At 36.7% G+C, this 288,358-nt stretch overlaps 1 protein-coding gene across 2 annotated transcripts; it reads left to right on the forward strand.

Moving 5' to 3' along the window:
* Positions 1–2,493: 2,493 nt before the first annotated feature.
* LOC131067462 (WD repeat-containing protein DWA2) lies at positions 2,494–204,216 on the forward strand. Of its 2 annotated transcripts, XM_058002484.2 has the most exons (13): positions 2,495–2,694; positions 2,777–2,860; positions 22,157–22,289; positions 48,412–48,523; positions 70,544–70,643; positions 106,942–107,069; positions 161,036–161,105; positions 167,299–167,387; positions 167,515–167,560; positions 202,984–203,057; positions 203,227–203,300; positions 203,390–203,448; positions 203,565–204,216. In XM_058002484.2, the coding sequence occupies exons 1-13, from the start codon at positions 2,650–2,652 to the stop codon at positions 203,625–203,627; spliced, it is 1,077 nt and encodes a 358-aa protein (XP_057858467.2). In that variant the 5' UTR covers positions 2,495–2,649; the 3' UTR covers positions 203,628–204,216. The 2 variants fall into 2 exon arrangements, with proteins under 2 accessions (XP_057858468.2, XP_057858467.2); XM_058002485.2 differs by lacking the exon at positions 203,227–203,300 and having other exon boundaries at positions 2,494–2,694.
* The last annotated feature ends 84,142 nt before the right edge of the window (positions 204,217–288,358 follow it).

The raw sequence follows: 288,358 nt of genomic DNA on the forward strand, positions 1-288,358 counted from the left end.
ACCTCATAGGTCTCTATTGAAATCACATCCAACCATGGTGTAGGCTCAACATACTTCCTATTGAGATCTTAACAAGATTAACCATCTCAACATGCCTCTAATAACAAGAGAACTCCAACCTAACGTAATTCTCCACGTCTCGATGAGAACCAACAATCGATCAACCCATGCGAAGCTCTAAATGCAATATTGCACTCTCATGGAACTCTCAAACACATGACCAATGCGCTCAATACAAAGATAACTAACCAAATCACTATCAAAGTTCCAACTATAGAAATAGGAACCCATCATGACATCATGATCTAACTGTCTCCCCCTAGGAAATCACATGGTCCAAGTGAACATATCTTGGTCTCGAGAGAAATGTATCGTGCGAAAACTCTAATGTATAATCAAGAGTGTACAATAATATAACACCAAACATACTCTAAACCAACATCAGTTGTCAAGCATTATAAACATGCCTTAACCAAAGACTCCATGAGTCCACCATGACTCCAAGATATCAAACATCTTTAATCACATGAAGATAACCATCTCCAAATAGTGGGTATGCAAATGCCGAAGAACCCTTATACAACACTAGGATTTAAGAGCTCCTCCAAAATATTAGCAACACTAAAGAAGATCATCAATCACCAAGTGATGATCCATAGTCACTGCTGAATATCCCACTAAACCATGATATTGAGCCCTCAAAGCATCATGATAAAACATCTCCTAAGCTGAAAATCATTCAAGTCTACACACACACAACTATAATGTTAATACCAAGTGAAATTGAGATCTCCATTCAAGGAAATAAACCACCACTATTGAAAGCTCACACAAAACCGTGTGAACAAGTTATCCATGACACCATGATATACATAATATAGTTTCCCATAACTAACTATCCAGGTACTCACACACACCATCTTCTCATCTCAAGGAAAACATACCAATGCTCAAGTGACCACAAACAAATCCTACTAAAAGGTTTGCATCAACACTAAATCAAACCAAGTGGATATAGATAATCCACATCCAAGTTATCCCACTACAATCAAATGGATGGCCTACCCGCACAATTGTATAACTCGTAGATCCAATCATTGAAACATGCAAACTTACCATCAAACTAGTAAACTACAAATATGAGATATCAAAGAAAACTATCATATAGACAAATGACTCAAACAGTAGATCAAGCACATAGATGATTTGACAAACATATCCATGTATGAGCACCATTATCTAGGAACCCATCAAGTAAACACTATAATAATGTTGAGTGATTGGTTACATACAAACATATCCATACAAAGAAGACCACACATATCCTCAAAACATGCACAAATCATACATGTAGAGGTGGACCTATCTCATTTGGAATCACACCATAAGAACCATGATTTAACAAATAGCTCATCTATAGATCTACAAAACCACAAGTTTTGGTTAGCCATGTAAAACCTACAAAACCATCACGTTCTTGAACTCACATGCAAATCCATATCCACTCAACATTTGGAAGACAGCCAAGTCTGAAAAACACCAAACTAATTAAACTAGAATATTGAAATAATAACATAAATGAGCATCACCAAATATTTAGACCCCAAAAATTATAAAACCTTGATATTCAACTAACATGAAGCTGAGTCATACAAGTAACACCATCCATAAGGAAGAAGCGATTTAGGAACTTCAGGTCCATTTGTAGGCCAACTCCACAACCACCATCAAGTATATGCATACAAGAGAGATAGGCTATTCCAGAAGCTACAAAATTATCCAATGATCAACTCCATAGCTAATCTACCTAAAGAAGATTGAAAACATGGATGATCGTTGGCCTAGAATAGTTGTGGACGAGGAATTTAACTAAAGGAAGAAAATGTGGATAAGTAGAACAACTAATTGCTAATCGAGTGGGACATCAATTTGCATGAGTGTCCTAACACCAACAAGGAAATAAAAAGTACATGGCAAAAAAATTCAATGTGAACAAAACAAATTAGATGAAAGCAAGCTTACTGCATCAAAAAATTTAACCCAACTTGGCAACATGATAAAAAACATATTTAAGAGCAACTATAAAGGGTAAAGGAAGTTGTTGATTGCATGATTGATATTGGATCATATTATTCTAGGTGTGAGACTGAGAAAAGGACTATTACTAAGAAAGTTGAGGAAGAGAGAACTTGAATATCTTATAGTAAGGGGGTGGTGGAAACAAAATGACATTTTATTAGAGAGTGCGTAGCTTATGAGGATATCTATACTTAGATCGAAAACAACTTGAAAATTAGTAGCTTCATGAACTGTTTGAGAAAGCAAAAAAATATCCTTACTCTATATGAAAACAACTTGAAAATTGATAGTCTTGGTGAACTATTTGAAAAAGCAAAGATAAGAGAGTAACTTTTTTATTAGAACCCATAATAAAAAGTCCGATATAAAATAAAATTGAAGACGTTAATCCCTTAGATTGCTTGATAAAATCTCTCATTCATTTATTCAAAGCTTTTCAAAGGGCTAATTGAGATCTTAATTTTTATTCGAATCTTAAAACTTTGAAGGGCCGAGCGAGAATTTGCCGGCAAACTAAAAACAGCTTATAAATAGAAGTAAGTGAGATCTGGATCGCAGACTTAACCCAACATGGAGTCTGTTTCTGGTGGCGTGGCGTACGGTCTCAAGTATCAGGTATGGACATCGCCTGGTATTAATGGGCAACTATTGTTAACTGTTACTTAACAATAAATATTGTGGTTACGCTGGGGTGCAGGCAAGGTGCATTGCCAATGTCACTGTGGATTCGCACAACACAACTTTCTTATTAGGGACTCTCTCTCCTCGCGATGACAACGAGGTTTGTTTCCTTTACCTTCTCTATAATATTGTACTGGGAGAAGACAAGACTCTGTTTTCTCTCATCTTTTGGTTTTAAGTGACCGATCAATAGCTTTGCATATCATTTTATTTCTGCCCGCAGACTCATATATGGGGTTAAATCCATTGATATAGTACTTTTTTCTTTCGCCCAAGCTGAATTGTCCACATAGTTTGCTCGAGTTTGATATGAGGTTGATGAGAAAGGAGTGCAACAACAAACGAAGTAACCAGACCCTATGCTCTGTTTTTGGCACCAACAATGTCAACTTTTGGACAAAATCACCATTGATGTATCCTTTAATATTGTTAATCTGTAGGCAATACCTATAAGTTAGAAGATTGAGTTAGACTGAATGGCCATGGAAGGGTCATAATTTAATCCTTCCAAGAATCTATCAAGCTGTCACAGTCATGTCAGCTGACTGGCTATGCATTATTACACATGATTTTGTTCGCTGGTTTGAGTGCTCAATTGATGATTGTTTGGGAAATCCAATTGCCGCAAACCAGAACGATTGCAAAAGAATAAGAAATACCAAAACTCAAATAAATAAAAAGGAAATGTTACTTGTGGATGTACGATTGATTGTAGGCTCAGGATGCTCTTGCATTAGACACCTTGAGTAAGTGATTTGTATGCTCAGTGCTCACAAATGCTTTGCTGAGTGATATGACCTCTCTTTAGGTTGGTAAACCAACCACCATGTACCCTTAAAGCATTGCTCGACTTTTGAAATCAACTTTTTATTGCTCCTTTCACTTCTACTAGTTCCAAAATTAAGAATCAGGACACACACCATCCCCTTTCACAAAACATCTTTTCTTTTGCACTTAAATGCTACCTGTAAATGCATCTCCTTTTACAAGTTCATCATCTCTAACATGATCTACATTCATTTATTCATGCTATTCTAATATTGACTCCGATTGTGATTTTCAACTATCACCATCAGTTCTCCTATCTCTACCATATTCACTACTGAAATCCGATATTGATATTTATAATTATGATACATTTTCTCCAAAGTTCCTAACATCGCATCTTCCGTCTCACCTTCGAATAGCATAACTTCCTGAACCAATTTGAACTTATTTTTGAGCAACTTTCAAGCTTTACTTTTCCCAGCGTACCCTATCTTGTTCTACTCTTAATAATCTTCTTTGTTTTGCAACCCCTTTCTTTAAATCTCACTAATGCATTTTCTGTGCCTTCTGCATTCAACTTCTCAAACAACTTTAACCATATGTATTTCATAAATCTAAAGTAGTTCAATCTCCTTTGGATTCTTTTCATTTGTCATAATTTGCCACATAAATTATAACTTCCTCCAACACTCCTCCTTCTAACTCCTCTCTCTCTTTAGCACTTTTCCATTTTTTGTCACTTGCACCTTTTCCAGCATCTGTATGATTTCCAATTTTTTATCCCATATATTACCTAACAAATCAATTTCAGTTTCTGCCTCTGCTTTTTTAACAAAATATCTTAACGCATTCCACCCTTCGTCATCATTCATCAAATCTTCGTAGTCATCATTCATCAAATCTTCATAATCAGCTTTCTTCAAACTGTAACTTCAACATTACTTTATATCCTTTATTACTACATTGCTAAGAATTCACAAGCATTCTATATTTTATTGCTCAACATCTATCACAAAGATTCATGTCTTCTTTTCTTTCTTCCTTGTCATCTTGATCTGTGGTATAAAGTAATATCTAATATTACTTTGCAACCATTTCCGTTCCATATTTAAAATAAATATTATTTCAATTTATGTCTTTGCTACCTTCGTATCTCCTACCTTTGTTACTGTGGTATGTACTATCACCTGCCTTTACTTCCAATTCCACTCAATCTTCTTTTGTACCCATTCTTACTTGACTTCTGTTCCTCAACTAGAGATTTATACATTCAGTTCTTTGATCATCCAACTTTTGTTGAACTTTGCCAATCGACTTATTTGCTTCCTCAATATGGTTTGCTTCTACCGTGGGCAATCAGACTATATTTAGTTCTCTTCGTATTTTCCTCTGCATACTCTCTATACAATCATCTTCAATAACCAATCTCAAGTTGCAACTTTCCTTCAGCATTTCCTTATAGCAACCTTCAACTATGCTATATTCCTCCTGTGCCATTCACTTCCGTTCAAATCCTTTTCCATAGCATTCTGCAACTCTGTACTGTGCTTTTTGATCACTTCCTAACTCACCATTATGCGACTGTCTTACTGCAAATTTCTTCCTCAATGCTTTATCTTTAGTTTTTATTTTACTTATATCTTCCCTTTCTGCAAACTATATATTCATCTATCCACATGGATCTTTTGGTTCTGCATCATGTTTTATGACTTTAATCTCCTAGTTTCTTGTTTAGCAATGGCTATACTTTCTTTCACGCTCAACATTTCGATATGAATTACTCCTGGTTAATTCCTTTTGACAACAACCTAAAATATATTTTCCCTATATTTCTTATCCAACATATATCGGTCATACTTTTGTTGTTAACATAAATTTCCTTCTCTTCAACGATATCAAACTTGCGGTTGTTTGAAAACAAACTTTTTGCTTCTCACAAGCTTTTGCAAACTTTTGCAACCCTTTTCAATGCTCAGTCTCCTATCTGTCAACAGCTCAAATTTTACTCTCTTCACTATATGGCTACACTCACCTTTCCAATCCTTCTTCATATCCTTCGTAGGGTAAATATATTCTGTATCTTTAGACCTAAAACTTCCACACAATCTTCCCATCTCTTATCTGTAATTGCTTTCTTCTCAATTCTCTTCATTTTCTTAACAGCTACTGTGTTATTTGCAACTCATCTTTGTGTTCTTTTACTTGAATATTTCCTTCTTCTACTTCATCCTTCACTTGTTTCACAGCAGCTTCATATTCCTCTCTTGCATTATAGAAATCACGTCTCTAATTTTCTTGGCTTCAATGTCTCCACTAACATCTCCTGCATTATTGCTATCTTTTCCAATCTTTCTTGTCATTACTTCTGTGCCTTCTGCAAGTCATCTTCTTCCATCTTCTTCTTTAGTCTTACTCTTACTCTTATTAATCCCCAAGTCTTCAGATCTACCTTCTATTAGACTAATTTTATTAGAAACATCAGATAATTGTTCGCAAATCATACCTTTCATATCTTCTTCTTTTGTCATCATCGTTCTTTCCAAAGAAGCATCTTGAATATCTGTATCATACATTTCATATCTTCTTTTGTCATCATCGTTCTTTCCAAAGAAACATCTTGAATATCCCAATCCTCTAATCCTTTGCCTTTCTCTAGCATGTTTACAATAACATTTATTTTTTTCCCTTCTTTACCTTATTCATATTCATCTGAACTAATAATATGACTTTCAGTTTCATCTGCTTCTTCAATACTCAATCTTCTTTTAAATTTCCCTATCATGTCAAACAATCCTTCCTTTTAATTTATTTTCAACATCAATAACTTCCTATTACCTAGACTTTTCTTACTTTTCTGCAATTTTTTGATCAATTTTCTGCTGTCTGCAAGTCAACTTGTCTTCAATTCTGCTTGATGTTGGTTCTTCTATCGCACAACCTCTATAACTCTTTGCACTACCGCACTTTGCATTACTTTGTCTGCAACATTAGTTTTCTTCCTCAAAGCTCTTGCCTTCTTCCATTCTTTTTTCGACTCACAATTACCTTTCCTTTGTCACCTTTTACTGGTAACTGCAACTTTTCTAATCTACCTAGTACATTTTGTTGAAGTTATAGCTATGGTCAGATCCTTCCCTTGGCCGACATAGCAAACATGATTGTCTTATTGGCCTATCGGCCTTAGACAATCATGAACCCGTGTATACTCTAGAAAAAGTGGGTAATATTCATTATGAAGCGGTTTTGTTTTAAGTCCTTAACTAAGCATCGGTTAAGACACACACCCGTCACCCACGGTTAGACACGTCTCCTCATTGATATTGTCCACCACCTCTTGATGAAGGATCACGTTGCCCTTGAAGAAGCCAACTCTTCATGAAGAGTCACCGTGGCATGTATAAGAGGGATGCTACCTCTTTCATTAAAAAAAAAAAGATACTCCAATCGTGTGGAAGATTTCCTACATGCAGTCCGTGTTTATCATCAGCAGATCGACTTTCATATATCTCAGATCGAATTAAATTATCATCAGCGAAATCATTCCTTAGGAGAGCGAATACACTACTTGGCAGATCGTATTATTCCTTGGCTGATCGAACACATTTTTCATAGGTTGGATACATTAATGCAGTGCGGACTGCATACACAGCTGTGCATTGTAAATTGATCTAAGCATATAGCTTCAAGCTGTGAAGCGATTCACATTGGCCTTTGTACTTGATCATTGTAAAAGCATCTTGCTGTTCATATTTGATATATATATAGAGAGAGATAATTTCGTGCTTGGGGGAGACGATAACCTTAGATCGTCTATGGTTGGGAGGGCAACAATGATCTGAATCATTGCCCGTGGTTAATCGAGCACACCCTATGATTACTGTGCATGGTCATCTTCTTGTGATACTAGTATTGTAATGAAATTCAACAAGAGGGATGCTACTCTCCATACATTGTCTCATAAAATGTGAAATTCATCACATTTTCTCCCTTTATCCATTTCTTTTCTTGAATTCTTTCCAAATTTATATTTTAACTCCAGACTTCTGTTGACGTGGCTAAAGTCGTATCGCTACAACTCTATCTGGCCAACGCAGAATAGAATTTACTTGCTGAGTATCCTAGTCTCTCTTGAAATAAGGAAATCCCTAATGCTGTTTTAGTTGATCAAAGGGGACGACCTCAAGGTTCCAAATGTCAGGTCATGACTGCGGGATAGCTCAACAGTCGATGTGTTTTACTGGGAGCACAAGGGGCCTTACGTCTTGCAACAAGCTGGTCATCATCTGATTCTTGAACTGGGAAATAAAAGCAAAGAAGAAGAGGTTAAGAGACCTAAAATTAACAAGACTGGTATGTGGGTAGACGGATTCAACTTAACCAATCCCTGCTTGGCCAGAATAACTCACAACCTCACAAGAATGGTGCAATCTTCAAGGGGACTTACTGCAGGTGCATGGCTAAGCACCCAATTCTGGCGCAACTCAAACGAACACCTGCAATTGAACTAAACACAATTTTAAAGGTGCAGACTAACCATACACAGGGATACACAATCAGTATAACCCCAATGGTATGAACTCGAATCCATCAAATACCTGCATACCAAAAAGGATCTATCTAAACTTGCTGAAAGAAACCATGCAAACAAAATAAAACCAAGATGATAAACACCAAATCAGTGTCCATATATTGATTTCAGCTGCTATTACAACAATTTATGCAGTAGTTCTACTCTATTCCTAACTACTAAAATCTAACTTTCTACAAAAACTCTAACCATCTAATTAGAATCTAACAATCTAACTGTCTAACTCTAAAAAAATCTAACCCTAAAAAAAAATCTAACCCTTTACAAGAGAAAGGCCCCTGCCTTTTATAGAATTTACAATTTAAATCAGAGGCCAGGATTGACTGCATCCAACAGTCTTGATCTGCCTTCTAGAACCTGGCAGCCTTAGCCCATGCCCATTCAATCCTCAGTTATCCCTTCAACCACATTTCCAACTATGTACAACTATTTGGCATTAATTCGGTCAATCCAGTAATTGAACATAATTGGTCCGTGTCCCTTTGTTTTGAATACATTAGGTAGGGCCCACAGGCAGCTTTTACATTTAAACAACTCAGTTTTTCAAACTAATTTTTTGGAATTTCTTCCAGTTGTGCGTTTCTGAGAATGCATATTTGTAGCATTCTGTGTGCTCTTTGTCTTTGGTCTGGCTGGGACTTCAACTTGCGGTTCAGGTTTTCGCTTTAGCTCTTCTCGACGTTGTCCTGCAAACAATCAATTTTAACTTGGATTAATCATTTTTGAAAAAATAAATAAATTATTTTAACAATTATATTTAACTTTCAAACGTCCCTTGCAAAATTAGGGTTTGAAGATCTGAATGGCGACTTTAATTTTCTCTTTAAAAAGATGTAAAGTGTTGAATGTTAAGTGATCCTAGATTTTGTTTCAGTGTAAGCCTTTTGAGCGTTAACTTGTTTTGAAAGTCCTTGTCAGTGATATTTAAGTGCCTTAGTGTTTTAAGGACCTTTAGGGGTTGTTTTCTCGCTCCTAGGAGGTTATTCAAGTTGAATTTGCACTTTATCCTGATAGGTTTCCTTTTATTTCGTTCAAATTTTGGTGAATTTGCCTAAGTCTAAATGTGTTTTATTGAAAATTCCGTGTGTCTAGATGATTTTGAGTGGTTAAATTATTAAATTCCTGATGAAATCCATGTTTTAAGGGTCAAAACGTCAAAATTCTTGATGTTAGGTGCTTTTGCCTCACATTACCGATGACCCATGATTTTCCCCCACTCAAAATCCTGATGGGAGAAGAATTTCCAGTGGATTTCCGATGGACCTCTTTTTTTCCCATTTAGATTCTTGATGCAAGGTGATTTTCCACCAGGAGGGCAAAATTTTGGCTAAGTATTGGGAAATCCTCCTGATGACCCACATTTTTCCCCTGGAAGTGCAGATGACCTTAATGTGGATGAAGTTCATGTTCCTGATGCCGATCGATTTTCCACCAAAGCAGTTAATCATTGAATTTTGAGGATTTTTGGTTGGATGATGATTCCTGATGATGGGCGAATTTCCCCAAGTGCATTATGATGAAATTTTGTCTAGATAATTATCCAGATAGGGGTCGATTTTCCCTCAAGGTGATTTTTTGAGCTAAGTGACAAAATTAAGTTGGAATTTTCATTCCAGATGGATGGCGATTTTCCCCTAGAGACTTTTGTGCAAGTTTGATGGAATTTTGATTGGGAATTTTATCCCAATAAGGGGTGATTTTTCCCCATGTGCATAATTTTTTATGTGGTCGATAATAATATTATTGATTTTATTATATAAGAAAAAGATACATAGAGATAAAAACATAGCATCAATTGCAGCTCCAAACAACTATAAACTACCCATGAGTCCAGAAGCTCACCAAAACAACCACCTAAAACTACCTAAGCCCCCCTTACAAGACAAATACTTGTCTTTCCATTTAGATATAACTACCCTAAACCAAAAAGGACTATATATTCAGTCCATCAATTACAGCCAAAACAAAACAAAATCCCCTACTTACATTTGTAAAAGAGATTGACAGAGTCGCTTAAGTTTAACATTGTTTCTGAGAACCATCTTACACAATAAACATTGATGTTCATAAAGGATAACTGCTAAAGTCAAAATGTAGAAAGAGACAAAAAACCTCCGCCATCTTGCCTTTATTTGAATTTTTCATGTGTTCCGTCCCTCTTTGTGAACCTAAGATCTCAAGCTCCACCATGATGCCTAACGTCTTGCCGCACCTTGCCCCTGTTCCTCGATTGACCCCGTCTCGCACCCGCACTTGGCCATGCACACATCAGTTCATTCTCCTCCTGCTCATGCCATCGAATGATTGTTTTGAGATCTTCCTAGGCCCTTGCAATTTCCAATTTGTAAGCCTCTTTATCCACCTTGCCCTCCCACCTTACAAAGTGAACTATTCCAAACTCCGCCGCCTCCACACTATCTTCAATCCCTTCAGAGATATCCGACCCTACTCTTGGAATCGCCCATTCTAATATGGAATTTAGACCTTCAAAAATCTCCTCCTCAAAGAGTGAAATTGCAACCCATTTGACCACTTTGGTGTCTTCACTCAACTCTAGACCCCAAGCTATTATCATGGAGATGATATCCAGATTTACCCGCCATCGCTGTTTGTTCTCCATGAATAAATAGCACAAGACCCCTAAAGCAGCATTCGCCGCCTCCTCTTCCTTGAGTTTGAGAAGCCCCTGCATTCTCTCCTTGCTCACCGGCCCTTTAAAACCCTTTTGCTGCTTCTTGGTGTTAATTATGAAATTAGCTTCCATAGCTTCCCTTTCTCGCCAAATTTTTCACTGCTCTGCTTTGTAAAACGAAAAAACTTCTATATGTGTTAAAAAACACAACACCCTGCCTTTAAACACGACTTAGGCACAATGCTCATCGAAGGAATGATCGTATATCTGCAGGTTACACATATAAAATCTGCAACCTTTCAAATCGTCGTCCTCCTTGGCAAATAAAGAATCTTCAATAGCTATTCGCACGCTCGAAATCCATCCCCTTATTCATTTATGAATAATGTAATCTACAACTAGCCTTCAAACTATCACGACATCCATCATTTATGAGCCTTCCAAACTATCCCGCCGTCTTTTTATGATGCCATCATTTATTACAATCTGTCCAATCAACAGTTCACTATGAGAGCTCCAAACATCCTAAAAACACTCCAGAATATCAAATTTTTATCGCAGTTAGCCTCATTGTGAAGTAAAGTTCCCATAATGGAAAAACCAAGTTTAAACTAAAACTTCCCCAAGCTAAAACCATCTTTCCTTATAAAAATCATCGCTTTTTGGCCTTGAAAAGAAACCACAAATACATTCTAAAACTAAAAGATCCCGACATCTGCAAAGTCTTCCTCTAACTTAAGAAAGCATTCAAAATCTTCTAGTCTCAAATCCCCTCGTGTTCAAAACTGAGAGCCCATTTTGAAAGAATATCTGCCCCCTTATTTCCCTCTCTTTTGATGTGACTCACCTGAAAATGTTTAAAATTTTTCAATTCATCTAAGATCAAAGAAATATATCCCTACAAGTGCCATGCATTTATTGCCCCTTTTTTAATAGCTTGAATTATTACCAATGAGTCCCCTTCTAAATGTATATTTTTAACACCTGCTTATCGAGTTGTCCTGATCGCTATAAGCGCCGCATTGGCTTCAGCCTTGTTATTGGTTCCAGACTTAATTCTCATGGCTCCACATTTAACAATCTCACTCTTCTCATTTCTTATAACAAATCCCACCCTAGAGGGTCTGGGGTTAATTTTAGCTGCCCCATCAAAGTTAACCTTATGCCAACCTACAGCAGGGGGTTTCCAATCTGCACTTAACTGATCCTGTTTACTATTATTCTTCACAGTCCAAGCCCCATGTCTTATCTTGATGCTTGGCCACATCTTTTGGATCCTTTCATCCTCCAAAGTGAAAGGCAAAGCAACCGAATGAGGTTGCGAAGCTGCAGCCCCAACTACTTCCTCAATTGCTAAATTTATTCTATCCTTTAGCCTTCTATCCTCCTGCCATTTGTCCATGAAAATTCTGCGGTTTCTCTCTTTCCATATTTCCTGGATTAATAATGAGGGGCTCGAAAACCATATACTTGAAAATGAGGATTTTCTTGTTGGAGTTGGCCAACTTTCAAAACCCCTTTAAGAGTATTTTGCATTGGACCATACCAATACAATTTTTCTGTCAGATTGGCCCAATGCCTTGAGGCAACTTCACATTGTAAAAGAAGGTGATCAACAGATTCTTTAGCGCCCCCACACATCACACACTTGGATGGGCCAGCAAAACCAAGACGTTTCCTCCTTTCCCCAGTCAAAATCCTACCTTTTACAACTAACTAGGCGAAAACACCCGCTTTAGGCAAACAATTCTTATTCCAAAACAGTTCCTTAGCCTTCGAGGCCTTAATATCCCTCCCTTCCAAAAACTGATAACCCAATTTAACTGAATAATTCCCATCTCGAGCCCCACACCAAATAACTTTGTCCTCATTACTAGTCAAAAGTAATTTCCACTTATCCAGCACCTCCTTTAAAAGATTTTGCTGCTGTTCTGAAAGCCCTGTAGTTGCAAAATCCTTCCAGACCCATTCAACCCCAAGAGTCCCTTCCTTGGTCATCATATAATCCCTAACTCTTTCCCCCCATAAGGGCACTAGATGCTCTTTGATCCCCTGCAATTCATCAATCTCTTTCAAAGTTGTCAAACCCGATCAAGAATCCTCCCAAAATTTAGCTTTTGCTCCATTGCCAATCTGCTTGAGATATGATCAGTAATAACCCTCCTGCAACTTATAATGAAGTTCCATATAGCTGACCCTTTTGGCGGCTTTTAGATTGTGAAAATTCGATGGTCTTCCATGGAGTCTAGATACTTTGCTCTCATAACTCTGACCCAAAGCTGATTTGGATTGGAATAGAGGTTCCAAACCAATTTGGCTCCAAGGGCCTCATTCATTAAATGCCAGTCTCTTAAGCCAGCCCCACCCTTGTTCCTGGACTTACAAATTTTATCCCAAGTTATTAATGGGATTTTGTCCTGCTCATTAGCTCCATTCCAAATTTTTTTTCTCATCTTATGGTTAATAATCTTAATGACCTTACTAGGAATCTTCAAACACATCATAGAGTAAATTGGAATGACAAAAATAACAGACCTTAACATTAAAATCCTTCCAGTTGAAGAAAGCCACCTACTTTTCCATCCATCCATTTTGTTTAAACAACTATCTATAAGGCCCTTCCATAAATCTGATTTGCTGGCGCCACCAAAAAATGGAATGTCAAGATATTTGCCCGACATATTACCAATTCTCATGCCAAGAATCCTATATATCTCCCTTTGTTTTGCTGGATCAGTATTGAAAAAGAAAATTTCTGATTTATGCCAATTAACTCTCTGCCCCGAGGCCTGTTCATAATCATCTAAGGTTCGCTTTATCACCTTAGCTTCTTGACCGGAAGCCTCTCCAACAAGGAATGTGTCGTCAGCAAATTGTAAATGGGTAAGGGGCTCAACGCTATCGGTACATTTTACACCCTTCCAAACACCTTCACCACCTTTCTTTGAGATCAGCCTTCCAAGCACTTCTGCCGTTATAATGAATAGGAAAGGAGATAATGGATCCCCTTGTCAAATCCCCTTCGTAGATTTAAAGAATCCTTGTGGACTGCCATTAACAAGAACCGAAAAACGTGGGGAGTTGATACAACTTCTCACCCATGATATCCTATCATTAGAGAAACCAAATCTAGACAACACCTGTAAAAGAAAGCCTTTGTTAACCTCATCATATGCTTTCCTAATATCAACTTTAACCATCATTTTTTCAGTGTTTGCCAATCTAATAGAGTGGATGGCCTCATGTGCAAGGATTATGCCTTCATAAATGGATCTCCCTAGGGCAAAGCCGCTCTGTTCATTATAGATCACCGAATCCAATACCACTTTGAGCCTATTAGATATGACCTTAGAAATTATCTTGTAAATTGTGTTACACAAGGATATTGGTTTGAAATCATCAAAGGAGTTAATTGCCGTCTTCTTGGGGATCAAGGCAATAAAAGTATTGTTAAAATCTTTTAGAATAAACCCCCTTCTTCTAGACTCCTCCACCACATCCACTATATCCACAGCCAAGAGGTTCCAAAACTTTTGATAAGAATAGAGCTGAAAAACCATTCGGACCTGCAGATTTATCCGCCCCAAGACTGAAAACTACCTACCTCACTTCCTCCTGTGAGATAGCCTCCATTAGCATTTTATTATGCTCTTCCTTGATACATGAGGGGACGACATCCAAAATGGGATGTGGAGCTTCAATATGTCCCTCCCCTCCATTATAAATATTTGAGAAGAAGCTCACCGCCTCCAAGTAAATTTGATCAGCCTCTAAGAGTAAATCTCCATTTTCATTCTTAATTGTGAAAATCTTATTATGCGTCCTCCTAACTTTGACTGAAGTGTGAAAAAATTTCGTATTTCTATCACCATCTTTAAGCCAAGTCTCCCTTGATTTTTGTCGCCAAAGCAGTTCTTCCTTGGCTAGAGTTTCATAATATAGCTTATTTAAAACCTTCTCTTTTTCATAGGCTTCTTCGTCCATACCCTGAGAAATGATTTGCTCATGCAACACTTTTAGCTCACCTTCTAACCTTAGCTTCTCACTAAAAATATTTCTAAAGGACTCTCTATTCCATCTTTTGATCTGTTCTTTTATAAATTGAAGCTTTTTGAAGAAAATTAACGCTTTGTTTCCCGTTACCTCAGGAGCTTGACGCCACCAAGAATACACACAATCTCTAAAGTTGTTATCTCTCAGCCACACTTGAAAGGACATCCATTCGGAGCTGAATCATCTTGTATTCTGAGACAAATTGGGTAGTGATCTGAACCTGTGATAGCTAGAATCTCAACAATGCAAGTCCAATGTGTGTTAGACCAATCCCCAACAATGAAAAAACGGTCAAGCCGCTCAGCTATGTTTAAAAAACCATTCCTATTGGTCCAGGTGAAGTCTCTCGATCTGAAAGGGAGCTCAATCAGACCATTGTCCAGCACAAAGGCATTGAAATCCTTGTGACTTTGACCATTCCAACCTATCCCCCTCATTTTGTCTGACGGGCGAAGAAGAGCATTAGAATCTCCACCAATGATAAACAAATTTTCCTCATCTTGTCTCAAAATGATCGAAAGGTCGCTCCATAACTGTTTCTTTTGATCAGAATTGCTAGGGCCATAAACATTTAAAACATAGAAACTTGTATGAATTGGTTTTGAGAAAATTTTAACCAGCTGCCACCATCTGTCATGCCTAACCACTTCAACCTCTACAACTGAGGCTCTCCATAAGACAACCAATCCCCTCGAGGCTCCTTGAGCTTCAACTAGATGACAGTTCCAACTCGGAAATCTCCTAGCAACTGAGTCAGTGTCCTCCACTTTGATTTTGGTCTCGTGTATCAAAACTAAATCCAGCCTCGCTTGATCAAGACATCTCTTGATCAGGTGAATCTTGTCAGGGGCATTGCAGCCCCTGACATTCCACGATATGGCTCTCATTGCTTCCTGGAAGAGGCATAACCTCTTCCCGATCTCAATTTGCTTTGACCAGTAGCCTTGCCCGCCATTTGTAACTTAACTCTATTGCATTTAGCTCCCCGCTTCCCCTTCTCTCCAATCTTGACTTTGGCTTGGAGGGAGGGTGTCTGTTCCAAAGTTCTCTTCTCCGAATTCCCTGCACATGCTAGCAATCCCAGATCATCCTCCTCTTCTCGTACAAACATAGAAACACCCTCCATGTCTGAATTTGAAGAATTACCGACGCTATCCTGCAAACCCTCAAAAGAGATATTCAGATTTCTAATAGGAGAGATCTGTATATCCTTAAAAATCGGATCTTCTTCTGCCATATCGGAAACATCTAACTGTAGATTCTGGTCTGAATCTTTAAAAATCTGATCTTGTGAAGAATTTTGGGTCATATTTTTAGAAACCATCCTTAAAGCTGGAATTTGAAGTGCTTCTACAACATCAAAAGCTTCCTTGTTATCCTTATCTGAATCCTTCCGCTCTGGCCCCTCATTGGTAACGTTTCGATCTTTTCTACAGGGATTTCACTATCTATAGACCCTCTCTCCACTTTCCTACCATCTCCCATTATTTCTGAATCAGAGATCTTTTCCCATCCTTGACGTTGTGCCTCATACTCTAAGAATCTCTTGTCCATATCAGAATCCACAGTTCCAGAAATGTCTTTCTCAGGTTCAAAACTTGAAGAGTAAGTGTCACATTCAAAGATTTCGTCTATAACACTCTTTTGGACACCACCTCCCAGACTAATTAGGTCAGAACTGTCCCTATAAGCCTTCCCTTTAAAAGAATGTAGCACTTCCCAATCCATCTCATTCCATTGCTTCTCCCATTGAAGTCCTTCTAAAAGTTTTATGATTTCTTCTACTAAGTGATTTTGAATAGTTTGCTTGCCTTTATCCCCTTCTGCACATCCCACCAAGGTGAGACACAACCTTACATTTCGAGCAAGATTCAATTTCTTCTTCAAGCATAATCTTTTGCTTCCAAACTCCTGATTCCTAATTTAATTTCAATAATATCAGGGAGAATATGAATCGTTTGCCAATTAATACATATTCTTGTAAACATACTTAGAGAATTCTTATCAACAACTTCCTCCGCCATTGCAAACTCCCCAAGTCTATTGCCTATCCTCTTTAGGGTTTTTCCATGTCCTTATATTCTTGTGGTAAATCAGGAAGTTTCAACCAGATCAGAACTATGTTAGAAAACTCTTCTTGAGGATTGAAATTAGGTTTCCATGGTTTAAATAAAAAACCCTTTCCCTCAATAAAAAAGGGTCCGCTATTTAGGATCCAATCTCTATCATGCATCGAAGGACATATAACTAGAAAAACACCATTTGCTGTTGTTTTAAGTTCTATATTCTCACCCCATTGCTCATTACACCAAGATTGAATTTTGTGAAAGGTAGGCCAAATGCCCCCCACTTCATAAAAAAAGCCTTATCTTGGGAAAGGCAGGTTAAATACCCCCCAGAGAAACAACTTGATTGTATTTAGAGTTAGGGTTTACCTCTAAAACCTTTGCCGCTTCCGTCGAAGGTTTAGGGTGCCAAAATTTCCCTTGCACAGATTGGAAATCCACTCTCGAATTATTCTGCATAGCTCGATATCCATCAAACCTGTTCCCTTGTCACGCGCACAAAGGCCTATATTCCGATTCGCCCTTCCTTTTCCAGTGATTAGGGTTCATCAGAGCCTTCCATGACCAATTCGATTGACTGTAGCTATTTTTGGAATCACTGAACTGGGATTTGTTAGGTCTTCCGTTCAATGACCACCTATGTTCTGCTCTTCCACTGTAGCGAAACCCTTCATGCCGCTTGAAACCAGGCCACGAATGCTTCTCCGCCATCCCCAAAACCCTAGCTCGGGTTTGATATATGCTCCTTTCAATTTTTAAAAGGGTTTATGGTAACACTAGTGAGAATCGAACCAAAGTTGATGGGTAGCACCGGGATCATTAGCCTAACACTACGCTTCATGACTCGCCTTCACACCAACTCGGCTACACATGCACCCTTATGTGCATAATTTTAATATTTTAATGATTTTTATTTGGATTTTTAATCCAAATGTGGGGCGATTTTCCCCTAGGGGGTTAAACAAATTAAATTTTGAAAATTTTAAAATAAATCAGCCCCAAATTTAATTATTTTTGCAATGGTTGACGATTATTTAAAAATAAAAAATGATTAATAAATGACTTGCAATAAACATTTAATGATTTACACCTTCTAGAAGCAAATCGATTTTCCCCAGGCAAGTATGAAGGCAAAGTTTTATCCCACATTGCTTGTGTGGTGAAAACTCAAGGCAAAAGCAAGTTTAAATGAGGAAGGCCAGCAATAAAATAATATTATACTTGCTGATGTGACTGATGTTTGATTGCTAAGTGGCTGATTTGGACGATTTTCTCCAGCTGGGCAATTTTTGTGAAGTGTCCATTGGACACCATTGGAGCTGAAGTTTGCATTTGGAGGTTATTTTCTGCCTATTCCCAGCTGGGTGATATTTTTGGGAAGCCATTGAAGCAGCTTAGAGGGCGATTTTTCAGACTTGGGCGATTTTGGTGAAGTGGCGCCATGGTTGAAGTTGGGCGATTTTGATTGGGGAGGCCATTTTTGACGATTTTCATTGTTGATGCCAAATTTCCTTGGCGTTAGTTGGCTGTTATTGTTCTCAGACCTGATTTTGCTGCCATTTCTAGAAGTTATTCTACCTCCATTGTTGACTGGGAAGCACATTTTCAGATCTACATTTCATTCCCAAAAACTTTCCACTAAGGCGATTTTGATTAAGGGCTTTTTGGAGGCGTCTTTTGTGCATTTTTGGGGGCTGCCATTGTTGTTGCAGGTCTGAGACACCATTGCTGTAGGCTGTCAGAAAATTTTCCATTTCCAGCCACCTCCTAGCTTGGGCGATTTCATTTGGAAGGCATTTTTATGTCATTTTCTGGGTTTATTATCGCTATTTAGGGAGCTGGTAAGTCTGAAACTCCCATTTTCAGACTTGTCTTTAGACTAACTTTCTTTTACCAGCCCTACATTCATGCCTAGAATTGATTGTTTTCACCTTGGGAAAATTGTTTCCATCAATTATTTGCATTGTAGGTGACTGCAACATGATTTATGTGACTAATTTTTAGATGTTGCAGATTGTCTTCAGACTTACGGGCAGCCATTAGAGAGTTTGGAAAGGTGTCTTCAAACATTTTTGAAGTGAAAATCAGACTTTTTAACCTTCCTAAGACATTTCCAGATCTAGTATACTCATTTGGACTTTAATTTACATAATTTTCTGAGTATATGCAGATTTCTTCAGACCTAGTTTTACATATCAGACCTTAGTTAAGTCTGAAAATGGTGAATTTTAAGGGTTTTGTGAGGGTTTTACACCCTAGTCTTGTTACATTTGAGTTCTATTTTCAGAATTTGTTAGGAATTTGGATATAACTTCTGATGTTCATCCCTAAAATTGTCTAAATCATTAGAAATCAGAACACTTTTAATTCTGAAAATAATTATCAGGATGATTATTCTTGAAGTTATTGACTTCCAATTTCGTACAGGTACAATGTCAAAATCCGGAATTGGAGTTCGGAAGGAGTAGCAAAAGATAGTTCTGGAGGGATTCTATCCAGAATCCAAATTGTCATCCAAATGGAAGGAGATCACATATACAAATATGCACTTCCTGAACATGGAGCGGATGTGGCAGAGGATGTTCGAAACAAGAGACCAGATCCCCTCCTACCTATGCAAACATCAGAAGGAGTGGTATCTATCATGCCGTTGTATTTCCACAATCCATACAGTGCAGCGAGTTGATCTTGGAGTGCGCAAGACACTACGATCCTCTCTCCCGAATGATCAAGACTCCCAAGGGCGTGACCATTGCCTACCTTGCTGAGGACGCCGTTGCTGAAGTGTTTGGAATCCCACGCAGTGCAAACATGAAGAATAGAATGAAGGATAAGTATGAGGCAAAGTACAAAGCTAAGACGAATGCATGCAAGTCTATAGTGAATAATGAGTGGATGATTGAGACCAGACCTCATCATTCCAAGGCACCCAAGACACTCATGTGCATAGATTTGAAGGAGGAATATAGCGACTTGGTATTCCTACTGAACCGAGTGATGGGGATGCCACAAGGAGCATTATATGATGAATGGATGTTTTATTTTATCCAGGATTGTCTGAGAGGAACAGTGATCAATTGGTCAAAAATCATAAGTGACAATCTAGATTTTCAGCTGAGAAATGTGGAGAGGTCCAAGTCATTTGCCATGACTTCCTACCTTGTGTATATACTTGCGAGGTTTGTCACATACAAGGGATTGGTATGCAGAGGTGAAGTCGGGAATGGACAAGGGTAGTACAAGAGTTATGAATGCTATCCACAGTTGAATATGAAAAGAATTGAAGATTATAGGAGGGTGAATGATGCATTCACCATGTACATTACAAGGATGTTGCAAGGTGGAATCCATAGGAGGTTGTCCAAAGAGGCAACGAAATTAATAGAGCAATATGGATCATGGTACATACAGTTTCCCACTTTCACATACCTAAGGATTCAGGGATTTCAGTCCGAACCATACAAGCTTCCTAGGTATCCTATAGATAGAATGATCCTATTGGAAATGGTGAGACAACTTCTGGAATTTGATTTCATCCAGAAGGAGAAGCATAGAACGGGGATGACCTTCGTTCTTGTCCTTTTGTTGGTAGAGCAAGAAGCAAAATGCCATTGCTCTTTCTTTGATTGAGGCTGAGTATTGAGGGGTTGTCATTGCCACCATTGAGGCTATTTGGATACAAAATATCCTCACTAAACATGGTATCATTTTTCAGAAGCCATCGCTCATCTATCGTAACAACCAGAGTGCCATCTAAATCTCAAAGAACCTTGTCCATCATTAGAGGACCAAACACATTGAGATTCATATGCATTTTCTTTGGGAGTTATTTAGGAGGTAAATTGATTTGTGGTATTGTCTTACAATAGAGCAGGTTGCAGACATCTTCATCAAAACCTTTACTAAGAGCAAATTTGTTCATCTTCAGTCTCTCTTAGGGGTGTGGAAAATCTCTTCTGGGGAGTCTCTTAAACCTTCTTCATTCCTCTTGTTATGGGAGATCTTTTGTAAATTGGTACCTCATTAGGCCTTGTAGCTGAGACCCATGTTTGTCTACATTACCCCTAAGTTGCACTTAAGGGGAGGTGTTAGTGTGAATAGGGTACTTTATCTAACTAGTTATCCACTTAGGTCCTTTTCACACCTTATCACTTATGTTTAATGAAGGCACAAATATGATACTTATCACTTTATGACTCATCATAAGATTAAGACACGTTATAATCTTATGATATCCTATCTCTCACCTTGGCCCCTATAACCAAGGGGTTCCCTTTGTAATCTCAATCTCATATTCTAGTTTGTCATCCCTTTTACTTCTTAAGTGACTTTTTCACTTAAAACTTCACCAAAACTTAAGTAATTTAGGGCTATTTAATAATTTATTAGTACCCAATTAAAGATTAGTTTCCAAAATAATTATTTAAATTTCCATATATGTTATCTACGACCTAAGTTGTTGCATATTAATATACTTGTGGATTCAGAAAATATCTAACAAAATTCCCTAAGAATGAGTTTAGCAAGGGGCTTCAGATGTTTCCCATGTGTTTTCCTTAGAATCAGTTGAGGTCACTTGGCCCAAGTATGTCAATATTTTGCCGACAAAATTGTTTTTATAAACTGACTAAATCTAAATTACTAGTTTCTCATTTTATGGTCGTACATGACCTAATATCTCTGAATGCAAATGGAAATATAACCCCTGCATTGTGGATATTGAAAGGTCATTTCTTTCAAACAATCTAACAAAATCTTATGAGTTTCGAAAACCTGTAATTATAGGCTAACTTTCTAGCTGTGGTGTTTCACAACACAAGGGAAACTACTTTTTGGATTACCATCGCAAGGATAATTTATTATTCTACTCTTTTGGATTTGATGACGACTTGATCTATAAGTATCATCTTTTTCAAGAAATTATCTTAGTGTATGATTGTATCTTACATAATGTTGCTTATGGATATTGTAATTTTTATGTCATGGAGTATCAAACAGAATTAGTTTCATAGAAAAACAATCGCAACTTTTTGGTACCTTGGTTTTGGTAGTAATCATGTTGAGTTTCAGAATAGCTTATGTAAATTTTGGGCTTCAGTTATTGTTTTATACACTCAACTAGTGATTTCATTATTTTTTTTTGAAACACATGGTTTTCTAAGACGTTTAGAAAGGGAAAATGTCTTATTTGGATCACAATATGATAGGGCAGATGACCACAATCACACACTTGTTGAAGTTATTTTCTGTTGCTTGTTTCATTTTTTATAATGCTTATTATTGATGCAGGTCCATTTAATCCAGATTTCACCATTTGGTACAGAACTCACATGTGAAGGACTATATTCACATCCACACGAGATCTGGGATCTTGCTTCTTGCCCGTTTGATCGTCATGTTTTTTCAACAGTTTATGCATCAGGTATGATGGATTTTTTTGCACTTGAGGTTGCATATAATTTCTTTGTGGGAATTTTTTTCTCCTTTCCCTTGGAACTTGAGACTTGGGACTATAGTGGGTGAGTCAAATTGTTGAAATTCATTATGGATTTCAATAAATAGTAAAGTTCATATGCAGAATATGATTCACATTTGGATATAGAGCAAAATTCTAAATACGTCCTTCATATTTTACCTTAAATTTGAATGTACTGCACGTGACTGATTAGTTATCATTTTCCTTGTGTTCAATATTGTATCATCTTTTATAAGTAATCATGTTTCACCTTCATTCTTGTATTCCTGTTACAATAAAGTACACATTAGAAATTCACACACAAAGAAAGAGCATATACACGAATGGGACAGCTGAAATGCAGTGGATGTTGATATTATCCAAATACTCCTCAAGTGAGTATATGCTACAATAGATGCATCTAATTTGTTCACAATGAGATCAGGTGCTCTCAATATATATACTTGCATTGAAGATATGCACAAATATTAGTGGAGAATTTTATAGCCATGCATGGTTAGAAGTGGAAGATTTCACAAAGCACACGCAACAAGCAGTGGAAACATGCACAAGTGCAAGCACACAAAGATTTGGAAGATTCCACAAATAAGGAAAAACAATTTCTACTATAAAAGTAAGATAACAATTTGCAACTCAATTGATGGCTATTAATGTACTACCTTTGTAAAAATTATAGTTCATATACTTGGACTGGAATTAGATTGATAGATCAAAACTTTTCCGACTGAACAAAACTTGGGAAAACTTGGCAACACAAGCTTTTTTCTTCATCAACGTTTTGAATCACATTCCATGATCCATTATTAGGATGAACAAGCAAGAGAAGAGAAATGAGGGTTGAATAGCAGACCTGCTAACTATCATTTCTCTTCTTTTGCTTGCTCATCTAGATGATGGATCATGGATTTAAATGTTGATGAAGAAAAAAAATTACATTGTCTAATCCAGAAACATTAAATCTAACATTATGGATTGTGGAAATTTTGTCTTTAAAACTTGGGAATTTAAAAAAATACTGAAATTTAAAAATTTGACGAGGGTCTAGATGTAGCACCTCTTGCAAAATCCAAGGTTAGTTCCCAATTGAAGGCTTTTGAGACAACACGAACCTTCATGGTGCATGCCATATTTATAATATCGAAAAAGGCAAAAATTAATCTATTTTAACTCCAATTCACACAAGAATGCTAAAATGTTGGCGTAATCTTTCCCTTGGGATGGATAAGGCTTGCAAAGCTCAAGACCCATATTTTTATAGTGCTTTTCCCACGTCCACTTGTTATAACTGCATGTTGTGATTTTTTCACCTGAGCATACTCGTGATTATTTGGCACATTAACTCACTGAAACTAAATTGGAATTTTTTTGGCAACTTGGGGAGTTTTTCCTACAAAAGAGAAGGCAAAAAACACTTGCAGATACTCAGCAAGTAGTCAAACTAGAGTAAAAGTTATCACCAACATCCCCCCATAATAGTTAGATTGTTAAAAGTACAGAGACTAAGAGTCACTGAGTTTATTGGTAAGTGACATGTAACAATCATAGCCTTGATTGGTTTTTCATTATGAGATGGTGACACATTGAGCTCAAATGCATGAATCACATTTCTTACATTTGTTGGGATTATGACACTAGTCGCTATGGAACTTCACTCTACTAGGACCACAATTTGCCATCCTTAGCATGTGCTAATGCAGTGGTCTCATCTAGCCTACATGCATTCCTGTGAATGGATGTAATTCTTTAAATCATAGACAAGACTTGAGGGTCCACCATTACTAATACCCTTGTTGCTGGAAAATGGTACAATCCCATGCCTTCACCTTTGAATACTTGGAAAAGGGGTTTGCCTAACCCTAGTGACAATTCCTTAGATATCTGCACATCTTGAAAGTTGATGAATCTCGCTTTCATGGCCTTTGTACAGATGTTGTTGATTCGATCTTCTATCTTGCACTATTTTAGGTAAAGTATGCAACTGTAAATCATCAAGCAAGCATCGTGATGGTGGACATCAATATTATTGGTCCACGTATGCAAATAATTCTGCAAACACCATAGGGTAGCCCACTGCGTCCATTGTTCATCCAACTACCTTACTAAAAATCGTAAGGGTCCCTCTCGATTAAATACTAACTTAACTTACTACAAATAGTGTGTGAAACAGAGTCAAACAAAGGCCAAACTGAACCAAACGAAGAGCAATCCTGAACACTTCTGACCTCCGGAATGGGAATAAGCCTCCTACATTGCCAACTTGGACTCTCTAATCGTCTGTCTTAGCCTACAAGGGCCAATAATAGGCTAATCCAATCATAAACCATCTCATCCCAAAAAGGGGACATTATAGTCCGCCCACCTTGAAATTGCTTGCCCCCAGGCAATCTCAAAAGAAAAATAACACACTAGTCCACCCGGGAAGAACTGTGTAATGTCCCTACTGATACCAATTAGCTCCTGTAACACCAACATCAAAATAATTGATAGTACTTGTTGAACCAAATCAATACCAATAATTGGTGTCGTAGGAGGAGACGACTCAAAGGGAAGCAACTTAGAAGGATGACAAAGTTTACTTCCAAAAATTGTGCAAGGTGAACTGTCATACACACTATCTAACACATGCACTATTGAACTATGCATTCGAAAGGGGTCATGCACATGAGGATAACAAATAAAATTGTAGGCACTCGTCACTGTGTAAACACCTGAATACTCCTCTGCAAATCCTGTCTCAAGACCCAATGCACTAGAAGGGTCCCAAACGCTATGATCAATACTCATCTCAGGACTGGGGTCAAGAGAGTGATCAAAATCTAATTTGAAAAGGGGATTATCATAAGACAATGCAACATCTGCCTCAAACAAGGGATTGTTCACAAACTGAACAATACCTCCATGCTGATCTAAATCATACAACTCTGAACCCACATTATGTGTGCTATCATCAGTGCACACATCAACAACTAAGGTACTGCTGCCATTTACCTCAAAAGATGGCTCAATTGGTAAGGTGGAAGCTGCTGATATGACAGTATCTTCACACGCTTCCACCCCAAGTGTAACTACATGTCCATCCAAGTCACGGCTCTGGGATTCATTGCCAACCAATTAATATTTGGACTTTACAATATAAGGGACATTTAAAGAAATAAAGTCAAATATTAATACATAAGTTATATCTTAATGTTATATTTGCACTTTATAACTTGAGGGTCAACTCATCATAAAAAGGGGGCCATTTATTCAATTAAATATGGGGGTCCAATATTAATTAAATGTTAACATATTTCCTATGTATGAAATGAAATAACATTTTAAATGTTATTAAAATGCTTTTTCTTGGAAATCGAACTTGAGGAGAATATAAGTTTTCCCAAGCCAAAATCGAATTCATTATGATATTGGCATTTCAACTGTATTTTGGAGAGCATTGAGATTTAGAGAGACCAAGGGTTTCTACAGGTTTTCAGAGCTTTTTGGCATTGGAGTGCATAGCTACTTCATTGTAACAGCAATTTGAGGGTGTGAAATATTCATTTGAAGTTGCTTATCAGTTGGCTTCACTCAAAGGTCAAGATTGTGCAAATTGGTGAAACTATCAGAGGGTTTGAATGCTTTATTCATCCAAAAGTTTGAGAGAGTTTGTGGAATCATATCTATTTGACTAGTCAATCGATTTAAGGTCTGTTTGGGAGCAGCAAGAAGGCTGTTACTATTTATTATACAAGTTGCAGACCTAGGGCAGGGACAACCCCACTCAAGGAGGGCTATTTTGGTATTGGAGGCCACCAAAAATCTAAATAAATTCAAGGAGAATTGCTGGGAGGTTGGAAGTCCAGATGCCTCATCATTGGAGTCAAGAGCAAGGACATCAAAGAGAAATCGAATCATCAAGCAGGCTGCTATCATTTCCAGCAAGCAAAATCAGTCTGAAACAAATGACAACAAACTAGAGGATTCATGACAAGTGTTTGACGATATTCTATGAGCAATAAATCAATTATAGCAAGGGATACTACAAATATTTTTTTTTTTAAAAGTGTGGTGAGGATCAATTATTAAAGACAAAATTAGAAGATCAGAGCCCTTGATTTAGATGGATGCTCAAGATAAGAAGCAAAATTATAAAGTAATATTTATATTAATTTTAAAGGATAAGGATAGAATATTTTGATATTTTTGAAACTTAAAGAAGCTACAATTGAAAAACTATAAATGTGTCATTTTACACTTACAATGTAATGAGAGTTGATGCCAGACTCATGTTACAAAAGTTGTATCATGTTCCCTTTTCATAATTATTTTATTAGGGAGATTCATAGTGCATCTTTAGTTATCTTAGGCCATGTGATAAAGTTAAAGTAATACATTAATAAATATTTCAAGTGCTCTAGACGCTTTATTTTGTAGTTTTATAAAGAGATGACTAACTAGTAAGTTCTCATTTCTAGCACGTGTGTAGGTATGGGAACTAGAACTTGGTATGGTGGTACGGTAATTTTTTCCCCTTGGGTACGGGTATGAGAATACATATATTAACGTTATATATATATTATAAGAAGTAGAACATTGATACTGATAATTGCCAATAGAATATTTAAATATCTCATATTCATAATTTGCAAAACTGAAAATACTTGTCTCAAATTGTCATACACAATGAAAATCCAAAGTACAATCAATATTTAATAGTTTTCATATTCTTCATCAAAAGCAGTAATATCAACATTTGGTTCAATTTCATTTAACCATGATCAACTAGATTGCCATTCCCACTAGGTGTCTCTAGTGTAGAAAGTGCCTCATCTATAGAGACTTCAACAAGCTGTTCAATTTGTAGCATGTAAATCACCACACTCAGGGGTTGGATTCCAATTCTTTGTCACACCCTCATTGTATTTAGGTTTCTTATGTGACAAGATATGAAAGTTGGAGTGTGTATAGACCAAATCCTTTGCTTTTTTGCAGCCAAACGGTTGTGTTGGATTGAGTGGATGGAGGAGTATGTACTCCAATTCTGCTTAGATGAAGAACTTGCAACTTGTGGAGTTTGCATACAACACTTAGTATTTAATTTTACATTTGTAAAATTTTAAACATAAATTATAAAATTGTATCATTATAAAGCATTCAAATCTAATATAGAGCATATTAGCATTGAATGAAAATTGAGAAAACTAAAAAATAAAAAGATGCATATTTGGGAGAATATTTTAATTGCAAGATGTAATGCCCCCATTTTGACGCCTTCCATATCGTCGGCTTTTTCTAGGGTTTCTTGGAGGTTTCCAGTTCACAAGGATTGTTCATATTTTCTTGATGAACTTAATTCATAGTTTCAGTAGGTACCATTGATAATTTTGCTATTTATAGTAAGGGCTTGCATGGTACTATTCGTTCTGGGTTGGTTAGTCAATTCAAAGAGGTGTTGCATTGTTCCCAATGAGCTCAGAGCAGTTATTGGAGTTGTCTGACATCTTTTGGAGGGATTTCGAACAATCTTGTTCATACTTACTATTTATAATAAGTGTTAGGTAGGTCATTAGTTAGCTTAACTGCCAGTATTGCTACTTCTAGATTGTCAGTTATTGGCAATTGCGGAAGTTGATAGCGTCATGGCGACTGGAGTTTTATGGATATTATATTAAATAACGTTTAAATAATAAAGTTAAATTAAATATTTAACGTTACGCTATTTAATATAATAAAGAGACTTTGGAAAATTATTTTATAAAGTGATGTGATAAAGTGACTTAATAAAAGTTATTCTATAAAGTGACTTTAATGGTGCTTTGAGAGACATGGATATTGTAAAATACTAAAAACCACATAATTAAAATGTGCAAACCCTAATTAGGGCATTGGGATGAAAGCTTTATAAAAAGACACTTGGGATCTCATTTGCATGTACTTGGTTAATTTATTTTATCTTTGAGAAGTTGGGAGCTCTAGCTTCATTTGTAGGAAATCTGAGGATGAAAACCCTTGAAGTTTCTCAGTGGTTTGGATGAAAACCCAAATCCATCTTTGGCATGGATTCACCATTGTGCTTCATTTTTAGATTGTTGGAGGTTTCGATTGGAAATCTCTCTTGAGGATTTGATAGGCAAAATTTGTGAAGTCTCTTTGAGACAAATTTTGGAGTTTATGATTTTTGAAGAATTTAAGACTTTGTTTGAAGGTACTATAGTGATTCCGTACCTTGCTACAGTAATTCTGTACTTGCTACAGTGACATGAACAATGATGTGAACAGTGCCATGAATAGAGACATGAATAGTGAATTTTCATTAGTGTTTTGGAATGGTTAGCTAGATGTCCTTGCACAAGAAGCACCCAGCCAGCTACAACAGTCTCTTTTGGTAGGTTTTCTGATTTTTTTCAACCCCAATGAAGTGATAATATTATGTCTTGAGGGCTGTCCAACAGTTCTGAGCAGTTTGGAAGGTGTTGTGCGAAGATTTCAGACTTCATAGCCCTGTCTTTGATGCCCAGATTGCTACAACAGTCATTTACTTTGTGTTGGAGCCTTGATAGCGACTGAGTATTAGTTTGCAAGGACTGATTTCCTGATCTGAGCAGTTTAGTGGGCCTTTCCCTTTGTTCTGGAAGATTTTAGATGCCATTGCTGCCTTTGGAGGCTTGATTTCTATCATGTGAGGTTGCAAGACATTGCTGTTAGTGATTGTTTAAACCCAGAAATCTGTAACGGACCTGTTGAGTGCCTCTTTGGCTGCCACTCTGAGGTTCTATCATTGCTGGAGCAGTTTATTAAGGGGTTGGAGTCTTGGAGAACCTTCACATTATTCGTCCTAGTCAATGTTGCTTGATGGTTGGATGTGGATCAGAGATGAGCACTCTTTTTTGTGTTTGAGGTTAATACCAGGTCTGCAATACTGTTTAGAAATCTGTTTGTAATGTTTTGAACACGTCTCATAAAGATGAAAATAAGACTTATTCTAAACAGCATTTATCCTTTATGTTATGATGCAAATATATCATGTTTTATGCTTGTATCTTGTTTGAATGCAATCTGATTGAAAGCATTAGCAAACTCTCTTCATTGAACACATTTGCAAATACATACTTTTTAATAAAATATTCAGAATAGGTGGGATATTTCACAAGAGGCTGTAAATAAGTGGAACATTTACCATTTGGATACCGCCACTCATCAACACTTGCTCAAGACAATACCTTGGATATCTCTATTTGGAAATATCATTCTAAATGTAGCCTTAAAGCTAAAGCAACCTCCCCATCCCTATATGGTGGCACCCTCCAGCAATGAAGGTACCTCTTTGCTATAATAGTTTGGTGACAAAGGAAATGCTAAGAGATGTGAGGGGGTGGTCATTTTGTTCCAACGATCAACAATAATCTTTTGCACAATTTAGAAAAATGTTTTTGTTGGGTCATGTTCCTTGGCTTCTATTATTGCTCCTTTTTTCTCCACCATGGAGCCTATGCCATCACAGATTTCACCCAAACATGTGTGATCAATATCAACATACCTGATCATGTTCATGACGGGCTCAGTGAAATCAAAACTGTTATGTCCCCATTTTTATGCCGTTCAGTTTTGATATGGATTATAAAATGATAATTCGATGTTGTAACTAATTAAGGAGAGGAATACTCCTTATATAGAAAATTACCATTTGATATTGTCCTAATGGAAATGATTGAAAATATAAACACGAAAGACAGAAAGGAAACTTTCTAAAAATAACTAAAGGGAAAAGACATGAAAGGAAGTTTCCAAATACTAACTAAATGATTAAGATGACCATTATATCAATATTACAATCTTATATTAATACCCTCCTTTAATGGTCATTCTACTAACTAATCTACACAAGATGTGACATAATTTGTATGTCATTTGGCCATGAATGCATAGAAGGCTGCCCACTTCTCCTCTAAACACTCTACGACTTGAGCTTGTTGTTGAGACCCTCCTTGGTTCTGTAAAACTTTTGGATATGACCAAGTTTACCATAATCTTTCTACCACAATCCTTCCCACATGATCCCTTTATCCAGAGATGTTGACATCAGCTTCTCAAAACTTGCATAAAAAACCCATCATGATTTTTTCCCCCAAAAATCAGAAAACCTAGACAACAACACCCTTCATGACCTCCGACAGAGAAAGAATTGATGATTTTTGAAGAGAAAATCGTGCAAAACCCTCCATGGTTTTTTGTGAAGAGAAATTAGAAAACCCAATCACAATTTTTGAGGAGAAAATTGTACAAAATCACCGAGTTTGTTCAAAAACTTTACTTGTGGCCATCACGAGTAGTAAACAGAAATAAAAATTCTTTGATTTTTGTGGAAAAAATAAAGCAAAACCCTTTTATGATTTTTGTGGAAAAAAATCATTTTTTACTAAATTATTTTGTCAAAAAAGAACCCAAGCTCTGATACCATGAAATGATAATTCAATGTTGTAATTAATTAAGGAGAGGAACATTCCTTATATAGAAAATTTTAAGACGATCTTTCCATAACAAATACGAGCGAGAAAAGAAACACAAAAGACGTAAAGAAAACTTCCTAAAACTAACTAAAGACGAAAGATATGAAAGGAAGTTTCTGAATACTAACTAAATGACTAAGATGACCGTTATATCAATTTACAATATTATTTTAATAGATTAGCCTATCTATTGAGTCTCCGTAGGCTAATGTAATGTTTTGTAGACCATTTAGGTTTCTAAAGTTGCCACTTTGGGTGTCATTCATCAGAGTTCTCCTTGCCTGTGCACTATCAGCTTTGAGGATTAACTTCCAGAGGTTTTTCAAGCTTCATTTGTACATACATACTATATTTAGTAAGTCACTTGGATATTTGGTCCAACCTTACTAATTATAGTAAATCACTTGTTTGGTCAGAGGGCACTGTGGTTAACCTAGGGTTGTTGGCAGATTTATTGAATTGATATTATAATGGCTTTAATTAAGGATTTATGATTTAATTTAATTATTATTAAAGTGAAATATACCCCTTAGTTTTTTTCAATTTTTAAACACAACAATTTTTCCCACTAGTGTTAGCAAAGATGAAACATTGGAAAGCATTACATGTTGGTGGTTAGACCAGCCACTTCCACTTTTCAGCTGGATAATGAAATACTGAAAAGTAAACAACTACTTTGTAATGTCCCCTAATGGGACCCTCTTATATTCTGTCCTAGAATCACAATAGAAGGACATTTATGTCAAATAAAGCTTGGTCTGGAACCTTCTTCAGTTTTAAGGGAGAAGGGCGGACTGTAATGTCCCTACTTTGAAATATAATTTAATAATAAATAATAATAAAATTAAAATACAAAAGAATAAATATAAAAATAAAAATAAAAATATAAAAGAATATAATTAAAATTTTATTAAAGTTAATGAAAGGTCAAAAGGCATGAAATGATAAGTTGCGACTTCCTCAAACGTGAGATATAAAAGGGAGAAGAGAAGCTCATTTGAGGGGGGGGGGGAGAATTTGAAAAATGAGAAGTGCAGATCTGATTTAAATAAGAAGTGCAGATCTGATTATGAAAGGTTGTGTCCCTTTCAAAGGGCAGAAATAATGAAGAGTTGCACTCTTTCAAAAGGTGCTAATGATGAAAGGGTGTCTCTTGCCAAAGGGCATGCATGATGAAGAGGTGTGACCTCTCCCTCACATTGAGAGATATAAAGGAAAGGAATCAAAGCATCCAATAACATCACCATGGATTGATCAGATCAGAACTGTTATTAAGTTACAGGCAGTAACATCTTTGTTCTTGGTGGTATGCATGTGGATGAGCTGAGTATGTATGCTTGATATATGAAACCTGATAATGTTCTTATGCAGAATTAATAGTAATATTAATATGGACTGCAATATTTATGACAGTCATACTTAATTTCATATATATTCATAATACATAAGAAATTAGTATACTTATAGTCTAAATCATGTTATTGTTGTTAGTATTTAAGAAGATGGGAATGACATGTTCCAAAGAGGGGCAGTCTAAATCCAAGCAATAGGTTAAGTCCCAAGATAGGGTTGGGGATCAACGACCCATAAGCCTTGAGGGTATAGACCCAAGATAGGTAAGGGCTTTGATTTTTAAACTTTGAGGGAACCTATTGTATTTGGTCTCTAAGCGCTTTGGTAACATAGATAGACCCTTCTCCCTTAAAACTGAAGTAGTAGCAGGGGCTGATATCTATATTTAAAACTATGAATAATGAAATTAATCATCTAATGAGGAAAATAAATAAGAACTTGTTAATAACTAATTGAAGAATATCAATCAATTTTAGTATATTGAAATAGATCAAGTAGGGGACATTACATACTTGGCGGTATAACCAGCCACTTCCACTTTTCAGTGGGGGGAAATTACAAACCAAAGAAGGCTCAACCACTTATGCAGTGGGAGCAATACAAACCAAAAGAAGACTCAACCACTTATTCAGCGGGATTAGTATATTATTAACTGGAAACAAACACTGGGAAAGATAAAACAACTATGCTAGGCGGTAAACCAGCCTCTTCCACTTATACAGTGGGTATTGGGAAACTAATCAAAAAAACATTTGCTGTTAGTACTACCAGCCAGCATTATATGGAACATCATAAGATGATTAGAGCATGAAAATGTGAGCTTCTATCAATGTATAACCAATAGAAAACCAGAGTATCAAATGGAAGGAAAGGAACAAGCATGAATGAGCATAAACCAATGACACCAAATTGCTGCTGTGTGTGAACAGCAGGCTGTATGCCTTCAGATCAGCAACCAAGAAACTCTCCGAGCATCCAAAGCTCACCAATGTCCACTCCAAGCAGCTCCAATGTGTAAACAACCAAAGGAATAATGACCAAGAAACCCTCAAAGACTCCAGGAAACCCTTCCTTGCAATGCACTTAGCTCCCACATAAAGTACGGCCCAGCCTTAGGGACGATTTGCTCCCAAAAATCAGACTCTCTACCAATCAACCCTTGAGCTCAGGGGATGAGACGCTTAGTGAATAGCTTTCCAACAAGCTCCTACCCACAAAAATCCGTTCAGTCAATCAAGAGATCTCAATACATCCTCTGGAATGAGAATGCCCTGCGAACACAGCTAGGAGTTATATTTTCAAACTTGAAGATTGTAAAAAGCTAGGAGGTATTCACCCTCGAAGCAACGTTCTGGAAACATACTAGCAGCATTTCGTTGCATAAACATTTGATGATCAAAATGAGGAATAGAGCCCTGTATTTATAGATAAAATCCCCTCAAATTCAAATTCAAATCCCTTCAAAAGCAATGTCCAAGTGAAATGAAATGAATTGTCATTTTGGACGCCCAAGACAAAATATTATTTGACTTTTAAGCCAAATATTCCTCAAAAAGTGACGCCAACAAGCACATGTTTACACACTTTAAAAGATTTAAATCTCTAATAAAATATTTTAAGATGGACGCCCCAATAAAGTAGAAAATAACTTAAGTCATTTAATTAATAAATGACTAAGTCCATTTGATCATATAATCAGGCTGGAGAAGCTGAATCCAATCTGTTGGCTAAAAATATAACTAAATCACTGGATCATCATGCCAAACTGGACTGCTAAAAATAGTTTGTGCTACATTGGCTCAACCCTAAACCCTAAAAATAGTGTCTCCAAACTCCGTTAGGGCACAAACAAGGAAGCAACTATCACTTACTAAAAATAGCAAGTCCACCAAAAGTGATCAGATGGAGTTGCATGTCACATAGTTGCGAAGCTCTCAAAATACCCAGAAAAACCCAGAAAAATAAGTTGTCCTCGCCCTCACTAAAAATAGTAAGTATATATACTCCACTGATTGCTACACATGTACCATCATTGCGAAGCTTTCTGAAAACCTAGAAAAACTCCACGAACCAAAAATCCTGTTTCCAACAACTGCTTACCCAAAAACCTCCAAGAAGATGGAAACCCTAATTACTACTCCCGACTAGCTTACGGGCCTCCGGAATAGGCTAACGATCTACTGAACCGATCACTACTGAGAAGGGGACATTACATAAAGTCATACTTCTATAATATTAAAAATCAAAAGTAACTTATAATATAAAGTATAACCATCTAATATTATTAAAAAGTCAACTTATGAAGCCAAAAGGAGCGCTCAACCTTGGGAAATAAAGTGCATCAAAAGCAAATATTAATTTAAGTGTTTTAATGATTAAAAAGGCCCCATGGGAAATCGTGCCCCTTGGAGCGTGATATAAAAGCTGAAAGACTTTGGTGCTTGAGGAGAAACAAGGGTTTCTAGAGAATTTCAGTCTTAGAGAATGAAAACTCTCAGGGATATGTATGTCTGTAGGTGTGAAAGATCACCCAAGGACATCTTTGTAGGCAGCTTTAATCAGAGGTTGCGTTTGAGCTTCAAGAATTATATTTCTTTAGTAACTAGTACCTGCTAGAATACTTGCCATCATTGTTAGCTTATTTGCAAGCATCGTATTGGAAGAATCTGCGCAGTGCTTTCTGGGAATCATTTCCAGTCTATACAAGGGTAGATTCATTTCAGCATTTGAAGGAATTGGAACATGTTTGAAGGCCGATCAGACTTGATACATTGGCTGATTGCTTAGGGTTGTTGTGCATGATTTATGTCAGCTATATTTCATCAGATCTGAAGCAGCAGTTATATCACGTCTATATCAGCAACTACATTGCTTTGCATGATGTCATTTTATGCCTAGGGAAGAAGCAATCAACCAGGTATGTCTTAGTCATGTTGTGTACTCAAATCTGTAATTTGTAGAATCAATATATGCATTTTCCTGCAGTTATACCAGTTTGATGTACTCTGTATCAGATGTGATTATCAGTATTATCAGAACTGCCGTGGCGATAATATAGGCATATTTGAGCATTAAATTGTAGGTATAAGTTTATGCAATTATTTGTTTATCTTTTCTATGCAATTGTTTATGTACTGACATTGAATACCTTCTAAAAAAGCATCCGAAAAGGTATAAACACTCAGAAATCAGAATTCAAAGACTTTACACACCAACTGTTTGACAAAATGTCAAACCAATCCAATTGAGTTTCTGGGCAGAATGTCAAGGGGTTCTTTTTAGGAAGTAAAGGAATTGGTTGCAATTTGGGGTGGGTTGATACAAAAACATATTCCACATTTGCTGACCACTCATCATCTAGGATCAATACATTTTTTTGGGCTCTTTTTGTGCTTGATTGCCTTTATAAACTCCATAGGCTGTTGATGACCATGGAACTCAAGGCCTCTCGCACCTTCACAAGTTGTTTAAGATGGATGTGTGAGATGCAAATTGAGTTTTGACAAGCTAACATGGTATAAAATATACATGTCTCATATTAACAATAAAAAAATAAAACTAAAAATTAAAAATAAAATTTAAATTACCTTCAGCTACTCCAATTTGGAGAAGGTTGTAAAGATGTCTTGTGAAATATGATGATTAGACATGACATTTGGATCTACTCGTCCTTTGTGTAGATTTGTTTGACCCACTCAATTTGTGTGCTAATCTTTTGCAATATCAAATTGAGCAAGTGGACTACTCATGGTGTCCAAAAAATATGACTATATATACCTTATACCATAGACCCAACTTCCCTACAATTTTTAGCATTGTTCATTATGACTTGGACAACATTTTCAAGCCCCTCCATTTCAAGGGACTCTATGAGGATATTGTCAATGAAACTTGTATCTTTTAGTTGCCCCTACAACCCACTGTCTTCAAAAATACTCTTTTAGGGAATATTGTTATGACATTAATCAATGGTCTATTGTTGCAATCTTTCTATCCATGTATCCTTGATTACTCTCAATGATGTCTCTATTGAAAGCTTCTCCTTCACCAATAAGGTGGTTTGCACCTTTTCATACCTAGGACTAACATACTTAGGAGTTGTATCGCAAAAGGTCTTCACCATATTCTGCCAATAAGGTGATCTAACAATGTTGAAAGGAAGCCTATTGCCATACATGCACTGAGAACTGCTTTGATTTGCAACCTCCCTCATTTCAATTTTGATGGCCTTGTCCAATGGGCCTCTTTTTTGTGAAATTGAAACATTCTCTTCTTCAGATGATGGTGGCATTGGCATGAAAGGAAGTGGTGCAAACTGCTTTGAGAAGCCACTAGGAGGTTTCTACGAGGTTCTCTTGGTAAGAAGATATGGAAGAGTCTTAGATCTATTATTTGCCTTGTTGGCATCCTCTTGTTCTTTAATATAAGCCAATATTTGTTCCTTTGGTAACACTTTTTGTTTTGGCCTTGGACAAACTCTTATTCCTTGTAAAGGAATGACACTAAAGTGAGATCACACTCAAAAATATGGGCTCTTATACTCTTTTCCACCATGGCTACAATGTCAAAGAAAACCTCCACCACCAAGGTGTTGAATCATTGTTGTATCTTGCCAAAGAGGCAATATTTCATCAAAACTTAAAAAACTCCTTTCATTTTGGGAAACCAAACTAGAACTTCTAATTCTAGCCATTTTGTATGAACCAAAAATAAAAATCATTACAAATTAACAACACTACAATTGCTTTTTTTTTAATTAAAAAATCGAAATTATAACCTCTTATTGTGCATGAAAACTTCAATTTTTTTTGCTAAATTTACTTTTAGAAAAGGGGAAAAATAACTTTAAAAATCTTGAAAAAATTATGAAAAACTTGGAAAAAAGGAAATATTTACTCACCTTTGATGGCTGTTTACCTTGTGCAACAATTCCTAACTTTTTGGTGCAGGTCTTACTCCCCTGTGGTCCTCACCTTCGAAGAAAAATGAAGCAACCTTTAAACAAACAATGGCAGCTTGGAGGAAAAAAATGCTTTTCTTGGTGCTTTGTTTTAATCAAATGAGTTGCCAACATCAAATTAAGTTGTCTTAGGGTGAAATTATGCATTGATGGGAGAGCATAGATAAAAAAATGTTTTTTTTTTGGTTGAAAAGTGTGCCCTTTTTGGTGTCCTAGGTCGTGGGTATGCTTGGATATGCTTGGATTCTCCTTGGGCATGCATAGGGTATCTCATGGGTGCTTGGGTTCATTGTGGGTCTTTCACTAAAGGACCTAGAGAAAACATGGGAACCCAAGCAGTAACTTTGGTGTACTCGGGAGAGGACATGCATTGAACTAGGATCCATACCGTATTGGTATGCATACCTGGACCAAATGCAAGGTACATGGTAACATAGACTTACTATTATTATTTTTCTTAAATGTGGGCTAAAATGAAATAATTTATCTAAAAGCATCTTTGAAAACCTTTGGAAATGATTTTAAGCAGAAAAAGGTAATCACAATTTAGAAGGGAAAATATAAAAGAAGAGCTGGGAGGGGAAAAAGGCATCCATTTGTTATTGTTAGCAAACCCTTTTTATAGAGCTCGAATATTTTGTTCATCTACACACTCGAGGACGAAACCCTTTGGTGCAGGAATCTAGAGGATGAAAAGCTTCTTGGTTTCCAGTTGAGGTGGTTCCTTAACAGTCACATTTGTGCAAGAATATTGCAGTAATCTAATTTCAGTAGTGATTTGGATTTTAGAGAGTTGAAGATTTTATTTTAACATATTTCAGTTTAAGTGATTTTTCAGAATATTATATTGCTATTTTAGTGGTGAATCTTCATATTACTGGTTTGATAGTATTTGGAGATTATTATTTATTCATATTACTGGTTTCATATATATATATATATATATATATATATATATATATTATATTATTTAATATATAATATAATATATAATATATATAATTTATATATGTATATAATATATACATATATACATGTATATGTGTACATACATACATCCAGACTGAAATATATATATATATATATATATATATATATGTACACATATACATGTTTACATAATATATTATGTATAATATATTTCAGTCTGGATGTATGTATGTACACACACACACATATAATATATTTTTAATATATAATAATATGATATATATTATATAATATATAATATATAATATATAATATCTAATATATTATAAATATATTATATATTTACAAAATATATATGTGTGTGTGTGTGTGTGTACACACACACATATATAGAGCAAGAATCTATATTCGTTTTGTATGCTTCTGATGAATGATGTCAGTAAGAATTTGAAAAGTGATAAGAGGAATATTTGGTGGCTGCCGCATATGCTAATTGGTTGATTCCTTGAGGCTGCTGTACATTTTTAAAGCTTCTTTTTGGTGGCCAATTCATTGTCAGTTTTTCTGAGTTGGGACCCGCCATACTTGAAGATTAGCCATAACTCTATTTATAGCAGGTGCTCACCCTTGTTTGATCTCCGTTCATGTAATGGAGGACATCATTCACTTGAAGGCTGTAATCTATTTAATGCCGCAACTATTAAGGAAAGGGGATTCACATCCTTATTGCTTTTGATATTTTCTTGATAGGCCAAATTCAAGGGTAATTTATATTTTTTAAACGTTGTAAGCGGGTTCTCATTTGATTTTAATACTAATTGATATTTGTAAATTTTTGGGGGTTATAAACTTCTGGGTTTCAGTATCTATTTCAGTTGGTTTTCAGTTTTGCATGTTGTAATTCTGAATTTGGCTGTTATTCCAAAATTGCAAAAAACAAATCACAAAAATAATTTCTTTTTTTTGTAAGAAAATCAGATAGGGTTATTACAAATTGCCATTCAAGTTCTATACCAGATTAAATTGTTTGAAGTGTTTTTGTGTAAATGACACGAAGCTTAAACTTACTTATGACCAAGATTTCCATTCAAATGCAATCCCAAGTGTTGTAATCATTCAAGGAAGACTCCAATTAATAAGAAGATTTTTGTTAATTTTTGTGTGACATCGGTGTTTGAATCCATGATTTGACTGTTTTGTGATAATTAATTGTCTTTATTGATTCTTCTTCTAGACATTGTTATTTCCATAAGTTATGCTTTCTTTTAGATCAAATTAATCATTGATACCACTTCAAAGATTTTAGTTTTAATATTTGAATATTATTTTTGTTTATGTTTTAGCTGTCGTAATTTGAGAAAATTCATTTGTGAGAATAGGGGTTTTCCAAAGCCCGTGCTCTAGCCTCTGAGATAAAAAATTAGATAGGTCAAGTTTGCTTATTTATTTTATCTTTATGCAAAACCTCAAAGAGAAATCTGTATAGTGTTCATATCAGCAGGCTTGTTTTCATTTTAGATTTTAGACTAAATTCAATCTTTATTTTATCTTTATGCAAAACCCCAAAGAGAAATCTGTATGGTGTTCATATCAGCAGGCTTGTTTTCATTTTAGATTTTAGACTAAATTCAATCAAGGAGCTTTTGAAGAGAGGTTTTTGTAATTTGCTATTCTATTTTGTGTTGTCACGAAAGTGACAAAGAAAAACACCAACATGTCTTTAAAGCCTTAGTAGTCAATTACGTAGATCTCTGATTTCATCTTCAGCTTCTTATTTATGTCTTGTTAGGTTGTCTCTTTCTTCCCAGATTTTGGCTTCCAGTTATACTAGCCTCTATTGAATTTCCCAGCTGCCCTGAAGTTCCTGAAAAATAATTGAATGATATTAATTACAAATATACAACGTATATAAAGGAATTACAAGATGTTGTTCTAAAAAGAACGAACCATTAATCTAAAGCTTCAACATGAAGCTAAAAGCTTAAAACGCTAAATAAAGCTAAAAGGCAAAAATCTAAAAAACAAACTATGTGTTCATATAAAAAAACAATTGTTGCACTTAAAAGACTATATGAACTAAAAAGCTAAATGACTAACTAAATGACCATTAATAGAACAACTAAAAAGGTCACTGACTAAAAGAATTAATTATTCTAATACCCTCCCTTAATGGTCATTCTATCAACTAAGTACCCGACATAAGACATTGCAGGTCTTTTGATCACAAACACAAGAACACTCTGCTGCTGCGGAGACCTCCCCAGGATCTGCAAAGTGTTAATGACCAAGAATAGCTGATTCTATCCAACTGATGTAACCCTCACACGCGAAATATAGAAGTATCACACACGAATTATAGAATCTTGAAACCATGATTTTGAGGAAAAATTGGCAAACCCTCCAAAGAGCAACAAACACGATTTTAGCAATAATTGCAAAAAATTTTGCAGAAGAGTACTGAGCACTTATTTCTCTAGCAACTCCAAAATAGACTACAAGATACCACAGTTGCAGATGTTTGCCCCAACAACTTCAGGTGCGACCCAAAATGGATTGCAACAAAGCACAATTTTTGTGGAAAAATCGTCAAACCCTGAAAACAGGAACCTTCCAAAAGAGAATTCATGATTTTTAAGGAGAAAATCGAAAAACCCATAAATCCGAGGTTACAAATCATTGTTTTTATGGAAAAAACTGTAAAACCTAGATAATCAAAATCTCACGCGAACATCGCGAATTACAGATGATTTTTGAGGAAAAATCGAAAAAACCAACGAACAATTTTTTCACGAAAAAATCGTGAAAATCCTTAGACAATTTTAAGGGAAAAAAATCGTGGAAACCTACAAACAATTTTCAAGAAAAAATCATGAAAACTTATGGACAATTTTTTAGGAAAAATCGTGAAAACCTAGGTAACAAGAAATTTTCTTATCGCAAAGCATAGAAGGCTGACTCCTCTTTAGAACGCTCTACAACATGAGCCTGCACCTGCTCCCGAGACCCTTCCTGGTTAGATTACACGGATGCCAACATCTTTCTTCATTTTGCCAAAATGGTTACAATAGTTACACTGTACACTTTTCTTTTTTGAAGACTACTGAGGTGGACCTTGGCCCTTTTGCTGGAAGGACTGAGCTTTACCCTTATTCGTATTTGAGGCTTTAGTTGTGAAGGCCTGTTCAATGGACGAACTAGTGCTGCTTCCATCTATCTTGCCGTAGAAGCTTGTTGCAGAGATTAGGAAATTTCAGATCAACACTGGTAGAGGAGATATTAAGTGTATCAATGAAATGCTTGTAGGATTGGGGTAGTGTTGTGACGTTTTCACACATCGCCCCATTGCAAATGGGGACCCTTGCTTTTTGCTTTTTAGGGTTTGTTTTTGGGTCTGTTAGGGTTTTGTTAGTTGGCTTTTGCATTTTTGAGTGCTGTCGGGGAGATCAATAGGATAGCAGGTCCTGCTGGAGTGAAGTCCTGATCCTGAAAATTTGGCTAAGTCTGAAAGTCCCGATCCTGAAATTTGGCTAAGTCTGAATGTTCTGATCCTGAAATTTGACTAAGTCTGGAAACTGAAAAACCTCAAAAAACTAGATTTTGCAATATAACTCCTAGAGGTCTGAAACCACTCTCAAACATCCTGAAAGTATATATGGAATATAACTTAAAGTATAAGAAAGAAGGAAGAAAGATAGATGGAAATGTCACTTATACTTAAATGTTATATTCCATAAAAATTATCCTGATAGAGAGTTCGAAAAGTCAATTTTCGCTCCTGTCCTTCACTGAGGATCCAGAGCGAATTTCGCTCCTCTCCCTCTCCAAGGGACCAAGGCGAAGCGCTCCCGTCCCTCACCAAGGGTCCAGGGCGAAAAGGCTTATTTGAGTCATTCCTGACCTTGTTTGGTCAAATTGGAACATCAAAGGCATGGTGAAGGACGAAATGAGCATGATAGAGCATCGAGACAAGACAATGAAATGATGAAGTTTTTTGCCTAGAAGGTCAAATTCGCTCCTGTCCCTCACTGAAGGACCAGAGCGCTTTTCTTTATATGCACAATTTTAGACCTTTTTTGGACATTAACTTTTATTCATAGCATGAAGTAAGGTGAAATCTTCCCTAGCAAAGGAAATTTGAGATGAAAATTGTAGTGATTTGGCCTTGAGGACAAAAATCGCTCCTGTCCCTCACTGAAGGACCGGAGCTTGAATTTCAAATTTGCAATGTTCTTGCAGGATCAGGACAATTTTATGATTGGAAGAGATCAAGGAGGGCATGTTTTGTCCATTGAATATAATTTAAGCAGTCTACAAAGGAGTAAATCAACCCAAATGACAAAAAGTGCTCCCGTCCCTCACTGAAGGACCGTGCCACTTTTTCAAGTTTCTCCTATTTTTTTGATATTTTATGGCAAAACTTGACTTGGATGGGAAGGACGAAGGATGTTTTATGCCTTGGACGCAATTGAGAGATTTAAAGAACAAAAGGGTACGCCAAGATGTCAAAAGTGCTCCCGTCCCTCACTGAAGGACCGTCCCACTTTTCCAAAAGTGCTCCCGTCCCTCACTGAAGGACCGTCCCTCTTTTCTAAAAATACAAATTTCTTGCAAAGGCAAGGCAAGTTGCGTGATTGAAATGAATGAAAGAGGGCAAGATTCATCCATTGAAGATAATTTGGAAGACTAGCAAAGGACGAATTGGCTTAAAAATGAAAAATTGCTCCCATCCCTCACTGAAGGACCGGAGCTTGAATTCCAAATTTGCATTATCCTTGCAAGATTTAAGTGATTTCGCGATTTGAAGAGGTCAAGGGAAGTGTGTTTTATTCGTTGAATATAACTTGAGTGGCCTACAAAGGAGAGAATCAACCCAAAAGATAATAGGCGCTCTTGTCCCTCACCAAGGGACCAGAGCGATTTTCTCACAAGACAAACTTCGGGCAAAGGCAAAGCAAGTTTTATGTTTGAAATGAATGAAAAGGGGCATGATTGGTACAATGAAGATAATTTCGAAGGCTAGCAAAACACAAGTAAGCTCATAGTTGCAAAATCGCTCCTGTCCCTCTCCAAGGGACCAGGGCGAAAAACACATTAGCGAGCCTTCCTCTCCAAATTGGGACGAGTCCAGGCCAAGGCACAAGTTTGGAATGATACTTAAAGTGCTTCAAGGTGGAATGGAGTTGCGAGAACCACAAATTTTAAGGGCAATTAGCTAAGGCGCTTCTGTCCCTCTCCAAGGGACCAGAGCGAAAGTTATCAAAATTCATTATTTTTTTGCCTTATTTTAGCAAATCGCACTAGATGCCAAGTTCGCCCAAAACTTCGAAATATTTTAAATTTTTTTAATTAAATTGGCATTTAATGAAAGGCGCATAACATTTAATAATTAATTTTGGAGCCTTGGAAAATCGTTTTTTAAATTAATTGAGGCATTTCGAAATTAATTATTATTAAATTAAAGTTAAAAGAAGAGCGCTTGAGTTATCCTTTTTATTGCTTAATTAAGTCGGCCTTATTCTTTTATTAATTTTTGTTTATTTTGGCCTATTTTCACCAAGTCGGCCTATGGGAGATGTAGAAGGTGAGCACTCTATATATTGGAGGTGTTGTTTCACAATTCAAATCATTCAATCATCCTTTCAAGTGCGAAATTGGAGAGCAATTTGAGGAGCGAAATCCAGAAGCTAAGGAAGGCGAAATTCATCTTGAAGGCTATTGGAGAGGCGTATTTCTTGCTAGATTGGAGGATAATTTCCAGATTTTTGAAGACATTTGAAGGCGAATTTCCAGATCTTGAAGAGGCTAGTGGAAGATGGAGTTCTTTTCCAAGCTAAAGGGGGCGCATTTTGCTAAAGGGAGTCTTGATCTACATTTTGCCTAGCGAATTCTCCTATCTTTGCATCATTTTTTAGAATTAATTCCCAAGTGAAGGTATGGCGTAATCACCTTGGCACCATTTTTTGAAGATTTGAATTTTGCTTTGAAAATCCTAAATTAGGAAATGATAACTCAAGATTTATCATGAGGTTTCCTAAATTAAAATCTTGAATCTTCCTTTTAAAGTTTAATTTTTAGATTTCAAGATATATTATTAATTGTGAAATGTTGTGTAGGTATCAAGATGGCGACTCCCAAGCTCGAAAGATCTACAAGTCGAAAGACTCTTCTCAAGGAAAATCAAGCCAGATCAAGGACGGTCTCATCAAGGACGATCAAGCAAGGACAAGGGCGACCTCCTCCAGTCTAGCATTGACAAGGACGACCTTCTTCGATCCAGCATCATCAAGATAAGGGCGACTTCTTCCAATCCAACATTCCAAGGCGAGGTACATCATCATCCTGCAAATCAAGGACACAAGAAGTCAGAGAAAAGGGTTCGTTGAAGAAGCAGATAGTTCCAGATGAATTAATTAAAGCTAGCTTCTCAACAACATCAAGTTGAATATCTACCAAGTTACAAGTGTCGGACGAGGTGGCATCCTAGTCATCGCTCATCCAGTCAGTGTGGTCCACCTCAGCATTTCCAGATTCAATGTACCTAACTCATGGAAGGTGGCACAAACTTCTATGTACCTACCCCGGCTATTCATTGGTCGAATTTTCTAGAGAGGACATGTGTCCAAGCAATACAATTTTATCATTGGTCAAGCATTAAATGTTATGTAATGGTTGTAACAAACCCTAATTAGGGTTTGCATTGGAAAATCTTGGCCATTGATCTCGAATTGATCTAAGCCATCGAATTGTATTGAGGGCACTATATAAGCCCTGACATTTCATTTTGTAAAGGCAATTAGAGAGAGTTAGAATAGTTAGTAAGCAGTTGGAAGTATTAGAATAGCAATTAAAGTAGAGTAGAGAGAGAAGGCAAAGATTGTTGCCAAGATGTTGTTGTAAAAGACTTGTAACTTCATTGAAGAAATGGTGAAATTTATGGGTCGATTCGACAATTTGCATGGTCTTTATACTTCTCATATTTGATTTCATGTTAATAAATGAGTGGAAGAAATGTGCTTGATTGATGGTGGAATTCGTATATCCATACTACTAGCAGTTTGTTGATTGCAGACTTGCCTTGTGTAGTCAACTGGAATCATTCAGCTTAAGCTTAACTTCAATTGTCGCTTCTTCATTGATATGCATCAACCTAATGGTGTCTATGCCTGCAGTGATGATTTGAACATCATAAACCTTTCCTTCGAAGATCGCACTAACCTTGTGGAGATGTTCCTGTGATGTCAAAACGAGAATTAGTTAGAATTCCATCAAAGATCATTCATTGCTCTTACATTCTTAGTATCAGGATTAGATCCTCTCCTCGCCCTCGTCTTTTTTCCTTTTTTCAAATCAAAGCTAGCAAGAGCCTGTGTTCCAGCAATATTCAAAGCAGATCAGACGTTCAATCATCGAATGTAAGTCCCCTTGTGATTCCAGCAAATCACATCATACCACAGAGAGCTTATTCACACGTAGAGACCCTACATACAAGAACCTTGGAGTCATTTTGATTGATCCTTTTGGCGACATCTTCAGCAATCAGAGGCTTTACTCAAGAGAGGATAAGGTGCCTTTAGGTATTTTATTCTGTGTTTGATAGTGTACAAAATACAGGTCAACAGATAGGCTTTTCAACGTGATCACTACTATATCTTCTTCCTCCATGGTTCGACCAATAGCCTCCAACTTGTCACGACTGTCCTTTATCTTCGTAAGATGTGCTTGGATAGATGTCTTTTCATCCATCATGATAGAAAACAACATATTCTTCAGAAAGAAAGTTTGGTTCTTGTTGGATGTCTCATGAAGACCCTTCAAGAGATCCCAGATCTCTTTAGTTGTTTTACCTGAAGGCACCTGAGGGAGTTGATCATCTATGATTGATAACTTGATAAGCATGACAACCTCTTGATTTCGCTCATCAAATTTATCCTGGTTTGCACCTATTGTTGCAAGACAAAAAGCCTTGCCTAGAACAATTTGATCAAGGCAACGATATTCAACTATCGTGAACATGCGCTGTTTCCAGGTGTTGTAGTTGCGGCCATTGAACTTTTGATTGCATTCCAACATGATGTTGGTCAAGATGCCATCACGAAAACTGAGATTAAACGAGGTTAACCTTGTGAAGGCACAAAAAACGAGATAGAAGAATGTGATTAAAAATCAGAATAGAAACAACTGCACCAAGGTTATGAAACCCTGGAACAAAATTTGAGGCATGAATCCTGATGTGCTAATTTTGAGGTTTGCTCAAAAACCCAGAAATTAAATTTCCTACAAATTTAAAACCTGTAATTTTTCTGAAAAAATAAAAAAAATAATAATTTGCAAAAAATGTATTGATTTAAAAAAACAAGTAAAAAAAAAAAACTGTTTTGGCACAAATCCCAATACTCAAAATTATTGAAAACCCAGAAAATAAAAAATTTCTGCACATTTGAACCCAGGAAATCAGAAAATAGTACGATTTAAAAAAAAAAAACCCCACTGAACCCAGGAAAAACACAGAAACCCTAGCCGTCACAAAGACCCAAAGCAGAAGCACCAACAAAAATCATGTGTTTTAAAAAAAAATGCAAAATAACCTGTTAGAAATAAATCGTGGTGGGATCAGAACACGGGCATTGTTGGAAATTGTTGCGTGCGCAAAAAAAACATAGAAAAAATAATTTGCCCTGTAGACCCAAAAATCACGTCGTGCAAAAAAAAACCTTAGTGTTTTTTTTTTATCAGACCTTAAAAAATATGAAAATCGCGAGAACGTGAACAAAAAAAAGATTTATGCTAAAAGATAATGTGCAGGAAAAATGTGGGCCAACTGCAATTCGAAAATTCGAGAAACATGAAATGTCGCCTAGAATAAAAATTGCGATCTGCAAAAAACGCGACCAGCAAAAACGAAACCCTTGAGCCAGACCTGAAAAAAGTTGCACATAAATTTCATGAATTTTTTTTTTTTTCTCAAAACCCTCAAAGTGGCCAAAAAAAATTAGTCCAGAAAAAAACTTTTGAAAAAATTCCACTAAAAAAATTCAATTCGAAATTTTTTTAGCATTACAAATTTTTCAAAAATTTACCAAGAAAAATAATTGAATGATAGTAATTACGAATATAGATCGTAAATAAAGGAATTACAAGACGATGTTCTAAAAAGAACGAACCGTTAATCTAAAGCTTCAACATGAAGCTAAAAGCTTAAAACGCTAATTAAAGGTTAAAAGCTAAAATCTAAAAAGCAAACTATGCGTTCTTATAAAAGAAGCAATAGTTGCACTTAAAAGACTAAACGAACTAAAAAGCTAAATGACTAACTAAATGACCATTAATAGAGCAACTATAAAGGTAACTGACTAAGAGAATTAATTATTCTAATAGTTCCTTCATAAACTCTCTTCCTCTATATCCTGCAACTTTTTTTGATGCTATTAGTTCTTCAGACAAGGTCATTGTTGTTGGCTCAATGTTCTCTTGGAGTTTTTCCATTATTGTTCCTTGCAAAGAAGTAGAGAAACAGTCTAGCAATAGATGTCATACTCAAGGAGTTTCAAGGAAAGAGGTTCAAGAACACCTTTGCTTTGCAGATTGTTTGTTACCTTCAATCTAGTAACTTGACATGGATTGACTGTGGAGACAACTTCAAGGAGCCTTGGCCCTGGTCATAAGTTAGCTTCTCACTTAAGCCATCAATTCTGCTAAGGTGATCCAGTTCCATATTATCTTAACTAACTCCTTATGTAGATTGGTTTGTAAGACATTCAAAGTTATTGAAGAATATTGCCACCAAAGTCTATAAAAATGATGAGAGCTTATTGAGGGTAAGTTGCTTTTAGATGATTTGCTGCCTGTATATGACTTCAAGTTATTTATTAAACTGTCTCCTTTGACCTGCAAAAAACTACATCTATGCCTTATAGCTAGCTGAAGGTAGTTAATCAAAGGTTTGGCTTCTACTATATTATTTGTACTTGAAGCAGATTAATGAAAAGAGAAACTTAAATTGGCCTTCAGTACCTTTGATGGCGTTCCCCACCTCCTCCCTGCCTTCCGTCTTAAACAATTCTCTTTCCTGAATTGGGCCTGGTTTCCCTCTCTAGTATTTTCTCCATTGGGCTTGTTTTTGATATAAATAATATTACTTGGCATACTCTATTTTGAAAGTAATCTGTTACTTTGAATAGGAAATGATAAGAAAAAATAGTTGTTAAGTTTGTTCTATGTTTGTATTCTATTTTTCCTCGCCCATTTTAGAATGCACAACACGAATGAGATTCTACTAATTTTAAATGGAATTGCTAGGTTATTTATAGTGGGATCTTTTGGCTTTGGTCAAGATTTGCAGGTGGTAATTATGGGGCTGCTTTGTGGAGAATGCCTGAAGTTTCTATGCAGCATAATGCTCCTCAGATAGAACAGATTGCCTCCCTTGATGCACATACCCATAAGATACAGTGGTAATTTCTTGTAGTTGTAAACATTTAACTTGAAGAGGATTAATAAGCAGGGATTTGGCAATGACGCTCTCAGGATAAAAAGCTTAAGTTTCAAATTTGTACTTTATTTTACCATGCCCTGGCTGTTTTGGATATATCTGAAGTGGAAGAGTTCTCAAAATAAGCTTTATTCGTTTGTGATTCATTGGGACTTGTGCTGGTTAAGAATCATAGTTTTAATCTTGAACAGGCATTTTTTTATTCAATTAAGATTGATTATGATATTTTGAGCATAGACACAAAGAAGCACATGCATCAAAATAATTACTAATGTGTATAGAGCACCATTGAACATATAGCTTATTTGCCAGGTCAATTTTTACCAAAGTGGCAGATGCGTATACACATGGATATTTTTGCAGTAATCCATTATGTAAAATATTCTTAAATATTAATAGATTCTAAAAGGGTGTTTAGAATTAACTAGAAAAGATGATTCAGATGCAGTGTTTTACCATTTCAAGCAGACTGAGAATTTTTTTAAGGATCCTTTTTTCTGTTTACCTGCATTAGAGCGTTTAGCTTTTTCTACATCAGCATTCTCATTCATCTGTTATGTGTCTGAAACTTATTGTGATGGTCAATCTCTGGGACTTAATTTGAGACTTATTTACGTTTTTCAGAAACTGTAATGTTGTAGGCTATGTGATCCATCTAGGCTATTGTATCATATATATGGTTAATAACCTTAAGATTCACTGTAATTCTTTTAATCCACATTTATCGAAGATCATAATGTTCTTTCAGATTTAACTTGAATATCTCACAAATTCATTATTAAGCCTTAACCCTCCACCCCCTCTCCTTCTCCCTCTTTCTTTTTCTCTGATTGGAAATTTCTCTCTATGTTCTAATCTACAATAATTAAAATGTTTTCAGCGTTTTCATAATCAATTCACTCTTATTATATGGCAAAAGAAGCTCTATGTACTTCCTCATCTCTTCATTAACACAATCTAGGCTGCCTTACTGTTGCTTCTTCAGGTGACTCATTCTCAAAAATTAAGAGTATGGCCATAGGACAGATTATACTGTATATCACTGGGCACACCACTGGATCTAGATTAGAAAGAACACATTTCATTTACCATTCTGGAATGTCTTTCCTGCTGTCATACCACACAATTAATAAGATCTTTAGATCTACATCTTTCTGCCCATGGTTGAGCATACTGCTGTTAAGGATCCTTGCTCCAAATTACTACCATGAGGTTATTATAAAACCTCAAGGCCATTCAGGTTTTACCCAGATTTACAAATACTATCACCAATCAAACAATAAATTAAGCCTCAAATGCAGGGTAGACATTACCTCTCCCTGCCAATTTGTAACTGTAATAAGAAGCTTATCTCCTGACCCTGACTGAGTTATCTTTAAGGCCATTAAGACAGCATCTGAGGTTGAGATCAAGCAACCGAAGCTTTTTTTGATTTCATGTTGAAATCAGTTAGTGTTAAATGTTAAGGGGTTTATAGGGTACCTAATGATATAGTCTTATAAAATAGTCCATGCTCTGTTTGTAGTCTTTCTAATGCATAGTGGTTGCTTCTCGTCTTCCAATCCCGTATTCATAACCTCAACAGTACATGTCAAAAAATGCATAGCTCTCATTTATCAATGTCAAGTAGTGGTTTTAAGAGAATCATGAAGGCACCATTCCTTAAGCTACTGAACTCCTCAGTCTCTCCTGCTATCCTTCCTGAATGAGAGGTAGCCCTTCTCTTCACGAAGGGATTTGGGTGGATAAAGACTAAGTTAGAAGTGGAGAGAGAGTGAGCTGCTGTCAATATGTAAGTAAGAAGAAAATACAACTGCAATTGATACATGAAATAACAATCACCAATTAACTAAACAGCAGGTTTTGCCATCACTCAAGGTTAGTCATGTCAAAAGCATTCAAGGCCTCACTTTTGGAGTTGAACCTCTCCAACTGGTTCTAAGAATAAACTTTTAGCCTCAAATAACCCACTTATGTACCCTCATATGAAATAAACTATCAAGTAATGTGTGATTACAAAATCATATGGGAAACCTGGAAAACCATGTACCTGTTGACGTGGACGAGGGTAAAAGGCTCTTGATAATTTCTTCAAATGCGATGTGACTTGACAAGATCGGACTTTCAAATGCTCAGCCCTCCTTCTAGCGCCAATTCTGTTGACGTGTATTTTGTACACCATCATACACAGAATAAAATACCTAAAGGCATCTTATCCTCTCTTGAGAAAATAGTCTCTAACTGCTGAAGATTCGCGTAAAGGATCAGTTAGGTAGACTCCAAGGTTCTTTGATGTAGGGTCTCTACGTGTGGACAAGCTCCAGTGGTATGATGTGATTTGCTGGGATCACAAGGGGACTTACATGTGATGATTGAACTTCCGATCTGCTTTGCTGGACACAGGCTCTTACTGACTTAGATTTGAAAAAATGAAAAAGGATAAGGGCGAAGAGAGGATCTAATCCTAATACTAAGAATGTAGGAGCAATGACTTGATTTTTGATGAAACTCTAACTAGATCTTGTTTTGACATCAATGGAACATCTACACAAGGCTAGTGCGATCTTCTAAGGGGAGCTTTATGATGTTCAAATTATCACCGCAGGCATAGACACCATCCAAGTTGATGCATATCAATGAAGAGGCAACAAATTGAAATTGAGCTTAGGCTGAATGATTCCAGTTGACTACGCAAGGCAAGTCTGCAATCAACAAACTGCTAGTAGTATGGATATACGAATTCCACCATCAATCAATCACATTTCCTCCATTCATCTAATCATCTACCATCTAAGATTGAAGACTCAACAAGAAACCATGCAAATTGCAAGAAAACGACATATTTCACCATTACTTCAATGAAAATGGAGTTTGTTTACAATCAATGGCAACAATTTCTTGCCTTGTCCTCCTATTCTACTCTCTATCTACTAACTACTTTCAACTATTTACAACTCTCTCTCTAATTATTGCTAATTAGCCTTTACAAATGAAATGCCTGGGCTTATATAGTGCCCACAATACAATTTGATGGCTTAGATCAATTCAAGATCAATGGCCAAGATTCAACAATGAAAACCCTAATTAGGGTTTGTTACAACCATTACATAACATTTAATGCTTGACCAATGACAAAATTGTATTGCTTGGACACATGTCCCTTCTAGAAAAATCGACCAATGGATAGCCGGGGTAGGTACATCGGAGTTTGTGCCACCTTCCATGAGTTAAGTACATTGAATCTGGACATGCTGAGATGGACCTCACTGATTGGAGACGTGATGACTAGGACGCCACCTCATTTGACACTTGTAACTTGGTAGATATTCAACTTGATGTTGTTGAGAAGCCTGCTTTAATTAATTCATCTGGAACTATTTACTTCTTCAACGAGCCCTTGTTCTAACTCCTTGTGTCCTTGATGTGCAAGATGATGATGTACCTCGCCTTGGAATGCTGGATTGAAAGAGGTCGCCCTTGTCCTGGCTTGATCGTCCTGGCGAAGACCGTCCTTGATCCGGCTTGATTTTCCTTGAAGAGATCTCCATTTGATGCCTACACAACATTTCAAAATTAGTACCATGATTTAGCAATACATAACATAAATTAGAGAGCAATTTTTTAGGAAACTTAATGATAAGTCCTTTATTAATCATTTCCTAAAAACGATTGAGCTAAGGGAGAACAAAATCTCAAAATTCAAAATTAAGGAAATGACGATGAACAATTCAAAATCAAGACAATAAAACCAATATCGCCATACCTCAGGAGAGAGCTAACTCTAGAATGCAAATGAGAAAAATTTGCCTAGGCAAAATTGACGTATAGATAGTCTTCAACGTGATCTTTTCTTCAAAATATCAATTTCGCCACCTTTTGAGTTGTCCTTGACGTGATCTTCAATGCCTTTGACAATTCGCACCAATAGAAACTTCAAGATTCGCACCACCTTGCTTGGAATGAAATTCGCTCCTTTGAATACAACTTCGCACTTCTCAAATCGCATGTGAATGAAGAATGATAATGTGAAAATGAAGATTTCACCACCCTCCCTTTATAGCGCTCACACCACAATTACCATATAGGCCGACTTGGAGATAAAACCACTTTTTAAAATGATTTTTAAATTAAAATGACAAGGCCGACCTCCCTTTGTAGCGCTTCAAATTCGATTTTTATTAATTAATTAATTAATTATTAATGCCTTACGTTTTTTAATTTGCAAATTTCGATTTTAATAAAGGCAAAAATAATTAATAAAAGATCAACGCCATATTAAATGCTAATTAAATTAGATTTTCAATTTTATCGAACTTAGCATTTAAGGAAATTTGAATTGTTTATTCGGCGCCAAAACTATGAAAACAAAGGGGACGACGTACCTCATCGCTCTGGTCCCTTGGAGAGGGACAGGAGCGATTTTGCTCTTGTGGGCCTCATTTCACTTCATCACCTTCGAAAATTATATTCAACGGATTCGCAATGCCTCCTTTCATTCATTCATGCCTTGAGATCGGTTGAAATTTGGCGAGAAAATCATCTACAACAAAAATCGCTCTGGTCCCTTCCTGAGGGACAGGAGCGAACTTAAGCATTTTGGTCCTTTGTTGACGTTTGATAATCTTCAATTTGTCTTCAACGGGTTCGATTGACCTCCTTTCTTGCCTTCGAACATAAAATTTGCTTGATCTTTGCCCAGATCGTACCTTATGAAGAATTTCACTCTGATCCCTTGGTGAGGGACAGGAGCGCATCGCCTTGGTCCTCCAGTGAGGGACAGGAGCGAAATTCGCTCTGGATCCTTAGTGAAGGACGGGAGCGAAATTTGACTTTTCGCACTCTCTATCAGGATAACTTTTCTTCTTTCTTATACTTTAAGTTATATTCCATATATACTTTCAGGATGTTTGAGAGTGGTTTCAGACCTCCGGGAGTTATATTGCAAAATCTAGTTTTTGGAGGTTTTTCAGTTTCCAGACTTAGTCAAATTTCAGGATCAGGACATTCCAGACTTAGCCAAATTTCAGGATCAGGACCTCACTCAAGCCGGACTTGCTACCCTGTTGATCTCCCCGACAGCACTTCAAGTTATATTCATTTGATAAAATGTACCTCTTTGGACCTTCTCACATCGTCAAGACGTTAAAATCTTGCAAGGACAAAGCAAAATTGGATTTGTAGCTCCGGTCCTTCACTGAGGGACAGGAGCGATTTTTCCCCTGGAGGCATTTCTGTGCTCATGAAAATCTTCAATTTATATTCAATGGAAAGATCTCGCCTTTCTCCATCACTTCCAATTCGTAATTCATCTTGACCCTGCAGGAATAGTAAAATATTTGAAAACGAGCTCCCGTCCTTCACTGAGGGACAGGAGCGATTTTGCTCCTACAGGCCAAAATAACATGATTTTACACATTTTAACACTTCACAAGGCGAAAACAAATCATTTGAGATGCCTAGGATCAAAAATCAAAAATGTCAAAATTTGGTCAAAAATATCCAATTGGACAAAAATTCACATTTCATCTTCAACACTTAGACAAATTTAAGCTCTGCATCAACATTCCAATTGAAAATTAGACCATTCTGGCGAATTCATTTCATTCAAAATTTGGATCCTACGAAAGGAAGCTCAAAAAGCTCTCAAAACTGACTGGATTTTGGTCCGAAAAGACGGTAATTAGAACCCTAAGGCTTGATCCTAAATCCAGACAACTAACAAACTAACAAAACCCTAGAAAAAGCAAAGCGAAAACGAGCAAAACGAGCAAAAAACATGGGTCCCCATTTGCAATGGGGCGATGTGTGAAAACGTCACAACAGTACCAAAATATGATAATAAGTATAGTAGTGTCATGTCCCTATGTGATCAACAGCCTAGTCATAAAAAGTAAAGCAATGTTCAAGCAAGTAGTAATGCTTATTATTAGGCCTCATGAAGGCTGCAATACCACTCAACACATTTTATTATGATACCTGTAAAGTTTGAGGTTATAGCGAGTCAAGAATCTTCCATGGTTCATATGTAGTCCCACTTAGTTTTATTTCACAATGACGATAGAAATTACATTTAACTGAACTTTTGGCCAATACAATTTTCGTGTTAGAACACTGAATAATATGTTTAACTTTATTTACAACTAAGCAAATATTCCTTAAGCTTTGACATCCATTTCGAATTATATAAAATGTTGACAATTAAAAAAGCAGTTACTAGATACCTTACAAGTGAAGATTTCATCTCTCTCCATATCTGAACTCCACTTTTCCACACAATAGGATGTAGTCCAATTTTTCTCAGCTTGTTGAAACTACATAGAAGGTCAATACAACATTTGCAATCATAAAACATAATACATAGTAGTGAAAGAAAAATAAGGAAATAAAAAATGCATACCCTAGAAATGTTTTTTAATAATAAGAGGTTGTAAGTAAATAGATCTTTGGCCATAAACATACCACCATTCATGAGCATCCTTCTTGAACTTGTTTTGAAAAGGGCAAATGTCATGATTCTTGGAAGATATAAAGTGGTCAAATTCACCCAACATAATACATTGTACAACTGGATTTGGGAATATTCTTTTGAATGCAACCTTGTACCGACTAGCAACCTCTTGATCTCTATATATTGTGCCACCTTCCTTGGCAATGAAAGTATCTTTGTGTTGTAATATTTTCAGGATAAAGCAAATGCTAGGAGATTCAAGGGTGTGGTCATAGTATTCTAACGCTCAACAATGAGTCTTTACACTCTTTTGATTAATGTTTCTTTGGGGTCATTTACACTCTTTACACCGCGTAGTCTTCCGTGGATGACTACATGTAGGAACCCTGCTGGTTCTAACTCTCCTGAAATACTATTGCTGATTTGTTTTTGGATTTTCAAGGGTTTTTGAAATTTTTAAAAATAAAAATAACAAGTGCACCAAGCAAGAATTGCTCATATAACTGAATAGATACCAAATATGGAACAATTGAATCTATATTATGCATTAAGTAACTGCTGCAAATGAAACTAATACATAAAACATACCCATAGGTCCTCAGCTTATTTTAAATAAAGAATTCTGGAGTTTGCCAACCAAAACTGGGAAACTGACCAAAATTGAAGTACAAGTCCCGAATACAATTTCTCCAGGCCAAAAATGAGATGAATCCACCTAATTATGCTGGGCGTTGGGAATGGTGCAACTAGATTGCAAATTAGAAAGGCGTTTTAGCCTCCCAGTCAAAACATCCCTTTCTTGGACCCCACGTGCCAAGCCTGAATTGTACGGCTAGCAACTGGAAACTGTACGGCTGCTTATTGAAATGAAATATGCTGCAAAAAGGGGCGTCTAACTTGATTTGCCCTTTACTTATTGAAAAATCTGCAATATCTGAAATAAAGAATCTCTGTTGAAGCACAATAAGACTCCTAAATGAAGCCTTCACAATTGCAATAATTCAGCTGATCTTCCACAGCCTCACAATCACAGATCCACGAAGAATTTCCGTTCTCCAATGGCCAAACCTCTGAAATCCTTGTCAAGGAATTCCATAGAGCAAAATAGAAGCAATGTCAAATAATCAATAATCAATAATTTTTAATTGCCTTTTTCTCCTTATAACCCCAAAAGCACAAATTCCAAGAAAGTGCGCCCAAATGCAATTTTAAATACATTAAATGTATTTAAATCACTTTTCAATAGTTTAAATTCATCTTGGACGCACTTTTACATTTAAATGATTTAAAATCACTTTTAATATTTTTAATTTTTTATAAAGTCACTTTATAATATTTAAGTGGCTTATAATTTTAATAGTCATTCCTCTACTTCGAGCCTGTAGCTCTGGAACATTTCGTAATCCTCCATCTGCCAATGGAAGAGCTCGTTCAATGACCCTGTCTCATCCTCGGAGCACTCTCCTAGTTTGAGAATCCCTTCGTCGTTGGGCTCCCTGCAGCCTAGTCCTTCGTTCCTCGGGTCGCCTTTTCCTTCATCATTCGATTCCGAAGATGATGCCAGTTCCTCGTCAACACCCTGGGTCCTCAGATCAATGGTGTACTTCCGCCCCCCTTTCTCCATAGAAAGGGTGTTCTTTTTCCAGTCGTGGTTCACCTTTGCTGTAACTAGCCACCCTCTGCCTAAGATGGCGTCGTACCCCTTCTTCTTGAGTGGGATTACCACAAAATCTAGTATGAAAGGTTGCGTGCCGATGGTGACCGACTGGGCCATCAGGGTGTCGAGTGGCTTGATGCCGTGCTGGTCTGCACCTACCAAGTTGAACGTGGGTGGCCATAGTGTTGGCTTCCCCAGCTTCTTCCACGTACCCTCTGGCAGTACATTCACCCCCGAACCTCCGTCCACGATGGTGTCTTTGAGGATAGCCCCGAGAATTCCCATCTCTACTACAACAGGATGCCGACCACTATTTAAGGCCAACAACATTGGGTCAGTCGCCAGAACTTCCGCCCATGTGGCACGCAAAGGTGCCTGCGCAGTGGTTTGTGTGGAACTAAAAATGGCGGTTCTTAATTGTGGCGACTAACAACAAAAACGGAGACAATGCAACCTATACAATATATACATCAGAAAAAACTAAGGAGGGGGCTGGGGAAGCGTCCCTGAAGTAGAAGGCTGAGACGCCGGTGTCTGGGCAGCCAAGCGGGCGCGAAGCTCATACACCTGCTGAGTACGGGCAGTCACATCCCGCTCTGTAACCAATACTTTCTGCAAAGCCATCTTCACCATATGTGCGTCTTCCAGCAGCTCCTCCTCTTTGGTATCCGTTGTCGCTGTCATATCGACCAACAGAGTCTGCAACAGGCTCCTCTCACTCTGCTCTGCCGACAGGCGAGTCTCTACCTCCGCCTTCTCTGCGCGGGTCATCTCTAGCTGAGACAACAACTGGGCCCGCTCTGCTGCCTAGGAGGCCTGCTGAGTGGCCACATCCCTCTCCAACGCGACTCTAGCAGCCTCTCGGACCTCCAACTCATGCTGGGCACGCCTTAGGGCATAGTAGGCGTCCCGGTAGACCTGCTCCATCTCGCGGACAACTGTCGTCACCCGACTCTCCACAATGGGCTGACGCACACTCCAAGCCTGGAGCATCTCCTCCGTCTCAGTAGTCGGCCAACCTTGAGACTCAAAGCATGTAGTAAAGGCTGCGGGGCAGCCCACTTGCATAAACCGTAGGGCCCTCTCCAACTCCACCACAACCTGCTGCAATGCTTGCGTCTGGGCAGTGGCCACCACCTGCCTACCCCTCGTCACCATGTCAGCTAGATAGGCCTCGATATCCTCCCCCTCCTGCTCCGAAGGCTGTGGAGTCTCTGGCGGAGCTGACACAACCGCATCTTGCTGTGAAGGTACCTCTGCCGCCACCAATGGTGTACTCTCCTCTGGCGTCTGGATGGCAGAGACGACCTCTCCTGCCGCGTGCCCCACTGCTGGCACATGTGTCTCGCCAGAGGAATCGTCCAAGTCGACTACCTTTGCTCTAGTCTCCCGACACAGTGAGAATACAACAGCTCCCTTCGGTTGTGCCGAAGTCATTTGAAATCTCTGTGTGAGCCAGCTCTCCATAGCCACGACTGACGGGTCGACACACATCTCTATGACCGGGGGATGGGCCGCTGTCATTGGCTCCTCCAACAAAGACGCCGAAACAGTCACCACGGCCTCAGTCCCCACAACGTCCAACCGCACCCGAGGCTCCGTATCCACTACCTCCCTCAGTCCCTGCTCCTCGGCGATTACTACCCGATGCGGTGACTCCTTTGTCCCTGACTCTGCCATGTCCTCCGTAAGTGCCGCCGTGGTTGGCCCTGGTGATGCTACTTGGTGCTGTTGGGGGCCAAGTGTAACTGGCGTGTGGCTCTGTCCGAAGGCCGGAATAAAGGTGCCACCTACTCCAGATGATGGCATCGGCGTGCCCATCGATAGCAGGGGTGGGGCAAACAGGACCCGCTCCTCCGTCGCCCTGCTGCTATCATCCTCCTCTTCCGCTTCTGATTCCTCTGTGCTACTGGAATCCTTCCCGCTGTCAGGCTCCCCTGAAGCCGAGGCCGTATCTACCGCCCGTTTCTGCTTCGCAGAAGAGTGCCCAATGTCCAAGTGCCTCCAATACATTATTGGAGGCTCACCTACTGCCAACGGTCCCTGTGGCTGTACCTCCAGCTTTGCCTCCGGCACTGCTTCCCGTGTGGCCTCCAGGAACAACCCTATAGCGTAGTGCGGCATATAGAATGTGCGATGCTGCATCGTCAAAAACTCATACATGCGCTCTGCGAGTAACGCGGCCCAATCATACACAATGCCATTCATCAATCCGTTCATAAGTATAATCTGAGGGAGGGCGATGTCCGACGCCCTGCCCGACCCTGTCAATCTGCTCTTGATGACATCCATAATGCACCGCTAGTGGCCCTTTGCAACAAAGGTCTTACGGATTCCCTGACCCTTCGTGGCATTAGCCACGCTGTCCAACTCTACTGTCGTCAAGTTCCTGGAGTTCTTTTTAGCCTTCAATTCTATTTTCTTGCCCTATCTGCCTGGAATGCCGAATACCCTCGTGAAGTCCCTCGCTTTGAATGATATGGTAACATCCCTCCCGAGGTATTCAAAAGTGCTAGTGCATGTGTGTCTGTCGAAGGTGTCCACCATGAACCGTAGGGCACCCTCATACGCACAGATAGGAAACACAGGCATCCGAATAGCCCACTCCACTTCCGCCTTACGGAGGTTTTGCTTCACCAGATCATTGTTGGGAGTGTCCTGCCACCATTTCCGGCATTCCGACCCATTCAGGCCTTCAAAGGTGATGTTCTGGGGTGTTAATGTATTTTTCGCACGTAGGGCAGCCTGTGGTGCTGTCTGCTTTTGCTTCTGTCGAGCGCTGGCATCCATGGTGCTGCCTGCACACGTACGCTTGATGATAAAACCCTGGTATTGCTATCCCTCTGGCTGCTACTGGAGGAAGCCTACAGCTGTTTTTTCCAACTTCGTTTCCCTGCTGAATCCATTAATCTCTAGTATAACTGAATTCCTGTTAAAAATCATACGGTCGTTGGAAACCTTCGTAACGACCTTCTCCTTCTTTTTCCCTTGCGTTCCTTCTCCTTGTTTTTTTCCTTGCGTGGGCTGCATGGTCTACTTGTGTGTGTGGCGGTCCCCTTTTTTTTCCTTGTGTGGCTGTGTTGCGGGGGTTTCCTTTCTTGTTTGCATTTTAATTTTGTTTTTGCGGGCTTTTTGGTTTAGTGCGGGTGTCCACTGCATGGTGGCATTCACCGCACGGTGGTTCCACCGTCGATGGTCCACCGCACGGTGGTTCCACCGTCGATGGTCCACCGCACGGTGGTTCCACCGTCGATGGTCCACCACACGGTGGTTCCACCGCCGGTGTTACCACCATGGGTGGTCCCACCGCCGGTGTAGTCACCGTACGGTGGCCCCACGTTTTTTTTTACGTCATACGAACCACACGTTTTTTTTTTTTTAAAGACAGATTGTCAAACATCTTGACTGGAGGGTCCAGGTTCCCTCCGTTTGTGATAAACCTTTAATTTTGACCCATTGACGGCATCTGGTATCTCCTTCCCGTCCAGCGTCCACAACTTGATCGCCCCGTTGGCGTTGACCTGGCGTACCTTGAAGGGCCCTAGCCATCGCACTTTAAATTTTCCTGGTTTGATTTCATTCTTCCCGTTGAATTTCAACACTAGCTGTCCAGGAGTAAACTTCATTCGCCAAAGGTGCTTGTCGTGCCAGACCTTTCGTCTTTGCTGGGCTGTCTCTGTGGCCCATTGTGCCAGCATTCTTTTTTCGTACAACTTAAGGCATACAGTCTCTCCCTCAGGCTCTCCATATCTCCGAGTCTGTTCTCTACCGCAATGCGAAGGCTTGGCACCATGAATTCCGCTGGCACCACCGCTTCCTGCCTGTACATGAGTTGGAACGGAGTCTGACCCGTGGTCACTTTGTAAGTCGTTCTGTAGGCCCATAGTACAGAGGGTAACCTCTCCTCCCAATCTTCCTTTTCTACCCCGCAGGACTTGTAAATTACCGATACCAATATTTTGTTTGTGGCCTCCGCCTGGCCATTGGCACGTGGGTAGTACGAGCTCGATAATGAGTGAAAAATCTTGAACTCTGAGGTCAACAGCCGTATGACATGGTTCACGAAGTGGCCCCCCCAGTCACTGGTCAACTGAATAGGTATACCATATTGCGTAATGATTTGTTCGTAAATAAATTTTGCCGTGCTTACTACCGAATTATCCGGGAGAGCCCTCGCCTCCACCCACTTGGTCAAGTATTCTGTCGCAACCACAATGTACCGGCACCGTCGTGTGCGGCTGGCCTTAAGAGGACCTACAAAGTCGAGTCCCCATCGTTCAAAGAGTTCCTGTGCGTGCGACGGGTTGAGGGGCATGAAGTCCCGCTTTAGAGGTTTGCTCGCCCGTTGGCAAGTGTCACACCCCACGACCCACTCCCTGGCGTCGTGATGTACGGTTGGCCACCACAGTCCTGCCAGAAGCACCTTGCGGGCTGTAGTGTCTGGGCCCATATGTCCACCTGCGGGTCCTTCTTGTGCCTCCCTTAATACGCTCGAGACTTCTTCCTCCATGACACAACGCCTTAATACCTGGTCCGGCCCCATTTTGTAGAGTAACCCGTTGATGAGCGAAAAAGTCCTGCTCCTTAATACGAGCTTTCTCTGTTCCCCTGGAGGCATACCCTCCGAAAATCGGGACGTCGACAGGTACTCTCCAATCTTCCTGTACCACGAAGGGAGTGCGGCTATTTGGAACAAGTGCGCATCCGGAAAATCATCATTTACTCCCTTTGGAGGTTCCCCCGACTTAATCCGGGACAGCTGGTCGGCTATGACATGGCTTCGCCCCGGTCTTACCACAATTAAAAATGTGAACTCCTGTAGTAGCAATAGCCAACGACTTATCCTCCCCTGGATAATAGGCTTGTTTACCAAGTACATGAGTGCCTGGTGGTCTACGTAAAATGTGAATGGTGTGGCCAGGAGGTAATGACGGAATTTCTGTACGGCATAGACTATACCGAGGGCTTCACGTTCTGTGGTACTGTAGTTCTTTTCCGCCTTCGAGAGCAACCTGCTGGCGAAATAAACGGGGTGGTCCAACCCGTGTCCTCGTACCTGGGCTAATGTAGCCCCGATGGCATAGTTTGAGGCATCCACGTGAACGTGGAATTCCTTATCCCAATTCGAGTATGCCAGTATGGGTGCTCCCATCAACCTTGTCTTCAGCTCTTCAAAGGCCTTGCTCTGTGGCTCTATCCAGATGTATGGTTCCCCTTTCCGTGTCAACTTATCCAACGGGTGGGACACCTTAGCGAAGTTCTTGATGAACCTCCTGTAGTACCCCACATGACCAAGGAAGGACTTTATCCCTGTGACGTCCGTAGGAGGTTCCATTTCTACAATTACCTGAATCTTGTTCGGGTCCGTTTTCAATCCTTCTTTACACACAATGTGTCCCAACTATCTTCCCTGTGGTACCATGAATCTACATTTCTTCGGGTTGAGGGCCAACCGTGCCCTCCGACATCTCTCTAGGCACTCCCCGAGGGTTTTTAGGTGGGTGTCGTGTCCGCTGTAAATAGACCAATCATCGAGGAAGGCTTTGAAGTTCCCCACTGACATCTTGTCGAAGATGTGCAAGATGATGTGCTGAAAGGTGGCAGGTGCATTGCATAGACCGAAGGGCATTCGGTTGTATGCATACACACCGTCCTCCACCACGAAGGTTGTTTTCAACTTATCTTCCTCCGCGATGGATATCTGGTTGTATCCAGAGAACCCATCCATGAAGGAATAGATTTCATGTCCAGCTACTTCCTCCAAGATGCTGTCGGTGAAGGGTATGGGAAACAAGTCTTTAATAGTGACAGCGTTCAGGCACCGGAAGTCTACATAGATCCGGATCTGATTGGCCTCTTTCTTGAGGGAAATCACAATGGGAGACACCCATTGGCTTGTCTGTACTTTGAAGATTATGCCCGCTTCCAACATCCGCTCAATTTCGTCGTTCACCCGTGCAGCATAATTTTTGTTCATACGGTAAGGCCGCTTCCTTACCGGTTGGGCTCCCGGTACTAATGTTATTCGGTGTACACACAACTCTGGGGGCACGCCCTTCAAGTCCTTGTATGTCCATGCAAAGACATCCTTGGATTCAAGGAAAATTTTGAAGGCTATGGCCTTCAGCACTGGATTCCAGTCATCTCCGACAAGGATGATCTTGGGGTCACTCGTCCCCCCGAGATTTGTCTCCTTTAAATTGGCTTCTTGATATTTAATGGGCTCCCCCTTCTGGAATTGGTGTGCCGGCGTCTCATTCACCGAGGCCTCCCCTTCCTTGTACTCGCCATATTTTGGGGGAAATATATCTGGTTCTTCCTCGATGCTCAATACATTGCACGAGGGTGTAAATAATTCATAATCTCCTATTTGCCAATGGAAGAGGCCATTCAAGGAGTCCCCGTCGTTCCTTGAGCATGCCTCCAGTTCTAACACCCCTTCGTCACTAGGTTCCATGCGGTGTCCGTCTCCGCCCTCCGCCAACTGGCCTCCCTCAGATTTCGAGTCGGAGAAGGATGCCAACTCCTCACTCACCATCTGCGTACGGAGATCGATCACGTACTTCCTCCCCACGTTTTCCAAGGACAGAGTATTACGCTTCTAGTTATGGTTTGCTTTTGCTGCAATGAGCCACCCACGCCCGAGGATGGCGTCATACCCTTTCTGCTTCAAGGGAATTACTACAAAATCCAGCACGAAGGGCTGCGTGCCAATCATCACTTGCTGGCCCATGAGGGTACCAAGGGGTTTAATCCCATGCTGATCTGCCCCTAGTAGGTTGAATGTGGGGGGCCACAACGTAGGCTTTCCTAGTTTTTTCCATGTCGCTTTTGGGAGCACATTTACTCCCGACCCTCCGTCCACAATAGTGTCTGTCAAGGTAGTCCCCATTATGCCCATTTCTACTACCGCCGGTTGGCGTCCGCTGTTGACTACCAACAACATGGGGTCGACCGTGGGGCTTAGGAGCTCCCTTAACGTAGAGTCAACTATGGGGCTCACGACCTCCCTCATTTTCACCTGTGAAGGTACAGAGTTTAAGATAGCCGTTTTTAGCTGCGGCATGGTCTCCAGGAGGTCTTGAATTCTCACGGGTACGTCCATCTGCAATATTTGCCGTAAGATTTCCTCTTCTCCCCTCGTCCGTAGCGGACTTGCGGTTTGGTGGCTGTTTTGCCTTTGTGCGGCCATTTCCTTTGTGATCTCGTCTCTTGCTTCCCGCACCCTCTCGGTCTCCGTACAGGGATTTGGGTATACACTCTTTTTGGCCCGCGCCCTGGTGATTGCCAACACTTCCGCCTTCGTGGGTTCTATGTTTAGAAGGTTTACACCAGGCTTCGGGCAATTTGCGTCCTCATGATCACCTGATCCGCACCATCGGCAGAGGTGCTGAGGGTTGGCTTCCTTTGTGCAATCGCGAGTGAAGTGTCCCCACTGATTGCAGGCCCCACACTGGATCATTGGCCGGCCTTTGGCGTCATACTGGATCCGGTTTCTGTTATTGTTATTATTTCTTTCGCCGCCGCCTCTGTTATCCCGGTATCCTCCAGATGATGCCGTTGTGTTTGTTTGTTGGCCTGTACCCGCTGGTGCGGACGTTGTGGCCTGCTCCGTGAACAACACCTGGTTCATTTGCGTATTCCGGGTTTTCATGTTGTATGGGCACTCCTTGGTGGAGTGTCCCATCACTTGGCAAATCTCGCAGAATGCCTTCTTCTGGCAAGTACCCTTTGTGTGCCCCTCCTCTTTGCACTTAGTGCACCGTATGTCCCCTTCGGTCCGACCGGTGCTTCTCATTGTTTTGAATTCCCTCCTCATTCGCTCCATGTCTTTTTGGAGCACTTGCACCCGTTTGCCAGCCTCGTTGTCGCTGTTGCTTTCCTGTGACGAGTCATCCTCCTCGGACGAGCTATCCTTCTTCTTTTTCTTCGATGTCTTGGTCTCGCTCTCGAGATCCATCGCTCTATTGTATGCATCTTCGTACGATGTAGGTGGAACGATTTTCATCTTCTTTCAGAGGGAATGCTTTAGTCCCTCCACGAACCATTGCTTTTTCAACCCATCTGCTGGTTGACTCTCCATTTTTCCCAATAGTTCCTTCAGCCGCCGACTATAGGCTCGGACAGTCTCGTTCTTGTTCTGCTTCGTTCCATAGATCTCGACGACTATTTCGTTGTCATCTCTCAGGAGGCGGAACTCTATCCCAAACTCCTTCTTCAGGTCGGGCCATGTGCCGACTTTGGCCTTGTCCATATCTGAGTACCAGTCTATGGCCACTCCCCTCAAGGTTGCTGGGAATTGTGTTACCCATTCATCTTGATCGTTAACACCGTTTGCTGACCATATGGTTTCGCACGTTCGACAATGGCGGACAGGATCTTCCTTCCCGTCGCCATTGAACTTCGGTAGTTTCTATTTGCTCGCCATTGATGGGGGTCGTCTCCCCTGAGGTGGCTGTTGCTATGTCTGAGCCCCTGCACCGCTCCCTCCAGCGCCCGTGGTGTGTTCTGCGTGGGTGACTGGTGGTACGGTGTTCTGCCTGCCGTGCATTGCACCTACAACTGTACGGTTGCCCTCCCCCTCATTCTCACCCGCGCCCACTCCTTGCTCTCCTTGGTGATCCTCACTCCGTGGTGTAAGGGAGAAGTTTCTAAACTGATCCTGAGTCTCCTCGACTAGATTTCGCCGTAACCTTGTTTCTTCCAGAAACTCTTCGTGGCTCCGCTCCCTACGGTGTTCTGGCGACACGTAGAAGTTTCCCTCGGCTTCTGCACCCTCCGTGACACCTCCGTGGTTCCCTTCGGGCCACCCTTCGGTAGGTCGTCCTTCGACAAGTTGCCTCAGCCTCCATCTCCGTTCTACTCGCTGCTCCAGAATCAAGGCCCTCTACGCGGCCTCCCACTCGTCCGTTTCTGCTTTTTTATTTCTATCTTTATTCAATAGGTTGGGCATTAATTGTCGCACATTTCCATAACTCACAATACATAAATCAAAACACGTCTTTATTATTTCATTTCCTCAAATACAACTCATGTCAATGACACTTTTATTTGAATATAGAAGATTCAAGGTTCAATTCCTTCCTGGCCTGGTGCCATCCCGTTCTGCTTCCCGTCGGCTGTTATCTTCGCACTGTTGAAGGACCTGTTGGCATCGCTCTTCCTAGGCAATCTCCTCTAGGCGAGCTTGTTGTGCCAGTGATGCCTGTGCAAGCAACCGGGGAAGATGGTTCATCAACCGGTTTACTGCCGGGCTCACCTCCAACGCTGTCCACACGGCACTTGGTGGGATTTCCGCCTCCGTTGCCTCTCGTCGGACGTAGGTCTGGATGGCTACCTGGAGCAGAATTGAAAATTCTCTCGTTGCGGTGTCTTCTCCTGTGTAAAGTTCTGTTTGCGCGTCGTCGGCCTCTGGGTTTATCTCACCAATGGGTAGGCCCATCGTGTCCGTGCGCCATCCGCGTCTTCCGTTCCCGAGTACGTCTAGGCAACGGCGCCAGATGTTTGCCCTCTCGGGTGAATAACTTAAAGCTTTAAGCACGTAATGCAGAATAATAACGCCATAGATATCAGACAAGTATAAGAGATGTTATTCCATTCATAAAATTGTGTGTTGCAAGTTACATTCCAAAGTATATAAAGATACCGAGGGGGTGCGAGCGCCAACCGTCGCACTGCAACGACCACCCCTCGGTTGCCAACTAAGCAAAACAATTACACATAATTAACTAGTCTTATGTTTGTGTACAATAATGCCGCTAACAACCCCAAAAGCACAAATTCCAAGAAAGTACGCCCAAATGCAATTTTAAATACATTAAATGTATTTAAATCACTTTTCAATAGTTTATATTCATCTTGGATGCACTTTTACATTTAAATGATTTAAAATCACTTTTAATATTTTTAATTTTTTATAAAGTCACTTTATAATATTTAAGTGGCTTATAATTTTAATAGTCATTTTATAATATCGATATAAGTTAATTAAATAACTTAACCACTAAAATATTAATATCTCCCTCAATATTTAGTCTTTTGACGTTTCGTCAGAAGTTGGGGTCAACACTGAATAAACCCCCATGTGTCTAGGTGCCCTGACTAAAAATATCACAACTGCCAGATTGACTTACTATAATAGTAAGTCCCTCAACTAAGCCCATACACTGATTGCAAAGGCCCTGGAACTGAAACCAAGATTGAATTGAAGAAGTGGAACTGCCACTGAGACTCTCTATCCCGAATGTTAGCCTACGAGAGTCCAAATAATAGGCTAATCCCTCGAACTCTGATGCTCACGAAAACGGGGACATTACACTACATGGTAGTATCTACCTTGCTTTCTAATGAAGTTTCATCTAATTCTTCATTTTTACCTAGCGTATTTTTTTTCATTGCTCTTCATCAATATTAAATGAAAACTAGTAATGACCCAAGTTCAAGTAAGAAGATTAAGTTTATATAAAATTAGGAATAATATAGAGTGGTAATGCCAATGCTTGTCTAAACATCATGCCCTTAAGCATTAGAACATTGAGTTTTCACCATATTTGATCTTATGCATCAAATGTTTTACTTATGACTCTAAACTAGGATTAAGCTCAAATAGATACTTTATTTAAACTCATATGCAAGCTACTAGAGCATTATTCCCTAAAAAATTGTCTAAACAAATGATCACGGTGTATTCATTTTGACCTTTTAATTCCATGGGAAATACTAAACCTTAATGATACCTCAAACTTGTTAAAGGGCATGTTGGGGATCCAAGGCAAGCACAATATAGCTGCAGAGCTCGCTTAATCCTCGACCACCTACTTGTCCATTGAGCCAAAGTCTTCTGCTTGTGTTATAACCCTCCAAAAAGAATTGGGGTTGGGTTCTTTTTCAGCTTGCATTTGACTCACTAATCTTATTCACAACATCTATTTTTGTGGGAAAATTTGATGTCAAATAACTAAATGCTGACAAAGATAAAAGTTGACAAAGATGAACTACTGAGCTAATGAAGTTGAATTGTTGTCAATGAAGATATTTCAATGACAATTGAAGATGATAGACAGTTGCTAATAAACATGATAAAAAACTGTCAACAAAAATAAGAACATTTTCTGTTGAAGATGTTTTCATGCATTCTACAATTTGCTAGAATTCAGGGCACAATTAAGGAAAGAAAATTCTATTTTAGGAGTCATTTTCCAGCCGTCCAAGTCTATGTTGAGGAAACTGAAATTAGTCTTTTTATTTCCTCTTAAAATTTTCCGCCAATTTTTAGTAGAATATATATTTTTTTAATTTTCTGGCAAGTTTGATTTTGTTTTGTATTGATAATGCTTTCACAAGACTTATGTGTGAAATTCAATATCTATTCTATGATAAAAAATTCAAATGTGCAATTCTGAAATTGTTAAGATAATTCCACTAATTCACAGTTAGAAAGAGATTTCCTCACAGATTATAATGAGCAATACTAATAATGTTGAAGTTGCTGCTGGTTAAATTCTTATTGGAGTCTCAGAATACAATATAATCATGTGTGTACATATAATAAACTTTATTGCCAATGAATATCACCAATAATAAGTGGCTGGGTAAAATGAATTTCCCATGTCCGTTCTTAGCCTCACAATAACTGCCTTACTTTCTGACATCTCCCTTTTTGCAGCAGCAATCAAACCAAAATAACTTAAACCTTCAATCGCTCGTTTGAAGGCTACTATGCTGACCTTTGAATTGATGCGATTCCCTTTGCTAAAGATTCCAGATCAGCAGAATGGCTCAACCCCCCCTCCAATTGGTGTGGCAAACTCAAGTAATTTCAATGATTTTTAAATCCTTTCACATTTCCATCGCAATTTCAAACCATGAATTGGTTTATCTATATTGGCATCTACCAAGTTTGAGGGTCCCACGACATATTTCTTCCTGAAAGAAATTCAATCAAAGCGTTGCCCTTCTGGATGGTACAACAGAGTCTTTTATTGATTCTAGCAAATAAAAATTTATTTCTAGGTTATTCTGAATAAAACAAAATTTTTATATTATTTAAACAATTTCAATCCCTGCAATATAAATAATTTTTTTTGTATTTTCAGATCTCTTGGATTGAATATAACCTGTAATCCATTGTGAGCACAAATTTGACCTTTGTGTGAAGCCAACAATGAGAACTTGAAGGTTTTTGTCTTCTGATTCTTGAGTAAATGGATAGGGCTTTGTTCCTCAAGGTACAAGTTGATCCAAAGCTTTGCAAACAAGGGTTTCTGGAGATTGATAATGATAGAATGAATTTCTTTTTTCCAATAATTTCTTTTTTATTCTTTTCCATCCAACCTCTAAAAGTAATTAAAATTACTTTTAGTTAAATATTCTCCTTTTTCCTCCAAAGTCAATTACTTACCTTTTTAATAATTAAATATAATTTGTCTTTTAATTTTTCACTTTTCTACAACTTAAATTTTTAATTATTTTCTGCACAACCACCAAAATAATGGAAAATATTAAAAAGTCCAAACATGAATTCTGACCACACCACCAATACCTTAAGTATATAGGAAATCAATCTATATGAAGATTGATGCTTTCCCATGATGATAAATTTGTGCACAACGACCAAGTTATGGAAGATTTTAAAAAGTCCAAATATGAATTCTGACCACACCAACAATACCTTAAACGCATAGGAAATCAATTTGTATGAATATTGATGCTTTCCCATGGTGACAAATTTATCCTAGAGTGTGGAGTGTTCTCAGAATGTTATAACTATACACATTAAGTACCATTGCACTCAATGTCACTCTAGGAAGTCTCTATCACTATCAGAATACTCTTTGGATAAAGTTAGTGCTCTCCAAGAAAGTTGAACTTTCCAAAAATGTTGGAATGGACCCAAAAAGAGATATTACAAGTCCTCCCTTCCCAAAATTGCTTGTTCACAAGCAAAGCTGATTCAACTCATTGATTCCAACTCATCAATTCACTCTGCCAATAAAAGTATTTCCAATGTGTGTCATCAATCTTTTCCCAAACCCCACTGTCTCTCTTTAACCAAATTACATCCTGAATTTTCAGGTAAGTGTAATTTTCGAAGTTCCAACTTTAATATGCCAATATACTAAATCATTCAATGATGCCCATAGAGTCTGGGTTCTTGTCCTATCAAATGATGTCCATCTTTCCATAGAAGTTAATGAAGACAACTGACCACAATATTTCTATGCACTTTTTGAAATTTGTTCACCTTTTTGAAGGACGCTTCGTTCTCATCATATGGGCTGAAAACAAAAAAAATGCATATCTCACCATGCTACAAGTACAATGGTGATAATCAATTGACGCATCTAAGTTCTTATTTTTATAGGCCATTATAAGCATCAATGTGTAACCCTTTCTTTTCACGTTGTCATAAATTGATTGACTGCTTCTTTTTGTGTGAATGCTTCAAAGATGCCCATGGAGTAGCTATTACTCTCTGTTGTTTCTTTTGAATCTAAGCACAGTATGATCGGTTGAATTTAGCCCCTTGTTGTCTTTTGTTGTATTTGTCTGGGCTATACCTGAATCAGAATCTTTTGGCTTAGCATTTAGATGAATTTTGTTAGTATGTTTGTCTTATATTCAAGGTTATGATTTGAGGTTAAGTTTCATGATCTATTACAGGATATTTATAAATTTATCCATTAGAAAATCCAATCTTCAACTTTAAATGGCTATAGTTGGTATTGTGTTGATTCATGAAAAACCACAATGAGTAATGCTATTTTTTGTTTAAATGAGATTAGCCAAATGCTGAGTTCAACAGCAATATGTGTGTCTAGTTCCTTTCAATGTACCTTACAAACATTATTTAGTCATTTTGGAACTTTTGTGTGTAGTACACTATGGTGGCCGTCAGGTAGGCACGATCAGCTGGTGAGCATTGATCAAGAGACCTTTTATTTGTGGAGCTTAGATTCCTCAACAGAGTCTGCAAAGGTGATTTTTTCTCTTTTATGACAAATGCTGACAAGATTCTAGATTTTGTGAAAGAGGTTGCTTTTGAATGTGCTAAATTCTCTAGACATTGAGATGGTGACACTAAGGTGGCCTATTTGGATTCACTTTATTTAAAATGGGATGTCAATACTAAAATAAAAGTGCACATAAATCATCTTTTCATTTTGGTATCTCTTTGTAAATTCACAATAATTTTCAATGAATCTACCTATATACTTGTATATGATATTTCCATGCTTAAACCATATTTGGAACAATGATTATATTGAAGGAAACTGTGAAGATACCCTCAATTCAAGTGTTTTTTTCCACGCGTGAAAATAATGCAAAATATTTATTGAAAGTCTAACAATGAAGTTTTTTTTGGGAATTACAAGTGTCTTTATATACATTAAAATACAATGTACAGTGCTAATCATATGAGAAATGGATGGATGAAATCTCATCCTCAAGCAGGTAATATCATTTTGGACCTGTAGTTCGAGGAAGACCAACATTAAAAAAAAATAATGAGCATTGAAATACGTCATGATAAGCGATGGAAATTAAGGACTTGTCTCAACTGTTAATAAACAGTATGGTAATTAAAGTCCTTAAGGAAAGTTAGCTAAGGCCAAGACAACAACAAATATTCAGTGGTGGGTACCACAAGTCCACAAGACAGTGGATTCAGTGGTGATTGTGGCTTATCTCCCTAAGGACCTATGACATCAACTGTTTCAGGTAATGGCTTCAAAAAATTCATCATCTTTTTGTTCTCCTCTGCTTGTTGGGCTAATAGAACTGCTAGAGTCAGCCTAGGAAACTCATCTTGGGGCAGAGCAGTCTAGCCACTAGGTCTAGTGCCTCCATACCACTGGCAGCATTATAGGGAGAAGATCAATTGGGATGTGGCGAAAAAGTAGAACAAGTTCATGAACACTTTCTTTGCACCTGATAAGTGTAAGATCCCTCACTGATTACTTGAAAAACACTTTGCATGCCTCCTTAGGTAATTAGGTTTTCTTTGCAGGTTTTGGTATATTCAGATTGGTGAATGTTTCATTGCATATTGATGATGGTAATTGTATGATAAATGTAATTTAAATACCATACATTCATTGGAAGGAATGACCATGGAAACTCTGAGAAGAAATCTGTTTCTATTAATCTGAAAACTAAATTATTAAACAACCAAGATCTGACCTTATTTATTCTCTTGAGGGGCTTATTATATATCTGAGATATACAGCAGCGAATACATACATCAGACTGAAGTATACAGCAGCAATAATGATTCACACAATTACCAGAAATTACCCAGCAACATAAAGCAATCAGTTCATATAGTTTTTGCAACCTTTTATCTCTGATATACCCTTCTGCCATGCACAAGTGGAAACTTCTGAATGCACACTCTGAAATGATTGTCCTTCACATGTTGATACCAAAGGATGGTGTTGCTGCTATAAATCAGACCAAAGCTATTGTCAGACCAGATATTTCAGTGCTGGTTATAACTTTTCTAATCTGTCCAAATTATGTTAAGCCCCTCTTCTAATCCTCTTGCCTAAACCAAGACCAGCGGCCAAGCTTGAATAGCAATAGCGGCATTGAAGGGACCTTCATGTCCAGCAGACGGAGGACAATCTCCATGTTCAGAAAGATATTTAATGAACACCCCAATCGACTGATATTTCCAGCCATGTCCCCTTTGGTGTCTTAAGCAGCTAGCTATGAAATGGAGATTCCAAACGGCCAGCAAACAATACTTGCGCTTGGCATCCAAGAACTACTGGGAAACTTTCAAACAAATAACCCATTTGAAGCTTGCGGAAGCTTCAATCTCATCTCGCCCAATACCAAGATGCTCAACACCTTCAATTTAAGTTGCCGGTTCCGGTTCACTCTCAAGTTCGGGTTCGAGGGTTTGGTTCGCGGGTTTTGGCAACATTTTTTTGGGGGGTTGGGTTCGTCCATACAAAAACATATAAAAAACAGAAATATATACATATTTGCAGCAGTAATTAAGTTCAAAATACACCACAATATTAATAGTCAAATGTTAGTCAAACTCGAATGCCGTGATATATATTAAAATTTAAAGATAAAAATAATAATGTTGTGTGTCAACAATCAGCCATCATTGATCATTGATCAAATATCATATGAGTCATCAAAACTATCATCATCATCATCCATATTAAATGACTATCTTCTTGTAGGTCATTTGACTTAGGTTTATTTGACATGACAATCATTTGTGATTATGAGCTCTATAGATTGTAGTTTTTGATTAAGGATAAAACAGGTTTTGAGGGGACCTGAAACCCCATACAACAGGTTTTGAAGGGACCCGAAACCCTCAGATTTTACTAGGATTTGGAACCCACAATACTACGCTGCCAAAGAAAACAAACCATGAAAACCAGCAGCCCAAACACAGCTGAACTGATTAACGCCAGCCAAATACCAGCGCAGTCACAAGCAGAAAGTGCCAGCCAGACGATCAAGATATAGCCAATACAAAACAGGCTGGCCACACCAACAAGGCTACAACCTCAAGCTATAGCTCTTAAAAGTAAATGACGAGGGTCTAACAGGCACCCTCAGCCAAACAACAGGGATATTCTCGACTCCCTTAGCCTGCAACAAAAACTCCAAGCAGCAAAAAGCTAGCCCAGACCTTAACCAAAAACAACCATAGTCTATACTGGGCCCTTGAAAACTATAAGCATCCAGCCAAACAAGATTACATAAAAGAAGCATTGAAAGCTGAACCGAAACATGGGGGTTTTGAAAGGCTCCCCTAACCTTCAAAATGGGTTTTGATATGGCTACCACTAGGATGAAGCCAACAACCTCGAAGCTTCTGATAGCCGCACCTCAAACAACAGAGCATCTATCCACCTCAATAGGATAGGAACCCACCTCAATAGGGGCTGACAGGTAGGAAACCATCAGCAAAGAGAACAAAGCTTCAAACCTCGAACCAAAGTCCAGCCACCAAGAGATGGAATCACAACGCTTAGCTAGACAACTGGGTTTTAAAAAGGCTCCCAAAACCAAATGATGAAGAAGAGGCTTGAACCAATCTAACTCCAAGCAGAAAAACATAACCAAAATCTCCACTTCTATAGGAGAAAAGGGGTAGAAACTCTTTAGCCAGGGGACAGTAGCAAACAACCGTCTAGCCTCAAGAAATAGGTCATCACCAGCCAGCCACCAGCACCACCTAGGCTGCATCGCAACACCCAGCTCCACCTCAATAGGAGGGAAAATGTCTCCAATACCATCCATCTCCACCATCGGAAAAGGATGGGCCACCTGAATAAGGCAAACTGAAGAAAATCCATGTTGCAAAGAGTGGGCAGGCCAAGAGAAATTGCAAGCAAAAACACGGCTGGGCCCAAGATGACAACCCATCAAGCAATCTTCAAACAAACTCCAAGGCAGAGAAGGCACCAAAGGAACCAAAAGCAACCCCAAAAGGCCTGCCAGATCAAGCAACAAAAGGAGGGGAAAGGGCACTGGAAGCAAACAGTGCACCCCCACCCTCATGGCCTTAAGCCATGGTTCCAAAGAGAACACTGCCGCCATGAGAAGGAACAAAGTGACAGCGTATAGAACACCCCACCCCGAGGACAAAAGACAAACCAAGGGGAAAGGAAAGCTCACAAATCCTAGGAAGAGCCGTGTTGCAGAAATACCACCTGGGTCCCAAATTTTTCCCCCATACCAAAACAAAGAGGGGAAAAAAGAGACCCCATAACCATCGCCAAAGGATCCCCAAACACCTTCAGTCACCACCATTTTGGACCCCATAATGGAGAGAGATCCAGAGTGAGGGCCAAGAGACCCATCTTCCTCAATTATGACGATATCAAAACCTACGTAGGGCTGAGAATCAAACACAACAACAACTTTAACAACACGCCCAACGGTAGAGCCAACAACTCCTCTCCCACCACTCCCGCAAAACACTCTGCAACTGCTGTATGAACCTCCGAGCTCCTCCCATAGGCAAGAAGCCACTGCAGAGGGCAAATGGTGGAGGGGTCTCTGTCATCTTCCTCTGCGTCTTCTCCCTCGCTCTCCACAAAGCTTCCCCCTGTAGAAACCCTTGCACCTCCCGTTCGCTCTCCTCTCGCTCTTCCCATTCAAAATCTTGATCTGTTGTTCTTGCTCTATAGATTGTAGTTTCTATAGGCTATGAATGAGATTTCATAGATAACAACTTGATGACTGTCATATCCATGGCTCTTCTTAGAACATTGTGATACATAGGATACTCTTCATAGAACATTATTTTCTCTCTTTTGATACCACTATCATTTGAAGTTTACTATGACTCTCATAATGGCTTATCTGTACACTGTCCTTGTTTGGTGTTGTATGACAAGGTCTTTATGCATATTGAGATTGCTTCTTTTTGAGTTTATAGGACCTTAAAGTGTGTCAAGAATTCAGATAAGACTCAAAGTATCCTTAAAGTAATGAACTGGCCCTAAGATTTTAACATGGTTCTCACCCTTGCTCACTATTATCTACAGATCACTGCTCCTACACACTTGATAGAGTGCTGAAGGCAGTCATTTAATAATAATCCATTGTCCTTAACAATGGCAAACATAATTCATGCTAGTTATAAATTTGATAATATTAGAGATTGAGAATTGAATATGCAAGGGTTATGATGAATACTAGACCTTCCATTTTGTTTTTAGCACAGTGACTTGGTGATTATTCCTTGATGCCATTGTTTTGACAATATTTTTTACCATTGTTGTAAATGGATACCTTATGATAAAAAGTCAAACAAAGTTTAAGAAATATCCAAATTCGCCGATTAGACACATTTGGAGGTGAAAGTCGGCTTGGGTTTGCTTGGGTTTGTCTGGGCCAAACCCATAGATAGTGGGCAAGACATTGGCCAAACCCATAGAGGACCAGACTAGGACCAGAACCCGGTTTGAACTAGACTAGGACCTGGTAACATAGCCTTCAATTAATCCAAACTCATCTTGCAAAACCCTTATTTCATAACATGGTGTCTAGACATAAGTTTCTTGACTTACTCTACAAAATCTTTAAATTCTGAAATTTATCTTTTCAAAGAATTCATTAATTTCATACAATAACCATTGAAATGTCGATACAAAATCTAAGTGACTCTGCCAATCACCAACTAGGGAGGAATCTTTCACCACTGAAACTGATCTTTGCAATAGGGTTTTTGTCCTCTAGAGGCTAAGATGAACCAAGTCCAATCTCCAAAACCACAAGGATTTTCTATTAAAGAGATACAGTAAACTTCAACATTCTAAATGAACTCTCAATTCCCCTTATTATAAGCTTTTTGGGGAACTTTCCAAAAACCCCATTTTAAAATCACTTTATTAGTTTAATATGCCTTTTAACTCCAAAATGTAATTTATTTTACTTTTAATTAATTTTTGACACTTTTATCTTTTAAACTTCTCATTGTTTAAAACTTTCCATTCTTTTTCCAACAATCTATAATACTGAGGTGCTTGATAAAATAATTTAATTAAAAAGGTAGCCTTAATGAAATTAAATAAACATAGCTCTAAATTACATCCAAGTAGCGGCAATGGCCAAAATGCATCGGAATTGAAAATTGAATGCATAGGAGTGATCCTGATGATAAAAGATGATAAACAGACTTGTTGTGACGTTTTCACACATCACCCCATTTCAAATGGGGACCCCCACTTTTTGCTTATATTAGGTGCCTTAGGTATTTTAGTTTGGTTTTAGCTTGTCAGTAGTTCCTAGTCGTTAACCCTTTCTTGTGAGAAGAGGTTGGTTTTGTTGGATTGAGTTTGAGAATTAATTGCTAGAGGTAGAATGTCAATATTGTCGATATATTGTAACAATTGTCAAATTTATCTTGTTGTAGGGTTGTTAGGAAGAGGTCAAGGTGAGCAAAAAAATTGGAATTTTCCTTCTAAGGGTTGTTTTTCCACCCTTTGAAGAAGAGTTGACACCAAGTGTTAAATGATTAAAGTTTGTTTCAACGCAATTGAAAATTGGAAATTTCCCTCTAAGGTTCGATTTTCCACTCTTGGAGAGTGAATGTTAAGTGAGAGAGAAATTGGAATTTCCTTGTGGAGATTGATTTTGCACTCTTTGGGAAAATTTATAAGACAAAATATGGTGTGAAATTGAGAACTTCCTTGTAAACAAGGTGTTGGCATGTTTGGCATAACTGATGAGGATGAGATGATGATGGATGATTGTACCGGTAGAGGAAAGATGACATGATCAGTTATTTGTGTTGTCATTGATGGCAACCAGGGTCAACCGATGTTTAATGATGTTTATAGTTGGTTTTCGATGATTGACTTGTTGGCTAAGTGATTTGGTCTACCGGAGTTAGAGTTTGATAGGGTTTACTGGCAAGACTGGCAATTAGGACCTTAACCGGTAAAGCAGATAAGTTTTGATGGAATCGTGTGATTGGTGATGTTTGGTGACTTGTGGTTTGATACATAAGCTTTTATGATGGATTTAAGTATGTAATCGGAACCGCATCCTATGATGGTTACTGGAAGGCATGTTTTGTATTTCTGATGAAGTTTTGCCAGGGTTTAAGAAGGGTTTAAGGGACGGTAAAGAATTCTCTTAACCGGTAACAATTTTTGGTTTGGCGGTGATCTACATCAAGTTCATGTGTTGATGATAACGCGGCACAAACCGCGTGATGTGTTTTTAAGATGTTTTGGCACGTTTGGAGAGCGAATTTCTTGGGAATGTGCAAAGTGCTTAGCGAAATGTGCTAAGGGTTTGACTTTGTACCAGATCGACTTATTGCGACGATTTATGATCATTCAACAACTGATATTGATTTGTAATTGATTGTAATGATCCCTATAATGATTTGTAATGAGTTGTAAAGACCTGTGATGATCTATGTAGTAAGTCTTAGGGTTTTGATGCCGACCTAGTTGTAAAAGTTATTTATGTCGGTAAGGTTGATGTTTTGAAGTGTCGGTGATTTTGAGAAGTGTGTGAAGCCGAACCAGTGTGTGTGAGAAGATTTGCCAGTGAGATGCAAACTTAGAACTTAATTGGATTTGATCAAGCAAGCAGTTGAGTGCTATACATAGATCATTCACTGTTGTTCTCTAACAATTACAATAGCTAAAATCCCTTAACCGGGTAGGTCCTAACAGGCCTCATATTATAAAATCCCCTAACACGGTGACTCAATATCTGAGTTCTAAATCCTCTTGCGAGGTTGATCCTAATAGATCAAAGCTTTTAACAGGGCTCAGGTAAATCCTTTAACCGGGTGACTCTTTACAGGGTCTGCTCCTAACATGGCATCATTGTAAGCTTCTAACTGGGCTTGGCTCCTAACATGGCACATTCTGAAAGAGTGCAAAATATTTGTGGGTACCAATTCTCACCGTGGTTTTTCCCTATTTGGGTTTCTACGTGAAAATCATGGTGTTCATGTGTGGAATGCTTTTCTTGCGATGTTCATGTTTTATTTCTGATAACCAGTTAAGAGAGTTTATGTTTGTTTATCAAAGATCTTAAAGTGGTTACCGATATTGATGATTATATGATTGATGAAGCATTCTGATCAGTTAATAAGTTGGTAATAGTGTTTGTTGATCTGATACCAATTGTTAATCCTAGAGGATCCAGTTAATACTGAGAGGGGGGTGAATCAGTATTAACAAAAACTGAAACTTTCAACACTAAAATAGACTTATCTCAGATCTGAAAACATTCAATACTTAAACCAATTCTTCATAAGGGAAAGAGTACAGGAAAAACAAGTCCGCATGGAGTATGTGACAAGCAAAGAGCAGCTAGCAGACATTTTCACAAAACCATTGCCGAAGACAACCTTTGAGTATCTCAGAGGTAAACTAGGGGTCGGACCCCTACTTAGACAAAACTAGAATGCAAGATGCATCAATCGAGTGGGCTTCATGACTATTTTTCACTTTGGATTGATGAGATGTAGGCTTCTCCGTAGGGGGAGCAGCTTAGATGAGTTTGCAGACATGTTGGAGACAACAACTGCATCAGACTTGATGATTTGTGATGCTTATGCACCTTTGGCATTGCTGTCAAAGGGGGAGAAGAAATATGATTAGTCAAGAGAAGACTTATGATCAAGAGAAGATGTGTAATTGAAGATAGAGTGTAACTGACAGAAGAGGTGCAACAGAAAAGAGAAGAGTTGTAGAGAAGATCCAGAACAGAACGGAACAATATGTGTTGAGTATATTGATATTTAGTGTTGCCATCAATGCCAAAGGGGGAGATTGTTGGCATGTTTGGCATAACTGATGAGGATGAGATGATGATGGATGACTGTACCGGTAGAGGAAAGATGACATGATCAATTATTTGTGTTGTCATTGATGGCAACCAGGGTCAACTGATGTTTAATGATGTTTACAGTTGTTTTTCGATGATTGACTTGTTGGCTAAGTGTTTTGGTCTACCGGAGTTAGAGTTTGATAGTTTAATAGGGTTTACCGACAAGACTGGCAATTAGGACCTTAACCGGTAAAGAAGACAAGGTTTGATGGAATCGGGTGATTGGCGATGTTTGGTGACTTGTGGTTTGATACATAAGCTTTTATAATGGATTTAAGTATGTAACCTATTGCCCCTTTTTATTTTTCGTTTATAGCCTATCAAAGAAAAAAAGGGTAATTATTTTCTAGGACTTAAAGTCTTCATTAAACGAGTTTCGTACTCATGTGTCGAACCTTTTATAAAGTTCACAATTCGAGTTCAAGAGAAATGCGCTCCATAAAGTTCTAAGTTGTCATTAGCATAGTCATTGAACTTGAACTTTGAACCTTTTCGGTTCAAGGTTCAAGGTTCAATCGGTCTTTTGTCTTGTGTTTTGCGGCTGTCTCTTTAGTACTAGTCTTGTGGTCGTTTTGAACTTGAACCATTGAACTTTTGTTTTGAAATGGTTCAAGGTTCAAGGTTCATTCCCGTGTTTTTGAACGTTCCTTTTGTCTCTTTCTGCTTGTTTGCAAATGTGACTTGTTGTCATTGAACTTTGAACCAATGAACTTCTTTTAAAATGAGTTCAAGGTTCAAAGCGGTGTTTTCAAGTCAGCCCGATGGTGTCTTGGAGGAAAAGGCGGCGCAATCAAAACATAATTTTCCTTGGTTTTCGTGTTTTCAAATTGTAATAATGGAAACAATCATGAGAAGGCATGTCGACTGTGTGGAGTTGATTTCTAATTAATAAGCATGTCAGAATTATATCAAATCACAAGTGACTTTCCACGGATGAATGAGCTGAGCCGAAGCGTGTGTTGGTTCATTTCAGTCTTCTCTGTCTTTAAATATGGGGCGTCTCAGGTAAGGTAATTATTGTTGCCGTTGGCGAAGAGTGGAGACGCAGAAGGTAATTTAGCTCAGTTCTTCCGAGGGTTTCACAATTTGATGTTGAAGACAGGTGAGTTCAATTGCTTATTTTCCCTTATTTTGTTTAGTTCTGAAAATTGGAAAGTGTAATTCTTTGCTTCGGAGTTGAATGCTGTCTGATTGACGCAATTTAAAGCAAAAATGAGACCGATTCTGCCCAAATTGGGTCGAACATCATGCTTGGTTAGTACCCTTCCAGAGCTAGATGATACAGCCTTCATTCAGGATGAGTTAGATAACTTTTTAGAGAGGGCCAAGAACCCGACAGCTAATTCCATGATGGAAAAGATAGTTCACAGTGGTCTTGTTGAGGCCGCTGCATTCCCAATTGCTGCTCCTTGCCCAGAATTAGTATATGCATGCATGAACCGATATGATGCTGGTAAGAGGTGTATTAGAGCCAATAATGGAGACATGCTAGTGCGGATTGACAGAGAAACTGTAATGGCTGCAATTGGAATTCCTCACAAGGAGCCGTATGAAGATTGGTCCATAGGAACCTCATACGCATTTTTCTCTGAAAAGAGAAGTGTTTATCGGAGCGTCATAGCTAGGAACTGGCTCCTTAAAATACAAAAGGGAGGTTCTAGGTTGCCCAAACCCTTAACAAGAGAGCATTTCATCACAGAAGTTAGGGATGTCGTGATCCTTTTGAACAGGCTTAAGGGGAATTCACATGCCTTCTATTGGGAGGACTGGATGTATTTTTACATTCAGGTATTATTAGCTGGTGAAAAGTACCTAGACTGGGCGCAAGTAATTGCTGAGAGATTGCATGAAGGGTTGAGTAATTTCGTTGGAACAACTAATTTTCACATGACTTCATACTTGTTCTATATTTTAGCTTGTATCAAAGAATGGCCATGATTACATCAAGAACCTTGGGTTAATGGAATGAAGGTCTACGAGTGCTATCCACATTTGCAAATATAGAGATACACAGAAAATTTCTTGAGATGGAATGATGTCTTTGCGGGAAGATTAACTTTTGAACTACAAGGAAATTTGAATAATAGGATGTCACCTGAGGCATTAAAGTTGGTCACCACATATGGGAGTTGTTTCATTCAATTTCCTAGATTCACTTATATCACAATTGGAGGCTTTGAAGATGAACCTTTCAGATTACCCAGATATGCTCTCGACAGTTATGTACTTTTAGAGGTTAGCAGACAGCTAGCTCATGTGGATAAGAGATTTGGGATGAAAAGTGAATCTGAAGCAATTTTCCCAGTTGAACTCGGACATTATAGTTGCCAAACTGTTTCTGATGCATTGAACTTAGAATTGGAACTCAAGAAGATGAATTTGCCGCCATATGTTGCTCGGCAGGGGTTCGACAACAAAGAATATGCGGTGAAGCCCCTGAATGTTGATGTGAACTTTTCACATATGCCCCAGCTAGAAGACTATTGGGAGGATTGCTGTGATGAATTTGAAGTTCGGAGAAGATTATGGTCGAGGTTCACGTTACAGCAAATCATTACTTTGAAATTGCCCATGAATATTGCAAGAATACAAGAAGCGGAAGATGAAGATGTATTGGACCCGGAGTTCAATAAAAGAGTTCATGTGCAACCTATTCCTGAAATTGATTGGGATAGGAAAGAAGAAGAAAATATTTAGTCAAGAACCTTTAATGTAATAAGGAGAACGGAGAAATGGTTAAGAGATCATAGGCCTGGAATAAAATTTACTGTCGGCTCAGTCGAGAAATCAGTTGAGCAATCTCATGCTGTTGTACCAATTTCTTCTTCTAACATTGTTGTTGATATTGTAGATGTCACTGGTACTCAAAGTGAAAAGGTTCAAACCAGAAGACTTAAAGAACCATTGTTTGGCCCCTCAACGGTTCAAGTCACCCGTTCTAGAAGTAAAAGGAAAGGTGCAGACGTCACAGGAAAAGAAACCATCATAGTTCTTGATACTGAGGAGGCGCAAGTGATTATGAGTGAACCAGAAACAAACATTCCTGCAACTCAAGATGCAGGTAAAGAAAAGGAGCAGCCCGGGGAAAGCCCCAATCAAGTAACTACTTTGGCTACCATGGATTCATCTGAATGTCAAACGCCGCCAGCTAAGATATCCTCAAACGCTTCAAGGTGGTTAGGAGCATCAATAAGTAAGAAACGCAACGTAGTCCCTATCAGCGTACCCATGGAAGATATGGTGAGCAAATGCCTCGGAAAAACACCTAAGTCTAAAAAGCTAAAGGCAGAAGCTATGCTGGAGGTGGATGAGAATACAGGGCACTGGGTAGCTGAAGTGGCTAGGCCTATTTCATACAAAGATCCAGAAAACGCAACGGAGCAGGATTTTGTTGTTGAAAAGCTTGATTTAGGAACTGCTTCAAGGGCTGCTGATGCAAAACACCTAGAGTCCTCTGCTAAACGAATGTTATCCAGAACATGGAAGGATGAGAAAGACAAACGGGAGTTGAAATAGACCGTGAAGCAGATGGCGGAGTATATTAATGCCATTCATCATCCCAGCCCACAGCCCCTGTCACAGGTTCCTCAAAATTTTGATCCTAAATCTTCCATGAACCAGAATTTGTTGGATAAGGTTAAGAGAAATCATGTGCTGGCAGAAACCTTTGAAGAGTGGCTTGAGTTCATAATTCAGCAAGGAACAGAGTATATTGCTAATCTTGTAAAGGTGTACGAGGATGCTGTGACTGTAACTCAAGAGCTGGAAACAGAAGTCTCGGCGTGGGAAAAGGAAAGGAAAAAATGGGCTGCAGTACTGGTTCAAATGAGAGATGTACAGAAGTATGGTGTCATGAACTTCCTTACAGAAAATGTAGTAAATGATTTGGATGACAAGGTACTGCATGTGGCCAAGGAAAACATTGAATGGAGAAATTCGATCATAAAACAAGGTCATGAAGAGTCCATTAAGTTGCTAAAAGAACTGAAAGAACTCATTGCCGTGATGCAGAAAGACTTGAAGTGCATCGATGTACAACTTTTGAAGGATGACGGACAGACCATTGAACAGGTAGTAGATATGGTGTAGAATTTCAAAGGGAAAATAAATTCTGTTAAAAAATCAAAATCTTTCACCTGAGATGACTTCACCAGAGTAGCTCGCATTGAATCCATGTTGGTTGTCTGTTCGGATCACTTAGAGGTGCATAAAACTAAAGTCACGCAAGTGGGTATGGATAAAGAAGTTTGGAAGCAACGCATCCTGCACATTGGGCTCCCACATTATCAAGTAGTTCATAACTTCTCCGCAGCTCATATGGAGTGGCGAAATATACGTGGCACCACGCACACTTCAGAGACAGTTTAGGCCATTTTCTGTTCTTTTAGTTATGGCTCTATTTACGGCTTGTAGCCGTTTAGTTAATTTCAGTTATAGACGGTTGTCTCTTGAATTTCATATCAGCATTTTGTTTTAAAAAAAGACAATTAAGCCTGGCGGCTATATATATCTGTAAGGATGTTTTTGCGCGATATAGAATTTTTGGGGGTAAAATTGGGAGGACCAGACTAATCTCACTTGTAATTTCAGCGGAATACCCATCTTTGAGTGGAATGAAATATATGATACAACTTGAGAAACCTGTGTGTTTTGAATGCGTAAAATTTCTGTTGGAATGATTATGTGTTCGCGTATCAGTTTCTTTTCTCTGATTTTTCATTTGAAGTCTGCGAATCAATTTGGTAAATGAAATTAGCTGTAAGCTTTTGAATTTTCTGATTCCCCTTGTCCTGTGAGACATGAGTGAGTGTCAATCAGAGTTCAAATATTCTTTTTATCGTCCTGCGAGTTAATTTCCATTTGAGATCAAATGTCTTGTTATGAATTTCATTATCCATCATTAAGCATTCATATTGTGTTGACTAGTGAATGTTGAAGCCTTTTGTTTACTTTCTGGTTAAAAGTGAATCACATAAAAAAATATATTATACAAAATTCATTGAATATCATATAGGGAGCTGTACCTTAATGCAGAGGGTAAAAGCAATAATTATTTACCCAATTGCTGGTTATCATTGGTTTTCTATTTGGGCAACAGGAGTATTTATTTGTAAATTTTGAGAAATCCATTCCGTTAACCAACATAACCGGAATCGCATCCTATGATGGTTACTAGAAGGCATGTTTTGTATTTCTGATGAAGTTTTGCCAGGGTTTAAGAAGGGTTTAAGGACCGGTAAAGAATGCTCTTAACCGGTAATGATTTTTGGTTTGGCGGTGATCTACATCAAGTTCATGTGTTGATGATAACGCGACACAAACTGCGTGATGTGTTTGAAAGATGTTTTGGTGCATGTGGAGAGCGAATTTCTTGGCAATGTGTAAAGTGCTTAGTGGAATGTGCTAAGGGTTTGACTTTGTACCAGATCGACTTACTGTGACGATTTATGATCATTCAACGGCTGATATTGATTTGTAATTGATTGTAATGATCCCTATAATGATTTGTAATGAGTTGTAAAGATCTGTGATGATCTATGTAGTAAGTTTTAGGGTTTTGATGCCGACCTAGTTGTAAAAGTTATTTATGTCGGTGAGGTTGATGTTTTGAAGTGTCGGTGATTTTGAGAAGTGTGTGAAGCCGAACCAGTGTGTGTGTGTGAGAAGATCTGCCAGTGAGATGCAGACTTAGAATTTAATTGGATCTGATCAAGCAAGTAGTTGAGTAAAATCCTTGTTGTTCTCTAACAATTACAACAACTAAAATCCCTTAACCGGGTAGGTCCTAACAGGCCTCATATTGTAAAATCCCCTAACAGGGTGACTCAATATCTGAGTTCTAAATCCTCTTGCGAGGTTGATCCTAACAAATCAAATCTTTTAACAGGGGTGAGGTAAATCCTTTAACTGGGAGACTCCTAACCGGATCTGCTCCTAATAGGGCATCATTGTAAGCTTCTAACCGGGCTTGGCTCCTAATAGGGCGCATTCCGAAAGAGTGCAAAATATTTGTGGGTATCAATTCCCACCGTGGTTTTTCCCTATTTGGGTTTCCACGTGAAAATCATGGTGTTCATGTGTGGAATGCTTTTCTTGCGATGTTCATGTTTTATTTCTGATAACCGTTAAGACAGTTTATGTTTGTTTATCAGAGATCTTAAAGTGGTTACCGGTATTGATGATTATATGATTGATGAAGCATTCTGATCAGTTAATAAGTTGGTAATAGTGTTTGTTGATCTGATATTGAATTGATGGCTAATCTAATTAATAAGTTTGCATAAGTGGAAATTGTTGGTTGAAAATTTTGTACACTTGGGGAAATATACAAAATTGTGATTTCAACCACAGCACACGAGTAAAAACTCTCCTAATTAAGGGAAGGCTCCCCTTATCTAACTACAACTTGGAAAATAAAATTGGATGGGACAGCAATCTTTCTTCTTTTTTTTTTTTTAAGAAAGACAATATCCTTTTCTCTTCACAGAAAAGGATAGCGATTGAATAACAACAGTAACCACTTTCAAGTAAAATGAGAGAAAGGAAATGAAGTTTCCTGAAAGCTCAAAGACTCCCGTCACTTCCTTCGGGACGAGACAGCAATATCAAGCTTAAAGACTTGACTATTGGAAGTCCTATCTACCCTTTGCTATACTAAATTTTACAACGAATAAAAGATAACAGCTCAAAGACTGAAATAATCTATTCTTTTAACACAAAGACAAGAACTAATGCAAGCTCAAAGACTTGCTGCTATTTCTTATCAAACAATAATTTTTCTCAAGAATGGACGCAAGCTCAAAGATTTGCTGCTCCTTCAAGAGAGTTTCCTATTTTAATTAATCTTCTCTACTTGCAGCTCAAAGACTTCAAATCAGATTGGATTAAGCTCCTTTAGAAATACTTTGCATAGAAGAAGTAAAAAGATTCAAACTCAAACATGTAGCTCAAAGACTCAAAACTTGAGTAATCCTTCTTTATTATTCTTCCAAAACCTTCAATTCACATTCATAAGCTCAAAGACTTCTTGCTGTAAATTTGGCAAAGTTTTTGCTCGCTTTCAAAAAGATATATTTACAATGGACCTCTCAAGTATTTATAGAAGAGGAGCCTTGAGAAAAAGGTGGGAGGATCCTAACTAACTTGAGAGATTCTCTCAACCACCAAGACTCCTTCAATAAATAACTGAGACTTCATTAATTAACTAAGAGTTACTCTAACTAACTAAGACTTATTCCAACTACAGTCCTAATCGGACATAACTTGTAGTTGCCTTACATGTAATTACAAAAGTACAAGTAATGTGTAACTTGTATTTTACAAAAATTACTTTTACATGTAACTTGTCAAAACGAAATTACAACTAAAGATTACAAAAGAGAGAAAATTCAACTAAGTGTTGAAAAACACTTAAGTTGCCTTTTGTGAAGACATGAATCCTTGAAATTTCCTAATGCTCACTTGTAGTTCCTCGGGATTCGGTTCATGGGTGTTCTTAGCAACAACCATAGTCTTCACAATAGTGTCGTGACAACGGAGGAGGGCAGAATTGTCTTTATCCAGGATAGACTGGATCTCATGCAGAAAGGCTTGGTGTTTCATCAATGCTTGAATTGAAGATGCCGAGAATTGTTCACTCCTCCATTCATTATGAATCCTCATCTGTAAATCAGCAAGAACTTCTTCTTCTGGAATCAGCTCTCCATCCTGACTTACTATATTGCAAGAGGCCCTTTCACAATGTGAGACAATACCTCGATAGACTTCATCCCGGAATCTCCTTGCATCACTGATCTCCTCAATGAGGGATTTAAGAACAAGGGTTTTGTTTTCCATGAGTTCCTCAAATTCCAAGTACATGACCCTGGAAGAGATGATGGTGTGATCCTGCAGGATATTGAGCTGTTGTTGGGGCATGGTATGCCAGATTGCCAGACTTTTCTCAACACTTTCCAGATTCTTTTTGAAAGTGTTAGAAGTCTGATCCAATTTCTCCTTTATGGTTTCCAGCTTAGACATTATTTGAAAAGTGTCTTTTACCACTTGCATACATTGATCATGAAGCTGATCAATCCAGGAATCTAGTGCTTGTACTTTTTGAGCAGCCCTTTCCACTCCACGAATCGATTCTTGGGAACCAGAGGAACCTATGGAGTTACCCCCTTCAGCAGCAGGTTTTGTGATTTTATGGATGGCTGCCATGAGCTGTCGGTTTTCTTCTTCTAGCTTGTCTTTCTTTGCAAGAAGATCGTCACACCTTTGCACTAGTGAAGCAACAGAAAACTGAGCATCATGTTTAATGACCTCATGTGTTTGCTTGCCCAATTCTACCCTTGTAACCTTATAATCAGCAGCTGACATTTCATCAAGTGGTTTATCTGCAATAGGTTCCACAATTTCAGCTACTTTTATCTTGTTGCTATCACCAGTTACCCTAGAGATAGTCTTTGCCTTCTTAGCAACTTTTGATCTGGACTGTTTGAGTTGCTGGTAGTCAAAGGTATCAGGTGAAATCTCTTGCTTCTTTCTTTTCGGGGTGAAAGAACTAAGCCATGGAGGCAAAGTCATCAACTGACTTCCAGTAGTAGCTGTAGGCAAAGGAGAAGCAGTTTCTGTTTGAATTACCGTGGTCACCCTGGGAGGAATATCTGTTTGAATAGCGACCACGGTTTGCTCAGTTACCAATGGGCATGAAGATTGCCTCATGAATTCTTCAAAACCAGAAGTGGAAGTATCAATTTCTGATAATTGAATGCAAGTGGGATTATCTTCAGGAACTTCCAACACACTTTCTTGTTGTTGATCAGGAGAAGGCCCGTATGCTGAAATGGGAACTGCATTCTGAGGAGACTCATCAATGAGCAAATCAGGAGGAGAAAGAGGTGTCTCAATAGAAACTGGAGGAATGACCTCATGAGGCGTGTCTGAAACTGGAGACTTAGGCGCATCATCAGATTGCTGCCCCTCTTCTGGATTATCCAGATCGATCACCCGAACATGGAACCGTGATTTCTCCTTCCCACGAGTAGTTGTCTCCTCAGGAGGAAGCACTACTGCACGACTAACTCGTAACTTGATCCTTGTGCTTGAAGATGAAGCACCCTCCTTATTATCAATCTGAATCTCAGACTTCCGTCCAAGAGGCCCTGTAGAATCATCTTCTTTACCAACCTTGATTTTGATAAGTCTAACAGCATTACTTTTCAGCCATGCGTTAGTGTTGGCCAAGATAGGCTGAAATCTGTCAAGAATGGAGACGCACTCTTTGTGTGACCATTGGATCAAAGGAAGTGGAGCTTCCTCAACCCTCCGTGAAGTGTATTCAGGATCAAGTATATGCCCGTCATCGATCATCCCTTGTGGGATATCTGCCAAGTTCAAGTCAACAATTTGCTCAACAGTGAGCCTGCAGTAATCCATCTTTAGAACTTCGGCTTCTGTGCGGAGATCTGCCCAGATGTCTTCAATGCGATGAACATGCACAAAGGATTTCTTGATCTTTTCCTTCATACCTCTATAATCAAAATCAGCTCTAGGTTTGAACCTCTTAAGCTTGATTTCCTGCAATTCAACCTCCATGGCCTTAGCCTTCACAGATGTGACAAGGGAGTATCGACCAATTTTCAATGGATTTGTGCTGGAGATCCCCATTCCAACCTTGTGTCTAGTAGACTGAAGAGTATGAACAGCCATAATCTGTCTTCCCAACTCCATAAGAATTATCCTATCGGTCGGGTATCTTGGAAGCATGTATGGTTGTCCATCATAGCACCCAATCCTCATGTAGGTGAAGGTGGGAAATTGCAGGAATAAACACCCATACTCAGACACCTTGACCCATGCCTCATCTGATACTCTTTTATTTCTGAGATCCATGTCAAACTGACACATAAAATATCCGAAGAATGCATCTTGGACTCTTCTAAAATGCAGTCTGCTAGGTTTCAAAGGCAACTGGTCATAATATTCCCAAACTGGTATAAGCGAGCGATCACCCTTGGTAGAAAGACCTGGAAAGTGTCTAAGTGATGCTGCTAAATATACCAAATAAGAATTCATGAAGAAGGTCATAGTGGTAGGAACCGCTGCAAGTTGTTCGCACAAAGCATCGCTGATGATTTCACCCCATGAAATGTGATGCGACTGCCGTATGAACATGATGAATTGATACATCCATGGCTCAAAGACATTAGAGTGCTCAAGGCCCAACATTCTGCTGAGAAGAGTGATGGTGTCTCCTATCTCCCACTTGAAATCACAACGGTACAACTTTGCCCATCTTGAGAAGGAAGGACGTGGCTCTTGAATCCACCTATTGATGTGGCGCTTGCAATCTTTTTCTCTTTTTGTATAATACTCTGCTGCACTTTCTTTGGTGATTTCCATATAAACAGGTGCAGGAGGTATTTTGAAGACCTTCTCGATTGTATCCGCATCAAGACGAATTATGGCTTCACCATCATCATTTTTTATGACTCTTGACTCTTTGTCAAAATGATGGGCGCATGCAAGAACAAACTCAGGTTCTAGGGCAGCTACTGGGAAAGAAGATGCATGGTGGATATGGCTGTCCAACAGCCGCTGCAAGTTGTTATCCTGTGGATCTTCTACCCTGTGAATGAATTCTGTCATATCAACGTGCCCTATTTCTGTGTCCCTGATGCGATCCAATGGAGAAGATACCTGGGAAGGGGTAACCTCATTCTGGTATTTGTCATATTTGTATTTCATTTTCTTTGGAGTTGGCGATGCCGGCAAATCTGACATTGATTGTGAACCTGGAATGCTGTGATGAAGACTTAAAAGGGTTAAGGCCACATCATAATCAGCTGCAAATATCATTCTTTCTTTTTCAAATGGGTAAAACTTTGATCTCTGAATTTCAAGGTTTTGTGAGAGGAAGAGGGGAGATATGTAGAAATGGGAAAATCTTGACTTTGACCAATTTCGGATCTTGGGAGAATTTTCGCAAGTATACAAGTTGGAAAGTACATACATGCAATCGGGGTTTTAAAACCCGAATACAAGTACACTTGTAAATTCGAAAGTGGAGAAATGGATGAAAAATGGGGTTTTGACTTGCGGGAAATGATGGGAATGGAAAGTACGGATATGGGGAAAGTGAATGAATAGAAACGGGAATATCCGGGATAGTCATTTTCATGAAAATGGGAAGATCTTTTCAACATGTAATCCGGTTTTTAAAACCCGAATTTGCAAGGGAGGGGTATTTCACACTTTTCAAGCTTGGAATTTTAACCAAAAATGATTAAATTCCTTAACCGTAGGGGAAGAACAAGAATTTCCAGCGAACTTGTAATCGAGATTAAAAATCCCGAATACAAGTTTAAGATGGATTTTTAGGAAGAACAATGCGATTCAACAATTGCATTTCAAAGGGGAAGATTTCTTTCACGAAAACCAATTTTTAGGGGAAGAACAACACATGCCAAAAATGCAACTAAAAACGAAAAATAAAGAAAATAATAAAATGAAGAGAAGAAGGGAAGGAGAACATACCTTTCTTTAAAAATGCAAAATGTTTCTCCAATAATGCAACAATTCTTCAAAAGGAGAAGCAAAACCGGACTATCAAACCCTTATCACGTTTTTGTGAAAATGCCCCAAAATATGGCAGCAATCTTAAACTTGGAGGAGCAAAATGCCAATGAAAGTGTTCATTTCAAGTTTATTGGAGCAAAACGATTAAGGTATTTGCTGGAGCAATGACGCCAAAGGTTTTTGTTGGAGGTAATGACGCCAAAGAGAATCACGTAGCCAAAGAGAATCACGTTTTTGCAAAAAAACGTGGTATTCAATACACCATTAATGGATCATTAAATGTCTTGAAACCTATCCCATACTCCACGCCTAGGTGGGAGAGGGCAAAACGCCTTAGGAGATTGCATATTTATGAGGTAAAAAGCGCCCAAATTGTGGATTGGATAAACCACGTTTTTGCTGATTTAGCTCCAAAAACTAGTAATAATAAACTCTAAATGGCGAAAAGTGCGTTTGAAAATGCTTGAGAATAGGATACAATCCTAAACGCCTTGCATCTCTAGCAAATATCCCCAAAAAATCGCTTTGACATCTTCAAAAAATCCATTTTCCTTGCAAATCGGGTTTTGGGAGACAAACAACAAGTTCGAAATACCCAAAATCATGCAAATTGGGTTTTAGAAAGAAAACAACAAGTTCGATTTTCACTTTTTCCATTTACAAGCCAAAATCGGGTTTTAAAAGACAAATGACAAGTTTAATTTATCACTTTTTCACTCATCAAGCCAAAATCGGGTTTTAAAAGACAAATGAAAAGTTTAAATTTGTCAAAAATGCACTTTTATGCCAAAATCGGGTTTTAAAAGACAAACTGCAAGTTTTAAAAATACTTGTAAAAGGGAAATAAAATCCCTACAACAAGTTAAAAACACTTGCACATATGTAATGGGGATTTAAAATCCCTATTACATGTGAAAACCATTAAAGTAGGGGTTTTTTGAACAAACTGCAAGTTTACTTGCAGTTGAGCCAAAAAACCCCTATTTTAACTAAAAATGACCAAAAAACAATAAAAAGATAAAAACATTAAAGGGGAAACTTAAAATAAATTACAAGTGACATACTTGAAATAAAAATGCACATGTAATTGATCAAAAATTCCCCTACAAAGACCACAACGATGAATATCATTAAAACTTGCAGTTTGAAGAAAATTCTCCACCTGCAGTCTGGGTTTTAAAACCCGAAATTGAAGGGAAGGCATAGCAAACGAACCCAGAATTGGACGAAATTCGAAACGTAGTTCGAGAATGGACTGAGGATCAAGCCAGTCCAAGGCTTAGTCAAAATTCTACCTCGGGAAGCGTGCCATAGAGTAAAAATTTCAATTTTTTCATAAAAATTTCACTGTAGTGGTCCTTCATTTTTGAAAACAAAAATGAGGACAACAGAAATGATTATCTAGATCTGATAAGGAAATCTGTTATGAAGAATTGGTTTAAGTATTGACTGTTTTCAGATCTGAGATAAGTCTTTTTCGGTGTTGAAAGTTTCAGTTTTTGTTAATACTGATTCACCCCCCTCTCAGTATTAACCGGATCCTCTAGGATTAACACAAGGAAATTAAAATCTTCCTTGTGTGGGTCGATTTTCCACTCTAGGTCAAAATTTGCTAGTGAAATGGAACGAAGAAGGTCAAGAAACAAGGAAATCAAAATCTTCCTTCTTCCTAGTGATTTTCCACTCCTTGTAGGGGTCGATTTTCCACTCTTCATGCAATTGATGAACCATGCAAATAAAAATGAAATGAACTTCCTTGTAAAATGAGGAAACTAAAGCCTTCCTTCTACCTTGCGATTTTGCACTCCTTCCTTGTGCATGTCGATTTTCCATCCTTGGTCCAATTTAGATGATGAAAGATGAAAGTGAAATTTTAAGGCAATAAAAGTGGAATCTTCCTTGTGAAGTTGGAATTTCCACTCTTTCTTCCAAATATAGCATTGAGTAAAATGAAAGAACTTCCTTGTAATACAAGGAAATTAATGTTGAGTGGGGTTTGAGACCTTCCTCTACCTTGTGATTTTCAAAATATTCCTTGTCGTGCGTTTTTCCACTCCTAATCTTGGCGATTGAAGGATTATTAAAAGGTCAATTTTGAAAATTTCCTTGTAATACAAGGAAATTAAAATCTTCCTTGTGAGGTGCGATTTTCCACCCTTTGAATTTGAAGTTCAATAAAATTGTGAAATAAAAAAGGAAGTCGGTTGTGAAAAATATTAAGGCTAAAACGTGTGACAAGATGCAAATTAGGCTGGTTTAGATCTTTAAAACCTTTGAAATGTGTGGAGGAAATGTAAATAGGTCCTCACAAAGCGTGTGCATTTAAATTTAGGTCCTGATCTAGATGCCAAACATGTGGAAGAGACCAAAGCAAAATGAGGGCGATCTACATTGGAAGAAGCTAAATAAAACGTATGGGGGTCCTAGCCTAAAATTGAAACATGTGGACCTTGCTTGAAACATGTAGACCTAAAGGAGAAACGTATGAATTATATTGTAAAGTGTGTGATGAGGATTGAGGTCTCCTCTTTGGCGTGTGAACAGCTTGAGCAAGATAAAATGTGTGGCCCTAAATTAAAACGTGTGGAAAGAGGACCTAAAAAGGTAGTGTGTGAAAGGCTTGTAGTAAAGGAGGACTAAGTTGAAATGTATGGTTCTAAATGAAGAAATGTGAGGATCTAAGTATTGAGCGCATAAATTTTGGGAAGGACTAAAAGGTGTAGATTCATAAGGATTAACCTAACGGCTAAGACCCAAAGCATGGAATGTGGGGCAGATTAAATTAAAGACTTATCCGTTCAAAAGCATGTCTAGATAATATCAGATGTGAGGGGTTGAAATTGCAATAAACTAAATTAAAGGAATGATCTAAATGAATCGTGGAGGGTTGAAATTAGACTTAGACGCAAATGAAATGTATGGAGGATCATTTCACACTTGAGGATGTAATTAATCTTATGGGATTAATGTTAGTTTCCTTTAATTTATGACATTTTAATTCAAATTATGTCTCTTTTGCATGTCTGATTGCAAGTGGATAATGGGTGAAGCACAAGAATGGAGAAATTCAACATATGCAAGATGAGGAACCAAGTGCAAAGGTACTTCACCAAGGCAAAGACTCTCAAAAGACTACACAAGGATATCAAGAGTCAAATCATCCAAGGGAGGAGGTCAATAGATGCACTTCACCATTTTAACATTGCAAAGGAAGATATTTTACAATGTTGAATTTCCTCTAGAAATCCAAGAACCATTGCTAATACAACAATGGAGGCATCTCAATGGAGAGTGCCAAGATGAGAAAATTCAGGTCGAAAAGAATCACTAGAAGAAAAATTCCCAAGTGTGGAGATGAAAATGCAAATGTGATTAGGCAAAAGATAGTTTCAGAAGAGTTAATCAAGCCTAACAACTTGATCACTTTGATATGCTGCAATTTGAGAATATGTCACATCTGCATCATACCAAGCATGGATAATGTTGAGTATCAAGAGATATTCCTCGAAACACAAAACACTTCTTTGTGATGATCTACATGAGGGGTGATGAGGTGGAATCTAGTCATCATATGGCCCATCAAGTTCTTCCAAACTGGCACGTCCAGATATAATGAACCCACCTCATCTTAAGGTGGAACAAGCGACACATGGCGCCTCATCAAATATTATTTTACATACCTATCCTCATCATTCTTTGCTTAGAATTGAAAGATACGTATCCAATTCAGTGTAATTATCTCATTGGTCAAGAAAAGGAGTTTGTTGTAACAAACCCTAATTAGGGATTCATTTTGTAATCTCAGCAGTTGATCTCAAATTGATGAGCCATTGAATAGTAATGAGTCCTCTATATAAGGCTTAGTCTTTTCATTGTAAAGGTTAATAGTTAGTAGCCAAGTAGTTAGATAATAGTTGGCAATTAAGAATAGAGTAGAGTAGGAGAAGGCATAAATTGTTGCCAAGGTGTGTAAATAAACATACTTTTCATTGAAATGATGGTGAATAGTGGTGTTTCTTCTACATATTGCATTGTTTCTTGTTATATCCTCAAGTTCATTGATTATGATGGAGAAGTGTGATGATATTTGATGAATCCCTCGGTTCATATCGTATACACCTTGTTGATTGCAAGTTGTTTTGCATGGTTAGCTTGAACCTAAAAATTATTGTGGCTAAGTTCAATTGTGAATACTTCATTTGGATTGCACCATTATTGGGTATTTGAATGGATTGTTTACATTATGAAGATCTTTCACTACCTTAGGAGATCACACTCTTTCAATGGCGTTGTGAGTTATCTCTGGTTAAGTAGAAAGTAGTTTCATGAAGGATTTGTCTATCAAAGTATCATTCATTATTTTCATTGTCCTTAGAATTAGGAATTAGCATAGATTCTCTAAACCCTTTCCCCTTTTGTCCTTTTTTCCATTTGAGTTTGAATCGGTGTAGGAGAAGAAGCATCACATGATTGATACATTTGATGTTCATGTTCTAGTTGTAGTTCATAAACGTAAGTCCCCTTGGATTATCAACAATCACATCAACCATTGAGTCTATCCACATATAAAGTCAAGATCTGACTATAGGAACCTTGGAGTCACCTCGTTTGATCACGAAGTTTAGCATTTGAGGGGATTTTGTTTAGGAGAGGATAGAGTACTGAATACTTTATTCTATTTTGTAAGGTGTCTCAAAACACATTTCAACAAAATTGGCGCTAGAGGGAGGGGATGACAATGAATACATGAATGAATGGATAGTTGAATAGTTGATTCCGAAACTTATTAAGTCATATTTTGAAATAGTTGCCAATAGAATTTGCACAAGAAAAGAAGGTGATCGTTGGACTATTAATCGGACTTGCAAAAGAAGGGAAGCAATTCACATTCAAATCTTCCTTAGCTGGAACCAGTTTGAGCTTTCAAGCTAAATTGGAGACATGCTAGATCTCTTTAATGTTGAAAAATTAAAAAAAAGGTAGAAAAGTTGAAAAAATAAAAAAGTGAAAAATTTGAAAAATCCAAAAAAACAAAGAAGAAAATTCAAAAAGGATTTCTCAATGGAGCAGCCACAGTTTCATGATTCGCATGGCAAGGATGATCAACAATTTGATATCCTTCAACTTTGGTTGGCGTTGAATTCATTCTGTGCTGTAAGGTGTCACAAACACACATTAACAAGACCTAATTGAGTAACTTACTCAAAATAGACCCTCCCTCCAAGAATATTGGAGACCAAATTAGAAGTCTGAAATAAAATTTAAAAGTGTTTTACAACTCCACTAAACCATTTGAGCTTACTGGTAACATCAAATGACCCCTCTAATCATGCTGACACAAACCCCAAAAGTTAGTACCAATAGCAAAGCAAGAGAATTCGAAAATGTGGACTTTATAGTCGTTGCATCCCAACAATTGCTTCCCCTCAAGCAATGCCAATACAACCCCAAAGTCATTAGATTGACTAGACTGAAACCAATAATAATCCTAGGGTCTCAAGTAAACCTAGGAAATCTGTTGCTCCATCTACTCAAAGCACTGTCCTTCTCACCTGTACTAAAGACCTCTTGAAAACCACCTGGAAGAAGAGCAATCAAATACTACAAGAACTTGGTCAACTTGTTAGAGAATTATTCTTCAAAGAAAGCAATCCAAGGCACCAAAGGAATAAGCTCAAGAAGGTCAACATCGGCTCGCTCATTCCCAATAGTCTAAGTTACCGGTTCAGGTTCGGATTCGGGTACGGATTCGTGGATTCGGCAAAAAAAAAAATCTTGGTTATGGGTACAGGTTCGTCCGTACATATATATATATATATTTTAATTATATATATATATATATGTTCAATATATACAATCCATAGAAAAATAAAATATACAATGTGACTTTCCATACATAAATGATAAATGATAAATCCATAATTGCCAATGCCAATAAATATTCATATATCGCAAATGTAATCAGTAAACTAATAACTAAAGTCTAATATCATATTCATAATTTGCAAAAAAGATAATATTCAAGTTTCAAGTCTTTTTAAAAAAGTCATAAAGGGGCGAATTAGAGTTTTATTATAAAAAAACTATTTTAAAAAGTCTTTTTTTATTGTTTTTTTGACCCGTGAGCCCCTTTTTTGGGAACCCACGGGCCTGGGTTCACACAGGTCCTCCTGGGTTCACCCGGGTCCTCCCGGGTTCTCCCTGGGTTCCTCCCGGGTCCTTCCCAGGTGGCTGGGTTCCATGTGGGTCCTGCGAGAACCCAGGGAGAACCCGGGGAGAACCAGGACCGGGCAAGAACCAGGACCCGGACCCAGGCCAAAAGGGGAAGAACCGGTAACTTAGCCAATAGTTGTTGGATTGCAAACCAATGTGATCCCAGGGTTCCATGTTATTCTCATAAAAGAACAACCATGTTCATGCTGCACCACTTTGATCATAACTATAAAATCGTCGCACCCAAATTGGACTCTTCTCTTTTGGAACCTTGAAAAGTAATTATTATCAAAAACCGAATTGAATTTCCTGGTAAGGCATCTCAGTGAAGTCCATATCTGCAATCCCACTGTGAAACATGATCTTGGGCAAATGAAAAAATAATCTGCTCAACCATAAATTATAAATCTCAGCATATCCCCTCATGATATCCCAAAAATGAAGGAGATCAATCACTGTTAGAGAACCAATATAGAAGGTGCCAGCAAAAATAATTGTGAAATTTGCCAACCAAGAAATACCTCTATGGTCATAAATCGATAATACCACAATGACACTTAATCCCCAAGTGTCAAAAGGACAATTTCGAACACACCAATTCACCCAACTCACTGCAATTAATAAAGCATCATATAAAATTATGCATGCCATCTCCATGAAGTATCTGCATTGACCATCACTTGCCAGGGTGGAAACAAGAAATTACTAAAATGTGTTTGGAAAAACTCTCACAAACAGCTGTCCTAATGCTCGCGAAAGCTCAAAAGCTATCTTCTCATAAAATGATGTCACCATGATGAATGTGGAAATGCAAGGGCGACGGTAATCAATCTGTAATCTCACTGAAAACCTATGTTATTGGGTTCGCCGGTTTTGGTCCTCATACCCAAACTGGGTTCATCCAGGTTTGCATTTGCCCAGGGGTTCGCCCCAGGCATTCCAATTGCCCTTTTTTGTTTTTCACCTTCCATTCTGCATTGTTCCATCTTCCAATTTAATTATGAACTATCAATTGGCATTTGGCATTGATCAATGATGAAGTATCATACTATCAAATGTATTTAGTTTTATAATTCTGTATATTTCTTTAAATTTTTGTATATATATATGTATATACATATATATATATATATGTATATATATATATATATATATATATATATATATATATATATATATATATATATATATATATATATATATATATATATATATATATAGATATATATGTATGTATGTATGAACGAACCCGACCCATGAACCTAAAGGGCAATTTTTTTTTGCCCAAACCCACGAATTAGGTTTGCGTGCCCAAACCTAAGCCCGAACCCGAATCGGTAACTTAGTTGAAAACATAATAGATATGAGTGTGGAAATGGCTGAAGTATTATCTCAATTGGGGGCCAAGAACTGAAGTCACGTGTAGGCTGATTAGAAAGTGGACAGCAGTTCTAACTCTGAAATTGGGCCCACTACTCCAACCCTGAGACAACACCTCATGCTGGAAAATGCACCTGGGTCACAGATCTGTGATTGACTCTAATCTCATCACTGGAATCAGAAAGACTTCCATCATCCAACTCAGAGTGGATTATCATAAGTCACATCAGCATCCTCCTCAAACAAAGGACTATCAACAAATTAAAGATTATCGCCAACTCCAAGCTCAAACCAATCCTTCTGCTGAACCAAATTCCCTTTTTCTGATTTCTTGTGACAATGGACAAGATCATACTCCTCTTGAATGCAACCAAGCTCTTCAATCACTTGCTTGAGTTCTATTATCCTTTCTCTATTTTTTGTTCCCTGTATTGTTTATCAACCAAAATTTGATTCTCTGCTTCTAGAAGAGATATTTGAACACTCTTTAAGGATTCCTTAGTTGCACTAAGTCCAAAAGTTAGTTTATCTACCTTAGCCTTTGTTTCCTTGTACAAAATCAAAGATTCATCAACAATATTGGTAGCCATATCTCTATCATGAATCATGTGTAAATAGGCTGATTTCACTTCATGGTGCTCGTAACCTTATGCAGATCAGCAAGGGAAATAATTTGCTCACTATGACATGCATATGGAGCAAGAGGTGACTTTTCCAATCATGAGCAAGCAAAGATGATTAACTGCTGTTATGTTACATGTAGAAATCAGAATTAGTTTTATACCTTTCAATTGTGTTTCCATGGCTGTCCCAAATCTTCTATGCCTCTTCCTTATCATCTTCAACAGTAAGTTGTGGATCCAAATCAACAAAGTCACTAGGTCTCTTCTCAAGTTCAGCTGCATGCAATGACAGATCAGTTTTGTTTTCAAAACCATCATCATCTTCCTCATTGCCATCTTTTATGCATGACTCCCGAGATGAAGTAAGGTCATCATTGTAATCAAAAGAAAATTCATCCCAATGTGGATCCTCATCATACTTAGGTCCCAACACACCAGGATCGCATGTGTTAAAGAGTTGATTGCTTTTTTCAGAGAATATGTTTTCATTTAGCTCCTCATGGGTGGTTTCGTTGAATAAGTCACTCTTTAACTCACTAGTGTTGAAATCATCATAAACATCTCTCTCTATAGGCTTGGTTTGGAAGTCAAACCAAAATCCACCTGTGTTATCATCACTGAAATGAGAAAAGGAATCATCATCATCAGTTGATTTGAGGTCATAATCTTTATTGCTTTCTTCATGCTCATCATCAGGAAGAACATTAGTGATACAACACAATCATCTGCTCCACAAGAATCCGACTAGTATCTAAGGCTGCTGTTTTGTCCTTTCCTTCATGCACAACCTCATACATAGTAGCTGCATGCATGACCAAAGAATCATCTTGAGGCTCTGTCTCATATTCGTCATTTTTCAAGGCAATCATTGCATCAAATCTTTTTGCTATGAACTACTCTTCATCCACCTGCTCCTCATTATCCAAAAATGACTTTTCATAATGAAATATCACACTTATAGCTAATCTCCCTGTAATTGATAGGATTTCATTATTCCTCGTCTTCTTGTTACCTGATATGATTCCATTACTCCTCATCTTCTTGTTAGCTGATAGGATAGAAAACAGAGATTGTGGCACATTATCACTCTCATTAGTAGTGAAAACCATAATGGTTTGCATGGCTGCAATAACAACATCATCATGTTCTATCCTGACTATAGCAAAGAAATGGTGAAACAAGCTGTAAATCAAATTATTCAATTCCATATCTGTTATAATGTAATTCAGTCTGATTTTTGCAAATGTTTTAAGTATGGCAACCCTTATAGAGTAGTGAGAACTTTTGATATTATCATTATCCTGGAAACTATCCACCATCAGTTGAATTACCTTTCTCATTGCATCATCATCATAAGGAACTTGTGGTGCTAAAATTCTCATGATCTGGCTCAAACAAGAAGTAACCATCAGTCTTATCTCATCATTTGTATGTCTTAACCACCTGTGCTGACTTAAGGAAGTCACTGTATGAGCTAGAGCTATTTGCAACAATTTAGAAGGTGACTGTTCTACAATGATCAAACATTCTTCCACATTTTTTAGTGTTCAAAGCATCATCCCTTGGTTGAGAATTTAAAATGAGTTTACTACCTTTTCATAGAGTATTTTGGCCAACCATTTTTGTCCTTTGATGCTATGCATCAATCTGAAAATCAAACATGAACTGCCCAATAGGCTAGCAAAAACTTTAGCTCTGATACCACTGTAAGATCCCTCATGGTTACTTAAAAATTTGTCACTATCTTTGACATTCATTTTGACAAACACTTTGCATGCTTCCTTAGGTAAAAGGGTTTTCTTTGCAGATTTTAGTATATTCAGAGTTGTGAATTTTTCATTGCATATTGATGATGGTAATTGTATAATAAATGCAACATTAATAACATACATTCATTGGAAGGAAAGAACATTGAAGTTCTGAGAATGAAATCTGCTTCTATTAATCTGAAAACAAAATTATTAGACATACCAGATCTGACCTTATTATTCTCTTTAGGTGCTTATTATAATTCTGAGATATACATCAGGGAATACATACATCAGACTGAAAGTATACAGCAGCAATTATGATTCACTCAATTACCAGAAATTACCCAACAACATAAAGAAATAATTATGATTCACTCTATTGAATGATTCACTATGATTCACTCTATTGAAGTAATTATCAGACTGAATGTATACAGCAGCAATTATTGAATGATTCACTATATTGTGCCATGGTTTGATTCATTGTATTAACCAATTATTATGAAAGGGATGCGATCTGCATATTAACCTGATCTATGTTATGAAGAGTTGCAATTGAGAAACAACATGTCTCTTCGACCATCAAGAGGTGCAATCCCTTCGGAATCACAAGGTATAAGAAGACAGTCAATTACACTCATTCAGATCATTGATTTGGAAGCTTCTTTTTATCTCTTATTCGTATCCTTCATTGGATCTGCTCGTAGAGCAGCAGCCTCTTGGCTTAATACGGTTGAATACATATAAAGTGAAAGCAGAGACGGCACCATTGTTGCAAGCACAAATTGACTATATGAGAAACAGCACCTTTATCATTGTTACAAGAACATATATATTCATATCATATCAGAGGCAGTAACATATCGCTTATAGCGATATCATTATAAAAATTGCATATATTTAAGGATTGAAATCAGAGATAGCAATTGCATCGCTTTATGCGATATTAGAAACATTTGCAAGTTCAAAAAGTCAGATCAGAAATAACAATACATCACTATAGGTGATAGGAAGATAAGATAGCATAGTCTCCATTGTTAAATCAGAGAAGGCTAACATCAAGATCATCCTTGCATAATTGTATCAGTTTATATCAGATATAGCAGTGATCAACATTCATTATACATATATTATTCTTTGAATATTGTTATCATTTATATATAAATCTCATCCATTCCATATTTTACACATTACAAGTAGTATCAAAGTATTGCATTTTGTGGTTATATTTCATTGTTCCTAAAAAGGGACATTACAGTGGTATCAGAGCTAACGAACCTGCCAGCCTGTGAGGAAGACCTTTCAGATTAGCAGAAAATGATGACAACTTTAAGGTTGATACAATTAATCCAACCATGGCACAATATAGGAGCACTCAGGGAAGACTAACTCAATTGTTGAGCAGGCTAACACAAGTGAATAATAATGGCAACAAAGGAGGCAATAAAGATCAATCCATCAACATTCAAATTCCTAGTAGACATATGTCTATGACAAGTTCAAGGCCAATAGTAACAACGTTCCCATCTAAAGAAGAACTCCAAGAAGGCAATGAACCCACGATTAATCTACAAGATCAATTTCAACAAGATTGGTTAAGTGGAGGTCTACGACTGGATATATCCCTAGAAGACTACATAGAACTGAGGATGACGTACTTGCCTAAGAAACATGGAGGTCATTACCTTGACCTAAGGAAGAAAATTGAAAGGCATGAACACTTAAATGAACAAAAGATGAGTTATTGTAATTCAAATATTGCATCAAGAGTTTCACACATTCACTCCTCACAACACATACCATTAGAAGCATTGGAGGGTGTTACACCAATTGGAGAAAGCTTAAAATGTTTAACAGCTGCAATTCACCATCAAGCATTACAAGAACAAGAAGATCAGAAAATAGTCGGCAAATGTTTCAAGGACCACAGATACAAGAAAAGGAAAATGAAGCAGTTGATCATTCATGCATTTCTTCTATCACAAATGAACTAAGTGCATGGATTCATAAGGATTGTGAGGTTAACCTTACATTGTCTCAAGGATCATGCCCGGAGGATGGCATAGTAGAGATTGAATTGAGGAATCATAATTCATATTATGAGGGACTGCTTAATGATAAGGATGTCACCCAAAGTTCTCTTTCACCTCTTGAAGGGTACATGACCGTCCATAACACATCAAGGGTTGTAGATGAGAAGAGTAATATTTCTAATGCAATTAAATCAGAAGTTACTTCTTGTATCCAATATAATCATCTTGAGATAGATAATCGAAGAAATATAATATTGAAGGTATGGAGGGATGAGATACAAAAGATGAACAAGGATAGAAGAGCAGTTAGATATCATGAGACCCTAGACCAATACAAGCAATAGTTGAAATATGATCAGTTCAGGGAACCAGAAGATAGAGGAAGAAATAAGGAATTAAAAGACATAGATGAGAAAGCAGATAATGAAAGTTTGGACATTGATAAGTTTGAGGATACTGTTCATCTTATGAATAATCATTTGCTTAAGGATGAAGCTCATAGGACATATGACAACCCTGTTTTCGTGCCTTGTGATGAAATTGAAAACAAAGCTTGGGACCCCGGTGTATTCTTCATCAGTGATATATGGAAACAAGTTTGGAGCAAAAGGACAAACCCTAACAGTGCTGACACTAGACACTCTTCATTCAAACTACGAGAGGTTGCAGTTCAGAATAAGGTTCCTTCTTTGGATCAAAGATCAAAATTGAGTTTGATAACAAGGAGAAGACATTCTTTCATCATATATCCTATACAAAACAGTTATTACTACCATTATTTTCCGATCAAGATAATGTCCGTTGATGACCAAGTGGTTATTGGACCATTGCTAACTGTGAAGGAACAAACATTGAAAAATCCTAGAAGTACCATCCCAATTTGTATAAAGCGCAGCAGCAGCATAATGATTCACTCGGAAGACTGATTTGGAAACCGGGAATCAAGATAACCCATGAAGAGTATAGTAAAATTGCTCTTATAATGTTAAAACTTGACGTTTTTGGAAAGCAATCTTGTAAAGAGCTTGGGAATGTTCTACCTCTTGACAAGTCTACTCCACAAGATGATGTTTTGAAATTTTGGGATCCAAGAATCATGGTTTTAAGAATGCTTCTGGGCAAGCATCTCCAAAACAGGGAGACTGTGATGTCCCCATCTTTAACCTAATGGTTAAAAAACAACAAACAATCATGTGTCAGAGGGTGGCAGCCTTGAACACCTCCAATCAGTTTTGGAATCACAAATTAGACATAATAGTTCAACTAGGTAGTAGTATATCATATCAATAAAAGATTGTAGCATGAAGAAACATTATAAAAAATCGTCTTATTCCATAAAACTTCACGATTTTCCCATCAGGTCACCAAGAGAAGCATAGTAGATCAAGATGTAACAAAGACTAGCAGTTAATAAGTTAGCCATCCCTCAAGGAAAAGAATGCTTCATGAGCATGCAACACACCAAGCTACATGATGTTAAGTATGATGACCTTAATCCATCTTACAAACACGTGGATCATGACCCTATCATTTTGATCAAATAAGATCAACGTAAGCAACAAGGGATTCATAATCAGTTATGTTCATAAGATGATATCTCAACATCACCATCAAGACAACATGGAGGATCGTATGATCCATGCTGAAGCAGTGATAATACACAAGTACTCATAAAGGTCTCATCCAAATTGGCATAACATTGAAGCTAATGAATGATGGACTCCATCACTATCAAAGGAAGGCAACAAGTAACAAACTCAAAATATCAAAGCCACATCTATCATCATAATAATAGGTAAATGATCATCACTATGTAACCCAAGCATGTAAGCAGAAGACCATCATACGGCCAGCAGTTATCATCATGAGAAGGAGACTTAACAAATTGCACAAGATATATTGTTTACAATCTTCATCAACAAATCCAATATCATATCATTGTCCCACCTTGAAGGTTGAGACCCAATCATGTCATCAAGATAAGGTGATAGAGACAGAAGTCTGATGCATACTGGGAATAAGAGGAAACGGACTGTATGTTGAGCACAACTTATGTAAGAAAGACTAAGTATTAATTCAACACAAGTAAATATCAATTACGCTGCCAAAGATGATTGTAATCAGCAAAAAAAAAAATCATTAAAACACTTAACACATTAATCATGAGATAAGTCAAGGCGATTAGTTATTCCCCCAAAGAGTGCAATTGATACACACCAATAATCATGAAAGAGATGCGATCTGTATATTAACCTGATCTGTGTTATGAAGAGTTGCAATTGAGAAACAACATGTCCCTTCAACCATCAAGAGGTGCAATCCCCTCGGAATTGCAAGGTATAAGAAGACAATCAATTACACTCATTCAGATCATTGATTTGGAAATTTCTTTTCATCTCTTATTCATATCCGTCATTGGATCTGCTCGTAGAGCACCAGCCTCTTGGCATAATACGATTGCATACATATAAAGTGATAATCAGAGACAGCACCATTGTTGCAAGTTCAAGTCGACTACTCTAGAAACAGCACCATTGTCATTGTTGCAAGAATATATATATTCATATCAGTGACAGCAACATGTTGCTAGAAGTGATATCATCATATACATTGCATATATTTAAGGATTGAAATCAGAGATGACAATTGCATTTCTGTATTCAATATTAGAAACACTTGCAAGTTCATAAAGTCAGATCAGAAATAGCAATACATCGCTATAGGCGATAGGAAGATAAGTTAGCATAGTCTCCATTGTCAAATCAGAAATGGCTAACATCAAGATCATCCTTGCATAATTGTATCAGTTTTAATCAGATATAGCAGTGATCAACATTCAATATACATATATTATTCTTTGAATAATATTATCATTTATATATAAATCTCATCGATTGCATATTTTACAAGCGGTATCAAAGCATTGCATTTTGTGGTTATAATGCATTGTTCCTAAAAAGGACATTACGTTTTGCTCCAATTATACTCTTATAAACCATTTCAGGTATCAGTTTGAGCAACATGATTTCCACACTGATAGATAATTGCTACTTTTGAAGCCATAACAGTGTCAGTTATTATATTAGGATGAAATAAGTTTATTTCATGTGTGTGAAGTATGATATGTTTATGAAAAATAATTCAATGCATAGTACATACCAAATACCAGGTTTTGGATGTATTTTTGGCACTGGCATTTGGCTGTGCTAGATGATGAACCTATTTAATGTTTGCCACTCATATTAAGCAGAGAGCTGCTAGGCACCCTTATAATATTTGATATTTACACAGTGTTCCATGGAAACGTGTCCCCCCCCCCCCTCAGACCCGCGTTTCCGAGACAGGGACATTTCCGGGACAGGGAGACGGGGACGTGGCGTCTCCTGCCGTCCCGCCACCGCCACCGGTGTTGCATCGGAGACGGGGAAACGTCTCCGCCTCTCCAAGGTTTCTTGAAGATGCCGAGACGTTTCCAAGTCTCCTTGGGAGATGTCTCGACGTCTCCAAGAATCCTTGGGAAACTCCTTGGGAGACTCCCAGGCATCTCCAAGACTCCTTGGGAGACTCATAGACGTTTCCAAGACTCCTTGGGAGACTCCCAAGCGTCTCTTGAGGGGTGGGGAGACTTGTAGGAGTCTCCTGTTCAAGCACGTGGGGAGACTTGTAGGGTAACCCTAATTTGACGTGGGCCCCACCCCTTCCCCCAGTGCAATACAAAACCACTAAAACTACTGATTTCATTCACATTTCTATTTCTGATTTTTTTTACCAGCTAGTTGAAGAGGAGAAAAAACTTAGAAATCTTCGTATTTAGATTTAGTATTACAAATTTTGCTATTTTATAATTTTACTAATTTCCTATAGTTTCATTTGAATTTTGAAATGTAATTCTTATACTGTTATACATCTTTTCACAACTAGTTTTTCAAGTACTATAAGTATATATATAACTATATCAGCACCACCACCCCACCACTCCCCCGCCGCCATCCCCCCGTCGTCCCCCCGCCATCCCCAAACTTAGGCTCTTTGTCCCCCCATCCCCAAAACCCGTTCCCACGTCCCCAATGGTCGTGGAACACTGTATTTATAACATCCCCAGATTTTTTAAACTCCTATGCATTGTGTTTGTTCCTTTTGTACAGGTGTGTCAAACTCCTATGCATTGTACTTTTTCCTTTGTCCATGACATGATATATGAGCTTACGTATTTTCATGTAACAATAGTTTTATGCAATGGAATATCTGATTGATGAAGTTGTTGGCTTTCCCAAGGTAAAGAATACAACAATACAAAGATGACATCCATAAAGAAAGTCTCTCGATGATAATTGTTGTATGGTTAATAATGCTGTGTTTGTGACTGCAGGTGCTATCAAAAGAATCAGCTGGCATGGTAAATTACATTTATGGAGGAGCATGGGATCCACATGATATAAGTATTCTTTCAATTGCATGCGAGTCTTCCATCCAGTTTTGGGATCTACGCTCAATGAAGTAATTCACATTGTCTATATCTTATGTAAAGTTTGTTGAAAAGATTATTATTTTGAAGGTTGATAGTCATCTATACCAAGTGTTTTCTCCTAAGCAGACATGATACTGGCCTTTCTTTTATTGGAATCATTTATCATTGCTATCAATACTTAGAACTTTGTAAATAACCAAGACAACACAAGTTGTGAAAATGAAAACCCATCATTGTATCCAACCAGTCAACTGACCTCTTTTATTTCTTACAGACCAAAAAATCTCCAATGGATTACAAAAATATCCTTTCAAATGCAGGCTGTATTGTAAGCACGGACAACTGCCCTTTACAGAAGAAAAAGGAGACCTAGGAAAGCCCATCTAGCAACATTTTAACAACAAAATATGCTGCACCACTCAGTTTTCATTGATATCTTCAGGACTTGAAATCACAAGAGCAAGACATCAGCCAATTCAACAAATTCCAAAAAGCATACAGTTGAGGATGATTGGACCACCCTAAATCACAGATCTAGATCCCTCTGCAAAATCCCTTTGAAGTTCTCATGGAAGAAGATTTGAATCAGGACAATAAAAGATGCACCCACTGTCAGTAAGGAACAAAATGAAAAAGCAACCCAACTAGGACCTAGCAAGGAGCCAGTCAAATTCACTTCAAAGGCCAGAATCCAATCTCTTAGTCTTCAAAATAATAGAATGTTTAGCAAGAAGGGCATGGATGAAGATTTGGTGACAACATGTTTGCAAATTTGGAGCCTGGTGGGTACAGGAGATAAAAGAAAGAAACAGAAATTCCCCAGTTACCGATCTGCAGACTCTTAATATTTCAGAAATAATATGGACATACAGATCAATAAAATGATACAAGTTTGTACTCCAAAGGCCTCTAGATGGCTGCAGACACCTCAATCGGAGAACAAGCAACAACTGATTGCGAGTGTGTGGAATCTCTCTCACAATATACGGGGCATTGGATTCCATGACAAACTCCAACCTCTCAAAACAATGTGGCTAAAAATAAGATAAATCTTGTCTTTTTTGTAGGAAATCTATGTCTATTAAAATCAAGAACTGTAATGCCAGGAAGAAAGGAAGAAATTATATCAATGCCCACAGATGACCAAAAAGTAGGTCAATGGGATTAAAGATTACAGAAGTTAACAATAAAAAGTTCTAGGAAGACAAAATAAAACATTGTGTTGCTAAAAAATAGCAGTGGAAGGCAAGAAAAAGCCACCAAAACATGTGCCTGTGAATACTGGATGGAAATCTCATTGAACATCTCTGTTTGTGCATGAAATGAAGAATTCATCTGAGCCATCATTGATCATTACGAGGGATAATGCTTGCCGGGGAGTATCCAAGGTTAGAAGGTCACATTGTGATAGCCTAAGAACAGTTAGTGTAGAAACTCCCTAGCATTCAAGGCTGGTATAGCTTCCATAGTAGAAATGAAGCTCATAAAATGAGTCTGCCCATGGTCTGGGGGTGGCTGGTAAGTAGTAGATCCATGTAGCTGGAATGGGGCTGAGACATGCTGATGCGAATGAGCAGAGCCATGATGCCGAGAGAGAGTAGGCTACATAATTTGAATAGTAATGGTGTGCTGAGAGATGTGCCATCTAACTGATCTTTTAGCTCTGCTATGTGAAGTGCTGGTATCCAAAGGCCATTTTTTGTTGCATGTTTCTTGGGTGGGCTGGAAAAAAGAAATGATTCAATCAGGTTGCTCTAGGTGTTTTATCAAGAATCACCCTTCTCAACATTGGGGCACTAATACAAATATTTCCTCATCACAAGTGCAGGAAGATTTGATTTTAGTAAATGTTTATATATCCCCTTGGAAACAATCAACTAGCCTATCTTCAGATTTTGATTGATAGGCTGCTAGCCAACAAAGATAAAAAGCTTATGCTAGTCGGAGATTTCAACTATATCAAAACAGCAGGGCGAAAACAAAGGGATAAAAAATTCAAGACAAGTATAGCACCAAAATTTATGACCTCATTTAAGAAAATCAGTGCATAGATCTAGACTTTATGAATGGGCTCTTCACTTGGACCAACTGAGGAAAACAGAAGGATAAATTCTCTCAAAAAATGGACCACACTATGATATCTAGTGACCAAATGCACCCCAAAAGAACATATCATGGCCTAGATTCACAAAAGTATATTGTTTGATTACCAGCTCATCATTCATATAATCTTTACTTCCTCTTAAAAGAGCTCCTTTCAGATTACATATTTAAGCATTTGGCAAATGCATCTGGACTTGAAAACCAAGGTTAAATATTGGTAGGAAGGAATTCAGCAAGTTAAGGGGATACCAGGTACAGATTCTACAATAAACTGATAATACTCTATTACTAACTTGGAATGGAACAGCCAATCCATAAGAAGCTTTTATGACAAGTAAGAGGAAAAGAATCTGAGTTAGCATAACTTCAAAGATGTATAAGGGACAGTGACTTCATGGTACGTATGTCTAAACAGGAACAATCCTGTATCTGGAAACATGTCACACCTTCCCAAAGAGACAATTTATTTTGGAGAAAGATCCAGGGACAAATGGATAAAGGCTGGTGACTGAAATGCTGCTTTCGTGTACTAATCAGTTCTGAATAAACAACTCATCAACACACTCCCATGCTTAAGAGATCAAGGAGGCATTCAAATTTGCTTTAACAAGGACATCCTAGATCATTGAACAAACCATTTGAAGGACATCCTCATTCACAAAATGTCTAGTTCCAGCACTTCTAATGCACAAGAGGCTCTCCTTGTCAATATTCCCAATCTTCTGAGTGACATGGATTATACTAAACTTCTCCAATCTGTCAGAGATTGCATTGAAGCAGATTCTGTTCTCATTCGAGAAGGACCTTGGGTCTAGGTGGATTTTCCTCACTCTTCTTTCAGTCATTTTGTGGTATCCTTAAAAGAACTAGAGAGTGTTTGAGGAAATGCAGAGGAATGAATTTGTTGAAACAAATAAATCAAACCCACTTGTTTCTTATCGCAAAGCACATGAAGATGAAAAGCTTGAACTATTTCAACCCTATAGCCCTATTGCATATAGTCTTATTGTACTCATACATTTATTTTTGTATGAAGTCATGGTTTGACACAAACAAATCCATATGTTGCCTAGTGAACTACAGATGAATCCTTGTAGTGAGTCTTACTCTATGTCAAAAGACTAGCAGATGAGGCGATCATTAGAGTACAAGAACAAAGTGACCAAAGGAAGGGAGACAGCACTTCATGAAGAGTTCAGATCAATTAATGAAGAACGAGGGTTTCAGACATTTACATCAGCAGGCATCATTATAGGTTTTCAGCAACCTTTCATTTTCAAAGATATAGCACTATTCATGATAATTTTCTGAGTTACCGGGTTCGACACTCAAAAGCCCAAATACTGGTCCAGGTTTGAGTTCGGTTCGTGTCTGGTTCGGTTCGAAATAGCAGTCAGTAAAGTCAAAACACCTGTTGCAGTTGCCGTTGATGAAAACACTTGTTTGCAGGTTGCCGTCGATGAAAACACCTGTTTGTAGGTTGCCGTCGATGAAATCACCCATTTGCAGTTGCCGTTGATGGAGGAATACAGTTGCCGACACCTGTTTGCAAATGATGTCAATGGAGGGAGAGATACAGTTGCCGTCGATGGAGGGATACATGCCATCGATGAAGGAAGGGCTACGAACAGTGAAGCCTTCGACAATTCATTGGCTTTCCATTTATTAATTTTACACATAAAAAGCTTTTCTATAAATTCATAATTCACTGATTTATAATTTTATACACATGTTAATAATATATTATATTATATAATAAATTAATATATATATTATAATTATCAATATTATATAATATAATATAATATAATATAATATAATAATATATATTATTATATATTATATTATATTATTATATATATATATATATATATATATAATTTTTCTATTGTTTTTGTGCTAACGAACCCAAACGAACCCAAACCCCTTTTCAAAATTTTGCCGTACCGGTTCTACGAACCCAAACCGGCAACCTAGATAATTTTCAGTAGTTGTTTTAAAATGAAGTAGGGGTAGTTTGAAAGGGTGAATATGATCAAGTAGTAGAGAGATTGTGGATGAACGAAGGAGATCCATTAAACCAGAAAAATGCTCACAAATCCTTCACATGCATGCTTTATATAAAAATAAGAGATTATATGTTTTCAAAAAGCATACAAGGTATTGAAAAGGAATGTGCCATGTTATAGAGGAACAAGCTTTCACAAACAAAAGATTGCTGGTCAAGGGTTCAGGTGAAGCCACTGTTAGGGAAGACAAGATTTTAGATAACTTAAAATTGAATTTGTTAGAGAAAGTGCACACCACTAAGAAGGGGAATACAAAGTTTCAAATAAAAAAATTGCTGGTTCTATGTGTTAAGGATATAGCTTCATTCGGATTGAAGCAAGTAATATACAACAACATTGAATGAAGGGTCATGTCCCCATAGGGTCATGACTCTACGTGGCACAAGCCACGTAGAAGTCATGCCCCTACGTGGACATGACTCTTCATCCTTTTATTTATAGGCATCGACACTTGCTGTGAATCGAAACCAATAACTGTGGCAATTTCACGAACCAACAAGCTGTCGATATTATCATAGAAGATTAATAGTTAGAGTTATATATATATATATATACACATCGGAGGTAAAACATATTCATTGCAGTGATCTTATTAAAGTCTATCCTCACTACATATTACCAGACTATTGTATTCTCTATCTCTGCTCTAAATTCCTTAACATGGTATCAGAGCCACGTTGGTAGAGCAATAATAAAATAGTGACACCTCTTTTCTAAAAAAAATTCAAACTTGCACTCAGAATCAAAGGAAAATCAATCATGGTGAACAATGTTAGAGTGGAGGATAGACTCGAAGGCGCATCCAACTTTGTCTCATCGAGAATTCGAATAACAACAATTCTTCAAGAACTCGAACTAGATGCATACATAGAAGAAGAAACTAAGATGCCCGAAGACGAGCCAGAGAAAACAACCTGGAAAAGACACAACAACAAGACTAAGAAAATCATAATTGATGCTGTTAAAGATCACATTCTCCCAACCATCTCAAAACTAACTACAGCTTATGTTATGTTCAAGCCCATTCAAAACTCATATGAAATAAATAATGCAAGCAGATTGCTCACTTTAAAACAACAATTAATGCATATCTACATGAACAAAGGAGAAACAATCACATCCTATTTCATGAGGATTTCAGAATTAAAAGACCAATTGTCAACTATTGGGAATAATATAGATGATATAGAGCTATCTCTAATAGCACTTAAAGGATTACCATCCAATTGGGAATCCTTTATTCAAGGCATTAGTGCTCGTCCGACACTACCAAAATTCAATCAACTCAAGAATGATTGTACTCAAGAAGAATCTCGACTAATCACAAGAGGATTGGGTCCAAACAAAGGGGGAGAAACTCAAGCACTACATGCTAACACAAGCAACAAAGGGAAGAAAAGGAAGTTCAAATGGAAGAGAGGAAATAATCACAAAAGCAAAGACTTCTCCAAGATTCAGTGCTACAAGTGTGATAAATTTGGACACACTCACAGGTTCTGCCCAGAAAGAAAGAAAGCTCAAGCAACCATAGTTGAAGTCAAGGAAGTAGAGAATCCTCTATTTTTCTTCGCCTTATCAAGCGAACTAAACTCAAACAAACATATGTGGATAATCGACAGTGGAGCATCTCGACACGTAACCGGTTTTAGAGATCAATTCGAAACTTTTGAAGGCCACTCAACTGAAGAAGTTACAATAGGAGACAATTCTACCTATCCAGTGAAAGGAATTGGGACCTGCTCAATTCAATTAAGAACAGGAGTTACATTACAATTGAAAGATGTTCTCTTTGTACGAGGTATCAAAAGAAATTTGGCCTCTATTTCAGGACTAGCTGATCAAGGATATCGTGTCACCTTCCATGAAGATAAAGTTCTACTCTGGCCTAAAAACTCTAACATAAAGAATGCTATTCCTATAGGATCTAGAGATGGTAGTTTATACAAATTATGTAATACTCAAAAACAAGCACTAAATCATGAAGTATCAAACTCCAATGAAATTTGGCATAGAAGATTAGGACATCTTCGATTTAGTGCCCTACCTTCTACATGAAAAATTACCACAGGATTACCCAATCTAAAAGCTGATCATGTTGGAACTTGTAAAGGATGTGCTCTAGGGAAGAACTCAAAAGGGTCCTTTCCCTCAAGTGAACACAAATCAAAAGTTGAACTAGAACTTGTCCACACTGATTTGTGTGGTCCAATGTCATTACCATCACTAGGGGGATTCTTGTATTACGTGATATTTGTTGATGATTACTCTAGGAAAACTTCAATCTATTTCATAAAACTCAAAGAATCAAATGAGGTGTTATTGAAATTTAAAGAATTTAAGGCCCTAGTGGAAAATCAAACTGGGAAGAAAATAAAGACTCTAAGATCAGATAATAGGGGTGAATATATCTATGAAAATTTTAAAGAATTCTCCATTTCTGTTGCGATTAAGAGGGAGTGTACTATACCTTATAATCTTCAACAAAATGGAGTTGTAGAAAGAAAAAACAAAACCATCATCGAAGCTGCTAAAGCCATGATGGATGATCAAAATCTACATATCTCATTTTGGGCTGAAGCCTCAAATACAACTGTGTACATTCAAAACTGATGCCCTTATTCAATCCTAGAGAATATAACACTTGAAGAAGCCTTTACAGGAAATAAACCAGATTTAAGCCATCTAAGAATCTTTGGTTGCCACGTGTATATTCACGTTCCTAAAGAAAAGAGAACCAAACTAGAACCCCCCGGGAAGAAAGGCATATTTGTTGGCTACAGTGAAACCACTAAAGGATACAGAGTCTAATATTCCAGGACGAAGATCCATTGAAATCAGTAGAGATGTCAAATTTGAAGAAGATGCTGCTTATAAACTATCTCTAAGTGCAGAGGATGATCTAACCGCAGAATCAGATGAAAATCCTACAATTGAAAATCAGAGGGAGAATAGCATAGAAAATCATGAACTTCAATCACCTTATTTCGAGAATGCTGAAAATCCTAACAAAAAGAAAAGACCACTATGGGGAAGAAAGATGATTGAAGAAAATAATGTGGAACCTGATGAAATCTTCAAAGAGAATAAGAAAACAAGAAGTCAATCATGCTATGTTGACCTCATGACCGAACTTACAAAATCTGAACCATCAAATGTTGAAGAGGCTTTAACATGTCAAGCTTGGAAAGATGCAATGATTAAGGAATACCAATCTATCTTAAAAAATGATGCTTGGGACATTGTACCTAGACCAAAAAACAAATCGGTTGTCTCATCAAAGTGGTTATTCAAAATCAAATATGCACCAGATGGTAGTATTGAAAAACACAAAGCTAGATTCGTTGCCAGTGGGTTCTATCAAAAGGCTGGAATTGATTACGAAGAGACATTTGCTCTAATTGCCTGAAATACTTCTATAAGAACCATCATTGCCATTGCAACTTCCAAAGGGTGGAAGATACACCAAATGGACGTATGGAAGGATAGATACTTATCTCTCCAAACTAGGATATTCCAAAAATGAAGCAGACTCCAACATATACTTCAAAATATCAGATGGTGGCATGTTAATACTTGTTCTCTATGTTGATGACTTGTTGATAACAGGAGAAGATCACCTCATTGCAAAATGCAAACAAGATCTTGTGGCTGAATTCGATATGAAGGATCTAGGTCTACTGCACTATTTTCTGGGCCTAGAAGTATGGCAAAAAGAGAATTATATTTTCCTAAATCAAGGAAAATACACCACTGATATCCTGACCAGATTTGGTATGATAGATTGTAAGTCTCTATCCATTCCAATGGAAACAAATTTTCATAAGCTCAAAATTGAAGCAGTAGATTCAGAACCTACAGATCCTACATACTATAGACAAATTATTGGATCTTTTATGTACATGGTAAACACTCGTCCTTATATTTGTTACGCTACCAATGTGTTAAGTCATTTCATGTGGGAACCTAAGAAGATTCACCTAATGGCTGCTAAGCATATTTTGAGATACTTGCGTGGCACTATTGGACTTGTCCTGAAATATAAAAATGTTGAGATACAACTCCAAGGGTATTTTCATTCCGACTGGGCAGGAAGTTCCATTGATCGTAAAAGTACAACTCAGTGTTGCTTTAGTCTTGGATCAGCTATGATATCCTAGTTTAGCAGGAAATAGTGAGCAGTTGCTCAGAGTTCCGCTGAAGCCGAATATATGGCTGCCTCCATGGGAGCACGTGAGGCAGTATGGTTAAGGAAATTGCTAGTTGGACTATTTGGGAAGCCCCTATACCCCACTGTGATTCACTGTGATAATCAAAGCTGCATCAAACTTTTTGTAAATCCATTTTTTCATAATCGATCCAAGCATATAGAAATCCCATACTATTACATAAGAGATATGGTAGACATAGATGTCATCAAATTGACCTACATCAACACTGAAGTGCAAAGTGTCGACATATTCACCAAACCTCTTGCAAAGTTGAAAGTGGAGTATTTTAGAGGTAAACTTGGTATGAGTAAATTATAATGGAAATTTCTGATATTAATCTTAATCATATGTAATTGATATATTCATGAATATCTTGAATGCAATATTGCATGTATGTGTTATGTCGTGGAAGGTGACAATCTTTCATGTGATGTATGTGTGAGATCGCTATTGTAAGGTGACGACTTTCACAATAGCCTGATCTGTTATCAAGATTGACTACATTAAGTTGCTGTCCCGGAATGTGCCGGAAATCTTGATACTAAATATGCTATGATGAGTTATTGAATTGTTATCATTAAATGATTGTTCCGAAATATGTCGGAAATTATTATAACAATCATATCATGATTGACTACATTAATTTGCTGTCCCAGAATGTGCCGGATATCATGATACTAAAATTATTTCACCTGTGATAATGACAATGTTACAATTGTGACTAGAATCAAGGTTGTAATCTGATAAGACTTCAAGTAGTTGTTGTCCCAGAGTGCTGGATATCAGATAATCCATCTCTCTGAGATATGAAGTATTTCACTTATAAGTTTTAGTAAGTGAATGATCATGTCAAATGAATGTGTATATCTAGAATGTTGTTCCTTAAAACTTAATTATGAAATTCAATCCTCTTTTGCTAAGAGGGAGTGTTAAGGATATAGCTTCATTCGGATTGAAGCAACTAATATACAACGACATTGAATGAAGGGTCATGTCTCCGTAGGGTCACGACTCTACGTGGCATAAGCCACGTAGAAGTCATGCCCCTACGTGGACATGACTCTTCATCCTTTTATTTATAGGCATCGACACTTGCTGTGAACCGAAACCAGTAACTGTGGCATTTTCACGAACCAGCAAGCTGTCGATATTATCATAGAAGATTAATAGTTAGAGTTATATATATAGACACATCGGAGGTAAAACATATTCATTGCAGTGATCTTATTAAAGTCTATCGTCACTTCATATTACTAGACTATTGTATTCTGTATCTCTGATCTAAATTGCTTAACACTATGATCAGGCATGTGCCATATGAAGGTTTCTCAATGTTTTCATCAAGGAAAGACAACTATTACTATGAGAAAAATGCATGCCCTACTTAAAGGCTCCAACTTTTTAAAATCACAAAAGATCTTCCTATGTATTTTGGTCTATGCTGTGTGACGATGAAACAAAGATTTGAAAAATAAAAAAATTGCAGCCATGTTGACAGGCAAGGCCTTCTAAGAAGTAACAAGTTTTCAAAAACAAAAATTGCTTCTCTTGAGAATGGCACATGTTGCAATAAAGGACAACTTTTGTCAAAAATTGCTTCTGTTTTTGGGTGTCAATGGATGAGGAAAGGGCACAGGCATAAAAAGCTTATTCTGTTCATTAAGAGATAACCATTCCCTATTCTTCATCTTCTTTGCTTTGTTCATACAAAGGTCTGCAGATTTTCCGTCTGGCTATTAAGGGTTTTTATCACTATTTCAGCTCAAGCCTCTCATTTTTGCAGCTTTCTTCATCAATTTCTAGCATGGGTGTCTGAATTTTGGCATGGTTTTCTGCACTTTTAGCAAGAGTGTTTTTAGTTATCATTTCATGTGAGCTTAAAAATGGATATCAGCATACAGTAGTGATCCTATTGATGTTTCAAGACTTTTCAACATGATTCAATTATTGCCATAACAAAAAATGATAGGTATCATTTCCTATGCTCTTCATTCAAAAATATTTCAAGGTCAATGGTTTGATTTTCATAAGAGGAGATTGCCATGGAGTTTTGGTGTTGCAGAGATGACGAGGGATTGATTATTGGAGGCCATTGGTGACAAGATCTAGGGTTACAACCAAAGTTCCCAGACTCGGACTCGGCTCTGACTTGGCAAGGCTGACTCGACTCGTGACTCGGCTCGGACTCGGCAATGACTCGGCAAAATAAGAAAACCCTTGAAATTTAGAGATTTTTAACGATTTAAAACTTGTTTCATACACCCATTATTGAATTAAGCTTAAAGACACTATAACATCATCAAATAGAAGCTAATTTGATCGCATACATAAACATACATTCATCGCATGCGTAGAAATGTAAATTGTAGCTGAAGGAATTAGAAAACATAGATATATAGAGTTATAAATGTTGTCCAATGTATATAAAATCCATGACTTCAAATGTTCCCAAACATATATGTAACTGTAAAGTGTAAACAAAAACAAGTCTATGGCTCAGGCTCTGGCTTAGCCTCGTCTATCTGCCTCCTAGAAAGGCGTCTAAGGTAGGTCCTGGATGACTGAGTAGCCATAGTCTCTTCCTGTGATGTGCCAGTCTGAGTAGCCATAGGTGTTGGGGACGAGGGGACGTGTTTCCGAGACAGGGGGACCAAGGGCCTAAGTTTGGGGACGGCAGGGGGACGGCGACGGGGGGGGTGGCGGGGTGGTGGTGCTGATATAGTTATACATATACATACAGTACTTGAAAAACTAGTTCTGAAAAGATGTATGACAGTATTACAGTATAAGAATTACATTTTCAAATGAAACTATAGGAAATTTGAAATACTAAATCTAAATACCAATTACCAAGATTTCTAAGTTGTGTTGTTATATGGAGCGTAATCAGAGTCAGAGGTTAGATTTTCCCTACTTCTATCGGCGCGGTTTCCCCCTATATTTTTCAACGGGGGTTTGGGGGCAGCGCCCCCAACTTGGAAGAATGTAATCTTCTATGCCCCCAAAAATACTTTTATTATTTTCTAAAGGCGTCGGGTGTTATAAGAAAGGGAAATGGCGAAAAAAGTCATTAAAAAATGTTATGTTTTTTTTTTTTTTTTACTGCACTTTATTAAGTGACTCCAGCCGGGTCACGACCCTCGAACTCGGCGAGTCAGGGTGTGACTCGCCTGACTCGGCGAGTCAGGCGAGTCACACCCTCTGACCCGTCCGAGCCCGGGTCAGGGTCACTGTGACCCGGCAGGGGTCACCCGGCCCGTTGACTCGCGTGACTCGCCGCGAGTCACGGAACTCTGGTTACAACACACTTTTAGTAAAGGAGATGAAATCAGATTCAAGGAACTGAGATTGGCCTAGTGAATTGTTAGAGTTTTACGGCTTCGTAAGACGATCTGTCATGGTTAGAATGGGATAACTTCACCGAAATTACTGTAGGAGCCAACTGTTTTGGTCCATTCTATGTTTAGCCATCACCAATTTTGAGGAGATAAGTTTATTCAAGAAGTCTATAATGGCTATGTTTTAGATGGCCTTTGAGAAGGTCTGTTCTTAGTTGATAGTTATTCTTATCAGAAATTTATTCGAAGATTTTGTGATTTAGGGTTTAGTATTTGTGAACAGAATTGTATATTAGTATGGTTTGTGTGCAAGCAAACTATTCATAGTGTAGAGTGGTTGGTCCATTTATACAAAGGTCTGCAGATTTTCCATTTGGCAGTTAAGGGTTTTTATTATCATCTCATCTGTTCAAATTGCTGATCAAAAGTTTTATGAGGGATCCTGTGTTTGTGTGCTTAGATAAATAGAATTGTTTTGTTGAATTTGCAGGATTTGTATTGCAGATTTCTATAAAGTTGGTGTTTGTGGCTTTGTATTCATTTCTTTAAATTATTTTTTATCAAATTGTGCTTTTTTTTTTGAAATTGGTTCAATTCTTGTGTTGTACTCATCACTTTTAGTCTCTGCTTTCAACAAGAAAGAGCGAGTGCTCATTAGCTGCTATAAGTTGTTTGCTGTAAGTAAAAAAATGTAAAAATCTCTTGTTTTGAGTAGAAGTGTTGTATTGCCTTGTGCCCTTATTTGAGGACAAAAAGACAGGAATTTCTTTAATTTGTTTGTGATATATATTCAAAATCGTAAGAGTTAAACTGTATATATATAATCTGTAGCTACATGTCTACAGATTGTGATAGAAGCAACTGGTAGTTTCTGTTCTGAATTCAGAAGGATAGGATTCAAGGAAGTATTCATAAGGTGGGTAGCTAGCTGTATTAGTTCCCAAACTTTTGCATCTCTGCCAATGGGTACTTGAGCTCCATTTCACTACTATGCAAGATTTAAATAAAGGAAATCGTCTCAGTCCTTATTTTTTATCATCATAAATGAGCATCTCCTCCATGCTCTCACAGAAAAACAACATCAGCGAAAGATACATGGTCTCCTTGTGGTAGAAAATGGCCCAACGCTCATAGGATACTAGTTCATGGATGATGCTGTTCTCCTCTAAAGTACTATGCTTTCAAGGGAAATCAGGTTAATCCTTACCAATTAGCAAGCAGTTTTGAGGCAGCTCAGCAACTACAACAAATGAACCATTATTTTCCTATATACCTGCCAGAATGTCAAGTTTTAAATTCTATGCATTCTAGAACTCAAAGAAGGGACTCTTTCCTACAATTACCTTGGTTTTCTTCTACACACCAACTATAGAAAGGAGAATTGTAATCACATTAACATCAAAATCTGAACCAATTTAGTTGCTCGTCGAACAGATGGCTCTCCCTAGTGGGTTGCATACAATTAATAGGACCAGTTCTTCAATAAATGGTGATTTATCTCATGGTTATTGTTGAAGTTTTTCATCATTGATGTCAAAGTTTTAATTTGAAGTTTTTCTCTTGTCAAGATTTAAGCTTAAGCTGCTTGAGGTGCCTACCTGGTTGCTTGCTTGGTTGAGCTGGTTGGCTGTCTACTCCAGCTGTTTGTGTATCAACTTAAGCAAGGTGTTTCCTTACTTGTTCATTGTCAGCAGCTGTGTCATACTTGATGCTACATCATCATCAGCTTAGCCAGACTTTCGCCATATCTTTATTTTCAATGAAACCTTTTCAATGGTTGTCGAGCTTACCTGGCCAAGTTTTTCTTGGGAGAATATTTATGCCACATCATCTTGTTTTGTGGGACCTGGGACTCCTAATTTTTCACGGCAGATCATATGTCACAGGTGTGAGCCATTTTTTTAATCGACTATTGTTCTCTAGGTGTGGTATGATATCGTGGAGTGGCTGGAGTATTTTTTTTTTTAAATTTAATACGAACTTGATGATGGAACAGATATTTCTTTTGAAAGGAAGTAATATTTATTTATGAATGTCTTCTTCAAACGTGTTAATGTTTTCCTGAGTATAGAGGTCGTGGTCTTTGTGTTGGATTCTTTTTTATTCTTTCTCAGGCATCGTGGGTGATAGGCTTGCAGAGGCATTTAATATTTCATTTAAAAGCGTCTTGGATTCTCTCCTCCTTTGTTTGCTGTGATAAGACGGAATTTTTTTTCATGCTTTTGAACTTGAGGTGTTGATCGATTCTTGTGCAAGTCGTATTCAAGAGAAGTTGTTTTTGACCGATTTTTAATTGGGGAGTGGTGTTTATGGTAATGCACATGAGTGATTTCTAAATTTAACTTAATTTGCAATGGCCATAGTGAATTAATTGGGTACTTTTGTGGACTATAAAAAGGTTTTCTTTGTGAAAGAGAACGTGAGGAGTTACAAAAATAATTTTCGGGACCATTTTTTTTAGCAGTACGGCCGATGTAAAAAATTCATGAGATTTTAGTCTTTTATTTTGGAGATATATGTGTGTTGGCATAAAGAAATTTTGAATGTGGTTGTGGTGCTGGTGTGGATGATATATGTGTTGAAATTCTTTGTTACTTTTTTTGTGTGCTGGATTTCATCTATGTGGTCGCTATCTTTGAAGATATTTTGGTTTTGTGGTTGAAGAGTTAAAGGCGATTTTTGGTGATTCACTCTTTTTAATTTTCTAGAGTTATCGTGTTTGGTGTATGATTAATTTTGGAGATATCGTGCCGGCTGGTTGAGTTTTTTAAAAGCTACTATGTATGGCATGATGGGATTGGAGCATAAGCGTATGAAATCATGCTGATGTGTGATTGTAAATTTTTCGGGTGGATGTTTCTAAATCAGATTGTTTTGAGAAATTTTGTGTTTTGATCTGCTGTTGGAGTTTAGCTGAAGGACTTTTTTGAAGATTGCAAAAGTTTTATTTATATCTCAGTAAAGGATAGATTTTGAATATGAGTTCATTGAGTGGGTTCTCTAGTTTGAGATTACTATTGGACAGTGAGTTGAAGTTTCTACTCAGGTTGGTGCCTTTGATGTGCTGAGTTGGTGCTCTTGGAAGGTGTATTTTCTCAATGAGTTGTAGCTCACCCATGTAATCTGAGTTGTAGCCCATTTTGAAGTGAATAGAAATTCTTGATGCTGTAGTTTTTTTCCCGAAAGGGTTTTCCACTAGAAATACTTGTGTTATCTCCATGCTGATTGCTTTCTGAATCTGTTTTGCTTTATTTTAAGTTTAAAGTTTTAATTGCTGCAATACTGATTCGCCCACTTGTTGATGTGGCGAAAGTCGTACTTCTACTCTTTCGATCACCACAATAGAATTTTGAGGTAATCCCATTCTCTCTTGCATAAGGAGGCTTCTAGTGCTACTGAAACGATCACAAGAAGGCGACCCCAAGGTTCAAACTGTCAGTTCTTGACTACGGGATAGCTCAATGGTTCATGTGTCTTGTTGGTAGACACAAAGGGACATTACGTTAATGTAATGTCCCCATTCTTTTGACAGGCCATTGACAGTCAAATTCTAGCCACTCTTATCCCCTAGGCTAGAATTAATCAATTAATAAAGGGGATAAATAAATAATTAATGACTTATCCCAAAAAGCTAATGATTGGAGATCAAAAAATTATAACTCATCGATATAACTTAAGTTGGGGCCATTTCAAGTTATTAAGTTGATTCACCTAGGCAAATCATTATGGGGGTCAATTTAATAATTTACACAACATTGGATATTGTGCCTAAGTGTTTTAAGGAGGTTTCTAGATGGATCGATGCTTTTTGCTGAAGCTATTATTTAAAGAGAGGTCGATGCTTAAGAGGATTATTATGTTTTGTCTTCTCTTGTTGAATTATGAGCTCTGCAACTCAGCATAAGCACAGGACGAAAACCTTGTCTTAGCAGTTTTGGACGTAGCCCCAGGTCTGCAACGGCATTCTACTCTAGTTTGGAAGCAGTAATCTCATCAAAATACCTATCGCTGGAATTTTTGGTGGTCTTTCTCACAATCTGGGAGAGTTTATTTCAGTCTGAAGCAGCTCGTGGGTACAGCGATCTGCAATTGATATAGAGCTTTTCCACCAACCAGAACACACACAGGTGACCAGAATACATATCGCAGCTCCTTGAGGGTTTTGGACGCCAAAAAGCTCCCAGTTTATGGTCTGCTACACATCTGAAATTAATCCTTTGACAGCAAATCAGGCTTTTTGATTGGTATGTGTGATTCGATTATTGAAAAAACCAGTCCATGAATCAAATTTCCAGAATTTCAATATAAAGAACTTGTTATCCAATGCCTAACTTTTTTGTTAGTTTGGAGCCAAAGTTCAAATAATTGCTGCTGTTATCCATTTCTTTAAAATAAATAAACATATATTGTATTAAGTTTCAAAAGGGCATAGTAGAGAATATTACAATTAATGGGTAGGATAGGCTTCAAGTTTCTATAAGGCGTCCCTAAGACTCTACAAGTCTCATTCTCATCAGATTTACGTTGAACATGATGCTGCTTGACAGATATTAGCTTTTGTTGAGACATGGACCAGCTAGGACTCAAACCTAGGACCTTCCATATGCTGCTGGAGTGCTCTACACTGAGCTACTGGCCCCTCTTGGACCATTCCATCGTCGGTCCGGGTGTGGCTTATTTCCAACACCAACACCCCCCCTTAAGCCACACCTCTCGTGTACTTGGGGCTCCTAGCCTGGACCTGGCTTTCATACCATGTTAAAATAGGATTATATTTATATCAGACTAATATTATTTGTTCAATGTGCAGATTTAATATCGAGAATTCTAATCCTTCAAGATGAAAGTCAACAATATGTTAATGATGCTGGAGTTTAATTTCTAACACTATATTTGCTGATTCAATGGAGAGAGCATAATTTTTGATTTCTATTATTTTCTCCTTTGAAATCGGTTTGTATTTATATCTTCAATAGGGGCACGTTGTGTGGGGACATGTCTCCACAACATGGAGGCATGTCCACACACAACGTGTCCCAAGGGATGTGTTTGCCTAAAGATTTGTTAACTATCATTTAACTAATTCACAAACACAACCGCCGATTTATTTATAAGTTCGATATTAATAAATGCGAACATGAATGTTTGATCAATCAATATGATCATGCAACCTTGATCTCGTTGGATGTATTAAGCCTTGGATATCCTTCCACGATTCAAGGCAGGAGAAAAGACAAGGATCTGATCACATACAGATCAGAATGGAGATTCGTTTGGGCATAGAAAGACGACATGAAATATGATTATGTTTTATTTACACAAGAATGAAGTATGTGTGTATGTATGTTAGTTCACATGGTGGACTGACAGAACTGACATACATACATACATACATGTTTATGTAGGATTCATATTAATTCATCATTCCAACGTCTGACCGATGCTATCATTCATCAACACTCCCTCTTAGCTAGGGAAGATGATTAAGTATGGAGATATCACCTAACTCGTGATATTGAAGGATGAATTAAGAACATTAAGTCACATGACATTCTTCACATAAACATCCTAGTTATGATATGTGCACTGACATCACATCTCATGATGTCTATCATAACAGGTCATGGCATTTCCATGGATATTACGTCACATAATACCCACCTTGATCATCTCATAAGAAGCATAATGATATTCAATTGATATTAAGTCTCATGATATCTATCACTAAGCCCAAGAGATATAAACTATCATGATATGTCCATGAATATCAAGTCACATGATATTCATCATGATAGTGGATAGATCCTTGTAAATTCGTCACCTTACAATGATCAATACAGGTGTTCATTATTTGAAAGATCCTCACCTTTCAATAATGTACACAGTGCAGGCCCATAAGTCATAGAGTCACACATATGACAAAAGAGTTTACACTTTAAACATATTTGTTTATATTAATACAATAGAAATTTAGAAATTATTTCAATAACTTACATTTCAATCATACCAAGTTTCTTCCTGAGGTATTCAACTTTTACTCTGGGGAGAGGTTTGGTAAGAATGCCAGTTGTTTGATCACTTGTATTAATATACTCCATCTGGATCACATTCCTTTCTACCATGTCTCTCACATAGTGGTAAGGAATCTCTATATGCTTCGATCTATCATGGAACACTGGATTTACAGACAATTTGATTCAACTTTGATTGTCACAGTGGATGATAGTAGGCTTTAGAGGCTCTCCAAATAATCCCACAAGTAGTTTTCGGAGCCATACTGCTTCTCTAGCTCCCAAAGATTCTGCAATGTATTCGGCTTCTATTGAGCTTTGTGCTACTGAAGACTGTTTTCTGCATATCCAAGAAATCATAGCTGATCCCAAACTGAAGCAACATCCTGATGTGCTTTTCCGATCAGTCACACTTCCTGCCCAATCGGAATTAGAGTAACCATGTAGATTTAGATTATCATTTTTATATTTGAGTCCAAGTCCAATAGTACCTTGAAGGTACTGTTGGATCTCAAATCAACAGATTGGATAGGTTCTAAGGAAATGCCAACTCCTATGATCAAACCCTCCAATTGACTTGGCCAACTTATAGAGTGAACCTATTTGTTTACTAACTCCCTCACTTTAGGCTCTGCAAGACCTAGGCGGGTATACCTATTCACTAGTGGCTTTTGATAACTAATGCTTTTTATAGCAGATTTGGTATCTTAGTCTAAATTCTTCCTTGCCTCAGAATGGCATAGTTTCCTAGGATAGGTGATTTCAGATGAGTTCAAGATTGTTGTTGTGAAAGCTATTCGATCTTTGTACTTGAAATTTATATGTATATATACTATTGCTAATTGGTTCTACGAATCCTACTCAATTATCCTATAGTTTTAATGCAAAGGTAATTAATATGGTAGCGGTTGTGATTTGTGAATGACCAGTGTCTTATATATTATTTGGGCTACAGAGTCTTATATTTCTTTAGGACTTAATGTGTGATTTGTGAGACAGTTTTTAAACCTACCCCCTTTGGTAAATCTGTCAATTACTGTTTCTTATTAGATCTGCTAAATGTTTATATCATAAACTGCTTGAATGAATTTAACCTTAACCTTAAAGGGCCATCCAAGGAAGGACTACAAAGAACAATTACAATTCACAAGTAGATCCTTTTAATCCAAGTTTATAACATAGAAACATAAACTTCACTATAAGAATACGAATAACCTTATCTCCTTTAGATAATATCACAAACAACTGCCTACAGAAAATGAGATGATCCACAACACATGCAGAGAAAAACGTCTGATTCTATTAAAGCTTCCAAAATGGTACAATAGTATGCCAGAGGCTATAGTATTCTAATCATGTCTCTATTTTACAAAATTTGCTCATATAAATAAGTGAGCAACACCTATTCTATGAGAAGCTATGTCTCTTCATCATTAACAACCTAATTACAATTGCTTAACAAAGTGAAAGATAAAGAGATTAAGCATGCCAAGATGATTAATATAACTGTCACTCTTATAGCATCTAACGGCCACACTCTTTCTTTTCATATCTGTCTCCAACAAAAAAAGATCAAACACTGCTTGGTTGACATGTGGGGCTACATCTTCAACCTGGTTAAATCGGGCCACGACTTTCTCCTTAATCTGTGCAAATTCCTTTTGCCATTGCTCTAATGGAGCCAGTTCACTGTCCTTGTAGACAACCGGTATTGTTGCAACACAGTCTTCATCCAATATTTGGAGATCTTTATTCAGTGTGTTTGTGTATTTGTCATGCTCCATCAGGTATTGGTCCCCTTGAACTCTTTCTTCTGCAGTCATGGCCTCATTGTCCTTCAATACATCTTGCAATCTTGCCTTTAATTTCTCATGCTCTTTTAGAGCTTTCACAGTCCTTGTGTATACTTTCCAATATTGGTTAGCATGTGGCAACATAGCTTTGAACCTGTGCTCAATGACATCATTTGCCAATTTGTTCATCTTCTGTTGGGCACTGGTTAATTGCTTTGCCAACTTTTCAGCCTTTATCCTCCAGTAGGTAGCATCAGAGATAGCATCTAGGACCCTTAGGTCGGGTTGAAAACCCATAGCTGGTTCATATCCCCCCATAATAGGAGTCTTTTGTGACAACTGTCCTTGTAGCCTCTGTATCTCTTCAGTAGCCTTCTCATACAAGCCTCTGTAAGTGCTGTTCTCTTTGACCAAAAACTCTATTTGTTCCTGATTCAGTTTTGCTACATCCACGTTCAATTTGGTTGTGATTCTGGGATCAGTTCTCCCAACTTGTTGGATCATCAGGTGGCAAAAAACTTGATCTGTATCGACAAGTATGGGTCTCTTCTTCTTCGGATACAAGGCCCATATTATGAGAGCCTTTTGATTTGGATCATATCTTGAGCCCATAAAGATGTTGTCTATCTCCTCTGGTATGATCCGCTTGTTGGGATCTTGCTTCTTGAGGAAACCGTCAAACAACAATGCAGACCAGATGTCCCACCCCGAGTAGATTAGCACACCAGCATCCTTGAGTAGCTGCCTTCCTTTCTCAGGTGTCATTTCTTTCTTAGCAAGGTCCACCTCTTCTTGTAACCTTTGGGCTTGTTCCTCCTCTGTTTTCTCTTTCATAGTAATCCTAATTTGTATTCCTTTATGCTGGTATAAAAATGTATTAAATTCTTTAGAGGAAATGAAATCATCATCAGCAATGAAACCTTCATGTTCAAACATCCTTATATCTCCAACATCTTGGACATTGTACTGTCCCGTCATCAGATCCATCTGTACACCATCCTCAAATCCAGGAGGATACTCTTCTCTAGGGGAGTCAACTGGAAAAACATTAGAAACAGATTGAGGAGACAATTGGGCCAAGGGCTCTATATCCCTGACAGTTTTGATGTGCTTCCCATAGACATAAGCAGGCACTCCCTCAAGCAACTCTAACTCATGCTCCATAAGTTTATTTGCTTGATCTAAGGGATCTTTGATGTTTTGAAGCATGTCCTCGTTTATTCTCCCTCGAAAGAGTTTCCATTTGTAGGCTTGGAACACTTGCTCATACTTAGCCCTTTTTTCATTAGCTTCTTGCCTTCTTATGTCTCTGAGGAAATCAACAGGAATGAACGATACATGCTCTCTAGCTTTAAGTTTCTGGGATGACCTCGCTGCCCCTATGTATCCCTCTGGATCAAAGTTTGGCCTAGGGTCTCCTTCTACCATCTTATAATAATCCAATTTATTCTGTAGCAAACCATAACTCTTTGAACTTTTGACAATAAAATCTGAAAAGTCCAGTAATCCAGGCACGATGGATTGTTTTCCGTGATCAGTTAAGTGTTGGGCGCTTACTATTGACAACTGCCTGACAATCTCTAATCATGCCACTCTGTTAGGCATAGTGATAGGCAATACATATGGTTTTCCCTCAAATCCATACACTCTTATTTGAGTGCAATCCGAAAAGCAGTAAAAATCTCCCTAGTTGTGCTCAATTGCAGTGTCTTCACCATAATCCTTTGGCCTTAAGAATCTCTGAATTTCAGGTGACAAAGCATGATCACATGGGTGTCCCAATAATCTGTGCAGTGTCTTAACAAAGTATTCCTTGAAGTGCCAGTACTGGTTGTTGCTGTATCTTTGGTCCCATGAAGATATCCATATTTGCACAGGCTTCCTTATCCCAGCCTTATCATACGCCCTAATGCACAACTCGTCTGGCCATAGCCCTTTGTCTTGCCCAACATACAATAGCATGTGCATAAGAATAGAGTAATACTTGAAATGCACATTAATCACATCTCCTTTCAGTTTTTCTAGTCCATGATTGATAGCATCAACAAGATAGGTAGAAAAATCCAATAACCGGGGATCTTTAGATTGCAAATCCGCACAGATGACCATAGCCGCTATATCTATCAAGGGATGAGCCTCTATTCCCAGAACCTGAGCAGTGTAGTAGTAGGTATACTTGAAGTAGGGATGAAACAAATTGACATCATAGGGAGCTTTGTCATCTTTACCAAATGGTACTATCGATCTCGCAACCCTGGGTCTATGGATAGGGATTCTCCACCTTTTATAGATGTCCTCTAGGTTGAAGTACTCTTGTGTCAATTTCTTAGTATCAATTTGCTCTTCGAATCCCCAATCCAAATCAAACACAGTGTCAATAATTTCCTTGGTAATTAATAGTATTGGTCTCCCCATATAATCATATATGGTCCTGGCCTTGGGGTCATAGTTGTTGGCTAGGGATTTCATGAGTTCAACATTCACAAATACATTAGCCATTGCCAATTTCCCCAAATTCAACCTCCACAAGTTATTCACAGGCTCAGGTGCACTCCTTCGTATATACCCAAAAATAAACAATTCATGACCCCTTATCTCTGTCCATGTATCTCCTAGGCCTTCAAATCTATCCTCCAAACCTTCCTCATCTGTTTTAATTTTCTTAGACCTAAGGCTTGACGCAGGACATTGGTCAATTAGGTCCTGGGCTAGAGAGCGCCCTTCCTTTTTCTGCCTCTTAGGTTTGTCTTCTGGGGGCTGGGTCTCTTTAACTTTCCTAGCCCTATTCTTTTTAGAAGATGACCCCTCCATTATCACTATAGAGCTCTGAGAGTGAAAAAACTTACTTGAATTCTGGGTAGACCACTCGTGAATTTGATCTCGAATCGTCTCGGCTCTCCAAGGCTCGCTGCGAATTCTTCAAGTGTTGCTCAGAAGTGTTTCCTCTTTTGTCAATTTATCGAGCATTCATGGCGATTTTATCAGTTACCATTACTAGTTACACAATAGTCACAGAGGCATTTATTTGAATTTATGATGAAGTGACTTTATTAAGATTTGTATGGATCCTCGTGGCAGAAAGTAATCAATCATTCGTCTAGCAGCACTTCATATCGTCCATCTATGCTCATCAATTTTATGGCCGCACCCTTTTTCGATGGAATCATGTACTTCGATGGCTTAACCTTATATTCCCTCGAAATGTCATGCTTCATCGATGTCTCCTTAGTTGCGATGAAACCACCGTTGTCGTTAAGGAGCTTCGTGACTTCATCGATCTCTTCTCTTTCATCAAAAGGCTCTACCTTACGTGTTTATGTCGATGTAATCTTCCATTGGCTCATCGAAACCCCGTTTTCAGTGGGAATCCTTTCATCGCCGTGTTTTGCAATCGTCTTATCGGTCGGGTCATTGATGAATTTTTTTATGTCGGCGAAAGAAGAATATCCTCCTTCGACTTTTCGTTTTTCGATGAAACCGTGCTCGTCGGCCAATAACTTGTGCACCTCTTCAACACCTTCCTTTTCTCGAAAAGTCTTATCGATGAGAAAGCTATCTTCGGTCAACATCTTTTGTGCCTCTTCGATATGCTCTCTTCCTCGAAATAGCTTCGTCGATAAAATATCCATTGGTTCCTTCGATATCACTCTTTCGGTCAAACTTCTTCCCTCGGCGAGCTATTCACATGTCTCATCGATATTGTAGTTTCATCGAAACTCTTTATTTCATCGGTGGGACCACTCCTGATTTCCTCAATGTACTTTATGTTGATGGAACTAATGTTTTCGGTGAATCCTTTTGGAAGTCCATCGCGGCCAAGATTTGTTCGATAAGTCACTTTATCGATATGATAATGGTAGGCTTCTTCGTTAGAGTCATTTCGGTTAGACTGGGCATTTTGGTGAAGGATTAGTATGTATATCTGATGGCCTTGGTTTGAGCGATAATTTTTTAGGATTCTGATGTCGATGGAAATGCCAAGGGTTCTATCGAAATTCTTAAGGGCATGCTTGATTTCGTTTCTTTTTAAGAAAACTTTTGTAGCTTCAATTGAAACCACAAGATTCCATCGATTTAAATTCAATGCTCAATAGGTACTTTAATATATGCTTAGCAGCAACAAGATGTATTTCTCGAGGTTCACACATAAACTGGCTCAAGGCATTCATTGCATAGCAAATATCTTGTCGAGTGTTAACCAGGTACATCAATGACCTAATTATCTGTCTGTAAAGAGTGGGGTTAGCAAGTTTGGATTCTGCTGCTGCTTTTAGTTTATGTAAGTTGGTTTCCATGGGTGTTGACATAGGTCTGCAGTCCCACATTCCAAATCTTTTCAAAATATCTATGGTGTATTTCCCTTGATTTAGAAAAATACCATCTGGTTTCTGCCAAACTTCCAATCCAAGGAAGTAGTGTAAACTGCCCAAGTCTTTCATATCAAATTCTGATGCCAGGTCCTTCTTACATTGAATAATAAGATGATCTTCTCCTGTAATTAGCAGATCATCAACATATAGGATGAGTATCAACATATTGCCATTAATTACTTTAAAATAAAGATTTGGATCTGCATCATTTTTGGTGAACCCTAGACCCAACAAATAGCTGTCGATCCTCTCATACCAAGCTCGGGGAGCCTGTTTAAGTCCGTATAAAGCTTTCTTTAATTTGCACACATGTGAAGCTGCATTATGAATCACAAAGCCCTCAGGTTGTTCTAGATAGACTTCGTCATCAATAGTCCTATTTAAGAATGCAGTTTTCACGTCCATCTGATGGATCTTCCATCCTTTAGCAGCTGCAATAGCTATGATTGCTCTAACATAAGTATACCGGGCAACATGTGCAAATGTCTCTTCATAATCAATACCTTCTTTCTGTGAGAATCCTCTGGCAACAAAACGTGCTTTATGTTTCTCTATACTGCCATCTGCATCATGTTTGATCTTGAAAAGCCATTTGGAGGAGACAACAAATTTCTCTTTTGGTCTAGGAACTATATCCCAAACATTATTCTTTAGAATGTATTGGTACTCTTCTATCATAGCATCCTTCCAAACTTGATGCTTGAGGGCCTCTATAACACCAGTTGGTTCAGAATTTATGATGTCAATTTCCGAGGCCTCTTGCTCTCTCTGAATGTTCCTTTGGGTGCTGCAAGGATTTCTGCTTCCTGTATCATCTTTCTAGCCCAAAGTGGTCTCTTGTGATTATTTTCTGGTTCCTCTTCTTGAGTCTCAGGTGGAATCTGACTTTCATTTGTAGTTTCATCTGTATACTCCCTCTGAAACTCAAGGGAAATATCTTCTTCCATCCTTTTATGTGAATCAGGTGTTTCTACCTCATCTGATCTCCTGGCCTTCTTAAAGGCAATGCCTTCTTCAAAGATGACATCTCTACTTAGCTCAATTTGTCTTTGTCCAGGTATATATATTCTGTAAGCTTTTGAGGTTTCACTGTAGCCTACAAAAATTCCTTTTCTCCCAGAAGCTTCTAGTTTCAATCTCTTCTCTTTGGGCACATGAATGTAGATCGGGCATCCAAATATTCTTAAGTGACTAATATCTGGTTTTACACCATTAAAGGCTTCTTCAGGAGTTTTATTTTCCAAATGTGAGTGAGGACATCTGTTTTGAATGTATACGGCTGCATTTGAAGCTTCGACCCAGAATGAAGTTCCTAGGTTTTGATCATAAAGCATAGCTCTGGATGCTTCTACTATGGTCTTGTTTTTCCTCTCAGTAACTCCATTTTGTTGGGGATTATAGGGTACAGTAAGCTCCCTCTTAATCCCTGCATGTACACAAAACTCTTTAAAAATTTCAGAAGTGTATTCTTTTCCATTGTCAGTTCTAAGTATTTTAACTTTCTTTCCGGATGAATTCTCAATGATAGCTTTGAATTCTTTAAACCTATTAAGGATCTCTTTTGATTGTTTGCACTTTAGAAAGTATATCCAGGTCTTCCTGGAGAAATCATCAATGAAAATTATATAATACAGAAACCCCCCTATGGAGGGTACGGACATGGGTCCACATAAGTCAAAATGAATTAATTCTAACACAGCTTTAGTTTTACTCAAAATATTAGGAAAAGTACTTTTAGTATTTTTACCCAAGGCACATCCTTTACATGCTCCATTGTGAGTTTGATTTATTTTAGGTAGTCCGGTTACAAATTTATCCATGAAAGTTAGGGCACGAAAGTGAATATGGCCTAATCTTCGATGCCAAATCTCTTTAGAGTTAGAAGTCTCATGTATGAGAGCTTGATTCGACTCAGTGCAAAGTTTGTAAAGGTGTCCTTGCCTTATGCCTATAGTTTGAGCCTTTTTTATGGTTAAGTTCTTTGCCCATGCTAGGACTTTTCCTTCCATGAATGTTATTCTGTATCCGTCATCTTCAAGGGCTGATATAGATATTAAATTTCTCTTAATACCTGGCACATATAGTACTCTAGTGAGTTGAATAGTGACCCCAGATTTCAATTTGATGGTACAGGTTCCAACTCCTTTTACTGGATGTGCCAAATCGTCCCCAATTGTAACTTTTTCGTTAGATTCTTCCATCATGGTCTTTAGGTGATCTCGGTATCTTGTAATGTGCCTAGATGATCCGCTGTCAATTACCCATGTATTTAATTTGTTTGAAACTTGATTGGATAATGCTGAGTAGAAGGCAAATTTCTCAGAATCATGGTCTATATTTGTCTTCCCTGTTTTAGCAAATGAGGCTTGTTGTTTTGTCTTGTCAGGGCACTTGACTGCATAGTGTCCGTATTGGTCACACCTAAAACACTGAATTTGTGATAGGTCCTTCTTCTGCTTGGATGAACCTTTTCCATGATAATTTCTCTTCCTTTTAAAGTTCTTTTTCTTCCCTTTCTAATGAGAATTTGTGTTGAGTACATGGATATCCTCATCTATGGATTTCTGCTTTCCCTTTGTTATCTGCCTTGACTCTTCTTGTAGACAGTCAGATCTTAATCAATCAAACTTGGGGAGCTTGGATCTTGCGCTTATTCCTTGAACAAAAGACTCCCATGAGTTTGGAAGACTACCTAAGGTTATTAGAGTCAATTCCTTGCTATCAATTTCATAACCAACTGTTGATAGTTGATCCCTTAGTTCAGTGATTCTTATGAAGTATGCATTGACAGATTCTCCCTTGTTCATACTTATATTGTTGATTTGTCTTTTTAGGGCAAGGGTTCTGCCTGTATTGTTTATTTCAAATGCACTTTCAAGAGATTTGAACATAAGGTATGCAGTTTCATGTCTTGCCAATATAGGTACAATATGATCTCTGACTGCATCCACTATAAGTTTCATGGCTTTCTCATTGCTTTCAATCCATTGAGTTTTCTCAGGTTCATTTTCAGGCTCAGTTTTCTTTTCTTTCACGAAGGAGTCTAATTTATTCTCCTTTAGAAGCATCATGATTCTTAGTTTTCAAGCTAAGTTATCGATTCGGGTACGAATTCAACAATTTTTTATTTTTCTTGGGTATGGGTACGAGTACGTCCATACATATATATATATATATTAATTATATATATATATGTATACATATATTATATATATGTTCAAACATCAAAATTATATATATGTTTTGATGCATTTCATGCATCATAAGGGGCAAAATTAGGGTTTAGATGTTAAAAAAATATTAAAAAAGGTGTTTTTTTATTGTTTTTAGTGTTTGTATGACCCGTGGGCCCTGTTTTTGGGAACCCACGGGCCTTGGTTCTCTTGGGTCCGCCCGAGTTCTCCTTGGGTTCCTCCCGGGTCCCACCTAGGTGGGTGGGTTCTCTGTGGGTTCTTTGTGGCAGGACCCACAGAGAACCCAGCTAGCTGGGCAGGACCCGGGGAGAACCAAGACCGGGCAAGAACCAGGACCCGAAACCAACCCATTTTGCCAAGAACCGGTATCTTAGCTTCCAAGAGATGAAATTGTTGGCTCCTTCAAGTTGATCTTCAAATCTGATCATGCTTGACATTTTGAAGAATGAAGTGTGATTGTAATATTGAATAAATAATGGTCTGATATGTCAAACTTAATCTTGGATCTTCCTTTACCAAGGCTCTGATACCATGTTGAGACATGGACCAACTAGGACTCGAACCTAGGACCTTCCATACGCTGCTGGAGTGCTCTACCGCTGAGCTATCGACCCCTCTTGGACCAGTCCATCGTCGGTCCAGGTGTGGCTTATTTCCAACACCAACAACTTCGGATTTGTAAAAAAAGGAAAAAGAGTAGGGAAGAGATACTAAACTACTCTAACTAAAATAGAATATTTGGGAATATAGACGGAAACTTTAAAATTACCATGTTCTGCTTCGCCAGTTAGACACAACTAGGCAAAACTTGGTGCAATCTTCAAGGGGAAATCAGATTTTCAAACTATTAAATACAAGCACTGAATCTACAACATACATTCATACAAGCATGTAACAGCCGAACTAAATTCATAAATATGTTTAGACTAACCACACAGTGGGATTGACAGTTAGTCAATCCTTAATGGTATGAACGTAAAATTTCTATCAAATATCTACCTAAATATGCGATTTGTAAATGAAATGCATAGAAGAAATTTAAATATGGAAGAAGGGAACAATGCACTCTCAAGAAACATGTACAACTTGAAATTACATTAATCCTATAAATATTTCAATAGAGTGTCAACAACAATTCTGGACTTCTTACAAAAATAAGAGAAAACCAGTCCCTTTAAATAGAGTTTCAAAACTTGGTTGAATGGCCAAGATTAAAACAAAACAAGTGGCCCAAATTCATCCATAGAACATGACTACCCATGCCTAGTTAATATGGAGCATGCCTTTCAACTAACTAAACAACTAGCAACCATAAAGCTGCCCCAAAAAGTGTACTGCACAGAGCTCAAAACCGAAGCTGTACTTTGGTAGTTGGGGAGAAATAACTAACTTTGGGGATTGCACTTTTTATCATCCCAAAGTAGATATTTTCCCCTTTTACAATAAAAATTCATTTTCACCTTTTAAGTACCCTTTCCATATGTCTCGGCCTACAACTCACTCTGCCCGAACATATTCTTGAAACCTTATGCAGATGGTCCTTATCTCTGTTAAGGAATGTAGATCAGAGATAGAGAAAACAATAGTCTTTTCTTTCAATGTATATCTGATATATATATTTGATTCAGTCAAAGAATAACTGATTTATTATCGACTGCTTGTTGTAAACGTAATTGCCATTGTTATTGATTATCGTTTTCTGCAAGTATCGATATCATATGTATATCAGTGAAGGGTTATGTCTACGTAGAGGCATGACCCCTACGTAGCCCTATCGCTTCACTATACGTTGTCAACCATTATTAGTTATGCATCGAATTTACTTACGATGCTCGATACTATCGTGCTTAATAACAGTTCAGTAGTAGTAATACCGAATACGATTTGAAAGTCATCGGATACAATGATAATATGTTAATGTTACTTTCATTAAATTAATATATATATATGTATGTATTTCTATTCAAACACACACACACACACACACACACACACATATATGTGTGTGTGTGTGTATCATAATATATTGCTTGCTTCAATCCAAATGAGGCTACATCCTTAACACTCCCTCTTAGCAAAAGAGGATTGAATTTCATAATTATGTTTTAAGGAACAACATTCTAGATATATATTCATTTGGCATGAGCATATACATTCACTCAGTAATGCTTGCCAGTGAAAAACTTCATATCTCAGGGAGATATGAATTATCTGATATCCAGCACTCTGGGACAACAATTACATGAAGTCTATCAGATAACAACCTTGATCTTAGTGACAACTGTAAAATTGGCATTATCACAGGTGCAATAATTTGGGTCATGACATCCGGCACATTCTGGGACAGCAAATTAATGTAGTCAATCATGATATGATTGTTATCATAATTTCCGACATATTTCGGAACAACACTTAATGATAACAAATCAATAACTCAACATAACAAATTTAGGATCAAGATTTCCGGCACATTCTGGGACAGCAACTTAATTTAGTCAATCTTGATAACAGATCAGGCTATTGTTGAGGTCGTCACCTTACAATAGCGATCTTACACATACATCATATGAAAGATCGTCACCTTTCATGACATAACACACAATTGCAATATTGCATAAAAAATATTCATGAATATATCAAATTACATATGACTGAGATTCAATATCAGAAATTTCAATTATAATTTAGTCATACCAAGTTTACCTCTAATGTACTCCACTTTCAACTTTGCAAGAGGTTTGGTGAATATGTCAGCACTTTGCTCTTCAGTGCTGATGTAGGTCAATTTGATAACATATCTGTCTACCATATCTCTTATGTAATGGTAAGGGATTTCTATATGCTTGGATCGTATACTGTCCCCTTTTCTAGGCGACATGAGTGAGCAGGGGTTGACCTACCATTCGAGTTCCCGTAGGTCAACGACATGGTTAGGGGACTCATTTTGAGGGTCATGGAGCTTTGCAGGGGCGAGCCGTTTTGGACCTTCAGACGATAGTTCCTACTGTTTTAGGGAGGTCTCCTATTTTTCAAGGAGAACTGATAGTTGATTGAGTGACCACCCGGGGGACCAAGGAGCAGAGCAGGATCCTTTTGAGCAGTTATAGGTGTTTGGAGAGAGGTTGCTACTTTTTAGGGCAAGTCCCTACTTTTTAGGAGGAACTGTCAGTTGGCCTGTAGGACTCAAACAACATCAATGATCACAGTGATTCAGACGTAATTCAAATTTGAGTCGTGGATTTCATGTTATGAATAAATTAGGAAATATTTAGTTGGATTAAATAAATAATAATAAAGTGAAATAATACAATCACTTTATATTAATAAAGTGGCCCCTTGGCACATTTTCCTAGAAGTTATAACTTAAATATATGGCCACTTTTAATGAGGAATTAGACCCTCAATGGGTCAAACCACTTAGGGGAAGTATTTATTTAATAAAAAGAAACAATTTAACATGTTTTATGATGCCAAAAGTACAACCCTATCCCCAAATTCGAATTAGGGTTTGAGGCATGTTAAAAAGACATTGGGGATAGCATTTCAATTATTATTGAAGTTGTTTTTTGGAGAGCATTGGTAATTGCAGGTCTGCAACGTTTCTTACAGGGTTGGTTTTAGGATTTGGAGACGGAAACCTTCAGATCTTGGGTGAGAGGACGAAATCCCCCTCATCTACACTACATTTATTTGTCTGGGAAGCTCATATCTTGCCAAAAAGGGCCAATTTTCTGAGTTTTGCAACTGCTACAGCAAGGAGACAATCTGATTTTCAGATCACAGCAGGTTTAGAAGTCATTTCAGACTCTTTTATTAATTTGGTTCATCTATTCATCCTCCAGCTGAATCGTACCATTTGGAGACAGCCTGGGACACCAAAGAAATAAATTGGAGGGTTTTAACTAGAATTTTTGTTACAAAAATCATTGTTAGGGGCTAATAAGAAGAATTCCAGTGTTTGTTTGGGAAAATTGATTCATACTGGAGCTATAGGAGCAAATCAGTGGGTAAAGAGCACACCAAATTGGAGCTTCTCTGGGCAAGAAGTTGGAATTCCATTTGGGTCTGCATAATTCTTCGTCAATTGTTTTTGATAATTCATGTTAGGGTCAATAAAACATTTTCGAGCTGTTGTCTCATTGTGGAAGCTCCAGTTTCATCATATTCTTCAATTCAGGCAGTAGAATAAGTCTTACCAGGCAAGCTTAGGACACTTGGTATGTTAGTTTGGCTTTGAATGATAGCATTTAACTATTCTTTGAAATTATTCATTGCTGATAAATAAATCAGAAGTCTGAAAATTTGATTCCAGTCAGTATTTCTTTATGTATTGCATTTGTATTCATTCTACATTGTCAAGTTTCAAGCATTAACCTCAAAAATCCAAAAAAACGCATACGCTGGCCAAAAAACTGAATTAAACAAACAAATCAGCAATCCATTCAGTGGTGGATATCTTGCAGATCGATTATGAAAAACGGGATTTACTAGTGTTCCACGGGGACGCGTCCCCACCCTTTTTAGCCACGTCTCCCTGAGGGGGACGTCTCCGGGATGGGGGGACGGGGACGCAACGTCTCTCGAGGGACAGGGAGACGCCCATACCTCTTCTGTCGCCCCCACGTATATGCAATGTTTAAAATTAAAATTTTAAAAAGTGACTTTTTTGGGGGTTAAGGGGTAACCCTAATTGGACGTGGGCCAATAGAAAAATAACACCCGACACCTTGACCCCAACTTGGGGGTGCTGCCCCCAAACCCTCGTTCAAAAATATAGGGGGAAACCGCGCCGATAGAAGTAGGGAAAATTTAACCTTCGAGTCTGATTAGGCTCCATATAACAACACAATTAGCATTGAAGAAATCTTGGTATTTAGATTTAGTATTTCAAATTTCCTAGTCTCATTTGAAATGTAATTCTTATACTGTAATACTGTCATACATCTTTTTGAAACTAGTTTTTCAAGTACTATATGTATATGTATAACTATATTAGCACCACCACCCCGCCACCCCCTGCCACCGTCCCCCCGCCGTCCCCAAACTTAGGCCCTTGGTCCCCCCGTCCCAGAAACGCGTCCCCCCGTCCCCAACGCCCGTGGAACACTGGGATTTACAGAAAGTTTGATGCAACTTTGATTATCACAGTGAATCACAGTGGGGTTCAGGGGCTTCCCAAATAGTCCAACTAGCAATTTCCTTAACCACACTGCTTCACAAGCTCCCATGGAGGCGGCCATATATTCAGCTTCAGTGGAACTCTGAGTGATTGTTGACTGTTTTCTGCTAAACCAGGATATCATAGCCGATCCAAGACTAAGACAACACCCCGTTGTACTTTTACGATCAATGGACTGCCTGCCCTGTCAGAATCAAAATACGCTTGGAGTTGTATCTCAACATTTTCATACTTCTAGCCAAGTCCAATAGAACCATGCAAGTATCTCAGAATATGCATAGCAACCATTAGGTGAATCTTCTTGGGTTCACACATGAAATGACTTAACACATTAGTAGCGTAACAAATATCAGGGCGAGTGTTTACCAGGTACATAAGAGATCCAATAATCTGTCAGGGCGAGTGTTTACCAAGTACATAAGAGATCCAATAATCTGTGTTTACCAGGGACATTCCTGCCCAGTCGGAATCAGAATGCCCTTGGAGTTGTATCTCAACATTTTCATACTTCAGGCCAAGTCCAATAGTACCATGCAAGTATCTCAGAATATGCTTAGCAACCATTAGGTGAATCTTCCTGGGTTCACACATGAAATGACTTAACACATTAGTAGCGTAACAAATATCAGGGTGAGTGTTTAGGAGGTACATAAGAGATCCAATAGTATGTAGGATTTGTAGGTTCTGAATCTACTGCTTCACTTTTGAGCTTATGAAGATTTGTTTCCATTGGAGTGGATAGAGGTTTACAATCCATCATACCAAATTTGGTCAAGATATCAGTGGTGTATTTTCCTTGATTTAGGAAAATATAATTCTCTTTTTGCCAAAATTCTAGACCCAGAAAATAGTGCAGAAGACCTAGATCCTTCATATCAAATTCAGCCACAAGATCTTGTTTGCATTTTGCAATAAGATGATCTTCTCCTGTTATCAACAAGTCATCAACATAGAGAACAAGTATTAACATGTGACCATCCGATATTTTGAAGTATATGTTAGGATCTGCTTCATTTTTGGAATATCCTAGCTTGGAGAGATAACTATCTATCCTTTCATACCATGCCCTGGGAGCTTGCTTAAGGCCGTAGAAAGCTTTTATCAGTTTACACACATAGAGGTTTCTATCATGTGTAGCAAAGCCTTTAGGCTGTTCTATATATACTTCTTCCTCAATAACACCATTCAAAAATGCGGTCTTTACGTCCATTTGATGTATCTTCCACCCTTTAGATGCTGCAATGGCAATAATGGTTCTTACAGAAGTATATCGGGCAACTGGAGCAAATGTCTCTTCGTAGTCAATTCCAGCCTTTTGAGAAAAGCCCCTGGCAACGAATCTGGCTTTGTGTTTTTCAATACTACCATCTGGTGCATATTTGATTTTGAATAACCACTTTGAAGAGACAACTGATTTGTCTTTTGGTCTAGGTACAATGTCCCAGACATCATTTTTTAAGATAGATTGGTATTCCTCAATCATTGCATCTTTCCAAGCTTGACATGTTAAGGCCTCTTCAACATTTGATGGTTCGGATTTTGTAAGCTCGGTCACGAGTGCAACATAGCATGATTGACTTCTTGTTTTCTTATTCTCTTTGAAGATTTCATCAGGTTCCACATTATTTTTTTCAATCATCTTTCTTGCCCATAGTGGTCTTTTCTTGTTGTTAGGATTTTCAGCATTCTCAAAATTAGATGATTGAGGTTCATGATCTTCTATGCTATTCTCCCTCTGATTCTCAATTGTAGGATTTTCATTTGATTATGTGGTTTGATCATCTTCTGCACTCAGAGAGAGTTTATAAGCAACATATTCTTCAAATTTGACATCTCTACTGATTTCAATAGATCTTCGTCCTGGAATATAAACTCTGTATCCTTTAGTGGTTTCACTATAGCCAATAAATATGCCTTTCTTCCCAGAGGGTTCTAGTTTGGTCCTCTTTTCTTTAGGAACGTGAATATACACGTGACAACGAAATATTCTTAGATGGCTTAAATCTGGTTTACTCCCTGTAAAGGCTTCTTCAGGTGTTATATTCTCTAAGATTGAATGAGGGCATCTGTTTTGAATGTACACAATTGTATTTGAGGCTTCAGCCCAGAATGAGCTATGTAGATTTTGATCATGCATCATGGCTTTAGCGGCTTTGACGATGGTTCTGTTTTTCCTTTCTGCGAGTCCATTTTGTTGAGGATTATAAGGTACCGTATACTCCCTCTTAATACCAACAGAAATGCAGAATTCTTTAAAATTTTCAGAGATATATTCACCCTCATTATCTGATCTTAGAGTCTTTATTTTCTTCCTAGTTTGATTTTCCTCGAAGGCTTAAAATTCTTTGAATTTCAATAACACTTCATTTGATTCTTTGAGTTTTATGAAATAGATCCAAGTTTTCCTAGAGTAGTCATCAACAAATCTCACGTAATACAAAAATCCCCCTAGTGATGGTAATGACTTTGGACCACACAAATCAGTGGGGACAAGTTCTAGTACAACTTTTGATTTGTGTTCACTTGAAGGAAAGGACCCTTTTGAGTTCTTCCCTATAGCACATCCTTTTACAAGTGCCAACATGATCAGATTTTAGATTGGGTAATCCTGTGGTGATCTTTCCTATAGAAGGCAGGGCACGAAATCGAAGATGTCCTAATCTTCTATGCCAAATTTCATTAGAATTTGATACTTCAAGATTTAGTGCTTGTTTTTGAGCATTACATAGTTTATATAAACTACCATCTCTAGATCCTATAGGAATAGCATTTTTTATGTTGGAATTTTTAGGCCAGAGTAGAACTTTATCTTCATGGAAGGTGACGCGATATCCCCTATCAGCTAGTCCTGAAATAGAGACCAAATTCCTTTTGATACCCGGTACAAAAAGAACATCTTTCAATTGTAATGTAACTCCTGTTCTTAATTGAATTGAGCAGGTCCCAATTTCTTTCATTGGATAGGCAGAATTGTTTCCAATTGTAACTTCTTCAGGTTAGTGCCCTTCAAAGGTTTCAAATTGGTCTCTAAATCTGGTTTTTTGTCGTGATGCTCCGCTATCGATTATCCACATGTTTGTTTGAATTTAGTTTGCTTGATAAGGCTAAGAAAAATAGAGGATTCTCTACTTCCTTGACTTCAGCTATGGTTGCTTGGGCTTTCTTTCTTTCTGGGCAGAACCTATGAGTGTGTCCAAATTTATCACACCTGTAGCATTGTATCTTGGAGAAGTCTTTGTTTTTGTGATTCCAATCTTCCGTTTGAACTTCTTTTTTTTCCCTTTGTTGCTTGTGTTAGCATGTAGTGCTTGAATTTCTCCCTCTTTTTTTTGGACCCATCCCTCTTGTAATTAGTCGAGATTCTTCTTGAGTGCAATCGTTCTTGAGTTGATCGAATTTTGGTAGTGTCAGTCGAGCACTAATGCCTTGAATAAAGGATTCCCAACTGGATGGTAATCCCTTAAGTGCTATTATAGCTCCATATCATGTACATTTTTTCCAATAGTTGACAATTGGTCTTTCAACTCTGAAATCCTCATGAAATAGGATGTGATTGTTTCTCCTTTGTTGATGTTGATATGCATTAATTGCTGTTTTAAAGTGAGCAATCTGCTTGCATTATTTATTTCATATGTATTTTGGATGGTCTTGAACATATCATAAGCTGTAGTTAGTTTTGATATGGTTGGAAGAATGTGATCTTTAGCAGCATCAATTATTATTTTCTTAGCCTTGTTGTTGTGTCTTTTCCAGGTTGTTTTCTCTGGTTCGTCTTCGGGCATCTTTGTGTCTTCTTCTATGTATGCATCCAGTTCAAGTTCTTGAAGAATTGGTATAATTTGAATTTTCCATGAAACAAAGTTGGATGCGTCTTGGAGTCTATCCTCCACTCTAACACTGTTCACCATGATTGTTCTTCCTTTGATTCTGAATGCAAGTCTGAATTTTAATTGAAAATGTCACTGTCTTTTATTTATTTCTCTACCAACTTGGCTCTGATACAATGTTAAGGAATATAGATCAGAGATAGAGAAAACAATAGTCTTTTCTTTCAAAGTATATCTGATATATATATTTGATTCAGTCAAAGAATAACTGATTTATTATCGACTGCTTGCTGTAAACATAATTGCCACTATTATTGATTATCGTTTTCTGCAAGCATCGATATCATATGTATATCGGTGAAGGGTTATGTCTACGTAGAGGCATGACCCCTACGTGGGTCATGACCCTACGTAGCCATAGCGCTTTGGTCTCATACTCTCGCATTGCTGAATGCAGTTTGCTGGCCATTACCATATCATTCTTGGTGTATGGAGCCCCTTCATCATTTTTTGGCCGACCTTTCTAGCGTAATCGGAGCTCGTTATATTCCATCTTAGGCCTCCAATCTCCAACCAAATTTTGCAGAAGCTATGTACAATTAGTTCCAATACGTGCTAAGGTGCTCTCACAATCCTCCCATCCATCATCAAAGAGTTCCATGTAGTCCATCTTTAATTGCATAGTTTGGTACCAGTTTGCGAAGGTGTTGAATTCATGGGGTTCGATGATCTGCCGTCTTATAGGGATCTTGGAGAATGTCTAGAATAAGGTTGTCATGACTGGAAGTGAGCTATTAACCACCTCCCTTAATTTCTCGAGCCCCTCCTTGGTGGATGATATTGCCTGGGTGGTCGGATCTATTTCATGCTCCAAAAAGGTCAAACCTTGAAGTGTGTGATTTCCCTTTTTTGTTACCTCTTCAAACCACTCCCGCATTACCTTGTCTAAAGCTCTCATCCTCTCAAATTCAGCGGTTGTCTTTTGTGCTAGTGCCGTAGGAGGAACATAGGCCTCTTTAGCATGTTGTAGTGGTTTCAGTAGATCATCAACGTAGCCCTCGGCTTTCTTAGCACATGCCTTATACATTTCTCTCCCAGCAGTCATTCTTTCCAGTTGGCTTAATATTGTATCCATGGAATCCTTGAATTCCTTCACTTCTTGACTTTTAGTCGTTCTTCGCATTGGGATTGACATAACATTGTAATCAGCCAGTGTGACCTCTTCGACAAACTTGCCTTTAGATGGAGCAGCAATGTGCATGGTTCGGCTCGTTTGAGCATCTTTAGTCACCTTGGAATACGTCCTCGGTTTCTTTTTTTCTTTAACTTCTGGCTGTCCTATTTGGGAGAATAGGTCTTCTAAGATTATAGGTGGCCTTATGGTGGCTTTCCTCTGGGCTCGGGCTTACAACCATGCATGAGTGATAGACTGTCCTGGAGTGACAACCAACTCACTGCTCTGCTCTCCCGAGGCTACATCTGATCCACTTTCTATTCTTGGCTGATCAGTTAGGGAGAAAGGCTGATTTCCCTTTGTATTCTGTTCTTTGTCTACAACCGAGTTCTCTCCAACTTCACTCAGCAATTGTCGAGGAACCTTAAGCTGCTGTTGTCCTTTATCTCTAGGGAGGTCTTCGTCCTTGTCCTCCTCTTTATCCTCATCCTTATCCTCATTCTTTTCAGCAGCTGCTTCATCATCTTTATCACCTACCTTTTCTTGTTCTTCCTGTTTGGTATCTTGTCGGTTATCTTCTTCATTGGGCTGTATCTCTCCTTCAATCTGATTCTCAGGCCCATCCAAATCAATGATCTGCATCCCCGGCTCTTGCACATTAGGCTCTTTTTCATCCGCAGTTTTAGTGATAGCTGAATCAATTTGTTGTGCGGGAGGGGTGGACTGGTGCTCTATGTCAATTACGTCTTTTGCTGCATAGGTATCTTCTGGTGAGGTGGCAATAGACGACCTCCTTATTGGTATTTTCTCTCGTGCATGGGCCTCAGGTGATTGGTTTTTATTCTTCCTAGACCTCTTCAATGCTCGCGTCCCTTTACTGGCTTTCGCCTTCTTTCTCTTCTTTTCAGGCTTCTTCCTGACCTCTTCTTTCTCTTGTGCTACACTTGATGCTTCGTCCTCTTCTAATGAATGAGACTCAAGGCCTCCCATCAGGTTATAGGTGAATTGTGTGTCGTCATGAGTTAGCTCTTGAATACGCTGATGGAGCCAAGCATCAGTATGTCTCTTAGGACCCTCCAGGATGACCCCCAAGTCGGTGACTGGATCCTGAGACCAGTTGATTGAAGGTGGGCGATCCTTTATGGCTTCATAGGCCTAATGTTGTATGCGATCCCCATAGTCAACTAATTGATCTGGAACTTGGGCATACTCAAAGGTTTGGATTTGATGTAGATTGAGCCTAGAGTACTCTTTCCTACGAACCTCAAAATCATCTGCGTAGCTTGCCTAGTAATCCTCTATATTCATTTTATGCTCATAGTGGCAACCATAAGCTTTTCGTCCTAGCAATGTAGGATCAAAGTTCTTTTTGCAGGAATGTGTTTGCAGGCAATAAGACACCAATTCTTCAATTGATTACTCAACCTGTGCGGGGGTTTTGAAGTATATGTCGTTATCCCCCATTGCCATTGGAAATGTGACCCCAGCCATTTTCTTATCTCTAAGGACCTGCCCAGCTGTATGTGCCTTCCTAGCAACCTCAGGAGCACCATCTTATTAGTTGGATATTTGGGGAGCCAGTAGGGAGTGCCTTGAAAGCCTAAGATTCTCAAGTAAGAGAACCGGGGAAACTGAATATACTGTTCCATATTTCCATATCAGCGTGATGGCCTGCTTGGATAACCTCTGCTGCAATCCCTCCTGCATTGTCCTAATTATGCGCATGGTGAAGGCATTATTCACGCACTCATATTGGCCTACTGCATAGGCTATGTTGTTCTTCTCCCTCCAACTTATGTTGTAAAAATGCAGTTGAGGGCAGGAGTCATATACCTTCATCCGATTTGAACCGTTTCCAATGTCACCTAGGCAAATCAATCCCGATAGTCTAGGATGTTTTGTAAACATATATACCATATAAGAGGACATTGTGAAATACCTCTTCTTTGCAAGTTGGACTAGTTGTGTATGGATGTTGTCACTGATGATTTGGGACCAATCAAACTTGATCTTCCTTGAAAAAACCTCCTCTGTGAAGTAAAACATCCATTCCTCAAGCATAGTGGAGTGAGGGAGTCCATGACTTAGTCGAGTAGAGTAACCATGTCTCCGTACTCCTCGCTGAACTGACCCCGGTAGACTTTCTTGAGGATCCTGGTGCTAGGGGGTCTCTTTTCTTTAAACCAGTTTTCATTTATTTTGCCCTTGCACTTATTGGGATTCTGATCATATATGGCTTGAGACTCCTCCATTGTTACTACGATTGCTTCCTCATGCAAGGGGATAATAAGGGGATATCAGGAGCGAAATCCGCCATCACTGTCCCGTTTGCAAGTACTACCCTGCTCTCTGGCCGATAGTGCTTGGATCTTTCCACAACAAGCTCATAATTTTGGATAGCTTGCGGGAATCTTGCTGCCTGTGCAATTCCACTCTCTACCATCCTCTTCGCTCTCCTGTGGGCATTTGCTACGTATACTCTATCCCTGAATTGCCGGATATCAATGTGCCCAAAATCAGTGTCGCCCGCATTGTCCCAATTACTTTGGACCTTCGACTCTTGGATCAACCCTTGATACTCATATTTCATCTTTTTCAACTTGCGGGGGTTATTAGCCTTGGATGTTTCGGACGTCCCTGGTGCATCAGCTGCCTTAGAGGATTCAATCACCTTAGGAAGCATCTACCTTGCACACTAGGATGCAAATTACGAGACAGTTTTAAGAGCATAAACAAAGTTAGTGCTGCCCGACAATGGTGTTCGCAAGAATCATTGATGACCATAAAACAACATAATGGCAAAGTCTTAAAGAAGTTGTAACTTGCTGTTTTAGTTTTTGAATTTATTTTGTGGCTGGGAATCTTGGTTTTGGTGTGGTTCAAGTTTAAAATCTGCAGGTTTTGAGTGTGTTTTGACAGTTTTGAACTTTCTTGAAACTTGTTAACTTATGGCATTCTGGGTTTCATGGTTGTTTTCCAAACCTAAGGAGATTTTTCGGCATTTTAAGGTGTTTTTGAATGATGTTTGAAGTTTCTCAATTCTGTCTGTAATTCCCAAAATTTTCCCAGGTTGAGTTTGTGCAATCTAGGGTTTGATTTGAGATGCAATTTCCAAAATATAAATCACGTGCAAGGATCAGGTTAACCCTATCATTTGAATGCAGCATTATACTAGAATTTCCAAGAAACATGGAACTTTACATATGCGAGTGAGTCATGAATGCATACTTGAAGTCAGACAAAATGCCCAAAATTGCGTGGATATCTGAGGGCCTTCGGATCCGGCTTTGAACAAGGGCGATTAGGAAGGAAAAGAAAACTTCAAAACATTTGTGCTCTTATTCTTGTTGTTGAATGTCTTGCCTTGGAACAACATATTTCTGGTTCGATGTAGCTGGGGATTCAATCCCTGACTTATTCCTTTGTTTCTCTTCACAACTCACCCAACTCGGGGTATCCTTGGCAAAAGGGGAATTGGCATGATCCGCTTCTTCTATTTCTTCCTTAACACGTATCGATTTTCCTTCCCTTATGCCCTAGGCTCATCATTGGGATACTTTCGATGATGACAGAAACGACTTGCATTGAATCGATCCCCCTCCCTTTACACAAACTATTTTGCTTGTGTTTTGACCTTGAACCTGACCTTTCTAGGTCGCGCGTTCTATGCACTATGTGCTCCGACTTCTACACATTTGCTTGGTGAAATTGCAAGCGTTTTACCCTAATTGCTTCGACTTGTCTTCGCTACACCCCTTTGGCATATTTTCGGGATTTTCTTGGGAGTTGAAGACGTTTTTAGAAGGCATTCCACTCAGCGGAAGGAGAAGTGACGGATGATGAAGTCAAATTTACTTCACATTTCAAACGTTTCACATGCTGAAGGCGCCATGATACTAACCTCTGTGGTTTCTTCGGGGATTTCGAAGAATGAAGCCCCTTCCTTTTGTTCGATTAATTTAACTTGTTATTTGTCGATCTAAGGAGAAAGTTAGGTGACTTTGCGAAGAAATGTAAATACTCGCCCTTTTCCCTTTACTTTGTTTTGACTTGAGTTTGCACCCTTGAAGGGGAATTTTCGATGATTGCAAGCGGAGTTGAAAAAGGAAACCATCGATACCTTGCAAAATTTAATCCCTCTTTCAAATTCGTCTACCCTTTATTCCACTTATTAATTCGCCATTTAGAGGGAAAACTTTGGTAAATTAGGGGAGAGATGCAAATAAAATGTTTTATATTTTATGCCTTAGAGGATTCAACTTAAGTTTGCGCTCTAAAGGAAAAAGTTTGGTATTGCTAGGTGTTGTGACCATTTCACACATCACCCCATTGCAAATGGGGACCCCCTCTTTTTGCTCGTTTTTCGCTCGCCTTTCGCTTCGTTTTTTTAGGGTTTTGGTAATTTGTCAGTTGTCTGGATTTAGGGTCAAGCCTTAGGGTTTGCTTTTCGATCTTTTCAGGCCAGAATCCAGTTAGTCCTGAGGGCTTTTTTTGAGCTTCCTTTCGCAGGATGCAAATTTTGAATGAAATGAATTCGCCAGAATGGTCTATTTTCAATTGGCATTTTGAGTGCAGAGTCTTAAATTTGTCTAAGTGTTGATGATGAAATGTGAATTTTTGTCCAATTGAGTAATTTTGACTAAATTTTGACCTTTTGGATATTTGATCCCGGGCATTGGAAATGATTTGTTTTTGCCTTGTGAAGTGGTTAAATTTGTGAAATCTTGATATTTTGGCCTGTAGGAGCAAAATCGCTTCTGTCCCTCAGTCAAGGACCGGAGCTCGTTTTCAAAAATCTCGCTGTCTCTGCAGGGTCAGGATGAATTTCGAATTGGAAGTGATAAAGAAAGGCGTGATCTTTCCATTGAATATGAATTGAAGAATTTCACGAACACGAAAATGCCTCCAGGAGTCAAAATCGCTCCTGTCCCTCAGTGAAGGACCGGAGCTTAAAATCAAATATTACTTTGTCCTTGCAGGATTTTAACGACTTGATAATTTGAAGAGGTCCAAGGAGATGCATTTTATCAAATGAATATAACTTGAACTACCGTCGTGAAGGAGAATGACCCAAGATGTAAAAATCGCTCCTGTCCCTCAGCCAGGGACCAGGGCGAAGTTCTTTGTAGCTCCCGTCCCTCTCCCAGGGACCAGAGCGAAATCCTTCATAGGGCATGTTCTGGACGAAGATCAAGCAAGTTTTTGGTTTGAAGGCAAGAAAGGAGGTGAATTGAACCTGTTGAAGACAAATTGAAGATTACCAAACGTCAACAAGGGACCCAAATGCCCAAGTTCGCTCCTGTCCCTCAGGCAGGGACCAGAGCGATTTTTGTCTTAGACAAATTTCTTGCCAGGTTACAATGGATTCCAAGGCATGGATGAAAGAAAGGAGGTGAGTCGAATTCGTTGAAGATAATTTTTGAAGGTGATAAAGTGAAATGAAGCCGACAAGACCAAGATCGCTCCTGTCCCTCTCCAAGGGACCAGGGCGATACAAGGATAATGTTGCCTTTTCTTCAAATCCAAGGCACTCCAAGTTCGGACATAAGGTGGCAAGGACGTTTTAAAGCGTCTCAATCAAGCACAAAGCATCAAAGGTCACAACATTGAAAGAATTGCACCAAGACACCTAGTTCGCTCCTGTCCCTCAGGAAGGGACCAGAGCGAAATTCCTATAAAAGCCTAGATTTTCAAAAGTTAAACAAGTATCAAGTGATTAAGAAGGATCAAGGGACTTCATCTCACATTATGAAAGCGATGGCAAGTTGATGGAAGCAAGGACAAACCTAAAATCTTAAAGTTCGCTCCTGTCCCTCTCCAAGGGACCAGAGCGATGTTCATCATATTGGCCAAATCTCTCAAAAATCACGTTAAGTCAAGATTTTACAAGGTGGTAAAAGGTCCAAGGCATGATTAGGAGATGATATACAAAGGCTTCAAACGTTAAAAGATCATCAAATCGAACAAAGAGGCTATATCGCTCCTGTCCCTCTCCAAGGGACCAGGGCGATTTGCATAGGATCCTTCATTTTCCTTCAAATGCATGTCAAAGCAAGTTCACATAAGATCAAGGACGTCCTTTAAGAGGCAATGAACAAGAAACAAAGATCAAAAGTTTGCCAATTTGAGCCAGGACATAAGGATTGCTCCTGTCCCTCCCCAAGGGACCAGGGTGATATTTGCCAAAACACTTGTTATCCTTTAAAGATTACGTCGAAGCAAAGTTGCACAAGGTTTAAAACATCATTTGGAAGGCGATACAAAGGAGGTGGACGTTAAAATGTTACTAATTTGAGCTTGAAATGGAGAAAACATCTAGATCGCTCCTGTCCCTCTCCAAGGGACCAGGGCGATAATGGTCATAAAGGGCACTAGTTCACACAAGCAAGACACTTTAGCTCGAAATTCCTAGCGAAAATGCCAAGTTCAACGTGGAGATGAAGACTTTGAACGTCAAAAATGCAAGAATCAAGACCAAGATGATGGATCGCTCCTGTCCCTCAGTCAGGGACCAGGGCGATGAGGTTTGTAATTTTCCACTCTCCAAATTTTGGCGCTCAAAACATTTTTGAATTTGTTTAAATGCTAGAAAATTCGATAATTTGAAAATTTAATTAAAAAATGGCATTTAAAATTTGCGCTTGATCTTTAATTAATTATTATTTTGCCTTGTCAAAAAATCGAATTTATTAATTTAAAATAAAGGCATTTAATAATTAATTATTAATTAATTTAAAAATTAAAATGGAGTGCTTGGATTTGGTTTATTTTATCAAAGTCGGCCTTCTATTTTATTTAAAAATTGTTTTAAATTGCCTTATTAATTACCAAGTCGGCCTTAAGGTGAATATGAGGTGAGCGCTATAAAGGGAGGTGGGAATTGTCATTTTCACATCATCATTTATCATCTCTTACATGCGATCTTGAAGGAGAAGTGCGAGTTGTATTTGGAAGTGCGAATTTATATTCAAAGGTGGTGCGAATTTCATCAAAGGAAGACGTGAACATCAATCAAAGGTGGTGCGAACTTGAAGTTTCCATTTGAGCGAGCTTGCCAAGGACGTAAAAGATATCCCAAAAGGTGGCGAAGTTGCTAAATTGAGGAAGAGATCACGTTGAAGATTATCTAACATCAATTTTGCCTAGGCGATTTTATTCATTTTGCATTCTAGAGTTAGTTCTCTAGTGAGGTATGGCGATATGGTTTTATAGTTTTAATTTTAAGTTTTGATCGTCATAGCCTAAATTTTGAAATTTTGAAATTTTGAATTTTGAATTCCTAGCTCAATCGTTTTTTTTAGGAAATGATAACTCTAAGACTTATCATGAGGTTTCCTAAAATTTATTCTCTAATCTATGTTATTTATTGCAAGATCTAGTTTCTCATTATGAAATGTTGTGTAGATATGGCAACCCCGAAGGCGGGAGCATCCACCAGTCGTTCAGCTCTTATGAAAGAAGATCAAAAGACCGAAGAAGTGGAGACGAAGATCGTGTCGAAGTGGAGCAACATTGGAGATACAAACTTAGGCAACTTTAGCACGAAGAAATTTCGAGAGGTCCCTTACATTGGTAAGCCATCGCCTGTCGCCCGGAGAATAATCGAGAGTGGCATCATAAAGGCGGCCGGCTTTCCTCCAGCTGTTCAGTGCCATGAGTTGATGATCGAGTGTGCTCGTCATTATGATCCACAGTCCAGAACGATCGTGTCCAATGAAGGAAACACTTTGGCGTACCTTTCAGAGGAAGCTATAAGTGAAGCTTTCCATCTTCCAGAACACAGGGACATGATATACAAGAGCATAGAGGGAGCCAGGTCAATGTACGAAGATGATCCAGATGCTTGTCTAAGCATAATTAATAAGAACTGGTTACTCAAGAGCCGTCCCCGTCTAAGCAAGGTACCGAACACACCACACAGGATTGATTTCCAGGAGGAGTACAGAGATTTGATTACAATGCTCAACCGAGTTACAGGAGCCCCTCAGGCCTTCTACTTTGAGAAGTGGATGTTCTACTTCATCCAGGTGATTGTTCAGGGTAAAGGAACCATTCATTGGGCTAGGATGATTAGCCATTGCTTAGACGTACAATTGAGGAGACTCAAGGCTACCAAGTCCTTCCACATGAGTTCATACGTCATCTATGCGTTGATCAGGAGTTTTGAGTACGCAAGACTACCTCATAGAGGAGTGATTGGAAGAGGACCCGGCAAGGTCAGAGCTTGTGATTCCTATGCCTACTTGCATCATCTGCCAGGGAGCAACTACAAGCTAGTTAATGATACCTTCACGATGAACATCACAAGGACGTTGCAAGGTGGGATTCACAACAGATTATCTCAGGATGCACAAGAATTGGTGAAGAGGTACGGTGCTTGGTTTATCCAATTTCCGAAGTTTACTTATATCAGAGTTCATGGACGTCCTTTACCTCCATACATGTTGCCGAGATATCCGACAGACAGAATTGTGTTACTTGAAGTAACAAGACAGTTGGCAGCATATGCGAAGGCATTCAGACACAGACATGGGAATGGAGTTCCAGTACCTATCATTTTGGGCAATTCAGTTGAGGTATGTCCTAATGCTTTAACTATGGATGACGCAGAGAAGGAGTTAGCCTTGTATTCTTTTTCAACCTTTGCTTTGAGAGAAAGCTTTGATCCACATGGACATTTAGAGGAGACAGTCGGTAGGAAGTTTAAGCATGAGTACCAAATAGAAGATTTTATGATGAATCTCTTAGATGATCTTGAAGTGAAACGAAAAATGCATTCTAGATTGCCTTTGGATTTCATCAGGAAATGCAGGATTTACAGAGTGGCCGACCAAGCTCAGGACAGTGGCAGACATATCCAGTCATCCTATGATCGAGAAAGTAAAACAATAAGGTTGGATTGGAATGAGCCTGAGGTCGTGGATCTAGATACTTTAATGGCTCCAGTTTTGTCTTGTACTCGCAGATGGGTTGACGTACAGCATCAGAAGTTGAGAGAGCAAGGCATAGCTATGACTTTCACTTTGGAAGAGAAACCAGCCGAAGGTGGAGCTAGTGTAAGTGAAGGCAATCCTAATCCTAGAAATTCAGGTGAAGGTAACCTTCGATGTGCCAGTGAGGGTAATCTCCATCCAAGAGGTTCGAAGAGGAAAGAGAGACCTGGAAAGAGAGAGTCTTCCAAGAAGAAACAAGAGGCTAACAGAGATCGATCATCCGGTACTTCTTCTAGACCAGAGAAGAGGACACTTCAAGTGGAAGAATCCATGGAGTCGATGGTACAGAACGACAGGCAGGAAGAAGGACAGGCACAACAAGGGTCACCAGATGGATCTCTCCAAGATTATGAGTTGGATGAAGATAAAGAGGACAATGAAATAACATCTCCTCCCAGACAAGAAGAAGTAGTGCATAAAGAAATACAAGTTCAAGAGACAAGATCGGCTATCCCAGATTGGTTGAAGGAAAGATTGACCAAGGTGATCGTAGTAGAGGATGAGGACAATGCAATTGATTTAGAGAGCCTTGTTGGACGCTCACACGAAGTACCAGAGAAGAGGAAGGCTACCATGATGTCCAAGATGATTCGAGATGAGACGGGATCCAGAAAACTGCAGAGAGCTACACCGGCAGTAGACAAATATGAAGGTGAGATCCTAGCAGAAGAATATGATATACAAACTTTTGAGCTAGGACCATCCACAGCAGAGCAGACATTGGATGATGCCACCGATTCATTTGAGGCATTGAAAGACAAGCTTAGAGAAGAAATGGAGAAGAATAGAAAGCTTGAGAGAGAGGTCGGTGCATGGAGGACATATTTCAGTCATCTCAATGAACCTTTAGGACGTCAGGATCCAGCTAGATCACCAGTGCAGGCACTTCCACTTGAATCAATCAATGAGGCGGAAAGATTCAGGAATATGGTCCAGCGTACAAGTACTTGGATGGATAAATCTCATACAGTTGCCGTAGAGTTTGTTACAAGGATGATGAAGATTATTCATCAAGCTATCCAGGTTCTTGAGATAATCCACAATTTGATGATAACAGTAGCCGCATTTGCCCATACCAAAGATGTTATTGTTCCTGTCTTGAAAGTAATTAGACACACATCAAGGAAGGTCTTAGCACAAGAGAAGATCATGGATGGAGGACCTCACAGTTTGCTTCAGTGGTCAACCTTACTCCATATGAAGAGTGTTCTCTTCGAGGACATCAGTACTAAATGTAGCCAAGTTGAGGAGGTGATCAATTCGATCCAGGACAGAGTATTTGAGGTACTTCGTACCATTCTTGGCAGGAGGATCGAGGTCGAGACAGATGTGGATATGCAGGAATTAGAGGATAGAATCAAGGTCATCTTTTGCAAGGACGCTAATGTTACAGACGAGCAATATGATCAAATGTTTGCCACTATGCTCCTGATTGAAAGAACAAAGGAACTTGAAACTTCATGGGACGCAGCTCTTCTAGATGCATTCGATCAAGTCATCCACTTGGAAGAAAGTATGAAGAATCTTCCCGAGATTCCAATTGCAGAGATCGAAGGAATCGTATCAAGATTCATTACATATGTTAAAAAAGAGAATTGGAAAGGGAATAAGATTCTAGATGAGAGGTTGTTATAGATGACATGGCATCTTATTTGTCATTGGTTTATGTCTCCTAGGTTTTTGTGCCAAATTTAATATTTGGCTATGTATTTAATATTGTTCAGTAAAAAGGAGGCCATTTGTAACAAACCCTAATTAGGGTTTAGGTGTCATGATCTTGACCGTTGATCTACTTTCAATCTGGACCTTTCATTGTAATTGAGGATGCTATTTATACCCTCATTTTTCATTTCATTTGTAATAGTTAGATATCAGAGAGTTTGTTGTATTAAAGAGATTAGAGTTAGAAGCAATTTTATTTTTGTAGCAAGATTGAGTTTTGAGGAAAGGGAATTCAAGCAATTGTTGTACATGATGACTTGGAAATCAATGAAATATTGAAGTTATGGTGTTTTGTTGCAATTTTCTTGGTTATCTTCATGGTTGTTCAATTTACTTGAATCATGCTCAATCAAAGTAGTGTGTTAATTTGAAGGACATAGTGTGAGACTTGATCTTTGGTAGGATTCGTAATCCAAACCACTAGCTTCTTGCTGATTGTAGGAACGCCTTGCGTGGTCGACTGGAGAATACCTGAATCACTTAACCTTCAATCATCATTGTATCTTGGATATGTACCTTCGTGGTAGTGTCTTTGATCTTTGATGCGTTGAAAATCATTTTGTTACCTTAGAAGATCGCATCAATTTCAATTGAGTTGTTATTTTATGGCGAAATTGAAGTTGGTAGAATCTTGCCAAGTCTTGTCCACATGAAGTCATTCTTAGGGTTAGATTAGATTAAATTTCTTCCAAAACCCTATCCTTTTGTTATTTTTTTGAAAAGCTTCTTAGTTTAGTAAAATCTTAAGCTTTCGGAAGCGTAAGACCCCTTGAGGATACATCAAATCACATCATACCACGGCGAGCTTGTCCACACGTAGAGACCCTACTAAAAAGAACATTGGAGTCATCCTAATTGATCCTTCTTGCGATATCTTCAGCAGTTAGCGACTTTATTCAAGAGAGGATAAGATGCCTTTGGGTATTTTATTCTGTGTATGATTGTGTACAAAATACACGTCAACACTAGGTAAATGTGCAAAAAGGTTGCTTGACGTTTTACTCCCCCCCCCCCTTCCCCGCGCTTACTCTTTGAACTTGACATTTTATCTTCTAGGGGAAAAGTTCGGCAATGCTAGGCAGAAATGTAAAAAGAAAAAGTGATTTTCTTTGAAGCCCCCTTTTTTCCTTTTGCCTTTAACTGAACTCATTGTGTTTTAAAGGGGAAACTTAGGCACATTGGAAGAAAAGTGCGAAATGTATTGCCTTTGCATCTTGAAACATCTCCCCTTTCCTTTGAAATGTTACTTAGCATCCTAAGGGAAAAAAATTGGCAGTGAGAGGCAAAAGTGCAAATATGCGCCTCTCTTCATTTTTACAGCTCGCCCAAACGGGAATTTTCAGCACTTGAAGGATAAAGTGCCAAAAGACATTTAAAACGTTTTCCCCTTCACTCTTGATTCGCCTAATTTCAGGGAAAAGTTTGGCATTCGAAGGCTATAGTGCAAAATGCACATTTTATGCTTTGAGATACACTAGTCTACCAACTCCCCTTCCTTATCTGAAGCTTGATTTGCACATTGCTATGGCAGGGACCTCCTAGGAACTTAGACTTGACAAAATTTGGGAATTCTAGCTTGAACAATTCTCCTCAAGTACTATGGCATCCCCTGACCAGACTTTCTCTTTCTTTTGCATCTTACTCTGCCAACTAGACAAAATTCCTACTCAGGACCTCAGCGAGGCGAACAATGAAAGGGGGTCCGTGTCAGCGACGGGGAGTGTGTGCAAGGCACAACACCCCCCCTCTCAGTGTTGCTTGTATAATTCTCAGTTATCATCTTCCTCTTGACTTCAATCCAAAATGACAATGTAAATAAAATAATTCAGACCATTTTATTGTAGGGAACAAGAAACTATTTCAAGTGCCCTCTTGTGGCATGACGGATTATAAAAAATCTCAAAATAGTAGGATCAACATCAAAAGCCTTTTGCTTGTCAACCCAGAAATGTCAATGAAACTGGCATGTAGGCTCTTGAAGAGCCCCATGCCCCTTGGGCTGATTCATCAAATTGAAATATATTTAAAAAAAAATCTGCTATTCTAGTGGAAGATTGGTTTCAGCATTTTTTTTTCAATCACTGTAGATTTAGAAAAAGAATAGTGTTGTCAAAGGAAGGCCTGACGGGGCACATAAGTACATTTTGGACCGATTTTTTGAATAACTGCACCTCTCAATTGAATGGGATATGGGCATATCTAACATGGAATGGAACATGATGGCCTGGTGTGGGTGGTTGGCTGGTGTAGAGAACTTCTCAAGCCATCTAAGTGACACTTTCAGGCAGAAATTTGAAAATTCACCAAATTTTTTTTTTTGTTGGCATTTTTCTTTCTTGGGGTCCTCTAGAGTGGAATTTGTTGGTTTAATTGTTGGAACTTTCTTATGCTACAATTCAATCCAGACTAGTTAGATCAACCTATCATTTCAATACATATTAAAATTTTGAATTTCAAGCAACGGGCTAGGAGATATGACCTCAATTAGCATGGGTGACAATTAAATACTTCCAACAAACAGTCTCATTTTTCTTTCAAGTTTGGACCTTATTTGACAATACATGTTGAGTGCCAAGGACACATTTAACTAACAAGTGTCATAACTCTTAGGTTCTCACCTAGAATCGTAATTTTCTATTTTTAGTAAGTTTCCTATTTTTTGTATCCTAAAGCTATATAAAGGATTTCAAAGCATGTAAGCAGAGTAGACGGCATACATCTCTCCTATGGTGTTTATCCATTTTGTTTGGCTATTCAAAAATTTTCAAACTTGTATTGTTTGAGGTTTTTTGATTGTCTTTAAAATACATTAAGTTTTTCACTGAGTGTATTATATTTAGAATTACTATCTGAATTTAAATTGGTGACATGAGGGCCTATTTGCTCAGGAATTTTTGACCTACTCCGAGCTATCCTTATTAGGCATAGTCATTGTCTCATGCTCAAACATAGCCAAGTACTAGATTTCTATAATTCATACATTTTGTAAGTGTGATGATCCCCCATTCTTACCATTCATGAATTGGCTTGTTCGATCATCAGCCAGTCATTCACAAATGAGTTTCTTATACAAAACTGGGCATTTAGCTGCTTCCATATATAAAACATGGGATATTCATATTCCATATACAAGACATGGAGTTACATCTCTAGGATTGAATAGAATTCACAAACTCTTGGCTACTATGGGTGGATTTTACCATGAATTCCAATTTTTTTACATGTTAAAATCCACACATATAATGATGGCAATATGATAATATGGAAGAGAGATCACAAACAAAAAATGAGATGTTTGCTGACCAAGATACCCTAATATCCAATATATGTAGAAATAGAGTAAACTCTTGAGGTAGGCCAATACCATACAATACTTCTTATGGAAGAAGCTACTCCACACTATATCTTCAATGGATCTCAATCACAATATTGTAATCTTCATATATCCTTAAAATGATATTCACATCCTCTTTAGAGATCTCCTACTAATACATAATGGAGGGGTAAACCCATGTCATGATATCATATCCCTAGGTACATAACATGTCATCACTTCTTGACATGTTTCATCCTCAAAACATGAGATGGAACCAAATGGTAAGAGCACTGCATTACAAATATAATGCCATGCCCTATCATCGAACCATCCATAAGTGATTTTTGTGGTGATTCTAGCTTGACGGTACCTAGATCCATAATTTGCTATATGTAATAGCCACCCTGATTTGTTTCTTAAATTTTTGAACAATATGACAAATCAACAAATTGTTCCAACATAAATTATCACTTATGTGAAGTGCTGATACGAAGAGAAGATACATATAACACTGATCAAATCACTTTCGCACAATGCCCAAATAAATTAGATCAATACCCAACTGAAACAACAATAATGCACCTTAAATGAAATGAAGAGGTGTGATAGGCTGCAAATGAGGCCTAATTGTACTTTAAGGCTGCTGTTCAGGGGGCAAAACAGACTGGAATGTTAGCTGGAAGTGCTTAGGAATTACTTACTTGGTATGTCTAGCTCACTAGCATTGGTATGGATTGGCACCATCAATTCCAAAAACAAGGAAAGAAACACACCCTCAAACATCAAAATGTGCAATTACAGGTTTGGAAACCATAACAAGGTGCTGTTTGAAATGTAATAGTGGTGGTATGTTTTTCTATGTTCTTTGACTATTAATATGGTGGTGTATTTTGAACTTAACTACTGCTTCAAGTATATATTTCTTATTTTTATATGTTTTTGTATTGATGAATCCAAAACGAACCCAACCCTAAATTTGTTTTTGACTGAACCTGCAAACTGAATCCGCAAATCTGAACCGGAACCTGATCCAGTTTCAGGACTGGTAACTTAGAAGAAAAGGAATGACAAAACCCTTAATGCTATATCATGTTAAAACAACACGAGTGTAACAGTATGGCCCCCAGAAAACAAGTTTCAACTAGAAAAAGTGACAGCCAAAAGTGTTGGTAAATATTGTAAGGACTAAAGATATGTAAGTGGCCAAACTAGCTGACTGAATCTGTTAGAAGCATGCACATGATAAAACCGTAACCAATTGGATGCAGAAACAACAGAAGTATAGAACAGATGGGTAAGCATAGAAATAAATAAGTCACAGTAAGAAAATGCCTTCACTCAAAGTATCTTAGGTGAAAAGATTTTGAAGGATAGCATGTTGTGCTTGAAATATCCAACTAATTATCATATATATCCAAGTATTAGCACACTTTTAGCTAATTGGCCATGCTATGTTAGGGTAATCATGTCTGATTGACAGTATCAATCATGTATAATTTTTAAGTAGGTTACTATGATATCGTGTATTTTGGCTATACTGTTGGCAGCTATCACAGTCGGTATAAGAAAGCCTATTCCACATTCAAATAATAAATATTTATTTCATATTTTTGTCAAATACCTCTTGAAGAGTTGTTCCTACATATTGGGTGCAAGTGCACTCTAATCTACTTTTGGATTGCAGGTCCAATCATTCTTTGTACCTTGGAAAAGTTGATGATTCTTAAATATATATGTAATAAATTTCTTTAATTATTAAGAAAGACATATTTCCTAGTTATTGTGCATTCTATATAATTATTTTCTATTCTATAAGTGGGACTGAAAATATTAAAACAAGTGGCTAAGGGTGTAAATGTTATTATTTCATTTTTTAAAAGGGGTTGTGCAAAGAGTCATCAGAGATAGAAATCAAATTCAAATCTTTGTTTCAGAAATTTCAGTATGCTTTTTCTGAGTTATCTGCAAAATTTCCTACTACGAAAAGGAGTTATCCATTTGAGTCATCTGGAGGAAATAACACATCCCATTGATCATATGCCCTATCAGTTAAACTATTGAAAAAAACAAATGGATAGACAGGTTCATGAATTATTTGAGAAAATGATCTATTCAACTTCTGTTGTCAGCATTTGAGGAACCAATGGTGCTTTTCAATAAGAATGCCATCTTGCAACCATGTTGGGACTATTTTGCTTTAAATGAGGTGACTATAAAAGACAATACAGTGATTAGTTGTATTCATGTACTGTTGGATAAACATGAGAAGCAATGCTTTTCAGAATTAGCTTGCCAAGTGGAGATTGTGATGTTAGGATCGCAAAGAAGGATCCCTAAAGCACCTTTTGGTAATGGAGTCATTATCACAATGACTTCTTGGGGTGTTCAATTGGAATCATCATGCACTCTTGAAAAAGCCTGTTCAATTTTCCTAATAGCACCTTCATATTCTTTCAAACAAAGAAGCTTTCATATGTAATTCTTATAAAAAGTGTTTTTTTAGTGCTCAAATTAGTTCTTCCTCTAGCATGAATTTGATGTTAACATGCACATAATATAAGTTTTGCAAGTGCCAGGTTTTATTCAATTATCACAGTTCTGATGAATTTTGATGGGCATATCACTACATTCTATATGTTTTGAACAGCTGAATCTTGTGTTGTGTCATATTAAAATATTTATTGTGTTACCTAAACAGGCAGATAAACTCAATAGGGCATCCCCAAGTTCGTGATGTAGACTACAATCCCAATAAGCAGCACATAGTTGTAAGTATCCAAATTTAGTGCGATTTCCTTAGTCATTTGAATTGTATAAACACAATTCTCTAATTGAAAGAAAATTTGCATTGGGACCATGGAATATGGTAATATTATTTTTTATCTTATAGACTAGTATAATATCCTACTGTTTTATTCCTAGTATGGCTTAAAATATAATTTTCCTTAAACTGTCTTCAGTTCCACATGGAAGTTTAGTTATGTGTTTACTGTTCAGATTTTCAGCTTGGATTACTTGAATGCATGTCTTTGATACAAATGCACAGACGGACTTCAAAATATTAATCTCTGCAATGGGTTTGGATTAATGTTAGTCCTAATTTTTGTGTTTTATAATATGCACGTCAAACAATTTCAAGGGACAGTAGCTCTATGTATGGGGCACCTAGGGACTTTTTACATATGTATGGGATTTTCCATAACTTGAGGCTTTTAGTAGCTGCTTTGTTGTTCTAAGAGTTGAGATTGTTATTGTAATCCAAATGCTAAGGTGACCTACTTTCCCCATTTTGGAATCACTGTTTGCAATTTGCATTAGTGATTGAAGAGTTCAAATGGAAGAACAAAGGCACAGCTCATTTCGATGCTGCTATTTTCCGACATTTGTTTTCTCATGCTATCTATGGTATCATTTTGATGTTTATTCATCATCACTTGTAATGAAAGTGCTGTCGTATGGAAGGAAAAGATTCTACCTATGACAGCAATAATTTAGTCCATTAATGTTCAAAATCTAGAATAACAAAAATGTGATTGTGAATACCATAGTTAGAAAACTTGGCCTGATTTGTGATTCAGAAACTGAAACGTGTGACAAGAACAGACTCGCATGCCAAGTTCTGGTTGAGTACTTGCTGAATCATGGCCCAGTTTCCTGCAGAAACTGTGAGTCTCAGAGAGGAACTTGTTTGTCCTGTGCCTGAACTCTTGTGCAGAGAAAAGAGATTATGGGCTTTAAAACATGATTTCACTTCACTTTTTTCACTCATTCAGCCTTCCACAGGTGGAATTGAAGCTGACAGGAGTGTTTGTAATCTTTTCATCAGTTGTAATAGATTGATGATCAGAATAGACTTGTGTTCCTAATATGTTATTATTATTTTTTTTGTGTAGTTAATTTTTTTTGCCAAGTTTTTCCATAATTTCACTGAGTCAAGATTTTGGGCTGCTGAGTTGAGCATTTAAACTATGGTGAATAAACATCTAGAATAAACAAGAAATCCAATCCAAAGGCAAATGATAATTCAGAACAAGCAGATATGATACATAAGTGAGCATGATGCAGGAAATGGCAAATGACAGAAATGAAAATAGTGCTGTTTTAATGGGGCAACCTCCATAAATTAGAAAATTAGCAATGCAAAAATTTCATGATTGATCCCCTACAACAAACTAGCTAGCCTCTTTTTATAACCAATATTAGATTGGGGCATCCCTATAGTTATAATGGAGCTGACGACATACAAATTAAAAATTTTACAATCTAGCTTTGGGAATCAAATGTTATGTGTGCTTCTATTCTACATCACATATGATGGCAACAAAATGATTTGAGGCAAAAGGTTCTCTCTCCATTCAAACAATGTTTCCATTAATGCTTATAGCTTGAGATGTTTGTGTAGAACTTTCTCATCTTACCAAGTTGTATTTTCCTTTGTTCTAGCTTTTTCTGCTTGACAGGATGCCTGGTGACATCTATGTTTTGCAGCTTCTGTGATCATTAATAGCTTCAATAATTTTTCCTTCATGTAAGTTAGGAACTTCTGCTCTGTCAGTACTTTTATCCTTGTGACCTTCATGAAATATCGACCATGAAAGATGGAGGTAACTCCAACTTGTAAGTGATTCTACTGGTCTTTTGCAGAATCTTAGACGAGCCACAAAACTTGGGAGGCAACTTCTTGCAGTTTTATTGCCAAAGAACTTTTTGCTTGTAAGGCTGAAGTCAAAGGAAAAATCCAATCTTCTCTACTGAATTATCTCACAATTTGATGCTGGTCAAATTGTCGTTTCATCTTGTCTTGACCATGTCAGATTTTCTTTTAGGGTTTGAAGAAAGGTTTATTTGATACTAAAGGTGATTATCTGTAACAAGCAATTTGGAATAGCCCTGCAAATCGTCAATTACAGATGTGGGTGGATATCTCTTAGAGAGCTTTAAATCGATTCATCTCAATTTAGGAATAAAAAGTATCATGTTGCTACCATTTTGCCGGAAACCGCTTCTGCCATTATCATTGTTTGTCAGAAGTAAATTGAAGAACATACACCATCAACCCATTACTTATAGTCCTCATTTTCCCATTAGACTGTCTTTGATAGGAAGAACTATGTGTCAATTTTGTACCCAAAGTGGCAGATAAATTTGTCCACTTTGCCAATACATAAAGTATCCCAGCCACTTTCAGTGGTCTTTGGAGTGCTATGAAGGTTTTGTGTCTTTTCTATGAATGCTTTTTCTATTATGCTTGCTAAAAGTTGGTGGTTAATATATAGAAAGTGTATTTTGTGAGTCAATTCACTATTACTATTGTAACAGTCTTGTTTTCTGACTTAAGAATCCCAGTGATGAAATCCATAGAGATTTCTTTTGATCCTAGCTCTAGGATTTAGAAAAATGGTTGTAAAAGCCTCAGACACTTGATTGTGTGCCCCTTTATTCCTTTAATATATTGAATGTTTTAGAACGTTTTTTTTTAATTCACACCTAAGTTACTGGTCTTGGTACTGGAAAGCGACCCATGGGATGTGGACCAGGTCAATTGAAGATTCACGAATGTTATCCACAATTACATTTGTACAACACCACATCTTCAGGTTAGTCAACGACACCTTCACCATGCATTTAACTAGATTATTACAAGATGAACCCCACTCTATCCCACTCTCTACCATCCTTTTGACTCTCCAGTTGGGATCGGGGCCATACATCCTATCTCTGAACTGTTGGATGTCAATGTGTCCGAAATTGGTATCCCCTATGTTCTCCCATCTACTTAGAACCTTGGAATCTCACAACACTCCCTAAAATTCATACTTCATCTTGTCCAGTTTATAGGGATTCTCAACTTTGGACGTATGAGAGGTGCTTGGTGCTTCAGGTTCCTTGGAAGATCAACCACCTTAGGAGGCATATACCCTGCACACCAGGACACAAATTACGACGGTATTTTCCAATGAGCAGATGATGGTTAGCTGTGCCCACAACAGTTTTAGTAAATAATCGTCAGCAAAACGATGAATTAATCCAGATTGAAATTTTACAACAGCATGAGGGCAGGTTTGAATTTTGAATCAATTGATACTGACATCTAGTTGTTGTTCACGTTTCAAAGCCTATGCAAAGTTTTGAAAACAAAGTCTGATATGCATTTGCAATTTAATGTCGTTTTGGCAAAGCCTGGGGAAATTTTCGGTACCGTTGAGCATACTAGGAACAAAATTTTATTTTGCCTATTGTGTTGCTAATCTCGAAAATACTGTCAGCAGTGGTTTCTCAAAAGTTTGTTTAAGCCTGACCGTGTTTGCTTAACCTAGGGTTTATCACAAGTTGATTTTTGAATGAAATTTTAAAACATGTGAACCACGGGCTTTGGTTTGGATAACCCTAGATCAAAATAACAAGATTTTTACCATTAGTTTTAAACACAAAACTCTAACTTTTCCTGATAACATAGTTGTAAAAACATACCAGGGAGTTGGAATGCTTTGCAAGGTGAAAATGAAGTTCTGTTTGCTGGTGTTTTCCCCTTGGAATGCATTTTTTTTCTTGCTTGCTGAATGGGATTCCGCTTTGTCTGCTGTAAAGAAAATGATTCACCTCTTTGCCTTGCGATTCTCTCCTATGCTCCTCTCTTGGGCATTTCACTCTAAAATGTGTTTTTCCTTTTTGAAAAATGAAACGATTTGACCTTTATCTGCATTAAGATGCCAATATGGGCGAACTTTTGGGGTTAGGAGGCTTGAAACAGAAACATTCACATTTGGTTGTGCTAAAAGGGCTCGAATCTATCTTCATCCTGGTCTCATTTTAAATGCTTTACCATTTGGTATTTTTCATGGCCTAGCAAGAGACGATTTCGTTTTAAAAAAAAACGATGTATAAACTTTATTTCATTTAGACTTTTTAACAGCTTGGACACCTTTTTTCGAGGTTTATTTCAGCTTTAGAAATGCTTGAAACAAACCTTTAGCCTTTTGCTCTTACGTTTTAAAAGGCCGAACCTATCTTTATCTCACTTAAGCGCAATATTTTATCTGCTTTGAATAGTTTTAAAGCGCTCTAATATTGCTTTCAGTAGTTCGACGGCTTTACAGAGGGGCGATAAATGATTTCATCCCTTCCTTTTTAAAAGAGAATGTCCGAACTTTTAATCATTTTCCTTTTAAACTTTGCTTTGAACTTTTTTGGGGTCCTTATCGAGTTTATCAAAGGCTCGAACTGACTTATTATCGCATTGACATTTTGCTTTTTAGGGCTTTTGTTGGGCTTAGAAGGAGATGAGACAAAAATGATTTATAAAAAAAATGGCCCAAACTCTTATCATTTTCTTTGGCACTTTTTTGATGCATTCTTCACCTTTATCAAAGGTTTGAAACAAACATATTTCGCACCTTTTGCTCTTCGTGCTGAAAGAGGTCCGAATTTCATTTTGTTTTACCTTTTATCTTTACATTTTGACACTTCTTTTTCAGGGGTTTTCTTCGGCTTTATTAAAGGCGATGACAAGGTTCTTGGAAAAAGATTTTGCTTCTCTTTGTTCTTTTAAAAAAATCCCTTGAAACGATACAACACCATTTCAATGTCTTTTGACGGGAATAACAGGAGGTTTGGAAGGAAAGACATTCATTTTGCCCTTTCTTTTATTGCCTAAACAATAACCGGACTCTGGTCTTGCCTGTTGATGTTTTAAGAACTGGCTCTCCTTTTTGGCATTTTCTTTGGCATCAGACTTTTAAGAAACACCAAATTTTCCTTCCCTTCAAAATTTCAACTCTTCCAAACACCTTGGCAACGGTGAATTCCCTCACGCTGCATCACTTTTACAAAATTTGGAATCATACTCTAGATATTGCCTCTCAAACATTCTAGGATGGTGACTTGGTTACTCCTTTGATTTTTTGAAGGCTTGGCCTTCCGTGGTGATGCTCAAACTCCAGGATCAATACTACGGGCATGTTTAGGTATGTTTCTTGTTGCACTTTAGGATACGTCTCTCTCTCTCTCTCTCTCTCTCTGCTAGAATAAAAGACTTATACAGGACCTCGACGAGGCAAACCAAGCAATGAGGGGGGTCCCTGTCCGAGACAAGGAGTGTGTGCAAGGCACAACAGTACCCAAACTGCACTCATACCAAGACTCAAGCTAAAATAGAAGAACCCGGTATCTTAGCCTATGACATGTGAAAGGGATGGAGCAATGGCATTCAATAACTTCCCATGTCAGTCTGACAAGAATACTTGTTAAATCTTGCAATAAGAACTCTAATACAAAAAAATTCCATGGGGGTACAACAAATTCGAGGGTTTAGTTTATTAGTCATAAGGAAGCCTACCCTTTCTAATTTGAAGGTTTTACCCTTACATGCTGTTTCATTGTGCATTGTCTTGAAAGGGACGAAATAAAACAATAACATTCAGCAACAAATATGCTGAAGGCAAGATGATCCCATCAACATGCTTAACCAAACAACAAAGTGAAACACCCTATAAGCCACACAGTGTAGGCACAGATGCTTCACAATATGGATCCAAAAATAAAAACCATCTCTGCCTTGTGCATCTCCAATAACATCCATCTCTGCAGAAATCAAATGAAATGCTATATTTGATGCAAGAATTCTTGTCTCGCCAGTAATTATTCCTGAAGAATAATGAACAATTCCTCTTTTCTGTGTCTTTAACCATTGTGCATAGTTGTGAATCAGTATCCCTGCACCGTTTTCTACATAAACATAAGTTGATGGTTGTCTTACTCTGCCTTGTGGAGAAACATAGTGTACTTTTTTGGAAACTTTTCTTAGCCTGTTAACAATTTCAATTTGTGCTCATGTAAATTATTCTTTATACTCAATAACAATTTTTTTCCTTATTAGTTATTAACATGAAAAAGTAATGTTCACAATGTTTTTAACACCTTTTATGCTAAGTTTTCATTACAAATATCACTTTGTCATTGTAGGTCACAGCAGGAGAAGATTCACAAATTCGCATATGGGATTTGAGAATGCCTCACATGCCTCTCAAAGAGCTTACCGGACACACTCACTGGCATGTCTTTGTCACTTTAATATTTTAGTATCATTTCTGAGAAAAAAATAAACTTATTGTAATTTGAATATCTAATTATTCTTATGCACATTTAATTTAACTTATCCCAATACCTATGAAATTGCAGGACATGGCGTGTCCAGTATAATCCTGCATATGATGAGTTTATTTTGGTAATGTTTTTGCTTATTATACATAGAAATTTTACAGTCACAAAATCATGCACACATGGAATCCCTACAATTGACAATACATTTTCTTTTATTCAGCACAATCATTTTGAATGTCTTTTACAATATAGTCAGTTAACCGAGCATCTTTAGAACTATTTAGGCCTTCAATTATTCAAACATTTTGGAATACTTCTAGCACAAATTTTCATTATTCAATTGTTATTTTCAATTTCATAATCTTGTTCTGGTTTTTCACATTTTTTGTAAGCAAATAGCAATTGTATGTTATAACCTATGTTACCCCAAGTTTCCAGGACGGGGATGGCAGGGGACGGGGGTACGCGTTTCCGGGACGGTGATTTTTTTGCCAATTATGGGGACGGCTAGGGGACGGCTATATAAAAGTAGGGAAAAGTAAAATAAATAGGGAAATTTAAAATATTCATATGAAAACATGGATAAAACATGCACATATCCATTATAGAACCTTAAAATATAAGAACTAGTAGAGTTCTTATGGCAAATTTGTGTTAAATTGAGAGTCAAAGTCAAAATGCTTATAGAATTCATTGTCAAAATTCATTGTCTATATGTAGAATTTATGGGGACGTCCCCTAGGAGTCCCCTGTCCCCGGGACGGGGACGGCTGAAAAAAATACCAGGGACGCGTCCCCGGGTAACATAGGTTATAACTGAAGGCTATGTGCATGAACATGTCAACGGAGTTACAATTTATGTTGGGAAGCTCTGCAATTTGATATCAGTTTTTGAAAATATAAATAAAGTTTTGCTATATTAATTTAGATCTGCACATTGTAATTTTGCAAGAAATGAATAACATCATCAAACAACAAATTCATGGTAGCCAAAACACAAGATTATCCAGGGCTTTATGTTGAAGGATAGAATTTTCCGGGAACTCATTCTCCAATATTTTATTGTTGTGTAACAAACCTACTTTGTATGGAAGCATTGCATGTCACTACAATCCATGCTCCATTGTTTTCCACTAACAGGAGAGGATTTTGTTTGTCTTGGTTAGTGTATTGAGGCAGGGGAGCTTGAAATGAACCATTTGAACTTTAGATTTTGAGGGAAATGAACATAATTGGCCTCACTTGGAATCTATGACTTCTCTTGTAGGATTTTGCGCACATCTTATTGCTGGAGAGAAATCCTTTAAAATTCTATCATACCTCTCATGGAGGGAAATCAAATAAGCAAATATCCCTCCAATTTTTTTAGATCTATTGCCTAGGACATTCTATGTATGTTATTATATTCCTAAATAGCATGCATAAAATTAATTATTATGAATAAATCTAAGTGCCAGGAAGCAATTCCCTTTTATCTGTGAAAATGTTTCTCTCATGAAACTTCTAGATTTTCTAACATTTTTTTTGGATCCATTGTAAATAGCCTAAGATAGGCTGTGTGTTGTTAGACACCTTAATAGTAAGTAAAAAATTAATCATTATGAATAAATCTGAACGGCAGGAATCACATCCCTTTCCTCTATGAAAATATTTTACAAGAGAAAATCCTGTAAAATGCTTGGAAACATTTTCCAAAATCTTTTTGGGACATTTTTTGATAGATTCCCAAGAAACAATAGGTAGGATGACTCTTTATCCTACATTCGTTGATATGAGGTACTATGGTTCAAACGTATCATTTATTTTCAGCTTTTGGATATTGTGTAGGGCTTTAACATCAACATATGCATGCCAATATCACAAAGTTAGCCTAGGGATCCTCCTTTCAATTGATCCATTGCATATGAGATGTATGATTATGAGCTTGATCTCCAAACATATTAATCTCACTTATTATTTTTCTAGAATATTGTCAAGGAATTCAAATCAGAGATAGAGAATACAATAGTTTGGTAGTATGTAGTGAGGATAGACTTTAATAAGATCACTGCAATGAATATGTTTTACCTCTGATGTGTATATATATATAACTCTAACTATTAAACTTCTATGATGATATCGACAGCTTGCTGGTTCTTGAAACTGCCACTGTTATTGGTATCAATTCACAACAAGTGTCGATGGTTATAAATAAAATGATGGAGAGTCATGTCCACGTAGGGGCATGACTTCTACGTGGCTTATGCCACGTAGAGTCATGACCCTACGGGGACATGACCCTTCGTCCAATGTTCACTGCTATTAACAATAACGATGATGCTCGGCTTACTAACTATTTCGACCCCGATAAGTATCGGAATTATTTCCCTTTAGTAATTCTTAAACATGTCAATTAATATATAAAATAATTAATGTATGTATGTATATAATACTTGCTTCAATCCGAGTGAAGCTATATCCTTAACACTCCCTCTTAGCAAAAGAGGATTGAATCTCATAACTAAGTCTTATGAAGCAAAATTCTAGATATACACATTCATTTGACATGATCATTCACTCAGTAACACTTACTAGTGAAATACTTCATATCTCAGAGAGATATGGGTTATCTGATATCCAGCACACTCGGACAACAACTACTTGAAGTCTTATCAGATTACAACCTTGATTCTAGTGACAATTGTAACATTGTCATTATCACAAGTGAAATAATATCAGTATCATGATATCCGGCACATTCCGGGACAGCAAATTAATATAGTCAATCATGATATGATTGTTATCATAATTTCCGACATGTTTCAGAACAATCATTTAATGATAACAATTCAATAACTCATCATAGCAATTTTAGTATCAAGATTTCCGGCACATTCCGAGACAACAACTTAATGTAGTCAATCTTGATAACAGATCAGGCTATTGTGAAAGTCGTCACCTTAAAATAGAGATCTTACACTTACATCACATGAAAGATCGTCACCTTCCATGACATAACTCATACATGCAATATTGCATTCAAGATATTCATGAATATATCAATTACATATGATTAAGATTAATATCAGAAATTTCCATTATAATTTAGTCATACCAAGTTTACCTCTAAAGTACTCCACTTTCAACTTTGCGAGAGGTTTGGTGAATATGTCGGCACTTTGCTCTTCAGTGCTGATGTAGGTCAATTTGATGACATCTCTGTCTACCATATCTCTTATGTAATGGTATGGGATTTCTATATGCTTAGATCGATTATGAAAAACTGGATTTACAAAAAGTTTGATGCAGCTTTGATTATCACAGTGAATCACAGTGGGGTATAGGGGCTTCCCAAATAGTCCAACTAGCAATTTCCTTAACCATACTGCCTCACGTGCTCCCATGGAGGCAGCCATATATTCGGCTTCAGCGGAACTCTGAGCAACTGCTGACTGTTTTTTGCTAAACTAGGATATCATAGCTGATCCAAGACTAAAGCAACACCTCGTTGTACTTTTACGATCAATGGAACTTCCTGCCCAGTCGGAATCAGAATACCCTAGGAGTTGTATCTCAACATTTTTATACTTCAGGCCAAGTCCAATAGTGCCACGCAAGTATCTCAGAATATGCTTAGCAACCATTAGGTGAATCTTCTTAGGTTCGCACATGAAATGACTTAACACATTGGTAGCGTAACAAATATCAGGGCGAGTGTTTACCAGGTACATAAGAGATCTAATAATTTCTCTATAGTATGTAGGATCTGTAGGTTTTGAATCTACTGCTTAACTTTTGAGCTTATGAAGATTTGTTTCCATTGGGATGGATAGAGGATTACAATCTATCATACCAAATCTGGTCAAGATATCAGTGGTGTATTTTCCTTGATTTAGGAAAATGTAATTCTCTTTTTGCCATACTTCTAGGCCCAGAAAATAGTGCAGTAGACCTAGATCCTTCATATCGAATTCAGCCACAAGATCTTGTTTGCATTTTGCAATGAGGTGATCTTCTCCTGTTATCAACAAGTCATCAACATAGAGAACAAGTATTAACATGTCACCATCCGATATTTTGAAGTATGTGTTGGAGTCTGCTTCATTTTTGGAATATCCTAGTTTGGAGAGATAAGTATCTATCCTTCCATACCTGCCCTGGGAGCTTGCTTAAGGCCGTAGAGAGCTTTTTTTAGTCTACACACATAGAGATTTCTATCATGTGTAGCAAAGCCTTCAGGTTGTTCTATATGTACTTCTTCCTCAATAACACCATTCAAAAATGCGGTCTTAACGTCCATTTGGTGTATCTTCCACCCTTTGGAAGTTGCAATGGCAATGATGGTTCTTACAGAAGTATATCGGGCAACTGGAGCAAATTTCTCTTCGTAATCAATTCCAACCTTTTGAGAAAACCCCCTGGCAACGAATCTGGCTTTTTGTTTTTCAATACTACCATCTGGTGCATATTTGATTTTGAATAACCACTTTGATGAGACAACTGATTTGTCTTTTGGTCTAGGTACAATGTCTCGGACATCATTTTTTAAGATAGATTGGTATCCCTCAATCATTGCATCTTTCCAAGCTTGACATGTTAAGGCCTCTTCAACATTTGATGGTTCAGATTTTGTAAGTTCGGTCATGAGTGCAACATAGCATGATTGACTTCTTGTTTTCTTATTCTTTTTGAAGATTTCATCTGGTTCCACATTATTTTCTTCAATCATCTTTCTTGCCCATAGTGGTCTTTTCTTGTTGTTAGGATTTTCAGCATTCTCGAAATTAGGTGATTGAAGTTCATGATTTTCTATGATATTCTCCCTTTGATTTTCAATTGTAGGATTTTCATCTGATTCTGCGGTTAGATCATCTTCTGCACTTAGAGATAGTTTATAAGCAACATTTTCTTCAAATTTGACATCTCTACTGATTTCAATAGATCTTCGTCTTGGAATATAGACTCTGTATCCTTTAGTGGTTTCACTGTAGCCAACAAATATGCCTTTCTTCCCGGAGGGTTCTAGTTTGGTTCTCTTTTCTTTAGGAACGTGAATATACATGTGACAACCAAACATTCTTAGATGGCTTAAATCTGGTTTATTTCCTGTAAAGGCTTCTTCAGGTGTTATATTCTCTAGGATTGAATGAGGGCATATGTTTTGAATGTACATAGCTGTATTTGAGGCTTCAGCCCAAAATGAGATATGTAGATTTTGATCATGCATCATGGCTTTTTCAGCTTCGATGATGGTTCTGTTTTTTGTTTCTGCAACTCCATTTTCTTGAGGATTAGAAGGTACAATACACTCCCTCTTAATCCCAACAGAAATGCAAAATTCTTTAAAATTTTCAGAGATATATTCACCCCCATTAACTGATCGTAGAGTCTTTATTTTCTTCCCAATTTGATTTTCCACTAGGGCCTTAAATTCTTTAAATTTCGATAACACTTCATTTGATTCTTTGAGTTTTATGAAATAGATCCAAGTTTTCCTAGAGTAATCATCAACAAATATCACGCAATACAAGAATCCCCCTAGTGATGGTTATTACATTGGACCACACAAATCAGTGTGGACAAGTTCTAGTTCAACTTTTGATTTGTGTTCACTTGAGGGAATAGACCCTTTTGAGTTCTTCCCTAGAGCACATCCTTTACAAGATCCAGCATGATCAGATTTTAGATTGGGTAATCCTGTGGTAATTTTTCCTATAGAAGGTAGGGCACTAAATCGAAGATGTCCTAATCTTGTATGCCAAATTTCATTAGAGTTTGATACTTCATGATTTAGTGCTTGTTTTTGAGTATTACATAATTTGTATAAACTACCATCTCTAGATCCTATAGGAATAGCATTCTTTATGTTAGAGTTTTTAGGCCAGAGTAAGACTTTATCTTCATGGAAGGTGACACGATATCCTTGATCAGCTAGTCCTGAAATAGTGACCAAATTTGATACTTGGTACAAAGAGAACATCTTTCAGTTGTAATGTAACGCCTGTTCTTAATTGAATTGAGCAGGTACCAATTCCTTTCACTGGATAGGTAGAATTGTCTCCTATTGTAACTTCTTCAATTGGTTCAAAGGTTTCGAATTGATCTCTAAATCCGGGTATGTGTCGAGATGCTCCACTGTCGATTATCGACATATGTTTGTTTGAGTTTAGTTCGCTTGATAAGGCTAAGAAAAATAGAGGATTCTCTACTTCCTTGACTTCAAATGTTTGCTTGAGCTTTCTTTCTTTCTGTGCAGATCCTGTGAGTGTGTCCAAATTTATCACACTTGTAGCATTGAATCTTGGAGAAGTCTTTACTTTTGTGATTATTTCCTCTCTTCCGTTTGAGCTTCCTTTTCTTCCCTTTGTTGCTTGTGTTAGCATGTAGTGCTTGAATTTCTCCCTCTTTGTTTGGACCCAATCCTCTTGTGATTAGTCGAGATTCTTCTTGAGTACAATCATTCTTGAGTTGATTGAATTTTGGTAGTGTCGGACGAGCACTAATGCCTTGAATAAAGGATTCCCAACTGGATGATAATCCTTTAAGTGCTATTAGAGATAGCTCCATATCATCTATATTATTCCCAATAGTTGACAATTGGTCTTTTAATTATGAAATCCTCATGAAATAGGATGTGATTGTTTCTCCTTTGTTCATGTAGATATGCGTTAATTTCTGTTTGAAGGTGAGCAATCTGCTCGCATTATTTATTTCATATGAGTTTTGAATGGTCTTGAATATATCATAAGCTGTAGTTAGTTTTGAGATGGTTGGGGGAATGTGATCTTTAACAGCATCAATTATGATTTTCTTAGCCTTGTTGTTGTGTCTTTTCCAGGTTGTTTTCTTTGGCTCGTCTTCGGGCATCTTAGTAGCTTCTTTTATGTATGCATCTAGTTCGAATTCTTGAAGAATTGCTGTTATCGGAATTCTCCATGAGACGAAGTTGGATGCGCCTTCGAGTCTATCCTCCACTCTAACACTGTTCACCATGATTGTCTTTCCTTTAATTCTGAGTGCAAGTCTGAATTTTTTAAAAAAGAGGTGTCACTATTTTATTATTTCTCTACCAACTTGGCTCTGATACCATGTTAAGGAATTTAAATCAGAGATAGAGAATACAATAGTCTGGTAGTATGTAGTGAGGACAGACTTTAATAAGATCACTGCAATGAATATGTTTTACCTCCGATGTGTATATATATATATAACTCTTAACTATTAAACTTCTATGATGATATCGACAACTTGCTGGTTCTTGAAAGTGCCACCGTTATTGGTATCAATTCACAGCATGTGTCGTTGGTTATAAATAAAATGATGGGAGAGTCATGTCCACGTAGGGGCATGACTTCTATGTGGCTTATGCCACGTAGAGTTATGACCCTACGGGGACATGACCCTTCGTCCAATGTTCACCGCTATTAACAATAACGATGATGCTCGGCTTACTAACTATTTCGACCCCGATAAGTATTGGAATTATTCCGCTTGAGTCATCCTTAAACATGTGAATTAATATATAATACTTGCTTCAATCCGAGTGAAGCTATATCCTTAACAAATATAAGGCTTAGTTGTTAAAGACAAACCTTATTTTTATTATATTTTTAACATATGATCATGAATACTGTATAGTTGACATAATTGGACATTCTGTTTGTGTGGATTTTTTTGCTTACTTGTTGATAAAATGTTCTATAGATAGCCATGTAAACTTGTCGATTCTTTATTTTTTTTTATTTGCCAATTTTTTATGTATTTATTGCTTGGATAGAATATACTTCACGTATATTATATTTTCTATCATTGCTTGCATTTTTTGATAAACTTTTATATATTTTCATTCACATGTTGTTTACTATTAGTATTTTTATAAGGCAAATTATAATACCATGCCTTCTCTATTTCCAACTGGAGATCCTCGTGTCATAATCTCTCTCAAATTGGCAAACTTCCTAGCATGTTGTTTTCCACCTTGGGAGGTTCATTGCATTTGCATCTTATTGCTTTTCCAAACGCTGAGCTTTTATGATATGCTACAGTCTATCAGATTGCAGATGCTCCAAGAGTACATTCTCAACTCTCAGCCTTGTGTATAACTGCCAACATCTAATTTTAACTAGTCACCAAGATCACCTTGCAATTTCACATATATGAAACTACATTGTGTATATTAGCATAGTTGCTGAGTACTCCCAATTTTCTTTTTTTCTTTTGTGAAACAAGCAACTCAAATAGTAATTTGACTGAGCAGGAATCACTGTCAATTGCTTTTTGTGGATCTCTGCTAAGTAAATTGACTGCTGAACATGAAAGACAGTAATGCAGAAAAAGCACATTAATTGAAGTGCCTATAGCTTCTGAAATTATTATTTTTCCAAAATTCACTGATTTTTGCTGAGTTTTGCCAAGTTTTATCAAGGTTGGAAATTGAAATATATTTTAATTTTCCAAGTTTTGCCAACTCAAAAGCTTTTGGTCTCCCAAGTCTGAGTATGTGAACTATGTTGCTGCACTATAATCTCCAAAACTTGGTATTGACACCTAAAATTGGAATAAGTCACTATTCCAAGAAACCTTCCCAGTATCGAGGATAGGTCCAAATTTTCTTAAAGAGGCTCCGGGGGTTAATTTCTTGATAGTTTAGAATGGCTAAGCCTAAATTTTGTGTTTTTGCATCAAAGAGGAATATAACCTTATTCTTAAAGGGCTTCCTGACACTGAAATTTGGAGTCTGGGGCTTGAAGTTTTTTTTTTTTTGGCGCAAAATGTCTATTTCTCGCCTTGTTCCGTAAAAGTTTCATAGCGCCGAGTTAGGGCCCGAAATTCTCAATGGGGGGCTTCAAAGTTAAGTTTGGGCGGAATAAGTCATAATTCCTAAAACCATTTCAGCTGCTGAACTTTATGCCGAAGGCCTTAGCGAGCTTGAAAAGTTGAGTTTAAAACAAAGTTTCAATAGCAAAACTCGGCCTTAGCACCGAAAAAGGGAATAAGTTGAGTTCTTTGAAGCACTCCAACTGCTGAACTAAACATCAGAATTTGTTTAAGGATCCAAAATAGAGCCATGTTTCGAAAAGGTCAGAAATATTGTTTTGAACTCGGTATTTGCCCAACAAATAAGAACAAGCTTATTCAAAAAAGTCCTATTGTCCAGTTTTTCACCGAAGTTTTTTACTAGGCAATAGATTGAGTTTTCATTGATTTAAAGGAGGATAGCATCGCATAAGGGTTATTGTTGAAGAAATACCAAGCAAAAGCTACGCTAGGCATAATAGAAAGTCATGTGGGCAAGGAGGATCACGCGAAACAAATCACCAAGCTAAGATTAACATCACGCACAAGCAAAATAGCATCGAGGTAAGGAAAACACCATGCCTTTAGGCAGGAAGGACCTATCGCAAACCGCAAAGGGTAGAGCAAATCGCACAAGGCCAAAGCGATTCGAAAGGCAGAGGAAGTGAGGTCGTGCAAAGCAACAAAACACCACACAGAGGAGCCACCATGCATCAAAAGAAAGAGCATCATGCAGGGAAGAGCACAATGGCATATCTCACTCGAGAAGGACAAAAAATTATGGCAAAGGTTGATTTCCAAATTTAAAGCAATGAAGATCACGCCTGGTTGGTTTTTGTTGCCTTCTTGTCATTTCAGAATCAACCGTTAGGGTTTATGTATATGATGTTGATAAAATCGTTTTGTTAAAACCCTAGGTTTGAACCATGGTCATTTTCCCACCAAAATTCTTGTTCTAAACATGGCTTAGGTCAAAAGGGGTTTGAAAAATCAAAATTCATCCAATTAGGAATCCCTTTTACATCGTAAAATTCAAAAGTGGTATTAAAACCAGGACTACAAATTGTTCCTAAATGTCGTCTAATCACTGCACTGTGGTCCCATTACTTAGGTTTCTCTCTGCAAACTCGGTAATTGCATTAAAAGCAGGATTAATGCTTAATCTTAAAAGTATTCCTAAGTTTGAGTTTTGCCCCAACATTCTGCAAATTCGGTGATGAAACTTAAAATTGTAATAGGTGCTATTCCCAAAAGTCTTCATAATGTCGAGGTTAACACTGAAATTTACCCCTAAACTTGAGTTACAGTCTGAAGTTTGGTACTCGCACCATAAACAAATTAAGCCTTGTTCCCCAAAAGTTTCTTCACATCGAATTGCCCCATTATTTTGCAAATTTGGTGCTTGAGTTGAAAGCATGAGTTAGTCTTAGCCCTAAAAATCTTCCTAGTTTCCAATTTGACACCGAGAATTATTGTCCATGTGAATTACTAATCAAATATTTAAATTTGCTTCTAAACATCCCATTTAAATGCGTAAAATTGAAATTCCTTCATTGTTGCAATAATGCCTATGCAATATATACAATTACCATTTTTGGCAAGCTAACCCCATGTTTAATCCTCAGAAGATAAATTGTAATTCGTGTCCATGTGTGTAGGGTAGATGCCTCCTAAGGAAGCTAGCTCATCGAATGTACCTGAGGCAACATGTACATCTAAGGCATCTAAAGCAGAAGAACATCGCAAATTGAGCAAGATGAAGTATGAATACCAAGCGGTGTTGCAAGAATCCAAAATCTAGAGCAAGTGGGAAGATGTGGGAGACACAGATTTTGGACATATAGACCATAGTTGCACCACTTGGCAAGTTTTGAAAACTCGTAGAGTTTTTTTGCCTGGCGAGTAATTCTGACTTTTACTTGTAGGCAAAACTTGCCTCGCCGAGTACTACAAAAACTCAGTGAGTTTGAGTTAAAAACTCGGCCATCTGTGTATATTAGGAAAAAACGGCAGAGTTAAAGTTTATTTATCATTTTTGGTGTTCTAATTTGCTGAGAGGGGGAAAAAACTCTTACAAACACTTGACTACTGATTTCCATCGATTTGAAGTAGATTTGAGGCGAATTTCAAGTGGATTTCAGGTGGTTTTTCGAGAAAAATCAGATTCCCAGGAAGGTTTTCTGATTTTTTTTCTATGCTTTTTTAAAACATTTAATTTATTTTTTGTTGTATCTAGATGAATAGGAAACCATTCCTAAGTAGTCAAAAATCTTTTTGAGTCATTGGAACAAGATTTGACACAATTTTTGACAAGTTTGGTTGAATTTTTCACTATTTTTTTTAAGAATCTCTAGTTTGAAAGATGCCGACTAGAGATACTAGACAGCTAATTGGTGTGCTTAACTGATTTCTTTGGCCAGCGATAGATTAATTTTGGGTTTTGACACGGTTTTAGGTTTTGATGTGTTTTTGAATGATGCATAATGGAAGTAAATGCAAAAATGAAATTAAGCTAATACTGAGAATTAAATTCAGACGTCTGATTTTTACAACAACAATATAATATATCGAGAATAACTTTTTATTTCCACTTAGAGAGCAAATTTGCATACCAGGTGTCCTAAGCTTGCTTGGTTGAGCCTCCTTATTTGACTGAACTTCAATATATGATGAAATAGGAGCTTCCTAAATGTGCTGACAGCTCCAATTGACTTTATTGACCTTAGAATGAATTACTAAAAAAAATTGAAGAGGAATTGTGCAAACCCAGATGGAATTCTAACTCCTTGCTAGGCGTGGCCCTCCAAGAATGAAGAATTCCCCCGTATTATTGAATATGCTAATCACATATGACCTTATTTCTCCAAAATAACTTCTTATTTGCTGATCCTAATTGCGAACAATGAACTTTAGTGCAATTGGCTGAGTTAAAACCCTTGTAATTATTTTCTACAAACTCCAGGCAAGAATTCGATGTATGGCTCAGTTGGGAATGGTATGATTTGCTGGAATAATGTCTGAATTGCTGATAAGATCATCCAAATATGCTCTGATCTGATATAAAAGCCCTGTAATTGCTGTCTAACCCTGCAAACTTCTGATTTGTGGCCCCCAATGGCCTGAAATGAAGTTCTTTGTGTGTCCAAATACTGAATTAGTGAAATGGGCTATGCCCTGTCACCAAAAGATGGAGGTTTTCGTCTCCAATCTGCTCTTAGATCTTTGTCAACGACGTTGCAGACCTTCTGATGAAAGTAATCTCCAAAAAATGAATAACAAGAATGCCTAAAGTGGCCTCCAACATGTTGCTTTATTGGCCTCAAACCCTATTTCGTTTTTAGGGTTCCCTTGCATTTTTTTTAATTAATTTTTTTCATTTCCTTATGTCTCTCTCAACCCCCTTAGGCTCCCTTATTAATAAAATTAAGTTGTTTTTAAAAAACAACTTAACTCATGTCTCCTAGGCATCACGACACAAGGGGGCCCCAACTTGTTACTTTATTATAATAATATAAAGTAACCTTATTATTATTATTTAGATCCATCTTAGGAAATAGCAGTGTTCCACGGAAACACATTTCCCCCCTCCAGGCCCAAGTCCCCCCGTCCTCGAAACCCGTCCCCAAAACTTTTTCCCTTGGTCCCCTCGTCCCTGAAGCCCGTCCTCGCGTTCCCCTGTCTCCCTGTCCACAACGGCCGTGGAACAATGGGAAATAGTAAATATTTCCCAAATAATTCATAAAATGCTCCTCGGGTCTTAGAACTGAAATTTGATTGTAGATACCTCACCGAGGATGTTACCCTAATGCTACAGGCAAACTAGTAGTGATCCCCTAAAAAGTAGGAATCCCCCCCTAGAAAGTAGAAAAACTGTCTCCAAACATCTGGGAATGCTAAAAAACGATCCTTCTCTGCTTTGTGGCCCTCCGAGCGGTCAACCAGTCAATTGGTAGTCCTCCCTAAAATATAGGACCCCTCCCTAAAATTTAGGAGACGGTCTCAAATCATCCAAAATGGTCTGCAGACACCCCGGGACCAACTGACAGTCATTCCTTAAAAAATAGGGATCCCTCCTAAAAAATAGGAACTGCCCGTGAACATCAAAATGGCTTACAAAGCCCTTGCACAACTCCACAAGCCTCATTATGGGTTCCCTCTTCACTTCACTGGCCTACGGAAACCAGATGATAGGCCAATCCTTGTTAAACTGCCTGTCACCTAGGAAGGGGACATTACATAGTTTTTCAAAAAAAATCAAACCCTAATAGTTTAAAAAAAACAAACTTTGAATGATGTCTAAAAAACTAATTTAGATAGTTTGCTAAATTGTTTAACTAAAATATTAACTTTCTCTTTTCACTTTGTATGTGTAGGTTAACAGTTAACCATTAATTATGGCAAATTCTAATTGGCCACTAGAACCATGCCCATCTGGATATGTAGGCACCCGTCTAAAAGGTGCTAGAGATAGGGCTTGGAGGTATGCCTCTGAAGGACCAGATCTTGGGACAATGATTTGCATAAAACGTGAAAAAATAATTCATGGAGGCATAAACCGCCTCAGATACCACCTTGCAGGCATAGACAAACATGATGCTAGAGTATGCAAGGGTACCAACGATGAAATAAAAAGAGAAATGAATGCCGTACTTTCAGTTGGGGAAGAGAAAAATTGCAAAGGGAGAGGGCAAAACTAGCCATGAGATCAGCCATAGTTGATTCTCATGGTGCTTCAATTGACATTGAAGAAGAAGAAGCACTTCAGGGCATAGTGGGCTCTCGTCATGGCCCATGTATCCGCAAACCCAGGACCACCTTGGCCATCGCTTCTGCTTTCTCTAGTAGAGTACCTGGCACTCCTACATCACCATCAGGGACGTAGTCTATAGGTAGTTATTTTGTGCCCTAGAACACACCTGGAGCACAACTATCATTAGAGGCCACTGGATGGAATAGACATGAGAAAACAGACATTGCATGTGCTGTTTTTTGGTACTTCAACAACATCCCATTCAATGTGGCAGACAATCCTTATTGGTTGAATTTGGTGACCGCAATGACAGTTTTAGGAAAGGGGTACAAGGCCCCTTCTCGTAGGGATTTGAGTGGGAGGTTAGTAAATAGTCCACTTGATTTCGTTTTTAATTGTTTTTAGATTTCTTGTTTATTAAATCAAAATTGTGTACTAAGACCTAATTTCACTTTGTTCTTGTAGGTTGCTCACAAATGCAGTTGATAGGGCAAAAGAAGTGGTGGAGGACCAAAGAAATGAACGGAGAAAATATGGCTGCACCATTCTTTCTGATGGGTGGACAGATGGCAAAAACCACACCATTATTAATGTTTTGGTTGCTTGCAAGGACAATGTGGTGTTCTTGAAGTTGGTTGATGTCTCCAGCAAGGTGAAAAATGCAGAAACATTGGCTGGAATGTTGGAGCACATTGTCATGGAGGTGGGAGTAGAGAGTGTGGTGCAAATCATCACAGATAATGCAGCAGTTGTGTCACAAAATTTCGCCGAATTTCATACATGAAATTCGAAATTCGTTGAATTTCATAAAAAATTTAAAATTCGTTCAAATTCGGCCCAATGTTCGTACGGAACAAAGCTAGGACTTTTTACATTTGAACATATTCAGTCGTCCGACACATGACTGGAGGAATAAGCATGAGTCTTGAGTGGAAATGAATAAGTCAGTCTCCTCGCACGGTGTTGAAACCAGGGTTTTTGCCCCCACAGACTTGTTGAAAGGCGCCACAAATGATGGTATGATTGCAGGAGACGTCGTCGATCTGATGAAAACCACAGAAAAAATGTCGGGAGATTTTCACAACCTTGAAGTATAGCCCAAGATATATTAAATAATAAAAATATTATAAGCGCACGGGAAACTCCATCGCAATTTTAAAATGTATTTATTATTTAATATATAATATTTAATGTATTTATTATTTATACATTAATAAGTTAAAAAATCAAAATTTTAAACAATTTAAATTATAATGTTTTTTAAATTTTATTGTAATGTTTAAAAAAATAAATTATCATATAGTTTTATTTTTAATAATTTTAATATAATATATGTAAAATATTTATATTAGTTTTTAAATTTGATATAATATTATTTTATTTTAATAAATAATAAATTTCATCATTTTATTATTATATTATTTCAAATCAATTTTAAAATGTTAAATTATTTTGACAATTTTAATGAATTTTTTATTTATATATTTATAAAAATTCAAATTTATATAGGCGAATTTTATGTCAAATTTTTTTTCGAATTTTTTACTTGCCGAACTTCATCCGAATTTTATTGTTGTCGATTTTGAATTCAAATTCGAACCTTGTGACTTAGTGCAGCATCATATGTGGCAGCAGGTAGAATCCTTTTGAATTATCACCTTTAGCAATATTTTCATTTTTTGTGGCTTTGTTTTTCTTGGTTGTATCTTTCTTAAGAATAACTTCTTCTTTTGCAAGTAGAATCCTCCAAGAGAGGCACCCCACTCTCTTTTGGACACCTTGTGCAGCACATGCCCTTGACCTTCTTTTGGAGGACATAGCAAAACTTGATTGGGTGACTCCAATTGTGGAAGATGCAAGGAGAATCACGAAATGTATTTACCATCACCCTTGGGTTCTACGTTTGATGAGAGCACACCCAATGTAGAGAGATTTGGTGAGAGCCGGTGTCACAAGGTTTGCAATGATTTTCTTGACGTTGCAAAGCATTCTTGCTGCATTGACTTCTTTGAAACAATTGTTTGTGAGTCAAGCATGGCTAGACTCACCTTATTCAAAGAAGGCTGAAGGAGAGGGTGTCGCATGCATAGTCTTCGACAACCATTTTGCACAAAGGGCTGCAAAGATTGTGAAGGTAACTTCAAAACTTGAATTTTTAATTATTCTTGATTCAAGTCTCCTATTACTAATTTGTAACTTCATTAATTAATCTTTTTGTAATTGGTATTTTTCAATTGTAGGTGTCAGAGCCCTTGGTTAGAGTTCTCCACTTGGTAGATGGGGATAAACCCCAATGGGGTATATTTATGGGGCCATGGATAGGGCCAAGGAGTCTATCAAAAATTACTACAAGGGGGATAGACCCAAATTTGATCCCATTTGGGAAATTATTGATAAGAGGTGGAACAATCAGCTCCACCAACCCATTCATGCAGCAGGGTACTTCCTCAACCCTCGTTTTAAGTTCAGGGGTTCTTACTCAGATATTAATGGAGATCATGGAGGGCCTCACTACATGCATTAAGAGGATGATACCTGAGGTTGAGGTGAGAGACCTCATTGTGGGTGAACTCCAAGATTATGAGGAAGCAAGGGGTAAGCTATTCTCTTCAGACCTGGCCAGGAGAGGAAGAACCACTCAATCCCCAGGTATAACATTGGCCATTTGGATTTTGGGGTCTAAAGTGATTGATAAATTGATAAATTATGTTTTCGCTTTTCTCTTTGCTTTCTAACTTTTCAATTTTTTTTATTTTGCAGATACTTGGTGGCAAAGTTGGGGTGGAAATACCCCAAATCTCAAAAAATTTGCCCTCAGAATCTTATGTCAGCCTTTTAATTCATCTAATTGTGAGCGCAATTGGAGCTTGTTTGAAGCCATCCACACGAAGAAGAGGAGCAAGTTAGCACATAGACGCCTCAATGACCTTGTCTTTGTGCAATATAATCTTCGGTTGCACATAAGGTAGAGGAAGCAGCAGGTGGTCTAATTGATTTGGATGATATAGATCCTTACAGTGATTGGACATCATAGGAGAAGCCTCCATTGTGTTCCGAGGATGACATCACTGATTTGGAGAGGCAGGCTATGGAGGAGGAAGGGGGTGGATTTGGTTTCATGCTGGATGACATTGAGGAGGATGAGGATGAGGAGTCATTGCTAGTGCTAGAAGCAAGCAGATACATAGCTTCATCCAAGATGGAGGACGAGCCACAACTTGAGCCAGACATACTGAGCGAGGAGGCACACTCACGCCCACAACAGACTTCTAGGACTAGACCCTCTAGTTCTACCTCTTTCCTAGTTTTTGCTAGAGCTAGGAAGAGGACGATGTAATTGTAATGATGTATTTACTTTTAGTTTTACAAAAACTATTTACTATTTTGCTTCCAGCCATCGGCATTCCTCATGAGGATGCGATTTTGTACCCACTTTGCATTTAAATATATCCAGACTCAGCTTGTTTCTTTTGTGTTCTCATTTATTGACTCATTGGATGCATCTTCTCATTGAATTTTGCAAAAAAAATGCATTTTTAATTAAATTTAAGCGTGTTTTTAAGTTGCCGAGTACTGGCTGAGTTTTTCCCGAGTTTTTTTTGTCAGGCCTTGGCAAGTTTTTGCTAATGGCGAGTAGTTCAACTATGATATAGACATTCAACAATTTAAAGAAAGGATGTTTGGTCCAAACCCGACATGGAGAGCACAAATGATGGTCGAGAGTGGTATAGCACAAGCTGTTGGTTTTCCACAGGTCATTCGGAACTATGAGTTGATTGTGGAGTGCAACAAGCACTATAAACCCTCCTCGAGGGTGGTCTTCGTCAATGAGATGATCATAGCCAGTTTCACACCCCAAGTTATCGCGGAGACCTTTGGCATCCCAATCTATAAGGACATGATGGTTGTGCACATGGAGGAAGCCCAAGGACTTTTCAATCAAGCCCTATCTATAGCAGTGAATTTAATGAAGAATTTAGGGACATGGTCAATCTTCTTAGTAGGGTCATGGGGTTGCCACAATTGAACATGTTTGAGGAGTGGATGTTCTATTATATGGAGGAAGTCTTTGGAGGCAGACATGATAGATTGGGCTTTTAGATTATAAGCAACAACATCCATAAGCAGCTTGTGCACTTAGCTGAAAGGAAGGCATTCACCATGTCATCCTATGTGGTCTATATGTTTGCTTGATAGTCCAGGTACATGGGACTGATCCGCTTAGGTGAGGTTGGAAATAGAGAAGGACAAATCAAGGTGCATGAGTGTTACTTAGCTGAAAGGAAGGCATTCACCATGTCATCCTATGTGGTCTATATGTTTGCTTGACAGTCCAGGTACATGGGACTAATCCGCTTAGGCGAGGTTGGAAATAGAGAAGGACAGATCAAGGTGCATGAGTGTTACCCCTAGCTCCACTTTCACGACATTGGCCAAAGGGAAAGAAACAACGTAGCTTACGTAGTAGGCCAGTACGAGAGTATAAATGACGACTTCACCATGTGTAACATTAGGATAATGTAGGAGGGATTGTAGCAAAGGCTATCTAAGAAGGCAATCACATTGGTCAAGCTATACGGGGCATGGTTCATTCAGTGCCCCAGGTTCTCTTATTTGAGAATTTCTTTATTTGAAGGCTCCCTATATAGGCTGCCCAAATACCCTACAGATAGATTAATCCTCTTGGAAGTAACTAGACAAGCGAGTGTAGCCACGAAGGCACTGAGAGACAAAAAGGTCATAGGGGTGTCTTATCCAATGGCGATTAGGGATAGGGATGTTTATGTGCAAACCTCTACCCAAGAAGACAAATCAGCAAAGGAACTGACATCGTATGGCTTGTAGCAGCACACAAGTAGGAAAAGTTGTGATCCTACTCGATTGGGATGAAGAGCATATGGGAGGAAATACAGGCACAAGGCCGATATACAAGACTATTGGGCCTAGTGTAGTGATGAATTCGAGGTCTGAAGAAGGGACTGCTCCGGACTGAGTCTCAATCAGATAAGAATATATGAATTTTCTTGGGTGGCTGATCAGATAAATGATAATGAGGTTTGCCTACAACATCAGGTGTATGAGTCTGTAAGGGATTGGTTGCCAGTCTTAATTGATTGGACATAGGATCCTATCACTAGCCTAAAGGTGATAATGACGGGACCTAAGAGGTATACCGATGCATGGATACATCAACAAACATAAAGGTTGATGCATGAAGGTGTAAAGCTCACATACGACTTAATGGGGGACCTTGAATCACATTCTTCAGAGAGTGATGATGAAGTAGAAACTGTAACTCAAGAGAACGAGGAAAAGGAAGATAGCAAGGAGGATCTTCCAAAGAATAAGAAAAAGAAGAAAGCTGTGAAAGAGAAAAACTCAGCGAAGAGGTCCAGGAAGAAGAAAGTCTTATCACCCAAGGGTTCTACTTGCAAGAAGTTGAAGATAAGGAGACCTTCAATTGCAACCATCTCCCAAGAAGATTCCCTTGTTGTGGAAAACACAGTTGATATAGAGCACATGCCTACTCCTATGCAGCAAATGGAGGCAATCCTTGGAGAAGCAGCCAACCCCAGAGAGCTGAATCCCTAGAAGTAGGAAATGCACATTATTGACCTAGAAGACCCTGCTAATGAGACAGAGGAAGGAGAAATCCTACCTATTGTGTCAAACGATAGGGAAGAGGACATAGATAAAGGGACAGAGCAACAAGAAACCGGGATGCACCATGGACTATTGAATGAAATTGGTTAGAGTTCAACTAGAGAAAGGGATCAAAACACTGCTGAAAATCAACCTCCTTTTTAAAAATAAAGAGGAAAATATCGACATTGGATCAGTTGTAGTTTCCAGAGAGCAGGGAAAAGAGGTTATGGTTACCACTAGTCAATCAACACCCCCCACATGGTTACAGACCCGAATCACGAAGAAAGCAGTGGCAAGGACATCATCTCTAAGTCTTGATGTCTTATTTGCAAGGGTAGGGCAGCCCAAGACTAAGGAAAGGAAGAAACCCAAGACCTACTCGTGAATAACAAGGGATGAAGTGCAAAATCGGGTAGTGCATATAGCTGTCCCGCCTACAAACAAATCAACTGAAGAGGTCACCCCCTTAGATTACATGATCTTATCATTAGGCATGAGGAAGGCAACAAGGGAGCAAGTGGTTGAAGAGTTTCACGATTCTTTCGATGCAATACTCAGAAGGTTGAAGATAGAAATGGAAGAGAAGGAAATGTACAAGGCCTGGGTTGAACAGGTTGAGAGGTACATTGATCACTTTCTTAGGCCATTGCAGGAGGCGGAAGAATCTTATGTCCCTCTCGCCACACTTGCACGAAGAACAACAACTGAATTCAAAGAGATGAGAGTCTGTGCTAAAGTAACAAAGGCATGGTTTGAAAAGTTGTCTGCAAAAGGGAATGATGAGCTCAAGGAGTTGATGACGTTGTAACAGGGAATGGATCGGAATCTCCAATCGATAGAGGATCTCAGGGACCAAGATTCCCACCGGCAAGTGTATCATAGAGCCACATGAACTCAACACCATCAAGGAATGGTATCAGGCATTGACATTAAAAAGGGACATTATTGTCACTATTGACAGCAAATGGGAAAGATGCGAGGATGCCATGGAATATGTTAAAGAAAGTTGCTCCTTACTCTTGGAAAGCATAATTGGTGATAGGAACCCACAGATGAACATCAACATGTTGAGAATTGTTTGGAATATTCAGCTCTTGCACAAAAGAGTCCCATTTTCCAAAGGTGATATGGAAACTGCTAGCAAACTGTGTGTTTTAATGTGCGCATATGACACCTACAAAATAGATTGGAACAAGGAGATGATGAAGGTGGTTAATAAAATAGAGGCCAATAGATACAGATTCAATAGCATTCTCATGCCCTCTGATTAATAACTAAGGGCAGTCTTGATAAAATTCCAAGAATATGTGCGAGCAGAGAGAGCCGAGACATATGGAAAAATTATTTAAATGATGAAGAGGAATTTTTATTGTAAAAAGAAATATCTATTTTGGGCTAAAATAAAGATAAAAATACAGAGCCCAAAGTTAATTGTTTCCTCAACTAGAAAGTTTGTCTTTTTGTATCTTGAGCCTCGTGCACTTTTGCCTTTTGGTGTGATTAATTGAAGGTAGTTGAAAGTTAGTTAAGATTTGAGGTGAACTCTTAAATGGGTATGGTGTAGTCTCTAGGGAATGAATTTGGGCCATTGATTGGATTAAATCTTGGCCATTCATCCAAGACCTAGAATCTATAAAAGGGGTAAGCCCTCTTTCATTTTTGTAAGGAATTTTCATATTTGTTGTAGAAGCTCTTTCGAAATCAATACAAAAATCATTAGCATAGTGATCAGTGTGTTGTTTCATATGAGTGCATTGTTCTCCCTTCTTCAATTTATTTGTTTTTCTTAAGCATGTTAATATGAAATGATTTTTGAATTAGTATTTGATGAAACCCTGTTCATACCATTGGAGATTAGCTGAATGTTGATTTCTACGTATGGTTAATCTGAACATTTAAAAGCTTTAGTTCAATTGCTGAATGTGTGTAATAGATTGCTTGGTGTTTTGAGGTCAATATATATTTTTGGTAATCTGAAAATCTGTTTATTTCTTTGAAGATTGCACCAACCCGGGCTTAGTTGTGTTATGCTGGCAAGGCTAGGTTTGGTTTTAGGGGTTTTGTCTACTGTTTTCGGAATCATTTCATTTAGGCTAGATTAACTCTCTAAATCCTTACCTTTTGATATATCTTTTAAAATCAATCTCGGAAGTTATTCATAAAGCATCAAATATATTGAAAACTGATGTTCAGAAGGCCCTAGATTTAGAAGGTTGTTTATAGCAATGATCCTGAAAATCCATCCAGAAAACAAGCATAAGTCCCTTTGTGATTACTAGCAAATCACATCAGCCCTGAGTTATCCCAAGCTTAGTTGTGACCTAACGTTAGAAACCTTGAGGTTATCTTGTTTGGATAGTCGAGGGGCATACAGGATTCCCTTATTCAAGAGAGAATAGGATAGACTTTGTGCATTCTATTCTGTGTTGAGGAAAGTGCTAAATTTCCCCATCAACAAGACCCTCCTTGGCAATGCAAGTATCTCTTTGCTATAAAACTTTGGCATCAAAGTAAATGCTAAGAGATGTAAGGGGTTGGTCATCTTGTTCCAATAGTTAACAATAATTTGTTGCACAATTTTGAAAAATGTTTCTGTTGGGTCATGTTCTTTGGCCTCTATTATTGCTCTCATTTTCTCCACCATGGAGTCCATGCGATCATAAATTTCACCCAAACATGGGCAACCGGTATCAACATGCCTAATCATGTTCATGATGGGCTCAGTGAAATTCAAACAAATTCAACACGATCCCACCAATCATCATCAAGGATCAATGCTCTTCCTTTTTGGGCTTTCTCTATGTTTGATTGCTTCCGTACACTCCACAAGGTGTTGACGACCATTAGCACTCGAGGCCTCTCATACCTTCACAAGTAGTCTTAAGACGAGTGTGTAAGATCCAAATTGTGTTTCGGCAACCTACCATGGCATAAAAAAATACACATCATATATCAACTATAAAAAATAAAATCTAAAAAATTAAAAAATAAAATTTAAATTACCTTCAACAACACCAACTTCGAGAAGGTTTTTTAATACGGCTTGTGATATGTGATGATTAGTCACAAACATTTGAATCTCCCCGCCCTCCGTGTAAATTTGTTTGACCCAATCAATTTGTGTACCAATCTTTTGCGTAATTAAATTGAGTGGACTGCACATGATGTCCAAAAAATATGATTATATGTAGCCTCCACTATAGACCCAGCTGCCCCACAATTTTTAGCATTGTCCATTATGATTTGGACACCATTTTGAGGCCCCCACCATGTCAATGAATTCTATGAGGATATTGGCAATGAAACTTGCATCTTTTACTCGCCCTTCACAATCCACTGCTTTCAAAAACATCATTCCTTTAGGGGACACTGCTATAACACTGATCAATGGCCTATTTTTGCAATCTTTCCATCCATTAGAAATGATGAACACACTTGTTACTGGCCATGTATCTTTGATCACTCTCAAAGATGTCTCTTATGAAACTTTCTCCTTTGCCAATAAGGTGGTTTGCACCTTTTCATTCTCGGGACTAACATAATTAGGTGTATTAGATCCCCTTTGTCAATAAGGGGATCTAACAATGTTGAAAGGAAGCCCATTACCCTAAATGCAATGAGCAGCTCTTTGATCTACCATCTCTCTAATTTCATTTTTGAAGGCCCTATCCAATGGGCCCCTCTTTTGTGTAACCAAAGCATTCTCTAGTTTGAAAGGTGGTGGCATTGGCATGGAAGGATGTGGGCCAGCCGGTTTTGTGAAGCCAATAATAGGCCTCTTTGAGCTTGTCTTCGCAAGAGGATGATCATTCTTTGGTTTGTTGCTTTTCATGTTGACTTCCTCTTGTTCTCTAATATATTCTAAGATTAGAGGTTTTGGTAGCCCTTTCTTATCGGGCCCCTTACAATCTTTTATTTCGTGTCCAAGGATGGTGCACAGTGACCTTTCACTCAATAGTATGAGCTTGTATACTCTATGCCACAATGGATACACCGCCAAAGAAAACTTCCACCACTGGACATTTGCTTAATCATTGTTGTATAATGCCAAAGTGGCAAACTTGCATCAATTTTAAAAGGGCTGTCTTCATTTCAGCCCAAGGCAACTGAATTAGAGCTTCCACTTGCAGCCATTGTGTATGAATAATGAAGCCTAAAATGGAAAACTCAAAACATTATTAAAAAATATTGTTATTATAATGCCGTATTATGTATACAAAGTGTAAATTTTTTTTCAAAACTTAAATTTTTTTTTTTTTTCAAAACTTAAATTAAAAAAAAAACTTGAAAAATCTTAAAAAGATCTTTGAAAACTTGAGAAAAATTAAGATTCACTCACCTTTGATGGCTAAATCTTCCTTCTTCGACGATTCCTAAGCTTTTGGTGTGTGTCTCACACCCATAGCCTTAGCCTTTGAAGAAAAATGTAACAACATTCAAAAGAAGCTTGGAGGGAAATAATTGTGAAAAATGCAAGTATTGTGATGAAAAATGAGTGTAATGACCAAAAAGAGGCATTCAAAAGGCAAAATAAGGGTTTGGGCTGGTTTTTAATGTTTTATAAGTATTTTTCTGAATTGGGCCTCGTTTTTGGGCACCCACGCACCTAGAAATGCCTAGGTACGCCCAGGTTCGTTTTAGATGTAGCTTGGGCACCCAAATTTCTTGTGGGTTTGGCCTGGCCAAACCCACAGAGAATCCAGGCACTTGGGCCACACTTAGGATGAATCCAGGTGCAAATCTAGATCGAATCGAAACTTGGATCAAATCCATTTCCGCTTTTGCCCCTAATAAAAACATGCACTCTCAAGTTCTTGCCATCCAGTTTGTCTAAATGGTCATGCAATCACACCCCAAATCTTAGGCTCCTACAAATGATCAAACAAATACCAAACTCTCTCTACTCATTCGAGTAAAAACCACCCAATCCATTGTGTTGTACATCACAAATGCTCTTCATTGCTTATTTGAAATAAAAAATCCAATTCCACTAGTTAAAGTTATTGCTTATTTGAAATAAAAAATCCAATTACATATGTGAAAGTTATGACCTTTAACTATTCTAGAACAATGCTTGGCTTCATGGTGCCAAAATCTAACAAAAATAGCAAAATTTGGAAACCTAACTTGTACCACTACGTAGTGCTCAGAGAGAGCTTTTTGATGTCTTGAAAGTTAAAAATTCAATACTATGGGTTTAAGTTATTTCCCCCAAAAGAAAATTACTCTTTTAGGCTATGAGGAGGTCAAGGTGTACTTGTACAACTAACGCCAACAAGTGGCTGGTGAAACAAGGGCAATGTGGGGATGCGAGTGTTGGTGGTATATTTCGAAAGTTGTTTAACTTCTTGGTTTTTAAATATTCAAGTCCGTAGGGTTGGTTGGATTGGTCCTATCAACCCGAAACTACCAATCGAGGGCTAACAAATGTTTGTAGCATACTTATTATACCCTGTGGCTGTGTAGTGGTCTATGGACCTCCCCAATTTAATTTTTTTTTAATAATTTTTCAACTAGTTTTTGATTGCACAAGGATTAATATGGTTGTACGACTTAAAGCGGAAGGAATTTTTTTTTCTTTTTTTCATAGTGGCCAAAATAAGTGAAATTTTATGTCAATCTTCATATCTCGAGTCCCTTGGCTCCAATGAAATGCTTGTTTAGTGACTAGTCCCAAGAGGTTGTTTGTGAGATTTCTCCCACAAAACTCTCATGGTAAACACTCAAAAAGAGCCCTTTTCCAACTCTTTTTTAAACTCCAAATCTGCAAAAAATCACCATATATTTGCAACCCACAAATCTGCATATCAACTTGCACAACGCATCTCATAACTTGAAATGTCTGAAATGTCTTCATTGTCATGGCATTAACTTTGCATTAATTTGCTCATACAAGGGTTATACCAAAACAATGATCTCTCACACCTCACAACCACAACGATGTCTCTGATACTACTTGTTAGGAAAATAATAAAAGTTGATTAAACCATTTCCTACATAACCCTATGAGAGAAAGACATGCATACAATCTTACAGAATAACCTACTGCAAAGATCAAAGACATACTACAAGATAACACAAGATATGCTCTAGGAAAACCTTAAAGCTTAGCCTCCAAAAGCATCCACACTCAATGTATTATTCAATAATGAAAACATTACGATACACTTGTAGAGTCTCCATGAATACTTCTAAACCATCAAGCTCCTCCAACGCATCCTCATGTGTTCAAGCATAATGAGTAACTTTGCAACCACACATCCCATGCCATGCTTCACATATGCATTTTTTAGAAGAGAGCTCAATACAATGACACTCAAGCCAAAACCACAAACAACCAACCAGCCAATCTCAACCATTAAACATGTGTTTTCTTTTATAGAATCAAGGTCACACAAAACAACCAAGTGGTAAACTAAAACCAAAACCATTGGCTCACAATTGCTTTTTGGTAACAAGTTCACCAATATTAATTTTTTGTTTCACACGTGCAACTCACATAAAATATCTAAATAATATTACATACAACTTTACAAGTGGACCCAAATAAATATTTAATGTGGCTAAACATATCTCCTAAAGATGCACCACAAATAAGTATTTATTTTACATATTATCAAATAGTTCATTTTTTGTGCAAGGTTTAGAACATCCTTTTCCTAATAGAGCTAACCCATCAAAATGAAATCATCCTATTGCCTGAATGTAATACTCTAGGGGGCCTTGATCAATCATGTCAAAATAGCATTATCAAACTACTTATTGCAATGGAATGACCGTGCTACCAATGATGGCAAGATCATCAACGTAGACTATGAATCACATTGTCATCACCATCACCTTTGGTATAAAAATTGGATAAATAAAACTTTGATTAAATTTAGAATCTAAAAGATATTGGTTAATCTTAAAGTACGAGGCTTGGGGAGCTTTCTTAAGTCCATAGAATGACTTACGAAGGGGATAAACCAAGTGATCATTGGTAGGTATCTAAAAACATTTAGGGTGTAAACATGTAGACCCCCTCTTTCAAATCTCAATTCAAAAAGGCCCTATCACATCCGTCTGATACACCTTTCAACAAAACTAGATTGCTGTGGAAATGTGGCTATATTTGCCAAAGAAAAAGTCTCCTTATTGTTTATCCCCTATAGTCTTTTGCAATTAGATGAGCTTTGTATATGTCCAAAGTACCATTGGCTTTTACTTTTGATCTTCTATGTCTACTTGCATCTAATTGGGGTTTTTGTAAGAGGCAATTTAACCAATTTCCAAGTCTAGTTTGTCATCAAGGCAGCATACTTAGCTTGCTTGGTAACTTCTCACTTAGGGCTAAGCTGTCTATTTTGGTACAGATCTTGGTTTGGGTTCGTGCATTTGGTTTAAAAAAAAAAATTGGTGTTGGGTTGTAAGAACAAAAACATATATTTATATAGTATAATAATAATAATAATAAAATTATTAATTTAATGAATATTTATCTAATAATATATAAATATTATATAATATCGATCGAAAGAAATTTTTTTTGTCTTCAGTGAATTGTTGCTGCCTTCAATCCAAATCCTACATTTAGTATGAAGTAGACTTGGATTTGGCGCTTAGTTGACAAATCTGGTAACATAGATTTGAGGGTTTCATTAGCCTTTGACTATTATTGCGGTCTAGGCACCTTGAGAAGGTTAGAACAATTAGCTATATCAACATGCTTATTTGAACTAGAAATCTATTTCCTCGTTTTCTAGGAAGGTTAGATTCCAACATATTGTGAATTGTGGAACAATACCATTTTGGTCTCTGTGGAGATTGTTGTGGTAGAACAACCACATCCTTGTCGAAGATAACTCTAGTCCTTGTCAATGATATACCTTTGTTATAGAAGAATTTTAGCAAAAGGCTAAAGCATAGGTGATTGTAATGGAGTACAAGTAGAACTAGAGCCCTCATCTTAAGAAACATAATAGTAGTTCCCAAATGATCACTAATAACTTGCTGATTAGGGTTGCAATCAAAGAAAGGTTTTATTTTTTAACATCAACATCCTAACTATGACTTTGTTAGTGGAAATGTATGCCTTAGATTGTCCACTATACCAAACAAAGAAATATTTGAATCTCTTGGAATTTAGTTTGCTCCTTTTTTTATTAGGAACCAAAACATATGCAGCTAAGCCAAAAAAAAAAAATATAATACTTTTGGGATGAAGATTTAATTAGGTTTATTTAAGAGTCGCATCTTGCAAGGCTTTGGATGGACTTCTATTCAAGTGATATACATTGTTTTTGCAACTTATGTAACATGTCTTCATTTTGTAGCATGCAAAATGTCATCTCCGTGATTGTCTTGTTTCTTCTCTCAATCAACTCATTCTATTCAGAGGTGTATAAAGTTGTTAATTATCTCTAAATAGTAAATACCTTTCTTCTTGCAATAGTCTTAGAACTGCTTCAAGGTGAATGCCCTAATGTCTATATCTCCCTGCTTTTATGATTTTCTACTAATTCTTTGAACTTGACTAAGGTTTCAATGCAATTAGTTTTAATTTAAAAAAATTATATTCACATTTTCTTGGAGAAATCATTGACCAACAACAAATCGTACCTCAAATTGAGGATGGTGGATGATTTCTAGAATGACTTGCATAATCATACATGAATGAGATCTAAAAGACTCCTTCGTGTGCCATGCATAGAGTAGCAAATTGTTTTTGTTTTTGCTTGCCAACAAAACATCCCACACATTTGTCATGCTTCCCATCGATAGATGACAATATGTGAACTATATCAATTTGGCTCAATTTGGCTAGTATTGAAGGTTCATGATTTAAAATGAATTTGATTTTTTTACTTCTTGGCCTGTTTGGGATAGTGTACTTCTTTAATGTTGGAGAATGTTTAGGGTGGAATGGGGCATCCATGTGTAGGCTTCAGTTGATGTGAAGATGTTCAAAACAAAATATTTTTCTAGTTTTGGCAAAATTGCTAGTTGCATAGAAGACAAAAAGGCAAATGTTGTGGTTGATTCAGCTACCTTGATGATCTCTTTGTTATCGCAATGAAGGCATGATCACTCCTTGGCGAAAGCAATGAATTCATCACATGCAATTGCACACATCTAGCAATGTTTTTGATCCCTCATTTTTTCACTTTCTCTTTTTCATGGTGAGTCATTTTGGCTTCCAAAGGATGTATACTGCTATAAAAGCATGCTTGGATGTGAAAAAAGTGTGAGTAGTCTTATAAAAAATCTATGGGGGTTGTAATGGGGGTATTGTGTAGGAGACTTTGTTTTTTATGATTGTTGCAAGTTGCCAAGTTAGGGGAGTGCATTAGTAGGAGACGTGGAGTGTTATTTGGATAATTTCTCAGTTTATGTGATCTTTGTAATTGGGGTTTTTACCCACAAGGGATTTCTCCAAGGTGTCATTACTCTCTTCTTTGTTTTCTTTATTTAGTTGAACAGCTTATATGTTCAGTCATATTGCTCTCAAAGTTGTATAAGACTTAAAATTTGTGACTAACCTATGGAGTATCCTTAGTAGTTTACCAATCAGTTGAGATGTCTTTATCTCTCATTCCACAAATTGCTATTGTTCTCCTTCAAAGCTAATTAACTATGGCATGACATAATAGCCTATAAAAACCACCTTGCTCAATTCCTAGGGCAACTATTTTGTCCTGCTTTTTATCAGTCACAATATGCTTCTTTCTAGAAAAAGATTATAGAAATTTTAGCCAACTTTTTTACTATGGGTTTCATTACATCACTTAAAACAAAATGAACATCTCTTGTTCTTTCTATTGCATGTGTTCCACTATCACCTAAAGAAAGAGAAATCATAGAATTAGAATTGACAGTAAAGTTTACATATTAGTCTTTGTGATAAGTAAAATGTCAGTGCACCAAAATGAAAGAATTAACAACTGATTACATTACCTATCTCAGAAAGATGCCATTAAATCATATTTGTCCTCCTCAAAGCCTTTCTGTTGCCATGGTAGTACAACCTATATATTCTTGTGGGATGGATCATATGTTTGCTTCTGGCATTCATCTTTTATATGCCAGACTTATGACAATAATAACACTTTGTTATCGTTTTAATTTTCACACCTTTAATGCGGTGTAAAACAAAACATGTGCAGTAGAATTGCTCTTTGAATCAGAAGGGGAAGAAGCCTCATATAAACAAAAATTAACCTTAAAACTTAATCTGAACAATATGAACTTGCTATTTACAATTTGTATGTATGTTTTTTGACATGCTTCATGCATAACAAACAAAATTAAAGCTTATCATATTAGTTCTTAGGCTAGGACACAAGGCAATTCAACACTTTTGCTCAAGTTAAGAGGTTTTATGCTCGTTGACTGAAAATAATTTAATAAAGCCTACATAGCTTTTAAACATCCACTCTTTCCAGCTAAAAGCAAAGATTGAGAAGATGTAAGACACTAGTATCGAATAGGTTGGAACGCAAGAATACAAACACTTAGGTAAATTGAATCTTGCAAGGCATTACTCTAAGTTACCGGTTCGGGTTCAGGCACCGGTTCGGGTTCGAAGAACCTGGTACGCCAGTACGACAAAATTTTGAAAAGGGGTTTGGGTTTGTTTGGGTTCGTTAGTACAAAATCATGTAAATTTTATATATATATATATATATATATTGATATTTGTGAAGCCTATAAGCATGAATTAAAATTTGCATGTCACATAGCATCATATAAACAACAAAACAAACATAAGCTTGTAATCATAGCATCATGATGATACCATAATAGCATCATATACATCAAGTTTAATATCAAAATGACAAAATATTCAAGTATCATTGTTTCAACTTTCAACAATATAAAGTTTAATCATCAAATGGATCATCTAATCCATCCTCCTCCTCCTCCTCATTGACATTGACATTAGATGAGCCAATGCCACTTGCATTTGCACTATAAGTAGGCTCAATTTCCAAGTCATCAAGTGTCAATGCAAGAAATTGAGAAGCAGGAGCATCCAAATCAGTATGCTCTGGCTCTATATCCCACATCTCCGTTTCCCGTTGTGTGTATTCATGTTGTTTGTGTGAAAGAAGACGTAGGTTGGAATGCACATATACTAAATTCTCCGCTCTTTTTGATAGCGGCCTATTGCACTTTACTGAGTGGATGAAAGAGTATGTGCTCCAATATCTTTCTGAAGCAGATGAACTAGCAACCTATGAAGACAAAGTAAACAATTAAAGTTATACATTAATAAAAATAAAATTACTAGCAACCTATGAAGACAAAGTAAACTATAAATAAACTAAAACTTGTAAATTTAAAATTTTAATTAATTAAACTTACTTGTGATAAAACTTTTATAGTGAGGGGTTGTAGGTGTTGGAAGCATGTGCCATGGAAGTACCACCAGCTATGAGCATCCTTCTTGGATCTATGACGAAGTGCATCAACATTTAGACCATTCCCATTTGCGAATTCTATGAACTCATTTGTAACAACATCTCGCAAATCATCATCAGGATATAGTCTAAGAAATGCTGCCTTGTACCCATCAGATACTTCTAGATCTCTCCATGGTGGAATCCTTCCTGGTTTATCAAGAAACTGATTGCTATAGTACTTAGGTGTCAAGGCATAGGCAAGAAGATGCAAATGAGTGGTCATCTTATTCCACCTTTCTACAATAATTACTTCCAATTCTTTGAAGAATTTCTCCTGGGGATCATTCTCTTTTTCATTTATAGTGACCTTTATTTTTTCAAGCATTGAGTCAATGCCATCATAAATCTCACCTATGCAAGGCCTATCCATGTCTGTATAGCGAATCATGCTCATGATGGGCTCAATGATACTTAGGAGATATGTAACAAGATCCCACCAATTCTCATTCAATATTCTCTCCCTAATTTTTTCTACCCTCTTAGTGCTACTCTGCTTCCATACAGTCCAATTGGTGCTGATCACCATATTGCATAGTGCCACTCTAACTTTCACAAGTCGTCTTAAGACGATTGTGTTTGATGCAAAACGAGTCTCAACAACCTATAACACAAATTAATGCCAAATGATTAAAAAATAAAGCCCCACTTTAAAGAAGAATAGACAATATAGCTTACACAATGATATTATGAACATTGAAAATTAAAATATTTAAAAAATCAGAAAATGTAAAATTAAATTACTATTTCACTTACCTTCAATAGCTCCAAATTCGAATAGGTTCTAAAAATCCCTTGAGACATGTGGTGGTTTGTGATGAACATCTGGATGTCCTCAGCGTCTGCATACACATCTCTGATCCATTTATTTTTTGCCCAGTCCTTTGTAGCATAAGATTGAGTGAATGTACCGCACAAGGTGTCCAAAAGATGTGATCATAGCATTGCTCAACCAACAAACCAGCAGCTCTACAATTTTTTGCATTGTCCGTTATGACTTGGACAACATTGCGAGGTCCCACTAACTCAATGACGGAGATGAGAATTTCTGCAATAAATTGGCCATCTTTTATTTGGCCCTCACAATCTACAACTTTCAAAAACATTGCCCCTTTAGGGGACACTGCTATGACATTGATCAAGGGACGGTTTTTAGCATCTTTCCACCCATTTGAAACAATTGTTACACCTGTCTCAACCCATGAATCTCTTATGGGTTTCAATGCATCTTCAACCCTCTTCACCTCTTTCTCCAATAATGTTCCACGTACCTTCTCATAACCGGGGCCCTTATACCCTCTTGGAGCCTCATTAACACTTTTTATCATTTGCTTCCAATATGGGGAGCGAACAACATTGAAGGACAACCCATTTGCATAAATGCACCTTACTATATCTTCGTTAGCATTGTCTCTACTCTCATTTTGGAATGCGGTTTCTAAAGGCCCCTTTGTTCTTTTACGTGTCAAGGGTGGTTCACTTTGAGGTTCATTTGTGGCAAAGAAGGGGTGGTCTTCTACTACAATACTGGGATTAGAAAGGCCTTGCATTCCCTTTGTTTTTTTTGATGCGGTTTGGTTCAATCTACGGGCTTCTCTCTCTTCTGCCGCCTCATGCTCCCTAATATATTTCATCATTGTCTCATTTGGTATAGGTTTACAATCTTTTCCAGGGCATTTTTTGATGCCTCTTCCTTTTATTCCACACAAATGGCCTACCACCCGATAATATGAACTATTACGTTCAATACCACATCCTTGGCATCTCCAACGGAATCCCCCACCTCCTGGAAGTTGTTTTATAATGTCAACATATTTCCATAAGGGAGAATTTGGATCATTTCTTTGTTTTGCAATTATTTGTTCATTGCCAATGGAGGAAGATGTAGATGCCATTCTAGTTCCTATGGCAAGAAATAATATAAACATATTCAAAAACAAAAACTAAATAATGAAAAAAAATTCAAGTTTCATGTTTGACAATTTGTGAAACAAAAATATTTGGAAAAAAATGTTTAAAAACTTACCTCTTGCAGCCAATGGAAGCTTGAAAATGTATGGAAATGATGCTGCAACACTTGTTGAAGCTTCAAAAATCAGTCTTCAACTCCTCTTTGATCTTGGAAGCCAAATTTTGTTCACCCTTTCTTCAACCTGCTCTCATAAAACTTTTGTTTGCAACACAAATGAGGTGAAATGAGTGAATATAATGTTTTAGAGGTCACTTTTAGGGTATAAGTTTCACTTTTTAGAAGGTGGAATTCAAAAATAAAATTAAACTTTGCATATTTTTTGCCTTTTTGAGCTGCCCGGGTTCGACCAGGGACGAACCACCTCTGGGTTTTTTGAACCCTGGTCAAACCCAGTTCGAACCGGACCCGAACCACGGACCCGTTCGAACCAAGATCCGTACCAGGGGGGTCCAAGGGCTAACCCGGTAACCTAGGCATTACTTACAGAGCTACCATCTCTAATTTCAAGTAGACCTGCAATATGAAGCATGTAAATTCACTGAAAACAATTTAACTTACCTTAATAGACATACACAAGACTTTATAAGCCAAACACAATAGTTGCTTACAAAGCTACAACAATGAACTTGACTTACACTGCAATACAAAGATTTCAATAAATGTCAAGTAATATTTAGCACGGTAACAAATAACATCTCAACAACAGTTTAGAAGCAAGATAGGCATTACTAAGTTCTATTAAATGATGCTAAATCCTAAACTAAGTCCCAAGAGCAATTATTTATAATGTTGTCCAATGAATTGCATGGAACATAAATAAAGAGTGACTACAGCTTCTATTTTGGGAATAGGTTGTTTACATGTGAAGCAAGCTTTATTACAATATTTTGTTCCTAATACTAAATCCAACTTAGTCAATCTTCTTAGACTCATGATATGGATAACTACAAACTAACAATAGATCTTCTTAAAGAGTGCCTAAAAATAGACAATTTGAGAATAACTTTATCTGAATTTGGCGATCTTCTTGGAAACAATTACTGCTAAAAATGGTACAAGCTATTTTCAGTGTGGGATAAAAGCAGACAATCAGGCATTGTGCAATGATTCCGATGGAGTGCTTATGCTCTGACCAGGACAATTTTTCTGAAGCCCTGCTAAATCTGTTCATTCTTCAGCAAACCCCAGCTGAAAATCTGCAATGTTAAAATGCTCTGAGACTCTAGCGATTCGATTTTCCTGAAGCTATGTAAGCTGATATCATTTGTAAGCTTGCTGAGTTGATGACAAAATAACAGTTTTGAGAACTGAAAAATTGTCTCTAAAACCTTAGGCACCCGACAAATGTAAAAGTCTGATTTTTTCTGAATGTGAAACCTTGTAAAAACCATGAAAACCCCTCATCAGTAGAAGTCAATGTTATCACTTCTGATATGATAGTTACCCTGTTGAAAGCTCAATAAGATCACTGTTATAATGCTGCTACCTGAATTTAAAAAGGTAGAGAAGCTAAGTGTATTAATGAGAGGACTGAAAATAATCTCAAAAGTCATAGACGCTGCTTTAAAATCAGAGTTTGTAACTTTTCAGAGGTTAAACCCCTGCTTTTTACCACTTAAAACTACACCTTCTGATTTGGCTGCACAAACAGCTATTTTTTATCTGTATTTTCTGCAATCTCGAAAGAATAAAACCCCACTATTCATAGATTAGGATGAAAATCTCATAAGATCACTCAAGTATTGGGATGAAAGCCTAATACTACATTCTATAACAAATTATTACATTTATGCAAGATTAGGATGAAAATCGTACTGCAATCAAAATATTGTGTGTACACTGCAAGAACAAAACACTAGCTTTTCTCATAAACAGAATAGTTGATTTTTAATGTCAGTTTAAAGTGGGTTGTGTTGGGGATGTTAGAGGATTGTAATGCTTCAATGCTCTGTTGACTGCAAATCACTATCCTAAGAGGCAATTTCACATGCTTAAAAAGAGATTTTCCCTCAGAAAAAAAAAGAAAAAAAGAGAGTTTGGCTTCTTGTGCATTGCTGAGATAGTTATTGTAAAAACATTTCACACTATGGGTTGAATGATTGGCATTATGAGTATTTGTATTCTTTCTTCTGAGGATTCTTGTAACTCCATTGTTGACCATGGTTTCTTTGTTGTTAATATTAAGGGTATTAAATTTAGTAAAATCATCCACCTTCAAGCACAAAAACATCTATTTATTGCTTTTCTGCTTAGTATACCCTGATTAATTTAAATACAATCCACATTCAACGAGTTCAAACACCACATGATGTAAATGGGCAACTAACACATTCTTTTTATGGATATGCTATTTACAATTTCTTTTAACTTGTATAATAGTTCATCCTATGGAGTCTTTACTACAAAAGATGTATATGTCGTGCCTTAGCACTCTGTCAAACTCAAGAAACAAGCAAAAAAATAGAGTAATGTTCTGGCACCTGTCTTTCATACATTTCATCTCGCCTTTTCTAACATATAATTCTACTTCATTAGCAGGACTGACAGGCTAATAAGCTAACACACCGATTGGCAACCATATTATATTCCATAGGCTTGCCTTGATTTTTATTTAAATATATTCTATAGATTAGAACCTAAACTTTAAACAAATTATATCCTTCTACTTATTTGGTAGTTGTCATGAGCTATAAAATGTGGTCCAAGTTATTAGACCCCAGGTTCCTTAACAGGCTGGTCATTATTTGCTTGACCACAAATGTTTTTTTTCTCTGTGTCTGTTAAAAGTTTCCTTTGATTGTATTTAAATCTATGGAGATGTTGAAAAGTTTAAGATTGTTATTGAGGTTCTTTAATGGGTTCATGTTGTTGCTCAATTTTTTTCTTAAATCAAAATCTGTCTTCACAGAATGGATTTTCAAACTTAAAACCATAAATCATGCCTGAAATGGCTCTCTTCTCAGAGTGCAGGCACAGACTCTACTGTGAACTTGTGGCAGACATCACCAATTCAAGGTGGAGAATCAAGAGGATTAAGGTGTTTTATCCCTTAAATCTGTAGTAATAGGACCTTGTATAAATATTTTTATTATTCTTCTGTTTTCACCATTAATAGATATGATGCTTCTTGAGATCCTTTGTATATCTGTATCGTAAACTCCAAGTGAGGGCTTTATTCATGGTTCTAATTCTGACTCTTATGATAGTCCGTTAGAGTCGCCTATGGACCCAGTGGATCCTTTGGTCAGGTCATACAGCGACTTTGAGGATAGCGTCTATGGTACTAAGACTGCGCATTTTCCATCTTGCATCATGAGAAAATGAAGATTTAACCTATTTTCTTACCGAATTTTCAATGATCATTCTCAGGTATTGCTTGGAGTTCCCAAGAACCATGGATCTTTGCTTCCCTATCATACGATGGAAGAGTAAGCTTCCTTTTCTTGAAGAAAGTACCTAGTGATTACTAATCCTATTTTTCTGCTCGACTTCTGTAAGCAAGTGTAGATTTTTAAGTAGTAGTTTTTTTTGGTTGGGATCACAGGTGGTTGTGGAATCTGTGCCTCAAAATACACTGAAGGAAATGAAAAAAGCACAGAAAATGTAGCATCAGCAAATTCAGCAAATGGCACACTACATTTTTTTTAAGGAATTCTGTTAATTTCTTCCCACATTGCAAATATTTTTTTATTGAGTACTTTAGTATTGTCAATTTCATGTACACACGTGTTCCAAGAAAATATACTACATAGTTTTTGGAGGGGAATCTGCCTGTTGATAGTTTTGTCAGGCCTATGACAGACAAGATGACAAGCAATTTTCCCCACTTGAGTGCTAATCTTTTTACACCCACAGCCTATGCTAGAGCCACATCCTCCAATCGTCTGAATTTAGTGAAAAGAACTGATGCATGTTCTTACAACTATACACAACTCAAATTCTAGAAATTCATATGTTTTTTTCAGTATTTAATTTTTAGGATAATAAGTATTCAAATTGGTTATCCCGTATTGCTCGTCTTCCTAACATAAGAAACAGCATGTTTGTATATTACAAATGGAGTGTTTTGTATACATGGATGATATATTGCTCATTATCATTTGAGTATGGGCAGTTACTGTAATCTTGTATACCATTTCAAGTGAATTTTTATATAATATAATAACAAGGACATGAAAGAACCACACTTTATGTTATATTGGAGGGCAACATCAAGTTATTCGCATACATTATCACATTGCATTTTATTGTTCTTGCAATCTAGTTCAAATTTGCAAATCAGTATAACATAAGAACATAATTCCCATTACATGACATAAAATAGAGTTGCTACCTTATTTATAGGGATGGATATGTGTAGATAAAGAATCACGCTTTATGCTATCTTGGAGGAACATGACATAAAATAGAGTTGCTACCTTATTTATAGGGATGGATATGTGTAGATGAAAGAATCACGCTTCATGCTATCTTGGAGGAAGATGACATAAAATAGAGTTGCTACCTTATTTATAGGGATGTATAGTGTAGATGAAAGAATCACGCTTTATGCTATCTTGGAGGGTAATGTGAAATTGTTAACCTACATTATTACATCTCATTTTATAATACTTTGCGATACAATTCGATATAATAGAGGAACATAGTTCTTATAAAGCAAAGAGTTGGTACCTTCTTGTATAGGTTTGGGAATATGTCAATCGATTGCTTCCAAATATTGAAACATAACCCCTAATTTTAGACGTTTTAAAAACACAATAGATAATAAATTTATTAAAATTTAAAAAGTTTAGTAAAATAAATCGAGCCGACCTAATAAAATCAAATTAGTCACATAGGAAAAATCTGTTTTTAAGCTGGTAAAAAGCGAGGAAAAATAGGAACATGGAACATGAATTGAGTTATTAACGATAATCTTGGTTTGTGCCTCACTTCTTACTGTTTCAGTTATGATGATTTGGATGTTTGCTAGAACAATCCGTAATCTAAATTGTGGACCTAATGTGTCATTAGAGCAATGAATGGAGGAGATCAAGATGACCTTATCTTATGGATGATTTGTAATACAAATTAATGGTTTCCTAAATGAAAAAAGTGATTTATAATAAGCTAGCAATCTTTAAATTTTTTTTTTTGAAGCCACACAACCTTAATTCTTATATTCAAATGGTAAAAACTTAGTTATATCTAGTAAAAAAAGACATCTAAAATAAAATGAACCGATTTATCCAGAATCTAAAAAGTTGTGAGAATGTTTCCTAAGAGTTGAGAGTACTTGTGTTGCATCATAAAGCTTGTCAAAACACAATTATAGTTTTTATCACTTCAAATTTTTGCTCAACTTGCCACAAGATTTATAAGATATAGCAATCAACTTTGGATGAACTTGAACATCCATATGATCTTTATATTCTTTCTTAATTGTCTTGACAATGATTTGTGAAGAACATTTGAGTCCAAACAAATATCTTTGAAGAGGCAAGGTGGTTTGAAAGGGCCCTAACATAAGAGAATATATGGAGAGAGGATATGTCATGGTTTAAGTGACAAAAGTCTTGTAGGTAAAAATAAGGAACAAATAATAATATAATTGTCAAAGCCATATGAAAGTTTAAGGTGACAACAATGAAATTTTTAGAATCATTGTTGGTGCATTTGATATGCTATTATATCTCTTGAATTTTTCGAGACTATTCTTTTTAATAAAACCTACTTTAGGTTAGGATTCGATAAATTTGGGGCAAAATTTAGAAACCATTGTGTCAACATCCAATTGACAAAATAACAATGAATGTAGAGAACGGACATCTCCGCTATCAATTTATTAACAAAAAGATTGAAGCCAACAAGGTCTATGTAGCTAGTGCATAGAGAAAGACAACAAAAATAAAGAGGGGGATGTGATTGAAAACATAGGTCCTAATACCCCAAAGTGACATGCGAAGAGAGAAATTGGTCAAGGACCAGAAAATATCCAACCCAACAACATGATGCTAAACACAGTAATTAAACCCACAAAGATCACTCACACACACCATTTGTCATACCTTAAACCCTTTCACTCTACAACAAGGATTTATGACCCCTAGAGGCTCATCTCACTCCTATATGTAGTGGATGTTCTTTTATGTCTTCTTGCATCAACTTAAGACTCTAAAGAGTAGTCAACCTACCAATGAGTAATGTGGGAGCTATGATAATCATAAAGAAATACCCTTTAGTAGCAACCCAATTGGTAACTTGGCTTCTATTTCTACCAATATGGGATAAACAAACATGTTCATTTTTTTGTAAAACTCTTCACTTCTTCGATAAGCACCTCTAGCCTCTAATTTTGGATTGATCCACCTTTGATGGCACCAATTGCCAATTTCAAATCTCCTTCCACCTTAAGTTTCTTCCAACCATTATCTTTGGCAATCATCATTCCCTACAACATAGCCTTGGCCTTCAAAAAATTGTGTCCACCCTCCAAAGTCACAAGAATAGAGCCCCATGGGTTGCCCCTTCATTCCTTGACCCCTTTGTAGCTCCATTAAAGCCGAGCTTTATCCATCTAGGATCCAAGCATTGCCAAACTTGCTTCATAACCCCTTTCTTGGGACAAATTATTTTGTCCTTGGCATCTACATCATGGTTGTTCATTAGCCCATCTAACCTCATTGTCACGACATACCATTCCTTCTCTTTTTGGATTTCTCCTAATTTGACAATGAAACTTTCCACCACATTCCAAATTTGTTCTACTTGATTTTCAATTTCTTAAAAATCCGTATTCCATTCCAACCAAATATTCCAATTAATAATGAGACAATTTTTTTAAATAAATTGAAGAGCAGGACTATTGAACTTGAGAGTCCAATTATCCAATAGACTTAGAATGTTGGTAGGCATAATCCAAAAAGATTAAAAAAATCCATATGGCCGAATCACAATACAAGAATACATGGTCATTATCCTCACTACTATTTGTTCACATGGTGCATCTTAAAGTTTGCAGTCTATCCCACGTCAAAGGCCAACACTTCCAAAAATTCCAAAGGAAAAGCATTAGCTTTATGCAAACCTTTTATTATTTCATAGTAATTTTTCTGCACTACCAATATAGTCTCCCCTTCCTTTGAAATATACTTGGAAAGCAATAGTAACTGACACTCTACGTTTCCCCAATCCACCCCAAACCATTTGATCTTCAATTTGTACCCCAAGATAGGCCATTTTTTGAACTTTTCTCAAATGTCATTGTATGCTTTTGTCAATTCAACCACCAAGGTTACCAAACTCTTCCGCCATCTATGTTGAGTGTTCATAAGAATATAATCTTTCATCTTTTCGCCCACAACAACTTCAAATTGTGAGATCAATGGACAAAAGGTAGTGAAGCTCTTCAAAGCTAAATCCTCTAACCAACAATCACATGCCAGAATTTGATTTCACCCCTATCCCTATCTTCCATTTGATATCAAAAGAAACAATCTTACAACAACAACTTTGATGAAATTCCATATACTTAAGATCCCAATGGAAGATCTAAAGATTTGTTGAACAAATTATTAGGATAATTTTGTAAGCATTTTGCTTGTATGATCTTACTCCAAAATTTTTTTTCCCTCATGAATTCTCCAGACCAACTTAGACCCCAAAGCATTATTCATATTCGTATACACCTTGAACCCTAACCCCATCTTCCCATTTCACAAGGTTGTATTTAAATACCATTACCATACCAAAGAAAGATGTATAGAGTGACATCAATTGTTCTAACAACTTTGCTAGGAAGTTGAAAGACAAACTAGTGTAAATAGGGACAACAACCATAGTAGATTTGATTAAAGAGATCTTGCTCACCAAAGCTAGCCATCTTGCTTTCCAAGAGGAAAGTTTCTCCCCAATGTGATTAACAACTTCACTCCATTCCACCTCCATAGATCTCTTATGCAATAGGGGCATCCCCAAATATTTACTAGACAACTTGTCAATCTTAAAGCCAAAACCCCCCTCAATCAACACTTTCTCCAAGCAAGTATCTTTCAATAAAAGGATTTTAGATTTATCTTTATTAAATTTACTCCCTGTTGCTTGCCCATATTGCATTAGAATCTGCTTGATATTCCACACTTATTTAGTTGTGGCCTCTTCAAAGAGATATCTCATCTACAAATTGAAGATGTGAGATATTGCTAACACCTCCAAACACTTGTAGCCCAATAATATTCCCTTCCCTAATCGTCATCTTCAAGGCTCCACCAAGAACATTAGCAACAATGAGAAGAAAGGACAAAAGGGGATCCCCTTGTCTGAATTTTCACTTGGCACTAAAGAACCTAATAGCAACTCCATTAATGAGGGCCACATATGTTGCAAAAGAAATACAACTATGAACCTAATTCAAAAAAGTTTAACAAAAACCACACTTGTGCATTATAATAATTCAAAATTCCCATGCAACTCTATCGTAGGTCTTATTCATATCCAATTTAATAATCATACCTTCCTTCTTCCTGATCTCAATGGAGTGAATAGATTCATGGGTAACAATAATCCCATCCAATATATTCCTACCACTTAGAAATCCTCTTTGTTCCTCAAATATGAGATCATCTAGGCACATGTTAAGTATAAAAGACATTAGCCTTCAAAGCAACTTTTCATATTGTATTTCATAAGGCAATCAATCTAATTTCATTTAAGTATTTCATAAATTTATTCTTGGGAATAAGATCAATATTAGTTAAATTCCATGTCTTCAAAATGGATCTTGTACTTCTACATCTTTTGGATCTTTCAACACATCTTTTCCCTGATATTCTAAAAGAATTTAGCTTGGAATACTTTAGGGCCAAGGGATTTTCTCCCTCCAAAAGAAAAGGTCGTGTTCCTAATTTCCTTCATAGAGAAAGGCACAACCAGACCCCATGTTGATAGTCGTCAATTAGACTTAGGATGTCATTGACTAAAACCACCTATGCTTCCTAATCAATAGTAAGGCTCAAACCCAAAATTTGTTTAAAAAAGTTTTGCTTTTCAATTCTAAATGCCTCTACATTGCTATGTTACGAAAAATGAGAAACGAAAATCGCAATTGCAACAACTTGACAAAAAACAAGATATTTAAAAGTTGTGTACAAGAAACGTGTATATATATACACAAATATATATACTCAAAAGTTGTTTCGCACTTGCAAATGTTAGTGTCGCTAATTATTCCTTTTTCTTGATTAAATAATTATAATTATTTAATTGATATAACTTCATTCCTTTGAATTAATATTCTCCCTTTCATTTCAAATTAATTATTCAAATTTTCCCACTTAATCATTTAATCAATTGACCATTTTCCCTCTAAATTAATTAAATAATCTTATTGTTTAATTAATCTTAATTTTTAGATTTAATTAAGAAATCTTAATTGTTTAATTAAATTCAATTTCCACATTCCCATAATTAAATAATTCCTTTAAATTATTTAATTATCTAATAATGTCTTCTCAAATTAAATAAATATCCTAGATGTCATAACCCTCTTTTTGGACCTTGATATGACTTGTATTATTATTATTATTATTATTATATTAATTTTATGAGTAATGTTAGAAAGAAAAGATAAATTAAAATGAGGTTGAAGTTTTTAAATAAAAAGAATTTAAGTGGTGACACACACATGAGGTCATAATTTATTTGAAAATTGCTTATTTTCTCAATATCCTAATTGAGCACATGGTGTAGGAGAAATAAGAAGATTCTAGAAAAGAAATTTAAAATTTAAAATATTAAAGAATAAATATTATATTTAACAAATATATGACATGGGAGTTGCAAAATTATTCTATGAAAAGAATAATTTTATTCATGGCATTTTTATGACAAAGGAGTTACAAAATGCATTTTTGGAGGAGAATTCAATTTTGAATTTTGAATGCATGGTCAAATGTAACCCCCACTATGACAACAATCATTTTGCATGAAATTAATTTTGAAAATTCTTATTTCTCAATATGTTAATTTAGCACATGTCGTAGGAGGAAATAGAAGCTTCTAGAGGTAAAATTCAAATTGCATATTCTTGCATGTAACTCCTCCACCAAGTGATCAATCAATTTTGCATGAAACCAATTTTAGAAAAAGAACCTCCATTTTCAATTAATTATCTTGATAGTGGAATTAGTGCATCTTTTCTATATAATGTATGCAAATCTTTCAAAAAGGGAGTTCATAGTTTGGGGATGAAAATTTTTTTTCTAGGGTTCTTGTTCTTGTTGGTAGAAGCAGAATTTGGTAGTCACTTGTATAGTAGGTTTCTTTTAAGTTTGGTTGAAGAATTTTTCATGAAGTTACAAGGAAGGATCTAAGAAGGATAGCTAGAAGATTGGAGAGGATTCAAAATCAAACTTCAACAATCCAGGTTCCCCTCTATTGCATTCTCTCATTTACATGTGAAAAATTTGTATTTTATATATATATAGATTTTATCTCTCTGGAATCTTCATGTATAAAAAATAAAATTGCTCATCTTAATTGTTTAGAAAGACTAATCAAAAGAAAATCTATTTTCATTATAAATAAATAAAAAGTAATACACTAAAGTTCTTTTTTAAAAAAAAATGCATATGAATATTTCTTTCTATATATTTAATATGTTTTAAAGAAAAAGAAAGAAAAATCAAATCTTTGCTTTTGCTTTCTTGAATTTTAAAATCTAGAAAAAGGATCTTTGTAAAAAAAAGAAAATCTTATTTTCCATATGTAATTATCTCCATGTGAATAAACTTATCTTTCTGTGAATATATGTTGATCATCTGTGTATAAATATTTTTTTATTTTTTTATTTTTTTTTACTTTCATGTGTATAAACTTATTTCTGTGAGCAAATGATTACCTGTGTATAAATCTTACTTCTCTTATTTATTATTTTTCCATGAATAAATATTCTCTCTGTGAATATAAATTTATTCATCTATGTATAGATCTTGTTTTACTCTTTTTGTGAGCATAAAGCATAAAATTGTTCCTTTGTGTAAACATCCGTGAATATAATCTTTCCTTCCCTGTAAATAAATTTTACTCTCTCTTTGTGAATTAATTTAATTATTTTTCTGTGAACATACTTGTTCATCTATTCAAGAAAATTTGTATCTCCCTCGGAACATGTGTTTTTCTTTCTTCTTGAATAATATCACTTCTCTGAGAATATGAATTAATTTAATTGTTTTTCTGTGAACATATACTCAATCATTTATTCAAGAAAATTTTAATCTCCCTCAGAACATTTGTTTTTCTTTCTCCCTGAATAATATCACTTCTCTGAGAAATTTTAAAAAAAATAAAAAAAATTATTACCCATCTCAGAATGCATCAGAGATAAATTTATTTATTTACTTATTTATTTTCTTTCACTTATTGTTCTCTGTGAATTAATTATATCTTTTAGTGAATATATTATTTAATTCCTAAGTCTATCTCTATTTATTTTATTTTTTTATAAACTCAGATCAAATCAATATATATAGATAAATACATTAAAAAAACAATATAAATACTTATATAAATCTTTTAAGAATGAATGTTAATTAAGTTTCGGGTATGTAAAGTTATTATGGCATCACAACCATGTTATATCAATTGGTATAACTGCTGTTATTTTTACAATTTTGTTTTTAATTTAGTTATTAATAAATTATTAATATAATTGATATATTATATATAGTTGACTATAATAAGTTTAGGATATAAAATAATATTGGTATATGTTGTCTTCAAATTGGTACTAATTGATTATAAATAACATCTTGTTAATGTTAAATTGATTTGCATTGATTCGAGTTGAGTGAATTAAATTCTAATTTATTAATTGTTGAATGAATGAATTTTGACTTTATTAAAAGTAAAATACAATTAGGATTTACAATTAAAATTTATTTTATGTATATATACTAAGGGGTTTATTTAGTTAAAATTTATTCATTAGAATTTGGTAATTAAAATTTATTTATGTCAATATAGTTGAAATTTAATTTATAACCTACTCTTATAAGAAGGGATTTACTCTTTAGTGTATAGTAAAGTTTGTTTATTAAAGAAAAAATTAAGAGGTGATTAATCCTTTAGGGAAAAATGATATTTCACCAATGATACACTTATTCTATAGTATTGGTTCTTTTTCTTCAAGTGTCTCTATTTAGTCTCAAATTGTACCTAGTAGTAAGTAGATTTTCCCAAGACATTTAATACATTTCAAATATCTAAGTTCTTTATTTTAATTTTTTTAATTTTTGGACTTCAAACTATCTTTTGTATATTTCAATTAGTACAAGCATCAAATGTTAAAGGAATTTACCTAACAAGTAAATGTGTTTAGATTCATAGTAACCCTTTTAGGTATTTCAGCAATATGAGTTAATGTTAGACAAAGTTTGTCTCAATTGGAAAGGTTTATTATTTGATTTGTTTCTTTATTAGATTCCAAGATATGATTATATAAGGCATCGTGAATAGTCGCTTCTTTTAATAGTTAAAATCATTTACCTTCTAGCTAAAAGAAACATAAGACTAGTAAAAAGGAAAAGTTACACTTAATAATACAAGTAATTAGTAAGGATAAATTTAATTAACATTAAATTTAGAGGTAAATTGCATAGTTAAATATTCATATGGTAATAGTACTAATTAGGATGCAAAGAGAGTTTATTCGAAACCGAAATTTGTTTAGCAAATGAGTGTCAAGAAACCTACTCTGTGATCACTTAGAAAATTTAAGGAGCAAACATTAGCTCCCTTTGAAGTATTTGAAATTGATAAAGTTATTATTTTTAGAATGTATCCAACGATAAAGTTAACGTTACTTCAAGTGGAAGGAGTAATTGGTTATCACTTTATAATCTTGCAAAGGTATTAGTTCAAAAGCAACTAGAAGTTTATTGATTAGAATTGTTTTATTAGGAGACTTAGTATTATTTACTTGGTTAACTAGCAAGTGTTTACAGTCTTGTCTAATCTCTTTTTCAAACAATTAGTAACTAAGAATAATGTGGTTAATTTGAAGCTTATTGTTGAATAGTTGTTTCCTTTTCCCTTCAACAAGTGAGTATTAAATTCATTTCCAAAATATAATTATTTGATAATTAAAATTCTATTTCAAGCAATTTAGTACCTTTCAAGTATTAGGATTCACATTTAAAGTAGTGTTATCATTTGTAGATCAAAATTGTATTACTTCATATGGAAGAATTAGTTGGGATTATTATTAAGTACTTTTCACTTCAAACAAGTAGGTGTTAAAATTCATTTCCAAATTCTTTCTATTCAATCATTTAATTTTCTTTCAAGCAAATCAGTACTAGGATTCATACTTATTGTGTAATGGTTTGTCCCAAAACAATTATATCTTGCAAGTAATTCAAATCATTTTCATAAGTTATCTTTGAAAGTATCATGGTTTCCAAGCAATTAGTAATTTCATGTATTTAGTTCAAGTTTTCGAATTTTTAATTATCATAACTTTCCTTAGGAGAAAATACTATTCCAAGTAGTCGATTTCTTTACGTTCCTTTCAATTATGTAAAATTCATACTATAGTTTTTAAATTCAAGTGATAATTCCTTGTATATAATAGTTTATTTTTCATAATTGTATTGGTATATTGCTTCTTTTAGGATTCATGAATTCAAAGTTAAATTCCTAGTTAGATAACTAAACAATAGGAGTTGAAACGAAAAATTAGTGGCGTTCGGTATCTATGGTGCCTCTGGGTCACACTTATGGGTAATGTCATCGTGTTGAACTACTGCACTTAACGCCTAATAAAGCTACAATAACGACGTCTGTGGCATCGTCCCTCTAAATCGTCGGGAAGAAATAAGGGTCATTTGGAATTTAAAATCCAAGGGGTGGGTAATCCCCCTTGGATCGATAATCTAAAAAGATGAATTTTTAAATGAATTTACATCCGCTCAATTAAACCTTAGAAAACCCCATTAGGGTTTGGTGGTGTGTGATAATTTGGAATTTATCTATCTTGATGATTTTTCAAAGTATGATAATGGATTAAGGGTGACATATTTAATAGAAAATAGGACCTAGTTGTTTTAGGCCACAAGCATGAGGTCACCTTGAGCCTTTTTGCTATAAAGCTACCATCGTGGGTAGCAACCGTAGAGAAACTGTCTGGGACATCGACCCTAGAAAGGGTTGCGTACCCACCAAAAAGTTTACATTAAATCATAGTTAGAAACCAGAACTACATACTTTACGCCTTGATCCCGTGCTGAAACGGGTATGTAGGTAGTCTAGGGACGAAGTTGTCCCTTGTACTCAGGCGTTCGGGGATGGGGATTAGGATTTGGTTATGGGTGAGTAGTTGGTTCTTGAAGCTCCTTGGTCTTTTAATCAAATGGTGCAAATACTAATTGAAAGGTTAAAATTAATTCAACGCATACTCAGAAGGAATCTCGTATGGATTCGCTTGACTTCCCGAGGCTTTAGGCCGAATTCCGAGGCAGAACTCAAGCTTGTTTATGTAATTATTTTAATATTCCTAAGGACGGCGACCTCGGTGCACTCCTAGTAGGGGAGTGTAGTCTTTAGAGAGTGGCTCAGGACTCGGATGGTCCTGATGAGTCTAAAGTCTCTCGCTAGAGCATATCCTATTCTTATGAATAGATGCCTATCCCAGATTGGATAGATGAAACCTCCTGTCTCGTATGGACAGATGCCTAACCCGTATGGTTAGATGCCTAACCCGTATGGATAGATGCCTAACCCGTATGGTTAGATACCCATCCCAGTTGGATGGATGCCTATCTCATTTGGATAGATGTACTTGAGTATGTGATTGAATCAAAAATAAATAAGAATAAGTAAGAATAAGAAATCAATATTTTTATATATTAAAAAAAAAATTAGCTGAGTTTTTGGATTAAGTTAAGTGGGTTATTACACTAGATTTGTTTAATTTCGTTTAACCTTCATTCAAAAAAATTAATTTCCCTCTAAATTCAATTCAAAATCACTTCCCACTAATTCCAATTTTATTTCACATTTTCAAAAATTCAAATTCAATCTAAATGGCATTTCATTATAATTTTCCTACATCACATGTGGAAATTTCTAACTACCATTGACTCTCAGTCAATTCTCAATCACTTTATTCTAACTAGTTAGTCACATCCCCCTTTTTCAAAATGAAAATTTTCTAGCTAATCAATACAGTCTTTGAATCAATCAAATCAGTTAATAATTCAATCAATTCTCTTAACTAATCAATCGATTTAGTTCCACTCTCAATCAAATCTCTTTACTAGTCAGTCAAGTGACTTATTCTCTCAATCAAACTCAGTCATAATGAGTAGTTGTTTCTCACCAACCTATCTCATTGAATCTCAATCATTGATCAATCTTGTCTTCAAATCAATCTCAACCATCGAATCAAACCTCTTCAAATCTATAAATTAAAAATCAACCCTCATTATCAATAACTACTATCTTCATAATTCTTGTGCCTACATCTTGTAGGTTGTCATGAAGTGCAACTTTGAGAACCAGTATCCCCACAAGAAGAAGGAGAATAATGGAGGGCAATTGCATTAGAGTCAACATGGTTTTATTCATTTCATGATTTTGTGTTGCTTTGTTGATTTCATTTGTATTCCTCTATTGTCTTATGTTTGGACATTGTTTAGATTTAAGGTTTTTCTGGTTGCCTTTTATGTCTATTAGTATGATGAATTTCTCTGTATATACATCCAATGAACCTGATGTGAAGAAACAACTTACTTATTTATGATTTTCATGTGTTTGCAGGTATAGATCTTTATTTTTCGCAATTGCCCCAGGATTTTCATATTTGTAGCTTCAATTTTCGCATTCGATGTTAATCTTTTTCACATTTTCTTAAAGACTTTTGTAACTATTGTATGGGATTTTCACATTCGATAGTAAAAAAATTCACATTTGCAAATTTATTTTTTGCAATTGCCTGATAAATTTTGAAAGGTATAGTTTTTTGATTTTAGCTATCATTCTCAGTTTTAACAATTTATGTTCTAGTTTTTTTTTTCTACACCTATAGGATAGATTCTCTACGGCTAATATATGATATTTAGCATGTGGCACTCGTGGGTCCAAGACAAACAAATCAAACTACTAATACGTGCTTTGTAGGATTTCATTTTTATTATTTTTTATTTTCATTTGCTTGGTAGTTAGAAAACATTTCAATTTCGTTTAAGGAATTAACCCTCGTGTTTGAGTGTCTTGTGCTCAGGCACGTCTATTTTTCTTTTATCTTTAAATTTCAAGAGAAGTATCCTCTCTCCCCTTGCCTTTGCGGATCTTGTGTGTAAGAGAAAATCTTGATATTTCTTTAGGAGAAACTTCCTTGGGGATTTCATCACCCCAAGGCTTGATTTCAAGCGGTTTTTCTCTTTGAACCGCTATATAAAAGGATAGCAAGTGAAAGCTTGTCCAATTCGAAGTGTATGGTCAGAGTGCAATCTGAGTTGGGTATCCAATGACCTTGGATCTATAATGATTGTTAAAGCTTTAAGTAGATCGCTTCATGAATTTTTGTATGTGGAGATGTTCCTCGGAGGATGACAAAGAACCTTTGTTTGTAGAAGCCCAAAAGACATACTTGATAGTTTAGGGAGTGCGGATCATACCTCATAGATACCCCTTGTGTACCCCTCATTGTGAGACAAGAATCCCCTAGTTACAAGGTTTTCGAACCTTCAGGGTAAGAGGAAAGGTGTGCTGGTGTCAGCCTCAAAGCAAGTGCCATCTGACCTCTAGCTGTTTACCTTGAACAGGTATTTTATTTCAGTGAGGGCCTTATCAAGTGATATATTTTGTAGCCCTATGTAGGATATGTGCTTATCTTCTAATTGTTAGCTAAAATTTGTTGCGTGATACTAGTATTGTTGGTCCACATTTGGGCTAATTTAGGCCCTTTTATGTATAACTCTGAATTTCAAAGGAATCCAAGTCCAGAACCATACTATTTTCTTTGTATTTTGACTATTTGATCACTTAAATTATTTCAAATTTCCCTCAAACAAATTGTAAAATTTCAAATTCCCAAAATAGAAATAATTTCGCATTTGACTTCAATCTATTTCATAATTGTCCTTTCAATTGTCACATTTGCCTTATTAGTATTTTACATTTGATCTCAAATAGTTCCATAATTTCCCACTAATTTTTCATCTAACCTTAATCAATTTTACAATTGCCAATTTATTTTCACACTTGACCATAATCAGTTTTGCAATTACCAAGATTCAATTTCACAAGTGAGTCAAATCAGTAATCCAAAGGGTCAATTAAATTATTCAATCGAGATCCACATCAGCTTTATCTTTGTGACTGATCGAGACTTTAGAGTCTATAGTCGCATATAATTCACCCTTTTTAGAGTCATCTTTGTTATAAAAGGTTAATTTTACAACATAAGTTTCCTTAGTTTCATCTTAGTGGTAAATCAAGTTTCCAAGCATTAGCATACTTAGTCTAATTGCATCATAGGAGTATCCCTTCCCAAGGAGATCCAAAATGTCTAGTCTTAAGATTAAACCTTCATGATCATTGAGATACCAAGACCTTAAATTTTTGTCATCACCAATCAACTAATCCTCGAGTTCAAGCCTCATTCTCATAAGTCTAGCTTAGAGTCAAAACTTTAATCAAGCATCCAATCAATCCTCATCTTATTTCAAATTAAGGTACATTTTTAGTATCCTTAGGTGAATATCCATATCCTTGTGCTTTTACATCTCCTAAGAATCAAGCTCATAAGTGTGCATAGTCCTTGCATTCTCATTCGGTAATCTTGAAAAAGAAAAAACATACAAGTTTACCTTAGCTTTGTTGTCATCATTTCAGAATTTTAAAAGATGAAAAACCTAGTTGTGCATCTTTAGTTGTATCAATCCTAAAAGACTAAAAACATAGTCGTCATCTTTGTCATCCTTTGGTGTATCTTTAGGAGTCCTTCATGCCCATTACTTGATCACAAAGAGGTAAATGTTTAATGAATCCCTATAACGACCCAAATTTCAACCCAACAAGCACCATGGACCTTGTGTCCTAATCACATAGACAAGCTAGAAGAGCCAGAACTTTAACGAGGTGTGCTTCAATATGTAATCCCAATGATCCGTATCCTATTTAAAATATTCAAAAGGGTCTAATTGTGGAAGAAATTGAAGATGAACCACAAGACCCACAAGTTCTTGCAATCATCAATGGGCTTCTAATCATGACCCTAATTGATATGTTTTGTTGCTAGCACAAAATGGTACTAAATCTCCCCCGAACTTTGATGTCACCACTATATTGCAACCTATGGCTCAAATTCCTCAATCTATGGGACTCACACATGGATCATCTTCCCAATAAGTCCCCAATAGTTTCCCATCATTGAGCACTACCCAAGGTGCCACATAAAGTGCTACGTCAAAGTCACTTTATAGTAATCCCCTTTACAACACCAATCCAAGTGGTCAAACCAACGTCACTTCAACCCAACCTCTTGTGTTCTCTAGTGCTAATGTCCAAAATTAGAGCTCTAATCTAAATACATTTTCTACCAATTCTCAAGTGAATACCAATATTTCATCCCAAATGAGTAGTAGCGCTCTTTTGCAAGCTATGACCAACACATCCCATATTCCTACTTTCGTTCACATGAGATTGAATTTCAATTATCAAAATGTTCCACCACCTAATCAAGGTTTGCACAATCCTTTCAGTGGAACATAATCAAATGTTAGCATCCATTTTACTTATTTCACCTTGCTGAGCGCTTCAAGTAATTCTCAACATTTTAGCTACTCCATATTTCAATAGCCGCCAACATATTCAAATACCAACCCATTTATTGATCCCAATCTATATATTCAGGCTCCATTAACTGAAACAAATATTCTTATGCAACAAGTTCAAAATCTACAACATCAAATGTCAAATCTCCAAACTGAGGGCACCAAGAAATGTTACACAATGGAAGATATGTACCCCTATCCTCTTGATAAAACAATGTACATGCCGCCTTTGCAACCTAATGTTGAAGCTCCTAAATTCAAAAAATATAAGGGAAAAGGCATCATTGAGATCATATCTGTGAATGCCTGTATAGAGGTTGTTGACGATGATACTTATCTAATGTGCCTCTTTCCTCATAGTTTAGGGGGTCAAGCAATGGAGTGGTTTTCCCATCTCCCACCCAAAATACGTTCATGGGGTGAATTAGCTAAACAATTTATGGAACACTTCTCTCATTATATTGACAATCCAATGACACTAATGGATTTATGTTCCACTAAGTAGAAAGAGGGAGAGTCCTTCACCACTTTTCTACTACGTTGGTAGTCACATGCTAAAAAAAGCCCATATCATATACTAGAAAAAGAGCAAGTTGATATGTTTACTAAAAATTTGATACCCCAAATGAAATATCCCACTACAGATGCAATGCTTGGATTTGTTTCACTAAGTAATTGAAAAGGGACTAAAGTGTGAAAAAGGGCCTTATTGCGCAAGGAATCTTAAAAACTTTTAAAGAAGGCAATGAAGCTAATAATGCATCCATTAAAAAAACTAAATTTTGGTCTAGGAATAAGAATGTTACACACAATGGAGTGGTAAATGTCAAAGTGATCAATTGGGTCCAAACTATAATCTATCTCCAAGGTCCTAATAGTACAAGCGCATCCACTCCTAGTAAAGAAAATCAATCAATAATGATAGTGTAGATAACATGACAACACAATCCACAATGCCTATCGAGGACTAACAATCCAAGGAAAACTTATACTCTGCTTTAAGAACGCTTAAGAAGCTAATCCAATCTAATGTAATAACATTATTGAGATCAAACTATATGAGCCTGGCCCTTTCATGTTGGCTTGGTGGAATGACAATGATTTTTCAACTATCATAGAGTCAAAGGTCATAAGACATCCAATAATGATCTTGTATTCTTTAAGAATCCTTTTGAAAATCATGACAAGAGTAAAGCCTCTAGGTTAGGGACTTAGAACAATAGAGCTAATTACTCCAATGTGTTGCATGAGCATACTATCAACCACATTATTCAAGCTGATGAAACTGTCGCTACTATCACTGTCAAAATAAAAAATCTTGATTGCATAGTTGACATGTCTCGCTCCAAAGTAACTCTTCAAGGATCCCTATATGCTTCCCATCCAGCTAGTTAGTATAACCTAGTCGATCATCTCAAGAAAATCCCTGCCCATATCTCAATTTTTGAGCTCCTTTGCATTTCGCCAAGCCATAAAGTAGGCAAGGACAAAGCTTTATGTGAGTCCATAATACCCATCGACATTTATGTCAATGCATTTCAAGGCATGAATGGTAATCTCTCCACTACACCTCATGTTGCTTTTACCCAACAAGACCTTCTGACACATAAACGGTCACATATCAATCATCTCCACCTTGAATTATACATCCATAGACATAAGATCATTAGGTCCTAATAGATGGTGGAGTTGTTTTTAACATTTGTACACTACAATTGGTTAAAGAACTAGGGTACTTGGAGCATGTCATAGATGGTTCTAAGAAAATCAACATTATTGCTTATGATGATGTGGAGTGCCCATCTAAGGGAACAATTAATGTACCAATAAGAGTTAGTCTGGTGATTAAAGACATAGTGTTCCAGGTTCTAGAACTTGAGCTTGGTTACAACATGCTTCTCGATCATCCGTGGATTCATACAATTAAAGCAGTCATGTCCACTTATCATCAGTGTGTAAATTTTCCACACAATAGAATAGAGATCACAATAACAAGAGTTCCTAATATATTTCAGTATTGCAATAACCTAAGAGCTAACCACTCACATCCCATTTCCAATCCTTGTCACTATTAGATATATCTACTCCATCCAATTCTCGACCTGATATCAAACACTGCATAAATGATAAGGGATGTGGAGAGTATTCTTACACAGAAGCCTTTACATCAAAAAGTTGACTGTATCACAAAGATCCTTTGGGAGGCCCCAACCAAAGAATAATGATCAACGCAAAAGAAAATTCATCATCCAATATCCACCTTCTACCTCCTTTATCAAATGGGGTGAATTGAATGACAAATCCCTAGAGGAAAACATTTGCAAATGGCTATACAAAGATGAGGAAGATATACTACCAATCCAACTACCGCTAGAACGATATGGAAGGTGGTTCATGATGTTACAAAGACATGGATATGATGGTACTACTAGCCTTGGACCACAAGGGAAAGGAGTGATAGAACCAATCCTACCTATACAAATCCTAGGAATCAGGGATTAGGATATGGGCAAATGGAAGAAAGATCTACAAGACAAAGCAATAGACCATTAGTAGTGGAAACCCATGAGGGATTCACTGTTTGGGCAATATTATATCACGTGCATTCATATTGGGGGGTTTAATATCTCAAAAAATAAGTGCAATATATTGCGTATTTGGTGAAAATAGGGGGTTTTTAAATTTGGGCTATGAAAAATACAATATATGGTCAAAATAGAGGCGTTTTTAATTTGGGTTGTGTATTGGGAGGGCATGACAAAAAAGGATTTTAGGGCAATATTTTTTGAAAATAGGGGATTATTTAGTATGCCATGAACTCACATGCTATAACCCAAGTTCACTAAGTGAAGCCCCCGTGTGGAAACCACAAATATCCTGATGCCTCCCTTTGAAGAGTTTATCATGACTACTAATGAAGAGGTCGAAGAGGAGAGTTAAATTAAGAATGATTGTAATGACTATGAATGGGATTCCCTCCATAGTTCTAGCACTTACACCGTTGATAGATCCTATGACCACCAAGAAATCATTAAAGATGGTATTATCTACGAGGATAAAGAACTTGACCCTAATTTTTGGAGACACTATTTAGATACCTATGCCTATACCCTAACGTCTACCCCTATCACCTATTCCATCAATAATGATGACATATGCCTTTTATGTCCCCAACTTATAGACTAGAACCAACAAAATCCCCTACATTTGGATTGGTTTGAAAACAATGAAGCAATTGTCGAATTCATAGGAGTTAAAGAGGGAATAGCACTTGGGGACCATAAAGCTAGATTTTCTATAAATCTTGACATAGTAGCATACTTAAGAGAAGCTAGTCCTCCTTCTAGCCATCAAAATAAAAATGAAAAAAAAAGAAAAGAAAAAGATAACAATTGGTCTCGAGATGAAAACTGAAAGGCACCTTCTATCTGCAAAATAGAAAAAATAAAAGGCATATCCAATGGCGAAAACCTCTCTAAGATGTCTCAGGATGGAAGGATGGATAGTGTCCATATAGATAAAGAGAGATCATCATTGATAGTAGAGAAATTGGAAGAATCAAAATTGAGTGACAATGAAAATATACAGAAGATCCATTTTTCAGAGTCTCTCAAGCCAAAAGAAAAAGAGAAGTTCACCAAGTTTTTCAGAGAAAGACAAATCAACTTTGCATGGTCCTATGTAGACATGTTGAGTTTGGATCATGAACTAATTCTCCACCACTTCCTTTTTTCCCAGAAGAAAATCCATACAAATAAAAATTAAGAAAGATGCATCCTCAAATTGCTCTATTGGTCAATTTTGAATTGAAAAAGTTGCTACATGTGGGTTTCATCACACCTATAAACTATGCTAAGTGGATATCGAGTTTGGTACGTATAACAAAACCAAATGGCATCTGAATCTATGGCAATTTCAGAGACTTGAACAAGGCTTGTCTAAAAAATACTTCCCACTGCAAAACATTGACATGATTATGGATCTCATAGTTGGACATGAAATGATCTCATTGATGGATGGCTTTTCCGGATATAACCATATAAAAATAGCACCAGAAGACCAACAAAAAACTGTTTTAACCTACCTATGGGGAACCTACTATTAAAATGTAATGCCCTTTGGACTCAAGAATGGTAGAGAAACATGTCAAAGAGAAATGAGAGCATTGTTTCCAGACATGATACATGACATCAAGGAATACTATGTTGACAATCTACCCACAAAATCAACTACAAGAGAAAATCATCTTGTTGCTCTAGCCCAAATCTTTGACAGATTAGAATGATATAAAGTCCAACTAAATCCAAAGAAAGGTGTATTCGGTATTACATCAGGAAAATTGGTTGGGTTCATTGTATCAAATAGAGGAATTGAGGTTAGACCCAAACAAAGTGAAAGATATCTTTGAAATTCCTTCTTAGTCAAATATAAAGCATCTAAGAAACCTACAAGGGAAACTATTGTCAATCAGGAGGTTCATTGTCCAAATTGTTGATAAATGTCATCCCTTTCAACATTTACTTGGAAAATTAGTACCATTCAAGTGGACGAACCAGTGTCAGGAAGCCTTTCAACTAGAACTGAAGGATTATTTGCTTGCACCACTAGTATTGTTACCACCTGCTCTTGGATTTTTTTTTTGTTATATAGACCAGTTACCAATTCATCACTAGGAACACTCTTGGCACAACATGATGATCAAGGAAGAGAGTGAGGAATTTATTATGTTAGTAGAACATTGGTGGGTTATGAGCTAAATTACACTCCAATTGAGCATGCATGCCTTCTCATCATCTTTTAATCACAAAATTTCTGACATTGCATGCTAAGTTATAAAACCAGACTCATTGCAAGGTTTAACCCACTCAAGCACCACCATAATAAAGAAAATCACATCAGAAGACTAGATAATTGGGTTATGATTTTAAGTGATTTTTATATTGAATATGTGGAAAAAAAGACAATTAAAGGGAATATAATCATAGACAAACTAGTAGAAGCTCCAATTTAAGTAGATCACCTTATACTGGTTGTTTTTCCTGATGAATAAATGTTCACCATAGATTCCTCCACAAAATGGAAACTATATGTAATGCCTGGCAAAATACCTTAGAGAATATACCATCTAATATGCAAATAGATATAATTTTTTTTTAAACATAAACTAATGCAACACACATACAACACAAATCCATATACATCTACATACACATTAACTTAGCCAAGAACATAAATAACTTACGCATGATCATAAGATCATAATACACAAGCAAAATTAATCATCACATAGTCTATCATTCCCTAGGGTATCTCAACGCCATTACATAACACACCACTAAGAATATAAACATAGATTACATCATAATAGCTCTATCGCATTCTAAAGCCTTTTAGCATTCATTCATAACATTACCTCTACAAGAACGTAGGAATCATTCACTTAGACTATACTACCATGAGTGCATGCTGACATAATCCCAATTACCAATTTATTCCTTATATTCATTTTAGGTTCACCAAATCCAAATTTTCCTAATCCCCTTACTTTCAATACATAATGCATAACCGAGTACCAATTCTAAGCACAATCATTATCCATTCCATATTGTAGGGTGTTACTCAAAACTAGAACATAATCCTTATTTCAATGACATAAAATATACATGATTACTAAACTAAACAACATCTCTCATTTCATTATTTATACCTAATCCATTCTCATAAATAGAAGCAAGCAAACCATCATAAAGCTCATTACATAATTTACATTCAATAAGCCAAAATCAATAGGAGAATATCTTCCTTAACAAGAAACATATCCACTAACCATAGATAACACATCATCAATTGCATATCATAACTTACAAGATTACAATATCCTCTGACATCAAGATTCATAATTCCAATCTGCAAATATATCCATCGCATGATACATATCACAATAATTTCATTTATCCATTAGAAAGAGTACATAACATCTACTCCACGAATCCAAGATCAACTGGAGAGATAGAGAAGGCATATCCACACACACAAACATCCAACAAAGAACATACCAATGGAAGAAGGCATTGAATCACCCGAACATGTGGAACCAATAAGGAACCACCCTCCATGCTATGAAGAATGCCACAACTTCCCACATACACTCTAGACCTAGGTTGACACCTAACAACCAAAGGACATAACACAACAACAATTACAACCGAGAAACAACCAAATGAACAATATTCCAAATCACATCATAAGGCTAAATCAGAACACACAAAACTCCCTGATGCTATCCAATAACAAGGCATAAGGAACATAGAAACATGTAGGAAAGAGTGTCACCGCATGCTATCCTCACATAGAAGGGAAAACCACAGGAACTGCATTCGTCACCCTGATAGTCATGCAAGATCGTCTCAACCTATGAGAGAATTACGGGAGTTTGGTTTACCGTCTCCATGGTCTTCCCAAGCTCATTTTGAGTCTCGACTCTAGGACTATGAGGTGGGGCATCAAAAGAAAACTATTATCTTGATTAGATGAATCCTAATTACTCAACCCATTTAATTAATTATTATGGTTATCACTTATTTAAAAAAATAAAACTTCCAATGTGTTTTTGGTGGTCTAGACCCCAAGCATCCCTACAGGAACTTGTTAGCAATCTATTCTCTCATGACCCTGACCATCACATTGAAGCCCACTCCCCTTGACCATGTTACATGACCTTAGGATAAACAACAATACATAATATAAACAAGGAAGCTCATCCATAACCACATAAATCCACAAAACATATGCAAATATGAATACATTAGCCAAAATGCCATAAAGCCAAATCATATAATAACCAAGAGCCTCATCAAAAAATCAATAATCAATAGCAAGGCATAAACCCTCTTGCTCATCCATAATCAATACAATCCTCTAAAACAAGGAACAAATCATCTTGTTGGAGCTATAATAATGCATTCCTGCACAACAAGGCAAAACCATCTTCTTAGAGCTATAAAACAATATAAATAGCATCTCTGATCAATAAATGAACTCAGGAAATCATAGGGAATCCAAAATATAGTCTTTGGTACAAGATAAAGACTTAGAAAACAACTCAGAAAGTCAAAATCAACTTAGAAGAGGAAAGACAACAGACTAGCGCATTTGTAGAATTGAACTGTGCATCTACATATTTCTGCAGCACATACAACCAATCCTGTAGTGAATGCGACTAATCCTACATCACATATGACCAAATTTGCACCGCATATAATCAATTCTAAAATGCTTATGATGCACAGGGTAGCACATATGGTCTTGAAACCAACACATAGGAGAAACGGTGCAACACATATACCTCAAACAATAACGCATATATAATATATCCTAACACATATACATTCTAGTTCGGCACATATGAGATAAAAATTAGAGCATGTGTCAAATAGGATAGAGGATTCATAACATAGACATAATAGACTTATAAACAAAAATGAAAAATATGACCAAGTTCCAAAAATACATTAATGCCACAAAATAACACAAAAACCAACCTAAAAAGGACACATTAAGATACCAAACCAAAGGAATATACAACTGAAGGGAATAATCAAACACAAAGCACAACATAAACTCCCTGAAACATTCATAGAGACATTCTCCAACAAATGCCAGAAGCAAATTGTCGACACAAAAGACAAATGTGATAGCCTTCATCAAAGTAAATATAAAGAACAAGGTTTCTCGACCAAGGTAAATAAATGGACAACCATCCAAATGGCACAGGCATCATAGCAAGAAATGACTCCACAACTTGAAGACAACCACTATCCAGTGCTCAAAAATCTCACGACAATCACAAGAAACAAAGCTCAATCCTTAAAAAACAATACTGTAAAATTCTTTGTTTATCTGTAACCCAAAGTATTTGGTATAAAATTTTACTGCACATGAAATCTAATATTTCTTCTTGCAGACATAGAGCATACAATCTTTTCAAAAGTAAAATGCAAGATGGTGAAATCCTTCGACCTGGTAATAATAGGAATGGTCTAAGAATTCGAAGAAGTGCAATCCAAATCCACAATACAACCAAGCCCAAAGCCAAGCTCCCAAATCCAAGTCCAAAGTTGACAACTAAGAAATCTTCGAAAAATGAAATTGTTTTTTTTCTCGACACAAAAGAACACCCGCATAAGCTCATAAAACTATATTTATAAAATCAATTAAAATCATACCTCATCATCGAATCAAAATAAAATAAAAAATATAATTAATCTTACCAAACATATCAAAAATCGAGGTAAGAAATAATAAAATAATATTAACCTGCAACTCCGGCTCACAAGAGCCAATTGTAAAAGAAAAGTAGGTAAATAAAATAATTAAATAAATAAATAAAAGGGGTAAATAGTAAAAATAAACCAAATACCAATAAATAAACTATAAGCACAAATAAATATAAACACCCAATTAAATAAATAATTAAATAATATTATCTCACAAACACAACTCCCAACAAGGCCAATGACAACAAGGGGTAAGTAAATAAATAATAGCAAATAAATATCTGATAAATAGATAAACCAACAATAAATAAATAAATATCCAATGAATAAGTAATTAAGTGTACGGATAAAAATAAATGCTCCAGCCAATATAATTCCACCAAATAATCATTAATATATATATATAATTGATTCCCACAACTCCAAATAACTAATAAAACAAATAATTAAATTTATATATAATCATAAGTGCTGAAATAATATAATTTAAACTCAATACCATTAATACCTCCCACATACATATAAAATATGATAAATAAATAATATTTTATGCATAATAATAAATGCCAAATATTATAATCCACAAAATATACTAATGCCATAATAAAACAAAATTCACATGAACAACTAATTACTTATGCACAAGGCTATGCATAGCAATGATACCATCACCTCAATCATAAATCAACAATCAAACCAAGATCACAAGGAATCTAACAAGATGACCAAGGTTTAAACACTAAATTGACAAGGTACCAACCAAGCCTAGAGTGTGTAGTAGGAACTCATGTCACCTCCAATCAACTTTCCATTGGGATTAAAGACACAGTCAAACCTCTGAGACTAGGTGGATTCGATGTCTAGTACTTGCAAACTGACAACCACCAATACCATAAGACAACATATACAATACATATATCTCAAAATAATCAGACAAGTGAAAGAGAATCGCGACATCATATCATGCTCGTGATGAGGTATGACATCGTCTCTTTCATGAATAGAATAGTAAAACAATCAGGATGGTCATAACATAAGCTCATCCAATATAACCATAAGGTAGGGTTAGCACTAGCAAGATATCCTTATATCATTGTAAGCAATATAAACCACATATGAATAGTGAGTGCATATAGATCACTAAATATAAGTCCGATCATCCTAATTGTCTAGGATATTACATCATCCACCTAAATCATAATGTATCAAATGTAAATATCAAATGTCTAAGATAAATCATCATAAGAAATATACATGAAGCTTGTGTCCTAGCTAGTGAAATAACCATGAAGCTAATCATTAACCTATCTTCAATAATTAAATTAGAGCATAGAGTTAACATCGTCATAGTAATCATAATAAATCCACTAATGTCAAAGAGAATATTAGTGTAAAGAATGAAACAAGAGGTGTCAAGAGCATGAACAAATCCAGAAGCATTTATCACATCCTCTCATAAAGGATGAATCAGGGAGTGACACTACATCCTCCCCCCTAAAACTCAACTTACTTTTGGAAGTTAGAAAGCTTAGAGTGAAGACATGCACACATTAGTCTAAAACTTTTTTTGAATATAACTAAACTATATCTTTCCTTTATGACAATTACAAACAATATACCTAATCTTGTCAATAAAGGATTCATCAATCGGTTAAATGTCTTAGTTCAAACATCTTCCTAATCTCAAGGTAAGATAATAATAACATTAGCTTCCTTCATATGCTTCAATTATTCAAATTAATGCATTACACAAGAGATAAAACAAGACACAACACTCTTACTAGTTACAATGAGCATACTAAATCATCAAAATACCTTCAAGAGAACATCATTTAACCACATTTTAGAGGCAAATCCATAAATCCAGTCACTGAGCTAGAGTCTAAAAATGCTAGTCACCATAATCCACACTTTTCAAGCATGGAAAAACTCCTTAATCATATATACATATGCTAATAAGAAGACAGATATACTCTTTACTCAACATCTAACACATAAACGTTCCCCTATCTTATTGAGGAAGACAAGTCATACATCTATATGAGGGACAAATTTTCAAAATTAAGCTTCCTCAATGTCAAATCTAATCAAGGCATCACACAATAACCAAAAATCTACAACCCATTTACTTTAAGAGAAAGCAAGATTTATGGCATACAAACATCTCAGTCTCCATACCCAAAGCACCAAACATGAAGCATAACACCATCTTAACTAAGTAAAAGGAGTAAATATCACTACATGTTATAAAAATTTGATGCACCCTTCATTCAATAAATCATTCATGGGAATCCTTATTGATTAGTTATGCATGAAACACACATAGGCACTCATAGAAGACATGAAATCCGCCGTTCATAGGAGTGCATTTAACTATTTCATATATTAAGAACTTCTTAAATCCAAATGCACTCCTATCTAAAATTTCATAAAATCTAGAGAGTTACAAATACATTTCATCTAGGAGACATATTTAATTTACTCCATTCAACACTATTATTAACTAATTGCCCACCATGTCTAGTGCACTTCTCCACGGTGTCCTCCCTTACACACACTACTAGAGGTTTGAAATGAACATGACAGAGACAATACTTAACACAAAATGAGGGCCCACAATACTCAAGATATGGAATGACCACTGATGCTCTACAAAATGGACAAGGTTAGCAAATGACCAACAACACAAAAAAACCAGAAAATCGTTAGTGTTAGTCAATCAAAAACTAATCTAAATAGGCATATCAAAAGAGACACTAAAATCATGCTAATATATCTAACAAACAAAACAAAGATAATGAGGCATCTCCAAATTCCTCTTAGCATGCTCTTAGTTCCTTCTCCCTTGTTCCTCTCCTCTCCAAGTTCCAAAATAGTGTAGCTCTCAGCAGCTTTTTGCACTATGGATGCTTATGGAGGATTGAGATTGAAATATTGCTCTAAATGTAAATAAAGAAGCTAATATTAAGCTATTGATACTAAAATGATTTATTTTAACTAAAATGACAATATAGGAGTTTGCTATGCTAAATGCTCTCTAAAATGCCTATAGGTTAAATGCATACAAGTTTTCAGGATCTGGATTATGAAGAAATGGACTCTATTTATAGGAAAAATGGAGCAATGGATGGTTGAGATTGAGTAATCTCAACAAGGGTCGGGATTGAATGATTTCAAATCCATGTGAGGGCTTTCAACCCAATCTCAAGATGACAAGTGTCAATGTGAGATAGGTTGAGAGGAGAGGGAATAAACATTAAATGCTTGACATGACTTTGGGAGTTAAAGTCAAGGTTAATTGAATGAATAAACTCTTTATTCAAAGAATAAAGCTTTTATCCAATGAGTAAACTCTTGTGCAAATGTGAAAAGGATGAATATGGTCAAAATAATAAATGCTTGGGGGGACAAGTTTGAAATAACCATAAATGGTTATGTAAGAGCCATAAATGGTCATGTAAGAGCCATTAGTGGTTTTGGAAGACTTTGGGGGTTAATTTGTTGAACACACAAAGCATTAAATGTTTTTCAAAGACTTTTGAAGTCTTTGAGAAGTGACTCCATTTTGCTTAGGAATGTGACAATAATTAGGGGATGGATTAGGCTAATTAGGAAGGGGTTAGAAGAATCTAGAAGGGGATTAGATTTTGCAAGTGGATTTGGTGGGTGAGGGAAAATAGGATTTTATTAAAATAAAAATTTATTTATTTCAATAAATGTGTGCAAGTTGCATTTGTAGGAAAATGCAAGTGGGGGGGGGGATAATGATTTAAATAAATGTTTTATTTAATTTATTTAAAAGAGGAAAAGGGGATTTTAATTAAATAAATAGATTTTATTTATTTAATTGATTGTGAATTTGATTTAATGAATTAATTAAAATAAATTGAATAATTTATTTAATTAATAGGAGAATGTTTGGAGATGAATTAATTAAATATTAATTTAATTAACTGATGGCTAGTGGATTTTTAATCAAATAAATAGCGAATATTTATTTAATTAAGCTGGACAGATTTGTGTGACTACAACCACTATAGACAACAACAAAAAGAGAAATACCAAAAAGGAAAGGTCATAAAAAAATTCAATGTTAAATCACAAAAAATTGTCGGAGTAATCAACAAGAAATAAAGTGTGACAAGTGCCACCATATAGAAAAAATAAATGAAAGAAGAATATGGAAATATAAAAATCAAATTAACTCCAATGATGCTTCACACAAATCACAAGTGACTCAAGGCAATATAGCCAACTCATCCAAATCTATATCATGAGGTGACCAATATTAGTCACACCAGAGGGAGTAGATGTTACACAACATCCAAAGATACAATGCTCTGAATGTGTTAGAGAGTGCACACCAAACACTTAATACCATGAATTATTTATATATCCATATTCCTTTTATCATCTTTAATGTAATGCAATTTTGTATGATAGTATGGGCAATTGTCCTTTATGAAAGAAGACATATGCTAGGAAATGATAAAGTGCCTCATACTCACATAATGAATATACTCATATCATGACTAATGTTCAAGATAATCTATCTATAGAGTGATCACATTTACCAAGTTATAATAGAAATAGATATCAAAACCTTAGTTAATCACTTGATGATATGCTATATCATACGCCATTTCTCTCAATGCACAATAAATAACATACAGATGATTAGAATGATTCTTCATGATGTCATTAAACAATTTAGTTAAATATATATTTACACAAGCAACATTACTTATAACAAACAAATCCCATTACTTTATTTCTAAGAAAAAAATAATATCATATTTCAATCATACACCTATGATCATTTCCTAACATACCATTAACCAACAAATTTTTCTATTTTAAGCATGAAACTAGATATCATAGCCTTACTTGCAACCACTTTATCTCCATTTTTATTTAATGTCACACAAATTCAAATACATACTTACATTATTCTATTCAAACTCATCTCCTATCCATCCTTAACTATAATCATTTGTAAAAATATTTTCAGTAGCTCAAGGAAAATTTTCATTTAGGAACACATTGCATCCTCATTCAATTCATAATCAATCCATCCTAATAGAACTCACTAAGAAAGAAATCTCTTAAATTTTAAATAAGGTAAGGAGATAGTATCTTTTCTTAATCTATCCATTTGATCAAGCATAACATTTTATTAACACTACACCAATCTTTCACGAGGATAAGATTTGTATCTTACCAAACCAAATAAAGACACAGTGGTATGATTTCAAACATTCTATACTATACATGCAATGCACCAACTTAACTTCATTCAACACATATATTATAAAATGATCTTTTAACCTATTAATTCATAAAATTTTCTACATTATTTATGCAAGAGATATCCTACCTGACTAATTCTTCTTTAAAGTGGAAATCATGGATGAAGTACATAAATTTTGATCTTGAATGCAAATTTATCCCATCCGAACATCTCTTTTTAATGTATGCAAAATCAAATTCATCAATGATTATTCAATGATTCTATTTAATATCAATAAACTCCTAATCACTATTAATCTTATACCCAAATAGAGAGAAGAAGGAGGAAGAGCATTGCCAAACAATAAATATATGTACACAAAAAATATACATGGACAATTTGAAATTCCTAGATAGTCCATATTAATCGTACAATACAACTATTGACATCATTCTCTAAGATATGCAAATTCAACCTTCCATGAGGTCTCCTAACATTTACAAATGCATCTAGAAATCTCAAATCCTTATTGAAAGATATTATTTACTCAAACAATATTTTCTTACATGCATATATAAACACTCGATAGTTCTATTTGGTACCCATACATCACTAGTTAACTTCCTTACATTTTACATAGAAGAATAAAGGAAAGAGAAGGACATCATTAAGCTACTATTTACTTATATATAGATGCATCTCATACAAGTTCTTCAATTACACATCATGATCTACACTAAATCATTCTTATATGCATAATACAAACACTTCATCTTACTATTAATAAGAAAATCAACATAACAAGTAATCCTATAAACATTGTGTCAGTTAAGAGAATACACACAATTTTCTCTCATTCTATAGCATAATCCTTTATATAGTGAAAACAACCTTAAACATTCAGGTAAGCACTAGAAATTACAAAGCAAAGAAAGACCGCATAGAATCAAATAAACATCACTCACATCCAGAAGGCATGCATAAGAAATGAATACACATATTGCACATAGTTATGATTTCTAAAAAGGATTAAGGAAATAACATAAAGCATAGTCATCTAAAATCTCCAAGGTTCCAATGACCTTTTCCTAACACAAATCTCCAAGGACAACTTAAGTTAAAGAGAACATTATAGAACACCATGCTCAGAGATCCTAGTGTTTGCAACTTGGCTCTGATACCAGATATAAAGCTCACCAAAATACCCTAGAGAAATATACCATCTAATATACAAATAAAGATATTTTTTTCTTAAAAAAATAAACTAATGCAACACACATATAACACAAATACATATACATCTACTTACACATCAACTTATCCAAGAACATAAACAACTTACGCATGATCATAAGAACATAATATGCAAGCGGAATTAACCATCACATAGTCTATCATTTCCTTGGGTATCTCAATACCATTACTTAACACACCACTAAGAATATAAACATATATTACATCATAACAACTCTACCACATTCTAAAGCCTTCTAGCATTCATTCCTAACATTACCTCTACAAGAACGTAGGAATCATTCACTTAGACTATACTACCATGAGCACATGCTAACATAATCCCAAATAACAATTTATTCCTTATATTCATTTTAGGTTCACCAAATCCAAATTTTCCTAATCACCTTACTTTCAATACATAATGCATAACTAAGTACCAATTCTAAGCATAATCATTATCCATTCCATATTATCGGGTGTTACTCAAAGCTAGAACATAATCTTTATTTCAATGACGTAAAATATACATGATTACTAAACAAACAACATCTCTCATTTCATCATTTAAACATACCTAATCCATTCTCATAAATAGAATCAAGAAAACCATCATAAAACTCATTACATAATTTAAATTCAATAATACAAAATCAATAGTAGAATATCTTCCTTAACAAGAACCATATCCAATAACCATAAATACCACATCATCAATTACATATCATAATTTACACGATTACAATATCCTCTTACATCAAGATTCATAATTCCAATCTACAAATACATCCATCTCATGATACATATTACAATAATATCCTTTATCCATTAGAAGAGTACATGACATCTACTCCATGAATCCAAGCTCAACTAAAGAGATAGATAAGCCATATCCACAAACACAAACATCCAACAAAGAAAAACATCCCAATAGAAGAATACATCAAACCACCCAACCATGTGGAACCAATAAGAACCACCCCTCATGCTACCGAGAATGACATAGGTTCCCACAAACACTCTAGACCTAGGCTAACAACTAACAAATAACAAACAAAGGACATAACACAACAACAATCACAACTAAGAAACAACCAAATGAATAATATTACAAATCACATCACAAGGATAAATCAAAGGAACAAAACTCTTAGAGGCTATCCAACAACAAGGAATAAGGAACAAGGACACATGTATGCAAGAGTGTCATCGCATGCTATTCTCACATATAAGGGAAAACCATGGGAACTACATCTGTCACCCTGATAGTCATGCATAACAATCTCAACCTATGAGAGAATCAAGGGAGTTTGGTTTACCGTCTCCACGGTCTTCCTAATCTCACCCCGTGTCTCCACTCTAGGGCTATGAGGTGAGGCACCAAAACCAAATTATTATCTTGATTATATGAATCCTAATTATCCAACCCATCTAATTAATTATTATGGTTATCACTTATTTTAAACAATAAAACTTTCAATGTGTTCCTAGTGGTCTAGACCCCAAGCATCGTTACAAGGAACCTCTTGGTAGCCTATTCTCTCATGACCCAGGACATCATGTGGAATTCCACTCCCCCTAACCATGTTTCCTGATCTTAGGATAAACAAAAGTACATAACATCAAGGAGGCTCATCCATAACCACATAACAACATCCACATAAAATATGCAAATTTGAATACATTAGCCAAAATGACATAAAGCCAAATTGTATAATAACCAAGAGCCTCATTAAATAATCAATAATCAATAGTAAGGAATAAAACCTCTTGATTAGCCATAATCAATACAATCCTCTACAACAAGGCACAAATCATTTGTCTGGAGCGATAATAATGCATTCCTCCACAGCAAGGCAAAACCATCTTGTTGGAGATATAAAACAATTTAAATAGCATCTCTGATCAATAAATAAACTTAGGAAATCATAGAGAATCCAAAATACAACCTCTGGTACAAGACACAGACTCAGAAAGTCAAAATCAACTCAGAAGAGGAAAGATACCAGACTAGCGCATTTGTAGAATTGAACAATGCATCTACACATTCCTGCAGTGCATACAACCAATCTTGTAGTGCATGTGACTAATCCTACAATGCATATGACCAACCCTGCAATGCATATAATCAATCCTACAACTCCTATGATGAACAAGTTAGTGCATATGGTCTTTAGACCAACACATAGGAGAAACAGTGCAACGCATATACCTCAAACAATAACACATACATAATATATCCTAGCACATATACATTCCAATTTGGTGCATATGATATGAACATTAGCACATATGTCCAACAAGATATTGCATTCATAATAGAGACATAATAGACTAAAAAACGGAAATGAAAAATGCAACTAAGTTCCAGAAATACATCAAATCCATAAAATAATGCGAAAACCAGCCTAAAAAGGATGCATTAAGATACCAAACCAAAGGATTATACAACTGAAGGGAATAATCAAACACAAAGCACAACATAAAATCTTGAAAACAATAATAGAGACATTCTTTGGCAAATGCAGGAAGCAAATTGTCGACACAAAAGACAAATGCAACAACCTTCATCAAAGTAAACATAAATAACAAGGTTTCTCAACCAAAATAAATAAATGGACAACCATCCAAAAGAACATGCATCATAGCAAGAAAAGACTTCATAATTTCAAGACAACCATTATCCAGTACTCAGAAATCTCACGACAATCACAGGAAACAAAGTCTAATCCTTTAAAATTAAAACTATAAAATTATTTGTATATATAACCCAAATTATTTTGTATAAAATTTTATTGCACATGAAATCCAATATTTCTTCTCATAGACACAGAGCATACAATCTTTTCAAAAATAAAATGCAAGAACGTGAAATCCTCTGACCTAGTAATAGTAGAAATGGTCTAAGAATTCAAAGAAGTCCAATCCAAATCCACAATGCAGCCAAGCCCAAAGCCAAGCTCCCAAATCCAACTCCAAAGTTGACAACCAAGAAATCTTCAAAAAATGGAATTGTTTTTTTTCTCCAGCCAAAACAACCCCTGCATAAACTCAGAAAACTATATTTATAAAATCAATTAAAACAATGCCTCATCACCGTATCAAAATAAAATAAAAATATAATTAATCTTACCAAACATATCGAAAATCGAGGTAAGAAATAATAAAATAATATTAACCTCCAACTCCAACTCACAAGAGCCAATAGTAAAAGAGGGTAGGTAAATAAAATAAATAAATAAAAGGGGTAAATAGTAAAAATAAACTATATACCAATAAATAATAAATAAACCATAAGCACAAATAAACATTAATAAATAAATAAATAATTAAACAATATTGTCTCACAAACACAACTCCCAACAAGGCTAATCACAAAAAGGGGTAAGTAAATTAATGATAACAAATAAATATCCAATAAATAGATAAACCAACAATAAATAAATAATTAAATATACAGATAAATATAAATGCTCTAGCCAATATAATTCCACCAATCTCTCTCTCTCTCTCTCTCTCTCTCTCTCTATATATATATATATATATATATATATATAATCTCACAAACACAACTCCCAATAAGGCCAATCACAAAAAGGGGTAAGTAAATTAATAAAAACAAATAAATATCCAATAAATAGATAAACCAACAATAAATAAATAATTAAATGTACGGATAAATATAAATGCTCCAGCCAATATAATTCCACCAATCTCTCCCTCTCTCTCTCTCTCTATATATATATATATATATATATATATATCAACCATCATTTAATAATTTACACCAATGAGTGATATGTAATAATCCAATTAATTAATTAATTTCCACAACTCCAAATAACCAATAAAATAAATAATCAAATTTATATATAATCATAAGTGCTCAAATAGCATAATTTAAACTCTGTAATGCCCCGCCAAGAAATCCTAAAGTATACAACTACAAACACTCGAAAATAGTGTAAAATATTTTTTTTAAAAATACAAAACACATAAACGTATGAAATTATTAGACAGTTCAAATAACTGAAAGACAACTAAGAGGGGGGAGGGGGGGTGAATCAGTTGTCACAGATTACCGAAACCTTAAGCAATTAAAAATTTCATACCGGTACCCAAAACATTAATACCAGAATAGCAGTTAAAACAATTAAGCATAAACAGTAATCACAGAATAAATACCATCCATATGACACCAAGATTTATACGTGGAAAACCTGGTAAAGGGAAAAACCATGGTGAGAAGCCTACCCACAGTCAGATAATACTTCTGCAGTAAGTATGTGAATTACAATTGAGGGGCCTGCACTTGTAGGAAGGCCAACAGCCTAGAGTGCACTGCTCATCACAAAAGGAGCCTCACTGACTACATAGAAATCCAGACTACAATCCGGAGAAGTGTTGAACTGCAAAGATAACATCTCCTATGTCTGTACAATTCCGGTTAAGCTCAATATCAGAGGACTAAATCCTCTTACATATACCCAATTCGATCTCCAATGATTGACCAAATCCTCTGCTTGAATGATATTACATTATTTGCACATTACATATCCATATCCCATACCATGATGATCTACAATAAGATCTTACATCATATATATATACAAACCCTTGACCATAAACAATCAGGTCGGATACTAGACAATAAACCAATTACATAATTACAAAACATGTCGGCCTTAGACCAAACAAATAATATCCAATGCATAAGACATCCCAGAAACACATCGAGAGGTTCAATCCACACATTACATTAAGCTGATCCATAACATAGATCAACTGGGACCCAATATAGGCCCATACGCTAAAGTAATGATCTCCAACTGCCAAGTCTCGAACATGATCACCAACAACATCCTGAATCTCCACTAGAAGTTGCACCAACACTACTTATGCATACCATCAAGGATCTTCATCAAAAGCTCTGTCGGTGAAACCCTCGCCGGAACCACAAGCCAAGCTTTCGAAGAAAATATGATAGCATCTGATCACCAGACCAAAACCAACTGACTAAATATGAACATGAGTAACATGAATAAGACAATTTCATAACCAAATCATACCAGAGCCTACCGGATCCAAACCAACTAGAAACTACTCAACCTACCAGGACCAGAAGGGTGTTGGTAAAGCATCCAAACAACTAGTGTTGACATCAATGACAAAACATTAATGCATCACATAATCAATTCCACCAAATGGCCAACAATCTCGCCCTTTGGCATTGATGACAACACTAGATGTGAAAAACATCTAAGTACCAAGAAATGCCAAACAAGTCTCCCCAATGGAAGACAACCAACAATCTCCACATAAAGCTATAGCAATGAAGTTCTAAAACAAAGACCAAACTCCCCATGTGAATAATATCTCTGTAAAGCTCTGAATTATACATATAAATCTCCCCCTAATGTATACAATTCCTGAAGTTTTTCTTTTTCACATCAATATCTCCCCCCCTTTGACATCAATGCCATAAATCTAACAAAAATATCAAAGAAAAAACACAAACCACTGAATCACAAGGCTGAATACTCCCCCTGAGCAATAACATCCCCACATCAGTGCCAAAATGAAAAATATCTCTAATAATGCATTTTGGACTGATGCCAAACCGCATCAATCAAGTCTCTACCGGAGGGGCAGAAACTTTCAATCTGTCTCTAAAGTATTCAAATGATTTTTTAGGCAAACGTTTAGTGAAGATATCTGCAATCTTCTCTTTAGTGTTCACATAAACCAATCTAACTTCATTTGCTTCCACCTTTTCCTTAAAAAATTTGTACTTGATAGATATGTGCTTTGTCTTAGAATGAAATACTAGATTATTTGATATATCAATAGCAATAGAGTTATCACAGTGAATAACTACTGGTGCATTACAATCCACCTTTATATCCTTCAACATTTGCTTCATCCATAGAACTACAATTAGTAGTAGTAGCAACATACTCAACTTCAGCATTAGATAAAGAAGTACATGATTGTTTCTTGCTGATCCATGAAACAAGTTTCTTTCCAAGAAAGAAAGCTCCACCGGATGTACTTTTCCAGTCATCAACATCTCCAACCCAATCAACATTTGTATATGCATATAAAGTAAAGCTATCATCCTTAGGGTACCATAAACCATATCCTAATGTACCTTGCAAGTATCTAAAAATCCTTTTCACCGCACTCTCATGATTTTTTCTAGGATCACTCTAAAATCTTGATACAATACAAACATCATTCATTATGTCAGGCCTTGTCCGAGTCAAATAAAGAAAACCTCCAATCATAGATTTGTATCTTGTAGGATTTACCGGTACAGAAACATGTTTTCTTGTCAATTTCTCACTTGTAACCATAGGAGTACTTACCGGTTTATAATCTCCCATACCAAATTTCTTCAACAACTCCCTAGCATACTTAGTTTGACAAATGAAAATACCTTTATCAGTTTGAGTAATCTGCAAACCTAAGAAAAATTTCATTTCCCCAATCATAGACATTTAAAATTCTTTCTCCATAATCTTAGAAAATTCCTTACACAACTTATCTTCACCTCCAAAAATAATGTCATCAATGAATACTTCAATAATCAGTATATCATCATCAGTGATCTTATAATATAAATTACTATCAGCATTACCCTTAGTAAAACCAAGCTTCAAAAGATATTTATCCAACCTTGTATACCAAGCTCTAGGTGCTTGTTTCAATCCATATAAATCTTTCCTTAACCTGCAAACCATGTTTGTATCATCTAATAGTGAAAAACCATCAGGGTGTTCAATGTAAACTTCCTCATCAAGATCCCCATTCAAAAATGCACACTTAACATCCATCTGATAAACCTTGTAGTTTTTATGAGAAGCATAGGCAAGAAATAATATTACAGCTTCAATCCTAGCTACAGGTGCAAAAGTCTCTTCATAATCAATTTCTTCCTTCTGAGAATATCCTTTACAAACCAATCTAGCATTAATCCTTACAACTTGACCATCCTCATTCAATTTATTCCTAAAAACCCATTTAGTTCCAATAACATTCTTATTTTTACGCTAGGGAACCAAATTCCATGTGTTATTTTTCTCAATCTGATCTAATTCTTCTTCCATAGATTTCAACCAATATTCATCTTTACATGCCTCAATTACTGATACCGGTTCAAAATGTAAAATTAAACATACCTCATTAGTTTCAAGTCTTCTTCTTGTCATTACTCCATTGTTCTTATCCGCAATGATCTAGTCTTCTGAATGATTCAATCTCACATACCTAGGAGTCTTCTGACTCTTTGTTCCTCTTCCTGGTTCTTCAGTTACTGTAGAATTTTCTGATACTATTGGAGTAACTGATTCAACACTCTGTTCCTAGGTAAAGGTGCTACCAGTTCATATATAATCATTTCCATCGTCGGTTCCTTCTCATAAACTCTGATTTGACCTCTATTCAACTCATCCACCTAGACATTAGCACTCTTCACAATTCTTTGCAATCTCTCGTTATAACATCTATATGATTTTATTTCATTAGAATAACCAAGAAATATAGCTTCATCACATATAGGATCAAATTTGCCAATAATATCATCTCTCCTGATATAAAATTTACTACCAAAGATTTTGAAATACTTAACTATAGGTGTATTGCCAAACCATAATTCATAAGGTGTCTTACTAGTTTCTCCTTTGATATGTACTCTATTGAATGTATAAACCGCTGTGCTAATTGCTTCTCTCCAGTCGATATGAGGTAGACTAGCTTCCATCATCATTGTTCTAGCAGCATCCAAGATAGTTATGTTCTTCCTTTCCACAACTCCATTTTGCTGAGGTGTCCGAGGAGCAAAAAATTGTCTTCTTATACCACGCTTCTCACAAAAGTTATTAAACTCACTGGATGTGAATTCTCCACCATGATCTGACCTCAAAAATTTAATCTTCAATCCTGTCTCGATTTCCACTTTAGCCTTAAAGATTTCAAACTTTTTTGAATGCCTCATATTTTTCCTTTAGAAAAGTAACCCACATCATCCTAGAATAATCATCAATGATTAGCATGAAATATCTATCACCTTGAAATTTTTTAACTCTAGCAGGGCCACACAAATCAATATGAATAAGATCAATAACATCATTAGATTTATCTTGAATACTCCTAAAAGAGGTTCTGACTTGTTTACCCATTTGACATTCTTTACATACTGGATTATAGGGCTTCATAATATTAGGTATATCTCTAACTGCCTTAGTTGAACTGATCTTCACAATGCAATCAAAATTCACATGACATGACCTTTTATGCCATAGCTAACTCTCATCAATCTGTGTAATTAAACATGTCTTATCACCGAAATTCAAATGAAAAATATTACCTTTTGTTTGTATAGCGGTTGCAATCTCCAGACCAGATCTATTAATGATTTTGCATTTTCCATCCTTGAACTGTAATTGAAATCCCTTATCCACCAATTGTCCTACACTCAAAAGATTATGCCTTAAACCTTCAACATAATAAACATTGTCAGTATTGTTCTTACCATCCAATGATATAGTTAGTTTTCCTTTGATCATACATGCTTTGTCATCTCCAAATCTAACCAGACCGCCATCAAATTCTTGCAAAGATAGAAACTTCCCTTTATCTCCAGTCATATGATGTGAACAACCACTGTCAATTACCCATTCATCCTTGTCTTCAATTTTAGCAGCAAGTGCCTTCTCTTCAGGTACATTCTCTTCCAGTGTCGGAACACCTTCCTTGATAACCAAGAACACCCATTCCTTCCCATTACCGGAACCAGTAGCAGAGTCTTCTATCGATTCATCATCATAATTAGTAATGCCTTCCTTGTAGTACCCCTACCCTAGTCTATTTCTAACCTTGGCTTAATCTTGATTAGTTAATCGTAATATTATGTTATAATCAGATGGTGATTTAACGCGTAGCTGTTGATGTGGCTTTCTCTCTAGTTGTATGCAGATTATTCAGTGTACCTATTTCGTGATTTTAGTATCGGACTAACGCTTTCATTAGATTTTATAAATGTATGCATGTATGATCTTTTGTTGCAGGAGATTTCAGGTACGAAGTCGCATGAGTGCGAGGTTCGTCGTCACCTGGTTTTGCAGGTTTGAGCATACCTTTTAATCCTTAGAGTTGGATTAGGTGGTCGTATGACCCTAGTCGACCTTAGTCGTGCTCAAGTGAGCATCGCCAGTCGTCGTCGGTAATCCCTGTTGGTTTGGGTTTGCGAGTCATCTGTTTGGTTGGCTTTCTCGATTTGCGTGCCTGGTGTGTTTGGTTAATTGATTAACTAGTCTTTAGTAATTATCTTGATTATTATGCGTTAATGCATTGAGGAGTAATGGATTAAATTAATCAGGTATTCGTTATGCGATTTTCGTGGTTATTGAATTGCCCATGTTAAATTGAAAGTAAATCCGATTAAATGTCTGTTTTCGAATATTTAATGCATTTTATATATGCTGTCGAAAAAGAAAGTTTTGTTTTTATTATCGCAATAGATTGACTGTATTCTGTTGGATTATTAAATTTGAACGGCTAAATTTGATTAATTGAGGAAATCGAATTTTGAATTGTTAAAGCAAGTTAAATTGTTGCTATTGTTGAAAAGAATTAATTTTTAAGTATTATTTTTAAATAAAAAGTTTTTATTCCAAAAATGGAAAATTTTGGGGGTCAACTCTTCCATATTACCCAAATTTGGGAAATTTGGAGAGGAGGGAAAAAAAATTTGGAGAAGATTTTGGTTGGGCAGGAAAATTGGAGGAATTGGGAGCTGAAAATTGGGGCTCTCCTTCAGCCATTCCAGGATTGCGTTTAAGGTAGGAATCTGAACTGATTCCTTGTTGCCAAGAATTTACTGTTTGATTGAAAGAAATGAATTTGGGATTGGAAAATCAACTTGATTGTTCATATGAGTTTGGCTGGAGTTTTCCTTTGGAAATGTGTATTTCCTCTTTGTTGTTAGAGTGTTTGTAACCCCTGTTTTGGAATGGATGAATACCTTCAAGAATCTTGTTACCAAATCAAATTTCGTGGAAAACGGATTTCATTATAAACCAAAATTTATGAACAATTTCATTGTTGTTTCAAAAGATGAATGGGGGAGATTTTGAACTATGTTCTATATGTTTTTTTTCAGCGTTGTGTTTTAATTTATAGCGCTGTGTATATACCATTTTATACCCGTGTATTAATCCGTGAGCAATATTATCGTTTTTTTTGCTGTGCGTTGTCATTGTATGGGGCGGATCTGGGCGTTTATTTTATTTGTTTTGGACTGTGTTTTGGGGTTGGAGGCGGGGAGCGGAGCTCCCCCGCTCCTCCTCCCCTCCTCCCCCGCACGTCCACCGGTTCTCCGCTCGCACCCCCCACCCCTTACCTCCGCTCGCCTTCACTGTAGCTTCGGCTGCGGCCCACGGCGGTGGCCGCAGGGGCCGCGGGGGCCGCAGGGCGCCGCGGCACCTGCGGGCACCACCGTGGGCGCCGCCTGCGTAAGGTTACCCTGCGGCGAGGGTTAGGGCACGGCCCGCCCTCGCCCTAATTTTTTTTGCATGCGTTTTCCTTGTTAAACATAGTTTTTAAAATGTTTTTTTTTAAATGCATTTTTTTTATCATTCAAGAAAAAAAAGCATATGTTATGTGAGGACTTTTGGATGTATGCTATTTTAATGTCGAATATTATAAAATGGGTTTTTGTTCCGTTAATGTATGTTTTTCCCCATTCAAAAACAAAAAAAAACAAAACATGTGATTATAATATTTTTTAATGATAAATGAATTAGTTCTTAAATCTAATTAAGGAGGCATAATAGTGGCAAATGCTAGTTGATATTGATTAATGTTATTATGGAGTTTATAGGCTATTGTCATTCAACTTCATTTCGTGACTTTGCCCCTTTTTAATTAAGTTTTACAACTGTTATTTCGCAATGGATTATTGTTGTTTTGTTCTCATCATTTGAGTGATTGAAAGTAGTGAAATATTTATTGTTGGGCAGTGAAAATTTAAACGATATGTTTTTTTTGATAACGATTATCTTCATTTGGACTTCTTTTTTTTATATATTTATATTTCCATGATCCATATGGTACATCTGGGCTTGAGAAATAATACGAAACTGTAGAGGTTGGTTTTAGCCCAGTATGTTAATGACGTTCTATTGGAGATTAAATATCTTATTTTAATTGATTAATGATTGTCTGAATCTTAATAATATGAATTGGTTAAAACTCATTATGGCTTAGTTTGCCTGTTCGTTGTTTGAATTTTAACGAGTTAGAAAACCAAGAACGACTTATCCCTTGATAAGGTAGATGACTGTAAGTTGTTTTAGATCTTGTAGAAAACTTGATCGTCGTTTAATGATTAAATCAAATTGAGGGAATATTGTCTTTTCTGATTATTGCATTGCGAGTTTAATTTCTGTATTCGCTTTAATTATGAAATGGCATGTTTTGCCTTGTTTAGTAGGACCCTGTCGTATGGATGTTTTGGTGTTCCTGTTTTGGTCCTCGATTTCCGAGTTGATTGTTGAATTGTGATGTCGTCATAGTTGGTCATATCCTCGTGGTGTGAGTCGAATAATGACTCGTGGTTAACCTTAGTTGTCAGGTCTCTAGTTTAGAGTACTGTCAATAAGTGATTACCCTTGAGTCGTGTTTGACCAGATGATTGTATCTCTCTCCTTGAACTCCGTTCGTCTTACCATGTGTATTCCGTGGTTTGAGTTCGTTTGAGTCAGTCTAGTGTCGTATGGGAAAGTGGCTTTCGATTGGGAGCCGCGCCCAAAGTGGCTGCTGGATAACCCGTCGAAAGTGAGTCTAATAAGTGATAACCTAAGTAGATTAGAATATAATCTTTAATTAAGATAATTGTGCCTCACACATGAGACGAGTGCTATCATAGATTCGACATGCTGTGAGAAGGCCTGAAATGGCAAACTACCTTCCTTGTCATCACGAGAGGATGTGTGGGTCCACATGAGGCTTGGATGGGCCGGAAGTTCGGATTAGGTTGCCAGGGTTACCAGTGTATGGGCCGGGACCTATGAAGACTTGCCATGGTAGCCATACCAGGTTGTGTGATGACACTTGTCCCTACGTTCGCTAGTGTGTTGTCGTTTTGTCCTGTTTGAGTACCTTTGTGAGTCGTCCTTTCTGTCTCTGCCTTTGTGAGTGTCGGTTTCATGTTAGACCTTGGGTGGTGATGGTTCAGTTTTATGGATGCTCTCATGGACTCTTATGATATTAGCTTTGATTATGTTCAGCTGGATCCTGTTCCTTGTAAGGATCGTTTATGTATTTATTGACCGATGTGGTCGTTTGTATATTGTTATGTATCGCCTTGATGGCTGGATTGTATGGTGTAACCTCTTGTACTCTTAACTTTATTATTTATCAGAGGGGGTCTTGCAGTTGAGCAGACCCGGAGATGTAGCCCTTTAGGGGTGAACTCCGAGATCAGTATGGTGTTATGTGGTGTATTCTTTTATATTTCCTTTAATCAGCTTTTTCATGTATGATTAATTTATGTAAAATGGTTAAGTGGATAATGGAATTAACTCTAAATGCTTATATTCAGTTCTATCTTGAATGCCATGTGGATCGAATGCATAATTGGTTGAGATGCGATTTATCGTAATGCATGTGTGAAATCGTCATTATAATGCAATAAGTTGGTATATGAATGAATGTAACTTAGAGTAATGAATTATACTCAGTTGTTGTTAAGAAATTAAATATGCTTGGAAAGATCTCGTGTTACGATGAAATCCTAATGTATTAGATTGTTAGATGTATAGTTTGTAATTTTAAATTGAAAAGCTTGAATGAGGTTGATGAATGGAACTTAATGGATGAATCTTTGTTATGATTTATATTTCCGTCCTTTGAAAGAAATTATCCTGTTTATGAATTATCTCATTATTAAGATATTCAGCTTTTGGATTTATTGTGTGAGCTAAGTGTATTGTGAAAATTCAAGTAATCTCGTTGGGAAACTCTTTAGGAGTTAGTTGAAGTCTTCCGCTATGTAATCTGAATCTTGTTATCTTGTTGCATCTTATGTGTTGTAACTTTAAAAAAATAAAAATAAAAGAAATTGCACTCCATTCTTGTGTTATGGCTTAATCCCTTTGGGGTTTCCTGGCGGGGCACTACATTTGGTATCAGAGCCCATGTTGCAAACATTGGGATCTCTGGTGTCGCGTGTGCCCTCTATTTGTGTGAGGTGTATCGACCTTATGTGTATGATTATCCTCCTTTTGCATGTGAGTGATTGAGCAGACCTTGTCGGGTGTGTAACGTGTGTGTTCACACCTTGTTTTCGCCTTCTTGATGTTGGTGTTTGAGTGCTTATATGTACTTCCCTTATTGAGTGTTGTACTCTTTAGACTAACCCAATTGGATTGGTCCGTGCTTTTCTTGAATCTGAAAGTGCGAATTGTGTGTGTTTAAATATTATGATTTAGCTTAATGTTGTCCACTTGAAGGACTAGCATGGAAATTATTGTATGCTTATTTTGTAGAAAATTAAATGATCATCACCATTCCTCTCTCTCTTTCTTTCTGGAAATTAAAATGATTAGGATATGTGTAATTATCTTTGATTTGAGTTTCTTGTTTGCAAGAGAAAAGGTTGTGATTTCTCGTACCCTTGTGTGAGCCTTATGTCGTCTATGCTTTTAGATCATTAAAGAGGGCTATGGGTTTAAAAATTTATATTGGGTGATGGGAGAAAACTGTATGTGTTTGGTTAAAGAATTCTCCATATGTATCTTGTGGGAGTAGCATGATTAAATTCTACCTTAGTAAGGTGCATTGATATGCGAATAGATGGATTATGTGAAACTGCTTGGTTATAGAAGAAGTATTATAAAAGAGCATGTTATTGTAGCTCCAAGAGAGTATTAATGTGTTCTCTGAAAGATTGATTTATGTGTTTTCCGAAAGACTGTTTTCTGTGTTTCATTTAACCAGTTGATTGAAGATTTAGTTTAGCAAATGCTCCATTGAACTCGCTTTTGGGTATATGAAATTACCTTAATATGGTTAGAAAGTGCGAATGAAAAGCTTGTTTGATGTGCGTGCATTAATATGTGTTATTTGGGGTAATAGCTCTTTGCTTATCTTGATCGTAATGTGATCTCCTCTAATAGGTTGCAATTATGACATGTGTTTATATTGTGTTATTTATGTGAGTGTTCTTATGAGGTCTTGCATTATCGAATAGATTGCCTCTCTTGATCTCTGTTCTGTTTGGAAAACTAGAACCCCCTGTTGCAACCATAATTATTGGGAATGTTTTGTGAGACTGATTGTCATCCTTCTTAACGGCAGCGACATGAAAACCGTATAATTGAAATGATAGGCTTATAGTGAGAAATTTAATATTATAGCGTGATCTTGATTGATCTTGTGTTTCTGTAGGAAATAGTTTGGCTATCAAACTCTTTTTCCCTTCTCCTTGCCTAATCATGAGATTTTTAGAAATGGTATTAAAGAGTGCATTGATTTAAATAGAATGCCTATAAAACATATGAAATTGTGTGTTTGCTTTTTGGCTTCATAGTGATAGATGATAGTCTTAAGCTTCAGTAGCGAATTTGCTTAGTTAGCAATTTAAATTATGAATGCTTAGTGAAATTTGATAAAGCTATAGGAATGATGTTAATTCCTTATATAATTGTGAATTGTTAATAATTTCAGTACTTGAATCTAGAGTAAAATTGATTCAGTTATTTATATAGAAAGCATAATTGGAATCTTCCTTGAATAGATGTTAGCGTACTGAAAAGTACTCCTCGTAAATGTGAATAAACCAGTATTGGTGTAATTGTGTGTATTGTAAGAAACCAGTGCGTATTCTATGTGCCCATGGATTGGTGAAGTAATCAACCATGGAGAATATGTTGTTTATGAGTATGGGAAACCATATTGTTTATGTAATGTTGCTTATTTGTTCCCTACTGAGTACCAAACCTCGGGTTGTGGGTAACTCGGTATGTTAAGGGGTAGTATTCGAAGCGACCGTTCCTTGAATAGTATGGATTGGCGTGCGAGTAATGTCGACGCGAAGCGACTTTAGCTTCTCTACTTCGAGGAATGATATAGTTGTACTACTAAACTGTATCAAGGTGTACTCAATACTTTCCCTTTGATGAATCTATTTATAGGTTTATGTGTGTTAGCCTATTCTCTTCCTTATCGGAGCATATAGATGGTAGTTTTTGTGCATATTGTTGGATTCTATTGGAGTATCTGTTGCCTTGTCTTCTTGAGAGGCGTGTTATTATTCTTACATAAGTTGCCAACTGGCCTGTGTTGGTAGACTTGTGGGAAGACCATAGTCATGTATACCTCTGACTTACGGCGAGTATCCTTCTAGATACGTCGCTATGCGGGATGTGGCTTGTGCGTGCTTTTTCCGCGAGGTGCACTACCATGCGGGATACGTCCATTGTGTGTTTTCTCCACTTGGGGTATTGCCATGCCGCGTGACGACGTGATGCGGGGTGATGTCGAGGTGCATACTGCCATGCCATGTGGATAGTGTGACTATGTCGCACCACATGATGAGCTACTGCAATAGCTAGTCAGTTGTTCCTTCCTTCCTCGTTGGTGGCTAGATGCTAGTCACACAGTGCTGTTATGTGCAGTTGTGATATTCTTTATATTTCTTTGGGGATCGGCAATTTATTTTACTTTGATTGTGAAGGTTTAGCCACGATCTTGTGATCTTTTACACTTTGATTTGGTGTTGAAATTCCGGATTATTTTCTTACCTTATTGTTGGAATTGATGATTTATTATCTTTATTCATCTGTGTTTTGGTGGCTGAACTGGTTTATCCTTATTGTTTTCGGATGCTGATCTTGTGTCGATATGTGAAATTCCTCTCCAAGGACGTATGATACGGAATTGGTAGAGTGTGTGCGAGGAAGTTGTTGTAGGGAACCGTGAGGATGGGGGTATGTGAGGCTGTGATGCAGCTAGTACCCACTACCTACCTATGTGTGGTGACTATCTCTTGGAGGCTAACCACCTTGCTCAACAAGGGATATTCACAAAGGTCTTGTATGGAAGGTAGCACCGCTATGGTGTGCCTAGCACCATCGAGCCTTGAGTGAGATATTGGATATTTATGATCTTTTTGTGGTTCTGAGATCAGGCATAGAGATGCTGATCGTGCATGTTACCTTTGACCGAGCATTAGACATGCTCACATGTGGCCTTTTCTGTTATGCATTCCAGTTATGTGGATGGTTATTATTTGTATCATGGAGTAAATTGTGTTAGCTTGTCACTATGTTATGGGACATAGTCTTTGGAAAGGTTTCCTTATGCCTGGCAAGTGTAAACAATTGAGTTATTTTGTTGCTCTTATTTCATGAAAGCTAATTTGGCTATAGAAATTGATATTTTGAGCTAGTTCTATGTTATTAAATTTTATGATTAAGATGGATTGGTAAAGGAAATTGATCATGATGGCATGTTTCTGTCATTTTTGATCGAGGATTATGGTAAGTGTTGTTTACCTCTTTGTAATGCTTTAATTTGATGTTATGAAAGGAAGAAAATTCTTGTTTGTCTGCTATGATTGTGGATAATTCCTAGAATATTGTAAGGAATGTATGGTTTTAGATGTAGTTTGCCAATGGATAATGGCGTTTGTAAAAGATTTTGCAGTAATATTTCATTTATTTATGGAAAGATTTCTATGTGCAATTTGATCTTTGTTCAATGAGTTTCAGGGCTGATGCGTACGACATGTTCTCCATCTAGCCTTACGACTTCCAGGAGTAAGTCGGAACCTGGGGGGGAGAATGTAGTACCCCTACCCTAGTCTATTTCTAACCTTGGCTTAATCTTGATTAGTTAATCGTAATATTATGTTATAATCAGATGGTGATTTAACGCGTAGCTGTTGATGTGGCTTTCTCTCTAGTTGTATGCAGATTATTCAGTGTACCTATTTCATGATTTTAGTATCGGACTAACGCTTTCATTAGATTTTATAAATGTATGCATGTATGATCTTTTGTTGCAGGAGATTTCAGGTACGAAGTCGCATGAGTGCGAGGTTCGTCGTCACCTGGTTTTGCAGGTTTGAGCATACCTTTTAATCCTTAGAGTTGGATTAGGTGGTCGTATGACCCTAGTCGACCTTAGTCGTGCTCAAGTGAGCATCGCCAGTCGTCGTCGGTAATCCCTGTTGGTTTGGGTTTGCGAGTCATCTGTTTGGTTGGCTTTCTCGATTTGCGTGCCTGGTGTGTTTGGTTAATTGATTAACTAGTCTTTAGTAATTATCTTGATTATTATGCGTTAATGCATTGAGGAGTAATGGATTAAATTAATCAGGTATTCGTTATGCGATTTTCGTGGTTATTGAATTGCCCATGTTAAATTGAAAGTAAATCCGATTAAATGTCTGTTTTCGAATATTTAATGCATTTTATATATGCTGTCGAAAAAGAAAGTTTTGTTTTTATTATCGCAATAGATTGACTGTATTCTGTTGGATTATTAAATTTGAACGGCTAAATTTGATTAATTGAGGAAATCGAATTTTGAATTGTTAAAGCAAGTTAAATTGTTGCTATTGTTGAAAAGAATTAATTTTTAAGTATTATTTTTAAATAAAAAGTTTTTATTCCAAAAATGGAAAATTTTGGGGGTCAACTCTTCCATATTACCCAAATTTGGGAAATTTGGAGAGGAGGGAAAAAAAATTTGGAGAAGATTTTGGTTGGGTAGGAAAATTGGAGGAATTGGGAGCTGAAAATTGGGGCTCTCCTTCAGCCATTCCAGGATTGCGTTTAAGGTAGGAATCTGAACTGATTCCTTGTTGCCAAGAATTTACTGTTTGATTGAAAGAAATGAATTTGGGATTGGAAAATCAACTTGATTGTTCATATGAGTTTGGCTGGAGTTTTCCTTTGGAAATGTGTATTTCCTCTTTGTTGTTAGAGTGTTTGTAACCCCTGTTTTGGAATGGATGAATACCTTCAAGAATCTTGTTACCAAATCAAATTTCGTGGAAAACGGATTTCATTATAAACCAAAATTTATGAACAATTTCATTGTTGTTTCAAAAGATGAATGGGGGAGATTTTGAACTATGTTCTATATGTTTTTTTTCAGCGTTGTGTTTTAATTTATAGCGCTGTGTATATACCATTTTATACCCGTGTATTAATCCGTGAGCAATATTATCGTTTTTTTTGCTGTGCGTTGTCATTGTATGGGGCGGATCTGGGCGTTTATTTTATTTGTTTTGGACTGTGTTTTGGGGTTGGAGGCGGGGAGCGGAGCTCCCCCGCTCCTCCTCCCCTCCTCCCCCGCACGTCCACCGGTTCTCCGCTCGCACCCCCCACCCCTTACCTCCGCTCGCCTTCACTGTAGCTTCGGCTGCGGCCCACGGTGGTGGCCGCAGGGGCCGCGGGGGCCGCAGGGCGCCGCGGCACCTGCGGGCACCACCGTGGGCGCCGCCTGCGTAAGGTTACCCTGCGGCGAGGGTTAGGGCACGGCCCGCCCTCGCCCTAATTTTTTTTGCATGCGTTTTCCTTGTTAAACATAGTTTTTAAAATGTTTTTTTTTAAATGCATTTTTTTTATCATTCAAGAAAAAAAAGCATATGTTATGTGAGGACTTTTGGATGTATGCTATTTTAATGTCGAATATTATAAAATGGGTTTTTGTTCCGTTAATGTATGTTTTTCCCCATTCAAAAACAAAAAAAAACAAAACATGTGATTATAATATTTTTTAATGATAAATGAATTAGTTCTTAAATCTAATTAAGGAGGCATAATAGTGGCAAATGCTAGTTGATATTGATTAATGTTATTATGGAGTTTATAGGCTATTGTCATTCAACTTCATTTCGTGACTTTGCCCCTTTTTAATTAAGTTTTACAACTGTTATTTCGCAATGGATTATTGTTGTTTTGTTCTCATCATTTGAGTGATTGAAAGTAGTGAAATATTTATTGTTGGGCAGTGAAAATTTAAACGATATGTTTTTTTTGATAACGATTATCTTCATTTGGACTTCTTTTTTTTATATATTTATATTTCCATGATCCATATGGTACATCTGGGCTTGAGAAATAATACGAAACTGTAGAGGTTGGTTTTAGCCCAGTATGTTAATGACGTTCTATTGGAGATTAAATATCTTATTTTAATTGATTAATGATTGTCTGAATCTTAATAATATGAATTGGTTAAAACTCATTATGGCTTAGTTTGCCTGTTCGTTGTTTGAATTTTAACGAGTTAGAAAACCAAGAACGACTTATCCCTTGATAAGGTAGATGACTGTAAGTTGTTTTAGATCTTGTAGAAAACTTGATCGTCGTTTAATGATTAAATCAAATTGAGGGAATATTGTCTTTTCTGATTATTGCATTGCGAGTTTAATTTCTGTATTCGCTTTAATTATGAAATGGCATGTTTTGCCTTGTTTAGTAGGACCCTGTCGTATGGATGTTTTGGTGTTCCTGTTTTGGTCCTCGATTTCCGAGTTGATTGTTGAATTGTGATGTCGTCATAGTTGGTCATATCCTCGTGGTGTGAGTCGAATAATGACTCGTGGTTAACCTTAGTTGTCAGGTCTCTAGTTTAGAGTACTGTCAATAAGTGATTACCCTTGAGTCGTGTTTGACCAGATGATTGTATCTCTCTCCTTGAACTCCGTTCGTCTTACCATGTGTATTCCGTGGTTTGAGTTCGTTTGAGTCAGTCTAGTGTCGTATGGGAAAGTGGCTTTCGATTGGGAGCCGCGCCCAAAGTGGCTGCTGGATAACCCGTCGAAAGTGAGTCTAATAAGTGATAACCTAAGTAGATTAGAATATAATCTTTAATTAAGATAATTGTGCCTCACACATGAGACGAGTGCTATCATAGATTCGACATGCTGTGAGAAGGCCTGAAATGGCAAACTACCTTCCTTGTCATCACGAGAGGATGTGTGGGTCCACATGAGGCTTGGATGGGCCGGAAGTTCAGATTAGGTTGCCAGGGTTACCAGTGTATGGGCCGGGACCTATGAAGACTTGCCATGGTAGCCATACCAGGTTGTGTGATGACACTTGTCCCTACGTTCGCTAGTGTGTTGTCGTTTTGTCCTGTTTGAGTACCTTTGTGAGTCGTCCTTTCTGTCTCTGCCCTTGTGAGTGTCGGTTTCATGTTAGACCTTGGGTGGTGATGGTTCAGTTTTATGGATGCTCTCATGGACTCTTATGATATTAGCTTTGATTATGTTCAGCTGGATCCTGTTCCTTGTAAGGATCGTTTATGTATTTATTGACCGATGTGGTCGTTTGTATATTGTTATGTATCGCCTTGATGGCTGGATTGTATGGTGTAACCTCTTGTACTCTTAACTTTATTATTTATCAGAGGGGGTCTTGCAGTTGAGCAGACCCGGAGATGTAGCCCTTTAGGGGTGAACTCCGAGATCAGTATGGTGTTATGTGGTGTATTCTTTTATATTTCCTTTAATCAGCTTTTTCATGTATGATTAATTTATGTAAAATGGTTAAGTGGATAATGGAATTAACTCTAAATGCTTATATTCAGTTCTATCTTGAATGCCATGTGGATCGAATGCATAATTGGTTGAGATGCGATTTATCGTAATGCATGTGTGAAATCGTCATTATAATGCAATAAGTTGGTATATGAATGAATGTAACTTAGAGTAATGAATTATACTCAGTTGTTGTTAAGAAATTAAATATGCTTGGAAAGATCTCGTGTTACGATGAAATCCTAATGTATTAGATTGTTAGATGTATAGTTTGTAATTTTAAATTGAAAAGCTTGAATGAGGTTGATGAATGGAACTTAATGGATGAATCTTTGTTATGATTTATATTTCCGTCCTTTGAAAGAAATTATCCTGTTTATGAATTATCTCATTATTAAGATATTCAGCTTTTGGATTTATTGTGTGAGCTAAGTGTATTGTGAAAATTCAAGTAATCTCGTTGGGAAACTCTTTAGGAGTTAATTGAAGTCTTCCGCTATGTAATCTGAATCTTGTTATCTTGTTGCATCTTATGTGTTGTAACTTTAAAAAAATAAAAATAAAAAAAATTGCACTCCATTCTTGTGTTATGGCTTAATCCCTTTGGGGTTTCCTGGCGGGGCACTACATTCCTCATCCACTATGTAGCATGATTTGTCTCTGTTTTTCCTGTACTTATACTTGTTCTCATATACAGGTTAGGCTTAAAAGATCTTCTAACTCTTTCTTCAAATCTGGAATTCCTTTCAGGACATCTAGATGCAAAATGACCAAACTTATTACATGCAAAATATTTAAAAGGTGCTTTTCCTTCATACTTACTTCCTACTGGTCCCTTAGGTACTCTTCTAGCAAATAGTGCTTCAAGTTGCTCAAAATCATCATCTTCTCTCTTCATATCATCCAATCCCTTTGCATACAAAGCTTTCCAATCTTGCTTACCAGTTGTTGATGCAGATGCATGAAAATCAGGTTCAGACTTCATAGCTCCAGAAGGTCCAATTTCTTCAAGCTCAAAAGCAGATAGTTTCCCAACCAAGGTATCTCTGTTGACAGATCTATTAGCCATTTTTCTCAACTCATTAATAGCAATAGCCTTCATTTTGTAAGCCGGTGGTAGGGCTCTCAAAACTTTAGAAACAATTTCATCTTTGCTCAGAGTTCCACCACAACATTGAATTCCCATAACAATCTCATTTACCCTTTCCATGAATGTAGTAATTCTTTCATCTTCTTCCATCTTCAAGTTTTCATATCTCACCCAGTAACTATCAAGTTTAGCAATCTTCACTATAGGTTCACCTTCATTAAGAGTCTCCAACTTATCCCATATAGCCTTTCCAGATGATTTGTCAGTCAATCCCATTATTTGTTGATCAAAAAGTGCACACAAGAGGGTTTCTCTTTCTCTACAATCATTCTCAAGCTTCTTATCCATGTTTTATGGAGGAGGATTGCTAGATGCTGGATTATGAGGTGTGACACCATTCTGTGTAATCTCCCAAATCTCCTTGCCAAGACATCTCAGATGAGTCTCCATCTGAATCTTCCATACTGTGTAATTTGTTCCATCAAGCCTAGGAATATCTCTCCAAAAGATAGCTCCAGATGAACTGGATGAACTTGAACTGTTAGTCGCCATAGGATCTTCCTCAAACGGTTAAGTTTTCTACAGAGAGGACCAAAGCTCTTATACCAATTGTTAGACAATTCAAATAATCAGAAGATAATTGAGAGGGGGGGGGGGGGGCGTGAATCAGTTGTTACAGATTACCGAAACCTTAAGCAATTAAAAATTTAATACCGAAACCCAAAACATTATGATAGAATAGAAGTTAAAACAATTAAGCATAAACAATAATCATAGAATAAATACCATCCATATGACACCAAGATTTATACATGGAAAAGTTGGTAAAGGGAAAAACCACGGTGGGAAGCCTACCCACAGTCAGATAATACTTCTACAGTAAGTATGTGAATTACAATTGAGGGGCTAGCACTTCCAGGAAGGTCAATAGCCTAAAGCGCACTACTCATCACAAAAGGAGCCTCAGTGACTACATAGAAATCCAGACTACAATCTGGAGAAGTGTTGAACTACAAAGATAATAACTCCTATGTCTGAGTACAGTTTTGGGTAAGCTCAATACCGGAGGACTAAATCCTCTTACATAAGCCCAATTTGATCTCCAATGATCGACCAAATCCTTTGCCTGAATGATATTACATTATTCGCACATTACATATCCACATACCATACCATGATGATCTACAATGAGATCTTACATCATATATATATACAAACCCTCGACCATAAAAACTCAGGTCGTCTACCAGATAATAAACCAATTACATAATTACAAAACATGTCGGCCTTAGACAAAACAAATAATATCCAACACATAAGACACCCTAGAAACGCATCGAGAGGTCCAATCCACACGTTACATTAAGCTGGTCCATAACATAGATCAACCGAGACCCAATATAGGTCCATATGCTAAAGCAATGATCTCCAACCACCAAGTCTCAAACATGATCACCAAAATCACCGTAAATCTCCACCAGAAGTTGCACCAACACCACTTATGCATATCATCAAGGATCTTCATCAAAAGCTCTGTCGGTGAAACCCTCGTCAGAACCACAAGCCAAGCTTCCTAAGCAAATGGGATGGCATCCAATCACCAAATCAAAACCAACTGATTGAATATGAATATGAGTAACATGAATAAGCCAATTCCATAACCAAATCATATCGGAGCCTACCGGATCATGCCAGATCCAAACCAACCAGAAACTACTCAACCTACTGGGACCTGAAGGGTGTCAGTAAAGCATCCAAACATCTAGTATTGACATCAATGACAAAACATCAATGCAACACATAATCAATTCCACCAAATGGCCAATAGAAACAACATTGCAATAAAAGTTTCCCAAGCAGAAGAATTAACCTTTAACTCCTAAAGGGTTACCCAATCTGGATTACTTAATTAAATTAATCCTTACTAAAGGTCAATTAATCCACTTAAGAAGTCTATATATCCATTATGAACTTAATTACACTAAACAATGATTTTTTCATACTTCGCATAAGATAACACTAACATTTATATGCTTCATATATGATAAAACTTTCAATTACATTACAACAATGAATTTAATTAAAGATATAAATCCTATCATCTAAATCTCATCATAATACATTTTTTTACATTGCAAGGATAACATAATATTACAATTGCACTTAAAACACCAAGTCTCATAAAAATACATAATGGTTACATCAAATTGCAATTGTCGTGAAGGCATACATATAAACATATGATACAACTATCCGCATAAGGTCCAAGAGATACAAATATGATCCAAGAAGAACAAAGAGGATCCAACCAGTACAAGGAGTGGAGTAAATCTAAGAGATACATTTGGAGCACTTGCGAAGCTAATTCCTCACAAGAAAGAACAAACAAAATACCTGATTGAAAGTGGCACTACCACTCGACCATGTGACCCAAAAAGGATGACCCTCCGTGCTAGGAGATAGCAATAAGGCCCTCAAGAAAATCACAATAAAGCATCACATGATCTAACATGTACATCAGGTACTTGCATAAGGCATAAGCATATATATATGACTCCCACAAGAGTGCTCCTAGTAAAGACAACACAAGACTACACACTAGTGAACATAAGAGAAGAGTGTCATTGCATAGCTGGTATGGGTTATCTTGGAAGGCCTCCATAGGCCCCAACCCCCATCCTGGATTATCCTGGTAGTCTCTCTTGAACCCCTGACCCCCATCCATGACTCATGCGAACCCAACAAACCTTTTGTGAAGACAAGTTAGTTGGTTTTCCATTCCAGGCCTTCCCACTGCATCCCGAGTCTATACTAGCACTCAACCATGAGCGGGTTACAATTAATCTTGATTAATGTTTTAAAACCCAACCCCAATTTATTAATTAAGTTATCACTTATTACTCAACTTCTAAGGGGTTATCCTGGTAGCCACTTTGGGCCCCGACCCCCACTCAGAAGCCACTGTTCCTTATGACACTACACAACCTCCAAAGAACTCCAAGGCAAAACACAAAAGCCAATCAACATAGGGAGTTCAATTTTTTTTGAAGAAACAACCCTTCTTCCAAGGTTAAACCAACTGGAGGTGTGAAACAGATAACTGGTCTATTCACAAGACAAGACCACAACAGGGAATAAAGAAAGTACAATTAAAATCAAACTTAAAAATTAACTTGCACGATCGACTCGCATTCAACAACATACCAACATAAACATAGGAATGATTTTTCAAATCAAACACCAAAATCCTCCAATCAGAGTAAATACTCAAAATGGTACACTTGCGCACTAAACACATCCATTTTAAGGAATCATAATGATCATTCAAAATATAATTAAAAGCTAATGTTATCTAATTGTAGCTCTTTCAATAAACTGATTCCTCCATGATAAGAAAATACACAATAGGGAAAAAACGCATGAAAAGGGTCTAAGTCAACATACACCCAAATAGACTTGCACAATGCTAGATTTAAAATCCATAGCCACACACACAAGAAAATTTTCCCTTTAAATAAAATTGAGCCATTAAATCTCCAAACCAAAAATGATCAACAAAGGATTCACTTTCATTTAAATACAGTAACCCTTTAAAATAATAAAAGCAATTCGTAGACTAAATAGGCCATCATTTAAAACAAATATAGATCTTTTCAATTAAAGCCAATTTGACTAAAAACAAGTTTCATTTGCATTCAAATTTCTAATTAATGAAAATAACAAAAAAAATATTGGAAAACTAAAATCATTATTCAAGTCAAAATAGATCTTTTCAATTAAAAAATCATATTGACTAAATTTAAGTGATGACTATCAATATAAACTTTATTTTCCCAAAGAAAATTATAGTTATATCCAATCAATCTTTAACATTTGCTAATTCCAAAATATATATTATATATATACACATATATGAATATATATATATATATATATATATATATATATATATATATATATATATATATATATATATAGTTATTTTATTCGAAATCTGATAATCGTTGTCAAATACAAAATTTCACTGATTAATCATTTAAAAAAAATCAAAATTCAACTAATCGACTTATTCACATTAAAAAAATATATGTAGAGAATTAAAATATACCAAAACCCACGTTGGTTGCCTGGGAACATTAATTTTTTTAACAACATATGAAAACAGATTGCAACATATATGTCGCCTGGTATAATTCCTAAGAACACCGAGGAGAGGGGGCTTCCACGACTGTGGAAAGCTCCCCCCATGGAGTGGTAGCCTCTCCCCACAACTGTGGGTAGAGAGGCACCCACAGTTGTGGGTGGCCTCTCCCCATAGCGTGGGGTTTGTCTCTATGCCCCCCTGGCCCCCACAAACAATTTTTTTTTTTTAAACAAAATTTCAACAATGAAATTTCCCAACAAAAACCAAAATTAGTCCTCTGCCCAAAAACAGGGTATGGATATTTGGCAAACAAATTGAATGATAAAACATTCAAAATATTCATTTAACAATCTGAATCAAAGATTTAGATACAAAATTTTAAAGATATATCCAGTTCATCCATATTTCACAGTCAAATTCTTTCTTCCCAAAATAAAAATTGAAAAATCTGAAAACCCCATGAACCAATTTTACCCAAAAAGGGAAGGAATGAACTACTTCTAATTTCACTAAATTTAGATTGAAAATCGAGCTAAAAGAGAATTCTCAACAACGAATTCTTTCAACCAGACAAAGGAAGAAACAAAACAGTCACACAATCTCAGAAAATTTAAAAAGAAGAACAAAGCAAAAGAATCAAGCATCCAACCTGCAAATGCTTTCCTAGAAGAAATTTGAGGAAGAGTCAACCAATTCCTTCCAAAAGTTAGAATTTCTTCAAAGAGAGACAGTTTTTCCCCAAAAATGAAAAGACTCCCCTCCCAGGCAAAACCCCTAGAATTTTTTACCCAAAATATCTATTAGGTCAAATTCTTTTCCTCAAAAATTTCACTTTTCCAAAATGCAAACTTCAAAAATACTTTTCTACAAAGTTGAATACTTTTAAATTTTAAATAAGTCTAATTTCCTCACATACAAAAAGTCAATAGAAGATATTTTATTTTCACAAATTTAATTACCTTTTCTAAAAAACACATAACACCAAATTAAATCACCATATATATATTGATAGTTAATTTAATTGGCTAACTTGGTGAAATTGATTTATTTGTTTCAATTCTATAGGGTTCCTTTTTCAATTTATCCTTAATTTAATTTATTCATGATAATACTTTAACCCAAAATTACCCTGAGGTAAAATAATTAATTTCTCATATAACACACTAGAAGGATATAACAAATCACAAAACGAAAAACACACAAACTCCACTAAACAAAATAAAGACATGACCCACATACCAAAGTCAGAAAGGTGGCCTACTTGGTGATCCGACATGGTTGACAAATGACTGACAACGCTGACAATCGAGTAAGGCTAGAGATGACATTAGGACCTTAAAACCATCTCCTCCACTTCCATCAGGTTAATTAGGTACGCTCAAATCTGTGGAGCCAGGCGGAGTCAGTACCTTGTACCTGCAATTCTTGTATCACCGAACCACACATACATATATATATATATATATATACAAATACGGTAAACACACCAGTCAAGGAGAATCATGACTTTCTGTGTCTCACTGAAGTGAGTGACTAGAAATCATCTCCTTGCACCCCATACACTTTCCACACATACATGATGACATATACATAGTGCAACTCATACATGAAGTAAATGCGTTAGTCCATCGTTAGTAACACATAAATAAAATTAATATTTCATCATTTATAAAATACAATCCATAAGAAGAGTTAACATCTACTTATTCAAAGAAATAGTGCCTAATCAACATCTACTCCTCAATAAGCAATACTACATAATCATATTCACCAAATCACACTCCAAAGCAGAATACTTGGATAAAAACATCACAATCATAATGTATCAACCATCCATGTAAGCCATTGAAAAGTCAACCATGGTCAGTGAGGTAAAAAAGAGTCTGATTAGGGTAGGGGAATTAAAAACTCAATACCATTCATGCCTCCCACATACATATAAAATATGATAAATAAATAATCTTTCATGCTTAATAATAAATGCCAAATATTATAATCCACAAAAATATCAATGCCATAATAATACAGAATTCACATGAACAACTAATTACTTATGCACAAGGATATTTATAGCAATAATACCATCACCTCAATAATAAATCAACAATCAAACCAAGATCACAAGGAGTACAACAAGACAACCAAGGTTTAAACACTAAAATAACAAGGTACCAACAAAGCCTAGAGTGTGTAGTAGGAACTCATGTCATCTTTGATCAACTTGCCATTGGGATTAAAGACATGCTTAGACGTGTGAGACCAGGTGGAGTTGATGTCTAGTACCTATTGTAGACACCCAAAAATGTCTCATTGATCATGTACTAATTATTCCTCTAGTTAGTTAAATAATTCTTTAATTAATTTAATTAATCATATTCTTCTAATTTCATATTTCCTCATAATCTTACTAATTATTCTATTTTCCTATTCTATCATCATTTAATCATTTTAAATCATTTTCTAAATATTAATTAAATATTTATAATTTAATTAATTCTTATTAATTCTCAATTCCTATTTTATCATCATTTAATCATTTTAATCATTCCTAAATATTAGATAAATATTTATTATTTAATTAATTATGGTTAATTCTCCAATTTAAATAAATTAATTTTCAATTTCTATCTCTAATCATCTAGTCATCAACCATTTTCTAAATATTAATTAAATATTTATTATTTAATTAATTATGATTTTATCCTTTAAATTAAATAATCTTTATTATTTAATTAAATTTCATTTCTAAATAATTAAATAGTTTCTTTAAATTATTTAATTAACTAATTAATTCTTCCATTTCTAAATCCCCAAATTCTAATTTCATTTAATTTCATATTCTTCTAATTTCTTCCAAATTCAAATACATGTGCATCATTTCAAAAACCAAATTGAAAATCAAAGTCAAGTTCTAAATATATTCAAATACTAAATTGAATTAAAATAAATTCAATTATTTGAATTAAAATATCATGCAAAGATTAAATTGAAAATCTAAATTAAATGCAAGCACATGCTAAATTAATTAATTAAATCAATTATCTCTCCAACTTCTATTTCCATCTTTCAGTTAGCTTTTTCTAAATTAAGCTTTCTTTGTCATCCTCTTTATTTCCTCCAATCATTCTTTTTCTTCTTTCAGTCAACTTTTTCTCAATCAGTTGACTCAATTAATCTATTCAATCTATTGAGTTTCACTCCTACAATCAGTAGTTCAACTATCAATTTTCATTTGAGCTCACCTGAGTTCACACCTCTTGATCATTCTGTTCCACCTTTCAATCAATCTCATCCAATTTTCTATAAATTGAGCTTCCAATCTCCATTTTCAACAATCACGAACTTTGAATCTTTGTGTCACTTGCAGGTTACCAGCACAATATCTGAGAGCCATCATACCACGAAGAGGAGAAGAGCAATGGAAGTTCTATGTAGTCACGGAATAGAGAGTTTTTTATTTGATTTGATGATTTATAATTCCCATTTCTTAATTGCGTTATTTCATTGTATTGTTTGTTAAATTCTGATTAGGATAGGGATTCGTGATTTCCCTTGTTTCTAATTGATTACTTTGTTAATAGAAGATGAATTTTGCATCCCACATTTTGGTGAACCCGACGTGAACTAACAACAATTTAACATTTTCTGTGTTCTGTGTGATTTTTGCAGATTGTGCTGATTTTTTATTTTTTTGCAGGTTGCACAAATTTCGAGAAAATATATTTCCGTCACGCAATCGAGCTTACATCGTCACACAATTGCATAGATAGAATTACGCATTCGACCCTTCGAGGTCACACATTCGTTATGACAGGGTCACGCAATCGCCCTGTCCAGATCACGCAATCGCCCTTTCTGGATCACGCATTCGCAGGAAGCTTTGCTGTTTAATTTTTTCTTCCATTTGTTATATGTTCTATTTAATTTTGTCTTAAAATTGTTTAATCTAGGATCAAATTTCTTTTTATTTCATGATTTTATTAACACTGTTTATGGCAAGAAAAGTTCAGTTCAAGATTTCAGGTGCAAGAAGGACGAAACAACAAAAGAGAAGCCAAACGATATCAAAAAGTTCTCTAGGCAGAAAAATTGATACAGGATTTGGAAGAACAACTGGCCTTAGATAGATATAATAGCCTAGTTCTTTCTTATATAGTTAAATATGATCTAATCAATATTGAATGGATGATGATGGATTTGGCTAGGGCTTCACAATTGGTTTCGCAGATTCCTGATCGGGTTTAGTTTATTCTATGTTTTTTTAGTTTTTAACTTTTTTTTTTGTCTGCATTCTGTCACGCAATCGACCTGCTAGTGCTACGCAATCAACCAGATATAGTCACGCATTTGGTCTGTCAGTTTTACACATTCGGTCTATCAGGTTTACGCATTCGGTCTGTAAGTATCACACAATCGCTCAGGTAGTATTACGCAATCGCCTTTGTCAAGTTTTGAGTTTCTATTTTCTATTGGTTTAATTTTACTACTAATCTTCTATTTCCAGCCTATGGTGGATTCATAGAGAGGATTAGATTAGTAATTTTGCATGCACACTTCACACTTCAATTTTTAGTGCTTAAAATCAACAACAGTTAAAATGGACATGCATGGATAATCTCACACTTCAATTTTTTAGTGCTTAAAATCAACAACAGTTAAAAAGGACATGGATGGATAATCTCACACTTCATTGTTGGTGTTTAAAATGAACATGGGCTAAAATTGACATGCGTGTGTCTCACACTTGGTTTTTGGTGCTTAAAAATCAACAAATGGTTAAAATTGACATGCATGCCTTCATACTTGGATTTGGTGTTTAAAATTGACATGCACATGCAGATCTAACACCTAAATTTGGGCTATAAAACAAACGTGAATCAAGCTGCATTAGATTAAATCATTTTCTATTTTTTAAGGTAAAGAACTTTTCCTTGTGTCTGGGGTGGACCTACTGTTGCACTAACTGACTTTCTACCTGCCATTGGGCTCTTGGGAGAAATAAGGAAGGTGACAACGACATCCAAATTTTCTTTTGTTCTACGTAGTGAGGGGTATCTTTGACTGGGGATTTCATCACCCCATAGAAGTACTTCGAATTGGGATGCGTTGGGGATATCATCTCTCCCAGCGTACTCTCGAGCGGGTTTTTCGAGCCGCTATATAAATATACTGGTCAGGCAGCTAGAGTGTTGAGTGAATTTGACGTACGTGGGGGCCTTCCTTGCACCGATATGCTCAACTAAAGCTTTAAGTGGCTTGCTCTGAGAATCCGTCGTTGGATCGGGACCCCTCGAAACCTAATACTAAGAACCAAATTTAGTTGCCAAAAATCCTACATTCAGTGGTTCTGGGAGTGCGGATCGTACCCCATAGATACCCTTCATGTACCTTACACTATGATACAAGAATCCCTTGGCTAAAAGATCCTCAGATATTTGGGGTAAGAGAGACTAGCATGCTCGAGAAGTGCTGCCAGACTCTCTATCTGTTCATTTTGTCTCGGTATTTCGTAAGGGCCTCACTGAATGGTGTCCACTATCTAGCCTAAGATTGTATTATGTGCTTTTTTATGTATCATTGTGCTAGAACAGTATTGATTCAGTCCCTTAGGCTATTTCAGGCCCTATCCCACGTATCTCCGAATTTTCTGAGATTGTATGAAAATTGAGTCAGTCAGCTATACATACCTACTAGCAATTGTTCTCAGATTTGGAAAATTACAAAACATTGTCCCACACATGAAGTTACAGAAAACAAAGTCCATTTTGAAACCAAAACTCAAAATTCCTTACATACTTGTGATCCTAGGACGTCTTTTGCATAGTCCCACTTACGTCCTCATTATCATTCCACATCTTTTGCATAGTCCCACTTACATCCTCATTATCGTCCTAAGTCTTATGCATAGTCCCACTTACATCCTCATTATCATCATAAGTCCTTGCATAAGTCCCTACCTATGTCCTCATTATCATCCTAAGTCCTTGCATGGTCCCCACCTACGTCCTCATTATCATCCTAAGTCCTTGCATAGTCCCCACTTACGTCCTCATTATCATCCTAAGTCCTTGCATAGTCCTCACTTACATCCTCATTATCGCCCATAGTCCTTGCATAGTCCTTATATAGTCCTCATTATCATCCTCATATACATCCTTGTCTAGACCTCATATACGTCTATCTTAGTTCATCATCAGTTGCATAATCATCCTAGAAAATCATACCCCAAATGTCCAAATCACAATCAGAGGATTAGTCAAACTCAACCTCAACTCAAACAAGTTGGTCAAGTTTAATCAAACATTGTCACATTCAGAGAAATGGAGAAAATATCTTACATTTTGTGATCTTAGGTCCAAACCAAACAAGCAAACATCATGGATTGGAATTATACATTTCATAGGGAAGGTGGAGGATTTATCCCTTCCATTCCTATTCCATCGCCATCAATAGAAATATTAGCTCAACAAATCAAAACTTTGCAACAACAAGTGACAGACATGGCTAGTCCTGACAACCATAGGGGCTGGTTAGAAAACATGATGAGAGAAGTGATGACCACGAGGGGATCAATATCAGACCAACCTTCTTCTTCTTGTGAGACCATTCAAACGTGCCAACCTTCATTCTTCAACAAAATTGTTCCTACCTCAGTTGAACCAACATTAGAGTCATGTAAACCTTCTTTTTCTTTAAACCCACTATATCAATCATACCAATCATATTAGCCCAACAATCAAACCCTTTTCAACCAAAATCAAACCCCATTAAACCAAATTCCAAATCAAAATTCATATCAACCCAACATTAGAGTCATGTAAACCTTCTTTTTCTTTAAACCCACTATATCAATCATACCAATCATATCAGCCCAACAATCAAACCCTTTTCAACCAAAATCAAACCCCATTCAACCAAATTCCAAATCAAAATTCATATCAACCCAACATTCAAACCTCGTTCAACCAAAATCAAACCCCATTCAACCAAATTCCAAATCAAAATTCATATCAACCCAACATTCAAACCTCATTCAACCAAAATCAAACCCATTTCAACCAAAGTCCAAATCAAAATTCACACCAACCCAACATTCAAACCTCTTTCAAGAAAAATCAAACCCCTTTCAACCAAAGTCCAAATCAAGATTCATTTAACCAAAATCAAACAACTTTCACCCAAAATCAAACATCTTTAACCCAAAATCAAATCCCTTTCAACCAAAGCCCAAATCAACCATATCTATCCATCATTTCATTATCCCCTGAAGTCACACAAAACAAATCCATGCCATCTCTATCTAATAACACAACCTCCCAAGGGCTATCCATTGTACAAAACCAATCTAATCCAAGTCATGATTTAGAGAGTCTCATTCAAAATCCTTTCTCATCAAGTCAAAAGGTTGAAACATTCCAAGAATCTCCCATGAATATCCAAACTCCTTCCCTGTGTCAAGATGATGATCCAAAATCGGAAGAAATGAGTCCTCAAATAAATAAAGATCAAGAACAACCACTTCCATCCTACCCAATTTTTGATCAAGATCCCACCGACCAAGAATCTTATGATGATCCCCTCGCTCTTTTTTATTCCATTCATAATCAAACCCTTCCATCTCAAGAACAAAGTGTCCTTTCAAGTCTCATCCAACATCCACCTCCTAAACAAGATCAGGACATCTCTTCCATCCTTCATAATAATCCTTTTCCAAGACAAGATCAAAGCATACCTTTACCTTCATTTCCTAAACAAGATCCCATTATTTCTCCAAATCCTGATCAAGATCTCTCCATCCCTTCATCTCCATGTCATAATCCTCCATGTTCTTCACAAGATTTCCTCTCAAATAAACTTGTCATTTCTCCTCATGATCCCAATCCCTATACACAAGTTGTTCATGAACCCCTTATAAATCAAATCACCAATCCAGATCATACTACACAAAACAACTTGTCAACAATTATTTCATCATCCTCTTCAAGTGCATCAATAAAAAATAGGCATAACACCCGCTCATATCATAAATTTGAAACCAATTTGTCTCATACACCTGCACTTGAAAGACCAGGGGCAAGAGAATCTACCACAGTTGGATTGCTTTAAAAATGATAATGCTATAGGTGAATTCATGGGTTCTAGAGCTGGATTTCCCTCTGATGAACCATAAAATCCAAAAACTAATAAAATCAATGTTGGAGATTTTGAACATATACACCCAGCTGAGTCCTTATATCCTATTGGAAAACACATCTTTATCCAACTCTTCAAACAAAGACCAATGAACTACCTACACAAATATTATACCTAAGGCCTGGGTTAGTTTAGGTTTTACTTTCTGCATTGCATATCATATCATTTAAAACACTGCATTACATATAGTTTCTTTTTTAAATGCATCGCATTCTCAAAGTTTCGGCAATTACATATTGCAGCATCAATAAAACAAGGCAACTATCCAAGTTTATCATCTGTTTGCATCTAAGGAAAACAAGGGTCATCTCCTTTCTTAGATATTCGGACATGAAGTCTTTGAGGTCTTAAGGTCATTCATTCAAAACATTACCCTATGACGATGCTTTACTCATGGTTGGGTAGCAATTTCACTATTTGAGACTTGTTAACCCACAATCTATCAATTGCTATATCTCAAACACAATAAATCTCTAATTCAATCTAGACACTTAGTTGATCATATGACTAAGTGAAAAATCTAAAATTCTACTTCAGCGCCGCTGTAATTGTCACACCCAAGTAGGTTTCATTACTTACATGTCAAGGCAAGAAAAGAAAAAAGAGAAAAAGAGCTATGCCAAATATCCATCTAAAGGCATTAGAGCAATGATATATAATTGAAATATCATGTATACAAATGTGATAAAAATCTTGACTATGGGAACATACAAGTAACTCCATCAGGGCTATGGACGCCTCTTGGCAATGGAGCAATATTTGAGAAATTACAGTCTATAACCTCGTCGGAGCTCTCAAGGCTTGCTGGTAGCGAGGCTCTATTCGGGATGCTTTTGAAGTTAGAAAAAATCATGTAGCTAGTCATATAGGATGCTAAGGATCTTTAGTGAACACAAGAGCGAGAATTAACGCATTTGCACACACATGGGCAAAAGAAGATCAAAGTTTCAAGAACCAATGGGGAAGTTTTCCATGTCTCCATTTGTAAATCCTAGTCACTAAGTGTGTTGAGATGAATTTTCCAAAGGGCCTTAGAGATCGATTGACCGCTTATCTAAGAAATGATTTGCACCTCCATTTCAATTGGTGTATTACAAATGCAAAAACAAACACAGTTAACCTTGTTCGAATAGGAAATGCATCTTCATCCTGCATGTTGCATTCACGTAGGTTATGTCAAAAATTCATTTGTCTCCACATACATTCTGCAGATCATTATGTCATATAGGTCTACACACTGGGGTCATAACTGCAAAAAATCCAAAAAATCATATAAAGTCCTGAAAAAATCATAACAATCATATTACGTCCTTCAAAAAAATCCAAAAACATTGAAAAACTCAAAATTCAAAAACAATGAAAAATTCAAAATTCAAAAACAATGGAAAACTCAAAATTCAAAAACATCCATATAACGTCCTGAAAAAAAATAAAAAAATCATTCAAATACGATCCTAAAAAAATCAACCAAAAACATTCAAATATCGATCTACATAATCCAAAAACATCGAAAAGGCTCTTGGAAAAGAACTAAAAATCAAAAATCAATCAATCAATCAGAAAAACTTGCAATAAAATATCTAGTGAGAAACAAATACCCTAGCAGATATCCAACAAAGACTTCGCACGAAGTTAACAAAGGATACTACTATCAAGTCAAACATTTGCAATCAACTGATCAAACTATCTTATCAATCGTATCATATCCATATCAATGTGATCATTATCTTGTCTTAAACAGAAGAGGATACACTCGAAATCAGACAGGTCAGTCTTAAATGGGGTCCGCAACTTTCTGAGATTAGACATTATCAACCATCACATCAAGCAACTAAGAACGAAGGCACAAGGTCAGTATAGTTGCCAAATTTTGTCCGGGTTAGTCTTTATCTTTCATCATTTGGCGACAGATTATGTTCCTATGCTACTCAGGGATGTCCACAAGTGACTAGAGGAGCCATGATGGGCATTATCTTTTTCTTTGTTTGTTGCTTGTCTGCTACGTGTTTGTTTCTTCAATGAGATATCTTTACATCTTGGTTCCTTATACCCTGATATGCTAAGCTTCATTGTTCAATAATAAGGCTCAGTGATGAATATATATTGACGCATCAAAATATGTGACACAGGTTCGTGATTCTTTCAATTTCATTCTCATTATCATCTCATATGTTTATTTCTAGTTTGTTGATTCTTTTCTCATCGTCTCTTTCTAAATCATATCAATCATCTTCAATTGCTTCTAATTCTCATCTAACATTATTCTATTTCATCTATCTATTCTCTCACATTCTATCTCAATATCATCTTCACATCACTTATCTCTATCTCTAATCAACTAACCATTCTTCTATCTTTCATCTCACATTCTTCTTTTTTCGAGAGATCATTCATGTCTTTAATGCACAAACAATCTCTCGAGGGGGCATTACACTCTAAGTATCACCGGGGCATACTGGGGCAGAATTTTTTTTTTTTTTTTGAAACAACGTCGTTCTAACATTGTCTCAAAGAGGGGCAAATGTAGACACCTAAAAATGTCTCATTGATCATGTACTAATTATTCCTCTAGTTAGTTAAATAATTCTTTAATTATTTAATTAATCATATTCTTCGAATTTCATATTTTCTCATAATCTTACTAATTATTCTATTTTCCTATTCTATCATCATTTAATCATTTTAAATCATTTTCTAAATATTAATTAAATATTTATTATTTAATTAATTCTGATTAATTCCCCAATTTAAATAATCTTTATTATTTAAATAAATAAATTCTCAATTCCTATTTTATCATCATTTAATCATTTTAATCATTCCTAAATATTAATTAAATATTAATTATTTAATTAATTATGGTTAATTCCCCAATTTAAATAATCTTTATTATTTAAATAAATTAATTTTCAATTTCTATCTCTAATCATCTGGTCATCAAACCTTTTCTAAATATTAATTAAATATTTATTATTTAATTAATTATGATTTTATCCTTTAAATTAAATGATCTTTATTATTTAATTAAATTTCATTTCTAAATAATTAAATAGTTTCTTTAAATTATTTAATTATCTAATTAATTCTTCCATTTCTAATTCCCCAAATTCTAATTTCATTTAATTTCATATTCTTCTAATTTCTTCCAAATTCAAATACATGTGCATCATTTCAAAAACCAAATTGAAAATCAAAGTCAAGTTCTAAATATATTCAAATACTAAATTGAATTAAAATAAATTCAATTATTTGAATTAAAATATCATGCAAAGATTAAATTGAAAATCTAAATCTAAATGCAAGCACATGCTAAATTAATTAATTAAATCAATCAATTAATTAAATCAATTATCTCTCCAACTTCTATTTCCATCTTTCAGTTAGCTTTTTCTAAATTAAGCTTTCTTTGTCATCCTCTTTATTTCCTCCAATCACTCTTTTTCTTCTTTCGGTCAGCTTTTTCTCAATCAATTGACTCAATTAACCTATTCAATCTATTGAGTTTCACTCCTACAATCAGTAGTTCAACTATCAATTTTCATTTGAGCTCACCCAAGTTCACACCTCTTGATCATTCTGTTCCACCTTTCAATCAATCTCATCCAATTTTCTATAAATTGAGCATCCAATCTCCATTTTCAACAATCATGAACTTTGAATCTTTGTGTCACTTGTAGGTTACCAGCGCAATATCTGAGAGCCATCATACCACGAAGAGGAGAAGAGCAATGGAAGTTCTATGTAGTCACGGAATAGGGAGTTTTTGATTTGATATGATGATTTATAATTCCTATTTCTTAATTGCGGTATTTCATTGTATTGTTTGTTAAATTCAGATTAGGATAGGGATTTGTGATTTCCCTTGTTTCTAATTGATTACTTTGTTAATAGAAGATGAATTTTGCATCCCACACCTACAAACCTACAACCACCAATAACCACAAGACAACATATACAATACATATATCTCAAAATAATCCAACAAGTGAAAGAGAATCATGATGTCATATTGTGCTTGTGATGAGTGGTATGACATCGTCTCTTCCATTAATACAATAGTAAAACAATCACGACTGTCATAACATCAGCTAATCCAATATAACCATAAGGTAGGGTTAGCACTAGCAAGACATCCTTATATCATCATAAGCAATATAAACCACATATCAATAGTGAGTGCATATAGAATACTAAATATAAGTATGATCATCCTAATAGTCCAAGATATTACATCATCCACCTAAATCATAATGTATCAAATGTAAATATGAAAGATCTAAGATAAATCATGATAAGAAATAAGCATGAACCTTGTGTCCTAGCTGGTGAAATAACCATGAAGCTAATCATTCACCTATCTTCAATAATCAAACCAGAGCATAGAGTCAAAATCGCCATAACAATCATGATGAATCCACTAATGTCAAAGATAATATCAGTATAAAGAATGAAACAAGAGGTGTCAAGAGCATGAACAAATCCATAAGTATTTATCACATCCTCTCATAAAGGATGAATCGGAGAGGGGCACTACACTGTACTTTGATGGTTCATACACTAATCATGGAGCAGAGCATGGATTCTATTTATAACACCTCAAGGGGACACTATACCAAATTCTAATAGAATCATTTTTCTCTATACAAATAACATTGAAATAAATGAGGCTCTCATCATTGGGCTTGACACAATGGTGTAGCGGAAGATTAAAGACCTTCATGTGTATGGTGACTCTCAGTTGGTATTAAATCAACTTAATGATGACTACCTAACTAAGGATGAAACACTTATGTCGTACAAACATATGACATATGACTTCAAGCAGTACTTTGACCACATTTTTTTTGAACAAATTCCAAGGCTCCAAAATAAAGCAACCGACACAATGGCTACAATGGGATTTCTACTTGATATGTCAAAAAATGTAACACATTTCAAGTTCTTAGTAGAGCAGCTCATGGTCCCTTCTTACAATGTTCCACAATCTGAATGCACATGTTAAATTGTTGGTCCTAAATCACCTTAGTACAATGACATATGATCTTACCTCCATGACCAATACTTACCCGAAATCTTTCCCACACCCAACGAAAAAACCCTTATTCGACAAGCTGCCTGATATGTCATCATTGCGTAAACTCTATACCAAAAAGGTCTTGACATAACTCTTCTCGAATTTCTTGATTTAGTAAAATCGCAAACCAACTTAAGGGAAGTACACAAAGGTATTTGTGGGGCCCACTCTAGAAAACCCACCTTGGCTAAGAAGCTCATGTGGATCGGGTTATACTGGCCAATTATAGAAAAGGATGCATACAATTTTGTTCAAAATGCAGACAATGTCAATTGCATGGAGATCTCAGTCATGCACTAACACAAGACCTGCAACCAACAACTTCTCCATGACCCTTTTCCCAATGGGGACTTGACCTCATGAGGAAGATTAACCTTACATCCTCTAATGGACATAAGTTCATTCTCGTCACCACCAAGTACTTCACCAAGTAGGTGGAAGCAATTCCACTTACCTACATAATCAGTAAATAGATAGATGAATTCATTCTTAACTACATTATATGTGAGTATGGAGCACCACAATCTATAGTCACTTATAATAGTCATGCCTTCAAGAAGCAAGAAACTCATGAAATTTGTGAGAAATTTCACATCCAACACTTCTTTGCCACCCCCTATTATCCACAGAGTAACGGTAAAGCAGAGGCAACTAACAAAACCTTTCTTAAAATCCTCAAAAAATTTGTCAATGCTACTATCCATTATTGGCACCTACAACTTAGTCACACCCTATGGGATTACCAATCCCATGTCTGCACTCTCACAAGTGCTACCCCCTTCTCCCTTGTATATGGATTAGAGTTCATACTCCCCATTGAGGTTGATCTACCTTCACTTCGATTTTCATTACAACATCTCATACCAGATGAAGAGTATCAAGTCACAAGACTAAATGAGCTAGAAATACTTGATGAGAAATGGTAGAATACAGTTAATCATCTTCAAGCATATCATAATCACCTAAGAAGAAGCTACAATAAGAGGGTAGGAGTCCATTTCTTTGAGATAAGAGACCTAGTCCTAAAAGAGAAATAGGGGAATTTTGCAGAAAGAGAAAGATCAGGAAAGTTCAAGCATAATTGGTTGGGACCTTATGTCATAATAGGAGCTTACAAAAATGGGACTTATTAGTTGTCAACTATAGAAGGTGAGCCATTACTTGATCCCATAAATAACATGCACTTAAAAAATTACTACACCTAATGCTCCAAGGATCCTAGTGTCAGAAGTCAAAAAAGAAAATATAAAAAGAACAAAAAGAACAAAAAGAACAAAAAAAATATAAAAAATACAAGAAAAATAGGCACCTTGATGAAAACCTGGCAAGTAGACATCTTGTGTGACCACCAAAAAAATTAAAAAAGATAACAAAGTAAAGAGAAATAATTCACCCTATAGTGAAAACTTGGTGAGTAGGCGCCATGTGTAAGAGACAACAACTTCACCATCTATTAGTTGTTTAGTTATGCCAACCCATTAGCCATTTTCATCCATACCCTCACAATAAAACTTCACAATATATCTCTCATGGACTGAGGTGTATTGTCTTTGATGTCAGAAACCAATTGCCACATTGAGTTAGTCCAACTCCCCATCTCTGTGCTACATGGTCCTAGTCCCAACTGGGGACAAAAATCATTGATCATTATTGAAAAAATCCATAAAAAATCATAAAAAGTCCTAAGAAAATCCATAAAAATCATAAAATGTCTTGAATAAAATCCCTTAAAAACATAAAAAGTCCTCAATAAATCCATAAAAAATCATAATTGTCCTTAAAAAAATATAAAAAGTCCTGAAAAAACTCATAAAAATCATAAAATATCGTAAAAAATCCCTAAAAATCATAAATAAACTTGAAAAAATCCATAAAAAATCATTAAATGTACTGCAAAATCTCTTAAAATCAGATAAAGTCAAAAAATTCCTAAAAATCATAAAATGTCCTAAAAAGTCCTAAAAATCACATAACCAAAAAATCCTAAACAATAAACTATCCCTTGCATTGACAAATGCATAAGAAGATACAAAACAAGTCAAAGTGTCATGTCAATTGAATCAAGCAACAATAGACGAACTATCAATCAAGTCTGCAATCAAACCGGTCACATGTCTTGTCAATCAATCAATCAATCCCTATCAATCATTCATCAATTTGTCTTATATATGGAAGGGTACACTTGAAAACAAACATACCGGTCTTATATGGGTTATTAAATCTTTGAAACTAGACATCATCGTTATTCTTATCATCACCACATTAAGCAATCAACAATGATAAAGATTAGTATGGTTGTTGGCTTGTTGGTCTAGTTAGTCTTATCTTTTATTGATTTATCTTAGGTCATGTTTCTATGCTACTCAAGGATGTCCACAAGTGACTGGAGGAGTCCAGATGGTTCATGATCCCTTTTCTTTTTTTTTTTTTGCGTTGTGTTTTCGTGAAGTTCTAGGGCACAGGTATTTTGGGTGTTTGTATTGGTACACTCATTCGAAAAGTATACTATGTAAAAAGGAAGTCTGGGATACCTATGCTTGTGACTATCATGCGTACCTCAACCCTTAGTACAACATTCCTGGAATGGACGAATTCACTATTTGTTTGTTATATGTCTATTATTGCAATGGGAAAGCATCCACACCTAGGTCTTTTATACCTCAGTGCACAAATCTCCATTGATACATAATAAGGCTTGATGATAAAATTGTTGCACTAACTAAGAAGCACAAGAATTTATGATAGTTCATTTCATCATATAACCTATCCTATTCATCAATCAATCCTATTGTTTGATCATTACTCATTTCATGTTGATCCATTTTCCTCACTAACATTTTTTTCATTGAAGCACATAGTCATGTTGGCATAGTACTTTCACACACAAAAATAAGCTTATCCTACATCCATACACATGTTAGAGTATAAGAATATCATAATACCATCATAGCATAATATTTGCATTCCATTCCATCACATCATATATATAAACAAAATAAATAAAAAGATACAACATTTTGCATAGAAAATCATGTTAGTAACCTTCACATATCCATCACATAATAAAAACTAGAACATCCACAATATAGATTGCATATCATATAGAAACATTAGCATAAAAACATCATAAAGTGCATACATCCATCATCATAAAACACATATAGCACACAAGACATCACATATGGATCATAAATCGTCCATTACATAATAAACATCTAAATAGAACCGTCATGAATATAGAAAACATCATGCACATCATATAAGATCACCACCAAAACTACATCTCATATACATATATAGATAGACATATCTCAAAATATGTGTCAAAGTACAATGTCATACTATCTGTAATATACAATAAGGCTCGCAAGCTCAATCAAAATGTACAAATATCTATAACAAAAGAGAGACAACCAGTATTCTCTCTGTTCTCGACAACTTTGGACCTAATCTAGCTGCTACTTGAGGTACCTATCTTTGGATGCCTTGAAAGTGGGTGGGATCTAAGTGGCAGGGATAACTTTAAGAAACCACCCCCCAGGCAAAAGTGTAAAATCCTGGCAAATCAGACATTATTTTTTGGGGCGAAAATTTCAAATTGATGGCGAATATTTTTTCAAATTTGGAAAAAAAATTAATTTGTATTGGCGATTTTATTTTTAGGGTTTGAAAATTCCATAAAATCCTGGTGAATAATTCATTATTGTGTGGGTAAAATATATAATGGAGGAGGCGAATGTTTTTCATTTAAAGGAAAAAATTTATGTGTATGGGCAAAAAATTATACTCAGAAGGAAAAATTATTTAAGTGTAGGCGATTTTCGTTATCTATTAATAACCATTTTTGTTATCTAATTAATACAACATCACATCAAGTCCATAATCTACATGATGTATTGATAAGCGTGACTTCATCAACACATCACACATACCTAAAATCCATCAACGATTTAAAACTGTTCAATGATCGCATATCAATGGCTGAAGTTTTATTTTGGCCCAAATTTTCAAAGAGAACTTAGTTCTCCAAAAAGTCCTCGGAATGGAATTGGAGACAGTAGGCACAAATCAAATCTTATCCTAATCAAGTATTGACATTTATTAACGTCTTGTCACTGACATTCTCTAATTGTGATCCACTCGACATGCACGACTTCCAATCTGGTAATTGGTAGTGGTTTACGGTTGTTTCCAATTTCGCACACTCGTGCATTTATGACAAAGATTTACTAAGAGATACTCTTCTGCAAAATAGCAGGCGAATTGGTTCCTCCTAGCCAATAAATATTTATATGGCTATTGGCGAATTATGTTCATCTATTAAGACAACCTCGGAAAGTGTAGGCGAAAATATTGAATTTACCGCGTGGAAAATGTAGATTCTATTGGCGAAATCTTGATAGAGATACAATTAAATACATAAAACAATGGGTGATTGGGCCATGCATTTGATGAATATTCATAAAGTTTGGGCCACATGGCCACCCCTGATCGATGCAATATATTCGCCATTTTCTAGGTCACCGACGTGAAATATTCGCCATTGGCGAATATTCACCACTAAAGTAAACCCTGCTAAGTGGTGGACCCATGACAACCTTGCTGCTAACAATAGCTCTTGAATGTGACCAACCCTGTGATCGGATCTAAGATTCGAAAGCCCTATAATTTGATTCCCTCTGATCTGTGGGTACCATGCTCTCATATAATATCCTCCAATAAGATACCTCTTGTGAAAAATCATAGAGACCATCAGCCACAACTCCCACGTTAAGATCTAATCCATCTACAAAATGTCTCTAATAAGTATCAGTGATCTACTGTGCTCTGGCTATTGCATCGTCTCGCTCAATTTACAACCTATGTCTCTCTACCATCAAGCTATCTCTTTCTGTCTGTCACTCACCTTGTGTCTAAATCCATAAGGTCCTCTCTTCATCCCTAACCTTCTTTTTTGTAGCTAACCGAGCCTATAACTTTGCAACCTAAGCCTATTGTGTTTGTATTTGTACCTTGGCAACCTAAGGGTCCAAAACTTGGGTGACATATTCACCCACTTGTATGTCCCATAACCTGACATCGTGGACCTATATATCAGGCATGGCATCATCACCTTGATCTTGATCAAAATCGTCATCACTAGAATTTTAGGCATTTGAGCTTGTGGAATTTGAAGAAGGGTCATCGGAGTCATCAGTCTCCTCCTTCATCTCCCAAACCTCCTCAACATCCATATCCATCCCCTCCTCACCCCCACATGCTACTAGTTGTGGACCAATAATTAGGGCAACCTGATCTCCCTCTCCTCAAATATCTTGTCCTGTATCACCTCCAACAGCTTCATCTCCGCCAATACCTAGTCCTCTGTCACCTTCTACAACTCCATCTCCGCTAGGACCCTATCCTCTACCCCCTTAGTTTGATGCTCGCCATAGCTCCTCAAATGCTAATACTTCACTCTAAAATCTCCAAGCTCAAAGAGTACAAATGATTAAAAAAAAGCCCTAATTTCCTATTTGTAGCCAAAATGGATCCCTATATAGGGTTTCCTACCTTATTGGTCATAGTTATTTCCAACTTCAAATGCCTTCTAGGTCACCCATATGAGCCCAAAGCTTCTCCAAACTACGTATTTGGGATCCTGAACGCATTGTCGTCAATTTGGTCTTCAGATAGTAATTTTCTGTCCAATTATTTGAGGGGGCACCATTATACCCTATTGTTGTTGGGGCATAATGGGGCAAGTTTCTCTTGATTATTCTTTGAAACAACACTTGAAAACACATTGTCTCCAAGAGGGGAAACATGTAGACACTTAAAATTGTCCCATGCTTGCAAATGTCAATGTCACTAATTATTCCTTTCTTAATTAAATAATTTTAATTATTTAATTAATTTAACTTCATTCTTTTGAATTAATATTCTTCCTTTTATTTGAAATTAATTATTCGAATTTTCCCTCTTAATCATCTAATCAATTGACCATTTTCCCTCTAAATTAATTAAGTAATCTTATTGTTTAATTAATCTTGATTTATTTTATTTTATTAAGAAGTCTTAATTGTTTACTAAAATTCAATTTCCACATTCTCATAATTAAAAAAATTCTTTAAATTATTCGATTATCTAATTATGTGTTCTCAAATTAAATAAATTTTCTAAATTTGTTTAATTTTGTTTAACCTTCATTTAAAAAAAAAAGTAATTCCCTCGAAATTCAATTCAAATTTAGTTCCCACTAATTTGGATTTCATTTCACATTTTCAAAAATTTAAATTCAATCTAAATGACATTTCATTATAAATTTCCTACATCACATGTGGAAATCGTAACTACCACTAACTCTCAGTTGGTTTGCAATTACCTTTTTTTTAAATAGTTAGTCACTTCCTTGTTTTTCGAAATCAATTTTTTCTAACTAATCAATCAACTCAATCTTTGAATCAATTAAATGATTTAACAATTCAATCAATTCTCTTAACTAATCAATCAATTTAGTTCCACTCTCAATCAAATATTCTGACTAGTCAATCAAGTGAGTTATCCTGTCAATCAAACTCATTCAAAATGAGTAATTGTCTACCTATCTTATTGAATCTCAATCATTAATCAATTTTGTCTTCAAATCAATCCCAACCATTGAATCAGCCCTCTTCAAATCTATAAATTGAACATCAACACTCTTTATCAATAACCACTATATTTGTAATTCTCGTGCTTACATCTTGTGGGCTTTTGTGAAGTGTAACTTTGAGAGCCATTATATCGACAAGAAGGAGAATGATGGAGGCCAAGTGCATTGGAGTAAACATGGGTTTATTTATTTCATGATTTTGTGCTGCTTTGTTAATTCCATTTGTATTCTTCTATTGTCTTGCATTTGGGCATTGTTAATAGATTTAAGGTCTTTATTGTTGCCTTTTATGTCTATTAGCATGATGAATTTCCTTGTATATATACAAAAACACACACACACACACATATATATGTATATGTACACACACATATATACATATATGTATATATATGTATATATGTACATATATGTGGGTGTATATATATATATACATATACATATACATATACATATATATACATATATATACATACATGTATATGTATATGTGTGTGTGTGTGTATATGTATAGATAAATGCATATGTATATATACACACATATATATACATATATGTGTGTATATATATGTATATATGTACATATGTGTGTATATATATGTGCACATATATACATACGTACATGTATACATGTATATATATATATATACATATACATATATACACACACATATACATATATACATATATATGTATATATGTATATATACATGTATATGTGTGTGTATCTATATACATATATGCATACATATATACATACAAATAGACACACACACACACACACATATATATACATACATACATATATGTATGTATGTGTGTGTGTATATATATGTATATGTATGTATGTATGTATGTATGTATGTATGTATGTATGTATGCATGCATGTATGTATACATATATATATGTATATGTATATGTATATACATATATGTATATGTATATACATATATGTGTGTACATATATGTATATATGTGTATATGTACATATGTACATAAATGCATATTTACATATATGTATATATATACATATATACATATACATATACATATAAATATGCATTTACAATCAAAATAAAAAATATATGTAAAAATTAATGATTAATTAATTTTACAATTGCATGTTAATTTTATGAAAACATGATTTTTATTTTTTTTAAAGTTCACAATTGTTTTTAAAATATTTATGGATGTAAAGCAATTTAACATTAAAAACTAATAATTGATTCTTAAAATATTAATGAATGTGGGAAAAGCCTACACTTTGCAGATTAACTCACTGTATACCTACTTACTTTAAGTCTAGTGCATTGATTCCATAGGTGGGAAAAGCCTACACAATGATTATCTTTTTGAACTCCTCTACAATGCTTGGAAACAATATTGATGGCTTGGAAATGACCATTGATGACAAGAAATGTGTTTTAATGATGTTTTCTCATCATGTTTTTGGTATCATAGCCATATTACTCACAAATTTTCCAAAAAGAAGGCGAATCCCCATGATTTTGTTATTTTTCCTTCTAAAATTTATGGTCATATTGAAGAATTTGCTATTTCAATCTCCTCTTAACTAGTTAATTCTAGATTTCTAATGCCAAAGGATTTCCCCCATCCTTAAAATTCTATTGCGGTCTTCCAACAATCCCTTCTCTACCTCCTTGATTTTTGAAGAGAAACTCTTCTCATCCATAACCCTTTCTAATGATTTTAAATATGATTTAAAAAATGGTTCCACCTTGTTCTTGCATTAAAAAATGTTTCCCATAAACTCCCTCTTCCATGTTTTTTATTGTCTCACCTAGATCACCATCCTTTTAAAGCTTCTTTGAAGTCAGGATGCTCAAACCAAAAGGTTTCCATTTTGAAGAGAATACCCTTTGGTTTCTCACTTCTATTTATGTGCAAAGAAATGGGCCAATGATCTAACCCATCATAATGAACCACCTGTAGCATCCTAAATTGTACTCCCTTACAATTTTGACCATATTTGAGCCCTCACCTTGGCATTCGTGCTTTGATGCCTGAATAGGACCTGATTATGCTCTTGCTTTGCATATTTATAATCATTTTCACTAGATACATCATCCTACCATTAAAATTTGGAGCCTAATTGGGCAAGACCAAGGCACCATGTCCTGGTCCTCCCAATTAGGGCCCCTTAACGACCATACAATTTGAGTGGGAATCCCAACTTTGTGTCAGCTCATGTGTCACAACCCTCCTTTATCACTTTTTGATTTGATACAATTCTATTATATTTTTTTTTGGTTGAGCTATTGAAAATAATTGAATGAATATTATAAAAGAATAAATAATGGACCTACATACACACTTGGAGAATATAATTTAAATAGGCATTATTTATTTATCCTTTTTCCCATTCCCAATTATGGCACATGTTGTAGGAGAAATTAGAAGCTTCTAGAGGAATCTTCAATACCTTGCATGTAACTCCCCCACTAGGATATCAATCAATTTTGCATGGGTCCAATATTGGAAAGAATCTCATTCTTAATTAATTTCTCTAGATAGTGGAATTAAGGGATTTTTCCTATATATTGTATGCAAGTATTCAAAAGAGGGAGTTGGATATTCTTTGAAGAAAGTTTTCTCAAATAGTTTGTTTTTAGAAGTCATATTTTTCATTTTTGGAGAATAGTTAAGTTTGTTTTGAAGAATTTTTCCAAGCTTGCAAGGAAGGATCAAGGAAGGCTAGGCTTGAAGATTTGGAGAGGATTCAACATCAAAAGGCTTCTCCAGGTTCCCTCTCTTATTGTATTTGATATTTCTTTACGTAAATTTTTATATTTTCAAAGGAAATATCTCCTCCTAGATTCTTTAGTTGAATATAACTTTCTGAAAGAAATCATTTCTTAAATTGTTAGATAGAAAGGAAATCTATTTTTCATTAAAGAAATGCATTGATAAAAATTTCTTTCTTTTTAAAAATACAAATGCAGATTTCTCTTTCATTTGTTAATCTATTATTTAATCTATTTAAAAGGAAGAAATCAGATTCTGCTTTTTCTGTTTTTTTTAAATCTAGAGAAGATCTTGAATTAAAAAAAGGAGGAAAATAAATCATGTTTTTTTCAACGTCTCTATTCTTTTTGAAAAACTTAAATTCTTTTATCTCTGTAAACAATCCTTTTCTTTCTATGCTTATAATCATTGTATTAAGAAATATCGCTATGTGATATAATATTTCAAGTCTCAGATTATTTGTATAAAGTCCCTGTGGAAACATTATCTTATTATTTATTTATTTTCAAAAATCTCTCTCTGTGAATATCAATTTCCTGGACATCTCATCAAAATTTTTATCATCTCAACATAAGACAAATTTGTTGAATATGATCTCTATGAAATCAAAATTTATACATGTACCTATCTCTGAGGAGATTTAACTCTCTGTTGTATTGCTGCCTCGAATTCAAGCACAGTGTATTCCTTGGGCTCCTGTGAGATCATCTGAAATAAATTTCCTCTATTATCTTCCATGCCTGTGAATGAATTCTTATTCTTATTTTTATGATAGCATTTTTTATATAAATATACCCCTCTTATATCACTAAATAGACTGGAGTAAAAACCATTATTATATATAAATATTATTAATTTATACAAAAAATGGTAATAAATATATAAACAAGTATTTTGCAAAGTCTTTTCGCAGAAGTAATTTCGGGCAATGTGCAGAGGGAGGTGACGTAAATGTAACCACCGGGGAAGTGGTACCCTGCACTTCCCCTGCAGTCACTGTTACGACAGTGGCCGTAGGGGGAGTGGAGGGGCCCACAGTGTCCCCTCATCCCTGCGAACCTGCACCTGTAGGTCCGCAGGGGTGATGGGACCCGTGGCCCCTACCCCCCCCATTAACTCTTAAAAACAAGTTTTTTATTTTTTTATTTAGATTGTATTTGATATATATGTATATAATTTACAATTTAGGAATTGTTATTATTTTCTTAGTATAAATTTTAAGTTAGAAAACTAAACTTAGATTTTTTTAATTTATAAATAACTGGGATCATTGTGTAGTAAATTCGTAATTGTAAATTAAAGTATATAATCAGAATCTCTCAATCTATTTGAGATTATTGGGTTACTTAGTTGGCATTTTAGCAATTAATTCATATTAATATGATTCTGTGTAGAGGAAAAAGCGAGACTAGGCTAACATGCCCTAATCCTACCTTTTGACACACATTGTGGAATACGAAAGAGCCTAGAGGTATCACACAATTGGCTACTTCTTTTTGTGGAAGAGAGAGCCACAGGCTACCTATTAGGGTTTCTATTCCTTTGTTGTAATTGAAAGATAGAATGATGCAAGTTCAATTCCTAACCCCAAAGTGCAAGTATGAACTAATAACGAGATTGCAGAATTGAGATTACACAATGGAAAGCTGTAAACACAAGGACAAGATAAGAATGCAGATGTGTACTTGGAGTTAAAATCTGAGTGGAAATGTTCAGGACAGGGGCGCGGGTGCCACTGTCCTGATTCTGCCCCTGAAACTGCTCCTGAAACTGCTGTTTTACAACCTGGAAAACTGTCAAAAATGCTGAAAATTATTGTCTGACAAAGGGACCAGGGCGCCCAGTGCCACTATCCCAGGGACCAGGGCGCCCAACGCCCCTGTCCTGGCAGGACCAGGGCGCCCCACGCCCCTGTCCTGGTCTTTTGCCCTGAATTTCAGTGTGTAGCTCAGTTTCTGTCTGCTTCCGTCGGATCTGCAATTCGCGGCGTCGTCCAAATTTTGAAATCTGCACTTATATCTGAAAAGGTATGGTGGGCGGCTATATAGGGTTTTGCCTTAGTCAAACCCCTGCTTTGGTGGTTTCCACCTCCACAAATAGCCAAGTTGTATTGTAAAAGTAGTGTGTGTGCAAGATCCTAAAATGCAAGTAAGCAAACTAGAGCAACCTAGAAAGTAAACCCTAATTGCTTATAAATGATAATGTAAATGATCTAAATCAAGATGCAAAATGATCTAAAGCATGAATACAAATAATATAATGAGGCTTATGCAAAGACCTGAAAACAACATGAAATCATACCCAACCCCAAGGGAGGGGTACAAGCCAATCTTCAGTCGGTGATCCCCTATTGCTCTTCAATGTCTTCAAAGCCCTAAATGGATGAATGAAATTGATGAATACTTGATGGATGGATGTTGAATGTTGTTGAAGTCTTCAAAGATCTTCTCTTTCGCTGCATAGAAGGTCATTTTCGGCAAAAATCCCGATCCCTTCAAATGAAGAAAGAGAGCTCTTATATATGAAACCTTAGGTTTTAATTTCAACTTTTGGCCGACCTAGAGATTGAATCTCCCTCCAATTTCTTGGGGTTAAGCTTTATTTTATGATTGGATTGCGCTCCTAAAATTTTGAGAAAAATGTCCGGGACCGTGTGCACTCCGGGCGCCATGGTCCCGACAACTTTTCACCAAATTTTCAGGGCCGTCGGATATGATGATTTTAGAGAGAATCCCGAAGTTACAGGTGATTTTGAGATGTTTTGACCCCTGAAATCAAGCCCCCAAGTTCAAAATAGGACCTAATTAGGGTTTTTGATTAAATGATGTATTGGAGGAATAAAATGAAAGGGGCACACTTAAATGAAAGGGCCCAACTTTATGATGTGGAAGATGATGAAATAGGACCTTAGACCTAATTAATTTGATTAATTAAGTGCTAAAGGGGAAATGCGATGCAAAGTGCAAGATGCGCCAAGGCGGGTGCTAAACTAGGTGTGAAATTGTACCACCCTAGCAAGTGCGTACAATTTACGATGCTACATTTAGCCCCCACTTTAGTGGTCATATGAGTACTACGTGCATATGCAAGCTAAAGTACAGGAAAGTAAACATTATTTGAAGAAGGATATATCCATAAGTCTGTCAAACGAAGCCCCCAGCGGTATCTGCAGTACACAGTTAGGAACCGCACCCTACAAAACACACGTTAGATCACAAAATCACCTAATGCTTACTAAGGAAAGTGATGAAATTTGCGAGTAGCTATATGCCCCCCCTGTTTCGGCTTGCTTATTAGGGAGGTGAAACAGGATAGCATGTTTACTTACGACAAATTGTGTGAGAGATTTATTGATGAGAGATGTTCACTGAAGAGGCTTCATCAGAGCACATTTTGGAACATCCAGGGAGTAAGGGAACGAAAATACGATGCCTACACAACAAACGGTTTGAAAATCGCATCTCCCAAACTCAAGTTATGATGAAATGAGTGATAGAGGAAAATTAGGGTTTTGAAAGGAATGAAAATATATACCTTGAAAGTGACTATTGCATTTGTCACTTTGTTGATTTCTGAGTACTGTTCATTGCAGTGGAGCCCACATAGCCATCATCATGCCTTCACGATGACCAGAGCATCCCACGAGGATGGAGATCATGCGACAGGCCGTAATCAGTGACGAGCCACTGGACGAGGTGAGTTTACTGAACTTTGACTTTGACTTTCTGCATTTCTGTTGACTTTGAGTTTCTGTGATCGAATGCGGGCCCCAGAATCTGACGCTAGGTCCTACCTAGGGCGCCATGGTCCTATCAGAGCGCCATGGTCCCTAAAGGGCGCCATAGTCCTCTCAGAGCGCCATGGTCCTCTCAGGGCGCCATGGTCCCTGAAGGGCGCCATGGTCCTCTCAGGGTGCCATCAAGGGGTGTCAGGGTTAGTATGTTTGATGACTGAGTACTAATTACACTGATGTTTTTGCATTGCAAGGTCTCCCATACATGAGAGAGCATACGATGGGGCAGATTCTTTGTAGTCTACGAGATCAGATTCCCCGGCTAACTTAGGCAGAGAGAGATACATTATCGACAGTAGGTTTATGGTATGTGATCCTCATGCCAGCCATTCGATTCCATTCTGTGATGTTGATGGCACTTATGGAGCGATGGGATCCTGACGCATGTACATTCCATCTCCCAGTAGGAGAGATGACGGTTACACTTGAGGATGTGTACCACATACTTTGCCTACCCATCAGAGGAGCCACCGTGACATACGCGACTGATCGGTCAGCGGAGGACTATCAGAGGGAGTAGATATACTACATAGGGAGAGTCATGCCAAGTGAGATGAGAGGTCGCATCATGGTCAGTTGGCTCTTACATCCTACAGGAGAGGTGCCCCTTGTGAGACATCTTATGATTGCCATCATTGCACTAGTCATCTACCCTAATGGGCGAGGTATGCACATGCATGGGGGTCTCACATGGTGCATCAGGGCTATGGAGAGACATAGGAGAGTATATGCTTGGGGTCAGAGTATGCTTGCACATCTCTATCACGACCTCGAGGAGTATGTGTTTGGACAGTGTTATAGCTTGATGACATGCACACTTCTGCAGGTGTGGATATTTGAGCACTTCACATGCACCAGGCCCGTTGGCTATCTGATGAGTGTGGCTAGCGAGCGACCTAGGGTGTTTGCCTATCCACTTACCGGCGAGTGGAGATTTGGGGATCTACTATATTGGAGAGTGACATTTGATAGATTGATAGCTGAGGTGACAGTATGGAGACCATATCTGCGGATGCACAGATGGGATGGAATGGAGAGGCAGTTAACATGCTTATAGAGGAATCACCTACTGAGAGGACGATACTCACATATCATAGTCCCATTCTACTTTGACCGAGTACGGAGGCAGTTTGGGCTAGAGCAGTGTGTTCCAGCTGATGTACCTATCTATACTCGACACTCATGAGTCCTTCCCAGACCCAGAGCAGTAGCGAGACCTACGACAGATGATATCGAGATTACAGATATAGAGGGGTCCGATCAGGATGTGGTCACTGATTACTCCGCAGTTCCCGGAGCACAGCGCAGGTATCTCTCATGGTTTGTGAGGACATAGCCAGGGCCTATCTTTCCACCAAATTACCCAACAGGCCATCTAGGTCCATGGAGAAATGGAGACCGAGATGAGGATCAGGGATCCAGATCGGAGGAGCCAGAGGAGGGAGAGGGTCATGAGGAGGCAGGAGATCCTGATCCACCCATAGGAGATCAGCCTAGTGCCGAGGGGGAGGAGGAAGGAGAGGAGGATGACATAGATAGAGACGATGATGAGGAGAATGAGGATGTGGGTGAGGATGTAGATGAGGATGAGGATGATGCAGAGGGGGAGGATAGAGATGATGAGGAGGAGTCAGACGTAGCTCCCCACCATTCAGGAGATGATACCATAGCCTTGGATCCTCCTCTTATTCCCCAAAAGGGGGAACACGAGGTGATACAGAGACTTGTACCCATCGTGCACAGATCATTTGAGCGTGGGGAGCCTAGTAGTTCCCAGTCACAGATGCTACCATATCACGATCCCTACTAGCGAGAGGGAGATCTAGGTATAGTAGGTTTATATTGATTGATTAATGTTTTGATGATATAGAATGGTACTAATACAAAATCTGTTCTACTGCTACAGCTAATGTGCAGGAGTGGCGCTCCTTGATCCAACAAGCAGTGATAGATATTTCCATGATGGCACAGATCCCTAGTTCCTCACAGGTTGCTTATAGGCCTCAGGGGAACGCGGGTCGGCATGAGGACTTGTTTTCCCCATTTCGAGTACAGGTGAAAATATGGAGGGAGGGAGAGAGAGTTCTATCAGAGAACCTTCAGCGAGCACAGCGTGACCTAGCAGTAGCTCAGGCCGAGGCTACCTCGTATCACGCGATCCTTATGGATAGGGATCGTAGGAGTTCCTCTCAGAGTCATTCACGGTCTATATCACGCTATACACCTATGGGTCCACCTTCACGGCCGGATCAGGAGGGAGCGTCTAGTCGTCACTCTCTAGCCACTAGCCCTAGGGATAGGAGATGATCTCATGATGTAGGATAAGTCACATTTTGGATGTATAGTGACCTACTTTTGTATATGAAAACATGATCCACATATATATATACATGCTTCTCTTTGTCTCAAACGTGTTAACAATGTATATTTTGATTAAAGTTAATACATTTGGTAGATGTACATGTATGTTCTGAATTTAATTTTCATGTGATTGATTTCTCAATGCTCCATGATTAAATTGATACTTGTGTG

The sequence above is a fragment of the Cryptomeria japonica genome, chromosome 3, assembly GCF_030272615.1.
Source record: "Cryptomeria japonica chromosome 3, Sugi_1.0, whole genome shotgun sequence".
Classification (NCBI taxonomy): domain Eukaryota; kingdom Viridiplantae; phylum Streptophyta; class Pinopsida; order Cupressales; family Cupressaceae; genus Cryptomeria; species Cryptomeria japonica.

Excerpts from the sequence above, each read along its gene's own strand:
- LOC131067462 (XM_058002484.2), top strand. The coding sequence starts at position 2,650 with ATGGAGTCTGTTTCTGGTGGCGTGGCGTACGGTCTCAAGTATCAG. Across the intron at positions 107,070-161,035 it reads TGGGATCTACGCTCAATGAA|GCAGATAAACTCAATAGGGC; the intron begins GTAATTCACATT and ends TTACCTAAACAG. Across the intron at positions 203,449-203,564 it reads CCCTATCATACGATGGAAGA|GTGGTTGTGGAATCTGTGCC; the intron begins GTAAGCTTCCTT and ends TTGGGATCACAG.